General features: G+C 38.0%; 3 protein-coding genes across 15 annotated transcripts; 1 reads left to right on the top strand and 2 right to left on the bottom strand.

The window, feature by feature from the left end:
- The first annotated feature begins 57,919 nt into the window (after positions 1 to 57,919).
- LOC108032324 (uncharacterized) lies at positions 57,920 to 215,213 on the top strand. Of its 10 annotated transcripts, none has more exons than XM_050889899.1 (5): positions 57,920 to 58,435; positions 129,378 to 129,471; positions 204,600 to 204,727; positions 214,837 to 215,005; positions 215,066 to 215,213. In XM_050889899.1, the coding sequence occupies exons 2-5, from the start codon at positions 129,453 to 129,455 to the stop codon at positions 215,161 to 215,163; spliced, it is 414 nt and encodes a 137-aa protein (XP_050745856.1). In that variant the 5' UTR covers positions 57,920 to 58,435; positions 129,378 to 129,452; the 3' UTR covers positions 215,164 to 215,213. The 10 variants fall into 10 exon arrangements, with proteins under 10 accessions (XP_050745856.1, XP_050745854.1, XP_050745858.1 ...); XM_050889897.1 differs by lacking the exon at positions 57,920 to 58,435 and adding an exon at positions 65,177 to 65,687; XM_050889901.1 differs by lacking the exon at positions 57,920 to 58,435 and adding an exon at positions 72,631 to 72,761.
- On the bottom strand, positions 137,543 to 154,642 carry LOC127011787 (uncharacterized). Of its 3 annotated transcripts, XR_007765100.1 has the most exons (3): positions 153,890 to 154,641; positions 146,101 to 146,441; positions 137,543 to 138,455 (listed from the first exon to the last, which is right to left on the bottom strand). XR_007765100.1 is itself a non-coding variant. In XM_050889892.1 (2 exons), the coding sequence occupies exons 1-2, from the start codon at positions 154,038 to 154,040 to the stop codon at positions 138,723 to 138,725; spliced, it is 243 nt and encodes an 80-aa protein (XP_050745849.1). In that variant the 5' UTR covers positions 154,041 to 154,642; the 3' UTR covers positions 138,470 to 138,722. The 3 variants fall into 3 exon arrangements, 2 of the variants coding, with proteins under 2 accessions (XP_050745849.1, XP_050745848.1); XM_050889892.1 differs by lacking the exons at positions 137,543 to 138,455; positions 146,101 to 146,441 and adding an exon at positions 138,470 to 138,814 and having other exon boundaries at positions 153,890 to 154,642; XM_050889891.1 differs by lacking the exon at positions 137,543 to 138,455 and having other exon boundaries at positions 145,440 to 146,441; positions 153,890 to 154,633.
- Positions 215,214 to 216,505: 1,292 nt separating the features above from the next.
- On the bottom strand, positions 216,506 to 275,037 carry LOC127011789 (uncharacterized). Of its 2 annotated transcripts, none has more exons than XM_050889905.1 (3): positions 274,954 to 275,037; positions 274,377 to 274,633; positions 216,506 to 216,681 (listed from the first exon to the last, which is right to left on the bottom strand). In XM_050889905.1, the coding sequence occupies exons 2-3, from the start codon at positions 274,557 to 274,559 to the stop codon at positions 216,523 to 216,525; spliced, it is 342 nt and encodes a 113-aa protein (XP_050745862.1). In that variant the 5' UTR covers positions 274,560 to 274,633; positions 274,954 to 275,037; the 3' UTR covers positions 216,506 to 216,522. The 2 variants fall into 2 exon arrangements, with proteins under 2 accessions (XP_050745862.1, XP_050745863.1); XM_050889906.1 differs by lacking the exon at positions 274,954 to 275,037 and adding an exon at positions 274,832 to 274,852.
- Between the last annotated feature and the right edge of the window lie 13,321 nt (positions 275,038 to 288,358).

The following is a 288,358-nucleotide window of genomic DNA, read 5'->3' as shown; positions in this document are numbered from 1 at the left end:
TTCTCTCTCTTCGTTTTTTGCCTTTTCTTTTTGCTTTTCGTCCGATGCCATTGCATTAGGATGGAACGCTCAAATCGAAATTATGTACTCTACACATTCGCCGCTCAAGTTAAATCGATATCGAATGCTGCTATCTTCAGATAATAAGCTCAGCTCGTCTTTTAGGATAGCATTCTTTTGACTTCTCCGACTTCTCTATGAATAGTCGGATAGTGTGTGCCTCTCTCTATTGATGCAATTTCTTTCACAAAATTGTACCGCAAATATGCCGCGACCACAAACCGATAGAAATTGCAAGTGAAATGAATTTTTCGCGGTAACACCTTTCGATTGACCTTTGACCTAAATAGGTTGCAGCGCCAACTTTAACGCCCATAAGTCGCACAAAGATGTAAAGCCAGCAGTCTTCATGCTAGAATAGAATTTTAGCTAAAATATATTTGACGCGCAAAAAAAAATGTAATATGCCCGCCGCCATAAAGTAAGATCGTTAGTAGGCGGCACTTAATATTACTTCTCGCATTGCCGATTCTATATTTCCATCTACTTTAGGTATCTGATATTCCAGGCACTCGACCATAACGTCTTCCTTCCCTGCAGTTTCAGCCTAAGCACTCAATTAGCAAAAAGTCGACTGCAAAGTCGCCAGAGTAGCCAGCTACTCGGGCAGAGCCAAAGAGAGCCGCGATCTTTGGCGGGACAAAAATCAGAAAACGGAATTTTCAACTTTCCCTCCCAAGTGGGCCAAGCAATTAAAGTGCCTAGGCTTTTGTACACCCTTTCATTTTATGTAAAGCAAAATGTTTGGTAAATGTAAATACAAAAATTATAAAAATATATGTGTGAGGGTTGATTTTATATATTTTTTTAGTTAATAAGTTAATCATTAATAATTTATTAATAAGTACATTTTTTAAAATTACAATTTTACATAACAATTTGCATAGTTGAACATGTCCATAAATACCCTGCCTTCATGTGCAGCGAAACATGCATAGACAAACGGGAAATGGAAAAAAAAACATGTGAACAAAAAATTATCTAAGCCGTTTATTTTTTTTATGTACATTTGTGAAAACATAGTTTAAATATTGTACTGTAATATGCAATAAAATAATAGATAAGACATTAACCGTATCGTGTAAAAAACTCATGAAAATTTTTTTTTGACGCGACTAATGAGCCAAAAAGGAATTGGAGATATATAATCAGTAAATCGATAATGTAAAGCGCCACCTACCCCGTACTTCAGCATATGTTATGTGGGCGGCAGACAGACTTAAGCGTTTTGGCCGTTTATTCGGCTACTAGGTATTGATGAGACATATGCATTTAATTTAAAATTTTTTTATACCCTGTATGCACATACGAGTATATTGAATAATTACCGTACCAAGAGTACCTGAAGCAAAGTAGCACTTCGTTGCAATGCTTTCATAAACAAAGGCCCAATCAAAAACCTAAGTGGCCGAAACATGAGTAGATCGGCGCGCTCACAGAAAGTGCAAGTGTCAGCATTCTGTTGCACACGCCAGCCACTCAGCCAAACTCAAGTACATACTTGGCTTACTTAGAACCTAAGGAGAATTGTAAAATCAGACACAACTTGACAACTTGAATAAAGACCTAAAAAGGAAACTACAAAAACTGAGTGTTCTTATTACAACATGGCGACCGTGACAGGACTCAGGATGTAAACTTGAAGGACATCAAGGACATCGAAGGACCGCAGAAGAAGGACACAAAACAGAAACACAAAAATTATAGCAGCAGACAACGAAAAATAAAAATCGCAGTGAGTAGAGTGTGATGTGTGCTAAACGCAGTGGTGTTGTAAAAAGATTAAAAGCCAGAAGGACTGAACTACTGAAGCTACTAAATAGCGGAAGTAAATTAGATTGGAACAATTCGGTAAAACTATATGCCGAACTTGAAGATATAAAAAATTTATTAAGTGAAAGAAAAAATCAAACCACAACCACACACACATCATCCTACCTTGCAATTAAAAGTCTCGCTAAAGCTAATCTCAAATTACCTCCGCCACAGAAGAAGGAAATACCCAAGTTAATGAAGAAGTGCCCAAACGACTGCGAGGGACCACTGAGCTCGCCCCATTGGGAGTACACCTATGCAGCCAGCACCGGTGCCCCAACATAGAAGAGCATCGGGGAAGTCCAGCCTGTGCAGCCAGCATCGGCTACGTCTTGCCAATCAAGCGAGACCAAGGGGAAGTGACCGACAGCGCTACCAAGAGCGCAAAATTTTTTTTTTTACCTTGCACTGCGTTGCAAAAATTTTTTAATTGCACTGCGATGCATATTTTATCATTTATTTCATAATAACACCTGTTAAAATTGAGCGACATAAACGTTTCCCGATTAGATTATGGCCTGAAAACAATACACAAAATAGGCAGGAAATACTCAAACTTAATAGAAATTTGTCAAAAAAAAAGTCAAATCAAAAATTATTCTTATAAAACTAGCTGTTAATTAATAACATTAAAAATATTTACGAATTAATTCAAAAATCTAAATTATTTGACAGACCAAGATATATATTAAGAATACCAACCCCAAAGATGGGTTTAATATATACAAAAACAGTGGATTCCACTGCAAATGTTATTAATAAGGTAGAATCAAATAACATTGACTTAGAATTAATCCATACTTTGTTAATAATAATTGTTGTCATAATGTGCGCAAATTGTTTTTATAAACTTTATAAATTGCATAATAAATGTCTTAAGAAAATATATGAGCCAGGCAAATGATCTGGACAAAATTAAAAAAAAAATTTATTGGCACAAACAACATTAATATTAAAATATTGCTTTAATAACATTGACTTAGAATTAATCCATACTTTGTTAATAATAATTGTTGTCATAATGTGCGCAAATTGTTTTATAAACTTTATAAATTGCATAATAAATGTCTTAAGAAAAAATATATGATCCAAGCAAATGATCTGGACAAAATTTAAAAAAAAAATCTTATTGGCACAAATAACATAATGATAAAAATATAATAAAAAATTGAAGAAAATGGAATTAAATAAAAATAATTAAAATACTAATAAATTAATTAAAAATGGCAATTAAGCAATTAGAGACACATATGATAGGGACATTTATTTTAAAGAAAGAATTTTGAATTTATTTGCACCAACTGCAGTAAGCATTTATGAATTAGAAAATTTATATATTGAAACATTTAATTTAGATGCACTTTAGATCCACTAACTTATTGCACAAGCACCCAAAAGGGAATTGTCCTATCCACCACTCTAGGTGTACAAGTTAGATCATTAGTAGACAAACACCCAAACTAGGTAGAACGATAGTAATGATGGTCTTTAAGAAATAATTCATCTCCACAATATAATGGAATGGAATGAATTATATAAGCAGATAAATAACATAAAAGTTGACTTTGATAAATCATATAAGTCACTTAATCAAAACAGTCCAATTCAAAAATACCATTAAAAAACATGTGGAAATTCGGGTAAAATGCTTCAATGAAGCACGAATAATAATATATGGCCAGAGGCAGAAATTATATCAAGATCATTGGTCCCAAGTATCCAAATTTTTGATCAGGCTACGATCTAATTTACTATCAATTAAACAAAAGTTTAAGTTGGACATATTAGTACCGACTATACTTTACACTTCCCTAGCAATTGAAAATGGTGATGAACCGGAATCAACAAAACAAACTGACATTGACCAAATAGAACCGGAAGACCTTACAGAAACAAATCCTAAAATAGAAGAGCAAGATTTAAATAATCTTACTATTTCAGCTGTTTTAATGTCAGATCTGAATAAATCTACAGATTCTGATGATAGTTCAAGCTTAAGACAAAGTAAAATAGGAAGTAATTTAACAATGGCACAATCCAATATTGATTTTATTAACACAGCATCCAAGCTTATACCAGTTTACGATGGTAAAGCTGAAAACTTAACAAGTTTTATTGATGCATTACAAATAATAGAATCAATAAAAATAAATAGAAAGCAATAAAACTGCCAACCAGTACACACAAAAGGTTGAGCAGATGACAAAATCTTTAGAAGGTGCATATATAACAGATGGCTTACCCCTAGAGTTAGCCAGAAGTTATTCCACTCAGCATGCAGTCAAAGCAATGACTAAAAATTGTACAATCGATAAGGTAAAACTTATCATGCAAGCTGGCACTTTTAGTACTATGAACGAAGCCGTTTTCAAATTTGTCAATAGTTGCACTAAAGCAACTGTACAGTCAAACACCGTCCTATATTTTAAGAATTATCCACAGCGCGGCTCAAATCACGGACGTGAAAATTATAAAGGTAATTTTCGTGGTAATCACAATAACTACAACCACAATAACTACAACAACAATAACTATAACAACAATTTCGAAAATAACAATAGAGGACGAGGCCAATATAGAGGAAACTATGGTGGCGGCGGTAACTCGAACCGAGGCCACAATGGCAATAACCAAAGCAATGTAAGAATGACCCAAAATAATAATCAAAACACATCGGAAAACTCCCAAAGCCCTTTATATACTCAACAATAAAAGAAGTCAGAGTTCACATCATTAATTTCAGCCAAAATATACTAGTTTCATTTTTCAATGTAGCTACTGGGAAAGAACTTATCTTTTTAATAGACACGGGTGCAGACATTTCCATTTTAAAAGAAACTTCGGATAACTTCGTCATAGACATAAAAGGCATAAATCAAAAAATATTCAAATCCAAAAGTTTAGTTTCTATAGAGATACGGACAACTAAATACATAATTCCACACTATTTTCATATCCTAAATTCACATTTCCCAATTCCATGCAATGGAATAATAGGCATCGACTTTCTTAAAAAATACAACTGTCAATTAGACTTCAAGCCATCTGAAGATTGGCTTATAATTAGACCCAATAATTTAAAATTTCCAATTAATGTACCAATAGCTCATAGTTCTGGCAATAATTCAATACTTCTGCCAGCAAGATCCCAAGTTATTCGGAAAATTGAACTTAATTAAAAAGAAGACAGTGTATTAATCCGAAATCAGGAAATTCAGCATGGTATTTACATTGCAAATACCATAGCAACATCCAATAATGCCCTCATAAGACTATTAAACACAACAAATACCGACCAAGTAGTCAGTACAGATAACCTTAAATATGAATAATTTTCAGACTACGATGTAGTCAACACAAATTCAGACAATAGAAAAAAATTCGTACTATAAAAACTATCAAAAAACTTCCCTCCACAGTTCAAGACACAGCTTTCTAGCTTCTGCACCCAGTATACCGATATATTCGGATTGGAAACCGAATCAATAACCACAAATAATTTTTATAAACAGAAACTGAGATTAAAAGATGATGAGCCAGTCTATATAAAGAACTATCAAAGCCCACATAGTCAGGTGAACGAAATACAAAAGCAAATAGAAAAATTAATCTCTGACGGGATTGTCGAACCGTCAGTATCCTAACATAATTGCCGATTGTTACTTGTTCCTAAGAAATCATCCCCCGGGTCAAATGTAAAGAAATGGCGATTAGTAATTGACTACCGCCAGATTAATAAAAAATTAATATCTGATTAATTCCCATTACATAGAATTGATGATATTTTAGGTCAACTAGATCATGCCTTGACTTAATGTCAGGATTTCTTCAAATTGAACTCGAAAAAAGTTCAAGGGATATAACGTCATTTTTAACGAGCAATGGCTCGTATCACTTCATGCTATTACCTTTCGGATTAAAAATAGCGCCTAATTAATTTCAAAGAATGATGACTATTGCATTCTCTGGATTAGAACCTTCACAATCATTCCTTTATATGGATGACTTAATAGTTATAGGTTGTTCCGAGAAACATATGCTTAAAAACTTAACAGACGTTTTTGAGAAATGCTGGAAATACAATCTAAAGCTGCATCCAGAAAAATGTTCATTTTTTATGCATGAAGTGACCTCTCTCGGTCATAAATGCACAGGTAAAGGAATACAACCAGACGACAAGAAATATGACGTCATTATGAATTACCCTGCGCCGCACAATGCGGATAGCGCTAGACGATTTGTAGCATTTTGCAATTATTATAGACGTTTCATAAAAAATTTCGCCGAATATTAACGGCACAGAACAAGATTATGTAAAAAGAATGTACCTTTCGAATGGACAGATGAATGCCAAAACACATTCCAATATTTAAAAACAAAACTAATGGAACCTACTTTGCTACAATATCTCGATTTTAGCAAAGAATTTTGCATAATTACTGATGCAAGTAAACAAGCGTGTGGAGCGGTTTTAACTCAAAACCATAACGGACTCCAACTTCCCATTGCATATGCATCAAGAGCTTTCACTAAAGGTGAAAGTAACAAATGTACTACTGAGCAGGAATTAGCTGCAATTCATTGGGCGATATTACATTTCAGACCATATATATATGGAAAGCATTTCTCAATAAGAACAGACCTTAGGCCTTTAATGTACCTTTTCTCAATGACCAATCCCAGTTCTAAACTGACACGTATGAGGCTCGAACTAGAAGAATACGACTTTACAGTCGTCCCTTTACTTTTAAGGGAAAAGACAATTATGTAGCTGATGCGTAAGCAAGAATAACCATTAAAGATCTACAAAACATTACTGGAAATATAAAGAAAGTCACTACTGGATATCAAAATAGACAGAAATTCCGCGCGGAAAATAAACAAATAGAATTGCCTACGCAATCTATAGAGAAAGCTTCTAAGCCCAACGTATACGAAGTCATAAACAATGACGAAGTACATAAAGTAGTGACCCTGCATGTAAATAACAAAATGTGTTTATTTAAGCACGGAAAGAAAATTACAGCAAGATATGATGTTAGCGATTTGTATACTAATGGAATCATTGTCTTAGGTCAATTCTTTCAAATGCTTGAAAAGCAGGCCGGTATTCACAAAGTCGGTCAACTCAACCCGGTGACCCTTATAGAAAAACAAAACGAGAAAGAAGCAATACTGTCTAAATTACATGATGATGCAATACAAGGAGGTCATACTGGCATTACAAAAACCTGGGTCAAGGTCAAAAGACATTATTTTTGGAAGGTAAGACTCGAGATATTACTGAATACATACAAAAATGTCAGAAATGCCAAAAAGCTAAAATAACTAAGCACAATAAGACTCCATTGATAATAACTTATACGCCTATAAATGCAGTATGCAGTCACTGTAATATGTGATCTAATTAAATATTTAGTTGCCATACCCTTTCCAAATAAAAACGCGAACACTGTCGCAAAAGCAATTTTTGAATCATTTATTCTGAAGTACGGTCCAATGAAGACGTTCATTACGGACATGGGTACCGAATATAAGAATTCAATTATAAATGATCTGTGCAAATACTTAAAAATTGAAAATATAACATCTACGGCACACCATCACCAGACAGTAGGAACAATAGAACGAAGTTATAGAACTTTCAATGAATACATACGCTCATATATATCGAATGATAAAACTAATTGGGACGTATGGCTTCAATATTTCGTTTTTTGTTTCAACACGCCCCCTTTAATGGCACATAATTATTGCCCGTACGAGCTAGTATTCGGTAAAACAAATAATTTACCAAAACAATTTAATAGTTTAGAAAATATAGAACCCATATATAATATAGATGACTATGCAAAGGAAAGTAAATATAGATTGGAAATAGCATACAAAAGAGCTAGAGTAATGATAAAAGAAAATAAGAAAAATAATAAAATACAATATGATCAGAAAATAAACAACATAAATATATCAGTAGGTGATCAAGTCCTTTTAAGAAATGAAACAGGTCATAAGTTAGATTATCAATATACCGGTCCGTATAAAGTAACGGAAATATGAGGAATAAATAGCATTATAATAACGAAAAATAAACAGTTCATTAGGATAGATTAAAAACGTTTATTTCATAATTGCGTTAAGCATGGCCATGCTTCTTCTTTAAATACGAGTATCATTCCCAATGCCAGTCTCTTTGTATCTAAAAAAAAAATTAAAAATAATAAAAATGATTCCTTTAAGTAAAATATACTAATAAAATAACTTCATAATATTACGTTATTTTTCATAAGGCGGGAGATGTAGTATGCACATATATTTATTAACTACCGTACCAAGAGTACTTAAAGCAAACACACTGTAACACTTTGTTGCAGTGCTTTCATAAACAAAGGCCCGTTCAAAAACCTAAGTGGCCGAAACATGAGTCGACCGGCGCGCTCACAGAAAGTTGAAGTGTCAGTATTCTGTTACACACGCCGGCCAAACTCAAGTACATATAATACCCTCGCGCTCCAGCTAAAGAGAGCATAATTAAATACACTAATATATATGATATACATAGCCGTCTCTCTGCCGTCCAACTGTAGGCAGTGCAGCTACGAGATTTAGGCTTACTTAGAACCTAAGGAGAATTGTAAAATCAGACAACTTGGCGTTGGTAGCGGCACTAATGCTGCTCCAGCCTTCTGAATAAAGACCTAAAAAGGAAACTACAAAAATTGAGTGCTCTCATTACAACAACCTCTCAAGAGGGTAAAATGGTTTCAGAAGTTTGCAACGCTGTGAAGGAGACATTTCCGACCCTATAAAGTATATATATTTTTGATCAGCGTCACTAGACGAGTCGATCTCGCCATGACCGTCCGCCCGTCCGTTTGTCCATCCGTTTATACGCAATGTAATGAGCGGAGTATCTATTTTTAATTCAATTTTAATTACATAAATATATCCGTTGTATGGGCACATACAAATGATTTCAATTCGTATTTTAATTACATAAATACATACATTGTATATGCCCATACAATCTAACACATTCCTTCTCAAGTGTCCGGCCAGCGTGCCGACCCTAAAATACTGACCATGCGTTCCCACGGAGACGACTGGCCCCCACACCAACTAACACTTGTAGCCAGCCGTCTCGTGGTATATATAAACATAAGGAAAGTATGCCAGTGCATGTATACACTCCCATCGCTGCTCACTTCAGAATATATGTTTGCGAATAAAGAGCAGTCTGAATTACCACTCACCACGGGAACGTATCATTATTGGACCCAAATATTACATGGCGCGCGTGACAGGACACGGAACATTTCTTTTTATTTCAAAAAGAAAAACGGCCGCGCGTTTTAACGCGGAGTGAAATTGAAGTGATACTAAATAAACAATACTAAATAATAAACAATACTAAATAAATAAAATTAAAAAAAAAAACGAATATTAATGTGATCCACTGTATATAATAAAGAACTGAATTAAAACAGAAAGAAAATTAATAATAACAAAAGGAACAAAAGGAACAAAAAGAACCATTTACAACGCTTGGAAGGCAGGAGCGCCCACTATGCCAACAAACTGGAATTCAAAAGAGGTTTACTAGTACGGCAAGCAATATCCGCTGGCAGTACCACCGTTGGAAAGGTATGGATGGTACACTCGTACCACAAAACGACAAACCCTCACTTCAAGAGGCACTGGAGGCGCAGCCGAAGGATGGACCAAAATCTCTGACCATTGCCGAATATAAAGCTAGGCAACTAGCGAGGGAGCGTCAGCGAGCCCAGGACAGAGACGACCAGTTAACGCAAACACCCAAAACTGCACCCAAAAAAAAAAAAAAAACAAAGGGGCGGTAAGCGAGCTAAACTAGTAAAGGAGAGAGCGGTGATCATCGGGGACTTGAAGGAAGGAAGACCCCAAACTAGCCAGGAAAAATTGAAACGGCGGCTAAAGAAATTAAATTGCCTTCTTCACTGGGAGAAGAAGAAGCGGACTAAGTAATTAGTTCACCGCTTGATTTTTTTTAGCACTTGCAACGCGTGTACGCAGAGTGCGATAGTTAAGTTCATTAACAACCTATTTTTGCACATAAACTCACGTACTAACACACAACTTTTTTTGAAAACTTGATATAAGTAAAGCTAAAGCTGTAACTTAAATATTGCTGATATGTAAACTAAAAGTTGTGCACTGATTAACCACATCATTTATGGGTTCCCTAAACATCTTATCCTATCAAATTAAAAAGTAAAAATGGGTCTGTGAACCACATCAGAGGAAGAAGTAAAAGACAATACGGCCAATGCCGTGAATAATGTCATAGTTGACAACACTCCTCTTATTAACTCCATAATGATAGCTTTAGCTCTGTTGATACAAGTAGTACTAAAAGTACATTACATCTATAAAATATGTATCAAAAGAGAATATTTGTATAGAGAGCATATGAGCCGATCTCAAGACCTCGATAAAATTTAAAAAAAAGAAAAGAAATACCCAAATATAAAACGATTATATATGCATATAGAAAGGTTTAAAAAAAAGTTTATATCTTTGCTTACATGAGGAAATTTATAATCGATTACTCATATTTTTATAAAAGGGTTTAAATATTAAATACAAGATTTTAAAACTAATGGACAAATTTTATAATAGCGGTACAGGGTAACGTCTACAACTAAGGATGCTTTAGAGAGGGTAATTATAGAGCCACCAGAGTTCTTTAACAGAAGTAGGTACATTGTAAACTTAATATAAGTAAAGTTGAATATTGCTGATATGTAAACTAAAAGTTGTGCACTTTTTAACCACATCATTTATAAGTTCACTAAACATCTTATCCTATCAAATTAAAAAGTGAAAATGGGTCTGGGGAGCACATCAGAGGAAGAAGTAAAAGACAATACGGCTAATGTCGTCAATCCTCTTTTAAACTCCATGTATGTTCTACTAATAATAATAACTGTAACTCTGTTGATACAAGTAGTACTAAAAGTACATTACATCTGTAAAAAATGTATCAAAAGAGAACATTTGTATAGAGGGCATAAGACCCAAGCTCAAGCCCTCAATAAAAAAAAATGGAAAACAAAATATATTTCTCATGAAGGATAATAAAACGATTATATATGCAAATAAAATTATTGCTTACTGAATAAAAAAAAATTATATATATATTTTTATTGTTAATTCTTATTCACTAGTTTACACATTTTTTATTAGTACCGAACTTAATTTTCACTGCTCGCGATTTTTAAGTTGTCGACCGATCAATTCAGATTCAAAAACGGACTGCCTGACTTTGGTTTAATAATCCATAATCAAACCTCGGCTTAAGAGATTTAACTCAATAATCTGATTAAGAAAATCATCCAAGAGAGTCGAAAAGTAAGATGATGAAAATTTTCAATTAAATTTGAAATTGAAATTTTGCCGGAAATCGATGTTTACGTTAGCGGACTTGGGGATCTGGTGTTTACAATATCGGCTTGGATGTTTACAGAATCGATTTCTCATATTTTTATCAAAGAGTTTAAATATTAAATACAAGCTTTTAAAATTAGGGGACAAATTGTTTCATAGCGGTACAGGGAAATGTCTACAACTAAGAATGCTTTAGAGAGGGTTATTATAGAACACCCAGAGTTCGTTAACAGAAATAGGTACAATTTAGGAAAACATAATAAATCAATAACAATTTATGATTTTAAATATAAGTACATTCAAGAGCTTTTCTTAGGGTTTTCACCACTGATAAGCTGCTCAAGCACACAAAAGGCAATAATACTATAAACTATTCCTCAATTGAAAGTTGAATCTGTCCTCGACCGCAATGAAATGCTGGCAGGAAACATACAATTCAAAATCAACTTAAATATTGCTAATCAGGCTAATGAGTAGCCTATGGTTAGGACTAGAAAAATTCTTGGCTAATAAAAAGACCGAGATTTACAGAAGTTATAAGTGTGTTAACAAAAATACACACATAAGAAAAGAAACGCTCGAAAAACATTTGGGCGAAATTATCATTAACGCTAACAAAGTAAGAAGAGCGATAGCAGTTAGTCGAGAATCAGTATCTACTTGTCATGAAAGTCAAGTAATACTCATACATGATCAGATTATATATATTGTAAGAAAAGCTTTTCAAAAGTATGAGATCGTTTTCCATATACCAGAGAACTTTAAAGACCCAATAGAGGCAAATATAACAATTGCTTACACAGACGTCAGACAGACAGACATTAGAAAAACAGAAGTAAAGGTGGATACAGAAAATATTAATAACATAGCTGAGGAGTTGGAAGAGACAACAATGGACCAAACCAATATCCAATTCTTAAAAACTGCGGCTTGACTCATTCCTGAAGTTGATGGCAAAGCAGAAAATCTACGAAGTTTCATAGATGCCTTGAAGCTTGTAGATGGAATAAAATAATCATATGAAAACACGGAGGTCCAACTAATAAAGACAAAATTAAAAGGACATGCTTGTGGCAAATGCTGACTAAATCAGTCAAAGGAGAGTCGGTTGAAGTTTTATCAGCCGAACTCATGAACTTGCAGCAGAAAAACAAAACGGCAAATGCATATGCCTAAGAAGTAGATGATCTGACCAGAGCATTACAAGGGGCGTATATAAACGATGGCTTATTATTAGAATTAGCATCTAAATATAGTAGCCAAAGTGCCGTGAAGGGAATGACAACAAACTGCTCAATTGATAAGGTAAAACTTATCATGCAGGCGGGAACGTTCACAAACATGAACGAAGCCGTAACTAAATTTGTCAATAGTTGTACCGAAGCAACAGGACAATCGATAAAAACAGTATCAGCCTCAGTTTTTTCATAAAAGTTAAAAATGAAAAAACCAACAATTATCTAACATTGTTAGTAGATACGAGAGCCGAGATTTCATTACTCAAACAATGTAATCAAGAGTACCCCGAATTGGACAGGTCTAAAATTTCGAATATAGGACAAGGTTCTATGAAATCCTTGGGTTGAGCGCTAGTGGTGCTTGAAATAAAAAATGTCTTTATACCACACGACTTTCAAATAGTTCCACCTGATATTCCGATTCCATGCGATGGCTTTCAGGGAATAAATAACATTAAAGAATTCAACTGCATTTTAGATTTTCAAGACTCACAAGGTTCTTTTTAATACAAATTTCAATGCACAATTCGGTTTCCGAAAACACTCTGTTAGTGCCATGTAGAGCAGAAGAAATTAGAACATCAAAAATTAACTCAAAAGAATCGTCCGTTTTTATTCCGAGTCCAGAACCATTTAAAGGTGTTCTGGTTCCGAGCACTCTGGTTAACACGGATTGTGCAACAGTCCGATTTTTAAATACAAACTCTGAAACAAAAAGTTTGTACATTAGTTAGTGCAATAAAATTCTAGTCGTTAGAAAACTATGATATACAAAATCCCTAGAAACTCAAATCCAAGTGCAGTAATGATTGAGCAAGTATTGAAAAAACTAAGTTTCCCCTCCCAATTCCAAACAAAATTGTCAGAACTGTGTACAACTTATAGTGATATATTCGGTCTTGATTCGGAACCGACATCAGCCAATAATTTTTATAAGCAACAACAGTATATATAAAAAATTATAGAAACGCAGAAAGTGAAAAGCCAGAAACAAACAAACAGGTTGACAAATTAATAAAGGATGGAACCATCAATTTCAGAATATAAAAGTCCATTATTGTTGGTTCCAAAAAAATGTCTACCAAATTCAAAAGAAAAACGATGGAGACTAGTGGTTGACTATATACAAATAAACAAATAATTATTATCCGACAAATTTCCTTTACCACGCAGAAAAGATATATTGGATCAGTTAGGACGGGCTACCAAATAGAGTTGTCCGAAAGGTCTAGAAACCTTACATCATTCTCTACAAATAAAGGTTTATTTCGTTATACGCGATTGCCATACAGACTAAAAGAGGCACCAAATTCATTCATGAGAATGATGATTTTCCGGTCTAGAACCATCACAGGCGTTCCTATATATGGTCAATCTAGTAGTCATAGGATACTCCGAACAACATATGTTCAGCAATTTAACAAAAGTATTTCAGTTATGCCGTAAATTTAACTTAAAACTTCTCCCATAAAAATGTTAATTCTTTATGCACGAAGTTACCTATCTGGGTCATAGGTGCACAGACAAGGGTATATTACCAGATGAAAATAAATACGAAGCAATTAAAAATTATCCAGTGCCCAAAAACTTAGATGAGGCGCATAGATTGGTAGCATTCTGTAATTACTATAGAAGATTCAAAAAAAATTTTGAAGATTATTTTAAACATATAACAAAACTTTGAAAGAAAAATGTCCACTTCGAATGAAACAAAGATTGTAATGATGCATTTAATTATTTAAAAAGGCCTTAATGAGCCCAAAACTCTTACTATACCCAGGATTCAACAAAGAAGTTTGTATAACAACAGATGCTAGCAAATACGCTTGCGGAACGGTACTTACGCAAGAACATGGGGCGCGCACTTACCAGTTGCATATGCGTCTCGATCATTCACAAAAAGAGAATCCAACAAGTCAACCACTGAGCAAGAATGAGCAGCCATCCACTGTGCCATAGAATACTTCAGACCATACGTTTAGGGGAGACATTTTATAGTAAAAGCAGACCATCGACCATTAATTTATCTATTTTTAATGAAAGACCCTAGTTCAAAATTAACAAGAATAAGGCTAGATCTAGAAATATACGATTTACTGCGGAATACCTTACGGGGAGAAATAATCATATGGCAGTTGCGCTGTCTAGAACTACAATAAATGACTTAAAGTCAATAAACAGACAGGTGATGAAAATTACAGCCAGGTCAGAAACACGTAAAAATCAGGATCAGAAATCAGAAAAGGAACCATTACAGAAGCAAGAGCTTCCGGAGTCCAGAGTCTACTACGTTGTCAATAACAATGACATCAGGAAATATGTGAAACTTAAATTCGTCAAACATAAGTGTTTCTTTAAGCGAGGAAAACAAATAATTTCACAATTTAGAATTGATGATTTGTACTCTAATGGGAAAATTAATTTAAAACAATTTTTCCAATGGCTTAAGACAGGCTGGAATGCGAAACATAAAACGATTCCAACTGGCACCCAATGCAATACAGTATTACTACGAGAATTTAGAGAAATGGGCAACCGAACATTACAAAATGTACAAATAGCGCTACTTTCTGAGGACCATAGTAGACAAAAACAATGAAAAGAATATAGGAGAAATCTTAAGAAAAATTCATGATGATCCAATCAAGGGAGGCCGTTTAGAAATAATGAGAACATTATTAAAAAAAGGCGACATTACTATTGGCCAATACTAAATACGTAAAAACATGTGAGACCTGTCAACAATCTAAGACAACCACTCATACAAGAACACCAATGACCATTACCAAGACACCCACATCAGCTTTTGACACAGTATTAATTGATACTATTGGCCCATTACCGCGTTCGGAGGAGGGAAACGAATTCGCAGTCACAATTATTTGTGATTAAACTAAATACTTAGTAACAGTACCGATTCCGAATAAAAGCGCAAATGCCGTTGCAAAAGCAATCTTTGAAAACTTTATACTTGTTTACGGCCCAACGAAGGTAATTCCAACAGACATGGGCACAGAGTAAAAGAACAGTATAATAAGAGACTTATGCAAATATATGAAAATTGACAACATTTCATCGACTGCACACCACCTTCAAACCTTAGGGACTATTGAACGCAATCACCGAACGTTTAACGAAAATGTCCGTTCATTTATTTCAAGTGACAAAAGTGATTGGGACATATGAATGAAATATTTCACCTATTGCTTCAACACTACACCGACAGTCACGCATAATTATTGTCCGTACGAATTAGTGTTTGGAAGACCGGTTCGAAAATTTATAGATATTTCTAAAATAAATAAAATAGATCCTATATATAACATAGATGATTATGCTAAGGAAATTAAGGTAAGGGAAAAAGAAAAGCGAACGCTATACGACAAAGACGTAAATAACTTCGACCTAAAAATCGGAGGCCAGGTTTTACTCAAGAATGAAACCGGACTCAAGAATGAAACCGGACACAAATTAGATCGAAATTATTTAGGACCATTTAAGGTCATAGACAATAAGAAAAAACAGATAGTAAGCAAAGATAAATTAAAACCATTTTTCGAATAATACAACATAATTAAACATATATATATTTAAGAACATACAAAGCTTTAATTATTCCTTAATTTTTTTTTAACTTTATATTATTTTAACATTACAAAAAACAAAACAAAATTTTTAAAATTAAAAACAAGACCCACATTAAAAACAATTCAACACCCAACATATATGCATCATCATATCATTCCATACTTTTTCATACAATTTTATGTTTGTACCCTTGCAGAGGGTATAATGATTTCAGTCAGAAGTTTGCAACGCACCAATCAGCGTCACAAGACGAGTCGATCTACCCATGTCCGTCTGCCGTCCGTTTCTACGCAAACTAGTCTCTCAGTTTTAAAGCTATCGAGCTGAAACTTTCCCAAAAGTCTCCTTTTCATTGCCGGATCGGACAACTATATCTTATAGCTCCCATAGGAACTATCGGGAAAACAATTAAAAGAAAACTAAAAAGCTGACGACTGTGTCATATAGCTGCCATACAAACGATCGAAAAATGAGTCGGTAAATATGAAAAATTGTATTTTGCGTCTTTTTGGCTTATTATCTTATAACACTGGGAATATAATTTTTTTTATTTTTAGGAATTTTGAATTCAATTTAATAAAAATCGGACTTCACTAACATATAGATGTCAAAAAAATGGTTTGGAAACAAGAATACAAATTTTTTTAATACCACTGAAGTCGGTAACATTCCTTTAAAATTTCACATGGTGTTACTAAAGATGTTTATTTCTTATAAGTGCAAGGGTATACAAACTTCTGATTGCCGATGTTAACTTACTTTCTTGTCTAGCAATAAAATTGTAAGCGCTACAGTTTTTCGCGGAATTTGGGCGTTAGAGTGGGCGTGGCCTGCGGTCAATCGAAAGGTATTGATGAGAAAAATACATTTTAGTTAAGATAAGAGTGGGCGTGATACTCTGCTGAAACCCATGTTCTTTCTTTTATAATTTCCCGTTAATATCAAGATAATACAAAAACGCTCCTGAGGGAGTTCTTGGTGATTTTATCATACCGAAAAGTTATTTAGTGAAAGACAGTGATACACGCTATTCTCTATCTATTGCGCACAAATAGCTTATTGCTGACCAAAACGAAAGCTGCGCTTTCTACATCTACTATGTTTCCGCATATATAGTAGACGCTTATAAGAACAGTATGTTGTTCTTGTCTGCCTGCTGGATAAAACATTTTTTTAAAAAGCAAAATTACCTTTCGACGGCCCACAATTTGTATCTGGATATGTGACACACAGTACAGCGCTTGCCTAAATGCATACCGTACCAAATCCCATATGGACCTGGATTGGATCTGCCCCAGTTGCTGTCATATCAATGTCAATATTATGGCTTCCAATTCTATGTCGTGCGCTGCTGCTCTTGGCATCGGTTATGATCCAACCCTTGGGTAACATCGTTAAACTACCAGTAAGCCCTCATTGGCTGAAGTGGACGGCTGTCACCTCTCCCTGCCCATTCTGGAGCACCTGACCCTGTCTTACTCCCTGATTAAAAAAAATATTTTCGCTTAAAATTGGACTTTCTGAGGTGCATCTTGACAAAGCTCTTGTTTCTACTTAATGGCCTAAACTTGTCATTGTTCACGAGTATGTAAATAAGCTTAATCCATGGGTAAATAAGCTTAATCCTCAGCTTCCTTCAACCAACGTTTCAAAAAAACTAAAGTATAATTTTTCCGTACACTACCAATATTTATTGGGAAAACTTAGTAAACTGCATGTCAACAGACTTTCCTTTGATGCCAATGTATTTGCTTTTACTGAAACATGGCTTAATTTCTCTGTGTCTGATTGCGAAATATTTGCATCATTATGTTGTTTATAGATGTGAACTTTCTGTTCGCCTTATTGCCGTCAAGACCGATCTTGTCTCTCATCGAAACGAAAATCACAACAATTTCCATCTTTCTTTCACTTTGACAGTATTTTTATGCCACTATTTAGTGACTATGACGTTTTTCAAAACCTGTAAATAGTCAAGTTGTCTTTTTCTTCGGGCCATAAACTCGTACCGAGCTGTATTATAAAAAAATGTGCTGATGCATTGTGCAAACCATTATCTAAAGTTTTTCAGATTTCATTTCTACACTCTTATTTCTCTGAATTTAGGAAGAAATCTTTTATCATTCCACTGCATAAAAAATGGGTATTTCATCGGATATTAAAATTCTTGGTATTGTAAAACTGAGCGCAATTGCCAAGTTTTTTCACCAGCTATTTACTGCTCACTGCTTTGCACCAAGGCAGTTCTGTTATGTCCCCGTCTCAGCATGAAAACGAAGGTTTACGTGTACGAATCTTGTGGAGTTTACTTTAATCATCAGAAACCTTGTCCATGTTACCTCTGGTGATTTGAAGCCACCTAGGACCTCTGTAACTTCATGTCTTTTTATCGGAATAATCTGTGACTTTCAAGATATTTTATCGGGTCGAATGATCTTGAACGCATTTATTCCGCTACAGACCTTGGAGTCCTTTTCAACCATAACTTAAACTTCACTGATTACATTGGCATCATAGTTAGTAAAGCAAAAGGGGTTTATGCTTTTGTCAAAAGTTTATACCATGAAGCACTTATAAGATTTCTTGGTTCGTCCAATCCTGGAATACCGCTCGAGTATTTCGTCACCTCAATGTATCAAGTATCAAGACCTTATGGATTCTGAACAGAAACAGTTAATTAATAAATTGTACTCTACGATATTCACCGAAAATCTGTAAATCTGAATGTAACAAACATCCTAATCCACTTGTCTTTTCCACCGCCCTCATGAAGTGAGACGTATACTTTGTTTATGTTGGCAGATATTTCTTGATAAATAAATAAGTGAAAAATATATATAAGGAATATATTAACCATAAAAATAAAAGACGACACAGATCAAATAAAATTAATAAGGAATTCGAATTGCTCAAATGAATACGAAAGGTACGAAAATGCTTGTTCTGATAATTATCGCTATGAACACGGTTAGTTGTATTAAACCCCGCTTAAAAGCCATTATATGATTAAAAAAAATTGTAATATATTATTTTTAAGTGAATGTTATATATAAAGAGGGGAGGCATACATTTATTTGCATGTTTAAAACTTTATACAATAGTAGTAGTACCTCTCGCCGTTCTTTCGCTCGCTTATGCAGATAATGCTGTGAACTTTATCAACATTCACCAGTTCACTATAAGCCAGCGGTCGAATTTTAGTGTGAGTGGAGCAAATGAATGTTTTATAAGTATTTTAACATCTGATATTTAAAACTTTAAGAATTATTGTACCTATCTATGGAGCGAATTTTTGTATCTTAGAGACCCTTCTAAGAATTCACCGAAATGAAAAAATATTATATTATCCTAAAAAAAGATTTGTTAATGTATGTCGGTTACTTTTGATTTCTTTCCTTTTGAATGAGTTGTCTGATCCTCTCAGTGATCCTGCGAATAGGATCTTGGGTATGTGACTTTTATGACGGTCAGGAAATGATAGCTCACGACAAGTTGGATCTTTACCAGCCTATGATCAGATTACGTCTTGTGTGCGTCCCTTTTGTTGGTGACATGATGACGTGAAGAAAGAGAATCTTTCTTATGTTTCCAGTTGATGATTCTGGGATGGAATGGCTAGGAAACGTGAGAAACGTGAGACATGCCCTTGTGAGGATATTAAAGTAATTGACCGGATCACAGATTTGTATAGCTTATCGTCATTATTTTAATATTTTATTTATACAACATATACGTTCTTGGGGTTTTTAACACACACATTTTTAGTTAAGACGTACGTACTCACGTAGAGCAACAGCAACACCCATCGAAATTAATTGATATACTATATACTGTGCAATACTATTACGTGGAAATGTGGGGGTGTGCGCGTCCTTTATCAAGTACACAGAAACACCTAATGAATATAAATTGCTTATATTGAAGGAAAAGGTCAAGTGATACGCCCACAAAGCAAATCGTATGAGCTAGAGCAGCCAAATTTGCATACAATATTCCGTTTTAAACCGACTATAAGACTAGGACAGGTCCCCCCAGTTGCCACAAACAACTTTGAGAGTCAAATTAAAAATTGACAGTTTTGACAATTGACAATTTAAATCGCTGATTAAAGTTTTATTTTTTTAAGTTATTTTATCAAATAAGGAATTTGTGTTATATTGTATTGTTGTCTTTGCATTTATTAATGAGCTTCCAAACCAGCGGCGTTTCCCTTTCGCGTTTTGGTACATGCTGTATATCACTATCCATTCTTCTTATTTGTGTGTTATGTATGTGTAGACCTTAGCTATTGTCGAATCTTAGTAATAATATTAATCCGTTGGGCGTCAATTAAATAATTGGCTTGGCCGGCTGGCTGTGCCTCCGTGGCAGGGTTAAGTTGCTGCCGCTGGTGGCCCTCGCCGCTGTAGATCCCAAATGGTTGGGACGTGGTAACTACCAAAGTTAGAGTCGGGCGATTCTCCTCTTTTTTCCAAGTTTACGATGGGAGATACTCTTCTCCGTTGTTACGGCCCTTAAGGCACGATAACCAAATTCAATAAATGGAATAAATGTAACGGATAAAGCCGGAGTTTTGTATTCGAGATGGTGCTCTTTATTTAAAATCCAAATTAAAATTGAACTTAAGAATTGACAAAAGTTAATGCCTGGCCGGATGCCCGTGGCAGACCGCTGACCTTGCACATTTTGCAGAAGTCATACGATCGCTGTCGGCCAATGAGACAAAGCCACAACCCGTAATAGTGCAATGTGCTGTCTAAGCTCTCGGGCCCATTGTTGTGGAACCAATTTAGGGTGGACCATACAAGAGTGAAAAGTATAATATTAATAATAATAATAAAAAATGATTAATACTAGAAAATGATAAATATTGATAAATAATTAATATTAATAAAGAAAATAAGAATTGGCCTGCTCAGTCTAAGCTGGGAGTTGGTTGTTAACTACTCCCCCCTTAAATTAGACGCCGTCCTCGGTGACAGCCAGTTCGTCGATGGACTTTTGTAGCTCGTCTGCCTCTCGTTTGCGCCTGCAGTTTTGTTGGAGCAGGACCAAGCCGCATAGTGTGAGGCTGAGGGCAACTCCTGCGGCGAACCAAATCCTCGGGAAACCTCTAGCCGACACGTCATCTCGAAGCTCCTGCATTAAACGCAGGTTATGCTCATACATCCGCTGTAGCAGTGGCAGACTCAGTATGTGATCGTGTTAATTAAGGGGGAGGCGGCAATACCCGGGCTCATATTCACTGAGTAGTTGAGATTCAAATATACGGAGTCGTTGATCACCGCCTTTCTCTCGAAGGTGATGAGGTGGGTCCCTACAATGGTTGTTGTGAGACCGTCATCGATGGTAATCCTCGTTAGTTTCTCATTAACGATAATTACTCCATCGTCCACAATTGTTAGGGGTTCCAGATTGCTGGGCCGCGTCCGGCATGTAGCCTGCATGTAATTGCCTGGCGCAGGTGTCGTGAGACGCTTTTTTGCAAAATTCAGCCAAGTTGGTTGAAGTGCAATCGGAGACTGCTAGGATTCCGTCATCACATTCCGCCACGATGTTGTCTTCTATTTGTAGCATAGTATGGTAGTGTGCGACAGGAAGGAGCAGGACTTTTTTACAAATACGCTTAACTCTAGGATACTAGACTATAACGTGGACAAGAACATTATTTTGAAAAATTTTAATCTTAGATACATCGATAAGGCTAACTATTGGGACTTCCGTGAGCGGTTCGTCAAAAATAGCCTTTAGGTCATTGTGATTGAAAATAGTAGGATTGATGATATTATTTTTAGCAAGCGTGATGGTGATCATACAATTTTGGATTTCTGATATTAACATTCTAATCCTGGCAAGTAGCGTTTCATACAAATGGCCTGAGTCAACAAGCCCGTCCCTCTTCTCCCTGAGGATCTTGTTTACTGTGTCTGTGAGTAGATTGATGTGTTTCTGTGTCTTTGTGTTAGTTTTAACCTGTTTATTATTAGCCTCGATAATCGACGCTTGATTGGTGTTAGGGACTGAGCCCAAAAAAAATAAAGGCTCCAGGCCATTCTATGGTCTTAAGTTCCTCCAAAAGGTTCTGGGCATGCTCAATGTCCACTTCCAGCAGCTTCCTCATACGGGAGTAAATTATGCTGGCAAACTCGGACAGATTTGTTGAGTGCCTGAGCAAGCCGTACTGTTCCCATATTAAAACATTGCCATCTAGCACCGGGAAGTATTTACCGTGCGAGAAATCGGTGATTGCTAAGGTGTACTCTTTCACCGACTTCGAAAACTCTGTTTTGCCTCGAAGGATTAACCCTGTCTAGGTTGGATTGTTGTACTTTGTCAATCTTGGCTTTAATTGCCAGCTTCATTTCATCGCTGCTGGCGTGGATGACCTCTACCGGCCTAGACTCTGTGACCGAATTTAGCGACCTTTTGTATTCTATAGTAGACCTCAATATTAGTTCCACAGTGTCCTCAATTTTTTTTATCAATTTTGAGACATCTGTCAATTTCCGCCAGGATACTGTGAAACCTCTCAACTTGGCCATTGGAGCTACTGTGTAGCGGTGGCGCATTGACAACGTCGATGCTGAGTTGGTTTTTCAGCAATGATGTGATTGTCTCCGAGGTAAAGGAGGCCTCATTGTCGCAGTATATGGTCTTGGTGTTAGGGTAAAAATGTACTAATTGAAGAATAGGTGCTCGTACATCTATTATTGTCCTAGAAATCAAGGGCTGTACGATAGCGAATTTGGAAAATTTATCAATGCAAGGAACATTTTTTTGTCGGTCGAAAAAATGTCGATATGCAACATTTCCCCAACGTATGATGGGATAGGAGTAGTTCCCAATTGCCTGTTTCTTGGGATGGCGGTCGTATTTGGCTTTATTGCAGACCTTGCAATTTGCGACCACTTCGCTAGCTAATTTTGACATGTTCGGGAAGTGATAATTCCGGAGAATTTGTTTTGCGTTCTCCTGGGCAGCCCTATGGGCGATTGGTATAGGCGATACAATAAAGGCGCAATTCAAAATAATTGGACAGATTATGTCGGAAAATCGTTAGAAGGGAGTATCTCAGCAGAACAAAAAGATGCTTCCGAAATAATAGTTCACTTATCTACAGATTCAAAGCTTCGACCGGAATAGAACGAAACAGATCAACGACCTTTCAGCAGTAGCCCATACGTTACTTACCATGAGCGTCATAAGAACTATCTCGAAGTACGAAAATAAATATTCAGTGAAATTTAAAGTCAAAGAAGTTAAAAAAGAAATACCATTAGAATTCCAAAATATTTTAAGAACAGGAAATATAAAAAAATTTAGACATAAATACAACTATACGAAATAAAGATTATATCAGAAGTTATGCGAGAGTTCAAATATTGAATTTCGAAGAACAAGGATTATTAGACACTGGTGCCAACATTTCCTTTATTGGTTCCACACTAGCTCAAGAAGATTTTAGTAAGTACCCCGAATTCTGCCGTGAAGACTGCTGATGAAAAAGCCCATAGTGCTTTGAGAATTCTAAAAGTAGTACTTACGTATAAAGGTATAGATAAGAACATGCAGTTTTGTATTATCCCCTCTATTTGTGAAAAGATTAATTTAGGCATCGACTTTTGGAGAATTTTTTAGCACCTGGAAATATTGGCTTTTTCAATATAGAAAAAATATTGGAGCAGTCGGAAAATTAGGTGTTATAGAGCCTGCAGAAAGTGAATGGAGTTCCCCGATGAGATTATTAGTGAAGCCCAATAAAGTTCGCCTGTGTCTCGACTCTCGAAGGTTGAACAATGTCACCAAAAAGGATGCTTATTCTCTTCAAAGTAAAGAAGGAATTTTTACTCGCTTATCAAAAGCGAATATAGTATCCAAATTGGACTTAAAAGACGCTAAATGGCAAAAGCAAAACCTCTAACAGCCTTTACTGTGCCCGGCCGACCATTGTACCAATTCACAGTAATGCCATTTGGTTTGGACAACGCGCAGTCGACCAGGCTAATGGATTCTCTTATTCCTCCAGATTTGAGAAATGGCATTTTCGGCTATTTGGACGACATATGCATAGTTTTAGAGAACTTTTCTTCGTATCTGGCAATACTTGTCCTTATTGCAGAGCAATTTCGAAAAGCAAATTTAATTCTCAATATTAAAAAAAGTAATTTCTGCGTAACTCGAATAAATTACTTGGGATATATTAAAGGTAGCGGTAGCAAATTAACCGATCCATTAAAAATATCGTGCATTTTAAAATGGCCCAGTCCTATAAACTTTAAGCAAGTAAGGGGCTTCCTAGGCGTCTGTGGATGATATCGGAGGTTTATTCATAATTTTGCCGAAATAGGCTACCCTATAACCGAAGATAAAAAGAATTTTAATGGACTGAGGAAGCTCAGAAGTCCATGGAATCCTTAAAAAAAATTGACTTCTGCACCAGTTTTGCACAGTCCTGACTTTGCCAAGAAATTTCTTTTACACTGTGCCGCTAGTAATTACGGTGTTGAAGCAGTTCTGGTTTAGTTATTGGAGTCTCTAGAAGAAAGACCGATTGCTTATTTTTCTAAGAAACTGCGTAAAAGTCAACAAAATATAGCGTAATTGAGAGACAGTGTTTGCCGGTAATACTTGCAGTAGAAAATTTTCGATTTTATCTAAAGCTGCAGGAATTTGAAGTCATTACTGATCATGCTAGCCTGTTATGGCTAATGTGGCAACAAAATATTTCTGGTCGCTTGGATTTTCCGCATACATCCATTGAAATCATATTGCCCTGACGCACTTTCTCGCATTTGCGAGGAAGAAATTGCTGCTTTAACAGTATGTGGTCCCGAAATCGACTTAGATGCGAAGGAATTTCTAACTGAGGAATACGTGAGTCTTAAAAACCGTGTTTTAGATAAGACAGATTCCTTCCCAGACCTACGCGTTGTATATAAGTTCGAATATATATTCGTACAGAACATTCAACCGGTGATTCTTTGAACGAATCAAATAATTGACTGTGGGCACCCGAGAAATTAAGACCAAAGGTTCTCAGCTAAACGTATGATAGTGTATTATCAGTTCATGCAGGAATGCACAAAAAACATTAAAGTCGCCCGCAGGCATTTCTTTTGGCCAGGTCTCCCGAAGGATATTCGCGATTACATTCGTGCGTGCGACACATATAAAGAAACAAAAGCACCTAATTCCATTCTACGACCACCAATTAGTCAACAGAGCTTGTACTATCGGACCTTTCAGATATTATATATTGATATTCTCGGTCCTTACCCTAGAAGTAAAACTGGGTATATTGGTCTTTTTTTCGTTTTAGATCACATTAATATGTATCATTGACTATGCCCATTAAAGCAGTTTACGTCTAAGAAAATACCAAAGCCAAAGAGCTTGAAGCTTTTTTAACAAAATTTGGCATAAGTTATGTGTTTACTGCTCTTTACTTTCCGCAGAGTAAAGCGGCTGAGCGCGTAAACATCAGCCAAGACCAGAGAATATTGGATCAGTATCTGACTCATTTTTCCTGTGATTTACGATCGGCATTGCACCAATCTATTGGATGTTCATCGTATAAGGCTTTGTTTGGTATAAACATAATAAAGCTTTGCTCGGATTATCGTGTACTCAAAGCGTTAGACTTGCTAGAGGACTCTATCCCATTTGAGCGGTCCGATAGTTTAGCCTTGATTAGAAAAGATATCCAGAACAACAGTAAGTTGGCATCTCACAAAAATGTGAAACGGTATATCTTGAGGTCCAAGCCTGTAAACTAAAAGAAAGGTCACGAAGTCTTAAAACGCAATTTTAGTTTAAGCAATTTCAGTCAAAACTACAACAAGAAACTTGGTCAACAGTTTTCTAAATGAAGAGTAAAATGGAAGTTAGAAAACTCCTTTTATCTTCTTGAAACTCTACAAGGATGCAAAAGATATTCGTTTATAATTCCAGCATCCTTCTGGGAGTCGTCAGTATTATCTGTGGGTGTAATGATCGCGTTGTTTTGAAAGTAGTAGTTTTCATTCCCATACTAGTGCTCTGCAAACAAAATTTTTAGGGTCAAAGGAAAATTTTTCTTTTCGAGATAGAGCCCGCCACAATAGTACAAGATATTCACCTTTTCCGATAGCCCCCTGTGGATGACAAATACCTACAACATATGAGTCGTGATAAAGTTCGAAACACCAGCTTACGGTCTTTCCGTTTCAAGTCGAGCTCACAAGCAGTACTCATCGCTCTTATCTCAAAATCATTATACCTACACGGTTTATACAATCGAAACGTGGAAAGTTTATAAGTCCGATATTCCAAAATCAGTGGGCATCAATCAAACTGAAATTTACCCGTGACCGTAACCTACAAGTTAAATGTTTTTTTTTGTAATATGCAAAGAAAAATAGCACTATATTCTAACCTATTTGTTCGACTTTGAAATTGTCCCCAGTTCTTAGTCGAGTATATCTCGCTAAATATGGTCGTGCTGTGAGGAGTTGAATAGCTCCACACAAATCCCAGCAGCAGATGTCCGGCTGCTTACCAGGTACGCGGCGGATTCGCGTAGTGGCGGCGCGGCGAAGAGCGGTTGGAGAACGTGAGAGTTTGAAGATCAAAGGCGGAGAACGTGAGAGTTGGAGAACGTGAGATTTTGCAGAAAGTGGGAGTTTGGAGAGCAAGAGAGTTTGGAGACAAGGGAGTTTGGAGAGCAAGACAGTTAGGAGAACGTGAGGGTTTGGAGACCAATAGAGTTTGGAGACCAAGAATGGTGAAAGAGAAAGCGGAGTCTTGGCGGGCGGAGCGAGAGTGCGTGTGCCGTGTGCAAAATGGAGTAACCTTGGAGTAACTTTGGACTGAGAGGGAAGGTGCCACATCTCGGCAGCGGAGCGGCACACAAGAGGGTCAAACAGGAGCCATGGTCTGTGGACCTGGTGTGGAGAGTTTCGGCGGGCCGTGCGCAAAAGGGGAATAACGGTTTCCGGAGGAAGTATATAAGCCTGCAGCGCGCTGGCAGCGAGATCAGTCAGTGGACTACGATCAGTCGAGCACGATCAATCGATTACGATCAGTCGAGCACAATCAGTCAAGACAAGCATTTGAACGAATACCAACCAAGCAAACTACGAGGGAGCCACAACAAGGCGAGTCGTCGGAAGCAGTGCCGTGGGAGCCTACAAGGAGCAAGATTGTCACGTCGAGGCGTTCGGGATTGGGATTACAAGGAATCTCCGGACTGAGACACAGGTGACTGGGGTCTAAGGAGGCACTACACGGCTAAGTCAAGGCGGTCTGTTCATACCTGCCAACAAACTCCTGGCGTTACGCCTGGAGGGTCTATCAGACTTGGAGCAGTGAAGGCCGGCGACTAAAAATCGAGAGCTGGGGGTAAGTCTGTCGAGCCTCAGTGTACCTCGCCCAAAGCACTACTTTGGCGTATCCTGGCGTGAGCCCAGTTCGCCAAGTGGAGTTGAGCAGCTCCTGGCGCGATCAGCCAAAAGGGAGAGAAGTCCCGGAGCAGCGCGTCCGAACCCCGAGAGTAACAAACCCAACACAGAAGTCACGCGACGTACAGCCACCCTGTCAGGAGCAGTTCGCAGGACACCGCCACCAGCAAGAAGGACACCACACCGCAACAGCCACGCAAGGAGAACCGAACGGCACGGACAGTACGCGAAAGGGTGAGGCTATGGTGGAGATTTTGGAGAAAGTGGGAGTTTGGAGAGCAAGAGAGTTTGCTTTGTTTGGTATAAACATAATAAAGCTTTGCTCGGATTATCGTGTCCTCAAAGCGTTAGACTTGCTAGAGGACTCTATCCCATTTGAGCGGTCCCATAGTTTAGCCTTGATTAGAAAAGATATCCAGAACAACAGTAAGTTGGCATCTCACAAAAATGTGAAACGGTATATCTTGAGGTCCAAACCTGTAAACTAAAAGAAAGGTCACGAAGTCTTAAAACGCAATTTTAGTTCAAGCAATTTCAGTCAAAACTACAACAAGAAACTTGGTCAACAGTTTTCTAAATGCAGAGTAAAATGGAAGTTAGAAAACTCCTTTTATCTTCTTGAAACTCTACAAGGATGCAAAAGATATTCGTTTATAATTCCAGCATCCTTCTGGGAGTCGTCAGTATTATCTGTGGGTGTAATGGTCGCGTTGTTTTGAAAGAAGTAGTTTTCATTCCCATACTAGTGCTCTGCAAACATAATTTTTAGGGTCAAAGGAAAATTTTTCTTTTCGAGATAGAGCCCGCCACAATAGTACAAGATATTCACCTTTTCCGATAGCCCCCTGTGAATAACAAATCCCTACAACATATTGTTCGTGATAAAGTTCGAAACACCAGCTTACGGTCTTTCCGTTTCAAGTCGAGCTCACAAGCAGTACTCATCGCTCTTATCTCAAAATCATTATACCTACACGGTTTATACAATCGAAACGTGGAAAGTTTGTAAGTCCGACATTCCAAAATCAGTGGGCAACAATCAAACTGAAATTTACCCGTGACCGTAACCTACAAGTTAAATGTTTTTTTTTTGTAATTTACAAAAAAAAAAATAGCACTATATTCGAACCTATTTGTTCGACTTTGAAATTGTCCCCAGTTCTTAGTCGAGTATATCTCGCTAAATATGGTCGTGCTGTGAGGAGTTGAATAGCTCCACACAAATCCCAGCAGCAGATGTCCGGCCGCTCACCAGGTAAGCGGCGAATTCGCGTAGTGGCGGCGCGGCGAAGAGCGGTTGGAGAACGTGAGAGTTTGGAGATCAAGGGCGGAGAACGTGAGAGTTGGAGAACGTGAGATTTTGGAGAAAGTGGGAGTTTGGAGAGCAAGAGAGTTTGGAGACAAGGGAGTTTGGAGAGCAAGACAGTTAGGAGAACGTGAGGGTTTGGAGACCAATAGAGTTTGGAGACCAAGAATGGTGAAAGAGAAAGCGGAGTCTTGGCGGGCGGAGCGAGAGTGCGTGTGCCGTGTGCAAAATGGAGTAACCTTGGAGTAACTTTGGACTGAGAGGGAAGGTGCCACATCTCGGCAGCGGAGCGGCACACAAGAGGGTCAAACAGGAGCCATGGACTTTGGACCTGGTGTGGAAAGTTTCGGCCGTGCGCAAAAGGGGAATAACGGTTCCCGGAGGAACTATATAAGCCCGCAGCGCGCTGGCAGCGAGATCAGTCAGTGGATTACGATCAGTCGAGCACGATCAGTCGATTACGATTAGTCAATCGATTACGGTCAGTCGAGCACAATCAGTCAAGACAAGCATTTGAACGAATACCAACCAAGCAAACTATGAGGGAGCCACAACAAGACGAGTCGTCGGAAGCAGTGCCGTGGGAGCCTACAAGGAGCAAGATTGTCACGTCGAGGCGTTCGGGATTGGGATTACAAGGAATCTCCGAACTGAGACACAGGTGACTGGGGTCTAAGGAGGCACTACACGGCTAAGTCAAGGCGGTCTGTTCATACCTGCCAACGAAGTCCTGGCGTTACGCCTGGAGGGTCTATCAGACTTGGAGCAGTGAAGGCCGGCGTCTAGAAATCGAGAGCTGGGGGGTAAGCCTGTCGAGCCCCAGTGTACCTCGCCCCAAGCACTACTTTGGCGTATCCCGGCGTGAGCCCAGTTCGCTAAGTGGAGTTGAGCAGCTCCTGGCGCGATCAGCCAAAAGGGAGAGAAGTCCCGGAGCAGCGCGTCCGAACCCCGAGAGTAACAAACCCAACACAGAAGTCACGCGACGTACAGCCACCCTGTCAGGAGCAGTTCGCAGGACACCGCCACCAGCAAGAAGGACACCAGCCCGCAGGAACGGCACAGGCAGTACGCGAAAGGGTGAGGCTACGGTGGAGATTTTGGAGAAAGTGGGAGTTTGGAGAGCAAGAGAGTTTGGAGACAAGGGAGTTTGGAGTGCAAGAGTGTTAAGAGAACGTGAGGGTTTGGAGACCAATAGAGTTTGGAGACCAAGAATGGTGAAAGAGAAAGCGGAGTCTTGGCGGGCGGAGCGAGAGTGCGTGTGCCGTGTGCAAAATGGAGTATCCTTGGAGTAACTTTGGACTGAGAGGGAAGGTGCCACATCTCGGTCAAACAGGAGCCATGGACTGTGGACCTGGTGTGGAGAGTTTCGGCGGGTCGTGCGCAAAAGGGGAATAACGGTTCCCGGAGGAACTATATAAACCCGCAGCGCGCTGGCAGCGAGATCAGTCAGTGGATTACGATCAGTCGAGCACGACCAGTCGATTACGATCAGTCGAGCACAATCAGTCAAGACAAGCATTTGAACGAATACCAACCAAGCAAACTACGAGGGAGCCACAACAAGGCGAGTCGTCGGAAGCAGTGCCGTGGGAGCCTACAAGGAGCAAGATTGTCACGTCGAGGCGTTCGGGATTGGGATTACAAGGAATCTCCGAACTGAGACACAGGTGACTGGGGTATAAGGAGGCACTACACGGCTAAGTCAAGGCGGTCTGTTCATACCTGCCAACAAACTCCTGGCGTTACGCCTGGAGGGTCTATCAGACTTGGAGCAGTGAAGGCCGGCGACTAAAAATCGAGAGCTGGGGGGTAAGCCTGTCGAGCCCCAGTGTACCTCGCCCCAAGCACTACTTTGGCGTATCCCGGCGTGAGCCCAGTTCGCCAAGTGGAGTTGAGCAGCTTCTGGCGCGATCAGCCAAAAGGGAGAGAAGTCCCGGAGCAGCGCGTCCGAACCCAGAGAGTAACAAACCCAACACAGAAGTCACGCGACGTACAGCCACCCTGTCAGGAGCAGTTCGCAGGACACCGCCACCAGCAAGAAGGACACCACACCGCAACAGCCACGCAAGGAGAATCGAACGGCACGGACAGTACGCGAAAGGGTAAGGCTACGGTGGAGATTTTGGAGAAAGTGGGAGTTTGGAGAGCAAGAGAGTTTGGAGACAAGGGAGTTTTTAGAGCAAGAGAGTTAGGAGAAAGTGAGGGTTTGGAGACCAGTAGAATTTAGAGACCATTAAAAATATCGTGCATTTTAAACTGGCCCAGTCCTATAAACTTTAAGCAAGTAAGGGGCTTACTAGGCGTCTGTGGATGATATCGGAGGTTTATTCATAATTTTGCCGAAATAGGCTACCCTACAACCGAAGATAAAAAGATTTTTAGTGGACTGAGGAAGCTCAGAAGTCCATGGAATCCTTAAAAAAAAATTGACTTCCGCACCAGTTTTGCAGAGTCCTGACTTTGCCAAGAAATTTCTTTTACACTGTGCAGCTAGTAATTACGGTGTTGAAGCAGTTCTGGTTTAGTTATTGGAGTCTCTAGAAGAAAGACCGATTGCTTATTTTTCTAAGAAACTGCGTAAAAGTCAACAAAATATAGCGTAATTGAGAGAGAGTGTTTGCCGGTAATACTTGCAGTAGAAAATTTTCGATTTTATCTAAAGGTGCAGGAATTTGAAGTCATTACTGATCATGCTAGCCTGTTATGGCTAATGTGGCACCAAAATATTTCTGGTCGCTGGGGTTTTCCGCTTACATCCATTGAAATCATATTGCCCTGACGCACTTTCTCGCATTTGCGAGGAAGAAATTGCTGCTTTAACAGTATGTGGTCCCGAAATCGTCTTAGATGCGAAGGAATTCCTAGCTGAAGAATACGTGAGTCTTAAAAACCGTGTTTTAGATAAGACAGATTCCTTCCCAGACCTACGCGTTGTAGATAAGTTCGAATATATATTCGTACAGAACATTCAACCGGTGATTCTTTGAACGAATCAAATAATTGACTGTGGGTACCCGAGAAATTAAGACCAAAGGTTCTCAGCTAAACGTATGATAGTGTATTATCAGTTCATGCAGGAATGCACAAAAAACATTAAAGTCGCCCGCAGGCATTTCTTTTGGGCAGGTCTCCCGAAGGATATTCGCGATTACATTCGTGCGTGCGACACATGTAAAGAAACAAAAGCACCTAATTCCATTCTACGACCACCAATTAGTCAACAGATATTGATATTCTCGGTCCTTACCCTAGAAGTAAAACTGGGTATATTGGTCTTTTTCTCGTTTTAGATCACATTAATATGTATCATTGACTATGCCCATTAAAGCAGTTTACGTCTAAGAAAATACCAAAGCCAAAGAGCTTGAAGCTTTTTTAACAAAATTTGGCATAAGTTATGTGTTTACTGCTCTTTACTTTCCGCAGAGTAAAGCGGCTGAGCGCGTAAACATCAGCCAAAACCAGAGAATATTGGATCAGTATCTGACTCATTTTTCCTGTGATTTACGATCGGCATTGCTCCAATCTTTTGGTTGTTCATCGTATAAGGCTTTGTTTGGTATAAACATAATAAAGCTTTGCTCGGATTATCGTGTACTCAAAGCGTTAGACTTGCTAGAGGACTCTATCCCATTTGAGCGGTCCGATAGTTTAGCCTTGATTAGAAAAGATATCCAGAACAACAGTAAGTTGGCATCTCACAAAAATGTGAAACGGTATATCTTGAGGTCCAAGCCTGTAAACTAAAAGAAAGGTCACGAAGTCTTAAAACGCAATTTTAGTTTAAGCAATTTCAGTCAAAACTACAACAAGAAACTTGGTCAACAGTTTTCTAAATGAAGAGTAAAATGGAAGTTAGAAAACTCCTTTTATCTTCTTGAAACTCTACAAGGATGCAAAAGATATTCGTTTATAATTCCAGCATCCTTCTGGGAGTCGTCAGTATTATCTGTGGGTGTAATGGTCGCGTTGTTTTGAAAGTAGTAGTTTTCATTCCCATACTAGTGCTCTGCAAACAAAATTTTTAGGGTCAAAGGAAAATTTTTCTTTTCGAGATAGAGCCCGCCACAATAGTACAAGATATTCACCTTTTCCGATAGCCCCCTGTGAATGACAAATACCTACAACATATGAGTCGTGATAAAGTTCGAAACACCAGCTTACGGTCTTTCCGTTTCAAGTCGAGCTCACAAGCAGTACTCATCGTTCTTATCTCAAAATCATTATACCTACACGGTTTATACAATCGAAACGTGGAAAGTTTGTAAGTCCGACATTCCAAAATCAGTGGGCAACAATCAAACCGAAATTTACCCGTGACCGTAACCTACAAGTTAAATGTTTTTTTTTTTGTAATTTACAAAAAAAAAATAGCACTATATTCGAACCTATTTGTTCGACTTTGAAATTGTCCCCAGTTCTTAGTCGAGTATATCGCGCTAAATATGGTCGTGGAGGAGTTGAATAGCTCCACACAAATCCCAGCAGCAGATGTCCGGCCGCTCACCAGGTAAGCGGCGAATTCGCGTAGTGGCGGCGCGGCGAAGAGCGGTTGGAGAACGTGACAGTTTGGAGATCAAGGGCGGAGAACGTGAGAGTTGGAGAACGTGAGATTTTGGAGAAAGTGGGAGTTTGGAGAGCAAGAGAGTTTGGAGACAAGGGAGTTTGGAGAGCAAGACAGTTAGGAGAACGTGAGGGTTTGGAGACCAATAGAGTTTGGAGACCAAGAATGGTGAAAGAGAAAGCGGAGTCTTGGCGGGCGGAGCGAGAGTGCGTGTGCCGTGTGCAAAATGGAGTAACCATGGAGTAACTTTGGACTGAGAGGGAAGGTGTCACATCTCGGCAGCGGAGCGGCACACAAGAGGGTCAAACAGGAGCCATGGACTGTGGACCTGGTGTGGAGAGTTTCGGCGGGTCGTGCGCAAAAGGGGAATAACGGTTCCCGGAGGAACTATATAAGCCCGCAGCGCGCTGGCAGCGCTCAGTCAGTGGATTACGATCAGTCGAGCACAATCAGCCGATTACGATTAGTCAATCGATTACGGTCAGTCGGGCACAATCAGTCAAGACAAGCATTTGAACGAATACCAACCAAGCAAACTACGAGGGAGCCACAACAAGGCGAGTCGTCGGAAGCAATGCCGTGGGAGCCTACAAGGAGCAAGATTGTCACGTCGAGGCGTTCGGGACTGGGATTACAAGGAATGTCCGAACTGAGACACAGGTGACTGGGGTCTAAGGAGGCACTACACGGCTAAGTCAAGGCGGTCTGTTCATACCTGCCAACGAAGTCCTGGCGTTACGCCTGGAGGGTCTATCAGACTTGGAGCAGTGAAGGCCGGCGACTAGAAATCGAGAGCTGGGGGGTAAGTCTGTCGAGCCCCAGTGTACCTCGCCCCAAGCACTACTTTGGCGTATCCCGGCGTGAGCCCAGTTCGCCAAGTGAAGTTGAGCAGCTCCTGGCGCGATCAGCCAAAAGGGAGAGAAGTCGCGGAGCAGCGCGTCCGAACCCCGAAAGTAACAAACCCAACACAGAAGTCACGCGACGTACAGCCACCCTGTCAGGAGCAGTTCGCAGGACACCGCCACCAGCAAGAAGGACACCACACCGCAACAGCCACACAAGGAGAATCGAACGGCACGGACAGTATGGGAAAGGGTGAGGCTACGGTGGAGATTTTGGAGAAAGTGGGAGTTTGGAGAGCAAGAGAGTTTGGAGACAAGGGAGTTTGGAGAGCAAGAGAGTTAGGAGAAAGTGAGGGTTTGGAGACCAGTAGAATTTAGAGACCATTAAAAATATCGTGCATTTTAAACTGGCCCAGTCCTATAAACTTTAAGCAAGTAAGGGGCTTACTAGGCGTCTGTGGATGATATCGGAGGTTTATTCATAATTTTGCCGAAATAGGCTACCCTATAACCGAAGATAAAAAGATTTTTAGTGGACTGAGGAAGCTCAGAAGTCCATGGATTCCTTAAAAAAAATTGACTTCCGCACCAGTTTTGCAGAGTCCTGACTTTGCCAAGAAATTTCTTTTACACTGTGCCGCTAGTAATTACGGTGTTGAAGCAGTTCTGGTTTAGTTATTGGAGTCTCTAGAAGAAAGACCGATTGCTTATTTTTCTAAGAAACTGCGTAAAAGTCAACAAAATATAGCGTAATTGAGAGAGAGTGTTTGCCGGTAATACTTGCAGTAGAAAATTTTTGATTTTATCTAAAGGTGCAGGAATTTGAAGTCATTACTGATCATGCTAGCCTGTTATGGCTAATGTGGCACCAAAATATTTCTGGTCGCTTGGGTTTTCCGCTTACATCCATTGAAATCATATTGCCCTGACGCACTTTCTCGCATTTGCGAGGAAGAAATTGCTGCTTTAACAGTATGTGGTCCCGAAATCGTCTTAGATGCGAAGGAATTCTTAGCTGAGGAATACGTGAGTCCTAAAAACCGTGTTTTAGATAAGACAGATTCCTTCCCAGACCTACGCGTTGTAGATAAGTTCGAATATATATTCGTACGGACATTCAACCGGTGATTCTTTGAACGAATCAAATAATTGACTGTGGGTACCCGAGAAATTAAGACCAAAGGTTCTCAGCTAAACGTATGATAGTGTATTATCAGTTCATGCAGGAATGCACAAAAAACATTAAAGTCGCCCGCAGGCATTTTTTTTTGGTCCTGTCTCCCGAAGGATATTCGCGATTACATTCGTGCGTGCGACACATGTAAAGAAACAAAAGCACCTAATTCCATTCTACGACCACCAATTAGTCAACAGATATTGATATTCTCGGTCCTTACCCTAGAAGTAAAACTGGGTATATTGGTCTTTTTCTCGTTTTAGATCACATTAATATGTATCATTGACTATGCCCATTAAAGCAGTTTACGTCTAAGCAAATACCAAAGCCAAAGAGTTTGAAGCTTTTTTAACAAAATTTGGCATAAGTTATGTGTTTACTGCTCTGTACTTTCCGCAGAGTAAAGCGGCTGAGCGCGTAAACATCAGCCAAGACCAGAGAATATTGGATCAGTATCTGACTTATTTTTCCTGTGATTTACGATCGGCATTGCTCCAATCTATTGGATGTTCATCGTATAAGGCTTTGTTTGGTATAAACATAATAAAGCTTTGCTCGGATTATCGTGTACTCAAAGCGTTAGACTTGCTAGAGGACTCTATCCCATTTGAGCGGTCCGATAGTTTAGCCTTGATTAGAAAAGATATCCAGAACAACAGTAAGTTGGCATCTTACAAAAATATGAAACGGTATATCTTGAGGTCCAAACCTGTAAACTAAAAGAAAGGTCACGAAGTCTTAAAACGCAATTTTAGTTCAAGCAATTTCAGTCAAAACTACAACAAGAAACTTGGTCAACAGTTTTCTAAATGCAGAGTAAAATGGAAGTTAGAAAACTCCTTTTATCTTCTTGAAACTCTACAAGGATGCAAAAGATATTCGTTTATAATTCCAGCATCCTTCTGGGAGTCGTCAGTATTATCTGTGGGTGTAATGGTCGCGTTGTTTTGAAAGAAGTAGTTTTCATTCCCATACTAGTGCTCTGCAAACAAAATTTTTAAGGTCAAAGGAAAATTTTTATTTTCGAGATAGAGCCCGCCACAATAGTACAAGATATTCACCTTTTCCGATAGCCCCCTGTGAATAACAAATCCCTACAACATATTGTTCGTGATAAAGTTCGAAACTCCAGCTTACGGTCTTTCCGTTTCAAGTCGAGCTCACAAGCAGTACTCATCGCTCTTATCTCAAAATCATTATACCTACACGGTTTATACAATCGAAACGTGGAAAGTTTGTAAGTCCGACATTCCAAAATCAGTGGGCATCAATCAAACTGAAATTTACCCGTGACCGTAACCTACAAGTTAAATGTTTTTTTTTTTGTAATATGCAAAAAAAATAGCACTATATTATAACCTATTTGTTCGACTTTGAAATTGTCCCCAGTTCTTAGTCGAGTATATCTCGCTTAATAGGGTCGTGCTGTGAGGAGTTGAATAGCTCCACACAAATCCCAGCAGCAGATGTTCGGCCGCTCACCAGGTACGCGGCGAATTCGCGTAGTGGCGGCGCGGCGAAGAGCGGTTGGAGAACGTGAGAGTTTGGAGATCAAGGGCGGAGAACGTGAGAGTTGGAGAACGTGAGATTTTGTAGAAAGTGGGAGTTTGGAGAGCAAGAGAGTTTGGAGACAAGGGAGTTTGGAGAGCAAGACAGTTAGGAGAACGTGAGGGTTTGGAGACCAATAGAGTTTGGAGACCAAGAATGGTGAAAGAGAAAGCGGAGTCTTGGCGGGCGGAGCGAGAGTGCGTGTGCCGTGTGCAAAATGGAGTAACCTTGGAGTAACTTTGGACTGAGAGGGAAGGTGCCACATCTCGGCAGCGGAGCGGCACACAAGAGGGTCAAACAGGAGCCATGGACTGTGGACCTGGTGTGGAGAGTTTCGGCGGGCCGTGCGCAAAGGGGAAATAACGGTTCCCGGAGGAACTATATAAGCCCGCAGCGCGCTGGCAGCGAGATCAGTCAGTGGATTACGATCAGTCGAGCACGATCAGTCGATTACGATTAGTCAATCGATTACGGTCAGTCGAGCACAATCAGTCAAGACAAGCATTTACACGAATACCAACCAAGCAAACTACGAGGGAGCCACAACAAGGCGAGTCGCCGGAAGCAGGGCCGTGGGAGCCTACAAGGAGCAAGATTGTCACGTCGAGGCGTTCGGGATTGGGATTACAAGGAATCTCCGAACTGAGACACAGGTGGCTGGGGTCTAAGGAGGCACTACACGGCTAAGTCAAGGCTGTCTGTTCATACCTGCCAACGAAGTCCTGGCGTTACGCCTGGAGGGTCTATCAGACTTGGAGCAGTGAAGGCCGGCGACTAGAAATCGAGAGCTGGGGGGTAAGTCTGTCGAGCCCCAGTGTACCTCGCCGCAAGCACTACTTTGGCGTATCCCGGCGTGGGCCCAGTTCGCCAAGTGGAGTTGAGCAGCTCCTGGCGCGATCAGCCAAAAGGGAGAGAAGTCCCGGAGCAGCGCGTCCGAACCCCGAGAGTAACAAACCCAACACAGAAGTCACGCGACGTACAGCCACCCTGTCAGGAGTAGTTCGCAGGACACCGCCACCAGCAAGAAGGACACCACACCGCAACAGCCACGCAAGGAGAATCGAGCCCGCAGGAACGGCGCGAACACTACGCGAAAGGGTGAGGCTAGGGTGGAACCTTCGTTTACACAAGGCGTAGAAGCGAAGTGGCGTACCGCCTTGTTTGTCCGCACGATCTGAGCGGAAGCCCCCGTGGCACCGTCCGGGACAGAGCAAGGGACAGGCGGTCATGTGTCGAGAGGAGTGATCCTGGAAAACTCGTCAGCCTGTTCACCGTACTCTGAGAACGGTGAGGTTTCATTAAGTCCGCACGGCGGACCGCATAGCGAGTCTGAATCGTGGCCGAGCAGTCACCGAGCCAAACGCGTCAGGAACAAGCAGCGGACAAGGATCTTCAGGGAGCGACAAAACTGGAACACCGTGTCAACGAGGCGAGCGGTGTGTTGAATGACTTGCAGTTCTCATCTTGACTCATTGCGATGTTCTCCTTAGCTTCAACTCGAATATTCTCCTTTTGCTTTCTGTAACTCGATTAAGAAGTCTTCCTGTAATAGCTTAATCTTTCTTCCCAGCAATGAGATTCTCCACTTCTTTAGGGCCTGTACCATAGCGAGTTTTTCTCGCTCATAAGAAGGATATTTCTCCTCGGCATCTGTTGTGATGCGGCTCATGAATTTATTGATCAGCTGAATCATTTTGAAGAAGGACTGCTCTATATCCGTACATGCTTGCACCACAATGGACCTCGATAGCACTCCTTTGATCGAATAACTTCAGTACTGGCGAACTAGTCAAGGATACTTTTAAAGGATATGTTCTTCCTTAGCAAGTTCGACAAAGGTCTGGCAATATAATAGCAAAATCTTTCACAAACCTTCGAAAATAGCATGTAAGACCAAGATATCGTTGAACGCCTTTTTTGTCTTGCGGGACTAGGAAGTTTTCGACCGCACAAGTCTTTTCTGCAGATGGTCGGATAGTTGCGCTTTCGATTATTTAGCCCAGGAATTGTACTCTCTTCTGTAAAACATGACACTTTTTCTACTTTATACGCAGACCTGAGCACATTGCTACATCTAAAACTTTGCTCTAGTTTCACCAAACCTTCTTGTTCGTATTTAGGGTACCGTCTTCAAATACTGGCCTGAGCACTGCAAAAATGTATAACATAAACAGTGCAGGCGAATTGGAAATTCCGAATGGTACGAAGCAGAATTCGTATTGACCGCTTTTGGTGACGCACGCGGTGTATTTGGGAGAGCTTTCTCGACGGGGACATGGAAAAATCCGTTTAATAAGTCCAACGTTGTAAATACTTTATGTAAAACATCGTAGATTAAGGCCATAGGGAAATTATCACGAATAATTTTCTGGTTCAATTGGCTGTAGTCACAACAGAGTCTTTTGGTGTCATCCTTTTTTGGAACCAAAACTATGGGTGAGGCGTATTCGGAAACACTTTGACGGATGATTCCTTCCTTAAGCGCCGAGGTCTCTGATAGACTGCGACTTCATATGTGAGGATTATTTTCATTTCTACTGAGCTTAACTGTGGCTTTGATGGCTTGTAATTCTAGACTTACCCAACCATCTTACGTCGTTGCTCAAGTGCAACAGATCTAAATCTGGAACAGTATCTTCAATTAAATTAGATGCCATTAACTGATGGAAAGTTTCTGTCAAGTCTGAAATGCCTGTGGAAGTCGCATCTATGGCGATATTCTGATTGTCACTATAATTAATAAAGTAAGATCTCTGTCATAGTTTGGAATATTTTCATCTCTACCTACGGTGAGATTAGACATATGGCCAAGATGAACTGCATTTAAAACGACTTCCTTTCCTCCATTTGTTGCGGTTACTGTATTAAGGACATCGCTACCGATCACACCTTCATAAATGGTATCCTTGTCATGCACTACATGAAAGCATATGTCAACGTCAGCGTCATCAACTACGTCGCAACTGTGAATGAGCCCAGAGTGTATTTCTTCTTGCCACCTATTTCAATTAGCTCCTTGATATCAGATGTGTGAATATCAGGGTGAATGCGAGTGTAGGCTGTCTCGCAAATGGTACAAATGTCGCTGCCAGAGTCTGGTCGTTACTAATGTTAATGGTCTTAAACGCTCTGTTGAAAGTTCCTTGCGAGCTTCCTTACTACCGCATTTGCCTTGTGACCAAACTGAAACATTTGATGCCTACTTCCTTACAATCCTTGATTGCTACCACCACACTTGAAGCAACGTCTGCCACATTGGTTAGTTTTGACTAAAGAACTGTCAAACCTCGGCTTTGGTTTAAAATCCTGCCTTGCACCAGTGTTCTCGTAAGCCTTAAGTTTCTTTCGAAACTTCTTAAGATTGGACGCCAGGTACAAACAACTTTTGTTTTGTTTTGAATATGGTATACCCTCCGCTATGTATTCAATAATACTTTCTTCGTCCAACTTTGACTGATTTGCCAATGCGGTCATGCTGTAGAAGTATTCTATTAGACTCTCTTTCTGGGTTTTCTTCCTATTTTTGAGCATCTTGTGTATGTGTTTTGCTGTAAACTTTCTTTCAAATTCATTTTTTAAAGCTTCTTTCAATGCGTTCCCATCATTTATTCCTGGTTGGCTGCCCACGAATAATTTTGCTGCTCCCTTTACAAACTGTCTGTCGTAAATGAATTTTTGACCACCCAACTGTAATAGAATTAAGCTCAAAATCTGCAAGCCACTCATCAATACCTGGAGAACCATTGCCAGTGAATGGAGTGTGAAAGCCATGGCCAAGGGTTAAGGACTAGAAATATCTGACTCCACGACGTTAATTTCCTCCTACACTGACTCCACTAAACTTTCTGTGTTTTCTTCTTGGTCGATATTTTCTCCCTCAAAATAGGAGATGAGTCTTTCCCGTAATATTGCTTTTACGCCTGGACGTGGTAATCTTAATTGATTTAATTTATCTTTAAGCTCTGCAACAGATAATCGTGTGATCTCTTTAAAATTCATGTTTTCTAAACTTACATGACTTAATTTACTTTTCTCTCAAATTAATACAAAAGAACAATTTAAATGGGAATAAATATTGTTTATGTTGCATAAAATTGTTTTGTTAAACTTAAAATTCGTGATATCAATTAAATATATGGATTTATATAGATATGCTTTTATGGATTTATACTTGTGAACCGCCTGCTGACTCTCGTCTTTTGTTGCTCATCTCTGATATTTACCACTGCTCTCACATTTGCCTCTGGTAAATCGTTGAACTAAAAGCTGCAACCGTTGCTTGCTCTGATGACTGCGTTTCGAACTGCTTTTCGAGATGCTTTTCAACTTTGTCTTCACTCGCGCCTTCAATATCGCCTTCAATCACGTCACTTTGTCGCCTCATCTCAATCACCCTATCTGGATCTTTGCTCCAGCGTCGTATTTCACGCTTCAATGTTCTCCTCCCGGTCAAGTCGTCGCTTAAGCCATTTGTTGCTCTCTGCGACAAAGGATTGTATAAAAGCCTTTCGTCTTCTGCTAGGAATTTACTTGTCGTCACAGAACTAATTTTGCACTTAGATTGGCAAACTGCACATTAAATTTTGTATTTGTAGTTTTAGAATTTCACAATTCTCACTCTTCTGGAAGGTTTTTTGGTGTCTTTTTATACCCTTGCAGAAGGTATAATGATTACTTCAAAAGTTTGCAACGCAGTGAAGGAGCCGTTACCGACCCCATAAAGTATATATATTCTTGATCAGTGTCACTAGCCATGTCCGTCCGTCTGGCCGTCCGTCTGTCCGTCCGTTTCTACTGGAACTAGTCTCTCAGTTTTAAAGCTATCGGGATGAAACTTTCCCAAAAGTCTTCTTTCTATTGCAAATAGTATATAAGTCAGAAGCAGCCGGATCGGACAACTATATCTTAAAGCGCAGTGTTTTTATCAGTGTTTTTAAACATATATAGATGCCATAGGAACGATCGAAAAATTATTGGGAAATTTATATCTTTGGTGTTTTTTAACATATAACCTCCTGCGCTTGGAAATAACATTTTTTTTTGTCTAAAATTTCGATTTCATTTTATCAAAAACGGGCGACTATATCATATAGCTGCCATAAAAACTATCGGAAAATTAGTCGAAAATTATAAAAAAATTTTATCTTCGGTGTCTTTTAACATATAACCTTCTAAGCTTGGAAATTATATTTTTAAATTAGTTCTGAATTTTGAATTAAATTTAGCTGTCGTAGATACGATCGAAAAACAGGTGGGAAAATAACATGAAACAAATTAAAGCTTTGGTGCTATTTTACATATAACCTTCAAAGCTTAGATATACATTTTTTTATTAGTTCTGAATTTCTAATTAAATTTTATCAAAATCGGACGATTATATCATATAGCTGAAAATGTAGTAGGAAAATTTGAAAAAATTATATCTTTGGTGTTTTTAACATATAAGGTTATATTATAGTATAAGGTTATAAGCTTGGAAATAACATTTTTAAATCAGTTCTGATTTTCGAAATAAATTTGATCAAAATCGGACGATTATATCATATAGCTGTCATAGGAACAATCAAAAAATTTGTGGAAAAAAATAATAAAAAAATTATAGCTTTGGGGCTTTTTTATATCTTATATATTATCTTAGGCCAGCAACAATCCTTAAAAATTTCACATGGTGTTACTAAAGTTGACTATTTCTTGTAACTGCAAGGGTATACAAACTTCGGCTTGCCGAAGCTAACTTCCTTTCTTGTTATGGTAATCAATTCAGTTTTCTAACTTTCTAGTCTCTCCGTTTAGCTTTAATTATGAAACTGCGATCGATGGATTTTTAGCACAAAAACGGTTGTTTGACCGCCTATCACACTCAATTGGAACATTGGTCGATTTTTCTCGGTCGAGACCCAAAAATTGTAGAGAAAGGCTTCCATTGACTGCCGTATATTTATCAAATAATTATAAACGGTTTATTCTCCAATGAATACAGATTTTTGATACAGATTTATTTTATTCAGTCAATATATTTGAGACAAACACGATCTTCCACTGCCTATGCTCAATCTCTACTCCTCGTTGCGTATTCGTTACGCTTCTCAACACTCAAGAAGCAACGTTATGGTAGAGAACAGCTGATCTGTTACAAAATAATTCTGCCAGTCCTACATATATATACTTTATTATGCTTTCTTTAACCTTTTAGATACATTCTGACGAATATATTACCTTAATTTTGATTTGACCTTGGCATTTCACCTTAGATAAGGTTTTGTTGTTTTGAGGGACTATATATAATAAAATTCGTAGTGTCGAGTTTAGGCATCGGCAAAAACCTACCCCACCCGGAATGAGCTACCGTTTTAAGGGTCCCGCCACTGCTGATTGTCCCTAAATTAATAATCCGTTGTCTTGCAACACCACTACTTAACACGCAACATGTAATAGTATTGATCACCTAAGCCTTTTTCTCAATTTAAGCAATTAATTTCGATAGGTGTTGCTGTATACGTGAGTACGTACGTTTTAAGGATAAATGTGTGTGTTAGAAACCCCCAGAACGTTTTTTTGTATAAATAAAATACTAAAATAATGACGATAAGCTATACAAATCTGTGATCCCGTCAATTACTTTAATATTCTCACAAGTGCATGTCTGGTCGTGACACGCTGTCGTTCTAAGAATATGAAACTGGTTTAGAATTCAAAACTAGACCAATAAATCTTTCTCACGTTTCCTAGCCATTCCATCCCAGAATCATCAACTGGAAACATAAGAAAGATTCTCTTTCTTCACGTCATCATGTCACTAACAAAAGGGACGCACACAAGACGTAATCTGATCATAAGCTTGTAAAGATCCAACTTGTCGTGAGCTATCATTTCCTGACCGTCATAAAAGTCACATACCCAAGATCCTATTCGCAGGATCACTGAGAGGATCAGACAACTCATTGAAAAGGAAAGAAATCAAAAGTAACCGACATACATTAACAAATCTTTTTTTAGGATAATATAATATTTTTTCATTTCGGTAAATTCTTAGAAGGGTCTCTAAGATACAAAAATTAAATACTTATAAAACATTCATTTGCTCCACTCACACTAAAATTCGACCGCTGGCTTAAGTGAACTGATGAATGTTGATCAAGTTCACTGCATTATCTGCATAAGCGAGCGAAAGGACGGCGAGAGGTACTACTACTACTGTATAATATTTTAAACATGCAAAGAAATATCTGTAAGTTAACAACCAACTCCCAGCTTAGGCTGAGCAGGCCAATTCTTATTTTCTTTATTAATATTAGTCATTTATCAATGTTTATCATTTTTTAGTATTAATCATTTTTTATTATTATTAATAATTAATAATATACACTTCACTCTTGTATGGTCCACCCTAAATTGGTTCCACCCTAATGGGCCCGAGAGCTTAGACAGCACATTGCACTATTATGGGTTGTGGCTTTGTCTCATTGGCCGACAGCGATCGTATGACTTCTGCAAAATGTGCAAGGTCAGCGGTCTGCCACGGGCATTCGGCCAGGCATTAACTTTTGTCAATTCTTAAGTTCAATTTTAATTTGGATTTTAAATAAAGAGCACTAGCTCGAATACAAAACTTCGGCTTTATCCGTTACATTTATTCCATTTATTGAATTTGGTTATCGTGCCTTAAGGGCCGTAACAACGGAGAAGAGTATCTCCCATCGTAAACTTGGAAAAAAGAGGAGAATCGCCCGACTCTAACTTTGGTAGTTACCACGTCCCAACCCTTTGGGATCTACAGCGACGAGGGCCACCAGCGGCAGCAACCTACCGCCGACCCCCCGCCTGGATAACTAACCGGCTGGCTCTACCCCTGCCACGGAGGCACAGCCAGCCTGCCAAGCCAATTATTTAATTGACGCCCAACGGATTAATATTATTATTAAGATTCGATTCCACTCCTGAAGTTGTACATGTAAGTAGCAGAGCGCCGACAATAGCTAAGGTCTACACATACATAACACACGAATACTAGTGCATACAATTTCCTATGCCCAACAGAGGGAACTTTTACGTAAAGAAGTGACTCGATTTTTAAAAAAAAAAAACATATAACTCAAGTTACGTACACTCGTACTGGCTATTTTTGTATGAATAAATTATTCAAATAATAAATTACAAGATACTTCCATGCTCTGCGTGTTAATTTTATTTTGTTGGATGGGACAAATTAATCCAATATTTTTGTCTTTAGGTGACGATCCATTATATTTCGCTGAATTTTTCGTCTTTACATCACCAAAGTGGCCCGTCGAAACCATTTGTTTTGAGTCAAATACCTCGTATCTACCCCGCGCCAATGAGTTGGGAGTATAGAGAAGTAAAACAGGAAATTGATAGCGACAGGATTTCTCCCCGATGTTAGGGATATAGATCAACCAGAAATGAACCCAGAAATGATCCAAGCGCTTGTCGCAAATGCGGTCAGCGCCGCTCTTAACGAATAGGAAGAGCGTTTAGGAGTCGGTTTCGCCACAGAATTAGAAGCGGTTAGAACACAGATTAGCGCGCTGTCAGTGCAAGCGCCGCAGGTGGAGGTCAAAACGTCCCTAAGAGTGCTACGGCAAAATTTGGAATTGGTTCGGCAAGGAGACTCCAACCTTATGGCATACTATGACGAGGTCGAGAAGAAACTCACGCTTGTCACATAACACGGACACAGCAACCATCCTAAATAAGGAGGTTAGGGATGACGACCTTCATGCATTCATTGCAGGGCTTAAAAGACCACTCAAGTCACTCGTGCTGCCAGCACAACCCAAAGACCTTCCGTCTGCACTAGCGTTGGCGCGAGAGTCCGAGAACAGCATTTAAATAAGTGCGTTCGTGGCATCCTACGCGAAAGCTATAGAAGACAAGTCCCATTTCAATGAGGGCAATAGGCGCAATAATAACTGCGACTTCATATGTGAGGATTATTTTCATTTCTACTGAGCTTAACTGTGGCTTTGATGGCTTGTAATTCTAGACTTACCCAACCATCTTACGTCGTTGCTCAAGTGCAACAGATCTAAATCTGGAACAGTATCTTCAATTAAATTAGATGCCATTAACTGATGGAAAGTTTCTGTCCAGTCTGAAATGCCTGTGGAAGTCGCATCTATAGCGATATTCTGATTGTCACTATAATTAATAAAGTAAGATCTCTGTCATAGTTTGGAATATTTTCATCTCTACCTACGGTGAGATTAGACATATGGCCAAGATGAACTGCATTTAAAACGACTTCCTTTCCTCCATTTGTTGCGGTTACTGTATTAAGGACATCGCTACCGATCACACCTTCATAAATGGTATCCTTGTCATGCACTACATGAAAGCATATGTCAACGTCAGCGTCATCAACTACGTCGCAACTGTGAATGAGCCCAGAGTGTATTTCTTCTTGCCACCTATTTCAATTAGCTCCTTGATATCAGATGTGTGAATATCTGGGTTAATGCGAGTGTAGGCTGTCTCGCAAATGGTACAAATGTCGCTCCCAGAGTCTGGTCGTTACTAATGTTAATGGTCTTAAACGCTCTGTTGAAAGTTCCTTGCGAGCTTCCTTACTACCGCATTTGCCTTGTGAGCAAACTGAAACATTTGATGCCTACTTCCTTACAATCCTTGATTGCTACCACCACACTTGCAGCAACGTCTGCCACATTGGTTAGTTTTGACTAAAGAACTGTCAAACCTCGGCTTTGGTTTAAAATCCTGCCTCGCACCAGTGTTCTCGTAAGCCTTAAGTTTCTTCCGAAACTTCTTAAGATTGGACGCCAGGTACAAACAACTTTTGTTTTGTTTTGAATATGGTATACCCTCCGCTATGTATTCAATAATACTTTCTTCGTCCAACTTTGACTGATTTGCCAATGCGGTCATGCTGTAGAAGTATTCTATTAGACTCTCTTTCTGGGTTTTCTTCCTATTTTTGAGCATCTTGTGTACGTGTTTTGCTGTAAGCTTTCTTTCAAATTCATTTTTTAAAGCTTCTTTCAATGCGTTCCCATCATTTATTCCTCGTTGGCTGCCCACGAATAATTTTGCTGCTCCCTTTACAAACTGTCTGTCGTAAATGAATTTTTGACCACCCAACTGTAATAGAATTAAGCTCAAAATCTGCAAGCCACTCATCAATACCTGGAGAACCATTGCCAGTGAATGGAGAAAGCGAATCTCGCAGTGTGAAAGCCATGGCCAAGGGTTAAGGACTAGAAATATCTGACTCCACGACGTTAATTTCCTCCTACACTGACTCCTCTAAACTGTCTGTGTTTTCCTCTTGGTCGATATTTTCTCCCTCAAAATAGGAGATGAGTCTTTCCCGTATATTGCTTTGACGCCTGGACGTGGTAATCTTAATTGATTTAATTTATCTTTAAGCTCTGCAACAGATAATTGTGTGATCTCTTTAAAATTCATGTTTTCTAAACTTACATGACTTAATTTACTTTTCTCTCAAATTAATACAAAAGAACAATTTAAATAGGAATAAAATATTGTTTATGTTGCATAAAATTGTTTTGTTAAACTTAAAATTCGTGATATCAATTAAATATATGGATTTATATGGATATGCTTTTATGGTTTTATACTTGTGAACCGCCTGCTAACTCTCGTCTTTTGTTGCTCATCTCTGATATTTACCACTGCTCTCACATTTGTCTCTGGTAAATCGTTGAACTAAAAGCTGCAAGCGTTGTTTGCTCTGATGACTGCGTTTCTAACTGCTTTTCGAGATGCTTTTCAACTTTGTCTTCACTCGCGCCTTCAATATCGCCTTCAATCACGTCACTTTGTCGCCTCGTCTCAATCACCCTATCTGGATCTCTGCTCCAGCGTCGTAATCCCCTCCAGATTTCACGCTTCCATGTTCTCCTCCCGGTCAAGTCGTCGCTTAAGCCATTTGTTGCTCTCTGCGACAAAGGATTGTATAAAAGCCTTTCGTCGTCTTCTGCTAGGAATTTACTTGTCGTCACAGAACTAATTTTGCACTTAGATTGGCAAACTGCGCATTAAATTTTGTATTTGTAGTTTTAGAATTTCACAATTCTCACTCTTCTGGATGGTTTTTTGGTGTCTTTTTATACCCTTGCAGAAGGTATAATGATTACATCAAAAGTTTGCAACGCAGTGAAGGAGCCGTTACCGACCCCATAAAGTATATATATTCTTGATCAGTGTCACTAGCCATGTCCGTCCGTCTGGACGTCCGTCTGTCCGTCCGTCCGTCTGTCCGTCCGTTTCTTCTGGAACTAGTCTCTCAGTTTTAAAGCTATCGGGATGAAACTTTCCCAAAAGTCTTCTTTCTATTGCAAATAGTATATAAGTCAGAAGCAGCCGGATCGGACAACTATATCTTAAAGCGCAGTGTTTTTATCAGTGTTTTTAAACATATATAGATGCCATAGGAACGATCGAAAAATTATTGGGAAATTTATATCTTTGGTGTTTTTTAACATATAACCTCCTGCGCTTGGAAATAACATTTTTTTTGTCTAAAATTTCGATTTCATTTTATCAAAAACGGGCGACTATATCATATAGCTACCATAAAAACTATCGGAAAATTGGTCGAAAATTATGAAAAAATTTTATCTTCGGTGTCTTTTAACATATAACCTTTTAAGCTTGGAAATTATATTTTTAAATTAGTTCTGAATTTTGAATTAAATTTAGCTGTCGTATAAAATATAAAAAAATTATATCTTTGGTGTTTTTAACATATAACCTTCTAAGCTTGGAAATAACATTTTTAAATCAGTTCTGATTTTCGAAATAAATTTGATCAAAATCGGACGATTATATCATACAGCTGTCATAGGAACGATCAAAAAATTGGTAAAAAAAAAAAATTAAAAAAAATTATATCTTTGGGACTTTTTTTATTTCTTATATATTATCTTAGGCCAGCAACAATCCTTAAAAATTTCACATGGTGTTATTAAAGTTGACTATTTCTTGTAACTGCAAGGGTATACAAACTTCGGCTTGCCGAAGCTAGCTTCCTTTCTTGTTATGGTAATCAATTCAGTTTTCTAACTTTGTAGTCTCTCCGTTTAGCTTTGATTATGAAACTGCGATTGATGGATTTTTAGCACAAAAACGGTTGTTTGGCCGCGTATCACACTCAATTGGAACGTTGGTCGATTGTTCTCGGTCGAGCCCCCAAAATTCTAGAGAAAGGCTTCCATTGACTGCCGTAGATTTATCTAATAATTATAAACGGTTTATTCTCCGATGAATACACACTTTTGATACAGTTTAATTTAATTCAGTCAATATATTTGAGACAAACACGATCTTCCACTGCCTATGCTCAATCTCTACTCCTCGTTGCGTATTCGTTACGCTTCTCAACACTCAAGAAGCAACGTTATGGTAGAGAACAGCTGATATGTTACAAAATAATTCTGCCAGTCCTACATATATATACTTTATTATGCTTTCTTTAACCTTTTAGATACATTCTGACGAATATAGTACTCCTTAATCTTCGAATAACGGATATAATTATACCGAAGATGAAGATGAAGATGAATTTCTGAGTTTTTATTTAAAAAAAACTAAGTAAAAGGGGACCTTAACATTTAGGTTTCTTCCTCTTTTTTTTGAGAAAGAGAAACATGGTCGGGTGGGTTAAGAAAACTTGTGGCCGCTAACATCAACGCTAGTTCTACAAAATACTTTGAAGATCGTTACAATTAACTTATTACTTGGATTTGACCTTAGCATTTCACCTTAGATAAGGTTTTGTTGTTTTTAGGGACTATATATAATAAAATTCGTAGTGTCGAGTTTAGGCATCGGCAAAAACCTACCCCACCCGGAATGAGCTACCGTTTTAAGGGTCCCGCCACTGCTGATTGTTACAATTAACTTATTACTTGGATTTGACCTTAGCATTTCACCTTAGATAAGGTTTTGTTGTTTTTAGGGACTATATATAATAAAATTCGTAGTGTCGAGTTTAGGCATCGGCAAAAACCTACCCCACCCGGAATGAGCTACCGTTTTAAGGGTCCCGCCACTGCTGATTGTCCCTAAATTAATAATCCGTTGTCTTGCAACACCACTACTTAACACGCAACATGTAATAGTATTGATCACCTAAGCCTCTTTCTCAATTTAAGCAATTAATTTCGATAGGTGTTGCTGTATACGTGAGTACGTACGTTTTAAGGATAAATGTGTGTGTTAAAAACCCCAAAAACGTATATGTTGTATAAATGAAATATTAAAATAATGCCGATAAGCTATACAAATCTGAGATCCCGTCAATTACTTTAATATTCTCACAAGTGCATGTCTGGTCGTGACACGCTGTCGTTCTAAGAATATGAAACTGGTTTAGAATTCAAAACTGGACCAATAAATCTTTCTCACGTTTCCTAGCCATTCCATCCCAGAATCATCAACTGGAAACATAAGAATGATTCTCTTTCTTCACGTCATCATGTCACCAACAAAAGAGACGCACACAAGACGTAATCTGATCATAAGCTTGTAAAGATCCAACTTGTCGTGAGCTATCATTTCCTGACCGTCATAAAAGTTACATACCCAAGATCCTATTCGCAGGATCACTGAGAGGACAAGACAACTCAATGAAAAGGAAAGAAATCAAAAGTAACCGACATACATTAACAAATCTTTTTTTAGGATAATATAATATTTTTTCATTTCGGTAAATTCTTAGAAGGGTCTCTAAAATACAAAAATTCGCTCCATAGATAGGTACAATAATTCATAAAGTTTTAAATATCAGATGTTAAAATACTAATAAAACATTCATTTGCTCCACTCACACTAAAATTCGACCGCTGGCTTATAGTGAACTGGTGAATGTTGATAAAGTTCACTGCATTATCTGCATAAGCGAGCGAAAGGACGGCGAGAGGTACTACTACTACTGTATAATATTTTAAACATGCAAAGAAATATATGTAAGTTAACAACCAACTCCCAGCTTAGGCTGAGTAGGCCAATTCTTATTTTCCTTATTAATATTAATCATTTATCAATGTTTATCATTTTCTAGTATTAATCATTTTTTATTATTATTATTAATTAATAATATTACACTTTTCACTCTTGTATGGTCCACCCTAAATTGGTTCCACCCTAATGGGCCCGAAAGCTTAGACAGCGCATTGCACTATTATGGGCTGTGGCTTTGTCTCATTGGCCGACTGCGATCGTATGACTTCTGCAAAATGTGCAAGGTCAGCGGTCTGCCATGGGCATCCGGCCAGGCATTAACATTTGTCAATTCTTAAGTTCAATTTTAATTTGGATTTTAAATAAAGAGCACTAGCTCGAATACAAAACTTCGGCTTTATCCGTTACATTTATTCCATTTATTGAAGATTCGATTCCACCCCTGAAGTTGTACATGTAAGTAGCAGAGCGCCGACAATAGCTAAGGTCTACACATATATAACACACAAATACCAGTGTATACAATTTCCTATGCCCAACAGAAGGAATTTTTACGGAAAGAAGTGACTCGATTTTTAAAAAAAAAACATGTAACTCAAGTTACGTACACTCGTACTGGCTATTTTTGTATGAATAAATTATTCAAATAATAAATTACAAGATACTTCCATGCTCTGCGCGTTAATTTTGTTCGATCTGGATTTAAGTGCATTATAAATGAAGGAAACCATACGTCTCAAATAACGCACACTGGTGCCAAGGCAATCAACATTTATATGAGTTAATTATGCAAAGGAATATTTTATTTCTTTGTTAAGGTTGGTCTCTATACGCATGCAGAAGTTCCAGTCGTTTTCCTCCTTGTGTTTTGCTACAATTTTATCCACTGTGCTTATATTGAATTTGGTACTAAAGTTATCCAGTGTGTCTGTGCTAATAATACACCCAGTCGAATTGACCTATATTTGTTGTCACCGTTCTGTATTTTAATTTTGTTTTTGGGACAAATTAATCCAATATTTTTGTGTTTAGGTGACGATCCATTATTTTTCGCTGAATTTTTCGGCCTTACATCACCAAAGTGGCCCGTCGAAACCATTTGTTTTGAGTCAAATACCTCGTATCTACCCCGCGCCAATGAGTTGGGAGTATAGAGAAGTAAAACAGGAAATTGATAGCGACAGGACTTCGCCCCGAAGTGAGAGATATAGATCAACCAGAAATGAACCCAGAAATGATCCAAGCGCTTGTCGCAAATGCGGTCAGCGCTGCTCTTAACGAACAGGAAGAGCGTTAAGGAGTCGGTTTCGCCACAGAATTAGAAGCGGTTAGAACACAGATTAGCGCGCTGTCAGTGCAAGCGCCGCAGGTGGAGGTCAAAACGTCCCTAAGAGTGCTACCGCAAAATTTGGAATTGGTTCGGCAAGGAGACTCCGACCTTATGGCATACTATGACGAGGTCGAGAAGAAACTCACGCTTGTCACATAACACGGACACAGCAACCATCCTAAATAAGGAGGTTAGGGATGACGACCTTCATGCATTCATTGCAGGGCTTAAAAGACCACTCAAGTCACTCGTGCTGCCAGCACAACCCAAAGACCTTCCGTCTGCACTAGCGTTGGCGCGAGAGGCCGAGAACAGCATTGAAATAAGTGCGTTCGCGGCATCCTACGCGAAAGCTATAGAAGACAAGTCCCATTTCAATGAGGGCAATAGGCGCAATAATAACTGCGACTTCATATGTGAGGATTATTTTCATTTCTACTGAGCTTAACTGTGGCTTTGATGGCTTGTAATTCTAGACTTACCCAACCATCTTACGTCGTTGCTCAAGTGCAACAGATCTAAATCTAGAACAGTATCTTCAATTAAATTAGATGCCATTAACTGATGGAAAGTTTCTGTCAAGTCTGAAATGCCTGTAGAAGTCGCATCTATGGCGATATTCTGATTGTCACTATAATTAATAAAGTAAGATCTCTGTCATGGTTTGGAATATTTTCATCTCTACCTACGGTGAGATTAGACATATGGCCAAGATGAACTGCATTTAAAACGACTTCTTTTCCTCCATTTGTTGCGGTTACTGTATTAAGAACATCGCTACCGATCACACCTTAAGAAATGGTATCCTTGTCATGCACTACATGAAAGCATATGTCAACGTCAGCGTCATCAACTACGTCGCAACTGTGAATGAGCCCAGAGTGTATTTCTTCTTGCCACCTATTTCAATTAGCTCCTTGATATCAGATGTGTGAATATCAGGGTGAATGCGAGTGTAGGCTGTCTCGCAAATGGTACAAATGTCGCTCCCAGAGTCTGGTCGTTACTAATGTTAATGGTCTTAAACGCTCTTTTGAAAGTTCCTTGCGAGATTCCTTACTACCGCATTTGCCTTGTGACCAAACTGAAACATTTGATGCCTACTTCCTTACAATCCTTGATTGCTACCACCACACTTGAAGGTACGTCTGCCACATTGGTTAGTTTTGACTAAAGAACTGTCAAACCTCGGCGTTGGTTTAAAATCCTGCCTCGCACCAGTGTTCTCGTAAGCCTTAAGTTTCTTCCGAAACTTCTTAAGATTGGACGCCAGGTACAAACAACTTTTGTTTTGTTTTGAATATGGTATACCCTCCGCTATGTATTCAATAATACTTTCTTCGTCCAACTTTGACTGATTTGCCAATGCGGTCATGCTGTAGAAGTATTCTATTAGACTCTCTTTCTGGGTTTTCTTCCTATTTTTGAGCATCTTGTGTACGTGTTTTGCTGTAAACTTTCTTTCAAATTCATTTTTTAAAGCTTCTTTCAATGCGTTCCCATCATTTATTCCTGGTTGGCTGCCCACGAATAATTTTGCTGCTCCCTTTACAAACTGTCTGTCGTAAATGAATTTTTGACCACCCAACTGTAATAGAATTAAGCTCAAAATCTGCAAGCCACTCATCAATACCTGGAGAACCATTGCCAGTGAATGGAGAAAGCGAATCTCGCAGTGTGAAAGCCATGGCCAAGGGTTAAGGAATAGAAATATCTGACTCCACGACGTTAATTTCCTCCTACACTGACTCCTCTAAACTTTCTGTGTTTTCCTCTTGGTCGATATTTTCTCCCTCAAAATAGGAGATGAGTCTTTCCCGTATATTGCTTTGACGCCTGGACGTGGTAATCTTAATTGATTTAATTTATCTTTAAGCTCTGCAACAGATAATCGTGTGATCTCTTTAAAATTCATGTTTTCTAAACTTACATGACTTAATTTAGTTTTCTCTCAAATAATTACAAAAGAACAATTTAAATGGGAATAAAATATTGTTTATGTTGCATAAAATTGTTCGGTTAAACTTAAAATTCGTGATATCAATTAAATATATGGATTTATATGGATATGCTTTTATGGTTTTATACTTGTGAACCGCCTGCTGACTCTCGTCTTTTGTTGCTCATCTCTGATATTTACCACTGCTCTCACATTTGTCTCTGGTAAATCGTTGAACTAAAAGCTGCAAGCGTTGTTTGCTCTGATGACTGCGTTTCGAACTGCTTTTCGAGATGCTTTTCAACTTTGTCTTCACTCGCGCCTTCAATATCGCCTTCAATCACGTCACTTTGTCGCCTCGTCTCAATCACCCTATCTGGATCTCTGCTCCAGCGTCGTAATCTCCTCCAGATTTCACGCTTCCATGTTCTCCTCCCGGTCAAGTCGTCGCTTAAGCCATTTGTTGCTCTCTGCGACTAAGGATTGTATAAAAGCCTTTCGTCTTCTGCTAGGAATTTACTTGTCGTCACAGAACTAATTTTGCACTTAGATTGGCAAACTGCACATTAAATTTTGTATTTGTAGTTTTAGAATTTCACAATTCTCACTCTTCTGGAAGGTTTTTTGGTGTCTTTCTATACCCTTGCAGAAGGTATAATGATTACATCAAAAGTTTGCAACGCAGTGAAGGAGCCGTTACCGACCCCATAAAGTATATATATTCTTGATCAGTGTCACTAGCCATGTCCGTCCGTCTGGCCGTCCGTCTGTCCGTCCGTTTCTACTGGAACTAGTCTCTCAGTTTTAAAGCTATCGGGATGAAACTTTCCCAAAAGTCTTCTTTCTATTGCAAATAGTATATAAGTCAGAAGCAGCCGGATCGGACAACTATATCTTAAAGCGCAGTGTTTTTATCAGTGTTTTTAAACATATATAGATGCCATAGGAACGATCGAAAAATTATTGGGAAATTTATATCTTTGGTGTTTTTTAACATATAACCTCCTGCGCTTGGAAATAACATTTTTTTTGTCTAAAATTTCGATTTCATTTTATCAAAAACGGGCGACTATATCATATAGCTACCATAAAAACTATCGGAAAATTAGTCGAAAATTATGAAAAAATTTTATCTTCGGTGTCTTTTAACATATAACCTTCTAAGCTTGGAAATTATATTTTTAAATGATTATTCTGAATTTTGAATTAAATTTAGCTGTCGTAGAAACGATCGGAAAACAGGTGGGAATATAACAAGAAACAAATTAAAGCTTTGGTGCTATTTTACATATAACCTTCAAAGCTTAGATATACATTTTTTTATTAGTTCTGAATTTCTAATTAAATTTTATCAAAATCGGACGATTATATCATTTTATATATCATATATATAAAATTTAGTCGGAAAATATAAAAAAATTATATCTTTGGTTTTTTAACATATAACCTTCTAAGCTTGGAAATAACATTTTTAAATCAGTTCTGATTTTCGAAATAAATTTGATCGAAATCGGACGATTATATCATATAGCTGTCATAGGAACGATCAAAAAATTGGTGGAAAAAAAATAATAAAAAAAATTATATCTTTGGGGCTTTTTTTATTTCTTATATATTATCTTAGGCCAGCAACAATCCTTAAAAATTTCACATGGTGTTATTAAAGTTGACTATTTCTTGTAACTGCAAGGGTATACAAACTTCGGCTTGCCGAAGCTCACTTCCTTTCTTTTTATGGTAATCAATTCAGTTATCTAACTTTCTAGTCTCTCCGTTTAGCTTTAATTATGAAACTGCGATCGATGGATTTTTAGCACAAAAACGGTTGTTTGGCCGCGTATCACACTCAATTGGAACGTTGGTCGATTGTTCTCGGTCGAGCCCCCAAAATTGTAGAGAAAGGCTTCTATTGACTGCCGTAGATTTATCAAATAATTATAAACGGTTTATTCTCCGATGAATACACACTTTTGATACAGTTTAATTTAATTCAGTCAATATATTTGAGACAAACACGATCTTCCACTGCCTATGCTCAATCTCTACTCCTCGTTGCGTATTCGTTACGCTTCTCAACACTCAAGAAGCAACGTTATGGTAGAGAACAGCTGATATGTTACAAAATAATTCTGCCAGTCCTACATATATATAATTTATTATGCTTTCTTTAACCTTTTAGATACATTCTGACGAATATAGTACTCCTTACTCTACGAATAACGGATATAATTATACCGAAGATGAAGATGAAGATGAATTTCTGAGTTTTTATTAAAAAAAAACTAAGTAACAGGGGACCTTAACAGTTGGGTTTCTTCCTCTTTTTTTTGAGAAAGAGAAACATGGTCGGGTGGGTTAAGAAAACTTGTGGCCGCTAACATCAACGCTAGTTCTACAAAATACTTTGAAGATCGTTACAATTAACTTATTACTTGGATTTGACCTTGGCATTTCACCTTAGATAAGGTTTTGTTGTTTTTAGGGACTGTATATAATAAAATTCGTAGTGTCGAGTTTAGGCATCGGCAAAAACCTACCCCACCCGGAATGAGCTACCGTTTTAAGGGTCCCGCCACTGCTGATTGTCCCTACATTAATAATCCGTTGTCTTGCAACACCACTACTTAACACGCAACATGTAATAGTATTGATCACCTAAGCCTTTTTCTCAATTTAAGCAATTAATTTCGATAGGTGTTGCTGTATACGTGAGTACGTACGTTTTAAGGATAAATGTGTGTGTTAAAAACCCCAAAAACGTATATGTTGTATAAATGAAATATTAAAATAATGCCGATAAGCTATACAAATCTGTGATCCCGTCAATTACTTTAATATTCTCACAAGTGCATGTCTGGTCGTGACACGCTGTCGTTCTAAGAATATGAAACTGGTTTAGAATTCAAAACTAGACCAATAAATCTTTCTCACGTTTCCTAGCCATTCCATCCCAGAATCATCAACTGGAAACATAAGAATGATTCTCTTTCTTCACGTCATCATGTCACCAACAAAAGAGACGCACACAAGACGTAATCTGATCATAAGCTTGTAAAGATCCAACTTGTCGTGAGCTATCATTTCCTGACCGTCATAAAAGTTACATACCCAAGATCCTATTCGCAGGATCACTGAGAGGACAAGACAACTCAATGAAAAGGAAAGAAATCAAAAGTAACCGACATACATTAACAAATCTTTTTTTAGGATAATATAATATTTTTTCATTTCGGTAAATTCTTAGAAGGGTCTCTAAAATACAAAAATTCGCTCCATAGATAGGTACAATAATTCATAAAGTTTTAAATATCAGATGTTAAAATACTAATAAAACATTCATTTGCTCCACTCACACTAAAATTCGACCGCTGGCTTATAGTGAACTAGTGAATGTTGATAAAGTTCACTGCATTATCTGCATAAGCGAGCGAAAGGACGGCGAGAGGTACTACTACTACTGTATAATATTTTAAACATGCTAAGAAATATCTGTAAGTTAACAACCAACTCCCAGCTTAGGCTGAGCAGGCCAATTCTTATTTTCTTTATTAATATTAATCATTTATCAATGTTTATCATTTTCTAGTATTAATCATTTTTTATTATTATTATTAATTAATAATATTACACTTTTCACTCTTGTATGGTCCACCCTAATGGGCCCGAGAGCTTAGACAGCACATTGCACTGTTATGGGTTGTGGCTTTGTCTCATTGGCCGACAGCGATCGTATGACTTCTGCAAAATGTGCAAGGCCAGCGGTCGTCTGCCACGGGCATCCGGCCAGGCATTAACTTTTGTCAATTCTTAAGTTCAATTTTAATTTGGATTTTAAATAAAGAGCACCATCTCGAATACAAAACTCCGGCTTTATCCGTTACATTTATTCCATTTATTGAATTTGGTTATCGTGCCTTAAGGGCCGTAACAACGGAGAAGAGTATCTCCCATCGTAAACTTGGAAAAAAGAGGAGAATCGCCCGACTCTAACTTTGGTAGTTACCACGTCCCAACCCTTTGGGATCTACAGCGACGAGGGCCACCAGCGGTAGCAACCTACCGCCGACCCCCCGCCACGGATATCTAAGCAGCCGGCTCTACCCCTGCCACGGAGGCACAGCCAGCCGGCCAAGCCAATTATTTAATTGACGCCCAACGGATTAATATTATTACTAAGATTCGATTCCACCCCTGAAGTTGTACATGTAAGTAGCAGAGCGCCGACAATAGCTAAGGTCTACACATACATAACACACAAATACCAGTGCATACAATTTCCTATGCCCAACAGAAGGAACTTTTACGTAAAGAAGTGACTCGATTTTAAAAAAAAAAAAACATATAACTCAAGTTACGTACACTCGTACTGGCTATTTTTGTATGAATAAATTATTCAAATAATAAATTACAAGATACTTCCATGCTCTGCGCGTTAATTTTGTTCGATCTGGATTTAAGTGCATTATAAATGAAGGAAACCATACGTCTCAAATAACGCACACTGGTGCCAAGGCAATCAACATTTATATGAGTTAATTATGCAAAGGAATATTTTATTTCTTTGTTAAGGTTGGTCTCTATACGCATGCAGAAGTTCCAGTCGTTTTCCTCCTTGTGTTTTGCTACAATTTTATCCACTGTGCTTATATTGAATTTGGTACTAAAGTTATCCAGTGTGTCTGTGCTAATAATACACCCAGTCGAATTGACCTATATTTGTTGTCACCGTTCTGTATTTTAATTTTGTTTTTGGGACAAATTAATCCAATATTTTTGTGTTTAGGTGACGATCCATTATTTTTCGCTGAATTTTTCGGCCTTACATCACCAAAGTGGCCCGTCGAAACCATTTGTTTTGAGTCAAATACCTCGTATCTACCCCGCGCCAATGAGTTGGGAGTATAGAGAAGTAAAACAGGAAATTGATAGCGACAGGACTTCGCCCCGAAGTGAGAGATATAGATCAACCAGAAATGAACCCAGAAATGATCCAAGCGCTTGTCGCAAATGCGGTCAGCGCTGCTCTTAACGAACAGGAACGGTTTCGCCACAGAATTAGAAGCGGTTAGAACACAGATTAGCGCGCTGTAAGTGCAAGCGCCGCAGGTGGAGGTCTATAAAAGAGTAGTACCGGACCCTGCAGTAAGATGCGATGTCAAGTTGGAAACAGTAAAATCTCTGCCGACGTTCAGTGGAAGCCACGATGAGTTCGTTTCGTGGAGGCAGGCTGCATCAGATGAAGTATTTAAGAAATACGACGGCAGCGAGGCACACTACGAGACCGTTGTCATCATTAAAAACAAAATTTGCGGTCCCGCTCGGTCACTACCCACGTCCCACAATACAGTGCTAAACTTCGATGCAATTCTAGCCAGACTAGATTGCACATATGCGGACAAAACGTCCCTAAGAGTGCTACGGCAAAATTTGGAATTGGTTCGGCAAGGAGACTCCGACCTTATGGCATACTATGACGAGGTCGAGAAGAAACTCACGCTTGTCACATAACACGGACTCAGCAACCATCCTAAATAAGGAGGTTAGGGATGACGACCTTCATGCATTCATTGCAGGGCTTAAAAGACCACTCAAGTCACTCGTGCTGCCAGCACAACCCAAAGACCTTCCGTCTGCACTAGCGTTGGCGCGAGAGGCCGAGAACAGCATTGAAATAAGTGCGTTCGGGGCATCCTACGCGAAAGCTATAGAAGACAAGTCCCATTTCAATGAGGGCAATAGGCGCAATAATAACTGCGACTTCATATGTGAGGATTATTTTCATTTCTACTGAGCTTAACTGTGGCTTTGATGGCTTGTAATTCTAGACTTACCCAACCATCTTACGTCGTTGCTCAAGTGCAACAGATCTAAATCTGGAACAGTATCTTCAATTAAATTAGATGCCATTAACTGATGGAAAGTTTCTGTCAAGTCTGAAATGCCTGTGGAAGTCGCATCTATGGCGATATTCTGATTGTCACTATAATTAATAAAGTAAGATCTCTGTCAAAGCTTGGAATATTTTCATCTCTACCTACGGTGAGATTAGACATATGGCCAAGATGAACTGCATTTAAAACGACTCCTTTTCCTCCATTTGTTGCGGTTACTGTATTAAGAACATCGCTACCGATCACACCTTCATAAATGGTATCCTTGTCATGCACTACATGAAAGCATATGTCAACGTCAGCGTCATCAACTACGTCGCAACTGTGAATGAGCCCAGAGTGTATTTCTTCTTGCCACCTATTTCAACTAGCTTCTTGATATCAGATGTGTGAATATCAGGGTGAATGCGAGTCTAGGCTGTCTCGCAAATGGTACAAATGTCGCTCCCAGAGTCTGGTCGTTACTAATGTTAATGGTCTTAAAGTTCCTTGCGAGCTTCCTTACTACCGCATTTGCCTTGTGAGCAAACTGAAACATTTGATGCCTACTTCCTTACAATCCTTGATTGCTACCACCACACTTGAAGGTACGTCTGCCACATTGGTTAGTTTTGACTAAAGAACTGTCAAACCTCGGCTTTGGTTTAAAATCCTGCCTCGCACCAGTGTTCTCGTAAGCCTTAAGTTTCTTCCGAATTTTCTTAAGATTGGACGCCAGGTACAAACAACTTTTGTTTTGTTTTGAATATGGTATACCCTCCGCTATGTATTCAATAATACTTTCTTCGTCCAACTTTGACTGATTTGCCAATGCGGTCATGCTGTAGAAGTATTCTATTAGACTCTCTTTCTGGGTTTTCTTCCTATTTTTGAGCATCTTGTGTACGTGTTTTGCTGTAAGCTTTCTTTCAAATTCATTTTTTAAAGCTTCTTTCAATGCGTTCCCATCATTTATTCCTGGTTGGCTGCCCACGAATAATTTTGCTGCTCCCTTTACAAACTGTCTGTCGTAAATGAATTTTTGACCACCCCACTGTAATAGAATTAAGCTCAAAATCTGCAAGCCACTCATCAATACCTGGCGAACCATTGCCAGTGAATGGAGAAAGCGAATCTTGCAGTGTGAAAGCCATGGCCAAGGGTTAAGGAATAGAAATATCTGACTCCACGACGTTAATTTCCTCCTACACTGACTCCTCTAAACTTTCTATGTTTTCCTCTTGGTCGATATTTTCTCCCTCAAAATAGGAGATGAGTCTTTCCCGTATATTGCTTTGACGCCTGGACGTGGTAATCTTAATTAATTTAATTTATCTTTAAGCTCTGCAACAGATAATCGTGTGATCTCTTTAAAATTCATGTTTTCTAAACTTACATGACTTAATTTACTTTTCTCTCAAATAATTACAAAAGAACAATTTAAATGGGAATAAAATATTGTTTATGTTGCATAAAATTGTTCGGTTAAACTTAAAATTCCTGATATCAATTAAATATATGGATTTATATGGATATGCTTTTATGGTTTTATACTTGTGAACCGCCTGCTGACTCTCGTCTTTTGTTGCTCATCTCTGATATTTACCACTGCTCTCACAGTCTCTAGTAAATCGTTGAACTAAAAGCTGCAACCGTTGTTTGCTCTGATGACTGCGTTTCGAACTGCTTTTCAAGATGCTTTTCAACTTTGTCTTCACTCGCGCCTTCAATATCGCCTTCAATCACGTCACTTTGTCGCCTCGTCTCAATCACCCTATCTGGATCTCTGCTCCAGCGTCGTAATCCCCTCCAGATTTCACGCTTCCATGTTCTCCTCCCGGTCAAGTCGTCGCTTAAGCCATTTGTTGCTCTCTGCGACTAAGGATTGTATAAAAGCCTTTCGTCGTCTTCCGCTAGGAATTTACTTGTCGCCACAGAACTAATTTTGCACTTAGATTGGCAAACTGCGCATTAAATTTTGTATTTGTAGTTTTAGAATTTCACAATTCTCACTCTTCTGGATGGTTTTTTGGTGTCTTTTTATACCCTTGCAAAAGGTATAATGATTACATCAAAAGTTTGCAACGCAGTGAAGGAGCCGTTACCGACCCCATAAAGTATATATATTCTTGATCAGTGTCACTAGCCATGTCCGTCCGTCTGGCCGTCCGTCTGTCCGTCCGTCTGTCCGTCCGTCTGTCCGTCCGTCTGTCCGTCTGTCCGTCCGTTTCTACTGGAACTAGTCTCTCAGTTTTAAAGCTATCGGGTTGAAACTTTCCCAAAAGTCTTCTTTCTATTGCAAATAGTATATAAGTCAGAAGCAGCCGGATCGGACAACTTATCTTAAAGCGCAGTGTTTTTATCAGTGTTTTTAAACATATATAGATGCCATAGGAACGATCGAAAAATTATTGGGAAATTTTTATCTTTGGTGTTTTTTAACATATAACCTCCTGCGCTTGGAAATAACATTTTTTTTTTGGTTTAAAATTTCGATTACATTTTATCAAAAACGGGCGACTATATCATATAGCTGCCATAAAAACTATCGAAAAATTAGTCGAAAATTATGAACAAATTTTATCTTCGGTGTCTTTTAACATATAACCTTCTAAGCTTGGAAATTATATTTTAAAATTAGTTCTGAATTTTGAATTAAATTTAGCTGTCGTAGATACGATCGAAAAACAGGTGGGAAAATAACATGAAACAAATTAAAGCTTTGCTGCTTTTTTACATATAACCTTCAAAGCATAGATATACATTTTTTTATTAGTTCTGAATATCGAATTAAATTTTATCAAAATCGGACGATTATATCATATAGCTGAAAATTTAGTCGGAAAATATGAAAAAATTATATCTTTGGTGTTTTTAACATATAACCTTCTAAGCTTGGAAATAACATTTTTAAATCAGTTCTGATTTTCGAAATAAATTTGATCAAAATCGGACGATTATATCATATAGCTGTCATAGGAACAATCAAAAAATTGGTGGAAAAAAATAATAACAAAAATTATAGCCCCAAGCTTTTTTTATATCTTATATATTATCTTAGGCCAGCAACAATCCTTAAAAATTTCACATGGTGTTATTAAAGTTGACTATTTCTTGTAACTGCAAGGGTATACAAACTTCGACTTGCCGAAGCTAACTTCCTTTCTTGTTATGGTAATCAATTCAGTTTTCTAACTTTCTAGTCTCTCCGTTTAGCTTTGATTATGAAACTGCGATCGATGGATTTTTAGCACAAAAACGGTTGTTTGGCCGCGTATCACACTCAATTGGTACGTTGGTCGATTGTTCTCGGTCGAGCCCCAAAAATTGTAGAGAAAGGTTTCCATTGACTGCCGTAGATTTATCAAATAATTATAAACGGTTTATTCTCCGATGAATACAGATTTTTGATACAGTTTAATTTAATTCAGTCAATATATTTGAGACAAACACGATCTTCCACTGCCTATGCTCAATCTCTACTCCTCGTATTCGTTACGCTTCTCAACACGCTGATCTGTTAAAAAATAATTCTGCCAGTCCTACATATATAACCTTTTAGATACATTCTGACGAATATAGTACTCCTTACTCTACGAATAACGGATATAATTATACCGAATGCAAATCAAGATGAATTTCTGAGTTTTTATTAAAAAAAAAACTAAGTAACAGGGGACCTTAACATTTAGGTTTCTTCCTCTTTTTTTTGAGAAAGAGAAACATGGTCGGATGGGTTAAGAAAACTTGTGGCCGCTAACATCAACGCTAGCTCTATAAAATACTTTGAAGATCGTTACAATTAACTTATTACTTGGATTTGACCTTGGCATTTCACCTTAGATAAGGTTTTGTTGTTTTTAGGGACTGTATATAATAAAATTCGTAGTGTCGAGTTTAGGCATCGGCAAAAACCTACCCCACCCGGAATGAGCTACCGTTTTAAGGGTCCCGCCACTGCTGATTGTCCCTACATTAATAATCCGTTGTCTTGCAACACCACTACTTAACACGCAACATGTAATAGTATTGATCACCTAAGCCTTTTTCTCAATTTAAGCAATTAATTTCGATAGGTGTTGCTGTATACGTGAGTACGTACGTTTTAAAGATAAATGTGTGTGTTAAAAACCCCAAGAACGTATATGATGTATAAATGAAATATTAAAATAATGACGATAAGCTATACAAATCTGTGATCCCGTCAATTACTTTAATATTCTCACAAGTGCATGTCTGGTCGTGACACGCTGTCGTTCTAAGAATATGAAACTGGTTTAGAATTCAAAACTAGACCAATAAATCTTTCTCACGTTTCCTAGCCATTCCATCCCAGAATCATCAACTGGAAACATAAGAATGATTCTCTTTCTTCACGTCATCATGTCACCAACAAAAGAGACGCACACAAGACGTAATCTGATCATAAGCTTGTAAAGATCCAACTTGTCGTGAGCTATCATTTCCTGACCGTCATAAAAGTTACATACCCAAGATCCTATTCGCAGGATCACTGAGAGGACAAGACAACTCAATGAAAAGGAAAGAAATCAAAAGTAACCGACATACATTAACAAATCTTTTTTTAGGATAATATAATATTTTTTAATTTCGGTAAATTCTTAGAAGGGTCTCTAAAATACAAAAATTCGCTCCATAGATAGGTACAATAATTCATAAAGTTTTAAATATCAGATGTTAAAATACTAATAAAACATTCATTTGCTCCACTCACACTAAAATTCGACCGCTGGCTTATAGTGAACTGGTGAATGTTGATAAAGTTCACTGCATTATCTGCATAAGCGAGCGAAAGGACGGCGAGAGGTACTACTACTACTGTATAATATTTTAAACATGCTAAGAAATATCTGTAAGTTAACAACCAACTCCCAGCTTAGGCTGAGCAGGCCAATTCTTATTTTCTTTATTAATATTAATCATTTATCAATGTTTATCATTTTCTAGTATTAATCATTTTTTATTATTATTATTAATTAATAATATTACACTTTTCACTCTTGTATGGTCCACCCTAATGGGCCCGAGAGCTTAGACAGCACATTGCACTGTTATGGGTTGTGGCTTTGTCTCATTGGCCGACAGCGATCGTATGACTTCTGCAAAATGTGCAAGGCCAGCGGTCGTCTGCCACGGGCATCCGGCCAGGCATTAACTTTTGTCAATTCTTAAGTTCAATTTTAATTTGGATTTTAAATAAAGAGCACCATCTCGAATACAAAACTCCGGCTTTATCCGTTACATTTATTCCATTTATTGAATTTGGTTATCGTGCCTTAAGGGCCGTAACAACGGAGAAGAGTATCTCCCATCGTAAACTTGGAAAAAAGAGGAGAATCGCCCGACTCTAACTTTGGTAGTTACCACGTCCCAACCCTTTGGGATCTACAGCGACGAGGGCCACCAGCGGTAGCAACCTACCGCCGACCCCCCGCCACGGATATCTAAGCAGCCGGCTCTACCCCTGCCACGGAGGCACAGCCAGCCGGCCAAGCCAATTATTTAATTGACGCCCAACGGATTAATATTATTACTAAGATTCGATTCCACCCCTGAAGTTGTACATGTAAGTAGCAGAGCGCCGACAATAGCTAAGGTCTACACATACATAACACACAAATACCAGTGCATACAATTTCCTATGCCCAACAGAAGGAACTTTTACGTAAAGAAGTGACTAGATTTAAAAAAAAAAAACATATAACTTAAGTTACGTACACTCGTACTGGCGATTTTTGTATGAATAAATTATTCAAATAATAAATTACAAGATATTTCCATGCTCTGCGTGTTAATTTAATTTTGTTCGATCTGGATTTAAGTGCATTATAAATAAATAACGAACACTGGTGCCAAGGCGATCAACATTTATATGAGTTAATTATGCAAAGGAATATTTTATTTCTTTGTTAAGGTTGGTCTCTATACGCATGCAGAAGTTCCAGTCGTTTTCCTCCTTGTGTTTTGCTACAATTTTATCCACTGTGCTTATATTGAATTTGGTACTAAAGTTATCCAGTATGTCTGTGCTAATAATACACCCAGTCGAATTGACCTATATTTGTTGTCACCGTTCTGTATTTTAATTTTGTTTTTGGGACAAATTAATACAATATTTTTGTGTTTAGGTGACGATCGATTATTTTTCGCTGAATTTTTCGGCTTAACATCACCAAAGTGGCCCGTCGAAACCATTTGTCTTGAGCCCAATCGTCAAATACCTCGTATCTACCCCGCGCCAATGAGTTGGGAGTAAAGAGAAGTAAAACAGGAAATTGATAGCGGCGATAGCGTAGAAGTAAGATTTCGTCCCGAAGTTAGGGATATAGATCAACCAGAAATGAACCCAGAAATGATCCAAGCGCTTGTCGCAAATGGAAGAGTGTTTAGGAGTCGATTTCGCCACAGAATTAGAAGCGGTTAGAACACAGATTAGCGTACTGTCAGTGCAAGCGCCGCAGGTGGAGGTCTATAAAAGAGTAGTACCGGACCCTGCAGTAAGATGCGATGTCAAGTTGGAAACAGTAAAATCTCTGCCGACGTTCAGTGGAAGCCACGATGAGTTCGTTTCGTGGAGGCAGGCTGCATCAGATGAAGTATTCAAGAAATACGACGGCAGCGAGGCACACTACGAGACCGTTGTCATCATTAAAAACAAAATTTGCGGTCCCGCTCGGTCACTACCCACGTCCCACAATACAGTGCTAAACTTCGATGCAATTCTAGCCAGACTAGATTGCACATATGCGGACAAAACGTCCCTAAGAGTGCTACGGCAAAATTTGGAATTGGTTCGGCAAGGAGACTCCGACCTTATGGCATACTATGACGAGGTCGAGAAGAAACTCACGCTTGTCACATAACACGGACTCAGCAACCATCCTAAATAAGGAGGTTAGGGATGACGACCTTCATGCATTCATTGCAGGGCTTAAAAGACCACTCAAGTCACTCGTGCTGCCAGCACAACCCAAAGACCTTCCGTCTGCACTAGCGTTGGCGCGAGAGGCCGAGAACAGCATTGAAATAAGTGCGTTCGGGGCATCCTACGTGAAAGCTATAGAAGACAAGTCCCATTTCAATGAGGGCAATAGGCGCAATAATAACTGCGACTTCATATGTGAGGATTATTTTCATTTCTACTGAGCTTAACTGTGGCTTTGATGGCTTGTAATTCTAGACTTACCCAACCATCTTACGTCGTTGCTCAAGTGCAACAGATCTAAATCTGGAACAGTATCTTCAATTAAATTAGATGCCATTAACTGATGGAAAGTTTCTGTCCAGTCTGAAATGCCTGTGGAAGTCGCATCTATGGCGATATTCTGATTGTCACTATAATTAATAAAGTAAGATCTCTGTCAAAGCTTGGAATATTTTCATCTCTACCTACGGTGAGATTAGACATATGGCCAAGATGAACTGCATTTAAAACGACTCCTTTTCCTCCATTTGTTGCGGTTACTGTATTAAGAACATCGCTACCGATCACACCTTCATAAATGGTATCCTTGTCATGCACTACATGAAAGCATATGTCAACGTCAGCGTCATCAACTACGTCGCAACTGTGAATGAGCCCAGAGTGTGTTTATGCTTGCCACCTATTTCAATTAGCTCCTTGATATCAGATGTGAGAATATCAGGGTGAATGCGAGTGTAGGCTGTCTCGCAAATGGTACAAATGTCGCTCCCAGAGTCTGGTCGTTACTAATGTTAATGGTCTTAAACGCTCTGTTGAAAGTTCCTTGCGAGCTTCCTTACTACCGCATTTGCCTTGTGACCAAACTGAAACATTTGATGCCTACTTCCTTACAATCCTTGATTGCTACCACCACACTTGAAGCAACGTCTGCCACATTGGTTAGTTTTGACTAAAGAACTGTCAAACCTCGGCTTTGGTTTAAAATCCTGCCTCGCACCAGTGTTCTCGTAAGCCTTAAGTTTCTTCCGAATTTTCTTAAGATTGGACGCCAGGTACAAACAACTTTTGTTTTGTTTTGAATATGGTATACCCTCCGCTATGTATTAAATAATACTTTCTTCGTCCAACTTTGACTGATTTGCCAATGCGGTCATGCTGTAGAAGTATTCTATTAGACTCTCTTTCTGGGTTTTCTTCCTATTTTTGAGCATCTTGTGTACGTGTTTTGCTGTAAGCTTTCTTTCAAATTCATTTTTTAAAGCTTCTTTCAATGCGTTCCCATCATTTATTCCTGGTTGGCTGCCCACGAATAATTTTGCTGCTCCCTTTACAAACTGTCTGTCGTAAATGAATTTTTGACCACCCAACTGTAATAGAATTAAGCTCAAAATCTGCAAGCCACTCATCAATACCTGGAGAACCATTGCCAGTGAATGGAGAAAGCGAATCTCGCAGTGTGAAAGCCATGGCCAAGGGTTAAGGACTAGAAATATCTGACTCCACGACGTTAATTTCCTCCTACACTGACTCCTCTAAACTTTCTATGTTTTCCTCTTGGTCGATATTTTCTCCCTCAAAATAGGAGATGAGTCTTTCCCGTATATTGCTTTGACGCCTGGACGTGGTAATCTTAATTAATTTAATTTATCTTTAAGCTCTGCAACAGATAATCGTGTGATCTCTTTAAAATTCATGTTTTCTAAACTTACATGACTTAATTTAGTTTTCTCTCAAATAATTACAAAAGAACAATTTAAATGGGAATAAAATATTGTTTATGTTGCATAAAATTGTTTTGTTAAGCTTAAAATTCGTGATATCAATTAAATATATGGATTTATATGGATATGCTTTTATGGTTTTATACTTGTGAACCGCCTGCTGACTCTCGTCTTTTGTTGCTCATCTCTGATATTTACCACTGCTCTCACATTTGTCTCTGGTAAATCGTTGAACTAAAAGCTGCAAGCGTTGTTTGCTCTGATGACTGCGTTTCGAACTGCTTTTCGAGATGCTTTTCAACTTTGTCTTCACTCGCGCCTTCAATATCGCCTTCAATCACGTCACTTTGTCGCCTCGTCTCAATCACCCTATCTGGATCTCTGCTCCAGCGTCGTAATCCCCTCCAGATTTCACGCTTCCATGTTCTCCTCCCGGTCAAGTCGTCGCTTAAGCCATTTGTTGCTCTCTGCGACAAAGGATTGTATAAAAGCCTTTAAATTTTGTATTTGTAGTTTTAGAATTTCACAATTCTCACTCTTCTGGATGGTTTTTTGGTGTCTTTTTATACCCTTGCAGAAGGTATAATGATTACATCAAAAGTTTGCAACGCAGTGAAGGAGCCGTTACCGACCCCATAAAGTATATATATTCTTGATCAGTGTCACTAGCCATGTCCGTCCGTCTGGCCGTCCGTCTGTCCGTCCGTCTGTCCGTCCGTTTCTACTGGAACTAGTCTCTCAGTTTTAAAGCTATCGGGATGAAACTTTCCCAAAAGTCTTCTTTCTATTGCAAATAGTATATAAGTCAGAAGCAGCCGGATCGGACAACTATATCTTAAAGCGCAGTGTTTTTATCAGTGTTTTTAAACATATATAGATGCCATAGGAACGATCGAAAAATTATTGGGAAATTTATATCTTTGGTGTTTTTTAACATATAACCTCCTGCGCTTGGAAATAACATTTTTTTTTGGTTTAAAATTTCGATTACATTTTATCAAAAACGGGCGACTATATCATATAGCTGCCATAAAAACTATCGAAAAATTAGTCGAAAATTATGAACAAATTTTATCTTCGGTGTCTTTTAACATATAACCTTCTAAGCTTGGAAATTATATTTTAAAATTAGTTCTGAATTTTGAATTAAATTTAGCTGTCGTAGATACGATCGAAAAACAGGTGGGAAAATAACATGAATCAAATTAAAGCTTTGCTGCTTTTTTACATATAACCTTCAAAGCATAGATATACATTTTTTTATTAGTTCTGAATATCGAATTAAATTTTATCAAAATCGGACGATTATATCATATAGCTACAAATTTAGTCGGAAAATATGAAAAAATTATATCTTTGGTGTTTTTAACATATAACCTTCTAAGCTTGGAAATAACATTTTTAAATCAGTTCTGATTTTCGAAATAAATTTGATCAAAATCGGACGATTATATCAAATAGCTGTCATAGGAACGATCAAAAAATTGGTGGAAAAAAATAATAACAAAAATTATAGCCCCAAGCTTTTTTTATATCTTATATATTATCTTAGGCCAGCAACAATCCTTAAAAATTTCACATGGTCTTATTAAAGTTGACTATTTCTTGTAACTGCAAGGGTATACAAACTTCGGCTTGCCGAAGCTAACTTCCTTTAGTGTTATGGTAATCAATTCAGTTTTCTAACTTTCTAGTCTCTCCGTTTAGCTTTGATTATGAAACTGCGATCGATGGATTTTTAGCACAAAAACGGTTGTTTGGCCGCGTATCACACTCAATTGGTACGTTGGTCGATTGTTCGCGGTCGAGCCCCAAAAATTGTAGAGAAAGGTTTCCATTGACTGCCGCAGATTTATCAAATAATTATAAACGGTTTATTCTCCGATGAATACAGATTTTTGATACAGTTTAATTTAATTCAGTCAATATATTTGAGACAAACACGATCTTCCACTGCCTATGCTCAATCTCTACTCCTCGTATTCGTTACGCTTCTCAACACGCTGATCTGTTAAAAAATAATTCTGCCAGTCCTACATATATAACCTTTTAGATACATTCTGACGAATATAGTACTCCTTACTCTACGAATAACGGATATAATTATACCGAATGCAAATCAAGATGAATTTCTGAGTTTTTATTAAAAAAAAAACTAAGTAACAGGGGACCTTAACATTTAGGTTTCTTCCTCTTTTTTTTGAGAAAGAGAAACATGGTCGGATGGGTTAAGAAAACTTGTGGCCGCTAACATCAACGCTAGCTCTATAAAATACTTTGAAGATCGTTACAATTAACTTATTACTTGGATTTGACCTTGGCATTTCACCTTAGATAAGATTTTGTTGTTTTAGGGACTATATATAATAAAATTCGTAGTGTCGTACTTAACACGCAACATGTAATAGTATTGATCACCTAAGCCTTTTTCTCAATTTAAGCAATTAATTTCGATAGGTGTTGCTGTATACGTGAGTACGTACGTTTTAAAGATAAATGTGTGTGTTAAAAACCCCAAGAACGTATATGATGTATAAATGAAATATTAAAATAATGACGATAAGCTATACAAATCTGAGATCCCGTCAATTTCTTTAATATTCTCACAAGTGCATGTCTGGTCGTGACACGCTGTCGTTTTAAGAATATGAAACTGGTTTAGAATTCAAAACTAGACCAATAAATCTTTCTCACATTTCCTAGCCATTCCATCCCAGAATCATCAACTGGAAACATAAGAATGATTCTCTATCTTCACGTCATCATGTCACCAACAAAAGGGACGCACACAAGACGTAATCTGATCATAAGCTTGTAAGGATCCAACTTGTCGTGAGCTATCATTTCCTGACCGTCATAAAAGTCACATACCCAAGATCTTATTCGCAGGATCACTGAGAGGATCAGACAACTCATTGAAAAGGAAAGAAAGGAAAGAAAAAGTAACCGACATACATTAACAAATCTTTTTTTAGGATAATATAATATTTTTTCATTTCGGTAAATTCTTAGAAGGGTCTCTAAGATACAAAAATTCGCCCCATCGATAGGTACAATAATTCTTAAAGTTTTAAATATCAGATGTTAAAATACTTATAAAACATCCATTTGCTCCTCTCACACTAAAATTCGACCGCTGGCTTATAGTGAACTGGTGAATGTTGATAAAGTTCACTGCATTATCTGCATAAGCGAGCGAAAGGATGGCGAGAGGTACTACTACTACTGTATAATATTTTAAACATGCAAAGAAATATATGTAAGTTAACAACCAACTCCCAGCTTAGGCTGAGCAGGCCAATTCTTATTTTCTTTATTAATATTAATCATTTATCAATGTTTATCATTTTCTAGTATTAATCATATTTTATTATTATTATTAATTAATAATATTACACTTTTCACTCTTGTATGGTCCACCCTAAATTGGTTCCACCCTAATGGGCCCGAGAGCTTAGACAGCACATTGCACTATTACGGGTTGTGGCTTTGTCTCATTGGCCGACAGCGATCGTATGACTGCTGCAAAATGTGCAAGGCCAGCGGTCGTCTGCCACGGGCATCCGGCCCGCCATAAACTTTTGTCAATTGTTAAGTTCAATTTTAATTTGGATTTTAAATAAAGAGCACCATCTCGAATACAAAACTCCGGCTTTATCCGTTACATTTATTCCATTTATTGAATTTGGTTATCGTGCCTTAAGGGCCGTAACAACGGAGAAGAGTATCTCCCATCGTAAACTTGGAAAAAAGAGGAGAATCGCCCGACTCTAACTTTGGTAGTTACCACGTCCCAACCCTTTGGGATCTACAGCGACGAGGGCCACCAGCGGCAGCAACCTACCGCCGACTACCTACCCCGCCACGGATATCTAAGCAGCCGGCTCTACCCCTGCCACGGAGGCACAGCCAGCCGGCCAAGCCAATTATTTAATTGACGCCCAACGGATTAATATTATTACTAAGATTCGATTCCACCCCTGAAGTTGTACATGTAAGTAGCAGAGCGCCGACAATAGCTAAGGTCTACACATACATAACACACAAATACCAGTGCATACAATTTCCTATGCCCAACAGAAGGAACTTTTACGTAAAGAAGTGACTCGATTTTTAAAAAAAAAAACATATAACTCAAGTTACGTACACTCGTACTGGCTATTTTTGTATGAATAAATTATTCAAATAATAAATTACAAGATACTTCCATGCTCTGCGTGTTAATTTTATTTTGTTCGATCTGGTTTTAAGTGCATTATAAATGAAGGAAACCATACGTCTCAAATAACGCACACTGGTGCCAAGGCAATCAACATTTATATGAGTTAATTATGCAAAGGTATATTTTATTTCTTTGTTAAGGTTGGTCTCTATACGCATGCAGAAGTTCCAGTCGTTTTCCTCCTTGTGTTTTGCTACAATTTTATCCACTGTGCTTATATTGAATTTGGTACTAAAGTTATCCAGTGTGTCTGTGCTAATAATACACCCAGTCGAATTGACCTATATTTGTTGTCACCGTTCTGTATTTTAATTTTGTTTTTGGGACAAATTAATCCAATATTTTTGTGTTTAGGTGACGATCGATTATTTTTCGCTGAATTTTTCGGCTTAACATCACCAAAGTGGCCCGTCGAAACCATTTGTCTTGAGCCCAATCGTCAAATACCTCGTATCTACCCCGCGCCAATGAGTTGGGAGTAAAGAGAAGTAAAACAGGAAATTGATAGCGGCGATAGCGTAGAAGTAAGATTTCGTCCCGAAGTTAGGGATATAGATCAACCAAAAATGAACCCAGAAATGATCCAAGCGCTTGTCGCAAATGGAAGAGCGTTTAGGAGTCGGTTTCGCCACAGAATTAGAAGCGGTTAGAACACAGATTAGCGCGCTGTAAGTGCAAGCGCCGCAGGTGGAGGTCTATAAAAGAGTAGTACCGGACCCTGCAGTAAGATGCGATGTCAAGTTGGACATAGTAAAATCTCTGCCGACGTTCAGTGGAAGCCACGATGAGTTCGTTTCGTGGAGGCAGGCTGCATCAGATGCCTATGAAGTATTCAAGAAATACGACGGCAGCGAGGCACACTACGAGACCGTTGTCATCATTAAAAAGAAAATTTGCGGTCCCGCTCGGTCACTACCCACGTCCCACAATACAGTGCTAAACTTCGATGCAATTCTAGCCAGACTAGATTGCACATATGCGGACAAAACGTCCCTAAGAGTGCTACGGCAAAATTTGGAATTGGTTCGGCAAGGAGACTCCGACCTTATGGCATACTATGACGAGGTCGAGAAGAAACTCACGCTTGTCACATAACACGGACACAGCAACCATCCTAAATAAGGAGGTTAGGGATGACGACCTTCATGCATTCATTGCAGGGCTTAAAAGACCACTCAAGTCACTCGTGCTGCCAGCACAACCCAAAAACCTTCCGTCTGCACTAGCGTTGGCGCGAGAGGCCGAGAACAGCATTGAAATAAGTGCGTTCGCGGCATCCTACGCGAAAGCTATAGAAGACAAGTCCCATTTCAATGAGGGCAATAGGCGCAATAATAACTGCGACTTCATATGTGAGGATTATTTTCATTTCTACTGAGCTTAACTGTGGCTTTGATGGCTTGTAATTCTAGACTTACCCAACCATCTTACGTCGTTGCTCAAGTGCAACAGATCTAAATCTGGAACAGTATCTTCAATTAAATTAGATGCCATTAACTGATGGAAAGTTTCTGTCAAGTCTGAAATGCCTGTGGAAGTCGCATCTATGGCGATATTCTGATTGTCACTATAATTAATAAAGTAAGATCTCTGTCAAAGCTTGGAATATTTTCATCTCTACCTACGGTGAGATTAGACATATGGCCAAGATGAACTGCATTTAAAACGACTCCTTTTCCTCCATTTGTTGCGGTTACTGTATTAAGAACATCGCTACCGATCACACCTTCATAAATGGTATCCTTGTCATGCACTACATGAAAGCATATGTCAACGTCAGCGTCATCAACTACGTCGCAACTGTGAATGAGCCCAGAGTGTATTTCTTCTTGCCACCTATTTCAACTAGCTTCTTGATATCAGATGTGTGAATATCAGGGTGAATGCGAGTGTAGGCTGTCAAATGGTACAAATGTCGCTGCCAGAGTCTGGTCGTTACTAATGTTAATGGTCTTAAACGCTCTGTTGAAAGTTCCTTGCGAGCTTCCTTACTACCGCATTTGCCTTGTGACCAAACTGAAACATTTGATGCCTACTTCCTTACAATCCTTGATTGCTACCACCACACTTGAAGCAACGTCTGCCACATTGGTTAGTTTTGACTAAAGAACTGTCAAACCTCGGCTTTGGTTTAAAATCCTGCCTCGCACCAGTGTTCTCGTAAGCCTTAAGTTTCTTCCGAATTTTCTTAAGATTGGACGCCAGGTACAAACAACTTTTGTTTTGTTTTGAATATGGTATACCCTCCGCTATGTATTCAATAATACTTTCTTCGTCCAACTTTGACTGATTTGCCAATGCGGTCATGCTGTAGAAGTATTCTATTAGACTCTCTTTCTGGGTTTTCTTCCTATTTTTGAGCATCTTGTGTACGTGTTTCTTTCAAAGTCATTTTTTAAAGCTTCTTTCAATGCGTTCCCATCATTTATTCCTGGTTGGCTGCCCACGAATAATTTCTCGCAGTGTGAAAGCCATGGCCAAGGGTTAAGGACTAGAAATATCTGACTCCACGACGTTAATTTCCTCCTACACTGACTCCTCTAAACTTTCTGTATTTTCCTCTTGGTCGATATGTTCTCCCTCAAAATAGGAGATGAGTCTTTCCCGTATATTGCTTTGACGCCTGGACGTGGTAATCTTAATTGATTTAATTTATCTTTAAGCTCTGCAACAGATAATCGTGTGATCTCTTTAAAATTCATGTTTTCTAAACTTACATGACTTAATTTACTTTTCTCTCAAATTAATACAAAAGAACAATTTAAATGGGAATAAAATATTGTTTATGTTGCATAAAATTGTTTTGTTAAACTTAAAATTCGTGATATCAATTAAGTATATGGATTTATATGGATATGCTTTTATGGTTTTATACTTGTGAACCGCCTGCTGACTCTCGTCTTTTGTTGCTCATCTCTGATATTTACCACTGCTCTCACATTTGTCTCTGGTAAATCGTTGAACTAAAAGCTGCAAGCGTTGTTTGCTCTGATGACTGCGTTTCGAACTGCTTTTCGAGATGCTTTTCAACTTTGTCTTCACTCGCGCCTTCAATATCGCCTTCAATCACGTCACTTTGTCGCCTCGTCTCAATCACCCTATCTGGATCTCTGCTCCAGCGTCGTAATCTCCTCCAGATTTCACGCTTCCATGTTCTCCTCCCGGTCAAGTCGTCGCTTAAGCCATTTGTTGCTCTCTGCGACAAAGGATTGTATAAAAGCCTTTCGTCGTCCTCTGCTAGGAATTTACTTGTCGTCACAGAACTAATTTTGCACTTAGATTGGCAAACTGCGCTTTAAATTTTGTATTTGTAGTTTTAGAATTTCACAATTCTCACTCTTCTGGATGGTTTTTTGGTGTCTTTTTATACCCTTGCAGAAGGTATAATGATTACATCAAAAGTTTGCAACGCAGTGAAGGAGCCGTTACCGACCGTCCGTCTGGCCGTCCGTCTGTCCGTCCGTCTGTCCGTCCGTTTCTACTGGAACTAGTCTCTCAGTTTTAAAGCTATCGGGTTGAAACTTTCCCAAAAGTCTTCTTTCTATTGCAAATAGTATATAAGTCAGATGCAGCCGGATCGGACAACTATATCTTAAAGCGCAGTGTTTTTATCAGTGTTTTTAAACATATATAGATGCCATAGGAACGATCGAAAAATTATTGGGAAATTTATATCTTTGGTGTTTTTTAACATATAACCTCCTGCGCTTGGAAATAACATTTTTTTTTTGGTCTAAAATTTCGATTATATTTTATCAAAAACGGGCGACTATATCATATAGCTGCCATAAAAACTATTGGAAAATTAGTCGAAAATTATGAAAAAATTTTATCTTCGGCGTCTTTTAACATATAACCTTCTAAGCTTGGAAATTATATTTTTAAATTAGTTCTGAATTTTGAATTAAATTTAGCTGTCGTAGATACGATCGAAAAACAGGTGGGAAAATAACATGAAACAAATAAAAGCTTTGGTGCTTTTTGACATATAACCTTCAAAGCTTAGATATACATTTTTTTATTAGTTCTGAATTTCGAATTAAATTTTATCAAAATCGGACGATTATATCATATAGCTGAAAATTTAGTCGGAAAATATGAAAAAATTATATCTTTGGTGTTTTTAACATATAACCTTCTAAGCTTGGAAATAACATTTTTAAATCAGTTCTGATTTTCGAAATAAATTTGATCAAAATCGGACGATTATATCATATAGCTGTCATAGGAACGATGAAAAAATTGGTGGAAAAAAATAATAAAAAAAATTATAGCTTTGGGGCTTTTTTTATATCTTATAAATTATCTTAGGCCAACAACAATCCTTAAAAATTTCACATGGTGTTATTAAAGTTGACTTGCCGAAGCTAACTTCCTTTCTTGTTATGGTAATCAATTCAGTTATCTAACTTTCTAGTCTCTCCGTTTAGCTTTAATTATGAAACTGCGATCGATGGATTTTTAGCACAAAAACGGTTGTTTGGCCGCGTATCACACTCAATTGGTACGTTGGTCGATTGTTCGCGGTCGAGCCCCAAAAATTGTAGAGAAAGGTTTCCATTGACTGCCGCAGATTTATCAAATAATTATAAACGGTTTATTCTCCGATGAATACAGATTTTTGATACAGTTTAATTTAATTCAGTCAATATATTTGAGACAAACACGATCTTCCACTGCCTATGCTCAATCTCTACTCCTCGTTGCGTATTCGTTACGCTTCTCAACACTCAAGAAGCAACCTTATGGTAGAGAACAGCTGATATGTTACAAAATAATTCTGCCAGTCCTACATATATATATACTTTATTATGCTTTCTTTAACCTTTTAGATACATTCTGACGAATATAGTACTCCTTGCTCTACGAATAATGGATATAATTATACCGAATGCAAATCAAGATGATTTTCTGAGTTTTTATTAAAAAAAAACTAAGTAACAGGGGACCTTAACATTTAGGTTTCTTCCTCTTTTTTTTGAGAAAGAGAAACATGGTCGGGTGGGTTAAGAAAACTTGTGGCCGCTAACATCAACGCTAGTTCTACAAAATACTTTGAAGATCGTTACAATTAACTTATTACTTGGATTTGACCTTAGCATTTCACCTTAGATAAGGTTTTGTTGTTTTGAGGGAGTATATATAATAAAATTCGTAGTGTCGAGTTTAGGCATCGGCAAAAACCTACCCCACCCGGAATGAGCTACCGTTTTAAGGGTCCCGCCACTGCTGATTGTCCCTACATTAATAATCCGTTGTCTTGCAACACCACTACTTAACACGCATCATGTCATAGTATTGATCACCTAAGCCTCTTTCTCAATTTAAGCAATTAATTTCGATAGGTGTTGCTGTTGCTGTACGTGAGTACGTACGTCTTAAGGATAAATGTGTGTGTTAAAAACCCCAAGAACGTATATGTTGTATAAATAAAATATTAAAATAATGCCGATAAGCTATACAAATCTGAGATCCCGTCAATTACTTTATTATTCTCACAAGTGCATGTCTGGTCGTGACACGCTGTCGTTCTAAGAATATGAAACTGGTTTAGATTTCAAAACTAGACCAATAAATCTTTCTCACGTTTCCTATCCATTCCATCCCAGAATCATCAACTGGAAACATAAGAAAGATTCTCTTTCTTCACGTCATCATGTCACCAACAAAAGGCACGCACACAAGACGTAATCTGATCATAAGCTTGTAAAGGTCCAACTTGTCGTGAGCTATCATTTCCTGACCGTCATAAAAGTCACATACCCAAGATCTTATTCGCAGGATCACTGAGAGGATCAGACAACTCATTGAAAAGGAAAGAAAGGAAAGAAAAAGTAACCGACATACATTAACAAATCTTTTTTTAGGATAATGTAATATTTTTTCATTTCGGTAAATTCTTAGAAGGGTCTCTAAGATACAAAAATTCGCTCCATAGATAGATACAATAATTCATAAAGTTTTAAATATCAGATGTTAAAATACTTATAAAACATCCATTTGCTCCACTCACACTAAAATTCGACCGCTGGCTTATAGTGAACTGGTGAATGTTGATAAAGTTCACTGCATTATCTGCATAAGCGAGCGAAAGGACGGCGAGAGGTACTACTACTACTGTATAATATTTTAAACATGCAAAGAAATATATGTAAGTTAACAACCAACTCCCAGCTTAGGCTGAGCAGGCCAATTCTTATTTTCCTTATTAATATTAATCATTTATCAATGTTTATCATTTTCTAGTAATAATCATTTTTTATTATTATTATTAATTAATAATATTACACTTTTCACTCTTGTATGGTCCACCCTAAATTGGTTCCACCCTAATGGGCCCGAGAGCTTAGACAGCACATTGTACTATTATGGGTTGTCTCATTGGCCGACAGCGATCGTATGACTTCTGCAAAATGTGCAAGGTCAGCGGTCTGCCACGGGCATCCGGCCAGGCATAAACTTTTGTCAATTCTTAAGTTCAATTTTAATTTGGATTTTAAATAAAGAGCACTATCTCGAATACAAAACTCCGGTTTTATCCATAACATTTATTCCATTTATTGAATTTGGTTATCGTGTATGGGAGTATCTCCCATCGTAAACTTGGAAAAAAGAGGAGAATCGCCCAACTCTAACTTTGGTAGTTACCACGTCCCAACCCTTTGGGATCTACAGCGACGAGGGCCACCAGCGGCAGCAACCTACCGCCGACTACCTACCCCGCCACGGATATCTAAGCAGCCGGCTCTACCCCTGCCACGGAGGCACAGCCAGCCGGCCAAGCCAATTATTTAATTGACGCCCAACGGATTAATATTATTACTAAGATTCGATTCCACCCCTGAAGTTGTACATGTAAGTAGCAGAGCGCCGACAATAGCTAAGGTCTACACATACATAACACACAAATACCAGTGCATAAAATTTCCTATGCCCAACAGAAGGAACTTTTACGTAAAGAAGTGACTCGATTTTTAAAAAAAAAAACATATAACTCAAGTTACGTACACTCGTACTGGCTATTTTTGTATGAATAAATTATTCAAATAATAAATTACAAGATACTTCCATGTTCTGCGTGTTCATTTAATTTTGTTCGATCTGGATTTAAGTGCATTATAAATGAAGGAAACCATACGTCTCAAATAACGGACACAATTATGCAAAGGAATCTTTTATTTCTTTGTTAAGGTTGGTCTCTATACGCATGCAGAAGTTCCAGTCGTTTTCCTCCTTGTGTTTTGCTACAATTTTATCCACTGTGCTTATATTGAATTGGTATCCAGTGTGTCTGTGCTAATAATACACCCAGTCGAATTGACCTATATTTGTTGTCACCGTTCTGTATTTTAATTTTGTTTTTGGGACAAATTAATCCAATATTTTTGTGTTTAGGTGACGATCGATTATTTTTCGCTGAATTTTTCGGCTTAACATCACCAAAGTGGCCCGTCGAAACCATTTGTCTTGAGCCCAATCGTCAAATACCTCGTATCTACCCCGCGTCAATGAGTTGGGAGTAAAGAGAAGTAAAACAGGAAATTGATAGCGGCGATAGCGTAGCAGTAAGATTTCGTCCCGAAGTTAGGGATATAGATCAACCAGAATTGAACCCAGAAATGATCCAAGCGCTTGTCGCAAATGGAAGAGTGTTTAGGAGTCGGTTTCGCCACAGAATTAGAAGCGGTTAGAACACAGATTAGCGCACTGTCAGTGCAAGCGCCGCAGGTGGAGGTCTATAAAAGAGTAGTACCGGACCCTGCAGTAAGATGCGATGTCAAGTTGGACATAGTAAAATCTCTGCCGACGTTCAGTGGAAGCCACGATGAGTTCGTTTCGTGGAGGCAGGCTGCATCAGATGCCTATGAAGTATTCAAGAAATACGACGGCAGCGAGGCACACTACGAGACCGTTGTCATCATTAAAAACAAAATTTGCGGTCCCGCTCGGTCACTACCCACGTCCCACAATACAGTGCTAACCTTCGATGCAATTCTAGCCAGACTAGATTGCACATATGCGGACAAAACGTCCCTAAGAGTGCTACGGCAAAATTTGGAATTGGTTCGGCAAGGAGACTCCGACCTTATGGCATACTATGACGAGGTCGAGAAGAAACTCACGCTTGTCACATAACACGGACACAGCAACCATCCTAAATAAGGAGGTTAGGGATGACGACCTTCATGCATTCATTGCAGGGCTTAAAAGACCACTCAAGTCACTCGTGCTGCCAGCACAACCCAAAGACCTTCCGTCTGCACTAGCGTTGGCGCGAGAGGCCGAGAACAGCATTGAAATAAGTGCGTTCGCGGCATCCTACGCGAAAGCTATAGAAGACGAGTCCCATTTCAATGAGGGCAATAGGCGCAATAATAACTGCGACTTCATATGTGAGGATTATTTTCATTTCTACTGAGCTTAACTGTGGCTTTGATGGCTTGTAATTCTAGACTTACCCAACCATCTTACGTCGTTGCTCAAGTGCAACAGATCTAAATCTGGAACAGTATCTTCAATTAAATTAGATGCCATTAACTGATGGAAAGTTTCTGTCAAGTCTGAAATGCCTGTGGAAGTCGCATCTATAGCGATATTCTGATTGTCACTATAATTAATAAAGTAAGATCTCTGTCATAGTTTGGAATATTTTCATCTCTACCTACGGTGAGATTAGACATATGGCCAAGATGAACTGCATTTAAAACGACTTCTTTTCCTCCATTTGTTGCGGTTACTGTATTAAGGACATCGCTACCGATCACACCTTAAGAAATGGTATCCTTGTCATGCACTACATGAAAGCATATGTCAACGTCAGCGTCATCAACTACGTCGCAACTGTAAATGAGCCCAGAGTGTATTTCTTCTGGCCACCTATTTCAATTAGCTCCTTGATATCAGATGTGTGAATATCAGGGTGAATGCGAGTGTAGGCTGTCTCGCAAATGGTACAAATGTCGCTCCCAGAGTCTGGTCGTTACTAATGTTAATGGTCTTAAACGCTCTGTTGAAAGTTCCTTGCGAGCTTCCTTACTACCGCATTTGCCTTGTGACCAAACTGAAACATTTGATGCCTACTTCCTTACAATCCTTGATTGCTACCACCACACTTGAAGCAACGTCTGCCACATTGGTTAGTTTTGACTAAAGAACTGTCAAACCTCGGCTTTGGTTTAAAATCCTGCCTCGCACCAGTGTTCTTGTAAGCCTTAAGTTTCTTCCGAAACTTCTTAAGATTGGACGCCAGGTACAAACAACTTTTGTTTTGTTTTGAATATGGTATACCCTCCGCTATGTATTCAATAATACTTTCTTCGTCCAACTTTGACTGATTTGCCAATGCGGTCATGCTGTAGAAGTATTCTATTAGACTCTCTTTCTGGGTTTTCTTCCTATTTTTGAGCATCTTGTGTACGTGTTTTGCTGTAAGCTTTCTTTCAAATTCATTTTTTAAAGCTTCTTTCAATGCGTTCCTATCATGTATTCCTGGTTGGCTGCCAACGAATAATTTTGCTGCTCCCTTTACAAACTGTCTGTCGTAAATGAATTTTTGACCACCCAACTGTAATAGAATTAAGCTCAAAATCTGTAAGCCACTCATCAATACCTGGAGAACCATTGCCAGTGAATGGAGAAAGCGAATCTCGCAGTGTGAAAGCCATGGCCAAGGGTTAAGGACAAGAAATATCTGACTCCACGACGTTAATTTCCTCCTACACTGACTCCTCTAAACTTTCTGTGTTTTCCTCTTGGTCGATATTTTCTCCCTCAAAATAGGAGATGAGTCTTTCCCGTATATTGCTTTGACGCCTGGACGTGGTAATCTTAATTGATTTAATTTATCTTTAAGCTCTGCAACAGATAATCGTGTGATCTCTTTAAAATTCATGTTATCTAAACTTACATGACTTAATTTACTTTTCTCTCAAATTAATACAAAAGAACAATTTAAATGGGAATAAAATATTGTTTATGTTGCATAAAATTGTTTTGTCAAACTTAAAATTCGTGATATCAATTAAATATATGGATTTATAAGGATATGCTTTTATGGTTTTATACTTGTGAACCGCCTGCTGACTCTCGTCTTTTGTTGCTCATCTCTGATATTTACCACTGCTCTCACATTTGTCTCTGGTAAATCGTTGAACTAAAAGCTGCAATCGTTGTTTCCTCTGATGACTGCGTTTCGAACTGCTTTTCGAGATGCTTTTCAACTTTGTATTCACTCGCGCCTTCAATATCGCCTTCAATCACCTCACTTTGTCGCCTCGTCTCAATCACCCTATCTGGATCTCTGCTCCAGCGTCGTAATCCCCTCCAGATTTCACGCTTCCATGTTCTCCTCCCGGTCAAGTCGTCGCTTAAGCCATTTGTTGCTCTCTGCGACTAAGGATTGTATAAAAGCCTTTCGTCGTCTGCCGCTAGGAATTTACTTGTCGCCCCAGAACTAATTTTGCACTTAGATTGGCAAACTGCGCATTAAATTTTGTATTTGTAGTTTTAGAATTTCACAATTCTCACTCTTCTGGATGGTTTTTTGGTGTCTTTTTATACCCTTGCAGAAGGTATAATGATTACATCAAAAGTTTGCAACGCAGTGAAGGAGCCGTTACCGACCCCATAAAGTATATATATTCTTGATCAGTGTCACTAGCCATGTCCGTCCGTCTGGCCGTCCGTCTGTCCGTCCGTCTGTCCGTCCGTCTGTCCGTCCGTCTGTCCGTCTGTCCGTCCGTTTCTACTGGAACTAGTCTCTCAGTTTTAAAGCTATCGGGTTGAAACTTTCCTAAAAGTCTTCTTTCTATTGCAAATAGTATATAAGTCAGAAGCAGCCGGATCGGACAACTTACCTTAAAGCGCAGTGTTTTTATCAGTGTTTTTAAACATATATAGATGCCATAGGAACGATCGAAAAATTATTGGGAAATTTATATCTTTGGTGTTTTTTAACATATAACCTTCTAAGCTTGGAAATTATTTTTTTAAATTAGTTCTGAATTTTGAATTAAATTTAGCTGTCGTAGAAACGATCGGAAAACAGGTGGGAATATAACAAGAAACAAATTAAAGCTTTGGTGCTATTTTACATATAACCTTCAAAGCTTAGATATACATTTTTTTATTAGTTCTGAATTCCGAATTAAATTTTATCAAAATCGGACGATTATATCATTTTATATATCATATATATAAAATTTAGTCGGAAAATATAAAAAAATTATATCTTTGGTGTTTTTAACATATAACCTTCTAAGCTTGGAAATAACATTTTTAAATAAGTTCTGCTTTTCGAAATAAGTTTAATCAAAATCGGACGATTATATCATACAGCTGTCATAGGAACGATCAAAAAATTGGTGGAAAAAAAATAATAAAAAAAATTATATCTTTGGGGCTTTTTTTATTTCTTATATATTATCTTAGGCCAGCAACAATCCTTAAAAATTTCACATGGTGTTATTAAAGTTGACTATTTCTTGTAACTGCAAGGGTATACAAACTTCGGCTTGCCGAAGCTAACTTCCTTTCTTGTTATGGTAATCAATTCAGTTTTCTAATTTTCTAGTCTCTCCGTTTGGCTTTGATTATGAAACAGCGATTGATGGATTTTTAGCACAAAAACGGTTGTTTGGCCGCGTATCACACTCAATTGAAACGTTGGTCGATTGTTCTCGGTCGAGCCAACAAAATTGTAGAGAAAGGCTTCCATTGACTGCCGTAGATTTATCAAATAATTATAAACGGTTTATACTCCGATGAATGCATATTTTTGATACAGTTTAATTTAATTCAGTCAATATATTTGAGACAAACACGATCTTCCACTGCCTATGCTCAATCTCTACTCCTCGTTGCGTATTCGTTACGCTTCTCAACACGCTGATCTGTTAAAAAATAATTCTGCCAGTCCTACATATATATACTTTATTATGCTTTCTTTAACCTTTTAGATACATTCTGACGAATATAGTACTCCTTGCTCTACGAATAACGGATATAATTATACCGAATGCAAATCAAGATGAATTTCTGAGTTTTTATTAAAAAAAAACTAAGTAACAGGGGACCTTAACATTTAGGTTTCTTCCTCTTTTTTTTGAGAAAGAGAAACATGGTCGGGTGGGTTAAGAAAACTTGTGGCCGCTAACATCAACGCTAGTTCTACAAAATACTTTGAAGATCGTTACAATTAACTTATTACTTGGATTTGACCTTGGCATTTCACCTTAGATAAGGTTTTGTTGTTTTGAGGGACTATATATAATAAAATTCGTAGTGTCGAGTTTAGGCATCGACAAAAACCTACCCCACCCGGAATGAGCTACCGTTTTAAGGGTCCCGCCACTGCTGATTGTCCCTAAATTAATAATCCGTTGTCTTGCAACACCACTACTTAACACGCAACATGTAATAGTATTGATCACCTAAGCCCCTTTCTCAATTTAAGCAATTAAAGGGACGCACACAAGACGTAATCTGATCATAAGCTTGTAAAGATCCAACTTGTCGTGAGCTATCATTTCCTGACCGTCATAAAAGTCACATACCCAAGATCTTATTCGCAGGATCACTGAGAGGATCAGACAACTCATTAAAAAGGAAAGAAACCAAAAGTAACCGACATACATTAACAAATCTTTTTTTAGGATAATGTAATATTTTTTCATTTCGGTAAATTCTTAGAAGGGTCTCTAAGATACAAAAATTCGCTCCATAGATAGATACAATAATTCATAAAGTTTTAAATATCAGATGTTAAAATACTAATAAAACATTCATTTGCTCCACTCACACTAAAATTCGACCGCTGGCTTATAGTGAACTGGTGAATGTTGATAAAGTTCACTGCATTATCTGCATAAGCGAGCGAAAGGACGGCGAGAGGTACTACTACTACTGTATAATATTTTAAACAAGCAAAGAAATATCTGTAAGTTAACAACCAACTCCCAGCTTAGGCTGACCAGGCCAATTCTTATTTTCTTTATTAATATTAATCATTTATCAATGTTTATCATTTTCTAGTATTAATCATTTTTATTATTATTATTAATTAATAATATTACACTTTTCACTCTTGTATGGTCCACCCTAAATTGGTTCCACCCTAATGGGCCCGAGAGCTTAGACAACACATTGCACTATTATGGGTTGTGGCTTTGTCTCATTGGCCGACAGCGATCGTATGACTTCTGCAAAATGTGCAAGGCCAGCGGTCGTCTGCCACGGGCATCCGGCCAGGCATAAACTTTTGTCAATTCTTAAGTTCAATTTTAATTTGGATTTTAAATAAAGAGCACTATCTCGAATACAAAACTCCGGTTTTATCCATAACATTTATTCCATTTATTGAATTTGGTTATCGTGTATGGGAGTATCTCCCATCGTAAACTTGGAAAAAAGAGGAGAATCGCCCAACTCTAACTTTGGTAGTTACCACGTCCCAACCCTTTGGGATCTACAGCGACGAGGGCCACCAGCGGCAGCAACCTACCGCCGACTACCTACCCCGCCACGGATATCTAAGCAGCCGGCTCTACCCCTGCCACGGAGGCACAGCCAGCCGGCCAAGCCAATTATTTAATTGACGCCCAACGGATTAATATTATTACTATGATTCGATTCCACCCCTGAAGTTGTACATGTAAGTAGCAGAGCGCCGACAATAGCTAAGGTCTACACATGCATAACACACAAATACCAGTGCATACAATTTCCTATGCCCAACAGAAGGAACTTTTACGTAAAGAAGTGACTCGATTTAAAAAAAAAAAAACTCGTACTGGCGATTTTTGTATGAAAAAATTATTCAAATAATAAATTACAAGATATTTCCATGCTCTGCGTGTTAATTTCATTTTGTTCGATCTGGATTTAAGTGCATTATAAATGAAGGAAACCATACGTCTCAAATAACGAACACTGGTGCCAAGGCAATCAACATTTATATGAGTTAATTATGCAAAGGAATATTTTATTTCTTTGTTAAGGTTGGTCTCTATACGCATGCAGAAGTTCCAGTCGTTTTCCTCCTTGTGTTTTGCTACAATTTTATCCACTGTGCTTATATTGAATTTGGTACTAAAGTTATCCAGTGTGTCTGTGCTAATAATACACCCAGTCGAATTGACCTATATTTGTTGTTACCGTTCTGTATTTTAATTTTGTTTTTGGGACAAATTAATCCAATATTTTTGTGCTTAGGTGACGATCCATTATTTTTCGCTGAATTTTTCGGCTTTACATCACCAAAGTGGCCCGTCGAAACCATTTGTCTTGAGCCCAATCGTCAAATACCTCGTATCTACCCCGCGCCAATGAGTTGGGAGTATAGAGAAGTAAAACAGGAAATTGATAGCGATATGATTTCGCCCCAAAGTTAGGGATATAGATCAACCAGAAATGAACCCAGAAATGTTTCAAGCGCTTGTCGCAAATGCGGTCAGCGCCGATCTTAACGAACAGGAAGAGCGTTTTGGAGTCGATTTCGCCACAGAATTAGAAGCGGTTAGAAAACAGATTAGCGCGCTGTCAGTGCAAGCGCCGCAGGTGGAGGTCAAAACGTCCCTAAGAGTGCTACGGCAAAATTTGGAATTGGTTCGGCAAGGAGACTCCGACCTTATGGCATACTATGACGAGGTCGAGAAGAAACTCACGCTTGTCACATAACACGGACACAGCAACCATCCTAAATAAGGAGGTTAGGGATGACGACCTTCATGCATTCATTGCAGGGCTTAAAAGACCACTCAAGTCACTCGTGCTGCCAGCACAACCCAAAGACCTTCCGTCTGCACTAGCGTTGGCGCGAGAGGCCGAGAACAGCATTGAAATAAGTGCGTTCGCGGCATCCTACGCGAAAGCTATAGAAGACGGATCCCATTTCAATGAGGGCAATAGGCGCAATAATAACTGCGACTTCATATGTGAGGATTATTTTCATTTCTACTGAGCTTAACTGTGGCTTTGATGGCTTGTAATTCTAGACTTACCCAACCATCTTACGTCGTTGCTCAAGTGCAACAGATCTAAATCTGGAACAGTATCTTCAATTAAATTAGATGCCATTAACTGATGGAAAGTTTCTGTCAAGTCTGAAATGCCTGTGGAAGTCGCATCTATAGCGATATTCTGATTGTCACTATAATTAATAAAGTAAGATCTCTGTCAAAGTTTGGAATATTTTCATCTCTACCTACGGTGAGATTAGACATATGGCCAAGATGAACTGCATTTAAAACGACTCCTTTTCCTCCATTTGTTGCGGTTACTGTATTAAGAACATCGCTACCGATCACACCTTCATAAATGGTATCCTTGTCATGCACTACATGAAAGCATATGTCAACGTCAGCGTCATCAACTACGTCGCAACTGTAAATGAGCCCAGAGTGTATTTCTTCTGGCCACCTATTTCAATTAGCTCCTTGATATCAGATGTGTGAATATCAGGGTGAATGCGAGTGTAGGCTGTCTCGCAAATGGTACAAATGTCGCTGCCAGAGTCTGGTCGTTACTAATGTTAATGGTCTTAAACGCTCTGTTGAAAGTTCCTTGCGAGCTTCCTTACTACCGCATTTGCCTTGTGACCAAACTGAAAAATTTGATGCCTACTTCCTTACAATCCTTGATTGCTACCACCACACTTGAAGCAACGTCTGCCACATTGGTTAGTTTTGACTAAAGAACTGTTAAACCTCGGCTTTGGTTTAAAATCCTGCCTCGCACCAGTGTTCTCGTAAGCCTTAAGTTTCTTCCGAAACTTCTTAAGATTGGACGCCAGGTACAAACAATATTTGTTTTGTTTTGAATATGGTATACCCTCCGCTATGTATTCAATAATACTTTCTTCGTCCAACTTTGACTGATTTGCCAATGCGGTCATGCTGTAGAAGTATTCTATTAGACTCTCTTTCTGGGTTTTCTTCCTATTTTTGAGCATCTTGTGTACGTGTTTTGCTGTAAGCTTTCTTTCAAATTCATTTTTTAAAGCTTCTTTCAATGCGTTCCCATAATTTATTCCTGGTTGGCTGCCCACGAATAATTTCTCGCAGTGTGAAAGCCATGGCCAAGGGTTAAGGACTAGAAATATCTGACTCCACGACGTTAATTTCCTCCTACACTGACTCCTCTAAACTTTCTGTGTTTTCCTCTTGGTCGATATGTTCTCCCTCAAAATAGGAGATGAGTCTTTCCCGTATATTGCTTTGACGCCTGGACGTGGTAATCTTAATTGATTTAATTTATCTTTAAGCTCTGCAACAGATAATCGTGTGATCTCTTTAAAATTCATGTTTTCTAAACTTACATGACTTAATTTACTTTTCTCTCAAATTAATACAAAAGAACAATTTAAATGGGAATAAAATATTGTTTATGTTGCATAAAATTGTTTTGTTAAACTTAAAATTCGTGATATCAATTAAATATATGGATTTATATGGATATGCTTTTATGGTTTTATACTTGTGAACCGCCTGCTGACTCTCGTCTTTTGTTGCTCATCTCTGATATTTACCACTGCTCTCACAGTCTCTAGTAAATCGTTGAACTAAAAGCTGCAAGCGTTGTTTGCTCTGATGACTGCGTTTCGAACTGCTTTTCGAGATGCTTTTCAACTTTGTCTTCACTCGCGCCTTCAATATCGCCTTCAATCACGTCACTTTGTCGCCTCGTCTCAATCACCCTATCTGGATCTCTGCTCCAGCGTCGTAATCCCCTCCAGATTTCACGCTTCCATGTTCTCCTCCCGGTCAAGTCGTCGCTTAAGCCATTTGTTGCTCTCTGCGACTAAGGATTGTATAAAAGCCTTTCGTCGTCTGCCGCTAGGAATTTACTTGTCGCCCCAGAACTAATTTTGCACTTAGATTGGCAAACTGCGCATTAAATTTTGTATTTGTAGTTTTAGAATTTCACAATTCTCACTCTTCTGGATGGTTTTTTGGTGTCTTTTTATACCCTTGCAGAAGGTATAATGATTACATCAAAAGTTTGCAACGCAGTGAAGGAGCCGTTACCGACCCCATAAAGTATATATATTCTTGATCAGTGTCACTAGCCATGTCCGTCCGTCTGGACGTCCGTCTGTCCGTCCGTCTGTCCGTCCGTCTGTCCGTCCGTTTCTACTGGAACTAGTCTCTCAGTTTTAAAGCTATCGGGTTGAAACTTTCCCAAAAGTCTTCTTTCTATTGCAAATAGTATATAAGTCAGAAGCAGCCGGATCGGACAACTTATCTTAAAGCGCAGTGTTTTTATCAGTGTTTTTAAACATATATAGATGCCATAGGAACGATCGAAAAATTAGAGGCAAATTTTTATCTTTGGTGTTTTTTAACATATAACCTCCTGCGCTTGGAAATAACATTTTTTTTTGGTTTAAAATTTTGATTACATTTTATCAAAAACGGGCGACTATATCATATAGCTGCCATAAAAACTATCGAAAAATTAGTCGAAAATTATGAACAAATTTTATCTTCGGTGTCTTTTAACATATAACCTTCTAAGCTTGGAAATTATATTTTTAAATGATTATTCTGAATTTTTAATTAAATTTAGCTGTCGTAGAAACGATCGGAAAACAGGTGGGAATATAACAAGAAACAAATTAAAGCTTTGGTGCTATTTTACATATAACCTTCAAAGCTTAGATATACATTTTTTTATTAGTTCTGAATTTCTAATTAAATTTTATCAAAATCGGACGATTATATCATTTTATATATCATATATATAAAATTTAGTCGGAAAATATAAAAAAATTATATCTTTGGTGTTTTTAACATATAACCTTCTAAGCTTGGAAATAACATTTTTAAATCAGTTCTGATTTTCGAAATAAATTTGATCAAAATCGGACGATTATATCATATAGCTGTCAAGGAACGATCAAAAAATTGGAGGAAAAAAAATAATAAAAAAAATTATAGCTTTGGGGCTTTTTTTATTTCTTATATATTATCTTAGGCCAGCAACAATCCTTAAAAATTTCACATGGTGTTACTAAAGTTGACTATTTCTTGTAACTGCAAGGGTATACAAACTTCGGCTTGCCGAAGCTAACTTCCTTTCTTGTTATGGTAATCAATTCAGTTTTCTAATTTTCTAGTCTCTCCGTTTAGCTTTAATTATGAAACTGCGATCGATGGATTTTTAGCACAAAAACGGTTGTTTGGCCGCACTCATCACACTCAATTCGAACGTTGGTCGATTGTTCTCGGTCGAGCCCCCAAAATTGTAGAGAAAGGCTTCCATTGACTGCCGTAGATTTATCAAATAATTATAAGCGGTTTATTCTCCGATGAATACAGATTTTTGATACAGTTTAATTTAATTCAGTCAATATATTTGAGACAAACACGATCTCACTGCCTATGCTCAATCTCTACTCCTCGTTGCGTATTCGTTACGCTTCTCAACACTCAAGAAGCAACGTTATAGTAGAGAACAGCTGATCTGTTAAAAAATAATTCTGCCAGTCCTACATATATATACTTTATTATGCTTTCTTTAACCTTTTAGATACATTCTGACGAATATAGTACTCCTTACTCTTCGAATAACGGATATAATTATACCGAATGCAAATCAAGATGAATTTCTGATTTTTATTAAAAAAAAAACTAAGTAACAGGGGACCTTAACATTTAGGTTTCCTCTTCTCTTTTTGAGAAAGAGAAACATGGTCGGGTGGGTTAAGAAAACTTGTGGCCGCTAACATCAACGCTAGTTCTACAAAATACTTTGAAGATCGTTACAATTAACTTATTACTTGGATTTGACCTTGGCATTTCACCTTAGATAAGGTTTTGTTGTTTTTAGGGACTATATATAATAAAATTCGTAGTGTCGAGTTTAGGCATCGGCAAAAACCTACCCCACCCGGAATGAGCTACCGTTTTAAGTCACTGCTGATTGTCCCTAAATTAATAATCCGTTGTCTTGCAACACCACTACTTAACACGCAACATGTAATAGTATTGATCACCTAAGCCTTTTTCTCAATTTAAGCAATTAATTTCGATAGGTGTTGCTGTATACGTGAGTACGTACGTCTTAAGGATAAATGTGTGTGTTAAAAACCCCAAGAACGTATATGTTGTATAAATAAAATATTAAAATAATGCCGATAAGCTATACAAATCTGTGTTCCCGTCAATTACTTTAATATTCTCACAAGTGCATGTGTGGTCGTGACACGCTGTCGTTCTAAGAATATGAAACTGGTTTAGAATTCAAAACTAGACCAATAAATCTTTCTCACGTTTCCTAGCCATTCCATCGCAGAATCATCAATTGGACACATTAGAAAGATTCTCTTTCTTCACGTCATCATGTCACCAACAAAAGGGACGCACACAAGACGTAATCTGATCATAAGCTTGTAAAGATCCAACTTGTCGTGAGCTATCATTTCCTGACCGTCATAAATGTCACATACCCAAGATCTTATTCGCAGGATCACTGAGAGGATCAGACAACTCATTGAAAAGGAAAGAAATCAAAAGTAACCGACATACATTAACAAATCTTGTTTTAGGATAATGTAATATTTTTTCATTTCGGTAAATTCTTAGAAGGGTCTCTAAGATACATAGATAGATACAATAATTCATAGTTTTAAATATCAGATGTTAAAATACTTATAAATCATTCATTTGCTCCAGTCACACTAAAATTCGACCGCTGGCTTATAGTGAACTGGTGAATGTTGATAAAGTTCACTGCATTATCTGCATAAGCGAGCGAAAGGACGGCGAGAGGTACTACTACTGTATAATATTTTAAACATGCAAAGAAATATCTGTAAGTTAACAACCAACTCCCAGCTTAGGCTGAGCAGGCCAATTCTTATTTTTTTTATTAATATTAATCATTTGTCAATGTTTATCATTTTCTAGTATTAATCATTTTTTATTATTATTATTAATTAATAATATTACACTTTTCACTCTTGTATGGTCCACCCTAATGGGCCCGAGAGCTTAGACAGCACATTGCACTGTTATGGGTTGTGGCTTTGTCTCATTGGCCGACAGCGATCGTATGACTTCTGCAAAATGTGCAAGGCCAGCGGTCGTCTGCCACGGGCATCCGGCCAGGCATTAACTTTTGTCAATTCTTAAGTTCAATTTTAATTTGAATTTTAAATAAAGAGCACCATCTCGAATACAAAACTCCGGCTTTATCCGTTACATTTATTCCATTTATTGAATTTGGTTATCGTGCCTTAAGGGCCGTAACAACGGAGAAGAGTATCTCCCATCGTAAACTTGGAAAAAAGAGGAGAATCGCCCGACTCTAACTTTGGTAGTTACCACGTCCCAACCCTTTGGGATCTACAGCGACGAGGGCCACCAGCGGCAGCAACCTACCGCCGACTACCTACCCCGCCACGGATATCTAAGCAGCCGGCTCTACCCCTGCCACGGAGGCACAGCCAGCCGGCCAAGCCAATTATTTAATTGACGCCCAACGGATTAATATTATTACTAAGATTCGATTCCACCCCTGAAGTTGTACATGTAAGTAGCAGAGCGCCGACAATAGCTAAGGTCTACACATACATAACACACAAATACCAGTGCATACAATTTCCTATGCCCAACAGAAGGAACTTTTACGTAAAGAAGTGACTAGATTTAAAAAAAAAAAACATATAACTTAAGTTACGTACACTCGTACTGGCGATTTTTGTATGAATAAATTATTCAAATAATAAATTACAAGATATTTCCATGCTCTGCGTGTTAATTTAATTTTGTTCGATCTGGATTTAAGTGCATTATAAATAAATAACGAACACTGGTGCCAAGGCGATCAACATTTATATGAGTTAATTATGCAAAGGAATATTTTATTTCTTTGTTAAGGTTTGAAGTTTGAGTCGTTTTCCTTCTTGTGTTTTGCTACAATTTTATCCACTGTGCTTATATTGAATTTGGTACTAAAGTTATCCAGTGTGTCTGTGCTAATAATACACCCAGTCGAATTGACCTATATTTGTTGTTACCGTTCTGTATTTTAATTTTGTTTTTGGGACAAATTAATCCAATATTTTTTTGCTTAGGTGACGATCCATTATTTTTCGCTGAATTTTTCGGCTTTACATCACCAAAGTGGCCCGTCGAAACCATTTGTCTTGAGCCCAATCGTCAAATACCTCGTATCTACCCCGCGCCAATGAGTTGGGAGTATAGAGAAGTAAAACAGGAAATTGATAGCGATATGATTTCGCCCCGAAGTTAGGGATATAGATCAACCAGAAATGAACCCAGAAATGTTTCAAGCGCTTGTCGCAAATGCGGTCAGCGCCGCTCTTAACGAACAGGAAGAGCGTTTAGGAGTCGATTTCGCCACAGAATTAGAAGCGGTTAGAAAACAGATTAGCGCGCTGTCAGTGCAAGCGCCGCAGGTGGAGGTCAAAACGTCCCTAAGAGTGCAAAATTTGGAATTGGTTCGGCAAGGAGACTCCGACCTTATGGCATACTATGACGAGGTCGAGAAGAATCTCACGCTTGTCACATAACACGGACACAGCAACCATCCTAAATAAGGAGGTTAGAGATGACGACCTTCATGCATTCATTGCAGGGCTTAAAAGACCACTCAAGTCACTCGTGCTGCCAGCACAACCCAAAGACCTTCCGTCTGCACTAGCGTTGGCGCGAGAGGCCGAGAACAGCATTGAAATAAGTGCGTTCGCGGCATCCTACGCGAAAGCTATAGAAGACGAGTCCCATTTCAATGAGGGCAATAGGCGCAATAATAACTGCGACTTCATATGTGAGGATTATTTTCATTTCTACTGAGCTTAACTGTGGCTTTGATGGCTTGTAATTCTAGACTTACCCAACCATCTTACGTCGTTGCTCAAGTGCAACAGATCTAAATCTGGAACAGTATCTTCAATTAAATTAGATGCCATTAACTGATGGAAAGTTTCTGTCCGGTCTGAAATGCCTGTGGAAGTCGCATCTATAGCGATATTCTGATTGTCACTATAATTAATAAAGTAAGATCTCTGTCATAGTTTGGAATATTTTCATCTCTACCTACGGTGAGATTAGACATATGGCCAAGATGAACTGCATTTAAAACGACTTCTTTGCCTCCATTTGTTGCGGTTACTGTATTAAGGACATCGCTACCGATCACACCTTCATAAATGGTATCCTTGTCATGCACTACATGAAAGCATATGTCAACGTCAGCGTCATCAACTACGTCGCAACTGTGAATGAGCCCAGAGTGTGTTTATTCTTGCCACCTATTTCAATTAGCTCCTTGATATCAGATGTGAGAATATCAGGGTGAATGCGAGTGTAGGCTGTCTCGCAAATGGTACAAATGTCGCTCCCAGAGTCTGGTCGTTACTAATGTTAATGGTCTTAAACGCTCTGTTGAAAGTTCCTTGCAAGCTTCCTTACTACCGCATTTGCCTTGTGACCAAACTGAAACATTTGATGCCTACTTCCTTACAATCCTTGATTGCTACCACCACACTTGAAGCAACGTCTGCCACATTGGTTAGTTTTGACTAAAGAACTGTCAAACCTCGGCTTTGGTTTAAAATCCTGCCTCGCACCAGTGTTCTTGTAAGCCTTAAGTTTCTTCCGAAACTTCTTAAGATTGGACGCCAGGTACAAACAACTTTTGTTTTGTTTTGAATATGGTATACCCTCCGCTATGTATTCAATAATACTTTCTTCGTCCAACTTTGACTGATTTGCCAATGCGGTCATGCTGTAGAAGTATTCTATTAGACTCTCTTTCTGGGTTTTCTTCCTATTTTTGAGCATCTCGTGTACGTGTTTTGCTGTAAGCTTTCTTTTAAATTCATTTTTAAAGCTTCTTTCAATGCGTTCCCATCATTTATTCCTCGTTGGCTGCCCACGAATAATTTTGCTGCTCCCTTTACAAACTGTCTGTCGTAAATGAATTTTTGACCACCCAACTGTAATAGAATTAAGCTCAAAATCTGCAAGCCACTCATCAATACCTGGAGAACCATTGCCAGTGAATGGAGAAAGCAAATCTCGCAGTGTGAAAGCCATGGCCAAGGGTTAAGGACTAGAAATATCTGACTCCACGACGTTAATTTCCTCCTACACTGACTCCTCTAAACTTTCTGTATTTTCCTCTTGGTCGATATGTTCTCCCTCAAAATAGGAGATGAGTCTTTCCCGTATATTGCTTTGACGCCTGGACGTGGTAATCTTAATTGATTTAATTTATCTTTAAGCTCTGCAACAGATAATCGTGTGATCTCTTTAAAATTCATGTTTTCTAAACTTACATGACTTAATTTACTTTTCTCTCAAATTAATACAAAAGAACAATTTAAATGGGAATAAAATATTGTTTATGTTGCATAAAATTGTTTTGTTAAACTTAAAATTCGTGATATCAATTAAGTATATGGATTTATATGGATATGCTTTTATGGTTTTATACTTGTGAACCGCCGGCTGACTCTCGTCTTTTGTTGCTCATCTCTGATATTTACCACTGCTCTCACATTTGTCTCTGGTAAATCGTTGAACTAAAAGCTGCAATCGTTGTTTGCTCTGATGACTGCGTTTCGAACTGCTTTTCGAGATGCTTTTCAACTTAGTCTTCACTTGCGCCTTCAATATCGCCTTCAATCACGTCACTTTGTCGCCTCGTCTCAATCACCCTATCTGGATCTCTGCTCCAGCGTCGTAATCCCCTCCAGATTTCACGCTTCCATGTTCTCCTCCCGGTCAAGTCGTCGCTTAAGCCATTTGTTGCTCTCTGCGACAAAGGATTGTATAAAAGCCTTTCGTCGTCTTCTGCTAGGAATTTACTTGTCGTCACAGAACTAATTTTGCACTTAGATTGGCAAACTGCGCATTAAATTTTGTATTTGTAGTTTTAGAATTTCACAATTCTCACTCTTCTGGATGGTTTTTTGGTGTCTTTTTATACCCTTGCAGAAGGTATAATGATTACATCAAAAGTTTGCAACGCAGTGAAGGAGCCGTTACCGACCCCATAAAGTATATATATTCTTGATCAGTGTCACTAGCCATGTCCGTCCGTCTGGACGTCCGTCTGTCCGTCCGTCTGTCCGTCCGTTTCTACTGGAACTAGTCTCTCAGTTTTAAAGCTATCGGGTTGAAACTTTCCCAAAAGTCTTCTTTCTATTGCAAATAGTATATAAGTCAGAAGCAGCCGGATCGGACAACTTATCTTAAAGCGCAGTGTTTTTATCAGTGTTTTTAAACATATATAGATGCCATAGGAACGATCGAAAAATTATTGGGAAATTTTTATCTTTGGTGTTTTTTAACATATAACCTCCTGCGCTTGGAAATAACATTTTTTTTTTGGTTTAAAATTTCGATTACATTTTATCAAAAACGGGCGACTATATCATATAGCTGCCATAAAAACTATCGAAAAATTAGTCGAAAATTATGAACAAATTTTATCTTCGGTGTCTTTTAACATATAACCTTCTAAGCTTGGAAATTATATTTTTAAATGATTATTCTGAATTTTTAATTAAATTTAGCTGTCGTAGAAACGATCGGAAAACAGGTGGGAATATAACAAGAAACAAATTAAAGCTTTGGTGCTATTTTACATATAACCTTCAAAGCTTAGATATACATTTTTTTATTAGTTCTGAATTTCTAATTAAATTTTATCAAAATCGGACGATTATATCATTTTATATATCATATATATAAAATTTAGTCGGAAAATATAAAAAAATTATATCTTTGGTGTTTTTAACATATAACCTTCTAAGCTTGGAAATAACATTTTTAAATCAGTTCTGATTTTCGAAATAAATTTGATCAAAATCGGACGATTATATCATATAGCTGTCAAAGGAACGATCAAAAAATTGGAGGGAAAAAAATAATAAAAAAAATTATAGCTTTGGGGCTTTTTTTATTTCTTATATATTATCTTAGGCCAGCAACAATCTGGCGATCAAACAATCGGAAAACAGGTGGGAATATAACAAGAAACAAATTAAAGCTTTGGTGCTATTTTACATATAACCTTCAAAGCTTAGATATACATTTTTTTATTAGTTCTGAATTTCTAATTAAATTTTATCAAAATCGGACGATTATATCATTTTATATATCATATATATAAAATTTAGTCGGAAAATATAAAAAAATTATATCTTTGGTGTTTTTAACATATAACCTTCTAAGCTTGGAAATAACATTTTTAAATCAGTTCTGATTTTCGAAATAAATTTGATCAAAATCGGACGATTATATCATATAGCTGTCAAAGGAACGATCAAAAAATTGGAGGGAAAAAAATAATAAAAAAAATTATAGCTTTGGGGCTTTTTTTATTTCTTATATATTATCTTAGGCCAGCAACAATCCTTAAAAATTTCACATGGTGTTATTAAAGTTGACTATTTCTTGTAACTGCAAGGGTATACAAACTTCGGCTTGCCGAAGCTAACTTCCTTTCTTGTTATGGTAATCAATTCAGTTTTCTAACTTTCTAGTCTCTCCGTTTGTTTGGCCGCGTATCACACTCAATTGGAACGTTGGTCGATTGTTCTCGGTCGAGCCCCCAAAATTCTAGAGAAAGGCTTCCATTGACTGCCGTAGATTTATCTAATAATTATAAACGGTTTATTCTCCGATGAATACACACTTTTGATACAGTTTAATTTAATTCAGTCAATATATTTGAGACAAACACGATCTTCCACTGCCTATGCTCAATCTCTACTCCTCGTTGCGTATTCGTTACGCTTCTCAACACTCAAGAAGCAACCTTATGGTAGAGAACAGCTGATATGTTATAAAATAATTCTGCCAGTCCTACATATATATACTTTATTATGCTTTCTTTAACCTTTTAGATACATTCTGACGAATATAGTACTCCTTACTCTACGAATAACGGATATAATTATACCGAATGCAAATCAAGATGAATTTCTGAGTTTTTATTAAAAAAAAACTAAGTAACAGGGGACCTTAACATTTAGGTTTCTTCCTCTTTTTTTTTGAGAAAGAGAAACATGGTCGGGTGGGTTAAGAAAACTTGTGGCCGCTAACATCAAGGCTAGCTCTATAAAATACTTTGAAGATCGTTACAATTAACTTATTACTTGGATTTGACCTTGGCACTTCACCTTAGATAAGGTTTTGTTGTTTTTAGGGACTGTATATAATAAAATTCGTAGTGTCGAGTTTAGGCATCGGCAAAAACCTACCCCACCCGGAATGAGCTACCGTTTTAAGGGTCCCGCCACTGCTGATTGTCCCTAAATTAATAATCCGTTGTCTTGCAACACCACTACTTAACACGCAACATGTAATAGTATTGATCACCTATGCCTTTTTCTCAATTTAAGCAATTAATTTCGATAGGTGTTGCTGTATACGTGAGTACGTAGGTCTTAAGGATAAATGTGTGTGTTAAAAACCCCAAGAACGTATATGTTGTATAAATAAAATATTAAAATAATGACGATAAGCTATACAAATCTGTGATCCCATCAATTACTTTAATATTCTCACAAGTGCATGTCTGGTCGTGACACGCTGTCGTTCTAGGAATATGAAACTGGTTTAGAATTCAAAACTAGACCAATAAATCTTTCTCACGTTTCCTAGCCATTCCATCCCAGAATCATCAACTGGAAACATAAGAAAGATTCTCTTTCTTCACGTCATCATGTCACCAACAAAAGGGACGCACACAAGACGTAATCTGATCATAAGCTTGTAAAGATCCAACTTGTCGTGAGCTATCATTTCCTGACCGTCATAAAAGTCACATACCCAAGATCCTATTCGCAGGATCACTGAGAGGATCAGACAACTCATTAAAAAGGAAAGAAATCAAAAGTAACCGACATACATTAACAAATCTTTTTTTAGGATAATATAATATTTTTTCATTTCGGTAAATTCTTAGAAGGGTCTCTAAGATACAAAAATTCGCTCCATAGATAGGTACAATAATTCTTAAAGTTTTAAATATCAGATGTTAAAATACTTATAAAACATTCATTTGCTCCACTCACACTAAAATTCGACCGCTGGCTTATAGTGAACTGGTGAATGTTGATAACGTTCACTGCATTATCTGCATAAGCGAGCGAAAGGACGGCGAGAGGTACTAGTACTGTATAATATTTTAAACATGCAAAGAAATATCTCTAAGTTAACAACCAACTCCCAGCTTAGGCTGAGCAGGCCAATTCTTATTTTCTTTATTAATATTAATCATTTATCAATGTTTATCATTTTCTAGTATTAATCATTTTTATTATTATTATTAATTAATAATATTACACTTTTCACTCTTGTATGGTCCACCCTAATGGGCCCGAGAACTTAGACAGCACATTGCACTATTATGGGTTGTGGCTTTGTCTCATTGGCCGACAGCGATCGTATGACTTCTGCAAAATGTGCAAGGTCAGCGGTCTGCCACGGGCATCCGGCCAGGCATAAACTTTTGTCAATTCTTAAGTTCAATTTTAATTTGGATTTTAAATAAAGAGCACTATCTCGAATACAAAACTCCGGTTTTATCCATAACATTTATTCCATTTATTGAATTTGGTTATCGTGTATGGGAGTATCTCCCATCGTAAACTTGGAAAAAAGAGGAGAATCGCCCAACTCTAACTTTGGTAGTTACCACGTCCCAACCCTTTGGGATCTACAGCGACGAGGGCCACCAGCGGCAGCAACCTACCGCCGACTACCTACCCCGCCACGGATATCTAAGCAGCCGGCTCTACCCCTGCCACGGAGGCACAGCCAGCCGGCCAAGCCAATTATTTAATTGACGCCCAACGGATTAATATTATTACTAAGATTCGATTCCACCCCTGAAGTTGTACATGTAAGTAGCAGAGCGCCGACAATAGCTAAGGTCTACACACAAATACCAGTGCATACAATTTCCTATGCCCAACAGAAGGAACTTTTACGTAAAGAAGTGACTCGATTTTAAAAAAAAAAACATATAACTCAAGTTACGTACACTCGTACTGGCTATTTTTGTATGAATAAATTATTCAAATAATAAATTACAAGATACTTCCATGCTCTGCGTGTTAATTTAATTTTGTTCGATCTGGATTTAAGTGCATTATAAATGAAGGAAACCATACGTCTCAAATAACGAACACTGGTGCCAAGGCGATCAACATTTATATGAGTTAATTATGCAAAGGAATATTTTATTTCTTTGTTAAGGTTGGAAGTTTGAGTCGTTTTCCTCCTTGTGTTTTGCTACAATTTTATCCACTGTGCTTATATTGAATTGGTATCCAGTGTGTCTGTGCTAATAATACACCCAGTCGAATTGACCTATATTTGTTGTCACCGTTCTGTATTTTAATTTTGTTTTTGGGACAAATTAATCCAATATTTTTGTGCTTAGGTGACGCTCCATTATTTTTTGCTGAATTTTTCGGCTTTACATCACCAAAGTGGCCCGTCGAAACCATTTGTCTTGAGCCCAATCGTCAAATACCTCGTATCTACCCCGCGCCAATGATTTGGGAGTATAGAGAAGTAAAACAGGAAATTGATAGCGATAGGATTTCGCCCCGAAGTTAGGGATATAGATCAACCAGAAATGAACCCAGAAATGTTTCAAGCGCTTGTCGCAAATGCGGTCAGCGCCGCTCTTAACGAACAGGAAGAGCGTTTAGGAGTCGATTTCGCCACAGAATTAGAAGCGGTTAGAAAACAGGTTAGCGCGCTGTCAGTGCAAGCGCCGCAGGTGGAGGTCAAAACGTCCCTAAGAGTGCTACAACAAAATTTGGAATTGGTTCGGCAAGGAGACTCCGACCTTATGGCATACTATGACGAGGTCGAGAAGAAACTCACGCTTGTCACATAACACGGACACAGCAACCATCCTAAATAAGGAGGTTAGGGATGACGACCTTCATGCATTCATTGCAGGGCTTAAAAGACCGCTCAAGTCACTCGTGCTGCCAGCACAACCCAAAGACCTTCCGTCTGCACTAGCGTTGGCGCGAGAGGCCGAGAACAGCATTGAAATAAGTGCGTTCGCGGCATCCTACGCGAAAGCTATAGAAGACGAGTCCCATTTCAATGAGGGCAATAGGCGCAATAATAACTGCGACTTCATATGTGAGGATTATTTTCATTTCTACTGAGCTTAACTGTGGCTTTGATGGCTTGTAATTCTAGACTTACCCAACCATCTTACGTCGTTGCTCAAGTGCAACAGATCTAAATCTGGAACAGTATCTTCAATTAAATTAGATGCCATTAACTGATGGAAAGTTTCTGTCCGGTCTGAAATGCCTGTGGAAGTCGCATCTATAGCGATATTCTGATTGTCACTATAATTAATAAAGTAAGATCTCTGTCATAGTTTGGAATATTTTCATCTCTACCTACGGTGAGATTAGACATATGGCCAAGATGAACTGCATTTAAAACGACTTCTTTGCCTCCATTTGTTGCGGTTACTGTATTAAGGACATCGCTACCGATCACACCTTCATAAATGGTATCCTTGTCATGCACTACATGAAAGCATATGTCAACGTCAGCGTTATCAACTACGTCGCAACTGTGAATGAGCCCAGAGTGTATTTCTTCTTGCCACCTATTTCAACTAGCTCCTTGATATCAGATGTGTGAATATCAGGGTGAATGCGAGTGTAGGCTGTCTCGCAAATGGTACAAATGTCGCTGCCAGAGTCTGGTCGTTACTAATGTTAATGGTCTTAAACGCTCTGTTGAAAGTTGCTTGCGAGCTTCCTTACTACCGCATTTGCCTTGTGACCAAACTGAAACATTTGATGCCTACTTCCTTACAATCCTTGATTGCTACCACCACACTTGAAGCAACGTCTGCCACATTGGTTAGTTTTGACTAAAGAACTGTCAAACCTCGGCTTTGGTTTAAAATCCTGCCTCGCACCAGTGTTCTCGTAAGCCTTAAGTTTCTTCCGAATTTTCTTAAGATTGGACGCCAGGTACAAACAACTTTTGTTTTGTTTTGAATATGGTATACCCTCCGCTATGTATTAAATAATACTTTCTTCGTCCAACTTTGACTGATTTGCCAATGCGGTCATGCTGTAGAAGTATTCTATTAGACTCTCTTTCTGGGTTTTCTTCCTATTTTTGAGCATCTTGTGTACGTGTTTTGCTGTAAGCTTTCTTTCAAATTCATTTTTTAAAGCTTCTTTCAATGCGTTCCCATCATTTATTCCTCGTTGGCTGCCCACGAATAATTTTGCTGCTCCCTTTACAAACTGTCTGTCGTAAATGAATTTTTGACCACCCAACTGTAATAGAATTAAGCTCAAAATCTGCAAGCCACTCATCAATACCTGGAGAACCATTGCCAGTGAATGGAGAAAGCGAATCTCGCAGTGTGAAAGCCATGGCCAAGGGTTAAGGACTAGAAATATCTGACTCCACGACGTTAATTTCCTCCTACACTGACTCCTCTAAACTTTCTGTATTTTCCTCTTGGTCGATATTTTCTCCCTCAAAATAGGAGATGAGTCTTTCCCGTATATTGCTTTGACGCCTGGACGTGGTAATCTTAATTGATTTAATTTATCTTTAAGCTCTGCAACAGATAATCGTGTGATCTCTTTAAAATTCATGTTTTCTAAACTTACATGACTTAATTTACTTTTCTCTCAAATTAATACAAAAGAACAATTTAAATGGGAATAAAATATTGTTTATGTTGCATAAAATTGTTTTGTTAAACTTAAAATTCGTGATATCAATTAAATATATGGATTTATATGGATATGCTTTTATGGTTTTATACTTGTGAACCGCCTGCTGACTCTCGTCTTTTGTTGCTCATCTCTGATATTTACCACTGCTCTCACATTTGTCTCTGGTAAATCGTTGAACTAAAAGCTGCAAGCGTTGTTTGCTCTGATGACTGCGTTTCGAACTGCTTTTCGAGATGCTTTTCAACTTTGTCTTCACTCGCGCCTTCAATATCGCCTTCAATCACCTCACTTTGTCGCCTCGTCTCAATCACCCTATCTGGATCTCTGCTCCAGCGTCGTAATCCCCTCCAGATTTCACGCTTCCATGTTCTCCTCCCGGTCAAGTCGTCGCTTAAGCCATTTGTTGCTCTCTGCGACTAAGGATTGTATAAAAGCCTTTCGTCGTCTGCCGCTAGGAATTTACTTGTCGCCCCAGAACTAATTTTGCACTTAGATTGGCAAACTGCGCATTAAATTTTGTATTTGTAGTTTTAGAATTTCACAATTCTCACTCTTCTGGATGGTTTTTTGTGTCTTTTTATACCCTTGCAGAAGGTATAATGATTACATCAAAAGTTTGCAACGCAGTGAAGGAGCCGTTACCGACCCCATAAAGTATATATATTCTTGATCAGTGTCACTAGCCATGTCCGTCCGTTTGGCCGTCCGTCTGTCCGTCCGTCTGTCCGTCCGTTTCTACTGGAACTAGTCTCTCAGTTTTAAAGCTATCGGGATGAAACTTTCCCAAAAGTCTTATTTCTATTGCAAATAGTATATAAGTCAGAAGCAGCCGGATCGGACAACTATATCTTAAAGCGCAGTGTTTTTATCAGTGTTTTTAAACATATATAGATGACATAGGAATGATAGAAAAATTATTGGGAAATTTATATCTTTGGTGTTTTTTAACATATAACCTCCTGCGCTTGGAAATAACATTTTTTTTTGGTTTAAAATTTCGATTACATTTTATCAAAAACGGGCGACTATATCATATAGCTGCCATAAAAACTATCGAAAAATTAGTCGAAAATTATGAACAAATTTTATCTTCGGTGTCTTTTAACATATAACCTTCTAAGCTTGGAAATTATATTTTTAAATGATTATTCTGAATTTTGAATTAAATTTAGCTGTCGTAGAAACGATCGGAAAACAGGTGGGAATATAACAAGAAACAAATTAAAGCTTTGGTGCTTTTTCACATATAACCTTCAAAGCTTAGATATACATTTTTTTATTAGTTCTGAATTTCTAATTAAATTTTATCAAAATCGGACGATTATATCATTTTATATATCATATATATAAAATTTAGTCGGAAAATATAAAAAAATTATATCTTTGGTGTTTTTAACATATAACCTTCTAAGCTTGGAAATAACATTTTTAAATCAGTTCTGATTTTCGAAATAAATTTGATCGAAATCGGACGATTATATCATATAGCTGTCAAAGGAACGATCAAAAAATTGGTGGAAAAAAAATAATAAAAAAAATTATATCTTTGGGGCTTTTTTTATTTCTTATATATTATCTTAGGCCAGCAACAAACCTTAAAAATTTCACATGGTGTTATTAAAGTTGACTATTTCTTGTAACTGCAAGGGTATACAAACTTCGGCTTGCCGAAGCTAACTTCCTTTCTTGTTATGGTAATCAATTCAGTTTTCTAACTTTCTAGTCTCTCCGTTTGTTTGGCCGCGTATCACACTCAATTGGAACGTTGGTCGATTGTTCTCGGTCGAGCCCCCAAAATTGTATAGAAAGGTTTCCATTGACTGCCGTAGATTTATCAAATAATTATAAACGGTTTATTCTCCGATGAATACATATTTTTAATACAGTTTAATTTAATTCAGTCAATATATTTGAGACAAACACGATCTTCCACTGCCTATGCTCAATCTCTACTCCTCGTTGCGTATTCGTTACGCTTCTCAATACTCAAGAAGCAACGTTATGGTAGAGAACAGCTGATCTGTTAAAAAATAATTCTGCCAGTCCTACATATATATACTTTATTATGCTTTCTTTAACCTTTTAGATACATTCTGACGAATATAGTACTCCTTACTCTACGAATAACGGATATAATTATACAGAATGCAAATCAAGATGAATTTCTGAGTTTTATTAAAAAAAAACTTTGAGAAAGAGAAACATGGTCGGGTGGGTTAAGAAAACTTGTGGCCGCTAACATCAAGGCTAGCTCTATAAAATACTTTGAAGATCGTTACAATTAACTTATTACTTGGATTTGACCTTGGCACTTCACCTTAGATAAGGTTTTGTTGTTTTTAGGGACTATATATAATAAAATTCGTAGTGTCGAGTTTAGGCATCGGCAAAAACCTACCCCACCCGGAATGAGCTACCGTTTTAAGGGTCCCGCCACTGCTGATTGTCCCTAAATTAATAATCCGTTGTCTTGCAACACCACTACTTAACACGCAACATGTAATAGTATTGATCACCTAAGCCTTTTTCTCAATTTAAGCAATTAATTTCGATAGGTGTTGCTGTATACGTGAGTACGTAGGTCTTAAGGATAAATGTGTGTGTTAAAAACCCCAAGAACGTATATGTTGTATAAATAAAATATTAAAATAATGACGATAAGCTATACAAATCTGTGATCCCATCAATTACTTTAATATTCTCACAAGTGCATGTCTGGTCGTGACACGCTGTCGTTCTAGGAATATGAAACTGGTTTAGAATTCAAAACTAGACCAATAAATCTTTCTCACGTTTCCTAGCCATTCCATCGCAGAATCATCAATTGGACACATTAGAAAGATTCTCTTTCTTCACGTCATCATGTCACCAACAAAAGGGACGCACACAAGACGTAATCTGATCATAAGCTTGTAAAGATCCAACTTGTCGTGAGCTATCATTTCCTGACCGTCATAAATGTCACATACCCAAGATCTTATTCGCAGGATCACTGAGAGGATCAGACAACTCATTGAAAAGGAAAGAAATCAAAAGTAACCGACATACATTAACAAATCTTGTTTTAGGATAATGTAATATTTTTTCATTTCGGTAAATTCTTAGAAGGGTCTCTAAGATACATAGATAGATACAATAATTCATAGTTTTAAATATCAGATGTTAAAATACTTATAAATCATTCATTTGCTCCAGTCACACTAAAATTCGACCGCTGGCTTATAGTGAACTGGTGAATGTTGATAAAGTTCACTGCATTATCTGCATAAGCGAGCGAAAGGACGGCGAGAGGTACTACTACTGTATAATATTTTAAACATGCAAAGAAATATCTGTAAGTTAACAACCAACTCCCAGCTTAGGCTGACCAGGCCAATTCTTATTTTCTTTATTAATATTAATCATTTATCAAGGTTTATCATTTTCTAGTATTAATCATTTTTTATTATTATTATTAATTAATAATATTACACTTTTCACTCTTGTATGGTCCACCCTAATGGGCCCGAGAGCTTAGACAGCACATTGCACTGTTATGGGTTGTGGCTTTGTCTCATTGGCCGACAGCGATCGTATGACTTCTGCAAAATGTGCAAGGCCAGCGGTCGTCTGCCACGGGCATCCGGCCAGGCATTAACTTTTGTCAATTCTTAAGTTCAATTTTAATTTGGATTTTAAATAAAGAGCACCATCTCGAATACAAAACTCCGGCTTTATCCGTTACATTTATTCCATTTATTGAATTTGGTTATCGTGCCTTAAGGGCCGTAACAACGGAGAAGAGTATCTCCCATCGTAAACTTGGAAAAAAGAGGAGAATCGCCCGACTCTAACTTTGGTAGTTACCACGTCCCAACCCTTTGGGATCTACAGCGACGAGGGCCACCAGCGGCAGCAACCTACCGCCGACTACCTACCCCGCCACGGATATCTAAGCAGCCGGCTCTACCCCTGCCACGGAGGCACAGCCAGCCGGCCAAGCCAATTATTTAATTGACGCCCAACGGATTAATATTATTACTAAGATTCGATTCCACCCCTGAAGTTGTACATGTAAGTAGCAGAGCGCCGACAATAGCTAAGGTCTACACATACATAACACACAAATACCAGTGCATACAATTTCCTATGCCCAACAGAAGGAACTTTTACGTAAAGAAGTGACTCGATTTTTAAAAAAAAAAACATATAACTCAAGTTACGTACACTCGTACTGGCTATTTTTGTATGAATAAATTATTCAAATAATAAATTACAAGATACTTCCATACTCTGCGCGTTAATTTTGTTCGATCTGGATTTAAGTGCATTATAAATGATGGAAACCATACGTCTCAAATAACGCACACTGGTGCCAAGGCAATCAACATTTATATGAGTTAATTATGCAAAGGAATATTTTATTTCTTTGTTAAGGTTGGAAGTTTGAGTCGTTTTCCTCCTTGTGTTTTGCTACAATTTTATCCACTGTGCTTATATTGAATTTGGTACTAAAGTTATCCAGTGTGTCTGTGCTAATAATACACCCAGTCGAATTGACCTATATTTGTTGTCACCGTTCTGTATTTTAATTTTGTTTTTGGGACAAATTAATCCAATATTTTTGTGTTTAGGTGACGATCCATTATTTTTCGCTGAATTTTTCGGCCCTACATCACCAAAGTGGCCCGTCGAAACCATTTGTTTTGAGTCAAATACCTCGTATCTACCCCGCGCCAATGAGTTGGGAGTATAGAGAAGTAAAATAGGAAATTGATAGCGACAGGATTTCGCCCCGAAGTGAGAGATATAGATCAACCAGAAATGAACCCAGAAATGATCCAAGCGCTTGTCGCAAATGCGGTCAGCGCCGATCTTAACGAACAGGAAGAGCGTTTTGGAGTCGATTTCGCCACAGAATTAGAAGCGGTTAGAAAACAGATTAGCGCGCTGTCAGTGCAAGCGCCGCAGGTGGAGGTCAAAACGTCCCTAAGAGTGCTACGGCAAAATTTGGAATTGGTTCGGCAAGGAGACTCCGACCTTATGGCATACTATGACGAGGTCGAGAAGAAACTCACGCTTGTCACATAACACGGACACAGCAACCATCCTAAATAAGGAGGTTAGGGATGACGACCTTCATGCATTCATTGCAGGGCTTAAAAGACCACTCAAGTCACTCGTGCTGCCAGCACAACCCAAAGACCTTCCGTCTGCACTAGCGTTGGCGCGAGAGGCCGAGAACAGCATTGAAATAAGTGCGTTCGCGGCATCCTACGCGAAAGCTATAGAAGACGAGTCCCATTTCAATGAGGGCAATAGGCGCAATAATAACTGCGACTTCATATGTGAGGATTATTCTCATTTCTACTGAGCTTAACTGTGGCTTTGATGGCTTGTAATTCTAGACTTACCCAACCACCTTACGTCGTTGCTCAAGTGCAACAGATCTAAATCTGGAACAGTATCTTCAATTAAATTAGATGCCATTAACTGATGGAAAGTTTCTGTCAAGTCTGAAATGCCTGTGGAAGTCGCATCTATAGCGATATTCTGATTGTCACTATAATTAATAAAGTAAGATCTCTGTCAAAGTTTGGAATATTTTCATCTCTACCTACGGTGAGATTAGACATATGGCCAAGATGAACTGCATTTAAAACGACTCCTTTTCCTCCATTTGTTGCGGTTACTGTATTAAGAACATCGCTACCGATCACACCTTCATAAATGGTATCCTTGTCATGCACTACATGAAAGCATATGTCAACGTCAGTGTTATCAACTACGTCGCAACTGTGAATGAGCCCAGAGTGTATTTCTTCTTGCCACCTATTTCAACTAGCTCCTTGATATCAGATGTGTGAATATCAGGGTGAATGCGAGTGTAGGCTGTCTCGCAAATGGTGCAAATGTCGCTGCCAGAGTCTGGTCGTTACTAATGTTAATGGTCTTAAACGCTCTGTTGAAAGTTGCTTGCGAGCTTCCTTACTACCGCATTTGCCTTGTGACCAAACTGAAACATTTGATGCCTACTTCCTTACAATCCTTGATTGCTACCACCACACTTGAAGCAACGTCTGCCACATTGGTTAGTTTTGACTAAAGAACTGTCAAACCTCGGCTTTGGTTTAAAATCCTGCCTCGCACCAGTGTTCTCGTAAGCCTTAAGTTTCTTCCGAAACTTCTTAAGATTGGACGCCAGGTACAAACAACTTTTGTTTTGTTTTGAATATGGTATACCCTCCGCTATGTATTCAATAATACTTTCTTCGTCCAACTTTGACTGATTTGCCAATGCGGTCATGCTGTAGAAGTATTCTATTAGACTCTCTTTCTGGGTTTTCTTCCTATTTTTGAGCATCTTGTGTACGTGTTTTGCTGTAAGCTTTCTTTCAAATTCATTTTTTAAAGCTTCTTTCAATGCTTTCCCATCATTTATTCCTGGTTGGCTGCCCACGAATAATTTTGCTGCTCCCTTTACAAACTGTCTGTCGTAAATGAATTTTTGACCACCCAACTGTAATAGAATTAAGCTCAAAATCTGCAAGCCACTCATCAATACCTGGAGAACCATTGCCAGTGAATGGAGAAAGAAAATCTCGCAGTGTGAAAGCCATGGCCAAGGGTTAAGGACTAGAAATATCTGACTCCACGACGTTAATTTCCTCCTACACTGACTCCTCTAAACTTTCTGTGTTTTCCTCTTGGTCGATATTTTCTCCCTCAAAATAGGAGATGAGTCTTTCCCGTATATTGCTTTGACGCCTGGACGTGGTAATCTTAATTGATTTAATTTATCTTTAAGCTCTGCAACAGATAATCGTGTGATCTCTTTAAAATTCATGTTTTCTAAACTTACATGACTTAATTTACTTTTCTCTCAAATTAATACAAAAGAACAATTTAAATGGGAATAAAATATTGTTTATGTTGCATAAAATTGTTTTGTTAAACTTAAAATTCGTGTCATCAATTAAGTATATGGATTTATATGGATATGCTTTTATGGTTTTATACTTGTGAACCGCCTGCTGACTCTCGTCTTTTGTTGCTCATCTCTGATATTTACCACTGCTCTCACATTTGTCTCTGGTAAATCGTTGAACTAAAAGCTGCAAGCGTTGTTTGCTCTGATGACTGCGTTTCGAACTGCTTTTCGAGATGCTTTTCAACTTAGTCTTCACTTGCGCCTTCAATATCGCCTTCAATCACGTCACTTTGTCGCCTCGTCTCAATCACCCTATCTGGATCTCTGCTTCAGCGTCGTAATCCCCTCCAGATTTCACGCTTCCATGTTCTCCTCCCGGTCAAGTCGTCGCTTAAGCCATTTGTTGCTCTCTGCGACAAAGGATTGTATAAAAGCCTTTCGTCGTCTTCTGCTAGGAATTTACTTGTCGTCACAGAACTAATTTTGCACTTAGATTGGCAAACTGCGCATTAAATTTTGTATTTGTAGTTTTAGAATTTCACAATTCTCACTCTTCTGGAAGGTTTTTTGGTGTCTTTTTATACCCTTGCAGAAGGTATAATGAGCCGTTACCGACCCCATAAAGTATATATATTCTTGATCAGTGTCACTAGCCATGTCCGTCCGTCTGGCCGTCCGTCTGGCCGTCCGTCTGTCCGTCCGTCTGTCCGTCCGTTTCTACTGGAACTAGTCTCTCAGTTTTAAAGCTATCGGGTTGAAACTTTCCCAAAAGTCTTCTTTCTATTGCAAATAGTATATAAGTCAGAAGCAGTCGGATCGGACAACTTATCTTAAAGCGCAGTGTTTTTATCAGTGTTTTTAAACATATATAGATGCCATAGGAACGATCGAAAAATTATTGGGAAATTTTTATCTGCGCTTGGAAATAACATTTTTTTTTTGGTTTAAAATTTCGATTACATTTTATCAAAAACGGGCGACTATATCATATAGCTGCCATAAAAACTATCGAAAAATTAGTCGAAAATTATGAACAAATTTTATCTTCGGTGTCTTTTAACATATAACCTTCTAAGCTTGGAAATTATATTTTAAAATTAGTTCTGAATTTTGAATTAAATTTAGCTGTCGTAGATACGATCGAAAAACAGGTGGGAAAATAACATGAAACAAATTAAAGCTTTGCTGCTTTTTTACATATAACCTTCAAAGCATAGATATACATTTTTTTATTAGTTCTGAATATCGAATTAAATTTTATCAAAATCGGACGATTATATCATATAGCTACAAATTTAGTCGGAAAATATGAAAAAATTATATCTTTGGTGTTTTTAACATATAACCTTCTAAGCTTGGAAATAACATTTTTAAATCAGTTCTGATTTTCGAAATAAATTTGATCAAAATCGGACGATTATATCATATAGCTGTCATAGGAACAATCAAAAAATTGGTGGAAAAAAATAATAACAAAAATTATAGCCCCAAGCTTTTTTTATATCTTATATATTATCTTAGGCCAGCAACAATCCTTAAAAATTTCACATGGTGTTATTAAAGTTGACTATTTCTTGTAACTGCAAGGGTATACAAACTTCGGCTTGCCGAAGCTAACTTCCTTTCTTGTTATGGTAATCAATTCAGTTTTCTAACTTTCTAGTCTCTCCGTTTAGCTTTGATTATGAAACTGCGATCGATGGATTTTTAGCACAAAAACGGTTGTTTGGCCGCGTATCACACTCAATTGGTACGTTGGTCGATTGTTCTCGGTCGAGCCCCAAAAATTGTAGAGAAAGGTTTCCATTGACTGCCGTAGATTTATCAAATAATTATAAACGGTTTATTCTCCGATGAATACAGATTTTTGATACAGTTTAATTTAATTCAGTCAATATATTTGAGACAAACACGATCTTCCACTGCCTATGCTCAATCTCTACTCCTCGTATTCGTTACGCTTCTCAACACTCAAGAAGCAACGTTATAGTAGAGAACAGCTGATCTGTTAAAAAATAATTCTGCCAGTCCTACATATATATACTTTATTATGCTTTCTTTAACCTTTTAGATACATTCTGACGAATATAGTACTCCTTACTCTTCGAATAACGGATATAATTATACCGAATGCAAATCAAGATGAATTTCTGAGTTTTTATTAAAAAAAAAACTAAGTAACAGGGGACCTTAACATTTAGGTTTCCTCTTCTCTTTTTGAGAAAGAGAAACATGGTCGGGTGGGTTAAGAAAACTTGTGGCCGCTAACATCAACGCTAGTTCTACAAAATACTTTGAAGATCGTTACAATTAACTTATTACTTGGATTTGACCTTGGCATTTCACCTTAGATAAGGTTTTGTTGTTTTGAGGGACTATATATAATAAAATTCGTAGTGTCGAGTTTAGGCATCGGCAAAAACCTACCCCACCCGGAATGAGCTACCGTTTTAAGGGTCCCGCCACTGCTGATTGTCCCTACATTAATAATCCGTTGTCTTGCAACACCACTACTTAACACGCAACATGTAATAGTATTGATCACCTAAGCCTTTTTCTCAATTTAAGCAATTAAGTTCGATAGGTGTTGCTGTATACGTGAGTACGTACGTCTTAAGGATAAATGTGTGTGTTAAAAACCCCAAGAACGTATATGTTGTATAAATAAAATATTAAAATAATGACGATAAGCTATACAAATCTGTGATCCCATCAATTACTTTAATATTCTCACAAGTGCATGTCTGGTCGTGACACGCTGTCGTTCTAGGAATATAAAACTGGTTTAGAATTCAAAACTAGACCAATAAGTCTTTCTCACGTTTCCTAGCCATTCCATCCCAGAATCATCAACTGGAAACATAAGAAAGATTCTCTTTCTTCACGTCATCATGTCACCAACAAAAGGGACGCACACAAGACGTAATCTGATCATAAGCTTGTAAAGATCCAACTTGTCGTGAGCTATCATTTCCTGACCATCATAAAAGTCACATACCCAAGATCCTATTCGCAGGATCACTGAGAGGATCAGACAACTCATTGAAAAGGAAAGAAATCAAAAGTAACCGACATACATTAACAAATCTTTTTCTAGGATAATATAATATTTTTTCATTTCGGTAAATTCTTAGAAGGGTCTCTAAGATACATAGATAGATACAATAATTCATAGTTTTAAATATCAGATGTTAAAATACTTATAAATCATTCATTTGCTCCAGTCACACTAAAATTCGACCGCTGGCTTATAGTGAACTGGTGAATGTTGATAAAGTTCACTGCATTATCTGCATAAGCGAGCGAAAGGACGGCGAGAGGTACTACTACTGTATAATATTTTAAACATGCAAAGAAATATCTGTAAGTTAACAACCAACTCCCAGCTTAGGCTGAGCAGGCCAATTCTTATTTTCTTTATTAATATTAATCATTTATCAATGTTTATCATTTTCTAGTATTAATCATTTTTTATTATTATTATTAATTAATAATATTACACTTTTCACTCTTGTATGGTCCACCCTAATGGGCCCGAGAGCTTACACAGCACATTGCACTGTTATGGGTTGTGGCTTTGTCTCATTGGCCGACAGCGATCGTATGACTTCTGCAAAATGTGCAAGGCCAGCGGTCGTCTGCCACGGGCATCCGGCCAGGCATTAACTTTTGTCAATTCTTAAGTTCAATTTTAATTTGGATTTTAAATAAAGAGCACTACTCGAATACAAAACTCCGGTTTTATCCATAACATTTATTCCATTTATTGAATTTGGTTATCGTGTATGGGAGTATCTCCCATCGTAAACTTGGAAAAAAGAGGAGAATCGCCCGACTCTAACTTTGGTAGTTACCACGTCCCAACCCTTTGGGATCTACAACGACGAGGGCCACCAGCGGCAGCAACCTACCGCCGACCCCCCGCCACGGATATCTAAGCAGCCGGCTCTACCCCTGCCACGGAGGCACAGCCAGCCGGCCAAGCCAATTATTTAATTGACGCCCACCGGATTAATATTATTACTAAGATTCGATTCCACCCCTGAAGTTGTACATGTAAGTAGCAGAGCGCCGACAATAGCTAAGGTCTACACATACATAACACACAAATACCAGTGCATACAATTTCCTATGCCCAACAGAAGGAACTTTTACGTAAAGAAGTGACTCGATTTTTAAAAAAAAAAAACATATAACTCAAGTTACGTACACTCGTACTGGCTATTTTTGTATGAATAAATTATTCAAATAATAAATTACAAGATACTTCCATGCTCTGCGCGTTAATTTTGTTCGATCTGGATTTAAGTGCATTATAAATGATGGAAACCATACGTCTCAAATAACGCACACTGGTGCCAAGGCAATCAACATTTATATGAGTTAATTATGCAAAGGAATATTTTATTTCTTTGTTAAGGTTGGTCTCTATACGCATGCAAAAGTTCCAGTCGTTTTCCTCCTTGTGTTTTGCTACAATTTTTTCCACTGTGCTTATATTGAATTTGGTACTAAAGTTATCCAGTGTGTCTGTGCTAATAATACACCCAGTCGAATTGACCTATATTTGTTGTCACCGTTCTGTATTTTAATTTTGTTTTTGGGACAAATTAATCCAATATTTTTGTGTTTAGGTGACGATCCATTATTTTTCGCTGAATTTTTCGGCCCTACATCACCAAAGTGGCCCGTCGAAACCATTTGTTTTGAGTCAAATACCTCGTATCTACCCCGCGCCAATGAGTTGGGTGTATAGAGAAGTAAAACAGGAAATTGATAGCGACAGGATTTCGCCCCGAAGTGAGAGATATAGATCAACCAGAAATGAACCCAGAAATGATCCAAGCGCTTGTCGCAAATGCGGTCAGCGCCGATCTTAACGAACAGGAAGAGCGTTTTGGAGTCGATTTCGCCACAGAATTAGAAGCGGTTAGAAAACAGATTAGCGCGCTGTCAGTGCAAGCGCCGCAGGTGGAGGTCAAAACGTCCCTAAGAGTGCTACGGCAAAATTTGGAATTGGTTCGGCAAGGAGACTCCGACCTTATGGCATACTATGACGAGTTCGAGAAGAAACTCACGCTTGTCACATAACACGGACACAGCAACCATCCTAAATAGGGAGGTTAGAGATGACGACCTTCATGCATTCATTGCAGGGCTTAAAAGTCCACTCAAGTCACTCGTGCTGCCAGCACAACCCAAAGACCTTCCGTCTGCACTAGCGTTGGCGCGAGAGGCCGAGAACAGCATTGAAAGAAGTGCGTTCGCGGCATCCTACGCGAAAGCTATAGAAGACAAGTCCCATTTCAATGAGGGCAATAGGCGCAATAATAAGGGTCAGGGAAACCAATGGAGAGGTGAGGATAAAATTCCACACTTCGTTCCTAAGCAAAACCAAAGTAAAGTTGGGGAAAGCCTCAAAGTAACAACAATTACAAAAGGCATAACTCGTCCCAGCGTCAATCGGGCCAAAGACGCCAACGCGTCAACAACATAGCCCAACCCCAACAGGAGGTAACAGATTATGCCACCACAGCTGAGGCTGAGGTTGCCACCATTGAGGAAGATAGCGACTCCGCCGAGCTTAACGACCTCCTCCATTTTTTAGGGAGCGTTCCCGACTGCCGTTCGTTGAGCGAAAGTTGGCTGGCAAATCAATAAAAATTCTCATCGACACCGGGGCGGCAAAAAATTACGTGAAGCCCGTAAAGGAGCTAAGAAACGTAATGCCGATCGAAACCCCTTTCACTGTGAGCTTTATTCACGGCTCCAGTGATGTCAAAAACAAGTGCATAATGCGCATTTGTGGACTAGACGTCCCATTTTTCCTCTTGGATACATTGAGCACGTTCGATGCTATAATAGGCTTCGATTCGCTAACGCAAGCAAGAGTAGCATTGGACCTAGGCAACAGCGTAATAAATTAAGCAAACGTCACTGAAAAGTTCAAATTTTTGACTGTCAAAATGTCAACTTCACAAAAATCGATGACTGAAATGAATGAATGAAATCAAAGAGCTTCTGCAAAATGGCATAATTAGGCCGTCCAGATCCCCATAAAATAGCCCTGCAGGGGTGGTTGACAAAAAAGAAACTGATGATTATGGCAGTAAGAAGAAGCGATTAGTAATCGACTTCAGGAAGCTGAACGAGCGAACAGTCGCCGATCGCTACCCCATGCAAAGCATACCTATGATTCTAGCGAACTTGGGAAAAGATAACTTCTTTACCACCCTAGACCTGAAGTCAGGGTACCACCAAATTTACCTGGCTGAAAAGGACCGAGAGAAGACCTCGTTCTCAGTTAATGGAGGGAAGTATTCTGACGACTACCCTTTGGCCTAAAAAACGACAAATTTTCCAAAGAGCCATCGACGATGTGCTGCGGGAAGAAATCGGCAAAATTGACGTTCACGACGTTATCATCTTTTCCGAAAATGAAACGGAACATGTCAAGCATATTGACACGGTGCTTAAGCGCCTACTCGATGCCAACATGTGGGTGGCACGGGAAAAAACAAAGTTCTTTGAAGAAAGCGTTGAGTTCCTAGGGTTCATTGTCACCAGAGGAGGAACAAAAACAGACCCAGAAAAGGTTAGGGCAATAAAAGAGTTCTCGGAAACAAAAAATCTGTTTAGCCTCTGGTCCTTCCTAGGCCTGGCGAGCCATTACAGAAGCTTTGTAAAAAACTTTGCATCTATTGCTAGACATCTGACCGCCATCATCAAAGGGGAAAACGGGACGGTCAGCAAGAATATGTCGAAGAAAGTAGCTGTCAGGTTTAATGAAACCCAACGAAATGCATTCGATCACCTTCGTAACATTTTTGCATCCGAAAATAACATATTGACATACCCTGATTTTAAATCACCGTTTGACCTAACCACTGACGCCTCAGCAAGTGGAATAGGCGCGGTACTATCCCAGAATAAAATACCTATTACCATGATTTTATGCACGCTAAAAGACTGCGAGCTGAACTACGCCACTAATGAAAGATAATTATTGGCGATAGTCTGGGCAATAGGCAAACTCCAAAATTACCTGTACGGCAACAAGATGAGGTACGGATCTTCACAGACCACCAACCTCTCACATATGCGGTATCCGACAAAAACACCAACGCTAAGATCAAGCGATGGAAAGCATTCATTGATGAAAAGAACGGGAAAGTGTTTTACGCACCCAAAAAACAAAGCCTGAATAACTTAGAGGCTGAGGCCCAGTCTGACGCGGCCACGGTGCATAGTGAGCTTCCGCTCTCATACACCATAGAGACCACAGACAAACATCTTAACTGCTTTAGAAACCAAATTATTTTGGAAGAAGCGGGCCAACCCCTTCGGCGAGATTTCATAGTCTTCGGAAATAGAACTCCCATATCATCAATTTTAATAACAAGGACTTGTTTATTGAATCCGTTAAAGAGATCATCAACGCCAACGTTGTGAACGCGATTCATTGTGTTGGCTCGCATCCAGCATGCCTTGAGGCAGGAATTTCCTTCGACCAAGTTCTGGCATTGTAAAACCTTCGTCAATGACATAACCAACGCTAATGAACAGTTGGAAATCACATTCCCACCAGTAGTGCATGAATGTTTTTATTAACTGCCGCGAAATCATTATTAAGATTCTGAGCAGTCAGAGTCTTAATTCTGTAAATAAATTCCTCTACCAGTAAGACTGCAGCCAACTCATTGAAATGAATTCCCCACTTCTGCATAGTATCAATCTTTGTCGGAATATTTGAATTTGCATTAGCCTGGAAATATCGTTGATCTCCTGCTTGACTGTCCTGTCGTTAATTATTTGGTGATAACGGCTCAGTACTAATTTGACTCGTTTGGTTGGCCTCTACTTGGAATACATGGCTGCTGAATATTCTGGTAAACAGGTAGATTCTGAAACTGCAAGGCTCAATTCGGTCAAAGTTTAACGTGTTGGGACTCGTTGGATTAGTATCTCTTGATGGCTGCACCTGTGTGTTCCCTTTTCTGGTTCTCTCTGAAGGTTTGCCTCTTGCACCTCCCCTTGGTAATTTATCTGCCCTATTAGTGTGATGACAGATATCTGATGTCGGTAGGTTTTCCATGCTCAAATTGGACGGAGCTGGATTTGAATTGGCTATTGTTTCTCGATTCTGATCTCTCTAAGCCGATCTAGTATTTACTCTTCCAGGCTCTTGAACTGTAGCTTTTAGAATTGTTGAGCAATTTCCAACTACCACTACTTTTAAATCTCTTGTGTGAACTACGACAAAGCAAGCTGGATAATCCGCATGTGATTGTAATCGGTTCTCAATGCATGTCTTGTGGTATACATGTTTACATAGTGCAATTGAACAAGGCAAATATTACCGTCCTCATTAGAGGGACGATCTTCAAAACTGTGTGATGTAAAACCATTTTAATTTTAATATAGAGATATTTGTGGGGCAAAACCAAAATTTAAGGGGATTTTTCTTTACCCTAACATTTTCTTTGAAGTTGAGAATATATTTTAGGCTATTGGAATTAAGGTTGAGATTGATGTTAATAAATTACCTTTTTTTGCTAATATGATGCATAATTCCAGTTAAATACATCTTAGAAATTTCCTATTATTGATTAACAACTTCAATAAGATAATGACATGTAAATTGTAGGAAAGATTAAAAACACAGACGTCAGCCGTATACCAATATTGAGGTCGACTAGATTCCAATCCTTAAACCTTCGAATTTCATAAAACGTATACGAACTTCGCCTATATCTTGTAATTCTCACGTAAATAAACCTTTCTATACCCGAATACAAAAGAGTTTTTTTCCATTCATCAAAGCTGCAGCTTAGCTTTTATGGTGTCGACTTTTCTAAGAAAAAATTGTCGATGAGTTCCTTACAGCAACTTAAAAAGGCACCCAGCCGACCATGTTTCTCTCTCAAATAAAAAGATTAAGTTATTAAGTTTATACCTCCATGTCTAAAAAAAACTTTAAAATTCATCCTGATGTGCATTCGGTATAATTATAATATAAATCATAAAAATCAGTGTGTGATATTAATGCCGATGCTGTTTCCAATAATTTCTCACAATTACATAAGTCTTAGAATTCTTTTAAATTGGAAAGTTGGTATAATATTTGTTTAAGTATTTCTATTCAAATTAATTTTACTTTTTTTTGCGTTTATATTACAATAATAATCAATTTCATTCGCAAAACAATACCAGCTGAAACAAATTAGGGTTAGCACAGAAATAACGCTGAATAACAATTTGCAAAATCAATAGTCGAATAGAATAGCTTTAAAGGTGGTTAGGCAATCATCTAAGGCAAGATGGCGATCGAAGATTACCTTTACATGTCTCATATTTCTTTCTGTATCGTTTCGAAAAAGTCACAACGAATATGGTTGCTATGGTTTTTTACTTTTTATGCTGACTGTATCTATTTGTAGAAAGATGACTGATTATTGGCTAATTTCTAAAAAAATATAAATTTCCTTTCCGCCAATGCTAAATGTTTCTAATTTATTTTTCAAATTTTAAATTGACAATATTCTATTAAATGTGGAACCGGTAAAAATAAATTTCCCCGATTCTTTGAAACGGTGTGCAAATTTTTGTGTGTGTTCATGTACTGACGGTTAAGAGTGCGTGTCATAAGGCTCATGGTCTCCATAAGAATTTTATAAAAGTAACATTATTTACGGGTTGCGCGAAGGTGAGAACGGTGGCAGCTCTCAAAACTCAAAACAGCTCTAGGACGCTGATGCACTATGGTCAGTACAAACAAGTGGCCCGTACGATACCAAGCAATGCTTGTTACGCGCGAAGCCCTTTACCGATTTGGGCAAGTAAGCGAAATTGCGGCCTAAAAAGAGACGACATAACAACAGACAGTTTAAAATATAAGCTCATATAGAATGGTTAGCAACATAGAAAATTACAAATTATTGGAACATAGAAATACACAAGTTACAAACAGCAAGACTGGCACAGAGCAATTTAACCGTCACAAAGAACTCGAGAAGGATCACAAAGGGCATAATTGGATCTACAATTTAGCAGGGACAACAGACGAAACCCAAAAACTGTTCTACAGGCTACATTCTAGTTGAGGGAACTAAGAAGGAAGGGAGAGTCAACATCACCATTAATTAATTTATGTAAAAACATAACTCCATGAAATTTTCTACGATGGTTCAGGGAAACTAACTTCCTATGTACCAGTTTAAACCTCTCAAAGCAAATAAAAGGAATCTGCATCAGAACCTATACATCAAATATCGCACACAGATAAACACAACAATGAAATATCGGAACAACTTAATAAAAGCATAAAAAAATTCAAAAACGCTCAATCACCACTTTAAATTTACCAATGTGAAATATTAAAAAGACATTGGACCCAGTGTGGAGAGTTTCGGCGGGCCGAGCGAAGAATGGAAAAAACGGTTCCCGGAGGTCCTATATAAACCCGCAGGGCGCTGGCAGCGGGATCAGTGGATCGGGTTCAGTCGGTCACGAGCAGTCGATCAGAGTCCAGCCATCAGGAGCAGACATCAAGTGAGCACTCGACAAACCAAGTCAAAACAAAGGAGCCTACAAGGACGTTCGGGATTGGGACTATAAGAAATCTCCGATCTGTTTATTCAACGAATTCCTGGCGTTACGCCTGTCAAGGTTTGAGCAGTGAAGGCCGGCGACAAGAAATCGTGAGCTCGGGGGAAGGCCTGCCTAAACCCAGTGTACCTCACCCTCGTGCGTCAAGTGGAATTGAGCAAGTTCTGGCGCGATCAGCCAGAAGGGAGAGCGGTCAATCCTTACGGCCTCGAGTGGAATTTTCCAGGAGAGCCTACGGTTCCATCTCGTGAAGACCCGGAGCGGTCGGAGCGGAGTGACCGAACCCAGAGTGTAACGAGCCAGAAGTGAGAGAAGTCCCGGATCGGCGTATGCGCAAGAACCCGAGTACCAGAAGCCGCGCTACGTACAGTCACGCAGTCTGGAGCAGTTCACAGGACACGACCATCAGCAAGCAAGACACCACACCGCAACAGCCACGCAAGGCAGATCGAGACCCGCAGGAACGGCACGAACAGTGCGCGAAATGGTTAGGCTAAAGTTCGTTTACACAGCTTTATGGCGTTTGCCTTGACTGTCCGCGCGATCTGAGCGGAAACCCCAGTGGGACCATCCGGGACGATAAGCGCTCTCCAGCATCATTATGTTGTTCCTGGAGAGCGCGTCAAGCGTTGCTCAGCAGTCGCCGAGTCAACGCTTCAGGGATAAGCAGCGAGCAAGAATCTTCAGGGAGCTATAGGACGGGAAAACCGAGTCAACGAGGCGAGAGGACATCGAGACAACCAGAAGACACCAAGGGCCACAAGTGGCTATATCGTGGAGAACCGAATTACCCAGCAATTAGCCCACTCCGAACCCGTGAACTCTGTGTCTTCTCACAGTTCTCTTGAACTGCTGGGCGGTCACGTTTATACAAATTTGACAAACAGACAAAATCTACTGAGCTAGCCGCACGAATATCGTACCGAGTAGAGCGTACAAAATCATTTCGTTACAATATATATAACAATTAATAGAGACAGGATCAGTTAGTTTGTAGAAGAATTTATAAGACGATCTGCAAACATGTTAAATAAGCTGAAATTGGAGAAATACCCAGCAGATAGAACATTTAAACTGCGTCATTTAATAAACCAATTAAGAATTGTATTGAAAGTAAACGTCCCGATAGGATATATAATGCATTATCATAAAAGTTATTTACACTGTCAAAATTTTTAAAGAAACTGCAATGAGACTAGATTTTTGGTTTCTAATTTAAAAAAAAATCTTGTTCCGAATATTCCTTTGGGAGATATAGGATATTGTGGTCTTTTTCCGATTACTCCTTTAGGAGATATAAGATATAGTAGTTCTGGAAAGAAGACTTTTGGGAAACTCTCAGCCAGATAGCTTTTAAACTGAGAGAATTGTTTGGTAGGACGGACCGACGGACCTGGCTATATATATATATATATATATATATATTTTATTAAAATTAATATATATATATATATATATACTTTATGTGGTCGGAAACGTCTCCTTCATCGCATTGCAAACTTTTGACTGAAATTCTAATACTTTATTTAAGAGTATAAAAAAAGACATCGAGAAAGTGACAGCACTCAGAATGGAATAGACGCACATTTTTATAAAACAGCCCCGGAACCAGAAAGTACGGACAATCATATGGCAGATTATCGATTGGAAAATTTTCTTAAGAGAACTTTAAGGAAAGCTACGAAAAGCTAAAAGTGCATCTAATAAACGGATTATTTGCATTAAATAAAAGCGTAACAATGGAACCAAGTAAAGTTTGTCAAGTAGACAAAAATGTGATATTTATTGAATTCAGATTAATTTGAGATTTTAATAGAAGGAGGATTTTAAATGGATGCAAAAATAAAATAAATTTTAGAGGCGGTAGAGGTAATGCTAGATAAAGATGTTTTGACCTAATGTATGTTGCTAACAAAAAGAATTGGACTGCTGTAAGATACCTTAATCCATTATCACCAAACAAAAATATTAATGAGGATAAGCCCCAATAAATTTCCATAATCCACCCTCTTAAGAGGCTCAATCATTACGTTTTGCTATAAATAATGAATAAGGAGAATGTAATGAATAGATAGAATAATAAAATGAAGAAGAATAAGAAAGGAAGTTACCTTCGGCAAGTCGAAGTTTGTATACCCTTGCAGTTATAAAAAATAATCTATAGTTTTATTAATTTGAATTCAAAATTCTTAAAAATATAAAAATTTATATTCCTAATCTTATAAGATAATATGTCAAAAAGCCCCAAAGCTATAATTTGTTTCACCAATTATCTAATCGTTCCTATGACAACTATATGATATAGACGTCCGATTTTAATAAAATGTAATTCGAAATTCAGAACTAATTAAAAAATGTTATTTTTAAGCTTATAAGGTTATATGTTAAAAAACACAAAAGGTATAATTTTTAATTTAATTCGAAATTCAAAACCAAAGAAAAAATATTATTTCCAATCGTAGGAGGTTAAAGGTTAAAAAAAACACCGAAGCTATAATTTTTCAATATTTTTTTTTTCCGATTGTTCCTATGGGAGCTATATGATATAGTGGTCCGATTTTGATAAAATTTAATTCGAAATTCAGAACTAATTTAAAAATGTTATATCCAAGCTTAAAAAGATATATGTTAAAAAACACGAAAGATATAATTTTTTTTAAATTTTGCCCCGATAGTTCCTATGGGAGCTATAATATATAGTTCTCCCTCTGCAAGGGTGTAATAAGGAAGTTTGAAAAAAGTTTTATTCGATAGTTATAGATATTTAGTAGAAACATAGCGTAAATTTGACTTTTACAAATACTATAAAGAATTCAATTAAAACTAAACACGAGTAAGAGTTATATTAATATATTAAAAAAACCTAAGTGAAAGAACAATTTATATGTATAATACCAAGTGTTTGCTAACAAAGCAGGATGGAATACATTACTTAGCCGTCATCTGTATTTTTAATTGTACAAAGTTGTTTAGAGCTGTCCTGATCTAGTATTTTAATGAATATAGTATTTTTTATTAGGTATGTTTTTAAGTATGAACGTTGCTTGCCGACCTGATGACAATAAATTATTAGCGATGTGTTATGCCCCTGCTCGCAGCTTTCGAAGAAAGGTATCGTAACAAACATAGAACTAAAAAACATATAATTATGATATATAGAGACCAAACATCACGCGAGTTGAAGCTCTGCAGGCTCTTAATAAATATGTAGAGTTGCAAGATGGTTTGTATTGATCACATGTATCCGCCTTGGTAATGGCAATGGTTTCACGTTGAAGGTCTTAGATTCCTCTCTTTACCATTAGAACATTTCGGTTCAGTCCTGCGGGACCACTCTCTCCACATACTTTGTGTATCTGCTGATATGGTTAGGCCAAAGAGCTAGTGAGATGGTTTGGAGAACGCCGAGCTGAAGGCTACCGAACGTGTCGCAGGCTGCGGATAGCTAGCGCCCTGGTAAGCGTCACGCTTGTGCTGCCGCCTCCGACAAATAGCTCACGCTCACCCCCTCCCCATAAGGAATACCTACCTCTTCGCTATCCACGAACTGTACCGAGATTCAATCTGGCTGGGAGCCCGAGTCAACAAAAATCTCAGTCTCGAACGGTGAGCTTAGGCAAGTGGCGACCGGTTGTTTTAAATCAGCCTTTCCCGTGTGCAGTGGATCTCTGCCTGGGTGGACCTGTCCCTTCTCTGCAGTTCATCAAAAGAGCCCGACGCTCATAAAAAGGTTTAAGTCGCAACCAGCGACGATTAAAAGATCATGCCAGAGGTCATAGCCTGGGCAAAGGTGGTTATCCCAGACTTCGACATCGCTCTGACTACAAGAAAAAGCAAAAAGCGAGACATGTCGGTGGAAGTGCTACAAGGCACATTGTCTAGCACATTGGTAAGAATCGGAAGATCATTGGCGTCATCGACCAGAGAAATGGAGGCGGTTGAATCCCTAAAAACTAGTGGGGTCTGGACGGCCCCTTGCCCTAGTGGCGTTGAAAGGGCTTGATGAAAACCCAGCTCCGCCCATCCTATTGCACAGATTCCAGGGTAACGTAAAGCTGATCGCCTGTGAGGACAAAAAAGCGGCAGGGCTTTACATGATTTCGACAAAAAGTTTAAAAGTTGTTAAGTTGGAGAAAACCGAGCGCGGCATAATGAACGTGTTATGATTAGAATCAGGAATGAACTTTGGGCTCTACAAGGAGCAACTCCGAATATATGATACACACAAAGTAGCGGCAGACAACTTGGCTGACTGTTCGTCTTATGAACCCCAGATTGAGGACGAAGTGGAAATTAAGCTAATATCTGATTTCCTGCCCAATCAGTTTGAAGCGTGAAAAGTGGGTTTCGCAGACTCATTCAATTAACTCTTTTAAACCCTCTGCCCCTTTCGGGTTATTCCCATCCCAACTACAACGGATCCTAAACACGTCCCTTCCTTGGCTGACAGTCATTTTTCATAGCTGTCTTGCAGCAAGGAAAGATTTAAGCCTTTCATAGTTATTAAGCAACCAATATATTCAGTCACATGACCATTACGATATCAGCTTACGATTCAGTTGCAATGCCGCATTCATCAACCGCCAACTCTTCAACTATTTTGGGAGATCGAGGATAACACTGACTATACACAACGAGATTCTTCGCACGAAATGGTGGAGCAGCGCTTTCTGACCAAACGTTTCCGAGAACCAAACGGCAAATAAATCTTTGAATTGCCTTTCAAATACGAATGTTAAGAGTTTGGAGACAGTAGAACGTCGCATACAGCGTGATATGGAGCTAGTCAAACAATGTTCAAAATTTACGAACGAATATCTAAGCCTAGATCTAATGCGCAAGCTGGGACGGAGAATAAGGTACATCAGCCAAAATGTTTTACACCCACCCACAAGTTTGTGTTTTCGGCGGTCATAATCAAAATGTTTCGCCAGAAATGGGTAGCGCACTAGCACCGAAACTTTCAACGGATTGTATAGAAAGAGGCTCCCAGTATTTCTCTTCAACAGTTACAACTCTGCACGTTGGGAGGTAGTTGGTTTTGGTGTTTACTCAATCCCTAAGAAATATTAACATCACACAACTTCTACGTTATGTTTCTCTTACAAAATGATTATAATTTTTAGTGCAATTGTTCACATACCTAAAGACTGCTCACTTGCAATACCTGTGACACCGCCAGAGGAGCGATCAGAGCTTATGTATAAATGTATATATATGTAAGCGCTGGCGAAGAGTCGCTATGGCAGAGTGCTCCCATGGGGACAGAGCCGTCGCGCTTGTCAGGTAAGCTGACTCTGCGCTGTCTAAGCCTATTGGAAAAAGAACTGCTTGGGACTTGTATTTTATAATACAGATTGTAGCCAAATGCTACAATGTGTTTGTAATGTACAAGACAGAGTTCAGTGTGAGGTCGATTTGTGAACATAATAAACTATCTCGGCGAAAAAAGTGCGCAATCGCAGTCCAATCTTGACCCTCCAAAGAGTTAATTAAACGAAATGGTTTTAGGATTGGCCAATGTTTCGAGTTCAGAGCTTTCTTTCAGCTGCTGTACTACGGCGGTTCAAATAATAATATCAATTTTATTAATTTTTAGTTCTGATTTTGGCTTTTGCAGATAATTGGCAGATTCGTATGTGGTACAATTGCACTGACTGCGGCGAGGAATATTCTTTGACCTTTTGGTTATAATGAAATTTTACTTCGATTTCTATGTTATCGTTGGCAACACGTTTTGGTATCGCTTGTACGTACTGCTTTTGAGCGAATATGCGCAGAATAGGCAAGAATATCTTAGATTATTACAAGTGGCATAATTATTCAATGTCATTCTGTTAAGATCTTAATCGTTAATCCAGTTGATGTCGTGTGTCTGAATTGCTGAATCGCATATACGGTCTCTTTACCGATAGCTAGCATTTTATAGAAATAATCCTGTGGTGTACTTTTTTATATTTATATATTTCGAGGTAAACGTCTGCAGAATTTCTAAAACGTGATTTAAACTCCGTCCATGTTTTAGAAGTTCTTTCGTCGAATCGACACAGTAGCGATCTACATCTAGCACTTTTTGCTGAGGAAATAGTTTCCGTAGTTGCGTAACCTTGCTCCAGATGAGCGTAGCGGATAAAGTATTCAAGTTTGGTATTCGTTTGCGGGTTAACGAAATTTTGTGTGTTCTGCGGAAAGACTAAATATTGCCGAGAGCAGAGCTATAGTTATGATCCGGTGACGTGGCCTCCTGACATAGCAACACATAATTTAATGTTTTAAAATACTTTATAGCGTGCCTTTGTCAAAGGAGCTCATTGTAGCACATTTTAAATTGTATGCCTTTTTCTACATGCCCTTCCGATTCTCACGTCCAATTCAATGCCTCAGTTTCCCTATCGTCGTCTTCAAAACTTTCCCAGGCTTTTTCATCACCATTGATCAAAAGGAAATTGTGCAACTTGCACGCCTATTAAATGTCTGTCCTTAGAAACAGCGGGTTTTGCTCATCTTCAATCTTTGAAAATAGAGGGTATGATCCCTACATACATTTTGGCTGGTTGTTCAACAAGAATATCTATAAAGCAGCCAGTACTGTCAAATATGCCTCTAAGAACTATAGAATGAGCTTGCTTTCTTGGACACCGTCTATAGCTCATATTACACCTGGAATTTCTACATATTTTTTCTCAAATATGCTAACTGTCTCTACTTGCGCCCCAGTTGAGGGTCACTTTGCATTTTGTGTATTTGCAGGAGTAGCAAAGTCACTCTGGACGGCAGTCCGCGTAGTGACGAATCGCACCGCACCGGGACGGTGTGCTGTATATAGACACAAAGAAATAAAAATCTACTGTAATCGTCCATTGATACGAATGATACATCAAACAAAAGGTACTTAAAAAAATTAAAGGATTGCATACCAAGACTTTGCTTTAGGAGAATAACCGGTGAAAGTGTAAAAGAGAAAATGTAGTAAATTTGATGAGTTAGGGCTATGGGGTTAAATACCACGAGTGCACAAAAATTAGAAAAATGTACTTAGTAGATCGCTTAATACATTTTCGTCACAAAACATGATATGAGAACATTTGTATGCTGAAGGCGAGATCGTCACTAGATTAGTACCTTGTTAAGAGGTGATCGGAACTCTTGGAATTGTCGAATTGCTTGGACGGCAGCCAAATCGTGAAAATAAGTTTTTTCTTTCCAAGTAAATGTGGAGAATAGATTCATTTACCTACGCCTTTAGGTAATACTAGAAACAAAATAAAGAAGAGTATATAACAGGTAGAAACAAGCGTTTCCGACCGCATAAATTATAAATATATTCTTGACCAGGATCACTTGACAAGTCGATCTCGCTATGCTCGTCTGTCTATCCGTCCGTTTGAATTCTGAGGCAAGGTGTTTTACAACGAAACATGCGCAGCGCATGTTTATTTCAGCAGAGTACCACGACCACTCTTACGCCTACAAACTGACCAAATTTGTGAAGGCCAAAGTTCTACCGCTAGAAAAAAAATGTAAGAGAAATGTATACCAACCTTATCAATATATCGATTGACTTTTCCCACGCGCCCTCTAACAAACGACGAAAACGCTTAAATCTGTTTTACAGATTTACATTGTTTTTTAATAATATTGGCCTTTGCCTACGTTATTCTTCTTATATTATTTTCGATATATAACTCATAGATATCACAAAAAGTTAATAGCAGAATAACGCCCCTTTAACTCGATGACTACAGGGTACACTAGAATCAATGGAATGAAGGTATGTAAAAGGTTTCGGCCTTATAGCGATCTTGATCATGATTACTAGCCGATCCGATCTAGCCATGTTTTTTTGTAAGTTCTTTCATATGGACTCTAAGATCATGGAACCTTTAAAGGCTAGAAAGTATAACGCAGATTCGTGAGGTTATGGGTCAGCACAGTTTCACTTTACCACACAAACGCCCACACGCACTCGCCATAAACTTTTTATAAATTTGAATTCTATTATCCGCCATGGGAACGATGGACAAGGGTATAAAATCTAATGCTTGCCGCTTTTCTTGTTTCAGTGTTAGATTATATGTTTTTTATTATATGGTGTGTTTAAAAAATAATAAATTAATCAACATTTTTATATTTTTAGATAAAGTTTCCTCAATTAAGAGACTCGGGAACCTACGAATGCCAAGTATCAACTTCACCGCCCGTGGGATATACTATGCTATTTTTGGTAGTCGGTGAGTTATCTTCCTCTTAATAGATACAGTACGATACTGCTGTATATCATCAAACAAAAACACCTCCTAACGAAGTAAGAGTTCGCGACAAAAAGTAGTTACACATTCGACTAAATAAAATCGACTCCTACTAAAATGTTCTCATTCTACCTACTTTAGCAAAATATTTATATATTATTGGAACGTGTCGAATACGAAAATATAATATTTTTATATATATACAAGAAGTGGAAATGAATGCGAAATAAACAATTACGATATACTTTAATTGAAAATATTTGCTTTACAAAGCCATAAAAGTACAAATGCTTTTATTTTGAGCTGAATGTTTTTAGTTTAAGTACGAAATGGTAACCCATAAAAATTATATGAGTTGATTTCGTTCTATTTTCCACTTTTTTATGGTCTTATTTTAAAAACCTATTTGGATCGATTGGTATACAAATAAAATTGTCTTCTTTTTTTCAGAATATTTCGGTTTCGGTACTTTAACCTATTTATACCCTTGCAGATGGTATAATAATTTCAGTCAGAAGTTTGCAACGCAGTGAGACGTTTCTGACCCCATAAAGTATATATATTCTTGATCAGCGTCACTAGACGAGTCGTCTGTCCGTCTGTCTGTCCGTTTCTACGCAAACTAGTCTCTCAGTTTTAAAGCTATCGGGCAGAAACTTTTTCAAAAGTCTCCTTTCTATTGCAGGTACTATATAAGTCGGAACCAGCCGGATCGGACAACTATATCTTATACCTCCCAGAGGAACTATCGGTGAAAAAAATTAAAAAAAAAAGTATATTTTCGGTGTTTTTTAACACATAACCTTCTAAACTTGGAAATAACATTTTTTAATTAGTTCTGAATTTGCAATTAAATTTTATCAAAATCGGACGACTATATCATATAGCTGCCATATGAACGATCGAAAAATTAGTGGTAAAATATTATATGAAAAAATGATATCTTCGATGGTTTTTAACATATAACCTTCTAAGCTAGGAAATACCATTTTTAAATTATTTCTGAATTTCGAATTAAATTTTATCAAAATCGGAAGACTATATCATATAGCTGTCATAGGAGCGATCGTAAAATTGGTGTGAAAATAATATATAAAAATTTTTATTATTTTTTTATTTTTTAGCTTTGGTGCTTTTTTATATATAACCTTCTCAGCTTGGAAATACAATTTTTTAATAAATTTATTTTATCAAATTCGGAAAATAGGATAATAATATGAAAAATTTATTTACTAAAGTTGATTATTTCTTATAACTGCAAGGGTATACAAACTTCAGCTGCCTGCTTTGAATTTTGCATACAAAAAAATATTTTTAACTGATTTTAATATCTAAGGAATTAATAAGTTCAATAAAATACTATTCGCAAAAAAAAAAACAAAAAAATATATTAGGGGAGCGTAGGGAAATGTAACGAGTAGGGTAATTTGTCGACTTTTTCAAATCTTACAAATGACAGTCTATTTTCAATTATAGTTGTTTGTGAGGTTTTATTTGCTAAAAATATGGTGCGCAAATTAGCAAACCTATTTAATTTATTTGTATTTCAGCAGGGCCAGAGCGTAGATGAGTGGAAATAATTGTATTATTATATATTTAACATTTTAAGAATATTGTGTTGAAATGTCATGTCCAGAGGAGTCGGTTAATACTGTCCTTCGAAATCTAATGTACCTATCATTCTAACATTATACACACTATTTCTGTACTTGAGTCCGCGGTTAATAACGTAGAGTTTTTTGTACTAAATATTTATAATTTTATAATAACTAATATATCGAATTTTTGACTTTATGGTGTTACCAAAAGTCCAAAAGTTGAACAAAAAATTAATTTAGTTAACTTTAGAAAGATAGCTATTGGGATCGCTTATATGGCGCCGAGTTGAAGGCTACCGAACGGGTCGCAAGCTGCGGTAGCTGCGCCCTGGTAAGCGTCGCGCTTGTGCTGTTGCCTCCGACAAATAGTTTACACTCACCCCCTCCCCACACGGAATACCTTCCTCTTTGCTAACCACACAAAATTTATCGCACCTCGGGCTGGACTAAGGTGTACCACAAACTGTGCCGAGAGTCAATCTGGCTGCGAGGCCAAGTCAACATATAACTCAGTAGCAAACGGTGACCTTAGGCAAGTGGAGACCGCCTGTTCTATGTCAGCATTTCCCGGGTACAGCGGATATCTGCCCGGGTGGACCTGTCCATTTTTCACAACTCCTTGGGATATAATTATGGTGAGCTTAAAGACAAATAACAACTACGATAAGCAAGACCGTTGTCTTGATCCTTTGCGGAAGTGGTAAAGGATAGGATAATCATTGGCGTCAAAGACCAGAGCCATTAAGGACGAAGGATTCTTGGAACCCAGTGGGGTCTGATTAGACGGGCTCTTGTTCTAGTGGCGTTAAAAGAGCTGAACGAAAACCCAGGTCCGTCCATCTGATGGAAAAGATGCGGAGTGGTACCAGTGGTAACGTAAAGCCGTACAAGGCTGCCATCACCAAGATTGACTAAGTCTACCCCCGTGCCAATCTGACCGAATACGGACCGGTAGGGTTTGGCGGCCTTCTGAACCCTCTAAGCCAGGGGCTATTCTTAGCCTCATGATCAGGTTTAGCCCAATGCTTTCGACAAAAAGTTGGAAAGTAGTTAAGGTGAAGACAACAGAGCGCGTCACAATTAACGTGGCATATTTACAATCAGGCATGTTTATAACCCCCGGCAGCGCAGCAGAACCTGCTTAACTATGGGGGGACGGTAGCCAGCCCGAGCATGGTTGAAGAGATGGTGCAATATCTACAGATTAATCTACACCACAGCAATGCGGCAACCGCTGCCCTCCTCATCTTCAACAGGCAAAATATACGTTATTCTCATTCAAGAGCAATAGATTGTTGGTAACATTCGTTAACCCTCCTTAACAAGATATTTTACACCATAAATAAGAGTAGAACAAGCACCTGCATTATTGCCAAGACACACATGAACGCATATCTTATTCCACAGTTTAGCGAAGGCGACCTCACCACGGTCAGAATGGAGCTAAACCAACACACTCGTCACAACATAGCATCATTCTATCTGGCTCATGACTATGAGGGGCCATTACCAAACAACATAACACAACAACTCGTACATGCATCTAAGAAACTCATCCTGGGAAGGGACGCCAACTCACATTACATGCAATAATGATTCCAGGTACATCGAATTTTAAATTAGTCTAGGCTGTCCTCCCGGCGAGAACATTACATTACAGTCAAGGCTAAGCATTAACCACCCTGGTGAAAGACAAACCCGGAGAATCTTAAGAGCGAGTGAAAAATTTATTTAAACTTACTATATAAAAAGAAAATAAGAAAATCTTAGCGAAGAACATGGGCTATTTTCTGCGGTAGCATAGAATCTACTGCAGAGGCATTCAGACTCTGAAGAATTTTAGCAAACCATTGGCTAACTAAAAACCAATGCCGACATCTGGACAAAAAACATTCCTTTAAGCCTTTCAAACTCACTACTGGGACTCAGTAACCACGAATATTGCAGCAGTTGCAAGCAGATAGACGATGAAGAGAGCATTGAACACCTCCTATGCTTCTTCCCAGCGCAAAACCTCAAGCGCCTCATAGAAGGTCTTATATTCAATTCGAATATGTCTATTGTTACTGAAATTCTGTCGATGTATTCTAGCCTATACATTCTCTTGTCTTCTTCTAAAAATGTTTTACTTATTCCATTTTTTTTTTAATTATTTATAAATGCGGTTACTCTGTTTTGCTCGTCATTTATAAATTTTGTCAAATTCTTAAACATTATGGTGAACTTGCTGCCTGTCCTTTCCTGTGTGTTCATGTCTTCTCTCAACCTTCTCTCTTCTTCATGCATCTTTATTAATTCTTCTTCTAATCTTTCTGAATCCTCTGCGTCTAAATTTCCTGTTATGGACTTGACAACTGACCCTAGGCCATTTATTAACCCTGCCGCTTTTCTGCTCTTTGGGCATATGGCTTCTAGCCTTGCCTTTACCATTTGTAAGTTGTTCTTAAGTGCTCCGACTAGGTCCCTTGTTTCTGTATCCTCCCTCTATTGCTTGAAGCCTCACTATATGTACAAACGTCTTGTGTGTTTGTATTATCCTTGCCGAACCGAGATTTATCTGCGCCAACGGCTCGTCTCCTTCCAACGGCCGGAACTTAATAGTCCTTTCCGCCGCCATAGTCCTTGACCACCTGTAATTATTACTCATTTTGTTTAGTTAGTCTTCTGATTTTCTCCTTATGAATCTTCTGTGGTCTTGTTGATGTTAGTGTCAGACCATTGTCTTCCAACACCTTGTGTTTCGTAAATCGAGGGGTAAGCTTATCTATCCTGTTCTCTTTTCTAAACATCGTATTACTTGTCTGTACCAGACTCGGTTCTGTTCTACCTGTGTTTGCCGCTACTATTCTTCTAGTCTTTTAATGCTCTACCCTTTCTTTGATTTTTGGGTGCAATTCTGCCTGGAACGCATTGATCTTTTGCAAATAATCGTGTTCGTTGTTAAAAGACACGTTATTTAAGAAGTTATGTGTTTTTCCCGTAAATAATTATTGTGCTGTTAATTTAGTAGCTGAATGAATAGCATTATTATACGTTATAAGCGCCCAGTACTTCCTCATGCCTGATTTCTAATCTATTTGTCCTTTTAGTTTCATTTATAAGCTTGTATACTTCTGTTATCGTGGAGTGCAGTCTGTCGTTCGTGGCGTCACTCGATGACTGCTGAAATGACGTTGTGTGCAGTTCTAGTTCGTACTGCCTACAAAAGTCTTCGAAGAGGTTTGTCGAGAATTCTACCCCCTGAACACAAACTATTTTTTTTGGTACTCCAAATAGGGCCATAAAACTTTTTACTGCCTTGACTATATTTACGCTTTCTTTTGCTGGGATGGTTACTCCCCAAGCGTACCTGGAAAATTTGTGGTTAGTACATTTTTCTTGTTCACAAAATACAAGTCAATGTGTACTATTTCCATAGGACTTTCTGGTGTTTCTGTGAGGCTATACTTAATCTTGTTTGGGTTCCCGTAATTTTTCTGCATTTGGCAGCTAACACAATTGTTTATTGTTTTTGTGATTGTCTGCTTTATGTGCAGGAAAAATACCTTTCTTTTGAGGTAAGCTAAGGTTTCCGCTATTCCCCGATGGTTACGCTTTTCGTGGTATCCTTTCCATTATATATGACAACAAAACCATACATCTTGTTGCCTTATATATAGGCAAAGTATTTGCAGTATACCTCTTGGATTGTTATCACCAAGTTATCCGGAATTAACAATGCTACCGGCCTCTTGGGCTTTAAGATTTCTTTTAGCCTACAGCCAATTGTTTCGTCATCGAAAGTGTTCACCGTCCAACTTATTCGTAATTTATTTCTGAATGCCATTTGTTTTACTACTCCTGCTATTCTCCCTTCCTGTATGACCACTTGGATATTATATTCGTTTAATGGTCTTTCTGATATGAGGAAACCTAATTGTAGGTCTTCCCCAGCGGAGTGAATTATCTCACCATTCGTTGCTAACTCTGAAGCAACTTCTACCATATTGAGCTCGGCTTGAACTCTGCTCAATTCATCAGCCACTACATTCAAAGACCCTTTCTTGTACACAATCTCATAATCGTATTCCAACATTTGGAGTCTCCATCTTACGAGTTTGGAATCTGGTTCTTTGACACTCATCAGCCAGGTTAATGGCCTATGATCAGTCACTATCTTGAACTTTGTGCCGAATACATAGTGTCGGAAATGCTTTATCGCCCAAATAGTGACCAGCATTTCTTTTTCTATAGTGTCATAGTTCACCACTGACCCTGACAAGTTTCTACTCGCATACGCTATTGGTCTGTCCGTTCCCAGATTTCCTTGGGATAACACGGCGCCAATCGCATATTTGTTTGCATCCGTTGTAAGGATGAATGGTTTGTCGAAATCGGGGAATTGTAAAATTGGGTCGTTGCATAGTAAGGTTTTGCAAACCTCAAACGCTTGTTTGTACTCTTGGTCTAACTGAATGACTTTCTTGCCCTTTAACTGCCTCGTCATGGGCTTTGTTGTAGCCGCGAAGTCTCTCATTAACTTCCTATAGTATCCCAACAGCCCCAGGCAGCATTATTGAAACCGAAAGGCATTCTTACGTATTCGAAATGTCCCCCTTCAGCGGATAACGCTGTTTTCGGAATATCTTCCTCCTTTACCTCGATTTGCTGGTATCAACTCGCCAAATCTAAGATAGAGAAATATTTGGCTCTTCCCAAGCTATCCAATCATCATTAATTATTCTTCTTGGGCACCAGCCAAACCGGTTCACTCCATGGTGAGTGGCTATGTCTAATAATCTTCTGGTCTGTGGAGTTCTTTAAGCTCCTCGCTATTTATGTGTTCTGTTCTAATCCTGTGAAACGGTAAGCTTTTACTTCCGCTAACTGCCCTCTCTATGTTATTTAATTCGAAGTGTTGTTCGGCTTTGAATTCTACAACACTTAAAGGTTCTTCCAAAAAGAACTCTTGGTCTATCTCCGTGTAGCTTGAGACCAAATGCCCGTCTGCGACTCCGGCATTGGAATGTCTTGTTTCTTTAGTTTTTGCTTCGAAATTTCTTTACTCTCTTTAGCCTGGTCTTCAGTCAGCCTCTGACCTCTTGCCTCTTTCTGTGCCTCTTGAAGAGTACCCAAGTTCTTCTCTCTACAAGCAATCTCGTATGCCTTTGCTATATTGGGTACTCCCATGTGTCTGATCATTACCCCTATCGGTCCCCTCAAGGCTGAAAGGAAGGCATTTAAAGCCATTTCTTTATACCGTTTCTCGACAACATGCCCTGCTCATTGGATTTGGATAGACTCACTAAAGCTTTCTTCAGTGACATAACTTTCGTGTATAGGGCTTCCAACTCTAATTTCTTTTCCTTAATATGGGTCAACTCCATAATCAAATCCTGCTCCGATCTCTTATCCTTGAAATGGGTAATCAATATTTTCTTTATTTGATCCCAGTTTACTCGGATTCGTCCAAGTCAAGGACTCTATCCGCTGGTCCTGTGATCTTACTCCTTACCGCCCTAAGTGCGATTACTCCTATTTTTGACCTTTCCTCTCCTCTTATGAGGCCTAATACCTGTTCAACCGCTCCTATAAAACCATCTAGCTTTCCTGCCTCTCCTTCATTCTTGGGAATGATCTCTACCAGGTCTATTACCTTGATAGCTTCTAATACACTTGTTGTTGCCGTTGCTGTAGGCCTTCTTTCCTCTGTCATTGGTTTATGAATTCAATTGCTTTGGCCTTATCTGTATCTACTTAACTTTGTGTTTTAGTTCTTACTTCGTATGTGTTTGTTACTTAAATTAGCAATGTGCTTAAAGCTTTATATGTATGCGTAAACGTGTACTTATTTTAGTGTTTTCAGTTGTATAGGTTATCTTATGTTTCTGTTGGTAGTGTGTCGTAAATCAGCGAGTTTCCGTGTGGTGACTTGGAGTTCTGTAATTGAATAAAATGAGTAATTCTTCTTTTACATTGAACAACATGGCAACAATGGATTTCGTTTAATTATTTATTTATTCTTCCGTACCAACATTAATTAATTATTAATTTTGAATTACTTTATATAATATAATACTTATATATAATATAATTTTTGTATTTTTAAGAATTTCGAATTAAACTTAATAAAAAAAATTTAAAAAAAAAGAATAAAAAAACAACAATACGCAGGGGGTATCATTAATCTTAAATCAGAATTTTTGAAGAATCACGTAAACTAAAATTTCTTTCGACAATGTTCCACGATTTAAAAATTATCAAAATAATTATCACTTGAATAATACCCAGTAGATCCCAATTGCAAGTGTAACTGACAGGATCAAACATTCGATTATCAATATCGTTTTTTGGCGTTTGATTGGGCGTGGCACCTTGACGGAAAAAAAACAAATCCAATTATCTAGCTTAAATAGTCATCCGACATCTCACCATTCATAATGACGCTTGTGTTTCTAATCAAGAATGTATATACTTTATGGTGTAGGAAAAGCTTCCTTCTACCTGTTACATACTCTTAAACGAACCCACTACACCCTTATGATCTAGGGGTAATAATCGGATAATCATTGGCGTCAACGACCAGAGCCATGAAGGCGGAAATGTTGTTCAGCTTTGAATTTTACAACACAACTGTTCTTCCAAAAAGAACTCTAGGTCTATCTCCGCGTAGCTTACTACCTCCACCAGGCTCGTTCCGACCATTGCCCTATAAAAAATCCCCATCGGGTACCTGTACTGCAATTTGAATTACTCTCTTTGCTCCAGCTTCGATTGTATGGATCTCGCTTGGTCTATAAGTAGCGAACTGAATCCGTAATTTCTCACCCACCGCAAGGACCCAACCATTTTTTATGTCGATCAAAGCTTCTACTTGGTCCAACAAATCCATCCCTACTAATCCTTCAAAGAATCTGAAGAGTAACATTCTCATCTTGCCTACTTCACCTAGTTCCTTGAACGTTGGTAAATTAGCTTCTTTGAGAATTTTGTGAGTTTGTGCAATTGTCTTAATCAGTTTTGGATTTTGTAGGTCTTATATATACTGTGCTTGAAACAATTCTGGACGAATAAAAGAGAAAGTGGAACCCGTGTCGATAAACATTTTTATTGTTTTATTTGGAGTGATCTTGATCAATACATAAGGTAGGGTTGAGTGACCGCTCTTGAACCCTAAATATCCTGTTGGCTGCTCGAGGCTAATTGCGAAAAATTTGCATCATCCTATTGGATGTTATGCAACTGACCACCAGTTGACGGTCTGTTTCCGTTCCTTTCTGAGTTGCTATTCGAATTATATGACCGTTTTGAATCGGCGAAATTATTCGATTGCCCTGAATTTTTTGAATTATACGATTGTCTGGAAAAGTTTGAATTGAATAGTCTGACCTCTGCCTTCTGCATCTCCACCTACCTGGATGGCTAGGCTTTTAATTATAGTTGTTTCCACTTATGGTTTTTGTTTTAATAAATGCGATATGGTCTTTGATAGTTAGCAGTTTGCCCTTGGTTACTACCGTCTGTTCTGCATGGGCTACCCATCATTGGATACGGAAATCCAAATCTTGACCAACCATTCATATTTGGTACCGGAAACGGCATTGGGAAATGCGGTCGTACATTTGCTGCCCAACGATATTGAGACCAAATGCCCGTCTACGACTCCGGCACTGGATTGTCTTGTTTCTCTAGTTTTTGCTTCGAAATTTCTTTACTCTCTTTAGCCTGGTCTTCAGTCAGCCTCTGACCTCTTGCCTCTTCCTGTGCCTCTTGTAGAGTAACCAAGTTCTTCTCCCTACAAGCAATCTCGTATGCCTTTGCTATATTGGGTACTCCCATGTGTCTGATCATTACCCCTATCGGTCCCCTCAAGGCTGAAACGAAGGCATTTAAAGCCATTTCTTTATACCGTTTCTCGACAACATGCCCTGCTCATTGGATTTGGATAGACTCACTAAAGCTTTCTTCAGTGACATAGCTTTCGTGTATAGGACTTCCAACTATAATTTTTTTCCTTAATATGGGTCAACTCCATAATCAAATCCTGCTCCGATCTCTTATCCTTGAAATGGGTAATCAATATTTTCTTTATTTGATCCCAGTTTACTCGGATTCGTCCAAGTCAAGGACTCTATCCTGTGATCTTACTCCTTACCGCCCAAAGTGCGATTACTCCTATGTTTGACCTTTCCTCTCCTCTTATGATGCCTAATACCTGTTCCACCGCTCCCATCTAGCTTTCCTGCCTCTCCTTCATTCTTGGGAATGATCTCTACCAGGTCTATTACCTTGATAACTTCTAATACACTTGTTGTTGCCGTTGCTGTAGGCCTTCTTTCCTCTGTCATTGGTTTATGAATTCAATTGCTTTGGCCTTATCTGTATCTACTTAACTTTGTGTTTTAGTTCTTACTTCGTATGTGTTTGTTACTTAAATTAGTAATGTGCTTAAAGCTTTATATGTATGCGTAAACGTGTACTTATTTTAGTGTTTTCAGTTGTATAGGTTATCTTATGTTTCTGTTGGTAGTGTGTCGTAAATCAACGAGTTTCCGTGTGGTGACTTGGAGTTCTGTAATTGAATAAAATGAGTAATTCTTCTTTTACATTGAACAACATGGCAACAATGGATTTCGTTTAATTTATTATTTTTATTTTTTATTTTAATGAATTTATTTATTTTTTTTATTGTTCCCCGACATGCTGAAGCTAGTTGTTCGACTGTGCGATACAGCCCACCACCCAAATGGAACAGTCTTTGCCATTAGGATACGTCATTCTGTTCAACATTCCGATTATCGTAACTATTTCCACGCTAGGCGGCCGCCTCGTGCCCCACGATGCGCCGCCCAATACATGTTAATAGTCGGATTTGTTATTCCCTTCCATTCCCATGCTAAGCGGTTGCCCTGTGCGTTACAGTGCACCACCTGATACATGTTAATGGACATACAACTTCTTCCGTACCAACATTAATTAATTATTAATTTTGAATTACTTTATATAATATAATACTTATATATAATATAATTTTTGTATTTTTAAGAATTTCGAATTAAACTTGATAAAAAAAATTAAAAAAAAATAATAAAAAAACAACAATACGCAGAGGGTATCATTAATCTTAAATCAGAATTTTTGAAGAATCACGTAAACTAAAATTTCTTTCGACAATGTTCCACGATTTAAAAATTATCAAAATAATTATCTCTTGAATAATACCCAGTAGATCCCAATTGCAAGTGTAACTGACAGGATCAAACATTCGATTATCAATATCGTTTTTTGGCGTTTGATTGGGCGTGGCACCTTGACGGAAAAAAACAAATCCAATTATCTAGCTTAAATAGTCATCCGACATCTCACCATTCATAATGACGCTTGTTTCTAATCAAGAATGTATATACTTTATGGGGTAGGAAAAGCTTCCTTCTACCTGTTACATACTCTTAAACGAACCCACTACACCCTTATGATCTAGGGGTAATAATCGGATAATCATTGGCGTCAACGACCAGAGCCATGAAGGCGGAAATGTTGTTCAGCTTTGAATTTTACAACACAACTGTTCTTCCAAAAAGAACTCTTGGTCTATCTCCGCGTAGCCTACTACCTCCACCAGGCTCGTTCCGGCCACTCGGGTACCTGTACTGGAATTTGAATTACTCTGTTTGCTCCAGCTTCGATTGTATGGATCTCGCTTGGTCTATAAGTAGCGAACTGAATCCGTAATTTCTCACCCACCGCATGGACCCAACCATTTTTTATGTCGATCAAAGCTTCTACTTGGTCCAACAAATCCATCCCTACTAATCCTTCAAAGAATCTGAAAAGTAACATTCTCATCTTGCCTACTCCACCTAGTTCCTTGAACGTTGGTAAATTAGCTTCTTTGAGAATTTTGTGAGTTTGTGCAATTGTCTTAATCAGTTTTGGATTTTGTAGGTCTTCTATATATACTGTGCTTGAACCAATTCTGGACAAATAAAAGAGAAAGTGGAACCCGTGTCGATAAACATTTTTATTGTTTTATTTGGAGTGATCTTGATCAATACATAAGGTAGGGTTGAGTGACCGCTCTTGAACCCTAAATATCCTGTTGGCTGCTCGAGGCTAATTGCGAAAAATTTGCATCATCCTATTGGATGTTATGCAACTGACCACCAGTTGACGGTCTGTTTCCGTTCCTTTCTGAGTTGCTATTCGAATTATATGACCGTTTTGAATCGGCGAAATTATTCGATTGCCCTGAATTTTTTGAATTATACGATTGTCTGGAAAAGTTTGAATTGAATAGTCTGACCACTGCCTTCTGCATCTCCACCTACCTGGATGGCTAGGCTTTTAATTATAGTTGTTTCCACTTATGGTTTTTGTTTTAATAAATGCGATATGGTCTTTAATAGTTAGCAGTTTGCCCTTGGTTACTACCGTCTGTTCTGCATGGGCTACCCATCATTGGATACGGAAATCCAAATCCTGACCAACCATTCATATTTGGTACCGGAAACGGCATTGGGAAATGCGGTCGTACATTTGCTGCCCAACGATATTGAGACCAAATGCCCGTCTGCGACTCCGGCATTGGATTGTCTTGTTTCTCTAGTTTTGCTTCGAAATTTCTTTACTCTCTTTAGCCTGGTCTTCAGTCAGCCTCTGACCTCTTGCCTCTTTCTGTGCCTCTTGTAGAGTACCCAAGTTCTTCTCTCTACAAGCAATCTCGTATGCCTTTGCTATATTGGGTACTCCCATGTGTCTGATCATTACCCCTATCGGTCCCCTCAAGGCTGAAACGAAGGCATTTAAAGCCATTTCTTTATACCGTTTCTCGACAACATGCCCTGCTCATTGGATTTGGATAGACTCACTAAAGCTTCATTCAGTGACATAACTTTCGTGTATAAGGCTTCCAACTCTAATTTCTTTTCCTTAATATGGGTCAACTCCATAATCAAATCCTGCTCCGATCCTTGAAATGGGTAATCAATATTTTCTTTATTTGATCCCAGTTTACTCGGATTCGTCCAAGTCAAGGACTCTATCCGCTGGTCTTGTGATCTTACTCCTTACCGCCCTAAGTGCGATTACTCCTATTTCTGACCTTTCCTCTCCTCTTATGAGGCCTAATACCTGTTCAACCGCTCCTATAAAACCATCTAGCTTTCCTGCCTCTTCTTTATTCTTGGGAATGATCTCTACCAGGTCTATTACCTTGATAGCTTCTAATACACTTGTTGTTGCCGTTGCTGTAGGCCTTCTTTCCTCTGTCATTGGTTTATGAATTCAATTGCTTTGGCCTTATCTGTATCTACTTAACTTTGTGTTTTAGTTCTTACTTCGTATGTGTTTGTTACTTAAATTAGTAATGTGCTTAAAGCTTTATATGTATGCGTAAACGTGTACTTATTTTAGTGTTTTCAGTTGTATAGGTTATCTTATGTTTCTGTTGGTAGTGTGTCGTAAATCAACGAGTTTCCGTGTGGTGACTTGGAGTTCTGTAATTGAATAAAATGAGTAATTCTTCTTTTACATTGAACAACATGGCAACAATGGATTTCGTTTAATTATTTATTTATTTTTTATTTTAATGAATTTATTTATTTTTTTTATTGTTCCCCGACATGCTGAAGCTAGTTGATCGACTGTGCGATACAGCCCACCACCCAAATGGAACAGTCTTTGCCATTAGGATACGTCATTCTGTTCAACATTCCGATTATCGTAACTATTTCCACGCTAGGCGGCCGCCTCGTGCCCCACGATGCGCCGCCCAATACATGTTAATAGTCGGATTTGTTATTCCCTTCCATTCCCATGCTAAGCGGTTGCCCTGTGCGTTACAGTGCACCACCTGATACATGTTAATGGACATACAACTTCTTCCGTACCAACATTAATTAATTATTAATTTTGAATTACTTTATATAATATAATACTTATATATAATATAATTTTTGTATTTTTAAGAATTTCGAATTAAACTTGATAAAAAAAATTAAAAAAAAAATAATAAAAAAACAACAATACGCAGAGGGTATCATTAATCCTAAATCAGAATTTTTGAAGAATCACGTAAACTAAAATTTCTTTCGACAATGTTCCACGATTTAAAAATTATCAAAATAATTATCTCTTGAATAATGCCCAGTAGATCCCAATTGCAAGTGTAACTGACAGGATCAAACATTCGATTATCAATATCGTTTTTTGGCCTTTGATTGGGCGTGGCACCTTGACGGAAAAAAACAAATCCAATTATCTAGCTTAAATAGTCATCCGACATCTCACCATTCATAATGACGCTTGTGTTTCTAATCAAGAATGTATATACTTTATGGGGTAGGAAAAGCTTCCTTCTACCTGTTACATACTCTTAAACGAACCCACTACACCCTTATGATCTAGGGGTAATAATCGGATAATCATTGGCGTCAACGACCAGAGCCATGAAGGCGGAAATGTTGTTCAGCTTTGAATTTTACAACACAACTGTTCTTCCAAAAAGAACTCTAGGTCTATCTCCGCGTAGCTTACTACCTCCACCAGGCTCGTTCCGGCCACTCGGGTACCTGTACTGGAATTTGAATTACTCTGTTTGCTCCAGCTTCGATTGTATAGATCTCGCTTGGTCTATAAGTAGCGAACTGAATCCGTAATTTCTCACCCACCGCATGGACCCAACCATTTTTTATGTCGATCAAAGCTTCTACTTGGTCCAACAAATCCATCCCTACTAATCCTTCAAAGAATCTGAAAAGTAACATTCTCATCTTGCCTACTCCACCTAGTTCCTTGAACGTTGGTAAATTAGCTTCTTTGAGAATTTTGTGAGTTTGTGCAATTGTCTTAATCAGTTTTGGATTTTGTAGGTCTTCTATATATATACTGTGCTTGAACCAATTCTGGACAAATAAAAGAGAAAGTGGAACCCGTGTCTATAAACATTTTTATTGTTTTATTTGGAGTGATCTTGATCAATTCATAAGGTAGGGTTGAGTGACCGCTCTTGAACCCTAAATATCCTGTTGGCTGCTCGAGGCTAATTGCGAAAAATTTGCATCATCCTATTGAATGTTATGCAACTGACCACCAGTTGACGGTCTGTTTCCGTTCCTTTCTGAGTTGCTATTCGAATTATATGACCGTTTTGAATCGGCGAAATTATTCGATTGCCCTGAATTTTTTGAATTATACGATTGTCTGGAAAAGTTTGAATTGAATAGTCTGACCACTGCCTTCTGCATCTCCACCTAGCTGGATGGCTAGGCTCTTAATTGTAGTTGTCTCCACCTATGGTTTTTGGTTTAATAATTGCATTATGGTCTTTGATAGTTAGCAGTTTGCCCTTGGTTACTACCGTATGTTCTGAATGGGTTACCTATCATTGGATACGGAAATCCAAATCCTGACCAACCATTCATATTTGGTACCGGAAACGGCATTGGGAAATGCGGTCGTACATTTGCTGCCCAACGATATTGAGACCAAATGCCCGTCTGCGACTCCGGCACTGGATTGTCTTGTTTCTCTAGTTTTTGCTTCGAAATTTCTTTACTCTCTTTAGCCTGGTCTTCAGTCAGCCTCTGACCTCTTGCCTCTTTCTGTGCCTCTTGTAGAGTACCCAAGTTCTTCTCTCTACAAGCAATCTCGTATGCCTTTGCTATATTGGGTACTCCCATGTGTCTGATCATTACCCCTATCGGTCCCCTCAAGGCTGAAAGGAAGGCATTTAAAGCCATTTCTTTATACCGTTTCTCGACAACATGCCCTGCTCATTGGATTTGGATAGACTCACTAAAGCTTCATTCAGTGACATAACTTTCGTGTATAGGGCTTCCAACTCTAATTTCTTTTCCTTAATATGGGTCAACTCCATAATCAAATCCTGCTCCGATCTCTTATCCTTGAAATGGGTAATCAATATTTTCTTTATTTGATCCCAGTTTACTCGGATTCGTCCAAGTCAAGGACTCTATCCGCTGGTCCTGTGATCTTACTCCTTACCGCCCTAAGTGCGATTACTCCTATTTTTGACCTTTCCTCTCCTCTTATGAGGCCTAATACCTGTTCAACCGCTCATATCTAGCTTTCCTGCCTCTCCTTCATTCTTGGGAATGATCTCTACCAGGTCTATTACCTTGATAGCTTCTAATACACTTGTTGTTGCCGTTGCTGTAGGCCTTCTTTCCTCTGTCATTGGTTTATGAATTCAATTGCTTTGGCCTTATCTGTATCTACTTAACTTTGTGTTTTAGTTCTTACTTCGTATGTGTTTGTTACTTAAATTAGTAATGTGCTTAAAGCTTTATATGTATGCGTAAACGTGTACTTATTTTAGTGTTTTCAGTTGTATAGGTTATCTTATGTTTCTGTTGGTAGTGTACCGGAATTTGAATTACTCTGTTTGCTCCAGCTTCGATTGTATGGATCTCGCTTGGTCTATAAGTAGCGAACTGAATCCGTAATTTCTCACCCACCGCATGGACCCAACCATTTTTTATGTCGATCAAAGCTTCTACTTGGTCCAACAAATCCATCCCTACTAATCCTTCAAAGAATCTGAAGAGTAACATTCTCATCTTGCCTACTTCACCTAGTTCCTTGAACGTTGGTAAATTAGCTTCTTTGAGAATTTTGTGAGTTTGTGCAATTGTCTTAATCAGTTTTGGATTTTGTAGGTCTTATATATACTGTGCTTGAAACAATTCTGGACGAATAAAAGAGAAAGTGGAACCCGTGTCGATAAACATTTTTATTGTTTTATTTGGAGTGATCTTGATCAATACATAAGGTAGGGTTGAGTGACCGCTCTTGGTCCCTAAATATCCTTTTGGCTGCTCGAGGCTAATTGCGAAAAATTTGCATCATCCTATTGGATGTTATGCAACTGACCACCAGTTGACGGTCTGTTTCCGTTCCTTTCTGAGTTGCTATTCGAATTATATGACCGTTTTGAATCGGCGGTATTATTCGATTGGCCTGAATTTTTTGAATTATACGATTGTCTGGAAAAGTTTGAATTGAATAGTCTGACCACTGCCTTCTGCATCTCCACCTACCTGGATGGCTAGGCTTTTAATTATAGTTGTTTCCACTTATGGTTTTTGTTTTAATAATTGCGATATGGTCTTTGATAGTTAGCAGTTTGCCCTTGGTTACTACCGTCTGTTCTGCATGGGTTACCCATCATTGGATACGGAAATCCAAATCCTGACCAACCATTCATATTTGGTACCGGAAACGGCATTGGGAAATGCGGTCGATATTGAGACCAAATGCCCGTCTGCGACTCCGGCACTGGATTGTCTTGTTTCTCTAGTTTTTGCTTCGAAATTTCTTTACTCTCTTTAGCCTGGTCTTCAGTCAGCCTCTGACCTCTTGCCTCTTCCTGTTCCTCTCGTAGAGTAACCAAGTTCTTCTCTCTACAAGCAATCTCGTATGCCTTTGCTATATTGGGTACTCCCATGTGTCTGATCATTACCCCTATCGGTCCCCTCAAGGCTGAAACGAAGGCATTTAAAGCCATTTCTTTATACCGTTTCTCGACAACATGCCCTGCTCATTGGATTTGGATAGACTCACTAAAGCTTTCTTCAGTGACATAACTTTCGTGTATAGGGCTTCCAACTCTAATTTCTTTTCCTTAATATGGGTCAACTCCATAATCAAATCCTGCTCCGATCTCTTATCCTTGAAATGGGTAATCAATATTTTCTTTATTTGATCCCAGTTTACTCGGATTCGTCCAAGTCAAGGACTCTATCCGCTGGTCCCGTGATCTTACTCCTTACCGCCCAATGTGCGATTACTCCTATGTTTGACCTTTCCTCTCCTCTTATGAGGCCTAATACCTGTTCAACCGCTCCTATAAAACCATCTAGCTTTCCTGCCTCTCCTTTATTCTTGGGAATGATCTCTACCAGGTCTATTACCTTGATAGCTTCTAATACACTTGTTGTTGCCGTTGCTGTAGGCCTTCTTTCCTCTGTCATTGGTTTATGAATTCAATTGCTTTGGCCTTATCTGTATCTACTTAACTTTGTGTTTTAGTTCTTACTTCGTATGTGTTTGTTACTTAAATTAGCAATGTGCTTAAAGCTTTATATGTATGCGTAAACGTGTACTTATTTTAGTGTTTTCAGTTGTATAGGTTATCTTATGTTTCTGTTGGTAGTGTGTCGTAAATCAGCGAGTTTCCGTGTGGTGACTTGGAGTTCTGTAATTGAATAAAATGAGTAATTCTTCTTTTACATTGAACAACATGGCAACAATGGATTTCGTTTAATTATTTATTTATTTTTTATTTTAATGAATTTATTTATTTTTCTTATTGTTCCCCGACATGCTGAAGCTAGTTGATCGACTGTGCGATACAGCCCACCACCCAAATGGAACAGTCATTGCCATTAGGATACGTCATTCTGTTCAACATTCCGATTATCGTAACTATTTCCACGCTAGGCGGCCGCCTCGTGCCCCACGATGCGCCGCCCAATACATGTTAATAGTCGGATTTGTTATTCCCTTCCATTCCCATGCTAAGCGGTTGCCCTGTGCGTTACAGTGCACCACCTGATACATGTTAATGGACATACAACTTCTTCCGTACCAACATTAATTAATTATTAATTTTGAATTACTTTATATAATATAATACTTATATATAATATAATTTTTGTATTTTTAAGAATTTCGAATTAAACTTAATAAAAAAAATTTAAAAAAAAATAATAAAAAACAACAATACGCAGAGGGTATCATTAATCTTAAATCAGAATTTTTGAAGAATCACGTAAACTAAAATTTCTTTCGACAATGTTCCACGATTTAAAAATTATCAAAATAATTATCTCTTGAATAATACCCAGTAGATCCCAATTGCAAGTGTAACTGACAGGATCAAACATTCGATTATCAATATCGTTTTTTGGCGTTTGATTGGGCGTGGCACCTTGACGGAAAAAAACAAATCCAATTATCTAGCTTAAATAGTCATCCGACATCTCACCATTCATAATGACGCTTGTGTTTCTAATCAAGAATGTATATACTTTATGGGGTAGGAAAAGCTTCCTTCTACCTGTTACATACTCTTAAACGAACCCACTACACCCTTATGATCTTTCTTTATACCGTTTCTCGACAACATGCCCTGCTCATTTGATTTGGATAGACTCACTAAAGCTTTCTTCAGTGACATAACTTTCGTGTATAGGGCTTCCAACTCTAATTTCTTTTCCTTAATATGGGTCAACTCCATAATCAAATCCTGCTCCGATCTCTTATCCTTGAAATGGGTAATCAATATTTTCTTTATTTGATCCCAGTTTACTCGGATTCGTCCAAGTCAAGGACTCTATCCGCTGGTCTTGTGATCTTACTCCTTACCGCCCTAAGTGCGATTACTCCTATTTTTGACCTTTCCTCTCCTCTTATGAGGCCTAATACCTGTTCAACCGCTCCCATCTAGCTTTCCTGCCTCTCCTTCATTCTTGGGAATGATCTCTACCAGGTCTATTACCTTGATAGCTTCTAATACACTTGTTGTTGCCGTTGCTGTAGGCCTTCTTTCCTCTGTCACTGGTTTATGAATTCAATTGCTTTGGCCTTATCTGTATCTACTTAACTTTGTGTTTTAGTTCTTACTTCGTATGTGTTTGTTACTTAAATTAGTAATGTGCTTAAAGCTTTATATGTATGCGTAAACGTGTACTTATTTTAGTGTTTTCAGTTGTATAGGTTATCTTATGTTTCTGTTGGTAGTGTGTCGTTAATCAACGAGTTTCCGTGTGGTGACTTGGAGTTCTGTAATTGAATAAAATGAGTAATTCTTCTTTTACATTGAACAACATGGCAACAATGGATTTCGTTTAATTATTTATTTATTTTTTTATTTTAATGAATTTATTTATTTTTCTTATTGTTCCCCGACATGCTGAAGCTAGTTGATCGACTGTGCGATACAGCGCACCACCCAAATGGAACAGTCATTGCCATTAGGATACGTCATTCTGTTCAACATTCCGATTATCGTAACTATTTCCACGCTAGGCGGCCGCCTCGTGCCCCACGATGCGCCGCCCAATACATGTTAATAGTCGGATGTGTTATTCCCTTCCATTCCCATGCTAAGCGGTTGCCCTGTGCGTTACAGTGCACCACCTGATACATGTTAATGGACATACAACTTCTTCCTTACCAACATTTATTAATTATTAATTTTGAATTACTTATATATAATATAATACTTATATATCATTTAATTTTTGTATTTTTTAAAATGTCGTATTAAACTTAATAAAAAAAGTAAAAAAAAATAATAAAAGAAAACAACAACATGCAGAGGGTATCATTAATCTTTAAACAGAACTTTTAAAGAATCACGAAAACTAAAATTTCTTTCGACAATGTTCCACGATTTAAAAATTATCAAAATAATTATCTTTTGAATAATACCCAGTAGATCCCAATTGCAAGTGTACCTGACAGGATCAAACATTCGATTATCAATACCGTTTTTTTGGCGTTTGATTAGGCGTGGCACCTTGCCGTAAAAAAAAAACAAATCCAATTATCTAGCTTAAATAGTCATCCGACATCTCACCATTCATAATGACGCTTGTGTTTCTAATCAAGAATGTATATACTTTATGGGGTAGAAAAAGCTTCCTTTTACCTGTTACATACTCTTGAACGAACCCACTACACCCTTATGATCTAGGGGTAATAATCGGATAATCATTGGCGTCAACGACCAGAGCAAAGGAGGCGGAAATGTTGTTCAGCTTTGAATTCTACAACACTTAACGGTTCTTCCAAAAAGAACTCTTGGTCTATCTCCGCGTAGCTTACTAGCTATACTAGGCTCGTTCCGGCCACTCGGGTACCTGTACTGGAATTTGAATTACTCTGTTTGCTCCAGCTTCGATTGTATGGATCTCGCTTGGTCTATAAGTAGCGAACTGAATCCGTAATTTCTCACCCACCGCATGGACCCAACCATTTTTTATGTCGATCAAAGCATCTACTTGGTCCAACAAATCCATCCCTACTAATCCTTCAAAGAATCTGAAAAGTAACATTCTCATCTTGCCTACTCCACCTAGTTCCTTGAACGTTGGTAAATTAGCTTCTTTGAGAATTTTGTGAGTTTGTGCAATTGTCTTAATCAGTTTTGGATTTTGTAGGTCTTCTATATATACTGTGCTTGAACCAATTCTGGACAAATAAAAGAGAAAGTGGAACCCGTGTCGATAAACATTTTTATTGTTTTATTTGGAGTGATCTTGATCAATACATAAGGTAGGGTTGAGTGACCCCTCTTGGTCCCTAAATATCCTGTTGGCTGCTCCAGGCTAATTGCGAAAAATTTGCATCATCCTATTGGATGTTATGCAACTGACCACCAGTTGACGGTCTGTTTCCGTTCCTTTCTGAGTTGCTATTCGAATTATATAACCGTTTTGAATCGGCGAAATTATTCGATTGTCCTGAATTTTTTGAATTATACGATTGTCTGGAAAAGTTTGAATTGAATAGTCTGACCACTGCCTTCTGCATCTCCACCTACCTGGATGGCTAGGCTTTTAATTATAGTTGTTTCCACTTATGGTTTTTGTTTTAATAATTGCGATATGGTCTTTGATAGTTAGCAGTTTGCCCTTGGTTACTACCGTCTGTTCTGCATGGGTTACCCATCATTGGATACGGAAATCCAAATCTTGACCAACCATTCATATTTGGTACCGGAAACGGCATTGGGAAATGCGGTCGTACATTTGCTGCCCAACGATATTGAGACCAAATGCCCGTCTACGACTCCGGCACTGGATTGTCTTGTTTCTCTAGTTTTTGCTTCGAAATTTCTTTACTCTCTTTAGCCTGGTCTTCAGTCAGCCTCTGACCTCTTGCCTCTTCCTGTGCCTCTTGTAGAGTAACCAAGTTCTTCTCTCTACAAGCAATCTCGTATGCCTTTGCTATATTGGGTACTCCCATGTGTCTGATCATTACCCCTATCGGTCCCCTCAAGGCTGAAACGAAGGCATTTAAAGCCATTTCTTTATACCGTTTCTCGACAACATGCCCTGCTCATCGGATTTGGATAGACTCACTAAAGCTTTCTTCAGTGACATAGCTTTCGTGTATAGGGCTTCCAACTCTAATTTCTTTTCCTTAATATGGGTCAACTCCATAATCAAATCCTGCTCCGATCTCTTATCCTTGAAATGGGTAATCAATATTTTCTTTATTTGATCCCAGTTTACTCGGATTCGTCCAAGTCAAGGACTCTATCCTGTGATCTTACTCCTTACCGCCCAAAGTGCGATTACTCCTATGTTTGACCCTTCCTCTCCTCTTATGAGGCCTAATACCTGTTCCACCGCTCCCATCTAGCTTTTCTGCCTCTCCTTCATTCTTGGAAATGATCTCTACCAGGTCTATTACCTTGATAGCTTCTAATACACTTGTTGTTGCCGTTGCTGTAGGCCTTCTTTCCTCTGTCACTGGTTTATGAATTCAATTGCTTTGGCCTTATCTGTATCTACTTAACTTTGTGTTTTAGTTCTTACTTCGTATGTGTTTGTTACTTAAATTAGTAATGTGCTTAAAGCTTTATATGTATGCGTAAACGTGTACTTATTTTAGTGTTTTCAGTTGTATAGGTTATCTTATGTTTCTGTTGGTAGTGTGTCGTAAATCAACGAGTTTCCGTGTGGTGACTTGGAGTTCTGTAATTGAATAAAATGAGTAATTCTTCTTTTACATTGAACAACATGGCAACAATGGATTTCGTTTAATTTATTTATTTATTTTTTATTTTAATGAATTTATTTATTTTTTTTATTGTTCCCCGACATGCTGAAGCTAGTTGTTCGACTGTGCGATACAGCCCACCACCCAAATGGAACAGTCTTTGCCATTAGGATACGTCATTCTGTTCAACATTCCGATTATCGTAACTATTTCCACGCTAGGCGGCCGCCTCGTGCCCCACGATGCGCCGCCCAATACATGTTAATAGTCGGATTTGTTATTCCCTTCCATTCCCATGCTAAGCGGTTGCCCTGTGCGTTACAGTGCACCACCTGATACATGTTAATGGACATACAACTTCTTCCGTACCAACATTAATTAATTATTAATTTTGAATTACTTTATATAATATAATACTTATATATAATATAATTTTTGTATTTTTAAGAATTTCGAATTAAACTTGATAAAAAAAATTAAAAAAAAAATAATAGAAAAACAACAATACGCTGAGGGTATCATTAATCTTAAATCAGAATTTTTGAAGAATCACGTAAACTAAAATTTCTTTCGACAATGTTCCACAATTTAAAAATTATCAAAATAATTATCTCTTGAATAATACCCAGTAGATCCCAATTGCAAGTGTAACTGACAGGATCAAACATTCGATTATCAATATCGTTTTTTGGCGTTTGATTGGGCGTGGCACCTTGACGGAAAAAAACAAATCCAATTATCTAGCTTAAATAGTCATCCGACATCTCACCATTCATAATGACGCTTTTGTTTCTAATCAAGAATGTATATACTTTATGGGGTAGGAAAAGCTTCCTTCTACCTGTTACATACTCTTAAACGAACCCACTACACCCTTATGATCTAGGGGTAATAATCGGATAATCATTGGCGTCAACGACCAGAGCCATGAAGGCGGAAATGTTGTTCAGCTTTGAATTTTACAACACAACTGTTCTTCCAAAAAGAACTCTTGGTCTATCTCCGCGTAGCCTACTACCTCCACCAGGCTCGTTCCGGCCACTCGGGTACCTGTACTGGAATTTGAATTACTCTGTTTGCTCCAGCTTCGATTGTATGGATCTCGCTTGGTCTATAAGTAGCGAACTGAATCCGTAATTTCTCACCCACCGCATGGACCCAACCATTTTTTATGTCGATCAAAGCTTCTACTTGGTCCAACAAATCCATCCCTACTAATCCTTCAAAGAATCTGAAAAGTAACATTCTCATCTTGCCTACTCCACCTAGTTCCTTGAACGTTGGTAAATTAGCTTCTTTGAGAATTTTGTGAGTTTGTGCAATTGTCTTAATCAGTTTTGGATTTTGTAGGTCTTCTATATATATACTGTGCTTGAACCAATTCTGGACAAATAAAAGAGAAAGTGGAACCCGTGTCTATAAACATTTTTATTGTTTTATTTGGAGTGATCTTGATCAATTCATAAGGTAGGGTTGAGTGACCGCTCTTGAACCCTAAATATCCTGTTGGCTGCTCGAGGCTAATTGCGAAAAATTTGCATCATCCTATTGGATGTTATGCAACTGACCACCAGTTGACGGTCTGTTTCCGTTCCTTTCTGAGTTGCTATTCGAATTATATGACCGTTTTGAATCGGCGAAATTATTCGATTGCCCTGAATTTTTTGAATTATACGATTGTCTGGAAAAGTTTGAATTGAATAGTCTGACCACTGCCTTCTGCATCTCCACCTACCTGGATGGCTAGGCTTTTAATTATAGTTGTTTCCACTTATGGTTTTTGTTTTAATAAATGCGATATGGTCTTTGATAGTTAGCAGTTTGCCCTTGGTTACTACCGTCTGTTCTGCATGGGCTACCCATCATTGGATACGGAAATCCAAATCCTGACCAACCATTCATATTTGGTACCGGAAACGGCATTGGGAAATGCGGTCGTACATTTGCTGCCCAACGATATTGAGACCAAATGCCCGTCTGCGACTCCGGCACTGGATTGTCTTGTTTCTCTAGTTTTTGCTTCGAAATTTCTTTACTCTCTTTAGCCTGGTCTTCAGGCAGCCTCTGACCTCTTGCCTCTTTCTGTGCCTCTTGTAGAGTACCCAAGTTCTTCTCTCTACAAGCAATCTCGTATGCCTTTGCTATATTGGGTACTCCCATGTGTCTGATCATTACCCCTATCGGTCCCCTCAAGGCTGAAACGAAGGCATTTAAAGCCATTTCTTTATACCGTTTCTCGACAACATGCCCTGCTCATTGGATTTGGATAGACTCACTAAAGCTTCATTCAGTGACATAACTTTCGTGTATAAGGCTTCCAACTCTAATTTCTTTTCCTTAATATGGGTCAACTCCATAATCAAATCCTGCTCCGATCTCTTATCCTTGAAATGGGTAATCAATATTTTCTTTATTTGATCCCAGTTTACTCGGATTCGTCCAAGTCAAGGACTCTATCCGCTGGTCTTGTGATCTTACTCCTTACCGCCCTAAGTGCGATTACTCCTATTTTTGACCTTTCCTCTCCTCTTATGAGGCCTAATACCTGTTCAACCGCTCCTATAAAACCATCTAGCTTTCCTGCCTCTCCTTTATTCTTGGGAATGATTTCTACCAGGTCTATTACCTTGATAGCTTCTAATACACTTGTTGTTGCCGTTGCTGTAGGCCTTCTTTCCTCTGTCATTGGTTTATGAATTCAATTGCTTTGGCCTTATCTGTATCTACTTAACTTTGTGTTTTAGTTCTTACTTCGTATGTGTTTGTTACTCAAATTAGTAATGTGCTTAAAGCTTTATATGTATGCGTAAACGTGTACTTATTTTAGTGTTTTCAGCTGTATAGGTTATCTTATGTTTCTGTTGGTAGTGTGTCGTAAATCAACGAGTTTCCGTGTGGTGACTTGGAGTTCTGTAATTGAATAAAATGAGTAATTCTTCTTTTACATTGAACAACATGGCAACAATGGATTTCGTTTAATTATTTATTTATTTTTTATTTTAATGAATTTATTTATTTTTCTTAATGTTCCCCGACATGCTGAAGCTAGTTGATCGACTGTGCGATACAGCCCACCACCCAAATGGAACAGTCATTGCCATTAGGATACGTCATTCTGTTCAACATTCCGATTATCGTAACTTTTTCCACGCTAGGCGACCGCCTCGTGCCCCACGATGCGCCGCCCAATACATGTTAAAAGTCGGATTTGTTATTCCCTTCCATTCCCATGCTAAGCGGTTGCCCTGTGCGTTACAGTGCACCACCTGATACATGTTAATGGACATACAACTTCTTCCTTACCAACATTTATTAATTATTAATTTTGAATTACTTATATATAATATAATACTTATATATAATATAATTTTTGTATTTTTTAAAATGTCAAATTAAACTTAATAAAAAAAGTAAAAAAAATAATAAAAGAAAACAACAACATGCAGAGGGTATCATTAATCTTTAAACAGAACTTTTAAAGAATCACGAAAACTAAAATTTCTTTCGACAATGTTCCACGATTTAAAAATTATCAAAATAATACCCAGTAGATCCCAATTACAAGTGTACCTGACAGGATCAAACATTCGATTATCAATACCGCTTTTTTTGGCGTTTGATTAGGCGTGGCACCTTGCCGTAAAAAAAAAAACAAATCCAATTATCTAGCTTAAATAGTCATCCGACATCTCACCATTCATAATGACGCTTGTGTTTCTAATCAAGAATGTATATACTTTATGGGGTAGGAAAAGCTTCCTTCTACCTGTTACATACTCTTAAACGAACCCACTACACCCTTATGATCTAGGGGTAATAATCGGATAATCATTGGCGTCAACGACCAGAGCCATGAAGGCGGAAATGTTGTTCAGCTTTGAATTTTACAACACAACTGTTCTTCCAAAAAGAACTCTTGGTCTATCTCCGCGTAGCCTACTACCTCCACCAGGCTCGTTCCGGCCACTCGGGTACCTGTACTGGAATTTGAATTACTCTGTTTGCTCCAGCTTCGATTGTATGGATCTCGCTTGGTCTATAAGTAGCGAACTGAATCCGTAATTTCTCACCCACCGCATGGACCCAACCATTTTTTATGTCGATCAAAGCATCTACTTGGTCCAACAAATCCATCCCTACTAATCCTTCAAAGAATCTGAAAAGTAACATTCTCATCTTGCCTACTCCACCTAGTTCCTTGAACGTTGGTAAATTAGCTTCTTTGAGAATTTTGTGAGTTTGTGCAATTGTCTTAATCAGTTTTGGATTTTGTAGGTCTTCTATATATACTGTGCTTGAACCAATTCTGGACAAATAAAAGAGAAAGTGGAACCCGTGTCGATAAACATTTTTATTGTTTTATTTGGAGTGATCTTGATCAATACATAAGGTAGGGTTGAGTGACCCCTCTTGGTCCCTAAATATCCTGTTGGCTGCTCCAGGCTAATTGCGAAAAATTTGCATCATTCTATTGGATGTTGCAACTGACCACCAGTTGACGGTCTGTTTCCGTTCCTTTCTGAGTTGCTATTCGAATTATATGACCGTTTTGAATCGGCGGTATTATTCGATTGACCTGAATTTTTTGAATTATACGATTGGAAAAGTTTGAATTGAATAGTCTGACCACTGCCTTCTGCATCTCCACCTACCTGGATGGCTAGGCTTTTAATTATAGTTGTTTCCACTTATGGTTTTTGTTTTAATAATTGCGATATGGTCTTTGATAGTTAGCAGTTTGCCCTTGGTTACTACCGTCTGTTCTGAATGGGTTAACCATCATTGGATACGGAAATCCAAATCTTGACCAACCATTCATATTTGGTACCGGAAACGGCATTGGGAAATGCGGTCGTACATTTGCTGCCCAACAATATTGAGACCAAATGCCCGTCTGCGACTCCGGCACTAGATTGTCTTGTTTCTCTAGTTTTTGCTTCGAAATTTCTTTACTCTCTTTAGCCTGGTCTTCAGTCAGCCTCTGACCTCTTGCCTCTTTCTGTGCCTCTTGTAGAGTACCCAAGTTCTTCTCTCTACAAGCAATCTCGTATGCCTTTGCTATATTGGGTACTCCCATGTGTCTGATCATTACCCCTATCGGTCCCCTCAAGGCTGAAAGGAAGGCATTTAAAGCCATTTCTTTATACCGTTTCTCGACAACATGCCCTGCTCATTGGATTTGGATAGACTCACTAAAGCTTTCTTTAGTGACATAACTTTCGTGTATAGGGCTTCCAACTCTAATTTCTTTTCCTTAATATGGGTCAACTCCATAATCAAATCCTGCTCCGATCTCTTATCCTTGAAATGGGTAATCAATATTTTCTTTATTTGATCCCAGTTTACTCGGATTCGTCCAAGTCAAGGACTCTATCCGCTGGTCCTGTGATCTTACTCCTTACCGCCCAACCGCGATTACTCCTATGTTTGACCTTTCCTCTCCTCTTATGAGGCCTAATACCTGTTCAACCGCTTCTATAAAACAATCTAGCTTTCCAGCCTCTCCTTCATTCTTAGGAATGATCTTTACCAGGTCTATTACCTTGATAGCTTCTAATACACTTGTTGTTGCCGTTGCTGTAGGCCTTCTTTCCTCTGTCATTGGTTTATGAATTCAATTGCTTTGGCCTTATCTGTATCTACTTAACTTTGTGTTTTAGTTCTTACTTCGTATGTGTTTGTTACTTAAATTAGCAATGTGCTTAAAGCTTTATATGTATGCGTAAACGTATAATTATTTTAGTGTTTTCAGTTGTATATCATATGTTTCTGTTGGTAGTGTGTCGTAAATCAACGAGTTTCCGTGTGGTGACTTGGAGTTCTGTAATTGAATAAAATGAGTAATTCTTCTTTTACATTGAACAACATGGCAACAATGGATTTCGTTTAATTATTTATTTATTTTTTATTTTAATGAATTTATTTATTTTTCTTATTGTTCCCCGACATGCTGAAGCTAGTTGATCGACTGTGCGATACAGCCCACCACCCAAATGGAACAGTCATTGCCATTAGGATACGTCATTCTGTTCAACATTCCGATTATCGTAACTATTTCCACGCTAGGCGGCCGCCTCGTGCCCCACGATGCGCCGCCCAATACATGTTAATAGTCGGATTTGTTATTCCCTTCCATTCCCATGCTAAGCGGTTGCCCTGTGCGTTACAGTGCACCACCTGATACATGTTAATGGACATACAACTTCTTCCTTACCAACATTAATTAATTATTAATTTTGAATTACTTTATATAATATAATACTTATATATAATATAATTTTTGTATTTTTAAGAATTTCGAATTAAACTTAATAAAAAAAAAAGTAAAAACAAAAATAAAAAAATAAGAACAAGATGCAGAGGGTATCATTAATCTTTAAACAGAACTTTTGAAGAATCACGAAAACTATAATTTCTTTGAACAATGTTCCACGATTTAAAAATTATCAAAATAATTATCTCTTGAATAATACCCAGAAGATCCCAATAGCAAGTGTACCTGACAGGATCAAACATTCGATTTCGGAAATAGTTATATTATTTCTCTAACATTACCTATGGCGTTTGATTGGACGTGGCACCTTGCCGAAAAAAAGCAAATCCAATTATCTAGCTTAAATAGTCATCCGACATCCCACCATTCATAATGACACTTGTGTTTCTAATCAAGAATGTATATATTTTATGGGGTAGGAAAAGCCTACTTATACCTGGTACATACTCATGAACGAACCCACTACACCCTTATGATCTAGGGGTTATAGGTATACAAAATTTAAATGTGTGTGAGTTTCTTTTGATTGATCGTAATTGTTAAGCGTCAATAGCGTTCCTGCCAAGAATCATAGCAACAGGTAATACTTCATCGTGAACAACAAAAACTTTAATTTCATAAACTTGCAAATTAAACTTAATATAGCGTTTAACTGCGCCGCATAGCATAATATTTCATTCATAAATTCCATGGTATTTACTCTTAAATGGGTTGGCTTACTCTACATCTTTTGACAAATTTGTTTTGTTTAGGAAACGGTTTATATTAAATATTACTAAATGTTTACCAATTAATTAAATCACGATTTTCCAATTCAGCTTTGCGTGCCATACTGCATGCATATAAAGTATTGAAATGCAGTTTCATCTCTTTGCTGGTCCAAAAAGAAGACGCCTCGCATATAACCAATAGCGATTGGGTGGTACTCCGAACACATGCAGTTTCAAACTCTTCAACTCATAATTTAGCAGGAATGTCATTCTCTTCCTAAAAGGTCTGCACTACTGCTATACTATTCGCGATTTCAACCCTTGAAAAATTTGCTGCCATTTTTGTACCAACTTGATTGCGTTCCATGTTGCGCAGCATTGTCCCGCTACTCCTTGACAAACATCCGTTTGCCGCAATGCGCAATTGGTGTGTTGAAGCCTTGTCGTCAATATACCAGAATAAAACATGGGTGAAAGCTATGGGCAATCACCTGAATTGAAAATGATGCTAATTTTAATTCTTTCTTTTAATGTTCAGCGTTTTCCCTTCTTCTTCTCCAATAATTAAGTACATTTGTTGTGTATCGACAATCGAGATCACAATATAATCAATATCTTTTGTATTATCAATGCTTAATATAAAATTATATCATAACATTATGTTCACTCCACACTCTATTTAGTATAAATTCCTGTATGTTTACATTAGTATATCTTCATAGTATATATTTGGCAGCTATATGATAAAGTAATCCGATTTTGACAAAATTAAAAGCAAATTTCATAATTAATTAAAAAGTGTAATCTCCAAGCGTAGGAGGTTTTGTGTTAAAAAACACCAAAGTTATAATTTTTGTATATTATTTGTTTCAATTGGATTCGATGATGGGAGTGACTCTATCGATAGGTTGCATCGATAGGGTGATAGTTGTAGCAGCGGGTTGGATCTGTCCATCTGAGAATTAATCCCGGTTCGCTCCCGGATTATCTTAAATGGTATTCATTTGTCCAATTTCAGGAGAGGTCACGTAATATGTCAGGGGGCAAAAGCGAAGATGCTCAACAGATTTGGGTATAGTCGCAGCCATATTGCCGAACCAGACAGATGCAGCTAGAAGCGTAAATTAAATTTTGTGCCAAAAATAAAATAAAAGTGAGTGGTAGTATGTTAGTTAACATAGAGTGCGGTATTTATTATTAATCATTTATAGGGCAACCGGGGTCCCGATACAAAGGGCCCCGGGAGATTTACTTGGTAGTTCGACTACATACTTGGCAGAATTACTTGGCAGTTCGACTACATACTTGGGAGTTGGACTGCATATTTGGGAGTTCTACTGCAATAGTCTACATACTACCCACAGCAGCAGTGGCTGAAAATTTAAAATTTAAATAAAAACACATGTGCCTTGATTGTATACCTAGCATCTACATCCCTGTGTAATTGTGCATTTATCCGGATTTAGACCCGAGAGTCGAATTTGTCCTCGTCGTTTGCCTAGAATAAGAAAGGTCACGAGTGTTAGTTAGTTTACAGTCCCTGACCCTTCTTTTCCCCAGGAGCTCCTCAGGATTAGGTAACCCAACACGCACGCCCTGCTTGTGCACTTTTTAAAGGACGTGTTTCCAAAGCTCTACCAATACATGACTGGTAGAGCATAACTTTCCGAGGTGCCTGGTGCTGGTCTGAAACATCAAAAGCCACCAAATAAAACCCACATTTCTGTCAATGCTTGTTAATATTAATCTTGTTTACGTTTTGTTCTTAGTGATGTCCGATAGTTTCAGTAATGCGAGACAGCGAAGTTGTCGATGTTTTTTATGTTGTCAGCTGTATCATTAGGGGTACTCTGCCCCAAGGCGGACTGAGCTTACGGCACTGCCACCAAAAATAAGCAGTTGGTAATGTAGTAAGAGTCTCATGTTCTACCGACTGAACTAGCCGGGCGATGGGGGACGAGATCAAGAACGGCTTCATGGACATGATGAAGTTGCTCAACGACGTCCTTAGGCCAGCCGGGAGCAGACCGCAGCCTCTCCAGGAGGGCGCGAGTAGCTAAGCGATGGTGCCAACTCCGTCAAGTCCAGAAGGAGGCCCAGCGGGAACTCGTGAGCGGCAGGAAACGGAGATATGCTGTCGAAGAATTACCGAATAGACAACAATCTCGACCGCCGGTGGATGAATCGCTGGGGATCGAGAGTAGCCTGAGCCAGGAACCGGAGTACCATCCGGCAGGCAGGAGTGACGGAACACGAAAGGATGCACGAGCTGCTACAGCGTGATCATCAGCCGGGAGAGAGTGAGGATGACTACATCCATTCTATGCAGCAACTCGCCTCGCGCCTAAAAAAAACCAATGCCAGAGCGTAAGTTGGTGAAGGTGGACAAAAAGGGCTTGGGGGACAGCACGCTAGATACTTTTACGCCATGGAGGTACTCACGGTGGACGAACTCCGGGAGGAATGCGTCGAAGTAGAGAGCAGTTTTGGTCTTCGAGGGCACGCTGCTTATTTGCAGCAGAGCAAGTTGTGGGCCAACGAGGCTGCCAATGCGAACGAGGTCGACGAGGAGCTGAACATGGAAGTGGACGAGCTCCGTGGGTGTGGTCGAAACCCATTCAGGCCAGGTTGCTGGAATTGCGGTGCTGCGTAGCACGGATTCCAGGATTGCGGGGTTACGGAGTGGAGGAGATTTTGGTTTCCGGTGCGGCAGACTTGGCGTAATTACTCCGAAATGTCCCGATTGCGCGGAAAACAGTCGACTGGGCAGTCCGAAAGCGGGAGGGCCTTGCACAGAATAGAGTCCCGCCAAGTAGGTCCAAAGGAAGAAGAACCGTCTAATAGATAAAAATATTTGTTAAGATACTTACCGTAGGAGAAAAGGCTTCGTCGCTATATAGGGGCAAGGAACCGGATCTATGCGGAACATCAACTGAGCGGCATGGGTCTAGTCTCACGGAGAGTTCAGAAAGGAAGGGAGCGCTTCAGGATAAGGAGGTCCAGACGACGAGAGGTGGTGGTGGTAGATTCCGCCGATCCTAGACCCTTCACCGACGTGGAGGCCTTGAGCAAACCGTTCACTGGCTTGTTGAACACGGGGGCCAGTATAAGTGTGCTGGGCAACGGACGTCGAGAGCTAGAAACTCTGGGAGTTACGGTCCAACCATACTTTTTCGTAGTCCGGACAGCTTCTGGCGAAGACCGATCCATTATTGGACGCGTGGAGCTGCTTGTGAAGTACAAAGTCGTACGTAAGACAGTCAAGTTCTACCTTTGCCCACACTTGGAGCAAAGTGCATTTTTCGGAGTCGACTTCTGGCAGGCGTTCGGACTAGCTCCCTTCATTGTAGGGAAGCCAATGGCGAGAAGCGTCAAGAAAGCTGAAGAAATCTATGCCAGTCAGATGGAGCACTACGCCGACCAGGAAAATGAGGACGAGGTTAAGGAGGAACCCGAATTTCGGAGCCTTTCTGCGGAGAAAAAGCTGGCATTAGATAAAGTCAAAGAGGAGTTCCTTACCTTTGAAAGGGATGGCCTCCTAGTCACCGAAGGAGCTCGGGTCTTCAAAGATCGAAAAAGATGCCCGGAAGTTGAACGCATTGATCATTAAGGATGCATACCCTGTGCCTAGCATTGAAGGGATCCTCTCCAGAATAGATCAGACGCACTTCAACTTCAATGATGCCATTTGGGCTGTGCAACGCGACACAACGCTTGGTGCGGCTTATGGATCGAGTGATACAATCGGAGCTCAGATCTAACGTCTTCGTATACCTGGACGACTTGCTAGTCCTCGTTCCAAATTTTCAGACGCACCTGAGATACTTCACAATTCCCACAGTCTCTCAATCTCTGACTTACTTAGGGTTTATAGTAGGAGGTGAACTGCTGCGGATGGATCCTGGACGAGTTTTGGCGATTCAGAAGATACCTTACCCGAAATCCATGAAGGAAGTAGGAGCCTTCCTCGGTACAGTGGGATGGTATCGACGGTTCGTCAAGAACTTCGCTACGCTAGCTGAGTCCTTGAAGAAGGCTGGAAACGCAAAGTTCGTGACCTGAAGCTGGCCTTGATGAGCGCTCCGGTTCTGGTTCATGCGGATTTCAAGAAACATTTCCACATCCAGTGCGACGTATCTCACCTTGGCGTCAGCGCGGAACTAGGACAGAGACGAGCAGCCTATCGCGTTCTTCTCGGCCAAGATGAGCTAACACCAGGAGATTTACTCGGTCACGGAGAACGAGTGTCTGGCGGCCATTCTAGCCATTCGGAAGTTCAGACCGTATGTGGAAGGCATGCCGTTCACTTGTGTCACTGATCACGCCTGCCTAAAGTGGTTGATGACGATAAAGGATCTGTTCGGATGACTCGAAAGGTGGTCTCTCCAGCTGCAGGGCTACGATTTCAGCATTGAGCATCGCATAGGCAGCGAGAACGTGGTCTGCAAGTACACCTTCCTTAAAGCGATAAAGGAGGCGACGGCGACGAACGTAGTAAGTTTCATGGTAAACGAGGTGTTCACCACAGAGCAAAGCTGAAGAAATCTATGCCAGTCAGATGGAGCACTACGCCGACCAGGAAAATGAGGACGAGGTTAAAGAGGAACCCGAATTTCGGAGCCTTTCTGCGGAGAAAAAGCTGGCATTAGATAAAGTCAAAGAGGAGTTCCTTACCTTTGAAAGGGATGGCCTCCTAGTCACCGAAGGAGCTCGGGTCTTCAAAGATCGAAAAAGATGCCCGGAAGTTGAACGCATTGATCATTAAGGATGCATACCCTGTGCCTAGCATTGAAGGGATCCTCTCCAGAATAGATCAGACGCACTTCAACTTCAATGATGCCATTTGGGCTGTGCAACGCGACACAACGCTTGGTGCGGCTTATGGATCGAGTGATACAATCGGAGCTCAGATCTAACGTCTTCGTATACCTGGACGACTTGCTAGTCCTCGTTCCAAATTTTCAGACGCACCTGAGATACTTCACAATTCCCACAGTCTCTCAATCTCTGACTTACTTAGGGTTTATAGTAGGAGGTGAACTGCTGCGGATGGATCCTGGACGAGTTTTGGCGATTCAGAAGATACCTTACCCGAAATCCATGAAGGAAGTAGGAGCCTTCCTCGGTACAGTGGGATGGTATCGACGGTTCGTCAAGAACTTCGCTACGCTAGCTGAGTCCTTGAAGAAGGCTGGAAACGCAAAGTTCGTGACCTGAAGCTGGCCTTGATGAGCGCTCCGGTTCTGGTTCATGCGGATTTCAAGAAACATTTCCACATCCAGTGCGACGTATCTCACCTTGGCGTCAGCGCGGAACTAGGACAGAGACGAGCAGCCTATCACGTTCTTCTCGGCCAAGATGAGCTAACACCAGGAGATTTACTCGGTCACGGAGAACGAGTGTCTGGCGGCCATTCTAGCCATTCGGAAGTTCAGACCGTATGTGGAAGGCATGCCGTTCACTTGTGTCACTGATCACGCCTGCCTAAAGTGGTTGATGACGATAAAGGATCTGTTCGGATGACTCGAAAGGTGGTCTCTCCAGCTGCAGGGCTACGATTTCAGCATTGAGCATCGCATAGGCAGCGAGAACGTGGTCTGCAAGTACACCTTCCTTAAAGCGATAAAGGAGGCGACGGCGACGAACGTAGTAAGTTTCATGGTAAACGAGGTGTTCACCACAGAGCAAAGCTGACGAAATCTATGCCAGTCAGATGGAGCACTACGCCGACCAGGAAAATGAGGACGAGGCTAAAGAGGAACCCGAATTTCGGAGCCTTTCTGCGGAGAAAAAGCTGGCATTAGATAAAGTTAAAGAGGAGTTCCTTACCTTTGAAAGGGATGGCCTCCTAGTCACCGAAGGAGCTCGGGTCTTCAAAGATCGAAAAAGATGGCCGGAAGTTGAACGCATTGATCATTAAGGATGCATACCCTCTGCCTAGCATTAAAGGGATCCTCTCCAGAATAGATCAGACGCACTTCAACTTCAACGCGACACAACGCTTGGTGCGGCTTATGGATCGAGTGATACCATCGGAGCTCAGATCTAACGTCTTCGTATACCTGGACGACTTGCTAGTCCTCGTTCCAAATTTTCAGACGCACCTGAGATACTTCACAATTCCCACAGTCTCTCAATCTCTGACTTACTTAGGGTTTATAGTAGGAGGTGAACTGCTGCGGATGGATCCTGGACGAGTTTTGGCGATTCAGAAGATACCTTACCCGAAATCCATGAAGGAAGTAGGAGCCTTCCTCGATACAGTGGGATGGTATCGACGGTTCGTCAAGAACTTCGCTACGCTAGCTGAGTCCTTGAAGAAGGCTGGAAACGCAAAGTTCGTGACCTGAAGCTGGCCTTGATGAGCGCTCCGGTTCTGGTTCATGCGGATTTCAAGAAACATTTCCACATCCAGTGCGACGTATCTCACCTTGGCGTCAGCGCGGAACTAGGACAGAGACGAGCAGCCTATCGCGTTCTTCTCGGCCAAGATGAGCTAACACCAGGAGATTTACTCGGTCACGGAGAAGGAGTGTCTGGCGGCCATTCTAGCCATTCGGAAATTCAGACCGTATGTGGAAGGCATGCCGTTCACTTGTGTCACTGATCACGCCTGCCTAAAGTGGTTGATGACGATAAAGGATCTGTTCGGATGACTCGAAAGGTGGTCTCTCCAGCTGCAGGGCTACGATTTTAGCATTGAACATCGCATAGGCAGCGAGAACGTGGTCTGCAAGTACACCTTCCTTAAGGCGATAAAGGAGGCGACGGCGACGAACGTAGTAAGTTTCATGGTAAACGAGGTGTTCACCACAGAGCAATGCCGCGGGGAGAATGAACAGGAACGTTTTGTCCGTAATTCGCAGCTTCTTGGACTAGGATCACCGGGAATGGGTTGCACATCTGCCGGAGAGTGAGGTGGCTATCCGAAACAGTCAACTCAGCCACAGGAGAAATAAGCAGTTGGTAACATATTTGCCCATTAATTTTCTGATCGAACCTATAATAGCTATATGATATAGTCGTCCAATTTTTATAACATTAATTCCGAAATTCGGAACTAATTAAAAACAATTACTTCCAAGCGTAGGAAGTTGTATAAAAAAAACACCGAAGATTCAGCTTGATAGCTTTAAAACAAGTTTGCGTGAAATCATACAAACAGACGGACATGGCTAGATGGACTCGTCTAGTGATGATGATCAAGAATATATATACCTTATGGTGTCGGAAATGTCTCCATCACTGCGTTGCCAACTTCTGACTGAAATCATATTACCCTCTACAAGAGTATAACAATCAAATTTCAATTGGGTTAATGTTAGCTTTAAATTAATGAAAACATCCGTTCTCCATTCTTTAATCGAATGGTCCAAATTCGAATGACGTTGGTAACAACATATAAAGACGAACAAATGAAAAAATGTATGAAAGGCTTTTATTACGATTGTGCATACTAACAGACCATGTTAAACAGCTCAATATAAGAAACATTTGCTCTACCACTTTTGGACCAGTTTTTTTTTTAGTTTGGCGAGAAAACTGCTATAAATAGCTAAATTATGTATTATTTATTTCGATTTTTTTTAGCCATTCTTCTGATATCTCAAAAATGGCTCTAACTATCTAAAATAAAATTTAAATTGTACAACTCTGGAAATTCCTCAACTTTTGACATACGATAAAAGTATCCGTGCCAAAGCTATGGCCACATATACCGCTTTAGAGCATCTAACACTGCCTAGGAACTGATCTTTTTTGGCGCCAAAACCTTGGGCTCCAAGCCGTGGGTCGAGAATAATATGGTCAAACGGGACAACAAGAAATAAAGTTGTTGGTAGCACCGACAGCACTTAGCTGTCGTCGAGATGACATCACATAGCGAATTCTTCTTACTCTTTTCACGACTAAGTCCTGCTACATTGCCCGTCGGGTTCGTCAGACTTGAGAGCCACAATACATCTTGCCTCGCAGTTAGCGTACCCAGTAACACAGCGCAGGACATCGGCAGTAGTAAAGGCCACTACACCAAAAAAATAAGACCTAATGCTGCCACATACAGGCTCAATCCATTGTTTTCGACTCTATATACCCTATTAGCTAAGAAAGACTTAATCTATTTTAAGAATTAACGAGTGAAATACTATTTTTTAAGTTACGTAAATAATGCAATATGACAAATTTTTTCAAATGATTTTACTAAGTAAGTATAGCCTACATCCACTTGGTGGTGATTCGCAAATGAGTTTATACAGAAACGATTGAATATTGTGGTAGTCGGTCCTTCTGTCATAAAACACAAGAAAACTGATCTGCGTAGCAACAATAAGTTCAAACATTTTATAAATATTACTTTGCTTTGTAATCCGTCTGTAATTTGAAATCTCACATCATGTCAAATCTCACAGCAGTATGACACATCTATGTTATTCTTCATCATTCCAGGAATATGTTGGCTCGAACGTATATATATATAAAATTTAGCAAAACTAGCTAACTTCAAGTCGGAGTTGTACTCTCAATTTAAATACGCGTCGAATGACACTGTCAACTGTCAAAATTGGATGCTCCGTTCAAAAGTAATACCCAAAACAAGATTTTCGTGATATATCTCATCAAGTGACGAGAGGGAAAGATTTAGTTAGATATTTTTTTATACTCATTACTTGTCGAGTAAAACCAGATTTGTCGGAAAGTATGTAACAGGTAGAAGGAAGCTTTTCTGACACCATAAAATATTTATATTTTCTATCAGGATCACTAGCCGAATCGATCTAGCCATGTCCGTATGAACGCGGAGATCTCGCAAGCTATAAGAGCTAGAACAGGCAGACATGGCATGCAGATTCCTAAAAAGTGTTTGTCTCGTCTATACCTATCAACTGACATAGTGATAGTGATTTTTGTGCGAGTGTTCTGTGTGTATTTATTTACAAAGCTTAGCCTAACAGTTTCCGTGCTAGTAATTAAATAAAAACTTTAAATTTTAAACGGTGGTATTAGGGCAAATCGTGTTTAAAAGGCGTACATAGTATTTGGAAATACCTTTCTAACGACGTCTATCTTCAGTACTTCACAAGATAGAGGTATAAAAAATTTAGCTATATATAGCTAAATTTCTCGCCAAACTAGCTAGTTTTTCCTAATATTAAGGAACTTATGTTTCTTATATTCATCGACTAGAATTTTCAGGACTCTAAAATAATGTTTTAGGACAAACTGACAAACAAAATAAAATTTTTAATGAGAGAACCACGAAAATCTTGTTTTGCGTATTACTTTTGAACGGAGCATCCAATTTTGACAGTTGACAATGTCATTCGACGCGTATTTTAATTGAGAGTACAACTAGGTTGAAAGCAGGGGCCCCAACAGATCAAAATTTCCAAATTTTAATTTTTACACTTTCACCTCTTTTCCTCCCACCCCAATTGATTTTTTTAAGACGTGGCATGCAATTCTTTTAGTTTGCAATACCTTTCGATTGATTCGTGTATGTTCGATCTTCATGTATATATATAGTCGTCCTTTTGGTCCGCTTTGTCACTACGTGGACTGCCGTCCACAGTGATAGCTACCATAGAAACGATCGAAAAATTTGTGAGAAAATAATAAAAAACAAATAATAGCTTCAGTGTTTTTGACATAAAGAATTTTAAATTAAGTTTTTTTAAAAATTTGACGATCATTCCATTTAGCGTCGCTTCTGAACAGCTGTGTTTACTTTTGTGCTCTGTGTTTTTGTCTTTTTCAGTGATTTTTGTGCGAGTGTTCTGTGTATATTTATTTACAAAGCTTAGACTAACAATTGTGTTAGAAATTCTAAATAGATCTCTCAGTAAACGGGTATGCGTTTATAGTTATTTTAACATTTCTAGTAGATTTGCTTAATCTCTTAGCTTTGTTAGTGTAACTGACGCTCGCTAAACATGCAAGAACTTTTTTACTTCCTCTCGATCTCCATTTTATAACTGTTATTTACCCTCTCTTATTTACCCCCTGCTGAATTTGTTGTTCACTTTTTCGGGGCTATTTCTATACCTGTCTCTCTCTCTCTCTTCTGCTTGATTTACATTGTATTTGTTCGTGCTTAAAGATGTTAGTGTCGCATAAGCCACGCTCAGTCGAAAGAATAATTTTTCTCTCGTGCTCTCTTACGTTTGATTAATTTACACGATCTCGCGCTCTTATTATTATTTTTTTTTTGTGTTTTGTGCCTTTGTGATTTTTGAACTTGATCCCAGTGGCAAATTTACTTTTCATTTCAATTTTAATAATAACAAATTTTTAACCGAGTAGCCTAAACGCAAAAAAGCCAGCTTAACCGCAGTTAATACGATTATAGAATCCAACCCAAATCCTTACTTGGTAGCAGCAGTTCCTGTTGACAGAAGGGTAAACGAGCCAACTGTGCTTATGAATACAGCTAGCTCGAGTGAAGTCCATGTTTCCGGAATAAAATCTTCTGTACTGGCTAAGTCAAAGAAACGTTCCTGGATCTCAGCCTAGTGAGGTTCAGAATGCTGCTAGGGGGCTTAAGAAACTTTCAGTTGTTCCACAAAGAAACAACATACGCTCCTAGGATATCGTCTTTATTATATTTGCTCCGCCTGATGTTTTAAATGTTTTACTTTCCATAAGCTTTTGGCTTAATGATGAATAAGTAATTAAAGAATTTGTTCCAAATAAACCGAAAATAAATAACAGGGTTTCCACTGTGCCAATTAATTTTCGGCGTATTTAAATGTTAGGGGACTAAATATAAAACTACCCAAGGTCCTCCTCCAAGTCTCCTCTGCATTAACTGAAGATATTTTAGCTTTTACGGAAACTTGGCTGAAACCAGTGATATCCGACTCTGAAGTTCTGTCTAATAACTTTAATACTTATAGGACCGATCGCCACTCATGTAGGGGGGGCGGTGTGCTGATTACCGTTACCTCTAGCCTAACATCTGAAAGAATTCTCATTCATATCCCGAATGAAATTAAATTTCTAAGTGTGAAAGTTTTCTTGCAATCTTTATCTGCTTATGTTTTATGTCCTTATCTTCCACCTGGCTCTGATCTAGTTTCATCAGATCAGTTTTATCTCTTTTTTCCAACAGAAACCTTTTGATTCGTTTAGATGACTTTAATTTACCTGATATTTCTTAATCTCCTTCTGACTCATTTATCGCAATATCTTTATCCGCCCATGATTTTGTTTATGGACTTTTATAATTATCGTTACAGCAAGTAAGATTTATACAAAATGACTTAAGTAAACAATTAGATCTTGTGTTTGCTTCAGTCCCGTCTTAACTCACAGTATGTAAAACTGACACTCTTGTTGTACCTGAAGACCAATATCATCCAACTATGGAACTGACAATTTGCCTTCCCAGGTCTGATACACTCTCTCTTTTTAAGTTTCTCCAAATAAAATGACATGTTTTCGTAAATGTGACTATAATAAACTTAACGATATTATTTCTCATTATAATTGGACAGACTTGTACAATTGTACAGGCATTGCCACTGAACTATTTTATATGGTGTTAAATACGTTTTTTAATGAATGCGTACCTGATAGGTTTCTTACAAACCTAAACAAGCCTCCTTGGTTTACTAATGCGCTTCAAAGATTTAAAAATCTTAAATCTAACACTAATAAATAGTATGAAAAATTGGGTAGACCAGCAGAACGGATTTTAATGTTCTCAACAGTCATTGCTATTATATGTATCTAAATCGATGTAAATTTGAATTTTTAAACGATCCGAAACAGTTTTACAACTTTGTTTATACCAAGCGTAAGTAATTGGCATTGCGTTCATCGGTACGTCTAAACTCAATAGAGGCATCGACGCTTTTCCAAACTACTTATAGTTTGACAGATTGGTCAAATTCTAACTAATCTAATAAATTCCATAAATGGGGAAATTTGTATTTTTGCTTCTGTAATTGCCGAAAGCTCTCTCTTAAGAGATTTAGCAACAACAACGCTTCCTGGATGTGTGCTTAAGTTTTGTGCGTCAACCATTTGTAAACCGATTCTTAAACTTTTTAATTTGTTCAGATTTTAGTAAGGCCATTGACTCCGTTAACGACTCTTTTCTTTTATTTAAATTAAATCAGCTTGGGTTCCCTGGTAATCTATTTTCTTGGATTTCATCTTACTTGAATGTTAGGACTCAGAGGGTTATATTCTAGAGTGCCTCAGGGTAGTCATTTGGGCCCTTTGCTGTTTAGTTTGTTTATGAACGATCTTCCCCCAATCATAGCACATTCTCTTGTACTAATGTGTTGTAATAAGTTCAATCAATTCTACATTTAGGATTTATTTTGTTGATTTTAATATGGTTAAAATATGCACTAATAAATGTGCATTTGGTTCGGGGCTCATTTCATGAATGTTGCCCCTTGACTTTAGAATAAGTTATCTTGGCTTAAAATTCACATAGCTGCGTGAGCACCGCCGCGGCCAACGCTTAGGTATCTGAATATCTATACATATTAATGTTTGTGTGTCGCTGCAGTGGTCAATGCTTATGCATATGTGTATGTAAGCGGCGCAAGTAGCGGCCGCGCAAGAGAGAAAGGGTGTTATGCTCACATGGAAACCGAATGGACGGCCGCGCATGCAGACATGCCGGCTCAGCATTTAGGATGTTCATAACATTGTTGTATGGGACGAATTACTCCGCACTTGAAGTGCTGGGAATATTAGGACATAAACAAATGCAACAATGTTGCAGTGATATAAGTGGTACAGTGTGTATCCGATATGTGAGCATACTACAGTATGCTGATGATGTTAAGCTTTGTTTATCATATAATGATATAGCGTCGGGATTTAACTAACAGTCAGATATTGAATGTTTTCATGGATGGTGTGAGTACTACCTTTTAAGTATAAACTGTCTTAAATGCAAAGATATGACTTTTTATAGGGATACTCCTATAAGTTAATAAGTTACTTTTTTAAAAATACGCCACTTGACCGTATATATTCAGTTAATGATTTAGATGTTCTTCTGGACGCTTAACTTAAATTTGACTGCCAAATAATGTCCACTGTTAACAAAGCCATGAGTGTTCTTGGGTTTATAAAGCGTAAGTCAGAAGATTTTGATGACCCTTAAACGAATGGAACATTGTTTGTCGGTTTGGAGTCCACAATATCGAGGCACATCGACCGTATTGAGTCGGTACAAAAAAAATTTCTCTTATTTGCCCTGCGTAGTTTGAACTGGGATCAACACATAAGGCTACCTTCCTACGAGAGTAGATTACAGTTGCTTAATTTACCTACACTTGTAAATCGTAGAACAATGCTTGGTACTATTTTTATACAAAATCTTATAAGAGGTGACATTGATTCTGCAGATCTTTTAAACCGCCTAACATTCAATGTTCCTGTTAGACTAACACGAAACTATTATCCTCTAAATTTGCCACGATGTACATCAAATTTTTGTCTGTACGAGCCCTTTCGCGTTCTATGTAATAACTATAACAATTTTTATTTCAATTTCTATCCCGGTATTAAAAACTAATATTTTAACTCATTTTTTGCATTCTTAGTTGTGCCTTTTATTTTTATTTGTGTCCCTTCTCTTTTTGTTTTATGTATTTTCCTCGCGAACTCGCATTTTTTGCCCAAATTGATAAAAGAGCCCCGCGCGTAACAAGCACGTGCTTGGTGTCGTTGGGCCACTTGTTTGTACTGTTCGAAGTGCATCAACGTCTATATATAACACCGTGTGCAATTTGTAAGGATTGTTAATAAAAATTGTTATTAAAAAAATCTTTTATTATTTATTTGACCGTTTCCTTGACATCTATATGTTAGAGTAGTCCGATGTTTATGAAATATACTTCAAAATTGTTTAAAATATCAAAAATTATATTCCCTATATTATTGGATAATATGTCAAAAAAACAAGGAAGCTATAATTTGTTTTATATTATTTTCCCCTCCACTTTCCGATCTTTCCTAAATGATATAGTCGTCCGATTTCAATATAATTTAATTCGAATTCAGAATTATTTAGAAAATGTTTAAAACATCGAAGATATAATTTTTTCATATTATTTTATCTTTCCTAAATGATATAGTCGTCCGATTTCAATATAATTTAATTAAGAATTAATTAGAAAATGTTTAAAACACCGAAGATATAATTTTTTCATATTATTTTACCACTAATTTTCCGATTGTTCCTATGGGAGCTATATGGTATAGTCATCCGATTTTGATAAAATTTAATTCGAAATTCAAAACCAAATAAAAAATGCTATTTCCAAGCGTAGGAGGTTATATGTTTAAGACACCGAAAATATAATATTTTCATATTATTTTACCACTAATTTCCGATTGTTCCTATGGGAGCTATATGGTATAGTCGTCCGATTTTGATAAAATTTAATTCGAAATTCAAAGCCAAATAAAAAATGCTGTTTCCAAGCGTAGGAAGTTATATGTTAAAAACACCGCGCAGCACATCTAAAAGAAAATTCTTATATTTCTTTTATGGATAAAGACTTTTTTTCGCTAACTTTTTTGGCCAGTTTAATCTGATGGTACCTTGACTTTGGGTCTGGGGTAGTAAGATATCGTGCCTATCCTAGGTTTGTTTGAATACTTGGCATAGGGTCGGATATGTATCGTTCATTCAGTTTCCAGCAGTAATTTTTTGTTGCCTTGGCATCGGAGACTTTTTTGTCTAAAACCCATGTTGGGCTGTTGCATGGCGCCCTAAAAAAGAGGATAATACCTGTTAGCAAACTCAGCTGCTGCCATGGTTCGAATGAGGGCGATGTTAAATGGAAGCAAAGAGTGAATAACTTAATACAAACGCCCTGGGAGTTATTAGAACAGTTAAATTTTCAACCAACTCAAAATATGCTGTTAAAAAGAAAAACTTGGAAAGAAATGACTGTTAAAGGAACTTGATTTTTTCACTCTTTATACCAAAAACCCAGTTATTAGCTACAGCCAAGCAATATTCATTACAAGAAAAATCGACTTGTGTTAAAATAATTGCATGTTAAAATATATTAAGTACAAAAAAATTAAATTTTAAAAATGTTGAATTGGTATAATACTCTTTTGGTCTTTATAAAACATATTTCCTTTTTATTTATTAATTATCAACAGATTGTTAAAAAACTCAGAAATACAAACGTCATAAGGTTCTAATAAAAGCGAGCGAGAGGGCTGAGAAGTGCTTTCGTTGAAAATATCAGAGCGTTTTTTACATTAAACTTATAAAATAGAACCATTGTAGGTGACGAATAGGGCCATGTTTTACAATAAAAAAGACATGTATTGTGGGGGCAATTTTTTGGGCCATTTTCGGGATACACGTATTTTCTTGTTTACCGAAAAGTATGGGTAAAAAAGTTTCATGCAAATTAAAAACGTGAAAATTTTTTTCGTTCCTTTTTAATTCGGTTTGAAAAAGAATAGCTCATATTAAGTATACAAAAAATACAAAGGTAGTCTCAAACACACGCGTTGAAAAAATAGTGAAGGAAAAATAAAGGCTCACTAGACATGGTTTTCTCGTCGTTCAACACACCCCTGAATTTTAAGTCCATAATAAATAAACTTAATTTTACGTATGCGGACAAGCGTTCAGTATACTAAGTACAGCATTAGATTTCATCACTCCTCGAAAGAAACATCACTATCTTACAATAATATGTCGAAGTAGAGAAAAAACTGATTTACGAAAATACCGTAGCTGCTTCAAAAAAGAAAAATACATAACAGATGCACTAGCAGTACTTTTTTCGCAAACTAGAAAATCGGTAAGCGATGTTCTTTTTTAGAAAGACCATTTGATCTTCCTCCCTTCTCCCATTTTTAGAAAGCTTTCAAAAATTATGTAAAGCCCATGAACTGAGGCGCGGCCTTACGAAAGAAAACACAAGGTATACTCCAAACATTTTTGTCTCCATATAGCAATCGATTGTGTTGTAGATAAAAAAAAACCGATGAGCAGGAAAACAGAAAAAACCCCCAGAAACAGACTTCGACAAATTAGGTTTCTTAGTTTCACGAGAAAGTCCTTTTTAATGCCAGATCATTTCATGAATTCAAAAGCTACAAAAGGTGTCTTAAAGATTTTGCACCTATTGCAAAGCCAATAAGTGACATCCCAAAATAGAAAAAAGGCAAGTAAGCGTCATACAATCAAAGGAAATTCCCTTTAGCTTTGATGATTGTGCAAGGTAATTGAAAAGCTTTAGAATGTTTTTTCGTCTAAAAACGTAGTGTTACTATATCAAAATTACAAAAAAGCGTTTGACTTAAATACAGATGCTTGGTTTTTAGGCTTAGGAGCAGTCTTATTACAGAACGGAAAACCAATAACCATGATATCACGAACTTTAAAAGACAAGGAAATACAACTTGGAACAAATTTAAGAAGGTTGCTAGCAATTTTATGGGACTTAAAGAGCCTCAGGAACTACCTATTAATTGTAAAATTTACTTTCGTAAACTGAGCGCTGGAAAGCGAGCACAATGCTCAAATTTTTTACAGGCTAGTAAAAGAGATCTACGTCAATGACGCAAGCTTCCACGCTCTGCTACAATACATAGCGACCCTTCTGTTTCGAAAAAAAGTTTCACTTGTGAATCACCTTGTGTATACGGTGTGCCACGTCAGCTTGCACAATTGAAGAACAAGCAACGCTCCAAATAGAAAATTGTATGAGATGCCCGCTTTTTCGAAACTGAAAATTCAAATGAAACTTTTTCGAAGTCAATTCAGATTTTACTTATTCCTTTTACTCATTTGTTGTATGGCCTGCCACCTAAAACCAAAATTATCTGGTTATGTTGTAAAACCTATAAAAAATCTCAGTAAGGTTTATACTTTAAACGTGGATCAACGCACAACATCTAGCACTTAATGTAGCACTTACCTGACCTTATTATTTTGGGACGAAACTGTATTGTATGATCTACTCAGTAAATACATTTTCTTACTTGTAGGTATGATCGTAACTAGATTTTTACTTCGTGCAAAGGTGTTTTCGTATGATATTAAAAGTTTATGTGTTAAAAATTAACTATAAAATACATACATATACTTTCACAAAATAAATTGTTTTCAAGAACATACACCTTAAACCTTACGAATACGCAAAAAAAAGTTTAACGCTCAGGCAGTGTTATGGGTTCATGCAACTACTTTTGTGACGGAATTTAAAACGGGATTTTTTCAACAATGTGTTGCATTTAAAACGTGAGGGCTTAGATCAAAACAAGGAAAAAGTATAAAAAATATCGGAACTAATCAACTTTCACTCGAAACCGCGAAAAGATGGGTTCTGTCTGGATGCCCGGAAGTTGGACGCATTGACCATTAAGGATGCATAACCTCTGCCCAGCATTGAAGGAATCCTCTCCAGGATAGATCAGACGCACTACATCTCCAGTGTGCACCTCAAGTTTGCGTTTTGGCAGATTAAACTGAAGTAGCAAGGACTACACGGCATTCACGGTTTCGGGCAGACCGTTGTACCAATTTTGAATGATGAAGTTCGGGCTGTGATTAACGCAAGCTCAACGCTTGCTGCGGCTCATGGAACGGGTGATACCAACGGAGTTCATTTCCAACGTTTTCGTATACCTGGACGACTTGCAAATCCGCGCTTTAGGTTTTCAGAAGCAACTGAAATAGCACACAGTCTGAAATTAGCCTGATTGACCTTAGGGTTTAAGAAGTCACAGTTTTGCTTCAAATTGTTGTCTTACCTATAATTGATAGTCGGAGGTGGAAGATGTCTTACCGGACGAGGGTTCAGAAGATGCCTTACCGGAAATCCATGAAGGAATTACGAGCCTTCCTCGGCACAGCGGGATGGTATCGACGGTTCGTCAAGAACTTGGCTATGCTAGCCGCACCACTCCTTGAACCGAGTCCTTGAAGAAGGCTGGAAACGCAAAGTTCGTGACCTGCAGATATCAAGAAATTCAAATATGAAGAAAAATTTCTACAACCAGTGCGACCCATTCCAACGTGGTGTTTGCGCAATATTGTTTCAGCGGAACCAGGGTAGAGAAGAGCAGCCTATCGCGTTCTTCTCGGCCCAGATGAACAAACACCAGGTTAATAACTCGGTCACAAAGAAGGAGTGTCTGGCGGCCATTCTAGCCATTCGGAAGTTCAGATCGTATGTGGAAGGTATGCCGTTCATTGTCTTGGTAAATGAAGACGAACAGTTCGTATCCAAGGCGTTTAAGGAGATGATTGACCGCTTCGGTATACAGCACGTGAAGACTCCAGTATATTTACCACAGAGCAATGCCGCGGAGAAGGCAAACAGGAGCGTCTTGGCCGCAAATTGCGAGAATGGAATGCAAATTAAATTATTGCTTAGTGAATTTTTTAAAAACATATATTTTTTTTTATTATTTCTTATTCACTAGTTTACACGATTGTTATTAGTACAGAACTTAATTTTCACTGCTCGCGACATTTAAGTTGTCGACCGATCAATACGGATTCAAAAACGGACTGCCTGACTTTGGTTTAATAATCCATAATCAAACCTCGGCTTAAGAAATTTATCTCAATAATCTGATTAAGAGAACCACCCAAGAGGGTCGGAAAATAGGATGATGAAATTTGTCAATTAAATTTGAAATTTAAATTTTTCAGAATTGAAATTCTGCCGGAAATCGATGCTTACGTAAGCGGACTTGGGCTCCCTTTTTGGGGTTCTGGTGTTTACAATATCGGCTTGGGTGTTTACAGAATCCGTATGAAGCGGAGAGTGTGAAACTGATCTGGGTGGGAATCGATTGGAGGCTTTGTTTAAAGAATGGAAAGAAGCTCTTGGCTTGTTCATGGTTCTTTATAAATTGGGCAAGGGTCCCTAAGTAATGTGTCATATAACTCCCCCCATTCTAAATTGAATCGTCCCGATTTATTGGAACTGATGGGAATAATGAATGTAGCTGAGTAGTCAATTCGACAATGATATTTCCCTCTACAGTATTTTTATTGTCGGGGATATTAGTTTCTGCTTGTATTTCAATGTGAATTTGCCGTGGTTTGAATATTAAGAATTTTATGTATTTGATTAAAAGCATGGTAATTGAATTTAAAAGCGCGATTATGACAATATTAATGTAATTGGTATTTGAGTTTGTTTAATTTGAATAAAAGGATTTAATACGTTAATATAATCGAATAAGAGTTCCGAATCATTTGATATAATATATTCGGAAGTTAAGAATTCAGTATATTTTCGTGCAATGATGTATTCCAGTATCTAATTGTCTACATTAGTGTAGTATTTATATAGTATTGTGGTGCCATTGAAGGTTATCAAATATGAACCATCTAAATGAGTGTCATTAACTGTATTAACTCCGTTTATAAAAATGGCTCCTTCTTGAGTTACATCTACATTTTTATCTTATTGGATCTTGAGTTGCAAACTTCTTAACGATCAATAATTATAGGATATTTAATATATATAATAAGAAGGTCTTGGTGCAAAGTGATTTTAAATTCAGATATATCCAATAGATCAGTAATAATAACAGGTTTTTATTCATGATTATAAATTCCCTGTTTGTCATCATTGTTTAGAAATTTGATGTTTTCAAACATCTATTTTTGCTAATGTAATTGTGTCCATTAAATTCGTAAGTTAGCAAACAAAGGCGGAATTTTCTGAGTGGAATTTCTTGATCTTTAAAGGCGGTTTTAAAGTTGTCAGAAAGAGTTTTTATTTCTTAAAATATTTTGAAATTAATAACGAATTAATCCTTATTATACCTTTGCAGAGGGTATAATAATTTCAGTCAGATGTTTGCAACGCAGTGAAGGAGACGTTTCCGACCACATAAAGTATATATATTCTTGATCAGCGTCACTAGACGAGTCGATCTAGTCATGTCTGTCTTTCTGTCCGTTTCTAAGCAAACTAGTCTCTCAGTTTTAAAGCTATCGGGCAGAAACTTTTTCAAAAAAAAAAATTATATCTTCTGAGTTTTTAACATACGAGGTGTGTTCAAAAAGTAAGGTTTGTATTTTCAAGAAGAACTATTAATTTATTTATCAATATTAATGTTGTCCCCTTTAAAGTAATCCCCCTCAGATACAATACACTGTTTTTCCAATCCTCAAAGCACTTCCCATAAGCACTTTTCGGTATAGCCTTGAGCTCTTCCAGCGATGCAGTCTTTATCTCTTCAATCGTTGCAAATCTCCGTCCTTTCATAGGTCTCTTTAGTTTTGGGAACAAGAAAGTGTCACATGGGGCCAAATCCCGTGAATATGGTGGCTGAGGCGTTATTGTGGTGTTGTTTTTGGCCAAAAAATCTCTCACAAGCAAAGATGAGTGAGCAGGGGCATTATCGTGATGAAAAAGCCATGAATTGTTTTTCCACAATTCTGGACGTTTCTTTCGTATTGCTTCTCGCAAACGGCGCATAACTTCCAGATAATACTGTTTATTGACCGTACGACCATATGGTAAGAACTCCTGGCGCACCACGCCATGGTAATCGAAGAATACAGTGATCAAAACTTTGACATTTGATAGAACTAGGCGTGCTTTTTTCGGTCTTGGCTCACCTGGGCTCTTCCATTGTGACGATTGGGCTTTGGTTTCGATATCATAACCATATACCCATGATTCGTCACCAGTTATGACCCTTTTGAGTAAATCTGGGTTGTCGTTGACGTCAACATTTCAAGTGTTTCGGAGCACCTAATTTTATTTTTTACACAAAATTTGATGCAAATCCTTTGATCCATATTTTTCGATTGCAAAAAATCGCCGAGCACGCAAAACAACTTGTTACCTTTACGTTTCTCACAATTAAACAAAAAAGGGGATTCAATTGAATCTTGGTACAGATGTTAACAAAACAAAAAAATCGCTAATCGAAAATATGTTGTCCGCGAAATTTGAAAAGTCACCTTACTTTCTGAACACACTACGTATAACCTTCTAAGCTTGGAAATAACATTTTTTTTTAATTCTGAATTTTGAATTAAATTTTATCAAAATCGGATGACTATATCATATAGCTGCCATATGAACGATCGGAAAATCAGTACTCAAATACTATGAAAAAGTTATAACTTTGGTGCTTTTTGACATATAACCTTCTAAGCTTAGAAATAACATTTTTTAATTAGTTCTGAATTTCGAATTAAATTATATCAAAATCGGACGACTTTATCATATAGCTGGTAACGATCGGAAAATTAGTTGTAATATAATTTGAAACAAGAAAGGAAGTTAACTTCGGCAAGAAAAATAATCAATAATTTTATTAAATTGAATTCGAAATTCTTAAGATAATATGTCAAAAAGCTCCAAAGCTATTATTTGTTTCAAATTATTTCCCACCAATTATCCGATCGTTCCTATGACAGCTTTATGTAGTCGTCCGATTTTAACAAAATATAATTCGAAATTCAGAACTAATTAAAAAATATTATTTTCAAGCTTATAAGGTTATATGTTAAAAAAAACCAAAGATAAAATTTTTATTTCATGTTTTCCGACTAATTTTCCGATCGTTCCTATGGCAGCTATATGATATAGTCGTCCGATTTTGATAATTTAATTCGAAATTCAAAACCAAACAAAAAATGTAATTTCCAAGCAACGAAGGTATAATTTTTCAATATTATTTTACCACTAATTTTCCAATTGTTATATTGTTGTTATATGATATTGTCGTCCGATTTTAATAATATTTCATTCGAAATTCAGAACTAATTTAAAAATGTTATATCCAAACTTAAAAAGGTATATGTTAAAAAACACGAAAGATATAATTTTTTTTTAATTTTTTCCCCGATAGTTCCTATGGGAGCTATAAGATATAGTTGTCCGATCCGGCTGGTTCCGACTTATATACTACCTGCAATAGAAAGAAAACTTTTAAAAAAGTTTCAGCCCGATATCCTTAAAACTGAGAGACTACTTAGCGTAGAAACGGACGGACAGACGGAAGGACAGACGGACATGGCTAGATCGACTCGTGTGACGCTGATCAAGAATATATATACTTTATTGGGTCGGAAACGTATCCTTCACTGCGTTGCAAACTTCTGACTGAAATTATTATACCCTCTGAAGGGTTTTTGCCTCCATATAGAAATCGATTGAGTTGTAGATAAAAAAAACCCAATGAGCAAAAAAACAGAAAAAAACCCCAGAAATACACTTCTACAAATTATGTTTCTTAGTTTCACGAGAAACATTTTGGCCTCCATATAGAAATCGATTGAGTTGTAGATAAAAAAAACCAATGAGAAAAAAAACAGAAAAAACCCCCAGAAATACACTTCTACAAATTAGGTTTCTTAGTTTCACGAGAAGGTCCTACAAAAGGTGTCTTAAAGATTTTGCACCTATTGCAAAGCCAATAAATGACATCCCAAAATGGGAAAAGGCAAGTAAGCGCCATACAATTAAAGGAAATTTCCTTTAGCTTTGAAGATTGTGCAAGGTAATTGAAAAGCTTTAGAATGTTCTTGCGTCTAAAAATGTAGTGTTACTATATCAAAATTAGAAAAAAACGTTTGATTTTTAGGCTTAGGAGCAGTCTTATTACAGAACGGAAAACCAATAACCATGATATCACGAACTTTAAAAGACAAGGAAATACAACTTGGAACAAATTAAAGAAGGTTGCTAGCAATTTTATGGGTCTTAAAGAGCCTCAAGAGCCTCTTTAACTGCAAGGGTATACAAACTTTGGCTTGCCGAAGCTAACTTCCTTTCTTGTTGTTTTTTCAAATCATCAATTTAATTTTGAACTGTTATGAAAACATCATGATCTGGTGTTTCTGCTATCCAATTTTCAAATTGTGCCATTAATGCCTCTTTTTGATCTAGTTGGTGTTATTTGAGAAATAAGTATTTTAATACATTTTAACTCGTGGGATATTTCCCATTGTGAATTATGAACGGTATAACTGTCTAAAAATTTTGTTTCAAGAGTAATAATTTCTTCTTAAAAACTTGAATTAGGTATATGAAATAAATCCGCGTATGATTCATAAATGAGGACTTCTTTGGTATCCTTGTAAAGAAAAAAATCATGGTTTGTGTAATCTATTGTAACGAACTGATTTCTTTGGTTTCTCCTCGCTTCGGTATTTGTGCGGCTAGCTCAGTAGATTGTGTGTGTTCGTCCCACCAAATTTATATAAACGTGACCGCCCAGTAGTTCAGTGAAAAAGCACAGAATTCTCGGGTTCGGAGTGGGTTTATTGCGGGTATAACTGCAGTCGGCTTTATAGTTTGCTTGTCTCGCTGTCTCCGACGGTGTGGGTTGTCTTGTCGCTCCTTGAAGATCCTCGACCGCTGCTTGCTCATGACGCGATTGGCTCGGTGACTGCTCGGCCACGATTCAGACTCGCTATGGGGGCCAGCCGTGCGGGCTTAGGGCAGCGTCACCGTTCTCAGACTAGGGTGAACAGACTGATGAGCACTCCAGGATCACTCCTCTCGATACCCGACCGCCTTTCGTGCGGACAGTCAAGGCGGAACGCCACCCTAGCCTCACCCTTTCGCGTACTGTCCGTGCCGTTCCTGCGGGCTCGATCCTCCTTGCGTGGCCGTTGCGGTGTGGTGTCCTGCTTGCTGGTGGCGATGTCCTGCGAACTGCTCCTGACAGGGTGGCTGTAGGTCTTGACTTCTGTGCTGGGTTGGAGGGCATACGCCGATCCGGGACTTCTCTCCCTACTGGCTCGCTACTCTAGGGGTTCTGTTGCGCCGCTCCGGGACTTCTCTCCCTTCTGGCTCGCTACCTTCGGAGTTCTGTCGCGCTCCTCCGGGACTTCTCTCCCTTCTGGCTCGCTACTCTCGGGGTTCTTTCTCGCCGCTCCGGGACTTTTCTCCCTTCTGGCTGATTTCCCTCATAGCTTGCTTGGTTGGTTTTCGTTCGACTGCTTGTCCTAACCCTTGATGATCGTACTCGACTTATGGTCTCGACTGACTGCTCGCTCTTGACTGACTGACCTCCACTGAATGATCGCTCTTGAATGATCCCGCTGCCTGCGGCCTGCGGGTTTATATAGGGCCTCTGGGAACCGTTATTTCCCTTTTGCACACGGCCCGCCACAACTCTCTACACCGGTTCCAAAGTTCATGGTTCCTGATTGACCCTCTTGTCCTTGACGCACTGCTTCCCGCCGCCGTCCAGCCTGATGCTGCCGTCCCGCTGATCCCGGAGACGCATGTGGCATGTTTGTGTGCCGCCCCGCTGCCGGGATGTGGCACCTTCTTTCTCGGTCCAAAGTTCACGGCCGCGTCTAAATTCCGGCGGCGTCCCGTTACTCCTTTTTGCACACGGCACTCTCGCTCCGCCCGCCAAGTCTCCGCTATCTCCTTCTCCATTGTTGGTCTCAAAACTCTCTTGGTCTCCGAACCCTCTAGCTCTCCCAAAATCTCTCGCTCTCCAAATTCCCTTGTCTTCAAACTCTCTTCCTCTCCAAACTCTCACGTTCTCCAAACTCTAACGTTCTCCGTCCTCGATCTCCAAACTCTCTCGTTCTCCGTCTTCCATCTCCAAACTCTCTCGTTCTCCGTCCTCGCTCTTCGCAGCGCCGCCACTACGCGAAATCGCCGCGTACCTGGTGAGCGGTCGGCCATCTGCTGCTGGGATTTGTGTGACATTTGATAGAACTAGGCGTGCTTTTTTCGGTCTTGGCTCACCTGGGCTCTTCCATTGTGACGATTGGGCTTTGGTTTCGATATCATAACCATATACCCATGATTCGTCACCAGTTATGACCCTTTTGAGTAAATCTGGGTTGTCGTTGACGTCAACATTTCAAGTGTTTCGGAGCACCTAATTTTATTTTTTACACAAAATTTGATGCAAATCCTTTGATCCATATTTTTCGATTGCAAAAAATCGCCGAGCACGCAAAACAACTTGTTACCTTTACGTTTCTCACAATTAAACAAAAAAGGGGATTCAATTGAATCTTGGTACAGATGTTAACAAAACAAAAAAATCGCTAATCGAAAATATGTTGTCCGCGAAATTTGAAAAGTCACCTTACTTTCTGAACACACTACGTATAACCTTCTAAGCTTGGAAATAACATTTTTTTTTAATTCTGAATTTTGAATTAAATTTTATCAAAATCGGATGACTATATCATATAGCTGCCATATGAACGATCGGAAAATCAGTACTCAAATACTATGAAAAAGTTATAACTTTGGTGCTTTTTGACATATAACCTTCTAAGCTTAGAAATAACATTTTTTAATTAGTTCTGAATTTCGAATTAAATTATATCAAAATCGGACGACTTTATCATATAGCTGGTAACGATCGGAAAATTAGTTGTAATATAATTTGAAACAAGAAAGGAAGTTAACTTCGGCAAGAAAAATAATCAATAATTTTATTAAATTGAATTCGAAATTCTTAAGATAATATGTCAAAAAGCTCCAAAGCTATTATTTGTTTCAAATTATTTCCCACCAATTATCCGATCGTTCCTATGACAGCTTTATGTAGTCGTCCGATTTTAACAAAATATAATTCGAAATTCAGAACTAATTAAAAAATATTATTTTCAAGCTTATAAGGTTATATGTTAAAAAAAACCAAAGATAAAATTTTTATTTCATGTTTTCCGACTAATTTTCCGATCGTTCCTATGGCAGCTATATGATATAGTCGTCCGATTTTGATAATTTAATTCGAAATTCAAAACCAAACAAAAAATGTAATTTCCAAGCAACGAAGGTATAATTTTTCAATATTATTTTACCACTAATTTTCCAATTGTTATATTGTTGTTATATGATATTGTCGTCCGATTTTAATAATATTTCATTCGAAATTCAGAACTAATTTAAAAATGTTATATCCAAACTTAAAAAGGTATATGTTAAAAAACACGAAAGATATAATTTTTTTTTAATTTTTTCCCCGATAGTTCCTATGGGAGCTATAAGATATAGTTGTCCGATCCGGCTGGTTCCGACTTATATACTACCTGCAATAGAAAGAAAACTTTTAAAAAAGTTTCAGCCCGATATCCTTAAAACTGAGAGACTACTTAGCGTAGAAACGGACGGACAGACGGAAGGACAGACGGACATGGCTAGATCGACTCGTGTGACGCTGATCAAGAATATATATACTTTATTGGGTCGGAAACGTATCCTTCACTGCGTTGCAAACTTCTGACTGAAATTATTATACCCTCTGAAGGGTTTTTGCCTCCATATAGAAATCGATTGAGTTGTAGATAAAAAAAACCCAATGAGCAAAAAAACAGAAAAAAACCCCAGAAATACACTTCTACAAATTATGTTTCTTAGTTTCACGAGAAACATTTTGGCCTCCATATAGAAATCGATTGAGTTGTAGATAAAAAAAACCAATGAGAAAAAAAACAGAAAAAACCCCCAGAAATACACTTCTACAAATTAGGTTTCTTAGTTTCACGAGAAGGTCCTACAAAAGGTGTCTTAAAGATTTTGCACCTATTGCAAAGCCAATAAATGACATCCCAAAATGGGAAAAGGCAAGTAAGCGCCATACAATTAAAGGAAATTTCCTTTAGCTTTGAAGATTGTGCAAGGTAATTGAAAAGCTTTAGAATGTTCTTGCGTCTAAAAATGTAGTGTTACTATATCAAAATTAGAAAAAAACGTTTGATTTTTAGGCTTAGGAGCAGTCTTATTACAGAACGGAAAACCAATAACCATGATATCACGAACTTTAAAAGACAAGGAAATACAACTTGGAACAAATTAAAGAAGGTTGCTAGCAATTTTATGGGTCTTAAAGAGCCTCAAGAGCCTCTTTAACTGCAAGGGTATACAAACTTTGGCTTGCCGAAGCTAACTTCCTTTCTTGTTGTTTTTTCAAATCATCAATTTAATTTTGAACTGTTATGAAAACATCATGATCTGGTGTTTCTGCTATCCAATTTTCAAATTGTGCCATTAATGCCTCTTTTTGATCTAGTTGGTGTTATTTGAGAAATAAGTATTTTAATACATTTTAACTCGTGGGATATTTCCCATTGTGAATTATGAACGGTATAACTGTCTAAAAATTTTGTTTCAAGAGTAATAATTTCTTCTTAAAAACTTGAATTAGGTATATGAAATAAATCCGCGTATGATTCATAAATGAGGACTTCTTTGGTATCCTTGTAAAGAAAAAAATCATGGTTTGTGTAATCTATTGTAACGAACTGATTTCTTTGGTTTCTCCTCGCTTCGGTATTTGTGCGGCTAGCTCAGTAGATTGTGTGTGTTCGTCCCACCAAATTTATATAAACGTGACCGCCCAGTAGTTCAGTGAAAAAGCACAGAATTCTCGGGTTCGGAGTGGGTTTATTGCGGGTATAACTGCAGTCGGCTTTATAGTTTGCTTGTCTCGCTGTCTCCGACGGTGTGGGTTGTCTTGTCGCTCCTTGAAGATCCTCGACCGCTGCTTGCTCATGACGCGATTGGCTCGGTGACTGCTCGGCCACGATTCAGACTCGCTATGGGGGCCAGCCGTGCGGGCTTAGGGCAGCGTCACCGTTCTCAGACTAGGGTGAACAGACTGATGAGCACTCCAGGATCACTCCTCTCGATACCCGACCGCCTTTCGTGCGGACAGTCAAGGCGGAACGCCACCCTAGCCTCACCCTTTCGCGTACTGTCCGTGCCGTTCCTGCGGGCTCGATCCTCCTTGCGTGGCCGTTGCGGTGTGGTGTCCTGCTTGCTGGTGGCGATGTCCTGCGAACTGCTCCTGACAGGGTGGCTGTAGGTCTTGACTTCTGTGCTGGGTTGGAGGGCATACGCCGATCCGGGACTTCTCTCCCTACTGGCTCGCTACTCTAGGGGTTCTGTTGCGCCGCTCCGGGACTTCTCTCCCTTCTGGCTCGCTACCTTCGGAGTTCTGTCGCGCTCCTCCGGGACTTCTCTCCCTTCTGGCTCGCTACTCTCGGGGTTCTTTCTCGCCGCTCCGGGACTTTTCTCCCTTCTGGCTGATTTCCCTCATAGCTTGCTTGGTTGGTTTTCGTTCGACTGCTTGTCCTAACCCTTGATGATCGTACTCGACTTATGGTCTCGACTGACTGCTCGCTCTTGACTGACTGACCTCCACTGAATGATCGCTCTTGAATGATCCCGCTGCCTGCGGCCTGCGGGTTTATATAGGGCCTCTGGGAACCGTTATTTCCCTTTTGCACACGGCCCGCCACAACTCTCTACACCGGTTCCAAAGTTCATGGTTCCTGATTGACCCTCTTGTCCTTGACGCACTGCTTCCCGCCGCCGTCCAGCCTGATGCTGCCGTCCCGCTGATCCCGGAGACGCATGTGGCATGTTTGTGTGCCGCCCCGCTGCCGGGATGTGGCACCTTCTTTCTCGGTCCAAAGTTCACGGCCGCGTCTAAATTCCGGCGGCGTCCCGTTACTCCTTTTTGCACACGGCACTCTCGCTCCGCCCGCCAAGTCTCCGCTATCTCCTTCTCCATTGTTGGTCTCAAAACTCTCTTGGTCTCCGAACCCTCTAGCTCTCCCAAAATCTCTCGCTCTCCAAATTCCCTTGTCTTCAAACTCTCTTCCTCTCCAAACTCTCACGTTCTCCAAACTCTAACGTTCTCCGTCCTCGATCTCCAAACTCTCTCGTTCTCCGTCTTCCATCTCCAAACTCTCTCGTTCTCCGTCCTCGCTCTTCGCAGCGCCGCCACTACGCGAAATCGCCGCGTACCTGGTGAGCGGTCGGCCATCTGCTGCTGGGATTTGTGTGCAGTAATTCAACTCCTCACACTATAATTTCGGATTTGGTTGTATCTACCAGCAATAATAAGAACATTATTGAATTATTTATCTGGAATTTAAGATAAGTCAATTTGTTTAAATTTTAATATTATCTTTATGAATCGTACGGTTTTTGTTATTAATAATAACTTTATTATGATAATTTTCCTTATCTACCTTTTTTTTATATCTAGAGTTAAGCTTATTTCTTTTCCCGTGTTTCTTTTCGTAAATTCTCTTACATGATAGTTCTTTTCTTTTCTGTCTTTATTATGAAAATTTAACATTTTGTCCATTTATAACAATTGGGGATTTTTATCGTGTTTGATTTTTTTAAATAATATATCATACGGTCGTTGATTTGTAACGAACTGATTTCTTTGGTTTCTGCTCGCTACGGTATTTGTGCGGCTAGCTCAGTAGATTGTGTGTGTTTGTCCCACCAAATTTATATAAACGTGACCGCCCAGTAGTTCAGTGAAAAAGCACAGAATTCTCGGGTTCGGAGTGGGTTTATTGCGGGTATAACTGCAGTCGGCTTTATAACTTGCTTGTCTCGCTGTCTCCGACGATGGGGGTTGTCTTGTCGCTCCTCGAAGATCCTTGACCGCTGATTGCTCCTGACGTGGCTGGCTCGGTGACTGCTCGGCCACGATTCAGACTCGCTATTGGGTCAGCCGTGCGGGCTTAGGGAAGCGTCACCTTTCGCAGACTAGGGTGAACAGACTGACGAGCTCTCCAGGATCACTCCTCTCGATACCCGACCTCCTGTCCCTTGCTCTGTCCCGGATGGTCCCACGGGCTTCCGTTCAGATCGTGCGGACAGTCAAGGCGGAACGCCAACTGCCTCGCTTTTCACTTCGCTTCTGTGCCTCGTGTAAACGAGCGTTCCACCCTAGCCTCACCCTTTCGCGTACTGTCCGTGCCGTTCCTGCGGGCTCGATCCTCCTTGCGTGGCCGTTGCGGTGTGGTGTCCTGCTTGCTGGTGGCGATGTCCCGCGAACTGCTCCTGAAAGGTGGCTGTAGGTCTTGACTTCTGTGCTGCGTTCGAGGGCATACGCCGATCCGGTACTTCTCTCCCTTTTGGCTCGTGACTCTCGGGGTTCTGTTGCGCCGCTCCGGGATTTCCCTCCCTTCTGGCTCGCTACTCTAGGGGTTCTGTTGCGCCGTTCCGGGACTTCTCTCCCTTCTGGCTCGCTACTCTAGGGGTTCCGTTGCGCCACTCCGGGACTTCTCTCCCTTCTGGCTCGCTACTCTAGGGGTTCTGTTACGCCGTTCCGGGACTTCTCTTCCTTCTGGCTCGCTACTCTAGGGGTTCCGTTGCGCCGCTCCGGGACTTCTCTCCCTTCTGGCTCGCTACTCTAGAAGTTCGGTTACGCCGCTCCGGGACTTCTCTCCCTTCTGGCTTGCTACTCTCGATTTTAAATCTAAGTCTAGGACAGTACAGAACTTAGCCGTGTGGTGCCTCCTTAGACCTCAGCCACCAGTGTCTCAGTTCGGAGATTCCTAGTAATCCCAATCCCGAACGTCTCGACGTGACGATCTTGCTCCTCGTAGGCTCCCACGGCGCTGCTTCCGACGACTCGCCCTGGTGTGGCTCCCTCGTAGCTTGCTTGCTCGGTTTTCGTTCGACTGCTTGTCTTAACCCTTGATGATCGTACTCGACTGATGCTCTCGACTGACTGATGCTCTCGACTGACTGCTCGCTCGTGACTGACTGACCTCCACTGAATGATCGCTCTTGAATAATCCCGCAGGCTGCGGCCTGCGGGTTTATATAGGGCCTCTGGGAACCGTTATTTCCCTTTTGCACACGGCCCGCCAAAACTCTCTACACCGGTTCCAAAGTTCATGGTTCCTGATTGACCCTCTTGTCCTTGACGCACTGCTTCCCGCCGCCGTCCAGCCTGATGCTGCCGTCCCGCTGATCCCGGAGACGCATGCGACATGCTTGTGTGCCGCACCGCTGCTGAGATGTGGCACCTTCTTTCCAAAGTTCAAATTCCGGCGGCGTCCCGCTACTTCTTTTTGCACACGGCACTCTCGCTCCGCCCGCCAAGTCTCCGCTCTCTCCTTCTCCATTGTTGGTCTCCAACTCTCTTGGTCTCCGAACCCTCTTGCTCTCCAAACTCTCTCGTTCTCCGTTCTCGATCTCCAAACTCTCTCGTTCTCCGTCCTCGATCTCCAAACTCTCTCCTTCTACGTCCTCGACCTCCAACTCTCTCGTTCTCCGTCCTCGCTCTTCGCCGCGCCGCCACTACGCGAATTCGCCGGGTACCTGGTGAGCGGCCGGCCATCTGCTGCTGGGATTTGTGGGGAGTTATTCAACTCCTCACAGATTATAGAGTGAATTTATAATTTGTACTTCTGTGCTGCTCTAATTACTATTTCGAAATAATCAAATAAGTTAAGTTCATCATTAATGCAACGTGCAATTTCTGTTAAAGTAGAGTAAGCCCTTTCAATTTGTCCGTTGGAAGTACTACGTCGAGGATCTTCATAAAATAAAGAAATCCCGTTTCTTTGTGCAAAAGATTTAAATTGGGACGAAGAAAAACTTGGTTCGATATATATCATCTAGGTTTTGGCTAATGGAAATTGTTGCAGAATCTCTGAAACTTAGTTTTTTATATTTAATTTATTTGGGATTTCCTTTACGACTAAAAATTTTGAATATGTAATTATACAAGTTATAAATATAAGATTTTGGGCGTAATAAATGTCAATATGCAAACTTTCACCTTCTCTATCCAGAATAGGCGCTTGACCAATAGGAATTTGCATTGGATATCTGTTATATTGGTTCTTATTGCAGATTGTGCAAGTCTTAACAAACTCCTTTAGTTTTTGACCAATAATATAGCCGGTTAATTTGTTTATAATTATCATAAAGCCCTCTGTGTGCTCGACAATGCGTTTCTGGTATTACAATCGATCTGTCTTCAGCGTTTTCTACGTCTTGGATAAATATTCTAGTAAATACTATTTATTTATAAAATTATCCTTTATTGGCTTTTGTATTATATAATGGTCTTCTAAGCTACAATGAATTCTGATTGTTATAATAGGTGGAATGTGTTCCTTTAAGATAGTTATAAAATTTTCCGGATTATCATACTTTATTATATGTCTAGTATTTCCGAACACATTAATCGACTCATGTATTGTATACCTCCCAATTGCTATTAGCAATTGTTGCTTAAACTGGTTTAAAGGTTTTCGGGTTTCTTGTATACCGTTCTCAAAACTACTCTCTTCTGAATGCTGAGTGTTTTGATCTAAGACCGACTCGATAATTTCTGTTAAGTTTTTAATTTGTATCCTAGATAATGCATCTGCAACAACATTTGTTGCTCCTGGCTTATAAATAATTTTTGGAGAATAACTTTCAATGAAAAAATACCGTCTTTTCATTTCGATATTAGGGTTCTTTTGAGAAATTGAAAATGAAAGACGTTGATGATCTGTGTAGATTTCAATGTTGTTAACTCCATATAAATAATTTCTTAATTTTTAAAAGCCCAAACTATAGCTAAAAGTTCCTCCTTATTAGTAGCATATAATTGTTCAGTTTTTGTGAGAGTTTTTGATTTGAAAGTATTGGTTTTCCTTCCTGAGAAAGAACCGCACCAAAAGCCAAATCTGACTCATCGGTGGTTAAAGTAAATTTTTTATTATAATCGGGTTAAACTAAATCTAGTTGTACGACTAAAATATTTTTGAGCTCGTTGAAAGCTCTTACAGCTGGCTCATCCAACTATATAGAAGTTTTACGGGATGTTTTTTTTTAATGCTTTGCCATTTTGGCCTTCTAAATATTTCGTTACCGGGAAAGTTTCAGCCCGATATCTTTAAAACTGAGAGATTAGTTAGCGTGGAAACGGACGGACAGATACTTTGCCATTTTGGCCTTCTAAATATTTCGTTACCGGTGATAAATTGCAAAATTTTGGAGTAATTTTGAACCAATTTTATGTAGTTTCCCGTAAGGCATAGGAAGCTTCTAAGCTCTCTAATGTTTTTAGGGATTTGATATTTAATGGTTGCGGAAATTTTTTCGGGATCGGTTTCGATCACATTGTGAGAAACAACGCAGCCGAGAAAGTTTGATTCCAATTTGAAAAACTTTTATTTTTCAATCGAAATTATCATATTTGCGTTTGTAATGCTGTTCAATAGTTTTTGAGGAAATAATAATGTCATCCATACAGACATGACACGTTTTTCCAACTTGGGGCGTTGTTAACCAAATGGCATTCTCAGGAATTCGTATTTTCCATTATTTATTGAGAATGATGTTATTTGAATGTCTGTTTCATTTATGAGAATTTGGTGGAATCCTGATTCCAATCTATTGTGGAAAAGTATTTAGCCTTCCCGAGGTTTGACAAAATTACGGAAGGATCCTGCATTGTATATCTATCCGGTATGGTGTTTTCGTTAAGTTTCTGATAATCTATTACTAGTCTTAGTTTTAGAGTTCCATCTTTGGTACGACTAAACAGAGAAATGATAAGGGCTTCTGCTTGGCCTTATAATTTCTTCTTTAAGCATTCTGGTGATCTTAGAATTCAAATCTGAAGATGATTGAACATAAGGGTATTGCTTACTATAAATAGCCCTATCATTTTCGGTATTTATTTCACCGCGTATGTTTACTTTTGAATATTCTTTATTATTTATTTATTATTATTTATTTATATATGTAATATTATGTCATCCAAATCTTTTTTTTGATATGAGGATAAATTCAGTATGTTGTTAATTTTTTGGTTGTCGGATACTTCTACGACGGCGCCTTCATGATTTTTGTATACCAAACTTTTATTTTTGTCGGATATTTCGACGACGTCGCGTTCACGATTTTTATATCCCAAACTTTTCTTTTTGTCGGATAATTCAACGACGGCGTGTTCAGGATTTATGTTTTCCAAACTAAATTTAATTTTATTTCCCTCTTCAGATTTGGATCGATTTGAGGCTTTTGATCAAATTATTTTTTTATTATGAATTCTTCAAATTCAAAGAATGTTGGTTTAAAATATTACCGTTATCGTAATTTAATTTTTCCTTCTTTCCATTATACTTTATTACCCCTTTTGCTGTATCAATTACAACTCCGATTTTTCAATAGGTTGTAGCCAACAAGTAAATCTGAGTCTAGCCCATCTATTTCATAAAAAGTATAACGCCTATCGAAAATAGTTCTCATATAATAAAACTTAATTATTGAATATCCATTCACTGTGGATACTCTTTTATATATTGGTCCATTTTTGTCATATAAATTAATTAATTAAAGTTAATAAAACAAGAAGTTGCCCGTGTATCAATAAATATCTTTAATTTTAGTATCAGGTCTGTTTATGTATGGTAGGCCTTCTCCTGAGTTTGCCCTAAAAAATGGTAATCTTCAATGTTGTTTAACCTCATAGTCTTGTTAGCCGGTTGGTTAACAGTTCCTGTTTGAACTCTTTTATTTTGAGTTTGAGTTTGATTCAATTTATTTTGATTGTAGTTGTTATTTTGATAACTTTTATATCCTTGATTATTACTGTTATGGGTTCTATTTGGCATCTGAATTGTTTTATCCACATCCATTGGCTCTGGCTTACTTTGTTGTGGTCTAAAAGAGTTCCACTGATTTTGTTGGTTATTATTTAATATTCCCAAATTCCAGGTATTGTTTCTTTTTTGATTAAAATTGTTATAATTATTTCTGTTTTTATTATTTACTTGATTACACCTTAAGTTATAAGTATATCTTTTATTATTATGATAATTGTTAAATTTTCTTGATTTAGTATTTGAGTTTTGTTGCTCATATAAATTTGAATCATTAGTCTTGCGTTGTGATGATAGAAAATTGTTGGCGAATTGGGCCCTCAAATTGTTGCTATCAAGTTCTTGTACTATTACCAATGCGTTCGGTAAATCGAGTGCATTCATTGGAAATATTACATCTGAAATATGGCCGTTAAGGCCAGTTATGAAAACTCGTTGTGCTGTCTTTCTATGTTTATTTTGTCTTATTCCTCCCATGTTTCATAATGCTTTTGTTAATCAAGAGAGTTAATTTTTTATTCATCAAATTATAAAATTCCAAAATCGATTATTTCCCCTGACTTAATGCACTTAAGTGTTGTTCTGAAATATGTATAGGTCGCCTGTCACTAAAAACAAAATCTAGTCTTGCCATTATGGCGTCAAAATTCAATACGGTTCCATTATGAGTATTTTTCACTTTCCCTTTTGTATTGTCCCATTGCTATTTCTTCCGATTCTCTCCAGCTAACATAACTATCTTCTTCGCCTTTATATTCTCAAAACCGACTTAATGATTTCATAAGAAGTATGGCACCTTACGTTTGGATCAATATCTTCCACCTTGAATTCCTCAACCTTCTTTATGTTGTGATTTAATTGTGTCTTAAAACTCGCGATTTCATTTCTCAAAGGACTCGATTCATTCTAGGCTCCTAGAAGCTACTGCAGGTAAGGGAGGAGTCATGGTTAGAATTTTTTCAAAGTCGTTGATTAACTCTTCCACCTTGTTTGTTTTTATTTAAATTTTTTGAAGTAAATTCGAATATATATAAAACTATAATTAAGCAGTATTTTGAACAGTGTGTTTGTTGTTTGTTTTCCTCCTTAAAGAACGATGTAAACACTTTTTATTATGTCATCGGTTAAGTTTTTGAGCTGCGCGAATTCCCTTTTCGTTTTCGAAAACTGTTTTGCTTATTATATATATATTATTACTTATTTCAGGATTATTCTTAAAATAGCAGCGCCCCACATTGGGCGCCAATTAGACTTTTGCTTAGTGAGTTTTTTCAAAAATATATATTTTTTATTGTTATTTCTTTTTCACTAGTTTACACAATCATTATAAGTACCGAACTTAATTTTCACTGCTCGCGATATTCAATTTGTCGATCGATCAAAAATTCAAAATTCAATAACGGACTGCCTAACTTTGGTTCCATAAATCATAATCGAACCTCGACTTAAGCGATTTATCTCAAAAATCTGATTAAGAGAATCATCCAAGAGAGTCGGCAAATAGGATGATGAAATTTGTCAATTAAATTTGAAATTGAAAAGCCGCTCTTCACTGTAATCGGCCATCACATGTTCCTCAACGGTTTCAGCTACTAGTTAGCTAGACGACTTAGGTCACAGACCAAAGTCAAGCTGAGAGTAATTCACGCCAAGGTGCAGAAGCAACTGGAGGGGGCATATGGTAATCGAGCCCGTATGCTGTTCGCTAAGCCAGGCCAAGAAGTCTTCCGCCGCAACTTCGTGCTGAGTGATTTCAGCGAATCATTTAACGCCAAGATCGCTCGTGACTTTCTGAAAGCCAGGGTGTTCAAATCCGTCGGAGGCAATGCATACTTGTTGGAATATCCCAAGGCCGCAGTCTGAAAGTGTATCACGCCAAGGACATTCGGCTGTGATCTGCAAAAAAGAAAAAACAAAGTATACGAGCATCGCCATCATATCTGATATACTTCCAGTCAAGCGTGGGCCCCGCGTTAAGTGCCCGGTTTAGTCCCATTCTATCTCAAAAGCTACCAACTATTTCGTCGTTCTGCTGAAACCCCGTGGTAGCACCTCTCAAAATCTTTGGTTGAAGTTGCAATTGAAGTCTATAATGGGAGTGACTCTATCGATAGGTTGGGCCGATAGGGAGATACTTGCAGCAGTGGGATGAATCTGGCGGGCGATCTGGCCATCTGAGGTCTAATCCCGTTTCGCTCCAAGATTATCTTAAATGGCACTCATGTGTCCAATGACCCAATTTTGTAATATGGCGAGGGAGAAACGAAGATGATCAGCAGATATTGGTAGAGTCGCAGCCATATTGCCAAACCAGGCAGACGCAACTAGAAGTTCTAAATTAGGTTTTGTGCCACAAATAAAATAAAAGGCAACCTGGGTCCCGACACAAAGGGCGCCGGGAGATTTATTTAGAAATTTCGCTACATTCTTGGGAGTTCTATTACAATGTTCTACGTGCTAACCAAAATTTGGCTGCCAGCCTTGCCGTGCACAGGAGACCAGCCGAGACCAACTATCCGACATCCAGTATTTCTCGGTGGTTCCGTTCAGGACTACAAAGTCCCCCTCATCTCGGGATCTTCCAGTCGTCGGACCGCGGCGGTGCGAATTACCGCCATTTCTTTTGGGAGTGGCCGAATCTTGGGCTGCCTTACGCAACCAATAAAGCCGCTGGCCTCCGACGAAAAGTAATCAGGCTGACTATGATCGCACTCCGTGCCAGCCAGCAGTGGCTGAAATATAAAAACAATTAAATCAGATATACCTTGATTATATACATAAAGCCAGGCCAAGTTGTGCATTTATCCTGTGAAGTTGTGCATTTATCCGGATTTAGTTCCGAAAGCCGTATTTGTCCTCGTCGTTTGCCTAGAACCAGATAGGTCGCGAGTATTAGTTTACAATGCAGTTACGTTCCTTTTGGCCTTTTCCCCAGGAGCTCCTCAGGATTAGGTGACTGAATACACACGCCTCATGTGTTTTCTTTTTGAGGAACATGTTTCTATGCGAGCTCCACCAATACATGACTGGTAGAGCATAACTTCTCGCGGTGCCTGTAGCCTTTTCCTAAAAACGGATCCTCTGCTTTGACCGCGTAAATATTGAAGACGGTGGACAAGTTTTGGTCTTGAAGGCTGAGGAAGGATAGATCGGTTAGGAGAAACATTAATATAATTTACTGTACTTACCCTATTCATTAAAGTGGGGGAGATGGAACCGCCGTAGTCGCGAGGAGTGGCGCCGTCTGGCCGAGTATGGGTTATGCGCAGCAGCATCTAAAGGGTAGCTATGGTTGGGAGAGAGCGCTTGGCTAAAACGAATACCTACCAAATAAAACCCATTTTTCTGTCAATGCTTGTAAATATTTACCTTTGCTGACTTTATGTTCTTAGTAATGACCGATGGTTTCAGCGATGTGAGACAGGGGAGTTGTCGATATTTTATGTTGCGAGTTGTGGCATTAGCGGTACTCTGCCCTGAGAAAGACTGAGCTAGTGGCACTGCCACCAAAAATAATAAGTTCGCAACAATAAACAATAACAGTAGTGTAAGGACTTGCCCCTGTACAACCCGATAGTGGAAGTAACCTGCCCTTCTGCAGGTCCAAAATTCGCTAGTTATGCGAGTGTGGGTATCCGTTGATGTGTGTCTGCTCGTGTGCAGACTGGAAAAAGTGCATTGAAAGAGAATTTTGGCCTGTGTTTATCAATAATCTGTCTTGAACTGATTTCTCTGATGAGTGCAAAGTTTAAACGTGTAAGCTCGTTTCAGTAACAGTAAAGTGGATCTAATTTCGGGGTAAGAATTAAGGATTCATTAACAATATAAATTAAATGTCATGCTCCAACATCCATCCCCGGTTGGAAGGACTCTCGTTCTCGCAATAGATTGCTTAAACTGTGAGCGGCGCAATTTTGTAAATGGTCGGCGAGTAACTCTTTCATTGTCTTTTCTTCGAAGTTGCAACGCGTGAAGGTAGTCCCGTCGCCAAAGCTCACAAAACTGCTGCTTGAGGTATGTGACGCGCTGCTAGCGAGTCAGACTGTTGGGATTTCGATTCTCCAGGCATGGTTCCGGAAGCGCCTTTTTCCAAAAGACCTAATAAAAAATTCGATGGGGTTAGAGCCTCTCCGTCATTCAGATCCTCGGACGGCGGCGCTATTGGTTTCGAATTAAGGACTGATTCGACCTCAATGGCAACAGTTTGCAGCCTCTCGTATGTAAGACCAGAATTGCCAATGTTTTTCACCAGCAAATGTTTTATCGACTTCACCGCCGCTTCCCAGAGCCCGCCGAAATACGTCGCACGGGGAGGTATGAAATTAGACAAGAGGGCTGTTGAAGCGGTAAATGTTTGTAGGACTTGCAGCGCCTGCTGACGAAGAGCTGCTTTCTGAATTCGTCGAATTGGGGACCAAATGCTCTATGGAAGTTCTCTGCGTCCAACGAAGCTCTGTTATCATAAAACAAAGGTTTGAACGTGAACTGCTTTGGTCGCAAAACAGATGAATATGGCCATATATGTTTTATATAGAACTTTTTTAGTTCCCCTGGTGGCAGGGATCCCATAATTTGTTGCATTAGCCTGGGCTTGTAATGACAACAGCATTTTCGATCCATATTTGAAGTCTTAGTAATCCATTTAGCGCTTTGGGGTCTGCATGCATATTGACTTTGTGAAGATGTTCAACGTACTTATAGGTGAAAAAGTGATCGCTAGGAAAAGCAATGGGAATCTCGCATCGACAGGGATTGGGGCGGTTGCTAGATGCCCGCCGATTTGAATTACTTGTATAGATCGATTGCCAATATAAGCTTCAACCACGAACGCAGTCAATTTTCTAAGATTTGGACTAAGACGATTTCCCTTTTGTATGCCAATTAAATCCGTTGCGAAACCTTGGCTTTAAATTGTGGAGATGATGTAGATAAATGACTTCTGAACTTCATTGGCATCAAGTTCGCTTGGCTATGAGGCACGAAGCTCTGTGCTGGGAGGAACGCCGTTGAAAGCTCGAAATGTGAAAGCTACGATCTGGACAATTCGAGTATATGATGAGCCTTTCAATTATTGTTCTCTCGATGCTGCTATCGCCACATTTAAGAGTTACCACTTTTCCCAATTCTAATGAGTTGTCTGTTGAGTTGGCAATTGATTTCTTTTGGCCAAGTGCATTCGTTGATGCGAAGAAATGAAGGTCCGGCTGCGGCACATTACGCTAAACGATATCCGCTGGATTCTCCTGACCCGAAACATGTGGCCATTTGATGTTCACGGTCTGTATTTGAATAGTTGACACCAGATTGGCTACGAAACACTTAAGCTGAGATGTGTGCATTGTAATCCAGTGTAAGACAATTGTCGAGTCTCACCAAAAGGTAACCTTCTGGACGTGTTCTCAAACTTATGTTTGATTTTATCCCATGTTTCGCAAAGAAGCCAGGCTGCGTACAACTCAAGTCTTCGTAGACAGATAGTCTGAACAGGCGCTACCTTTAATTTTGCAATTACTTAACGCGAAATAGCTCGTTTTCTTTGAGATGATCGGTGATAAATACAGCACCCGTATGCACGCTCTGTAGGGGCTGATCAATCGAATCTCTCCAAAAAGGACCTGAAAATTACGGTCTTTAGAATCAATCATGAATTGCCGATACATTTTAGTGATGTCGGCTGTGAAAACGAATTTGTGTAGTCTGAATGCCAGCAGAGTTAGAATCAGATTTTGTTAGATCGTGGGTCCAACCATTAGGATGTTTTTCAGAGACAAATTCGATGTCGTTGTTGCGAAGGCATCGAAAACAACTCGTAGTTTACTTGTTGAGCTTTGTGGCCGCAACACTGCATGATGCGGTATGAAATAATGAGGTTGGTTAATATTAAAATAAAAAAGTTTCCAACGAACCTCCGAGACTAGTTGAGGATTGCGCAAATGGCAAACGGACTTGAATTCGACCGCGGTCAAGAATAATAGCGAGCTTAAAGAAATTTTGAATGCATTCTTCTTCTTCAAGCGTAAACCTATTTTTGCTAGTCTCCTCAAATGATTCGATTTTCCGAAACCGTGCTAGGGCATCGTTAAGATCCTGGGTCTTAAAAATATTGTAAGAAAATGCGTGGGTCTTTGCGACTGGTTGTAAGCCGTACGTTTTTCCTCCAACAATCCAGTCGAGCGTTGTGTTGAGTAGACAAGGCAATCCCAGCGCTCTGGCTGCTGCCGAGCTATAGATTTCGTGATTGAAAGTTGCAGCAATCACTTATCAACTCATAATCGAGACCGAATTGGTGGTTCTAATGAAAACTTTACATGCTCTCGAAGGTTCCCAATTTCCGATACCTCAAAATTATTTCGCTTAAATGGTATCTGAAGGGTCTTCGCTAGAGTTTCTGTCATAAAATTGACTTCTGGCCCTGAGTCTAGGAGAGCTCTAGCAGAATAAAACACGCCATACTTGTCCTTAATTAGGATGAGCGCTGTTGGGATAGGCGAGCGTTTTGGGTTGCGTGTAAGTCCAGCAAACACCTGGGTTGATGAACTGGCATGTGAATCATCTTGCTCTTTACCTTTCTCAATCGCTGTTTTGGGATCGGCTTGGCGATACAAGAGGAATTATGTAATCCGTTGCATGTCCTACAACGAAATTTCGAAGGAAAATCTGCTGCAGTGTGCCCTTTATGTAAACGATTAAGGCATAAAGTACATTGCTTTGCCCAGTTATGAAGCTTTTCGAATGAGAGTGAAGTGAATAATGATCCTAGGCTAAGATCAGTTGAATTGCATTTAAAACAACTCCGTTCGGCAGCTATAAATGCTTTTCGAGAATAACTGTGTTTCCCAATACGTTTCTCATACAGTTTACCTTCAACTGGAGATTTTAGATGACACTCTAAAAATTGGCAATGTCTGCTCAAAATATTATAACAATCTTCCCACTTCGGAAGGTTTTCATACACCTGGGCTCTGTAGTATGCTTGTTTAGAATCAGAACCGACTTTCTGAAGGACGAGATGAATGATTATTGCACTAAGAATGTCTTTCTCAGTGCCAAGTAAAAGAAGCGAGCCAAGAAGTGCTGAGACAGTATCTAAAATTTGACGAAGAGAGCACGGATTGGCCTTCTTCATGTGAGATATGACAAATAAACTGGTGACATGGATTAATACTTTCTTATCGTAACGCTCTTGTAACTGATTAAGAGCCTTTTGGTAGTTGGCATCTGAAACTTGAAAGGCTGACCCAACACTTAACGCTGGACCAGATAAGCACCTAAGTAGATATGTAAATTTGTCTACTTCTGTAATGCTAGCATCTTCGTCGACCAAATGTTTAAATGCAGAACTAAAGCGTTATAATCACTATATTTTCCGTCAAACCTTGGTAGTTTGAGAGCAGGGAGCCAGATGTGGTTTCAGCTACCTAAGAACGTGGAATTTGTGACGCTTAACTCATCAAACCGCTGCGGCTGAGTACAAAATTTCATATAAGTGACGAGCGTGTAAGCTCGTTTCAGTTACTTTACTGTAAGTGGATCTTATTTACATACACAATTCGGGTTTAGGATTCTTTAACAAAATAAATTAAAAGTCGTGCTGCAACAAGTGGTGTATCGTGAAATCATATTAGAAAATCGAATAAAGTGCTTTAAAATACCTTTCTAACGACATACAGCTACTTTTTCTAAAAGTGGTAAAAGAAACGTTTCTCCTCTTAAACTGTTGAACATCATCTTAAATTTCCAGGACGTTTAAAAAGAGTTTGGATACGCACCGAAGTAGGTCAATGCGCAAGAAGCGGTGTATGTGGCCATAACTTTGACACGGATATTTTTTTCGTATGCTAAAAATTGAGGAATCTCAAGGGCTATACACCTTAAATTTTCTTTGAAATCGTAAGAGCCGTTTTGGGAAGTCAGAAAAAAGAATAAAAAGAATCGAAATAAAAGAAATACAGTATTCGGCTTTTTATAGCAGTTTTCTCGCCAAACTAGATAGTTTTTATAAAAATTGTATAGCTAATTTTTCTTATTATGGACTGAAATGGGAATTTTTTATGAATTTCTTTTGATATCTGAGAACCAATTCTTGCAATTGATTTGTCTTTATATATTGTCACCAACACCTTTCGACTTTCCTGAAAAAAAAAATCGAAAAGAGAAAATTAAAAATGGACAACGGATGTTTTCAGCAATTTAAGGCTAACATAAACCTAATTGGAATTAAGTTTTTATTTCCTTGCATAGGGTAATATGATTTCACTCAGAAGTTTACATCGCAGTGATGGAGACGTTTCCGACACCATAAGGCATTAATATTCTTGATCAGCATCACTAAACGAGTCCATCTTCTTTCTTTTGCAGGCTGGTTCCGACTTATATACTACCTGCAATAGAAAGAAGACTTTTGGGAAAGTTTCAACTGATCAAGAATTTACATACTTTATGGGGTACGAAAACGTCTCCTTCACTGCGTTGCAAACTTCTGACTGAAATCATTATACCTTCTGCAAGGGTCTTTGGTGTTTTTTTTTAACATAAATCCTTCTACGCTTAGAAAATACATTTTTTAATTAGTTATGAACATTGATTTTAATTTTTTCAAAATCTGATGATTTTATCATATAGCTGCCAAAGGAACGCTCCGAAAATTTGTGAGAAAATAATATGAAGCAAATTATAAGTTCGTTGTTTCTTACATCCCGCTGAAATAAACTCCGCAGGAAGCCCAGGAATTTGCATGCCAAGTCTGACTGTTCCTTTCTTTCCGTGATCTCAGCGTTCATACGGACAGACAGAAAAACAGATGGACAGATGGACATAAAGTATATATATACTTTATGGAGTCGGAAACGCTTCCTTCTCCCTGTTACATAGTTTCTGACGAATCTAGTATACCCCAATTTTTTCAGTAGTACAAATATACCACTTTTTTTGACTATAATTTTGATTATAATTTGATTTTAACCCTTGATAGTCCTGTTCTGAACATCGATAGACTTATCTATCTTCATCGGTTCTGGCTTATTTCGTGGCTGCCTGTAAGTGTTCCACTGATTTTGCTGGGTCTTATTGAAGGAGCATTTTTTTATTTTTTTCCGCTGTTATTGGATTGTATTTACCATAGGTCATATAAGCTTTATTAACGATTAGAGTTTATTTTCTTTTAGCTGTACTGGTAAACAATAAAAAAAGTTAGCTTCGGCAAGCCGAGTTTGTATACCCTTGCAGTTATTGGAAATCAAAGAAAAACACCTCTTAACGAGGTAAAAACATAGTGACGACCGAACATTCAACCAATCAAAACTTCTAATATACCAACTTCTGTGACAAAAATGTAATATATGATCTACAAAATAAATACACTTTTTATATTTTTTACATAAGGCACTCTTAAATAAAATCAAGCAACTATGCAATGGCATATTGAATTGCAGCGTGCCGAATGTAAGTTTTTGTTTCGTATTTGAAAAAATCATGTTAAAAATGTGTACAATTTTAAATTTTTTAATAACATGTAGTTTTAGTAGTTCATAAGTTACTTAGCTATTTATGGCTCCTTTCTTGAACGAATGAAAACTTTGGTGTGGTGCAGCCTACGCTTTTTTGACTAAATTACACTTGACTTCAAGCTTATTATATAATAAATGAAGCACGCTATATCCGACTGTCTCCACTGTCAGTACAGACCTTTATGGAACGAATGTTTGTGGAAACATATGCCAAGGCTGTCGAGCAGAGAAATCGGAACACCGATTTTTATTAGAACCAACAGGGTGTACCTGAGAAACAATGGCTGTTCATATTACGTAATTATGTTTTCGGTGTTTTTTGACACCTCCCGACACCCACCCTCCCACATGATTAAGTTACCACAAGAAAAAAATATACTAACTTATTATTTTAAAAAGTGTATTCAAACGGAGACGCAATCCAATCTTTAATGTTGTTTTTTATTTGAGTTTGGCATAAAAAATTCGGTTCGTCTAGGCTCGAATACATTTAAAAAAAAAAAAAACATAAAATGGGTTTGTTATCATTTTACAACATCGGCTTGCGAAATTAACTTAATTTCTTGTTTTTGAGAGTAGAATGCTATTCTGGGAGTAGAAGTAAATGTGTCCCAATCCAGGATCCACAACTAAAATTCTGCATTCTTTCTGTATTAATTTTAATGCAAGCAAAATTCCTTCCTTAATTAAATAAAATATAACTTGAATTATTATTTTTCCAACACGATTTGAATACCCTACCCTACATTAGCTTATTGTCATCACCATTTATCAGAATTGGCTCGAATATGTGCTCTGCGATGAAAAATGTAACCCTTTTTTTGGCCAAAATCCTTTTTAAAACAAAAAAAGAACATAGCTTCGGCCAAAAATACAGCAAGCAGTATCTAATTAAGGGGTAAATTGCCTAACTATGAGAGAGAGGGGGAAAAAGACGTTGAAGAGGTGGGAAAGATGACATAAGGGAAAGAGAAATATCAGAGAACAGAGAACCGAAGAACACCGCACCACATTTGGGCACAAACTTGGATCTAAACATGGCAGGTCCTTATCCTTTTGTGGATGAACCCCAAATGGAAAAAGAAGTACACTTGGCCTAGAGCTGCTTTAAGAGGAAACGGAAATTGGAAGATCCAATTTGTGAAACTAAGAAGTAAATATATTTTCTTTATTGTCAAAATATGGAAAAATATGTAAAAAAGACATAAAATTGATATCGTGGGCTTACCAAGACAGATGGAGATTAACATATAAAATATTGAAAGATTTATAGATGCAAAGTATTATTTGTTGGGAACTTACTGACATATAAAAATATTAACGAACTTCGAAAAGAACAATTGTATATTTTGAATCGTTTTGCGACCTTTTATAGGAATAAAGAGCTTGACGAGCACAACTACAAACCTTGCATACATAAACAATAATTGTCATGTCTTTTGGTTTAGATATCGTTTCATTGTATCAGAATCACTATCCGAATTGATCTAGCCATGTCCGCCTATCTGTCCGTATGAATGCTGGGATCTGGAAAACTATAAAAGCAACAATATTTAAACTTCTAAAGGTTTAATGCTTAAATAAAAATTAATCTAAATCGTTCTGTACTCATAATACCATTGACTTACCAAAATTTGTCCACATCCAATTAAACGCCCATAACGCTCAAGGCATACAATCTCGCTTTGATGCGTTTACTGATAGTGGAGGCTTGAAGTCAAGTGTAATTTAGTAAAGAGCGTAGGCTGCACCACACCAAAGCTTTCATTCGCTCTCTGCTTTTGATTGCGAAATTTGAAATTCCATTTTGGAAGTCTTATGATAACATTTTATGTTAATATAAAATAAACTTTGCAGGCGTTGAAAGCACTTCCTTGTAATTTCATTTTAAAAAAATGTGTTAAGTACAGCGCATTGAGTTTTACGTATTCATATTGATACTTTTAGAGCCTGTTACAAACATTCTCGGAGGACCAGAGATCTACATTGATTTAGAGTCAACGGTTAATTTAACATGTGTCGTTAAACACTTACCAGACCATCCCAACTCAGTGCGTTGGACACACAACAATCAGGTAATTTTTGTTTTTTATTAATATAAATCTAAATTAAATGAGCCATTGTATATGAACGTGGGGTCTTAGAAATGGTTCTTAACAACAACATTAGTTCTTGCGATGAATAAGTAGAAACAATGTGAGAAAAGGTTAAATGAGACAGAAGCTAATTGGAAGGAAACAGATTAAAATTATTAATTAAACAATTGAAAATGGTTCGAGTACCCTTACTCAGCTAAAAGGCGTTGGAGATGGAGATTTGCAGCAAAGCAACTGTTTACATTTGCACACCAGAAATGGCGCCAACTAACTTCTAATCTTTTTTAATTCGACTATTCTTTACCATTTTTCAGATAAAGATAGAAGTAAAAACACAGGAATACAAAATTTAACATTCTGAAATTTCCACAATACCTTTCCATTTTTTCACGATAATTACAACCTTTTTTTTTGCATCATCACTTTGGAACTTGACGTCAATGTTAAAAACTCCAATTCACTTACAATTTCTCTGAGGAAAAACCACCTCTAAAAACCACTCTTATATGGAACTAATTTTAACTTTTCATTCAATCGATTGTCCACTTTAATGTATAAATGCCCAGGCAAGCAAAGATTATAAGTTAAGTATGTAACTTAACTTAACTTAAGTAACTTATTAAGAGATTCTTGTTTTTCAGATTTGTCTTTTGCTTTTAATTGCTGCTGAGGGGATTTTCTTTAGTTTGGGATATAAACTAACGGATTGATTTAGATATGTTTACCCGATACTCTTTAGCGGTTTTCCTTGTTTATGTTTTGGCTGGGGCTAGAAATTTTGTTGTGTCTCTTTCTTCATTAAAGATATAGGTATGTCGTTGTTTGTTTGAGTATTCGGGGATGTGGTAGTGATAGTTTTCTAGTTGTTTCGTACTTTAATTTTAATAGAGGTTAATGTTGTAGATTATTGTTGTTAAAGATTTTTTCAGTATGTTTCTTGTGCGCTGTTCATTATGTAGTTTTTCCAAGAACTTATAGTCTATCTTTTCTATTGTTTTAAGGCTACTATTTCTATCCGCCTAATAAGTGTTGGACGATGTTTTTATGTAGGGAGCTATGGTTTTCTATGTTTGTATTGTATTTGCAGTTTGAGCAGGACTTGGGATTAACTTCGTCGTCGTTGATCGTACCGCAGGGTGGCCAACATAGCCAGTACTAAAAAAAATGAAGCAGTAACCAGGTTTGGAACAGTACCAGGCGCTCAGTAGCGCCTAAGCTCTATAAGAATAGCTGATCAACATATTATATTCAATACAAATGGTTGACTTAATGTCTCAGTAACTCAACGCCGCACTGACACGCCAAAGTGGTCAGCACATTGTTGCATTGTGTAGGTCGACGCTTTACGCTTTCTGCTACCATCATCAAAAATCACTGATTTACTCTAGAATCCTTTCATTAAACTTCCGTGTTCCAAGTAGTATATAATCTAGTATCAATTTAAAAATAAATCAGTTATCAACGGAACCCGCGACGCAATCGTCCTGACATTGCACCAGTTACTTGAATTTCAATCTATTTGAAAAAGCGCGTTTGCTAACGTCATTGCAAGAGGGGATCTCCATAGGCTGTTATCTTGGAGAAACGATTGGACATGTTTCTCCGAAATAACAGCCTATGGATATTTTGTATGTGCGACCTTTTCCTCATGAACGGTAACATCTGTTGACAGTGTTTGTTTAAGAATATTAATTCCTAAAAAGAACCCAAATAAACTACATCTCACAAGTTTACTGATTTTCAGATGTCAAATATTTCCAAACACATATTTTTGATTCCGACCCAGAACGGTTAACTGGTAGATTGTCAAAAAATCTCTGTCCAAAAAATGGATAATCCATAAAGATATTAGCCAGAGCTACCCCAAAAGTTACATTACCTGGCTGCAGGTCCGTCCATTTCTTCCGGCTTAAACTAGTCTCTCACTTTTAAAGCAATCTGACAGCAATTTCACAAAAGTCTTCTTTCTTTTGCTAATACCTGCAAGTCGGAGCCAGCCAAATCGGATAGCTGTATGTTATGGCTCCCATATATTACGGCAAAATTTTTTTAAATTAAATCCTCTTTGTTTTTTAACATATAACCTCCTACGCTTGGAAATAACATTTTTACGTAGTCCTGAATTTCGAATTAAATTTTATAAAAATCGTACGACTATATCATATACCTGTAATACGAACGATCGAAAAATTGAAGTGAAAATAATATGAAAAAATTATAACTTTGGTGTTGCTTAACATACAACCTCCTAAGCTTGGAAATAACATTTTCTTAATTACTTCTGATTTTGGAAATACATTTTTTCAAAATATGACGACTGTGTCACATAGCTGCCTTAGAAATTACCGGAAAACTGGTGGGAAAATAATATAAGGGTATACTAAATTCGTCGGAAAGTATGTTACATGTAGAAGGAAACGTTTCCGACCCCATAAAGTGTATATATTCTCGATCAGTATCACCAGCCGAGTCCACCTAGCTATGCCAGTCTGTCCGTCAGCGGGGTGCCAAGCCCTCTCTAACGCTCACAAACCGCCCAAAACTGGGGTTGTCACAGTTTTAATGCTAGAAAAGTTTTTTGTATTAAATGTATTCGTTTCATCAATACCTATCTATTCACTTAAGAAAAATTTTGAGACGCCCACTCCAACGCCCACAATAAATCTGTCTACCGCCCACATAACATATACTGAAATAGCCGCTAGGTGGAGCTTTACAATATCGCTTTTCTGCTTATATATTTCCATTTCCCTTTTGCGCCCTTAAACTGAGTAACGGGTATCTCATATTCGAGGCACTCGACAAAAGCGTTCTTCTTTGTTTTTTGATTAGTTCTAAATTTTGAACTATATTTTGTCAAAATCTATATCATATAACTGCAATATGAACAATCGGAAGATTAGTGGGAAAACAAAATTTTTTTCATGTGTACAAAATTAAGCTATTCTCAGCATTTTTCTCGCCAAACTATCTATTTTTTTTAAAAGTGGTAAAACTTATGTTTCCTATATAACAAATTGTATAAAATTTCCAGGCCCCTAAAACCTCATTTTGGGACAAACTAACAAACAGAATTATTATTTTTATTTTGAGAAGTCCCCCAAAATTTTATTGCATAGTCTTGGTATGCACTTCTTTTTTTGCAATACCATTCGATCTATCACTTGTAACTATGGACGGTATTGTTTCATAGTATTATTCCACCAATTTTCCGATCGGTCGACTGTATCATATAGCTGTCATAGGAACAAATTATAGCTTCGTAGTTTTTTGTCATATTTTCATATAATATTGGGAATATATTGATATTCATATGATGATTTTATATTTTGAAGACTTTTCAATTAATTTTTATAAAAATGGGACTATTGTAACAATTAGCTTTCACAGAAACAGTCAGAGAAATCATAAAATATTTTTTTTTAATATTACTGAAGCTAGCAACAATCCTTAAAAAATTTGATATGATGTTAAAATTGTTGATTGTTTCTGTGGCTATATAAAACAGTCTTACGATTTTGATAAAATTAAATTTGAAACTCAGAACTAATTAAAAGACGTTATAACCAAGCGTAGGATGTTTTATGTTAAAAAAAAACACAAAAGTGTAATTTACATTTTTTTTCTTATGGGGGCTATAACATTTAAGCAAACTTCCGAATGAGTTCATTATACCGTCTGCAAGCGGATAGAAAGGTATTTAATACTGTTTAGAATAGCTCAGTGACTTTTTTTATCCATACAATTCCTCATGTCCGTCCATGTATATTGCGAAATCATATCTTCATCTATTATAGGCGACCTAACATGTTGTTTTATCATTTTTGATGTTGTTGCGAAGGGCTTCAAATTGATTGATTCTTGCTCGTGCCCCCAGAAAGACGTGATGGGGCATATCCGATGCCATGAGCAGATTTAGATTGATTTTGAATATTAAAATTATTGGCCTTGAAAATGATCCTGTTGGACGTTATAAAAGTAAGATGCTTGCCTGGATTAAAAATAATTAACAGCGGCTTGTGATCTATTACAAGGGAGATCTTTCGGCCATACAAGACTTTACGTTTCACCCCGAATATGATGTTTCTATTTAGCTATATTTAACGAGATGTATATCAAGCGCTTTGGATGCGAAAACAATAGGTCTCTGCCATCTGGTTAGTATTTACAATTTAATGTCATTAATGAACAGTGTGTACCCGATATGTTCGCATACTACATCTTCCTTTTTTTTTTAAATAGCGTAATATGGTGTTTTTTTTTTTGTAAATGAGATTATATTTAATTATATTAAATAAAATTGTAAGGTTTTTATTTAAAAAAAAGTTATGTATATGACTTACGTATTAAACAGTTTGAATCTGTCTTTATGTACTACTTGCTGTTTGTTCTTAATGTCTATTATCTTAATATGTCCATTTTACTGTTTATCTAATTTATAACCTATTTCATTTTTTAATAAAACTCATATTCTCCTATCTCCTATTTTTATTTTAAATTCTTTTGTGTTTTTTCATATATTTCTTTTTGTCGTTTTTAATTTTTTCAATCATAGTTTGTGCTCTTTTATATGCATTTTTGAGTCTGAACTTCGATTTTTTGGCATCATTATCTATATTATATAAAGGTGTAATAAAGTGTAAATAATAAAGGTGTTTTACCGTATGGACAGAAAACTTGTACTATCGATGGTGTTGTAATAAAACAATATGTAAAGTATAAAAGCCCAATCTGTTTTGTCTGCTGGGTGATCTTAATTATGAACTTATTATGTAAGATTATTGTGTAAGGTAGCTACTTTTCTTCTACAAAGTTGGTTCAAGGGAGCGGCCAACTAACAATGATTCGGTATAAAAATGAAGAAGTAGATACCAAATTCTTCTACTCCCTATAAAATTTGCTCTTTATAGTTAGGAGATACTCTACGATTCTTCCCCCTACTTCCCCCCCATAGTTTGCTTACTTGCGGGAATCCATATTGAATGATATTAATTTTATGTATAAGATACATCGTGGAATATAGCGCTGTATTATTTCTGATACTCGAAGGTTGTGCGTATTTCTGATATTATACTTTACTAAATTGATGAGCAGGGAAAACATTGTGTGCTCCTAGATATGGTATTATTCGAGTAAGAATGCATTTTTCAAACAACTTAGACAGACACGATAAAAACGAATTGGTCTGTAGGACGACGGAATTGTGTGGCCTTTTCAGGCTTCGATATTATTATGAAAATAAATTGTTTTAAAATTAAAAAAATTAATTAAATAAAGCATACAAATAACCTCAATAACAATGTTTGGAAGTGTAATTAACATTTTCGGGGTTATTAGGTCACCGCCAGGGACCTTTTTCGCTTATAGTTCCCCAAACTCATTCGGATGAACCAATGTTGGAAGGGAAATGGTTTCAGTTTCGATTTGTGGTAGGAACCAGTGGCAGGGTTAGGGTGGAAAACGTTTCGGAGATGAAAAGCAACAGATTTTGCTATATCTTGATGAATTTCTTATCGGAGTGACTTTTTTGTTTAGAGAGCTGAGATTTTTGTGAGCCCTATATATAGGGGATGTTTTTTACTGGTTGGTGAAAGTTTTTAAATAAACCACAGCTGTGCATTTTTTGCTTCTTGATTTACATTAAATGTGGGAGTGGCTTCTTTATAACGTTTTGATAACAGCGATCTGATGGTTGTGGTGTTGAGATGGTGGTTGTCTCCACGAATAGTCTTTAAAAGCATCGGTAGAGAAGTTGACGTCCGCTTTGTTTTTAAACTGAGGGGTTTATTTGAAGTGTAGGCTTGTATACTTTTTTTTGTTGGCCAATATTTAGGGATACTCGGCTTATATAATATAATTGCATTATATAGTTGCCATCCTTTGGGAGTCACACGGTGTGATTTGGAATTAAGTCCCCTGCAGCTATAAAGCGATCTCCAAGCAAGTGGTAAAAGTCCATTAATTCCCATTAAGAAAGTTTAAAACGAGGCGGGTAATAGACATTGGCTATGCACTTTGATAGACGTGTCCTGCAGTAATTTGTTGCAAACCTGTTAAAAGTGGTACTAGATGCGTACCTGATTAAGATGCCTGTTCTGCCGTGGGCTTAACCATCTGGATGATTTGTGCGGTAGAAAGTTGTATTTCTTTGTAAGGTGCGTCTCTACCAGTAGCATAATGACAATATGATTTTTATTCAGGAACTGTGTTACTTCATTGGTAGATTTGCCATTTGTTATTTGGACTGCTTAGCTGCAAGCAGCTTTAACACCATGTTCTGGTTTTAAATTAATTTTTGCATGGTCGTTTTCATTTCATTAGTTCCATTATACTTTGTAGCATGGTGACCATAATAGCTTCCAGTGTGCTTTGTGACTGCACTTGTATATGTTGAATGTTTCCTATACTAGACTGAGTTTTCTATCCCTGATCGAAGGGCAACGGCATATGTGAGGCCCTTCTGAGTATTTAATTGACCAACTAACGACCTTACAGCCGTGCAGAAAAATACTTCCGGCGTCGTACGCGAGTACGCATATTGGATATACCGCTCTAATCCGGTCTGTATGGCTAAGCATTGTCTTTGTTTTGATTTGTTGTCGTCGGTTTTGTTGCCGTTGTATTTAGCGTTGCTGTCGCAGTCGATTCCGAAATAAAAGCCCTGGCTGTGGTTGTTGGTTGGTTTTGTTGCAATTGCTGTAGTTGTTGCTGATAAATTTAGTTCTATTTCAGTTTGCATGTTGTTGGTGCGCTAGGAGTCGAAACTTTGGCGGACGGTTTTGCACTAAAGACTCCACGCCGTCGGAGTGGGAATAGCAGTAGATATACATTGTGATCCATGTCGAATGAAGTTTATGCGGTGCTATGGGTAGGCATTCTTCCCTTAAGCAATTCCGGCATTGCTTGGGGGATTATGTCTAGATCCAAGCCGTAAATCATGGCTGCGCATTTTACCTGCTCCAAGAATGGCTTTTTCGCACCGTTGAACCTAAGCAACCCCTCGCTTACCTGTTAGCGACCTTTGCATAGTGTGTTTGAATGCGAATCAAACACTGCGCTGCTGTTTTCCTTTCCTTAACGTTCCCATACGGCATCCTTTTGCAAGTTGACTTTTACTAGGTTGTCCTCTTTGGCGTCCGTCTCTGAGTAATATTCCGACAATGCCCTCTCGTCCAATCTGGCATCCCGGGCGATATTAAGCCCTTGTGCGACATGGGCGAAGTCCTCTTTTATGAAGTGGTAAATTTCTTCTTCTTTCTTTTCCATTCTGCTACTGTCAAGTTGGGTAACAAACTGATTTTGTTGGTCGGCAACGAGATTTGTGCGGTAATCCTAATCTAGTAATCCTTATCAAGAAAATATATTTACCTCATGTGGTCATGAACGATTCCCTGCACCTGTTACATACTTTCCTAAGAATATAGTATACTCCTTTCTCTACGAGTAACAAGTCGAATTATTAAAGGCGTGGTTAGTTCGGTGCTCGTTGAAAATCCTTACTATTACAACGCCCTTTTTGGGAAGTAGCCGATATCATTATTTATATGGGGGTGCTCGATTCTTCAGGAACGATTATACTAAATACTAAGAAAACAGTAGATTTTTTAATCTCTATAATCAATAGACAAGTCCAACCGACATTAAAAAATAACAAAAAATCCTTTTACTTGTAGATTAAAAGAGTATTCGGGGAAAAAAACATTACAAGGAAACGTCTCCAATCGCATACAGTATTTAAATTCCCAGCATCTTTATCCGAGTGTGAAGAAAGTCTGTGATCTCGGAAGCCATAAGAGCTAGAGAGGATGCAAAGAAAGTATTTTATGCGAACATTTAACGCCCACTCAAACGACTCGTCAATACCTATTGATTAACCAACTCTTAAATGTGTTTGACAACCACATAAAATTTCAACATCGCGGGAGGGTAGGGTTTTGTCATCTATAAAAGCAGCAAAGCAAATATATATTATTTGGGCGGCAGACAGATTTAAGAGTTTTAGCCGATTTTGGGCGTTAGAGTAAGCGTGGCATCCTACTGAAACAAACTTGCGCAGCCCAGGAATCTGCATGCCACTCAACTAGCCTTTTTAGTTTTCGTGATTTCAACGTTCATACGGACAGACGGACATGGCTAGATGGACTCGGCTAGTGATCATGATCATGAATATATATACTTTATGGGGCTGAAAACGCTTCCTTCTATATTTTAGATATTTTCTGACGAATCTGCTCTAATACTAACAGGTATAAAAAGAGAGTACGCTTTAGTCAGAATATCATATGTTGGTTTCGGCATCCTCGAGCTCGGTGTCCGTTCTCCCCGCTTTTTTGAAAGCCTTCAAAAGAAGTTAATAATATAGGTTGCACCATTTGGTCTCTGTGTGGTGCCTGGAGGCCTCCACAGTGGTGTTTCGGTTACCTGCCGCTGGACTTGATGTGGTGGTTGCCAATAGTCATTTCCCGTTTATCCTGATTTTCTGATTCTTGGTATCTTCTTTAGCTCTGCTTCGCTTGACATGATCTGTCAGCCTGGTAAAGAAATCTCTCGGCAGAAAACATGTTCTTAATCGTTTAAAAAGGCGATAAAACCATTTTATAGCCCTTTCTTTAAAATATTCGAGCATTGCTCGGGGAATCATGTTGGTCCTTTTCTGCCTTTTAGTGCTTTTCATTACTAAGAACCCTTTCACCAGCCTACCATTCTGATTTAGCTATTTAAGGTTTACATTCCGCTTTTCGAAATAAGATTAAAACAAGAAAGAAAGTTAGCTTTTCTTATCAACTTTTGCAACACCATGTGGAATTTTAAGGGAATGTTGCTGACTTCAGTGATATTAAAAAAATATTATATTATTTTTTCATACCGTTTCTTTGACATCTATATGTTAGAGAGTACGATTTTTATTAAATAGAATTCGAAATTCCTCAAAAAAAAAAATTATATTCCCAATATTATAAGATAATATGTCAAGAAGCACCAAAGCTATAATTCGTTTTACATTATTTTCCCACTACTTTTCCGTTCGTTCCTATGGCAGCTATATGATATAGTCGTCCGATGTTGAACAATTTGATTCGCAATTCAGAACTAATTAATAAATGCTATTTCCAAGCTTAGAAGGTTATATGTTAAAAAAACACCGAAGATACAATCTTTTCATATTATTTTACCACTAATTTTTTGATCGTCCATACGGCAGCTATATGATATAGTCGTCCGAATTTGATAACATTTAATTCAAAATTCAGAGCTAATTAAAAAATGTTAGTTCCCAGCTTAGGTTATATGTTAAAAAACACCGAATATAATTTTTTTTTAATTTTTTCGCCGATAGTTCCTATGGGAGCTATAAGATATAGTTGTCCGATCCGGCTGGTTCCGACCTAAAAACTGAGACACTAGTTGGCGTAGAAACGGACGGACAGACGGACATTGCTAGATCGACTTGTCTAGTGACGCTGATCAAGAATATATATACTTTATGGGGTCGGAAACGTTTCCTTCACTGCGTTGCAAACTTCTGACTAAAATCTGCAAGGGTATAAAAACACCAAAGGTATAATTTAAAAAAATGTTGATTATATCGGATAATTATTCAAAGAAATATATTCTGCTCTCTCTTACCGCCGGTAACTATTCATATTCAAATGCATAAATACATTTGTCATTCCTTGGCTTTGATACCAAAGCTTCTTGAGAGGTTTGTGTGCGTTAAAGTGGGCGTAGGTTAATTGATGGGTATAGGCGATTCCAATACATTTCATTCAAATTCTCGTAAACTTGCGCTACGTAAAAAGAATCTAACCCTGAATTCCCAATTTATAGGTATTGACGTAAGCTTTTCATTTAACTCCTTAACTATAGGAGCCACGGCTACGTAAATAACTAAAGAATCTAACCTTTAAGTTCCTAGCCTCTAGCTTTGTTTCCGCAATATCCATCTGACGAGATCGACTCGCTATTGATGCCTATAACAAATATATATAATTTGTGTGGTCTGAAACGCACTACTCTGCCTTTAACATTAATTCTGAAGAAGCTAAATAAATTCTCACCCTCTAATATACATGGATACTTTGTCACAGGAAATAAATTATGATTCCCCAAGAGGAGGAGTGTCAGTAATAACTGAAAAAGGAGACATAACTACATCCTACTTATTGATACAAAGAGCGAAAATTACCGATTCAGGGACATACTCTTGCTTACCATCAAACGCAAATCCGATGTCTACAAGTGTCCATGTTTTAAAAGGTAAGAAAATTTAATTCAGTTTATTTTCTTTCTTAATTTTCAAAATATTAATCCTACTAGGTAATCATCCTGCGGCAGTTCAAAAATCTAACATCCTGCTATCTAATACTTTAAATTATTTAATAGTTCTCATGTTATTACATTGCATAATTTTATAAATACTTTGAATAATAGAAAAAATAAACAACTTTAATTAATAATTTCAGAATAGTCACTTTTATTTCTTAATAAAGAAAATATATTTTGACTGGGGTAACGTTCTACTGACAATAAAGAATTGTTTGGCTTATTCATTATGTATTATTTCTATCAGGGGCATAGCACGCTGACATCTCTAAAAATTTCTAAGTAGCGGTGGGCCATAACCTACACCTCGACGGGTAGATCCCGCAGAGCAGAGGGAGCGCACATCTCATGAAGCGGTACAACTTTGTCTTTCGTCGGTGGAGCAAACGAGGGGTGGTAGGCTCGCGAGTCGATGCGCACAATCGGTGCGCACATTGGTTGTAACCCACATATGCTCAGAGGAGGGCATCAGCGGTCTCCAACCTAATCTCGTCGCAAGAGCACCGAGCGGTACATGCTAATCATTACATCGTCGCAGGTGCGCCGAAAAAACAAATCGAATTTTACATCTATGGTAAAGTTGTCTACGTAAATACATGCAATTTTGTTTCTATCGCATGTACACAGACAAATCATAACTTTATATATGGGTCAACCGCATAAAGGACCAGAACAAACACTTACACACACATTAAGTCTAGCCTAAGCTGCCTTGCCACGGTCTTTGGGCGTTCATTGGTTATATTGTACCATTGTCTCCCATGTTCCAATCTCTTATTGCGCATACACTAGCAGTCTGCATTGGCATTTACTTGTTAGAAATAATCTAAATGAGGAATGTTGCATAATCAACATGGAATAAGCATGTAGAGAAAAGTTAGAAGAATTAAATGTACCAGCAAAGGCCTTACTAATGTCAAATTGCAATCATTCTACCTTCGCAAATTATAGTAGTCTAAATTCTTCAGAAAGCCGCAGCAGTATACCACCACACATGAAACTCCCAAAGTTCGACGGCAACTCTTGCGAGTTTAGCGTTAAGAACAGTAAAGGCTTACCAGATCGCACGAGAAAATTACGCAAAGACCCATGCTGCCTTGGTCAGGGTTTTTGATAATCCGTGCCTTATATACTTAAGAAGCATCTATCCCTTGTTTTAAATTCCAACAATGTAATCGCCATTCGCCGCAGCATTCGCGTTGGGAAGAACAACATAGTTTCAATTCCTTTTTCTTTATAGAATGATTGCTTAGAAGCGCATAATCAACGTTTTAAACAAATAGGGGCTGAGGATTCCACGTCTTGCACATGAGCTTTCCAACAGGGGAACAAACCATCTTATAGTAAGTAAATCGGCATGTCATATGAACTTTTGCTTCAAAGTTGTACTCTCTTCGCAAATATTTCGGTAGAAACTCGGTTCAAATTCGCGAAGAGCATAGGTCCTTGCATCAATTGTCTTCGCAGGGGACATGGAGTCTTGATATGCAAATCATCTGGTTGTCGAGTTTGTACATAACCCCAGCAAACATCGGAACAATGAAATCCAACTTGGAATAAAACATCTCGTAAGCTGTTAGACGGTTGCTGCAGTTTCCAATCATCCATTCCTACAATTAGCCGAAAGTGAGAATAACAACACTAATAAATCGTTTTTCAAAAGGCAGAACCTGGAAACTGTGGAATGATTACGCATTATAAGCTCCAGAACTCAGGCTTAGGGCATTGACTGAGTTGTTTGCACTCGATTTTAACACTCTAAATACAAATTGTCCTACATAGAGTTCTTACCAAAGGCTCAGCCCATATATCAATAATAAAACTTTCGCAAATCGCACTTAGCCCTTAGTGCGAGTGAGCGTCGACTAGCGCACTTTGTTCTAAAGTCCCCTACTAAATTCCCAGTATTAATACCAAAAGGAAGTCGTTTTATTAAATTATACATCTAATAACATTATTGCTAGCAGCAACTCGAGAAGCAACTCGGCTGACCGAACTTTTAGAATAAGCAGAGTAGTTCTGTTCGATCCAATCCAAGTGTCTCTGTAATGCGTGGCAGGCAGCTCTAAATCGTAAGCAGAGCTTGCATACGATTTATGAAAAGCGGGTATCTTAAAACTGATGAATCTTCTTACATCCAACTCATTTTCCTTTTGTTTTAGCAGATTTTTAAGCAGACGGGGCGCGCTCGAACAACTACATTGAGCGGCCCATTTACGACGAGGCACAAGGCACAGTGGTTGGACCTGTATGGGACCCGCTGCCAAAAATATCGACTCGAAATTTTCCCCAATATTTTATAAAAATATTTATATTATAGCAAAAATGAAGGAAGTTAGCTTCGGCATGCCGAAGTTTGTATACCATTGCAGTTATAAGAAATAATCAACTTTAGTAAGACCATCTAAAATTTGTAAGGATTGTTGCTTACTTCAGCGATTTTAAAATAAAAAATATTTTTTTTTTTAACAATTGGTTTGACATCTTTATCTTAGAGTATTATATCATAGAGTATTATTAAATTGAATTTGAAATTCTTAAAAATATTTAAAATTATATTCCCAACATTATAAGATATGTCAAAAAGCACCAAAGCTATTATTTATTTCATAATATTTTCCCACCAATTTTCCGATCGTTACTATTACAGCTATATGATATAGTCGTCTGATTTTGATAAAATTTAAATTGAAATTTTTAACTAATTTAAAAATGTCATTTACAAGCTAAGGTTATTTGTTAAAAAACACCAAACATATAAATACTGTACCCTTGCAGAGGGTATAATGATTTCAGTCAGAAGCTTGGAACGCAGTCATAAGAGACGTTTCCGTCCCCATAAAGTATATATATTCTTGATCAGCATCACCAGACGAGTCGATCCAACCATGTCCATGTCCATGTTCGTCCGTTTCTACGCAAACTAGTCTCGAAGTTTTAATGCTATCGGGCTGAAACTTTCCCAAAAGTCTTCTTTCTATTGCAGGTAGTATATATGTAAGTCGGAACCAGCCGGAACGGACAACTATATCTTATAGCTCCAATAGGAATGATCGGAAAAAAACATTTTTTTTAATTATATCTTTGGTGTTTTTATACCCTTACCCGTCTCTCCATCCGTTTTAACGCAAACTAGTCTCTCAGTTTTAAAGCTGAAACTATCCAAAAGTCTTCTTTATATTCCAGGTAGTATAAAAGTCGGAACCAGCCGGATCGGCCAATTATATCTTATAGCTGCCATAGGAACTATCAGGGAAAAAATTAAAAAAATATATATATCTTCGGTGTTTTTTAACATATAACCTTCTTAGCTTGGAAATAACATTTTTTTAATTGCTCTAAGTTTCGCATTAAATTTTATCAAAATCGGACGACTACATCATATAGATGTCATAGGAACGATCGGAAATTGGTGCTAAATAAATATGAAAAAAATATAGTTTTGGGGCTTTTTGACATATTGCCTTATAATATTGGAAAGATAGTATTTTATATTTTTAAGAATTTCGAATTCAATTAAATAAAAATCTGCCTACTCTAACATATAGACGTCAAAAAAATTGTCTAAAAATAGAATGATATAATTTTTTTTTAATATCACTGAAGTAAGCAACATTCCTTAAAAATTTCACATGGTGTTACTAAAGTTGATTATTTCTTATGAATACAAGGGTATACAAACTTCGTCTTGGCGAATTTAACTTCCTTTTTTGTTTCATATTATTTTCCCACTAATTTTCCAATCGTTCCTATGGCAACTATATGATATAGTCGTCCGGTTTTGATACAATTTAATTCAAAATTCAAAACCAATTAAAAAATGTTATTTCCAAGCATAGGAGATGATATGTTAAAAAACACCAAAGATATATTTTTTTCATATTATTTTCCGACTAATTTTCCGATCGTTCCTATGGCAGCGATACGGGAAGTCGTCCGATTTTGATGAAATGAAATTCGATTTTTAAATCCAATTTAAAATGTTATTTCCAGGCGTTAGGTTATATGTTAAAAAACACCTAAGATATAATTTTTTTTTTAATTTTTTCCCCGATAGTTCCTATGGAAGGGAAAAGATATAGTTGTCCGAACCGGCTGGTTACTACCTGCTATAGAAAAAAGACGAAAAAACATAACAATAATAATAAACAAAAATAAAAATTATACCAAAAGAAAAGCAAATTTTAAGAAAATAAATGATAACAGGATGTATTTAATTTAAGTCATCGAGTAGTTTTAATACTGATGTTGATAAAACTGACTTTTTTGATTGGGCAATCTTTCTTTGGCCAGCAACATAGGGATCTGAGCTCAGAAGTAATAAATGCATCAAATCTGTGTTTGTGTCAATCCGAGAAGTCTTCTTCTGATAATTCTTCAATCGGCACAAGTGCATAAGTGCTACCGTTCTGGCGGTCTTGCCATCATTTGACAGGCCACTTCCTCCACTCCTAGCTGTATACACAATAATTCACATTCGTATGCGAAAATCATTCTGCATTTGGGATTTTCTTGTCGAAAGTATTAGTTTTCTTTCTGAGGTATTATCTCTCCAGCTCTTCAGGTCGAGTACAATATATGCAAAAAGTATTCAAAAAAACGAATATAGGCGTGTAATGGAGACAGTTCAAATTCAAAGCGTGATTCATGAACCTTCTTTTTCAAACAATTTTCCAAATCGTTTATCTGTGTCGGCTTCGCCTCACATATGTAAATCTGACGTGTGACTTAGCGCACTACAAATTTTTACCATCAACCATGGTCAACTGCAAGCTGTGTTTCTTTAGCGGACACGTTACATGGCGTGACATTCAACACTTCAATCTTAGCTTTGAATATGGTACTTTATCCGTTATATCCGTTTCTTTTGCAATTGAAATCTTAATGATCTGCAGTATCATGTAGACGAAGCTAGCGGATTCTTCCAAATTATTTTTTTATCTTTTGGATCATTTTCAATGTTGTTGCTTAAAGTTGTAAGGGCAAAGATAATGTCACAAAAGACTAAAACAGCTCACACGAGGTCTTTGAGTTCACAGAGCTTCGAATAAGAAAATATTGATGCTTGCTTAACTTTGCCTCTATGAGAAACGATAGAAATTCATTGATGTCACAAGCTGCAGATTCATTAGTTATTGAAAGCTCAGCCATTCTTCGTCTCTTAGATCTTTTTGATGACTCACTAAAGTAGCTTAGCAGTTTCGATCATTTCTTGAGGCTTGCTTAGAGTGCTTAGAGTGCAAATGTAAGAACTGATGCTTTTTTCCGTTTATATAGTGTCCAAAACGAAGCAATACATCGATAACACGCTCACATCGGACACGTAGCCAATGTTTTCAATATTGCGCTTCACATGTTCGATGGCCTTCCGTAATTTTTCTGCATTGGTGCCGATTACTGTGCACCAATAATTGAATATGTACAAGAGTGTAAAGACACAATAAAAACAGTCAGCTATCAAATTAAATTAATAAAGAAATAACGCTATACAAATAAAAATTTGAACCTAAATAACAATAAAACACTAAACACGAACACAAAGACACAGCAGATCTACAATGAAAGACAGCTGCTTTGACCTTGAAGAAAAAAATATACGATGTAGTATATGGTTGATTATGCACATATCTGCAAATGGCTGCAGCTAGCTTTAACTTTTTTTGATACCTTAAGATATTGACAAATACACTGAATAAAAAATAAATCGGGGCATCTTGGGGGATCAGTTAAAACTTTTAGTAAAAATTAAAAACACGAATAAAAAAGATAATATTAGTATAATAAAGAAACAGCTTAATTTCAAAATAACGACAACACAATTTATATTATATTATTATTGAAACTTAAAAATAATACCTTTAACTTTAAAATCCATTTTATAAAATTTAAATTTGAAGCTCGCATATGTTGTGAAATATTCGCGATGCGCGCAGCTGCGCTTTGCAAATGAACACGTGTTCACAGTTTCAATTCTATTTTTAGAAAGTCCCGTTAGATATCTAGAAAGAACCGGTTTGCTATGAAGAAGTTTGGTCAGTTAGTAAACAATATTTTTGTAAGGAGTGGTCCGGCTATTTTACACATTTATTGATCAATACATTGTTGCCCCAGACGAAGACTTTCCGCACCATAAAAGCTGTTCGCTCATATCATTTAGTAAGCAATATTTTTTGTAAGGACTGGTCCCGTCTATTCTACACATTCATACATTGTTTAATAGAAGAACTTTTTATTTTATTTTTATGTGTCAGACGTCGCAAAATATTATAAGCGTTAGCAGAACTAATGAGTAATCAAGTATTTTGTTGTTTTGCTGAATGTATTCCAGTGTTATTTATTATGCTGTGCCCAATGTTTAATTTCCGATTGCAAAAAATACCATTTTTCAATACATTTCACTAAAAAAAAAACATTTTAGTAAGAAAAAACATTTTTTATAACCTTATTGTTAAAAACATAAGCTTGAACCAATTTAATTTGCTTTGCTCAGTTTTTTCGGTAAAATGCTTAATTTTTCAGACGTCGCAAAATATCATAGGCGTTAGCAGAACTATTTACTAATCAGTAATCAATCATTATGTTGTTTTACTCAATGTATTCCTGTGTTATTTATTATTGTTCGGCCTTAACTTTTTTTTAATGATACGAAAAGTGTAAGATACCCCTTACCCCTTACTCAGGTTCAAATTTCAATTTTTAATTTTAAAAGTCATAACATTTAATTGCGGCCTTCTGCTGTATTTAATCCAATACAAAATTTCAAGCTTTTATAGCTTCCGAGATCCCAGCGTTCATACGAACGGACAGAAGACAAGAAGCCAGTCAATAAAAAAACATTATTAAACATGTTACTCGTAAAGTAAAACAGAAAGTATGTAAGAAGTAAAAGGATCCATCTATGACTGTTGTTGCTACAGTTTTTATGATAGAAAACAATTTTAAATGGCCTAAAACGGTGTCTGTCGCTCACAGAAATAGCAATGGATGACGCTTTACAATATCTCTTGGCTGCTTATATATCTTCCTTTTGCTCCCCTAAACTGCAAAACGAGTATCTTATAGTCGAGGCACTGGACTATAGCCTTTCCTCTTGTCTTTTTCTATACATATAAAGGAAATGTAGAATTTGAGCTCTACACTTAGAATACAAAAATATGAATTCTGTGGTCTGTGTGTTAAATAACGCCCCACAAATTATAGAGGCAATTATATATGGTGTACTGCCGGCTATTAGACTCTCTGCGAATTAGCTCATAAAAACGGCATGGCAAAGAGAGTTCGTAAAGTGAGAAGTTGGAAGATGAGAGTTTGAAGAAAGATAGTTTGGAGAAAGATAGTTTGGAGAACGATAAGTTGGAGAAAGGGTGTTTGGAAAACGAGGGGTTTGAGAGAGAGAGATAGTGGAGACTTCGAGGGGATAGTGAGGGTGCCGTGCACATAAGGATATAACATAAGGCTCCAGCCTTAAGACTATGTCGTGGATGGTGGACCAGGAGAAGAAGTGCCACAGGAGGATCAGAAGGGCGGCACCGAGACCTAGGGTTCCGGAGGCTTTGGGTTGAGGACAATATGGTCAATTAACTAAATCGTTGGTAGCAGCGCCGTGGGAAGCTGTGCGATTCTGCGCAAAGTCAAGGAAGTAAGTATAGACTACACCTACTTGGTGTTGATTTTCAAATGAGTTTATACAGAAATGATTGAATATTGTTGTAGTCGATCAGTCTGGTTGGGTGTGATGGTGCGACCTTCAAGAAAACTAACCTGCCTAGCCACAGTTCGTTCTTACATTTTAGAAATATTACTTAGCTTGGCAATCGGTTTTTAATTAGAGGCAAATAAACGGGGAATGGTTACCAAGCCAGGTACCACATGAAATACAGTGATCATCTCTTCTTATGGAGGCCGCCAAGCACCGCATGGAGGCAACGAGAGACAACCCACACATGGACCCTCAGAGGGCCAGATAAAAGAATGTCGAGAGACACTATGATCGAGTATGTCGTAATCAACGCCAGCTTTCAGCTGCGACTGCCGTAGAGTGGATGTCAGAAACGTCAATTGCGGTCAACGAGCAAGAAATGGCTAGCGAGCTTAGCCACAGAAATATGATCTGAACTAACTTTATCGAAGAGAAGCAGCAGTTTTATGCAGCGCTGATAAATATTAGGAAAATTTAGAAAACCACAATAGACATCGGGCAAGCTGTGTTAGCAAAAAACTGTGGAACAAGAAAAGCTTTTTAGCTGGGTCTCCGGTAGAGTGGGTGTCAGAAACGTCATTTTGTCAACGAGCAAGAAATGGCTAGCGATCATAACATAACTTTGGTTGGTGGCAACGGAAAGTACTCAATTACCGATATTTTATAAGAACAGTCACACCTATCAAGGCCTTTCGAGGACACAGCACCAATGTCAATGAAAAGTCATAGCGTCGCTATAAAATAACAAATTAGAAGAACGTTTTTACTCGAAAAGAGCCATCATTAGCTGATCCTCAAAAGTAAAACGGTGGAGAATGGAAGATAGCAGCTGATTCAACTGTACCTTTGCACAGTCCCATCACACTCGATTGCCTTTACTAAAATTACCCAATATCGATGGAAAATATAGCAACTGCAGTCGATGTATTGGACAACTGTGGTTCCTGTAAGTAAGTACGAGCTGTCCTCTACCCAGGATCAGAGATCAGCATCATCACCGAAAAATTGGTCAAGCATCTCCAGCTTACCAGTATTCGGTAGCGTTATGAGATCTGTGGCATTGCTGATTGCATAAATACGCAAAATCCATCACTCAAAGCCGGCCCGAGAGCATTGCTAAAACTAGCTAATGAAAGCTTTCTATATTCTTAAAACCAAAAAATCAGAGTTATTTATCGTTCAAAATTTTCTGTATTATAAAAATTCCTTGCTTGCCAGATATCGTTTTTTGTATCTAGAGAAGCGTCTCTTTAGCTGAAAGACGTGTATGCCAGTTTTCTTGCTTAACCACATTCAGGTTAGAGATCATGTTGATGTCTCCCAGCCACACTACTTTATACACACTAGTTAAGCTACAACATCGAGAAACCTTTCCCTCAAATATATTGTTATGGTTGGCGCAAGTTCAACAAGCGCTCTAAATAACACTCATCTTATCTCGCATTCATTGATATGCTCTAATCGCAGAACTCTCTAAAAAATTATTTTTAAATGCGTTTTTTTTTATAATTTATTTTTCATAAGCTTCTCCCCTAGGGTACTAACAATAAGTGTATCAAATCTTAAATTAATTATTCTAACTAACAGCCATATGGCTGGTATTGTGCTAAAGGGGGCCCGAAAGTTATTGCTGGCTTGGCAGGTCGTTGCGTTGTATGCGCGGGATCGATTGGAAGCCTTGCAAGGCGATTGGGGTGAACAGTGTGTTTTTCATTGTAGCACGTTTTTTTATTGTCTATTTCGTCTGTCTTCGTTTTTACTGCTCGCGTTCAGCGTACTATTCAATAATAGTGAAGGGCATGTTTGCCTGTTGAGAGTAAACGTTATGTGTTTACATTTTTGGCTTGCTGTGTTGTGGCTCGGTCTGAGCACCTTGAGCGACCTAAAATTGCAGTGTCGTCAGCAAATGTAGATGTTGCTAGCTGATTGTCCGTAGGAATCTTCGCTGTGCAGGGGCAGTGTAGGCTGGGTTCCTTTCGGGACCCCGGCTTTGTAGTCATCGGATCTTGTTGTGTTCGATCGATTGCTTGAGATACATCGAGAAATATTGCGCTGCAGTATTCCCATTGATGTTATTTTGTTAACTTTTTCGATTGTTCCTTGGTTTTGACGAAACCCATATTGATGAGCCGGGATAACATTGTGTGCTTCTAGATGTGCGGGTTAGAAGGCATTTTTCAAACAACTTAGACATACACGATAATAAACTAATTGGTGTGTAGGATGAAAGAATTGTGGGGTCTTTTTCGGCCTTTGGCATCATATTGATAATACATTTTTTCATTTTTTTCGGACAGTAGCCGATTCTTACGATCTCATTGAAGAGCTTACAAATAGTCTCAAAAACAGAGTTTGGGAGTTCAATTAACATTTTTGGATTAATTTGGTTACTGCCAAGGGCCTCTTTCGGTTGCAGTTACCCAATGGTAGAGAAATGAATTTAGATTCCATATGTTAAGGGACACATAACCAGTTGCAGGGTTCGGCTGACGTTTTGACATATTGCCTTATAATATTGGGAAGATAGTATTTTATATTTTTAAGAATTTCGAATTCAATAAAATAAAAATCTGACTACTCTAACATATAGACGTCAAAAAAATTGTCTAAAAATAGAATGATATAATTTTTTTTTAATATCACTGAAGTAAGCAACATTCCTTAAAAATTTCACATGGTGTTACTAAAGTTGATTATTTCTTATAAATACAAGGGTATACAAACTTCGTCTTGGCGAATTTAACTTCCTTTTTTGTTTCATATTATTTTCCCACTAATTTTCCAATCGTTCCTATGGCAACTATATGATATAGTCGTCCGGTTTTGATACAATTTATTTCAAAATTCAAAACCAATTAAAAAATTTTATTTCCAAGCATAGGAGATAATATGTTACAAAACACCAAAGATATATTTTTTTCATATTATTTTCCGACTAATTTTCCGATCGTTCCCAGCTATATGGGAAGTCGTCCGATTTTGATGAAATGAAATTCGATTTTTAAATCCAATTTAAAAATGTTATTTCCAAGCGTTAGGTTATATGTTAAAAAACACCTAAGATATAATTTTTTTTTTTAATTTTTCGCCCGATAGTTCCTATAGACGATAAAAGATATAGTTGTCCGATCCGGCTGGTTACTACCTGCTATAGAAAAAAGACTTTTGGGAAAGTTTCAGCCCGATATCCTTAAAACAGTGAGAGTAGTTTGCGTAGAAACGGACATGGCTAGATCGAATAGTATATATATACTTTATGGGGTCGGAATCGTCCCCTCACTGCGTTGCAAACTTCTGACTGAAATCATTATATCCTCTGCAAGGGTATAAAAATTGGACATATCGTCCGACTATATCCTATAGCTACCATACAAAATGTCGGACCAAATTTCAAACGCGTTTCTATTTTTAGTTTCAAACTCTTTTATTTAAATATTATTACATTTAAATAATATTAATAGATATATTAATCTGTTAGTTTGGATTATTATGTGTAAGATTTATGAAAAAATATAACAATAATAATAAACAAAAATAAAAATTATACCAAAAGAAAAGCAAATTTTAAGAAAATAAATGATAACAGGATGTATTTAATTTAAGTCATCGAGTAGTTTTAATGCTGATGTTGATAAAACTGACTTTTTTGATTGGGCAATCTTTCTTTGGCCAGCAACATAGGGATCTGAGCTCAGAAGTAATAAATGCATCAAATCTGTGTTTGTGTCAATCCGAGAAGTCTTCTTCTGATAATTCTTCAATCGGCACAAGTGCATAAGTGCTACCGTTCTGGCGGTCTTGCCATCATTTGACAGGCCACTTCCTCCACTCCTAGCTGTATACACAATAATTCACATTCGGATGCGAAAATCATTCTGCAATTGGTATTTTCTTTTCGAAAGTATTAGATTTCCTTCTGAGGTATTATCTCTCCAGCTCTTCAGGTCGAGTCTTTACAATATATGCAAAAAGTATTAAAAAAAACGAATATAGGGGTGTAATGGAGACAGTTCAAATTCAAAGCGTGATTCATGAACCTTCTTTTTCAAACAATTTTCCAAATCGTTTATCTGTGTCGGCTTGGCCTCACATATGTAAATCTGACGTGTGACTTAGCGCACTACAAATTTTTATTATCAACCATGGTCAACTGCAAGCTGTGTTTCTTTAGCGGACACGTTACATGGCGTGACATTCAACACTTCAATCTTAGCTTTGAATATGGTACTTTATCCGTTATATCCGTTTCTTTTGCAATTGAAATCTTAATGATCTGCAGTATAATGTAGACGAAGCTAGCGGATTCTTCCAAATTATTTTTTTATCTTTTGGATCATTTTCAATGTTGTTGTTTAAAGTTGTAAGGGCAAAGATAATGTCACAAAAGACTAATACAGCTCACACGAGGTCTTTGAGTTCACAGAGCTTCGAATAAGAAAATATTGATGCTTGCTTAACTTTGCCTCTATGAGAAACGATAGAAATTCATTGATGCTACATTTAAAAGATGCACGATCGTAAGTCACAAGCTGCAGATTCATTAGTTATTGAAAGCTCAGCAATTCTTCGTCTCTAAGATCTTTTTGATGACTCACTAAAGTAGCTTAGCAGTTTCGATCATTTCTTGAGGCTTGCTTAGAGTGCAAATGTAAGAACTGATGCTTTTTTCCGTTTATATAGTGTCCAAAACGAAGCAATACATCGATAACACGCTCACATCGGACACGTAGCCAATGTTTTCAATATTGCGGTTCACATGTTCGATGGCCTTCCGTAATTTTTCTGCATTGGTGCATATGTACAAGCGTGTAAAGACACAATAAAAACAGTCAGCTATCAAATTAAATTAATAAAGAAATAACGCTATACAAATAAAAATTTGAACCTAAATAACAATAAAACACTAAATACGAACACAAAGACACAGCAGATCTACAATGAAAGACAGCTGCTTTGACCTTGAAGGAAAAAATATACGATGTAGTATATGGTTGATTATGCACATATCTGCAAATGGCTGCAGCTAGCTTTAACTTTTTTTGATACCTTAAGATATTGACAAATACACTGAATAAAAAATAAATCGGGGCATCTTGGGGGATCAGTTAAAACTTTTAGTAAAAATTAAAAACACGAATAAAAAAGATAATATTAGTATAATAAAGAAACAGCTTAATTTCAAAAAAACGACAACACAACTTATATTATATTATTATTGAAACTTAAAAGTAATACCTTTAACTTTAAAATACATTTTTTAAAATTTAAATTAGTTGACTGACCACTTTGAAGCTCGCATATGTTGTGAAATATTCGCGATGCGCGCAGCTGCGCTTTGCAAATGAACACGTGTTCACAGTTTCAATTCTATTTTTAGAAAGTCCCGTTAGATATCTAGAAAGAACCGGTTTGCTATGAAGAATTTGGTCAGTTAGTAAGCAATATTTTTTATGCTATTTATGCTGTACCCAATGGTTAATTTCCGATGGCAAAAAATAACAACAATACAATATTTAACTAAAAAAAAACATTTTAGTAAGAAAAAACATTTATTATAACTTTGTTGTTAAAAACATAAGCTTGGACCAATTTAATTTCCTTTGCTCAGTTTTTTCGGTAAAATGATTAATTTTTCAGACGACGCAAAATATCATAGGCGTTAGCAGAACTATTAACTAATCAGTAATCAAGCATTATGTTGTTATACTGAATGTATTCCTGTGTTATTTATTATTGTTCGGCCTTAATTTTTTTTTAATGATACGAAAAATGTAAGATACCCCTTACCCTTACTTACTCAGGTTCAAATTTCAATTTTTAATTTTAAAAGTCATATCATTTAATTGCGGCCTTCTGCTGTATTTAATCCAATCCAAAATTTCAAGCTTTTATAGCTTCCGAGATCCCAGCGTTCATACGAACGGACAGAAGACAAGAAGCCAGTCAATAAAAAAACATTATTAAACATGTTACTCGTAAAGTAAAACAGAAAGTATGTAAGAAGTAAAAGGATCCATCTATGACTGTTGTTGCTACAGTTTTTATGATAGAAAACAATTTTAAATGGCCTAAAACGGTGTCTGTCGCTCACAGAAATAGCAATGGATGACGCTTTACAATATCGCTTGGCTGCTTATATATCTCCCTTTTGCTCCCCTAAACTGCAAAACGAGTATCTTATAGTCGAGGCACTGGACTATAGCCTCTTGTCTTTTTCTATACATATAAAGGAAATGTAGAATTTGAGCTTTACACTAAGAATACAAAAATATGAATTCTGTGGTCTGTGTGTTAAATAACGCCCCACAAATTATAGAGGCAACTATATATGGTGTACTGCCGGCTATTAGACTCTGCGAATTAGCTCATAAAAACGGCATGGCAAAGAGAGTTCGTAAAGTGAGAAGTTGGAAGAAGAGAGTTTGAAGAAAGATAGTTTGGAGAAAGATAGTTTGGAGAACGATAAGTTGGAGAAAGGGTGTTTGGAAAACGAGGGGTTTGAGAGAGAGAGATAGTGGAGACTTCGAGGGGATAGTGAGGGTGCCGTGCACATAAGGATATAACATAAGGCTCCAGCCTTAAGACTATGTCGTGGATGGTGGACCAGGAGAAGAAGTGCCACAGGAGGATCAGAAGGGCGGCACCGAGACCTAGGGTTCCGGAGGCTTTGGGTTGAGGACAATATGGTCAATTAACTAAATCGTTGGTAGCAGCGCCGTGGGAAGCTGTGCGATTCTGCGCAAAGTCAAGGAAGTAAGTATAGACTACACCTACTTGGTGTTGATTTTCAAATGAGTTTATAAAGAAATGATTGAATATTGTTGTAGTCGATCAGTCTGGTTGGGTGTGATGGTGCGACCTTCAAGAAAACTAAGCTGCCTAGCCACAGTTCGTTCTTACATTTTAGAAATATTACTTAGCTTGGCAATCGGTTTTTAATTAGAGGCAAATAAACGGGGAATGGTTACCAAGCCAGGTACCACATGAAATACAGTGATCATCTCTTCTTATGGAGGCCGCCAAGCACGGCATGGAGGCAACGAGAGACAACCCCCACATGGACCCTCAGAAGGCCAGATAAAAGAATGTCGAGAGACACTATGATCGAGTATGTCGTAATCAACGCCAGCTTTCAGCTGCGACTGCCGTAGAGTGGATGTCAGAAACGTCAATTGCGGTCAACGAGCAAGAAATGGCTAGCGAGCTTAGCCACAGAAATATGAGCTGAACTAACTTTATCGAAGAGAAGCAGCAGTTTTATGCAGCGCTGATAAATATTAGGAAAATTTAGAAAACCACAATAGACAACGGGCAAGCTGTGTTAGCAAAAAACTGTGGAACAAGAAAAGCTTTTTAGCTGGGTCTCCGGCAGAGTGGGTGTCAGAAACGTCATTTTGTCAACGAGCAAGAAATGGCTAGCGATCATAACATAACTTTGGTTGGTGGCAACGGAAAGTACTCAATTACCGATATTTTATAACAACAGTCACACCTATCAAGGCCTTTCGAGGACACAGCACCAATGCCAATGAAAAGTCATAGCGTCGCTATAAAATAACAAATTAGAAGAACGTTTTTACTCGACAAGAGCCATCATTAGCTGATCCTCAAAAGTAAAACGGTGGAGAATGGAAGATAGCAGCTGATTCAACTGTACCTTTGCACAGTCCCATCACACTCGATTGCCTTTACTAAAATTACCCAATATCGATGGAAAATACAGCAACTGCAGTCGATGTATTGGACAACTGTGGTTCCTGTAAGTAAGTACGAGCTGTCCTCTACCCAGGATCAGAGATCAGCTTCATCACCGAAAAATTGGCCAAGCATCTCCAGCTTACCAGTATTCGGTAGCGTTATGAGATCTGTGGCATTGCTGATTGCATAAATACGCAAAATCCATCACTCAAAGCCGGCCCGAGAGCATTGCTAAAACTAGCTAATGAAAGCTTTCTATATTCTTAAAACCAAAAAATCAGAGTTATTTATCGTTTAAAATTTTCTGTATTATAAAAATTCCTTGCTTGCCAGATATCGTTTTTTGTATCTAGAGAAGCGTCTCCTTAGCTGAAAGACGTGTATGCCAGTTTTCTTGCTTAACCACATTCAGGTTAGAGATCATGTTGATGTCTCCCAGCCACACTACTTTATACACACTAGTTAAGCTACAACATCGAGAAACCTTTCCCTCAAATATATTGTTATGGTTGGCGCAAGTTCAACAAGCGCTCTAAATAACACTCATCTTATCTCGCATTCATTGATATGCTCTAATCGCAGAACTCTCTAAAAAATTATTTTTAAATGCGTTTTTTTTTATAATTTATTTTTCATAAGCTTCTCCCCTAGGGTACTAACAATAAGTGTATCAAATCTTAAATTAATTATTCTAACTAACAGCCATATGGCTGGTATTGTGCTAAAGGGGGCCCGAAAGTTATTGCTGGCTTGGCAGGTCGTTGCGTTGTATGCGCGGGATCGATTGGAAGCCTTGCAAGGCGATTGGGGTGAACAATGTGTTTTTCATTGTAGCACGTTTTTTTATTGTCTATTTCGTCTGTCTTCGTTTTTACTGCTCGCGTTCAGCGTACTATTCAATAATAGTGAAGGGCATGTTTGCCTGTTGAGAGTAAACGTTATGTGTTTACATTTTTGGCTTGCTGTGTTGTGGCTCGGTCTGAGCACCTTGAGCGACCTAAAATTGCAGTGTCGTCAGCAAATGTAGATGTTGCTAGCTGATTGTCCGTAGGAATCTTCGCTGTGCAGGGGCAGTGTAGGCTGGGTTCCGTTCGGGACCCCGGCTTTGTAGTCATCGGATCTTGTTGTGTTCGATCGATTGCTTGAGATACATCGAGAAATATTGCGCTGCAGTATTCCCATTGATGTTATTTTATTAACTTTTTCGATTGTTCCTTGGTTTTGACGAAACCCATATTGATGAGCCGGGATAACATTGTGTGCTTCTAGATGTGCGGGTAAGAAGGCATTTTTCAAACAACTTAGACATACACGATAATAAACCAATTGGTATGTAGGATGAAAGAATTGTGGGGTCTTTTTCGGACTTTGGCATCATATTAATGATACATTTCTTCATTTTTTTCGGACAGTAGCCGATTCTTACGATCTCATTGAAGAGCTTACAAATAGTCTCAAAAACAGAGTTTGGGAGTTCAATTAACATTTTTGGATTAATTTGGTCACTGCCAGGGGCCTCTTTCGGTTGCAGTTCCCCAATGACTTTCGCATTGTTGGTAGAGAAATGGAATTAGATTCCATATGTGAAGGGACAAATAACCAGTTGCAGGGTTCGGCTGGAAGACGTTTTTGACATATTGCCTTATAATATTGGGAAGATAGTATTTTATATTTTTAAGAATTTCGAATTAAATAAAATAAAAATCTGACTACTCTAACATATAGACGTCAAAAAAATTGTCTAAAAATTATATCATTCTATTTTTAGACAATTTTTTTGACGTCTATATTCCTTAAAAATTTCACATGGTGTTACTAAAGTTGATTATTTCCTATAAATACAAGGGTATACAAACTTCGTCTTGGCGAATTTAATTTCCTTTGTTGTTTCATATTATTTTCCCACTAATTTTCCAATCGTTCCTATGGCAACTATATGATATAGTCGTCCGGTTTTGATACAATTTAATTAAATATTCAAAACCAATTAAAAAATGTTATTTCCAAGCAGAGGAGATAATATGTTAAAAAACACCAAAGATATATTTTTTTCATATTATTTTCCGACTAATTTTCCGATCGTTCCTATGGCAGCTATATGGGAAGTTGTCCGATTTTGATGAAATGAAATTCGATTTTTAAATCCAATTTAAAAATGTTATTTCCAAGCGTTAGGTTATATGTTAAAAGCACCTAAGATATAATTTTTTTTTTTTAATTTTTCCCCCGATAGTTCCTATAGACGATAAAAGATATAGTTGTCCGATCCGGCTGGTTACTACCTGCTATAGAAAAAAGACTTTTGGGAAAGTTTCAGCCCGATATCCTGAAAACAGTGAGAGTAGTTTGCGTAGAAACGGACATGGCTAGATCGAATAGAATATATATACTTTATGGGGTCGGAATCGTCCCCTCACTGCGTTGCAAACTTCTGACTGAAATCATTATACCCTCTGCAAGGGTATAAAAATTGGACATATCGCCCGACTATGTCCTATAGCTACCATACAAAATGTCGGACCAAATTTCAAATGCGTTTCTATTTTTAGTTTCAAACTCTTTTATTTAAATATTATTACATTTAAATAATATTAATAGAGATATTAATCTGTTAGTTTGGATTATTATGTGTAAGATTTATGAAAAAATACAACAATAATAATAAACAAAAATAAAAATTATACCAAAAGAAAAGCAAATTTTAAGAAAATAAATGATGTATTTAATTTAAGTCATCGAGTAGTTTTAATGCTGATGTTGATAAAACTGACTTTTTTGATTGGGCAATCTTTCTTTGGCCAGCAACATAGGGATCTGAGCTCAGAAGTAATAAATTCATCAAATCTGTGTTTGTGTCAATTCGAGAAGTCCTCTTCTGATAATTCTCCAATCGGCACAAGTGCATAAGTGCTAATTTCGGATTTAAAAAAAAAACGTTCTGGCGGTATTGCCATCATTTGACGGGCCACTTCCTCCACTCCTAGCTGTATACACAATAATTCACATTCGTATGCGAAAATCATTCTGCATTTGGGATTTTCTTGTCGAAAGTATTTGTTTTCTTTCTGAAGTATTAACTCTCCAGCTCTTCAGGTCGAGTCTTTACAATATATGCAAAAAGTATTCAAAAAAACGAATATAGGGGTGTAATGGAGACAGTTCAAATTCAAAGCGTGATTCATGAACCTTATTTTTCAAACAATTTTCCAAATCGTTTATCTGTGTCGGCTTCGCCTCACATATGTAAATCTGACGTGTGACTTAGCGCACTACAAATTTTTACCATCAACCATGGTCAACTGCAAGCTGTGTTTCTTTAGCGGACACGTTACATGGCGTAACATTCAACACTTCAATCTTAGCTTTGAATATGGTACTTTATCCGTTATATCCGTTTCTTTTGCAATTGAAATCTTAATGATCTGCAGTATAATGTAGACGAAGCTAGCGGATTCTTCCAAATTATTTTTTTATCTTTTGGATCATTTTCAATGTTGTTGTTTAAAGTTGTAAGGGCAAAGATAATGTCACAAAAGACTAAAACAGCTCACACGAGGTCTTTGAGTTTACAGAGCTTCGAATAAGAAAATATTGATGCTTGCTTAACTTTGCCTCTATAAGAAACGATAGAAATTCATTGATGCTACATTTAAAAGATGCACGATCGTAAGTCACAAGCTGCAGATTCATTAGTTATTGAAAGCTCAGCAATTCTTCGTCTCTAAGATCTTTTTGATGACTCACTAAAGTAGCTTAGCAGTTTCGATCATTTCTTGTGGCTTGCTTAGAGTGCAAATGTAAGAACTGATGCTTTTTTCCGATATAGTCAGCTAATAGTCAGCTATCAAATTAAATTAATAAAGAAATAACGCTATACAAATAAAAATTTGAACCTAAATAACAATAAAACACTAAATACGAACACAAAGACACAGCAGATCTACAATGAAAGACAGCTGCTTTGACCTTGAAGAAAAAAATATACGATGTAGTATATGGTTGATTATGCACATATCTGCAATTGGCTGCAGCTAGCTTTAACTTTTTTTGATACCTTAAGATATTGACAAATACACTGAATAAAAAATAAATCGGGGCATCTTGGGGGATCAGTTAAAACTTTTAGTAAAAATTAAAAACACGAATAAAAAAGATAATATTAATATAATAAAGAAACAGCTTAATTTCAAAATAACGACAACACAACTTATATTATATTATTATTGAAACTTAAAAATAATACCTTTAACTTAAAAATACATTTTTTAAAATTTAAATTAGTTGACTGACCACTTTGAAGCTCGCATATGTTGTGAAATATTCGCGATGCGCGCAGCTGCGCTTTGCAAATGAACACGTGTTCACAGTTTCAATTCTATTTTTAGAAAGTCCCGTTAGATATCTAGAAAGAACCGGTTTGCTATGAAGAAGTTTGGTCAGTTAGTAAACAATATTTTTGTAAGGAGTGGTCCGGCTATTTTACACATTTATTGATCAATACATTGTTGCCCCAGACGAAGACTTTCCGCACCATAAAAGCTGTTCGCTCATATCATTTAGTAAGCAATATTTTTTGTAAGGACTGGTCCCGTCTATTCTACACATTCATACATTGTTTAATAGAAGAACTTTTTATTTTATTTTTATGTGTCAGACGTCGCAAAATATTATAAGCGTTAGCAGAACTAATGAGTAATCAAGTATTTTGTTGTTTTGCTGAATGTATTCCTGTGTTATTTATTATGCTGTGCCCAATGGTTAATTTCCGATTGCAAAAAATACCATTTTTCAATACATTTCACTAAAAAAAAAACATTTTAGTAAGAAAAAACATTTTTTATAACTTTTTTGTTAAAAACATAAGCTTGAACCAATTTAATTTGCTTTGCTCAGTTTTTTCGGTAAAATGATTAATTTTTCAGACGTCGCAAAATATTATAGGCGTTAGCAGAACTATTAACTAATCAGTAATCAAGCATTATGTTGTTATACTGAATGTATTCCTGTGTTATTTATTATTGTTCGGCCTTAATTTTTTTTTAATGATACGAAAAATGTAAGATACCCCTTACCCTTACTTACTCAGGTTCAAATTTCAATTTTTAATTTTAAAAGTCATAACATTTAATTGCGGCCTTCTGCTGTATTTAATCCAATACAAAATTTCAAGCTTTTATAGCTTCCGAGATCCCAGCGTTCATACGAACGGACAGAAGACAAGAAGCCAGTCAATAAAAAAACATTATTAAACATGTTACTCGTAAAGTAAAACAGAAAGTATGTAAGAAGTAAAAGGATCCATCTATGACTGTTGTTGCTACAGTTTTTATGATAGAAAACAATTTTAAATGGCCTAAAACGGTGTCTGTCGCTCACAGAAATAGCAATGGATGACGCTTTACAATATCGCTTGGCTGCTTATATATCTCCCTTTTGCTCCCCTAAACTGCAAAACGAGTATCTTATAGTCGAGGCACTGGACTATAGCCTCTTGTCTTTTTCTATACATATAAAGGAAATGTAGAATTTGAGCTTTACACTAAGAATACAAAAATATGAATTCTGTGGTCTGTGTGTTAAATAACGCCCCACAAATTATAGAGGCAATTATATATGGTGTACTGCCGGCTATTAGACTCTGCGAATTAGCTCATAAAAACGGCATGGCAAAGAGAGTTCGTAAAGTGAGAAGTTGGAAGATGAGAGTTTGAAGAAAGATAGTTTGGAGAAAGATAGTTTGGAGAACGATAAGTTGGAGAAAGGGTGTTTGGAAAACGAGGGGTTTGAGAGAGAGAGATAGTGGAGACTTCGAGGGGATAGTGAGGGTGCCGTGCACATAAGGATATAACATAAGGCTCCAGCCTTAAGACTATGTCGTGGATGGTGGACCAGGAGAAGAAGTGCCACAGGAGGATCAGAAGGGCGGCACCGAGACCTAGGGTTCCGGAGGCTTTGGGTTGAGGACAATATGGTCAATTAACTAAATCGTTGGTAGCAGCGCCGTGGGAAGCTGTGCGATTCTGCGCAAAGTCAAGGAAGTAAGTATAGACTACACCTACTTGGTGTTGATTTTCAAATGAGTTTATAAAGAAATGATTGAATATTGTTGTAGTCGATCAGTCTGGTTGGGTGTGATGGTGCGACCTTCAAGAAAACTAAGCTGCCTAGCCACAGTTCGTTCTTACATTTTAGAAATATTACTTAGCTTGGCAATCGGTTTTTAATTAGAGGCAAATAAACGGGGAATGGTTACCAAGCCAGGTACCACATGAAATACAGTGATCATCTCTTCTTATGGAGGCCGCCAAGCACGGCATGGAGGCAACGAGAGACAACCCCCACATGGACCCTCAGAAGGCCAGATAAAAGAATGTCGAGAGACACTATGATCGAGTATGTCGTAATCAACGCCAGCTTTCAGCTGCGACTGCCGTAGAGTGGATGTCAGAAACGTCAATTGCGGTCAACGAGCAAGAAATGGCTAGCGAGCTTAGCCACAGAAATATGAGCTGAACTAACTTTATCGAAGAGAAGCAGCAGTTTTATGCAGCGCTGATAAATATTAGGAAAATTTAGAAAACCACAATAGACAACGGGCAAGCTGTGTTAGCAAAAAACTGTGGAACAAGAAAAGCTTTTTAGCTGGGTCTGCGGCAGAGTGGGCGTCAGAAACGTCATTTTGTCAACGAGCAAGAAATGGCTAGCGATCATAACATAACTTTGGTTGGTGGCAACGGAAAGTACTCAATTACCGATATTTTATAACAACAGTCACACCTATCAAGGCCATTGATATGCTCTAATCGCAGAACTCTCTAAAAAATTATTTTTAAATGCGTTTTTTTTTATAATTTATTTTTCATAAGCTTCTCCCCTAGGGTACTAACAATAAGTGTATCAAATCTTAAATTAATTATTCTAACTAACAGCCATATGGCTGGTATTGTGCTAAAGGGGGCCCGAAAGTTATTGCTGGCTTGGCAGGTCGTTGCGTTGTATGCGCGGGATCGATTGGAAGCCTTGCAAGGCGATTGGGGTGAACAGTGTGTTTTTCATTGTAGCACGTTTTTTTATTGTCTATTTCGTCTGTCTTCGTTTTTACTGCTCGCGTTCAGCGTACTATTCAATAATAGTGAAGGGCATGTTTGCCTGTTGAGAGTAAACGTTATGTGTTTACATTTTTGGCTTGCTGTGTTGTGGCTCGGTCTGAGCACCTTGAGCGACCTAAAATTGCAGTGTCGTCAGCAAATGTAGATGTTGCTAGCTGATTGTCCGTAGGAATCTTCGCTGTGCAGGGGCAGTGTAGGCTGGGTTCCGTTCGGGACCCCGGCTTTGTAGTCATCGGATCTTGTTGTGTTCGATCGATTGCTTGAGATACATCGAGAAATATTGCGCTGCAGTATTCCCATTGATGTTATTTTATTAACTTTTTCGATTGTTCCTTGGTTTTGACGAAACCCATATTGATGAGCCGGGATAACATTGTGTGCTTCTAGATGTGTGGGTAAGAAGGCATTTTTCAAACAACTTAGACATACACGATAATAAACCAATTGGTATGTAGGATGAAAGAATTGTGGGGTCTTTTTCGGACTTTGGCATCATATTAATGATACATTTCTTCATTTTTTTCGGACAGTAGCCGATTCTTACGATCTCATTGAAGAGCTTACAAATAGTCTCAAAAACAGAGTTTGGGAGTTCAATTAACATTTTTGGATTAATTTGGTCACTGCCAGGGGCCTCTTTCGGTTGCAGTTCCCCAATGACTTTCGCATTGTTGGTAGAGAAATGGAATTAGATTCCATATGTGAAGGGACAAATAACCAGTTGCAGGGTTCGGCTGGAAGACGTTTTTGACATATTGCCTTATAATATTGGGAAGATAGTATTTTATATTTTTAAGAATTTCGAATTAAATAAAATAAAAATCTGACTACTCTAACATATAGACGTCAAAAAAATTGTCTAAAAATTATATCATTCTATTTTTAGACAATTTTTTTGACGTCTATATTCCTTAAAAATTTCACATGGTGTTACTAAAGTTGATTATTTCCTATAAATACAAGGGTATACAAACTTCGTCTTGGCGAATTTAATTTCCTTTGTTGTTTCATATTATTTTCCCACTAATTTTCCAATCGTTCCTATGGCAACTATATGATATAGTCGTCCGGTTTTGATACAATTTAATTAAATATTCAAAACCAATTAAAAAATGTTATTTCCAAGCAGAGGAGATAATATGTTAAAAAACACCAAAGATATATTTTTTTCATATTATTTTCCGACTAATTTTCCGATCGTTCCTATGGCAGCTATATGGGAAGTTGTCCGATTTTGATGAAATGAAATTCGATTTTTAAATCCAATTTAAAAATGTTATTTCCAAGCGTTAGGTTATATGTTAAAAGCACCTAAGATATAATTTTTTTTTTTTAATTTTTCCCCCGATAGTTCCTATAGACGATAAAAGATATAGTTGTCCGATCCGGCTGGTTACTACCTGCTATAGAAAAAAGACTTTTGGGAAAGTTTCAGCCCGATATCCTGAAAACAGTGAGAGTAGTTTGCGTAGAAACGGACATGGCTAGATCGAATAGAATATATATACTTTATGGGGTCGGAATCGTCCCCTCACTGCGTTGCAAACTTCTGACTGAAATCATTATACCCTCTGCAAGGGTATAAAAATTGGACATATCGCCCGACTATGTCCTATAGCTACCATACAAAATGTCGGACCAAATTTCAAATGCGTTTCTATTTTTAGTTTCAAACTCTTTTATTTAAATATTATTACATTTAAATAATATTAATAGAGATATTAATCTGTTAGTTTGGATTATTATGTGTAAGATTTATGAAAAAATACAACAATAATAATAAACAAAAATAAAAATTATACCAAAAGAAAAGCAAATTTTAAGAAAATAAATGATGTATTTAATTTAAGTCATCGAGTAGTTTTAATGCTGATGTTGATAAAACTGACTTTTTTGATTGGGCAATCTTTCTTTGGCCAGCAACATAGGGATCTGAGCTCAGAAGTAATAAATGCATCAAATCTGTGTTTGTGTCAATTCGAGAAGTCCTCTTCTGATAATTCTCCAATCGGCACAAGTGCATAAGTGCTAATTTCGGATTTAAAAAAAAAACGTTCTGGCGGTATTGCCATCATTTGACGGGCCACTTCCTCCACTCCTAGCTGTATACACAATAATTCACATTCGTATGCGAAAATCATTCTGCATTTGGGATTTTCTTGTCGAAAGTATTTGTTTTCTTTCTGAAGTATTAACTCTCCAGCTCTTCAGGTCGAGTCTTTACAATATATGCAAAAAGTATTCAAAAAAACGAATATAGGGGTGTAATGGAGACAGTTCAAATTCAAAGCGTGATTCATGAACCTTATTTTTCAAACAATTTTCCAAATCGTTTATCTGTGTCGGCTTCGCCTCACATATGTAAATCTGACGTGTGACTTAGCGCACTACAAATTTTTACCATCAACCATGGTCAACTGCAAGCTGTGTTTCTTTAGCGGACACGTTACATGGCGTAACATTCAACACTTCAATCTTAGCTTTGAATATGGTACTTTATCCGTTATATCCGTTTCTTTTGCAATTGAAATCTTAATGATCTGCAGTATAATGTAGACGAAGCTAGCGGATTCTTCCAAATTATTTTTTTATCTTTTGGATCATTTTCAATGTTGTTGTTTAAAGTTGTAAGGGCAAAGATAATGTCACAAAAGACTAAAACAGCTCACACGAGGTCTTTGAGTTTACAGAGCTTCGAATAAGAAAATATTGATGCTTGCTTAACTTTGCCTCTATAAGAAACGATAGAAATTCATTGATGCTACATTTAAAAGATGCACGATCGTAAGTCACAAGCTGCAGATTCATTAGTTATTGAAAGCTCAGCAATTCTTCGTCTCTAAGATCTTTTTGATGACTCACTAAAGTAGCTTAGCAGTTTCGATCATTTCTTGTGGCTTGCTTAGAGTGCAAATGTAAGAACTGATGCTTTTTTCCGATATAGTCAGCTAATAGTCAGCTATCAAATTAAATTAATAAAGAAATAACGCTATACAAATAAAAATTTGAACCTAAATAACAATAAAACACTAAATACGAACACAAAGACACAGCAGATCTACAATGAAAGACAGCTGCTTTGACCTTGAAGAAAAAAATATACGATGTAGTATATGGTTGATTATGCACATATCTGCAAATGGCTGCAGCTAGCTTTAACTTTTTTTGATACCTTAAGATATTGACAAATACACTGAATAAAAAATAAATCGGGGCATCTTGGGGGATCAGTTAAAACTTTTAGTAAAAATTAAAAACACGAATAAAAAAGATAATATTAATATAATAAAGAAACAGCTTAATTTCAAAATAACGACAACACAACTTATATTATATTATTATTGAAACTTAAAAATAATACCTTTAACTTAAAAATACATTTTTTAAAATTTAAATTAGTTGACTGACCACTTTGAAGCTCGCATATGTTGTGAAATATTCGCGATGCGCGCAGCTGCGCTTTGCAAATGAACACGTGTTCACAGTTTCAATTCTATTTTTAGAAAGTCCCGTTAGATATCTAGAAAGAACCGGTTTGCTATGAAGAAGTTTGGTCAGTTAGTAAACAATATTTTTGTAAGGAGTGGTCCGGCTATTTTACACATTTATTGATCAATACATTGTTGCCCCAGACGAAGACTTTCCGCACCATAAAAGCTGTTCGCTCATATCATTTAGTAAGCAATATTTTTTGTAAGGACTGGTCCCGTCTATTCTACACATTCATACATTGTTTAATAGAAGAACTTTTTATTTTATTTTTATGTGTCAGACGTCGCAAAATATTATAAGCGTTAGCAGAACTAATGAGTAATCAAGTATTTTGTTGTTTTGCTGAATGTATTCCTGTGTTATTTATTATGCTGTGCCCAATGGTTAATTTCCGATTGCAAAAAATACAATTTTTCAATACATTTCACTAAAAAAAAAACATTTTAGTAAGAAAAAACATTTTTTATAACTTTTTTGTTAAAAACATAAGCTTGAACCAATTTAATTTGCTTTGCTCAGTTTTTTCGGTAAAATGATTAATTTTTCAGACGTCGCAAAATATTATAGGCGTTAGCAGAACTATTAACTAATCAGTAATCAAGCATTATGTTGTTATACTGAATGTATTCCTGTGTTATTTATTATTGTTCGGCCTTAACTTTTTTTTAATGATACGAAAAATGTAAGATACCCCTTACCCTTACTTACTCAGGTTCAAATTTCAATTTTTAATTTTAAAAGTCATAACATTTAATTGCGGCCTTCTGCTGTATTTAATCCAATACAAAATTTCAAGCTTTTATAGCTTCCGAGATCCCAGCGTTCATACGAACGGACAGAAGACAAGAAGCCAGTCAATAAAAAAACATTATTAAACATGTTACTCGTAAAGTAAAACAGAAAGTATGTAAGAAGTAAAAGGATCCATCTATGACTGTTGTTGCTACAGTTTTTATGATAGAAAACAATTTTAAATGGCCTAAAACGGTGTCTGTCGCCCACAGAAATAGCAATGGATGACGCTTTACAATATCGCTTGGCTGCTTATATATCTCCCTTTTGCTCCCCTAAACTGCAAAACGAGTATCTTATAGTCGAGGCACTGGACTATAGCCTCTTGTCTTTTTCTATACATATAAAGGAAATGTAGAATTTGAGCTTTACACTAAGAATACAAAAATATGAATTCTGTGGTCTGTGTGTTAAATAACGCCCCACAAATTATAGAGGCAATTATATAGGGTGTACTTCCGGCTATTAGACTCTCTGCGAATTAGCTCATAAAAACGGCATGGCAAAGAGAGTTCGTAAAGTGAGAAGTTGGAAGATGAGAGTTTGAAGAAAGATAGTTTGGAGAACGATAAGTTGGAGAAAGGGTGTTTGGAAAACGAGGGGTTTGAGAGAGAGAGATAGTGGAGACTTCGAGGGGATAGTGAGGGTGCCGTGCACATAAGGATATAACATAAGGCTCCAGCCTTAAGACTATGTCGTGGATGGTGGACCAGGAGAAGAAGTGCCACAAGAGGATCAGAAGGGCGGAACCGAGACCTAGGGTACAGGAGGCTTTGGGTTGAGGACAATATGGTCAAACAGGACAAAAATTAACTGAGTCGTTGGTAGCAGCGCCGTGGGAAGCTGTGCGATTCTGCGCAAAGTCGAGGAAGTAAGTATAGACTACACCTACTTGGTGTTGATTTTCAAATGAGTTTATAAAGAAATGATTGAATATTGTTGTAGTCGATCAGTCTGGTTGGGTGTGATGGTGCGACCTTCAAGAAAACTAAGCTGCCTAGCCACAGTTCGTTCTTACATTTTAGAAATATTACTTAGCTTGGCAATCGGTTTTTAGTTAGAGGCAAATAAACGGGGAATGGTTACCAAGCCAGGTACCAGATGAAATACAGTGATCATCTCTTCTTATGGAGGCCGTCAAGCACCGCATGGAGGCAACGAGAGACAACCCACACATGGACCCTCAGAGGGCCAGATAAAAGAATGTCGAGAGACACTATGATCGAGTATGTCGTAATCAACGCCAGCTTTCAGCTGCGACTGCCGTAGAGTGGATGTCAGAAACGTCAATTGCGGTCAACGAGCAAGAAATGGCTAGCGAGCTTAGCCACAGAAATATGATCTGAACTAACTTTATCGAAGAGAAGCAGCAGTTTTATGCAGCACTGATAAATATTAGGAAAATTTAGAAAGCCACAATAGACAACGGGCAAGCTGTGTTAGCAAAAAACTGTGGAACAAGAAAAGCTTTTTAGCTGGGTCTCCGGCAGAGTGGGTGTCAGAAACGTCATTTTGTCAACGAGCAAAAAATTTGGTTGGTGGCAACGGAAAGTACTCAATTACCGATATTTTATAAGAACAGTCACACCTATCAAGGCCTTTCGAGGACACAGCACCAATGTCAATGAAAAGTCATAGCGTCGCTATAAAATAACAAATTAGAAGAACGTTTTTACTCGAAAAGAGCCATCATTAGCTGATCCTCAAAAGTAAAACGGTGGAGAATGGAAGATAGCAGCTGATTCAACTGTACCTTTGCACAGTCCCATCACACTCGATTGCCTTTACTAAAATTACCCAATATCGATGGAAAATACAGCAACTGCAGTCGATGTATTGGACAACTGTGCTTCCTGTAAGTAAGTACGAGCTGTCCTCTACCCAGGATCAGAGATCAGCATCATCACCGAAAAATTGGCCAAGCATCTCCAGCTTACCAGTATTCGGTAGCGTTATGAGATCTGTGACATTGCTGATTGCATAAATACGCAAAATCCATCACTCAAAGCCGGCCCGAGAACATTGCTAAAACTAGCTAATGAAAGCTTTCTATATTCTTAAAACCAAAAAATCAGAGTTATTTATCGTTCAAAATTTTCTCTATTATAAAAATTCCTTGCTTGCCAGATATCGTTTTTTGTATCTAGAGAAGCGTCTCCTTAGCTGAAAGACGTGTATGCCAGTTTTCTTGCTTAACCACATTCAGGTTAGAGATCATGTTGATGTCTCCCAGCCACACTACTTTATACACACTAGTTAAGCTACAACATCGAGAAACCGTTCCCTCAAATATATTGTTATGGTTGGCGCAAGTTCAACAAGCGCTCTAAATAACACTCATCTTATCTCGCATTCATTGATATGCTCTAATCGCAGAACTCTCTAAAAAATTATTTTTAAATGCGTTTTTTTATAATTTATTTTTCATAAACTTCTCTCCTAGGGTACTAACAATAAGTGTATCAAATCTTAAATTAATTATTCTAACTAACAGCCATATGGCTGGTATTGTGCTAAAGGGGGCCCGGAAGTTATTGCTGGCTTGGCAGGTCGTTGCGTTGTATGCGGGATCGATTGGAAACCCAATCGCCTCGCAAGGCGATTGGGGTGAACAGTGTGCTTTTTATTGTAGCACGTTTTTTTATTGTCTATTTCGTCTGTCTTCGTTTTTACTGCTCGCGCTCCCTCAAAGCTGAGTGCCATATGTAGAGCAAAACCATGTAGTCCAGACGCAGGGGCGAACAAACTTTAAGAATCCAGTGGAAGCTGCTGGCTTTTAGTTTGCGCTTCTTGCGTTCGATGTGTATTCTCCGCTTAGAAACGTTACTTTGTTGACTTTGGAAATCTGCGTACTATTCAATAATAGTGAAGGGCATGTTTGCCTGTTGAGATTAAACGTTATGTGTTTACATTTTTGGCTTGCTGTGTTGTGGCTCGGTCTGAGCACCTTGAGCGACCTAAAATTGCAGTGTCGTCAGCAAATGTAGATGTTGCTAGCTGATTGTCCGTAGGAATCTTCGCTGTGCAGGGGCAGTGTAGGCTGGGTTCCTTTCGGGACCCCGGCTTTGTAGTCATCGGATCTTGTTGTGTTCGATCGATTGCTTGAGATACATCGAGAAATATTGCGCTGCAGTATTCCCATTGATGTTATTTTGTTAACTTTTTCGATTGTTCCTTGGTTTTGACGAAACCCATATTGATGAGCCGGGATAACATTGTGTGCTTCTAGATGTGCGGGTTAGAAGGCATTTTTCAAACAACTTAGACATACACGATAATAAACTAATTGGTGTGTAGGATGAAAGAATTGTGGTGTTGATAATACATTTTTTCATTTTTTTCGGACAGTAGCCGATTCTTAGGATCTCATTGAAGAGCTTACAAATAGTCTCAAAAACAGAGTTTGGGAGTTCAATTAACATTTTTGGATTAATTTGGTTACTGCCAGGGGCCTCTTTCGGTTGCAGTTACCCAATGACTTTCGCATTGTTGGTAGAGAAATGAATTTAGATTCCATATGTTAAGGGACACATAACCAGTTGCAGGGTTCGGCTGACGTTTTGACATATTGCCTTATAATATTGGGAAGATAGTATTTTATATTTTTAAGAATTTCGAATTCAATAAAATAAAAATCTGACTACTCTAACATATAGACGTCAAAAAAATTGTCTAAAAATAGAATGATATAATTTTTTTTTAATATCACTGAAGTAAGCAACATTCCTTAAAAATTTCACATGGTGTTACTAAAGTTGATTATTTCTTATAAATACAAGGGTATACAAACTTCGTCTTGGCGAATTTAACTTCCTTTTTTGTTTCATATTATTTTCCCACTAATTTTCCAATCGTTCCTATGGCAACTATATGATATAGTCGTCTGGTTTTGATACAATTTAATTCAAAATTCAAAACCAATTAAAAAGTGTTATTTCCAAGCATAGGAGATAATATGTTAAAAAACACCAAAGATATATTTTTTTCATATTATTTTCCGACTAATTTTCTGATCGTTCCCAGCTATATGGGAAGTCGTCCGATTTTGATGAAATGAAATTCGATTTTTAAATCCAATTTAAAAATGTTATTTCCAAGCGTTAGGTTATATGTTAAAAAACACCTAAGATATATTTTTTTTTTTTAATTTTTCCCCCGATAGTTCCTATAGACGATAAAAGATATAGTTGTCCGATCCGGCTGGTTACTACCTGCTATAGAAAAAAGACTTTTGGGAAAGTTTCAGCCCGATATCCTTAAAACAGTGAGAGTAGTTTGCGTAGAAACGGACATGGCTAGATCGAATAGTATATATATACTTTATGGGGTCGGAATCGTCCCCTCACTGCGTTGCAAACTTCTGACTGAAATCATTATACCCTCTGCAAGGGTATAAAAATTGGACATATCGCCCGACTATATCCTATAGCTACCATACAAAATGTCGGACCAAATTTCAAACGCGTTTCTATTTTTAGTTTCAAACTCTTTTATTTAAATATTATTACATTTAAATAATATTAATAGAGATATTAATCTGTTAGTTTGGATTATTATGTGTAAGATTTATGAAAAAATACAACAATAATAATAAACAAAAATAAAAATTATACCAAAAGAAAAGCAAATTTTAAGAAAATAAATGATAACAGGATGTATTTAATTTAAGTCATCGGGTAGTTTTAATACTGATGTTGATAAAACTGACTTTTTTGATTGGGCAATCTTTCTTTGGCCAGCAACATAGGGATCTGAGCTCAGAAGTAATAAATGCATCAAATCTGTGTTTGTGTCAATCCGAGAAGTCCTCTTCAGATAATTCTTCAATCGGCACAAGTGCATAAGTGCTACCGTTCTGGCGGTCTTGCCATCATTTGACAGGCCACTTCCTCCACTCCTAGCTGTATACACAATAATTCACATTCGGATGCGAAAATCATTCTGCAATTGGTATTTTCTTGTCGAAAGTATTAGTTTTCCTTCTGAGGTATTATCTCTCCAGCTCTTCAGGTCGAGTACAAAATATGCAAAAAGTATTAAAAAAAACGAATATAGGCGTGTAATGGAGACAGTTCAAATTCAAAGCGTGATTCATGAACCTTCTTTTTCAAACAATTTTCCAAATCGTTTATCTGTGTCGGCTTCGCCTCACATATGTAAATCTGACGTGTTACTTAGCGCACTAAAAATTTTTACAATCAACCATGGTCAACTGCAAGCTGTGTTTCTTTAGCGGACACGTTACATGGCGTGACATTCAACACTTCAATCTTAGCTTTGAATATGGTACTTTATCCGTTATATCCGTTTCTTTTGCAATTGAAATATTAATGATCTGCAGTATCATGCAGACGAAGCTAGCGGATTCTTCCAAATTATTTTTTTATCTTTTGGATCATTTTCAATGTTGTTGTTTAAAGTTGTAAGGCCAAAGATAATGTCACAAAAGACTAAAACAGCTCACACGAGGTCTTTGAGTTCACAGAGCCTCGAATAAGAAAATATTGATGCTTGCTTAACTTTGCCTCTATGAGAAACGATAGAAATTCAAACCTTTGAACCTAAATAACAATAAAACACTAAATACGAACACAAAGACACAGCAGATCTACAATGAAAGACAGCTGCTTTGACCTTGAAGAAAAAAATATACGATGTAGTATATGGTTGATTATGCACATATCTGCAAATGGCTGCAGCTTTTTGATACCTTAAGATATTGACAAATACACTGAATAAAAAATAAATCGGGGCATCTTGGGGGATCAGTTAAAACTTTTAGTAAAAATTAAAAACACGAATAAAAAAGATAATATTAATATAATAAAGAAACAGCTTAATTTCAAAAAAACGACAACACAACTTATATTATATTATTATTGAATCTTAAAAATAATACCTTTAACTTAAAAATACATTTTTTAAAATTTAAATTAGTTGACTGACCACTTTGAAGCTCGCATATGTTGTGAAATATTCGCGATGCGCGCAGCTGCGCTTTGCAAATGAACACGTGTTCACAGTTTCAATTCTATTTTTAGAAAGTCCCGTTAGATATCTAGAAAGAACCGGTTTGCTAAAAGTCATAACATTTAATTGCGGCGTTCTGCTGTATTTAATCCAATCCAAAATTTCAAGCTTTTATAGCTTCCGAGATCCCAGCGTTCATACGAACGGACAGAAGACAAGAAGCCAGTCAATAAAAAAACATTATTAAACATGTTACTCGTAAAGTAAAACAGAAAGTATGTAAGAAGTAAAAGGATCCATCTATGACTGTTGTTGCTACAGTTTTTATGATAGAAAACAATTTTAAATGGCCTAAAACGGTGTCTGTCGCTCACAGAAATAGCAATGGATGACGCTTTACAATATCGCTTGGCTGCTTATATATCTCCCTTTTGCTCCCCTAAACTGCAAAACGAGTATCTTATAGTCGAGGCACTGGACTATAGCCTCTTGTCTTTTTCTATACATATAAAGGAAATGTAGAATTTGAGCTTTACACTAAGAATACAAAAATATGAATTCTGTGGTCTGTGTGTTAAATAACGCCCCACAAATTATAGAGGCAATTATATAGGGTGTACTTCCGGCTATTAGACTCTCTGCGAATTAGCTCATAAAAACGGCATGGCAAAGAGAGTTCGTAAAGTGAGAAGTTGGAAGATGAGAGTTTGAAGAAAGATAGTTTGGAGAAAGATAGTTTGGAGAACGATAAGTTGGAGAAAGGGTGTTTGGAAAACGAGGGGTTTGAGAGAGAGAGATAGTGGAGACTTCGAGGGGATAGTGAGGGTGCCGTGCACATAAGCCTTAAGACTATGTCGTGGATGGTATCGAAGAGAAGCAGCAGTTTTATGCAGCGCTGATAAATATTAGGAAAATTTAGAAAACCACAATAGACAACGGGCAAGCTGTGTTAGCAAAAAACTGTGGAACAAGAAAAGCTTTTTAGCTGGGTCTCCGGCAGAGTGGGTGTCAGAAACGTCATTTTGTCAACGAGCAAGAAATGGCTAGCGATCATAACATAACTTTGGTTGGTGGCAACGGAAAGTACTCAATTACCGATATTTTATAAGAACAGTCACACCTATCAAGGCCTTTCGAGGACACAGCACCAATGCCAATGAAAAGTCATAGCGTCGCTATAAAATAACAAATTAGAAGAACGTTTTTACTCGACAAGAGCCATCATTAGCTGATCCTCAAAAGTAAAACGGTGGAGAATGGAAGATAGCAGCTGATTCAACTGTACCTTTGCACAGTCCCATCACACTCGATTGCCTTTACTAAAATTACCCAATATCGATGGAAAATACAGCAACTGCAGTCGATGTATTGGACAACTGTGGTTCCTGTAAGTAAGTACGAGCTGTCCTCTACCCAGGATCAGAGATCAGCATCATCACCGAAAAATTGGCCAAGCATCTCCAGCTTACCAGTATTCGGTAGCGTTATGAGATCTGTGGCATTGCTGATTGCATAAATACGCAAAATCCATCACTCAAAGCCGGCCCGAGAACATTGCTAAAACTAGCTAATGAAAGCTTTCTATATTCTTAAAACCAAAAAATCAGAGTTATTTATCGTTCAAAATTTTCTGTATTATAAAAATTCCTTGCTTGCCAGATATCGTTTTTTGTATCTAGAGAAGCGTCTCCTTAGCTGAAAGACGTGTATGCCAGTTTTCTTGCTTAACCACATTCAGGTTAGAGATCATGTTGATGTCTCCCAGCCACACTACTTTATACACACTAGTTAAGCTACAACATCGAGAAACCGTTCCCTCAAATATATTGTTATGGTTGGCGCAAGTTCAACAAGCGCTCTAAATAACACTCATCTTATCTCGGATTCATTGATATGCTCTAATCGCAGAACTCTCTAAAAAATTATTTTTAAATGCGTTTTTTTTTATAATTTATTTTTCATAAGCTTCTCCCCTAGGGTACTAACAATAAGTGTATCAAATCTTAAATTAATTATTCTAACTAACAGCCATATGGCTGGTATTGTGCTAAATGGGGCCCGAAAGTTATTGCTGGCTTGGCAGGTCGTTGCGTTGTATGCGCGGGATCGATTGGAAGCCTTGCAAGGCGATTGGGGTGAACAGTTTGTTTTTCATTGTAGCACGTTTTTTTATTGTCTATTTCGTCTGTCTTCGTTTTTACTGCTCGCGTTCAGCGTACTATTCAATAATAGTGAAGGGCTCAGTTAAAACTTTTAGTAAAAATTAAAAACACGAATAAAAAAATAATATTAATATAATAAAGAAACAGCTTAATTTCAAAAAAACCACAACACAACTTATATTATATTATTATTGAAACTTAAAAATAATACCTTTAACTTAAAAATACATTTTTTAAAATTTAAATTAGTTGACTGACCACTTTGAAGCTCGCATATGTTGTGAAATATTCGCGATGCGCGCAGCTGCGCTTTGCAAATGAACACGTGTTCACAGTTTCAATTCTATTTTTAGAAAGTCCCGTTAGATATCTAGAAAGAACCGGTTTGCTAAAAGTCATAACATTTAATTGCGGCCTTCTGCTGTATTTAATCCAATCCAAAATTTCAAGCTTTTATAGCTTCCGAGATCCCAGCGTTCATACGAACGGACAGAAGACAAGAAGCCAGTCAATAAAAAAACATTATTAAACATGTTACTCGTAAAGTAAAACAGAAAGTATGTAAGAAGTAAAAGGATCCATCTATGACTGTTGTTGCTACAGTTTTTATGATAGAAAACAATTTTAAATGGCCTAAAACGGTGTCTGTCGCCCACAGAAATAGCAATGGATGACGCTTTACAATATCGCTTGGCTGCTTATATATCTCCCTTTTGCTCCCCTAAACTGCAAAACGAGTATCTTATAGTCGAGGCACTGGACTATAGCCTCTTGTCTTTTTCTATACATATAAAGGAAATGTAGAATTTGAGCTTTACACTAAGAATACAAAAATATGAATTCTGTGGTCTGTGTGTTAAATAACGCCCCACAAATTATAGAGGCAATTATATAGGGTGTACTTCCGGCTATTAGACTCTCTGCGAATTAGCTCATAAAAACGGCATGGCAAAGAGAGTTCGTAAAGTGAGAAGTTGGAAGATGAGAGTTTGAAGAAAGATAGTTTGGAGAAAGATAGTTTGGAGAACGATAAGTTGGAGAAAGGGTGTTTGGAAAACGAGGGGTTTGAGAGAGAGAGATAGTGGAGACTTCGAGGGGATAGTGAGGGTGCCGTGCACATAAGCCTTAAGACTATGTCGTGGATGGTATCGAAGAGAAGCAGCAGTTTTATGCAGCGCTGATAAATATTAGGAAAATTTAGAAAACCACAATAGACAACGGGCAAGCTGTGTTAGCAAAAAACTGTGGAACAAGAAAAGCTTTTTAGCTGGGTCTCCGGCAGAGTGGGTGTCAGAAACGTCATTTTGTCAACGAGCAAGAAATGGCTAGCGATCATAACATAACTTTGGTTGGTGGCAACGGAAAGTACTCAATTACCGATATTTTATAACAACAGTCACACCTATCAAGGCCTTTCGAGGACACAGCACCAATGTCAATGAAAAGTCATAGCGTCGCTATAAAATAACAAATTAGAAGAACGTTTTTACTCGAAAAGAGCCATCATTAGCTGATCCTCAAATGTAAAACGGTGGAGAATGGAAGATAGCAGCTGATTCAACTGTACCTTTGCACAGTCCCATCACACTGGATTGCCTTTACTAAAATTACCCAATATCGATGGAAAATACAGCAACTGCAGTCGATGTATTGGACAACTGTGGTTCCTGTAAGTAAGTACGAGCTGTCCTCTACCCAGGATCAGAGATTAGCATCATCACCGAAAAATTGGCCAAGCATCTCCAGCTTACCAGTATTCGGTAGCGTTATGAGATCTGTGGCATTGCTGATTGCATAAATACGCAAAATCCATCACTCAAAGCCGGCCCGAGAGCATTGCTAAAACTAGCTAATGAAAGCTTTCTATATTCTTAAAACCAAAAAATCAGAATTGTTTATCGTTCCAAATTTTCTCTATTATAAAAATTCCTTGCTTGCCAGATATCGTTTTTTGTATCTAGAGAAGCGTCTCCTTAGCTGAAAGACGTGTATGCCAGTTTTCTTGCTTAACCACATTCAGGTTAGAGATCATGTTGATGTCTCCCAGCCACACTACTTTATACACACTAGTTAAGCTACAACATCGAGAAACCGTTCCCTCAAATATATTGTTATGGTTGGCGCAAGTTCAACAAGCGCTCTAAATAACACTCATCTTATCTCGCATTCATTGATATGCTCTAATCGCAGAACTCTCTAAAAAATTATTTTTAAATGCGTTTTTTTATAATTTATTTTTCATAAACTTCTCTCCTAGGCTACTAACAATAAGTGTATCAAATCTTAAATTAATTATTCTAACAGCCATATGGCTGGTATTGTGCTAAAGGGGGCCCGGAAGTTATTGCTGGCTTGGCAAGTCGTTGCGTTGTATACGGGATCGATTGGAAACCCAATCGCCTTGCGCGGCGATTGGGGTGAACAGTGTGCTTTTTATTGTAGCACGTTTTGTTATTGTCTATTTCGTCTGTCTTCGTTTTTACTGCTCGCGTTCCCTCAAAGCTGAGTGCCATATGTAGAGCAAAACCTTGTAGTCCAGACGCAGGGGCGAACAAACTTTAAGAATCCAGTGGAAGCTGCTGGCTTTTAGTTTGCGCTTCTTGCGTTCGATGTGTATTCTCCGCTTAGAAACGTTACTTTGTTGACTTTGAAAATCTGCGTACTATTCAATAATAGTGAAGGGCATGTTTGCCTGTTGAGAGTAAACGTTATGTGTTTACATTTTTGGCTTGCTGTGTTGTGGCTCGGTCTGAGCACCTTGAGCGACCTAAAATTGCAGTGTCGTCAGCAAATGTAGATATTGCTAGCTGATTGTCCGTAGGAATCTTCGCTGTGCAGGGGCAGTGTAGGCTGGGTTCCTTTCGGGACCCCGGCTTTGTAGTCATCGGATCTTGTTGTGTTCGATCGATTGCTTGAGATACATCGAGAAATATTGCGCTGCAGTATTCCCATTGATGTTATTTTGTTAACTTTTTCAAAACCAAGGAACCTTGGTTTTGACGAAACCCATATTGATGAGCCGGGATAACATTGTGTGCTTCTAGATGTGCGGGTTAGAAGGCATTTTTCAAACAACTTAGACATACACGATAATAAAATAATTGGTGTGTAGGATGAAAGAATTGTGGGGTCTTTTTCGGACTTTGGCATCATATTGATGATACATTTCTTCATTTTTTTCGGACAGTAGCCGATTCTTACGATCTCATTGAAGAGCTTACAAATAGTCTCAAAAACAGAGTTTGGGAGTTCAATTAACATTTTTGGATTAATTTGGTCACTGCCAGGGGCCTCTTTCGGTTGCAGTTCCCCAATGGCTTTCGCATTGTTGGTAGAGAAATGGATTCAGATTCCATATGTGAAGGGACAAATAACCAGTTGCAGGGTTCGGCTGGAAGACGTTTTTGACATATTGCCTTATAATATTGGGAAGATAGTATTTTATATTTTTAAGAATTTCGAATTTAGTAAAATAAAAATCTGACTACTCTAACATATAGACGTCAAAAAAATGGTCTAAAAAAAGAATGATATAATTTTTTTTTTAATATCACTGAAATAAGCAACATTCCTTAAAAATTTCACATGGTGTTACTAAAGTTGATTATTTTATATAAATACAAGGGTATACAAACTTCGTCTTGGCGAATTTAACTTCCTTTTTTGTTTCATATTATATTCCCACTAATTTTCCAATCGTTCCTATGGCAACTATATGATATAGTCGTGCGGTTTTGATACAATTTAATTCAAAATTCAAAACCAATTAAAAAATGTTATTTCCAAGCATAGGAGATGATAAATATTCGCGATGCGCGCAGCTGCGTTTTGCAAATGAACACGTGTTCACAGTTTCAATTCTATTTTTAGAAAGTCCCGTTAGATATCTAGAAAGAACCGGTTTGCTATGAAGAAGTTTGGTCAGTTAGTAAGCAATATTTTTGTAAGGAGTGGTCCGGCTATTTTACACATTTATTGATCAATACATTGTTGCCCCAGACGAAGACTTTCCGCACCATAAAAGCTGTTCGATCATATCATTTAGTAAGCAATATTTTTTGTAAGGACTGGTCCCGTCTATTCTACACATTCATACATTGTTTAATAGAACAACTTTTTATTTTATTTTTATGTGTCAGACGTCGCAAAATTTTATAAGCGTTAGCAGAACTAATGAGTAATCAAGTATTTTGTTGTTTTACTGAATGTATTCCTGTGATATTTATTATGCTGTGCCCAATGGTTAATTTCCGATTGCAAAAAATACCATTTTTCAATACATTTCACTAAAAAAAAACATTTTAGTAAGAAAAAACATTTTTTATAACTTTATTGTTAAAAACATAAGCTTGAACCAATTTAATTTGCTTTGCTCAGTTTTTTCGGTAAAATGATTAATTTTTCAGACGTCGCAAAATATCATATGCGTTAGCAGAACTATTTACTAATCAGTATTATGTTGTTTTACTCAATGTATTCCTGTGTTATTTATTATTGTTCGGCCTTAACTTTTTTTTAATGATACGAAAAGTGTAAGATACCCCTTACTCCTTACTCAGGTTCAAATTTCAATTTTTAATTTTAAAAGTTATAACATTTAATTGCGGCCTTCCGCTGTATTTAATCCAATCCAAAATTTCAAGCTTTTATAGCTTCCGAGATCTCAGCGTTCATACGAACGGACAGAAGACAAAAAGCCAGTCAATAAAAAACATTATTAAACATGTTACTCGTAAAGTAAAACAGAAAGTATGTAAGAAGTAAAAGGATCCATCTATGACTGTTGTTGCTACAGTTTTTATGATAGAAAACAATTTTAAATGGCTTAAAACGGTGTCTGTCGCCCACAGAAATAGCAATGGATGACGCTTTACAATATCGCTTGGCTGCTTATATATCTCCCTTTTGCTCCCCTAAACTGCAAAACGAGTATCTTATAGTCGAGGCACTCGACTATAGCCTACCCTCTTGTCTTTTTCTATACATATAAAGGAAATGTAAAATTTGAGCTTTACACTAAGAATACAAAAATATGAATTTTGTGGTCTGTGTGTTAAAAAAGCCCCACAAATTATTGAGGCAATTATATATGGTGTACTGCCGGCTATTAGACTCTCTGCGAAATAGCTCGTAAAAACGGCATGGCAAAGAGAGTTCGTAAAGTGAGAAGTTGGAAGATGAGAGTTTGGAGAAAGATAGTTTGGAGAACGATAAGTTGGAGAAAGGGTGTTTGGAAAACGAGGGGTTTGAGAGAGAGAGATAGTGGAGACTTCGAGGGGATAGTGAGGGGTGCCGTGCACATAAGGATATAACATAAGGCTCCAGCCTTAAGACTATGTCGTGGATGGTGGACCAGGAGAAGAAGTGCCACAGGAGGATCAGAAGGGCGGCACCGAGACCTAGGGTTCCGGAGGCTTTGGGTTGAGGACAATATGGTCAATTAACTAAATCGTTGGTAGCAGCGCCGTGGGAAGCTGTGCGATTCTGCGCAAAGTCAAGGAAGTAAGTATAGACTACACCTACTTGGTGTTGATTTTCAAATGAGTTTATACAGAAACGATTGAATAATGTTGTAGTCGATCGTTCTGGTTGGGTGTGATGGTGCGACCTTCAAGAAAACTAAGCTGCCTAGCCACAGTTCGTTCTTACATTTTAGAAATATTACTTAGCTTGGCAATCGGTTTTTAATTAGAGGCAAATAAACGGGGAATGGTTACCAAGCCAGGTACCACATGAAATACAGTGATCATCTCTTCTTATGGAGGCCGCCAAGCACCGCATGGAGGCAACGAGAGACAACCCACACATGGACCCTCAGAGGGCCAGATAAAAGAATGTCGAGAGACACTATGATCGAGTATGTCGTAATCAACGCCAGCTTTCAGCTGCGACTGCCGTAGAGTGGATGTCAGAAACGTCAATTGCGGTCAACGAGCAAGAAATGGCTAGCGAGCTTAGCCACAGAAATATGATCTGAACTAACTTTATCGAAGAGAGGCAGCAGTTGGGTGTCAGAAACGTCATTTTGTCAACGAGCAAGAAATGGCTAGCGATCATAACATAACTTTGGTTGGTGGCAACGGAAAGTACTCAATTACCGATATTTTATAACAACAGTCACACCTATCAAGGCCTTTCGAGGACACAGCACCAATGTCAATGAAAAGTCATAGCGTCGCTATAAAATAACAAATTAGAAGAACGTTTTTATTCGAAAAGAGTCATCATTAGCTGATCCTCAAATGTAAAACGGTGGAGAATGGAAGATAGCAGCTGATTCAACTGTACCTTTGCACAGTCCCATCACACTCGATTGCCTTTACTAAAATTACCCAATATCGATGGAAAATACAGCAACTGCAGTCGATGTATTGGACAACTGTGGTTCCTGTAAGTAAGTACGAGCTGTCCTCTACCCAGGATCAGAGATCAGCATCATCACCGAAAAATTGGCCAAGCATCTCCAGCTTACCAGTATTCGGTAGCGTTATGAGATCTGTGGCATTGCTGATTGCATAAATACGCAAAATCCATCACTCAAAGCCGGCCCGAGAACATTGCTAAAACTAGCTAATGAAAGCTTTCTATATTCTTAAAACCAAAAAATCAGAGTTATTTATCGTTCAAAATTTTCTGTATTATAAAAATTCCTTGCTTGCCAGATATCGTTTTTTGTATCTAGAGAAGCGTCTCCTTAGCTGAAAGACGTGTATGCCAGTTTTCTTGCTTAACCACATTCAGGTTAGAGATCATGTTGATGTCTCCCAGCCACACTACTTTATACACACTAGTTAAGCTACAACATCGAGAAACCTTTCCCTCAAATATATTGTTATGGTTGTCGCAAGTTCAACAAGCGCTCTAAATAACACTCATCTTATCTCGCATTCATTAATATGCTCTAATCGCAGATCTCTCTAAAAATTTTTTTTTTATGATTTTTTTTTATAATATATTTTTTTTATAAACTTCTCCCCTAGGGTACTAACAATAAGTGTATAAAATCTTAAATTAATTATTTTAACTAACAGCCATATGGCTGGTATTGTGCTAAAGGGGGCCCGGAAGTTATTGCTGGCTTGGCAAGTCGTTGCGTTGTATACGGGATCGATTGGAAACCCAATCGCCTTGCGCGGCGATTGGGGTGAACAGTGTGCTTTTTATTGTAGCACGTTTTGTTATTGTCTATTTCGTCTGTCTTCGTTTTTACTGCTCGCGTTCCCTCAAAGCTGAGTGCCATATGTAGAGCAAAACCTTGTAGTCCAGACGCAGGGGCGAACAAACTTTAAGAATCCAGTGGAAGCTGCTGGCTTTTAGTTTGCGCTTCTTGCGTTCGATGTGTATTCTCCGCTTAGAAACGTTACTTTGTTGACTTTGAAAATCTGCGTACTATTCCCTAATAGTGAAGGGCATGTTTGCCTGTTGAGAGTAAACGTTATGTGTTTACATTTTTGGCTTGCTGTGTTGTGGCTCGGTCTGAGCACCTTGAGCGACCTAAAATTGCAGTGTCGTCAGCAAATGTAGATGTTGCTAGCTGATTGTCCGTAGGAATCTTCGCTGTGCAGGGGCAGTGTAGGCTGGGTTCCTTTCGGGACCCCGGCTTTGTAGTCATCGGATCTTGTTGTGTTCGATCGATTGCTTGAGATACATCGAGAAATATTGCGCTGCAGTATTCCCATTGATGTTATTTTGTTAACTTTTTTGATTGTTCCTTGGTTTTGACGAAACCCATATTGATGAGCCGGGATAACATTGTGTGCTTCTAGATGTGCGGGTTAGAAGGCATTTTTCAAACAACTTAGACATACACGATAATAAACTAATTGGTGTGTAGGATGAAAGAATTGTGGGGCATCATGTTGATAATACATTTTTTCATTTTTTTCGGACAGTAGCCGATTCTTACGATCTCATTGAAGAGCTTACAAATAGTCAGAAAAACTAAGTTTGGGAGTTCAATTAACATTTTTGGATTAATTTGGTCACTGCCAGGAGCCTCTTTCGGTTGCAGTTCCCCAATGACTTTCACAATGTTGGTAGAGAAATGGATTCAGATTCCATATGTGAAGGGACAAATAACCAGTTGCAGGGTTCGGCTGGAATACGTTTTTGAGATTTAAAGCAAAAGTTTCGGCTCTATCTTCGTCGCTGTGGTCCCATTAGTCCGATTAATTTCTTATCCGAGTGAAAATGTTGATTGGAGAACTCAGATTGGGATGAGCCCTCCGCAGAGGATGTTTTGTACAGGTTTCTCTATGGGTTTTTAAATGTACTGCAGCTGTGCATTTTCTGTTTCTTGTTTATACCTCAATTATGTGTGCGAGTTGCTCTCTTAAGACGTTATTTTGATGACGGCGATCTATTGGTTTGCCAGGCTCGTCACAGGCTTCTCTTTTCTAGGATTAGCCGTTTAATTTGCAGATTAGTTTTTTTGCACGTCCCTGCCTTGGGGTGCCTTAACAAATACTTCTTCAAGAGCATCGGTAGAGCAGTCGATGTCCGCTTCAATGTTGAAGTGAGCGGTTAATTTGATGTGTAGGCTTGTATACTTTTTAAATTTTTACGAGTGGGTTCTGTGTGACGTCAGCCTGTGGGGTGTACTATAGTTTTTGGGCTTTGAAGAAAAGTTATTAGAACTGGTTTGACGACAGGTCCGAAAGCGCTTTGGCGCTTATTATATTGCGGAGGATGTTTTTTGTATTAGCCCTGGATTTTTCCTGCGGTCTGTTGGCCAGTATGTGGGGCTATCAGCCAGCTAAGCTAGGCTTAAATAGTTCATACTTTTAAGTGTAAAAATAAGGACCCACGCACTTCGCGCAGCAACTATAAAATATATATAACCCTATTTGACCAACTTTCTTTATAGTATATTGTCTAAATCCAAAAGTGATTAATCCGACGCAACGGCGTTTAACATATTTACTTCAATTTTGTTATTTGTGCGCGACAATATTCCAGTTTCTTTAGCCCGCAACTGTGCACTTAAAAGAATTCCAGTGAGATACAAACAATATTCCACTGCTAATATTCAATAATAAAATATATTCTTTAATTCCATTGTGAGTAGAAGCTGGAGCCCAGTAAGCAGAAAAGAGTGCAATTCTTAAGGAAAAACGAATCGGGATTTTATTACTGTGGCCGGATAATATGGCCACAGTAGTAAATTCCCGATTCGTTTTTCCTTAAGAATTGCACTCTTTTTGCTTACTGGGCTCCAGCTTCTACAAGCTTTTCTTACATGTACTGCTAAACAGTTTGCCAACATTTAAAAAATCTTAATATTTGCAAACACTAGACATCTAGACATGATTCCCTGAATGATAACAGAAATGCATAAGGGAAGGGCTTTGAAGTGACTTATTGCCAACAACAATCCTTGGAGAGCCTATGCGAAGTAGACAGTTTAACGAACTGATTTTATGTGTCTGCTCGTTAACAGGCTCGTGCGGCTAGCTCAGAAGATTTTGTGTTTGTCCCACTAAATTTATATGGCCTAACTGCCACGTTGATCAGTGAGGAACACAGGGTTTGAATAATACAGCTGGTGTGTGGCTTTGGCTGGTCTCAGCCAAACACTTCGCGCAGTAGGGTACAAGGCGTATTTTTCGCTTTATCTACACACACTACTCTGTCGAACCGAATCCCCCAAAATCTCTTGAACAGTATTCTCCAAACTCTCTTTTCCCGCAGTGCCGTTGCTATGCGTATTCACTGCGTATCCAGCAGCTGACAGGCTTCCGTACAGTCGAACTCCGCTTATATTTGTTCCTTCTTTCTTCGGATGATGAAAATAAGCTCGGTCTGTCTCTCCAGCTGGTAGCTTTGAGCTCTGTCGCTCTTCCCATTTATTCCACAACCACCCTTGGACGTTTTCCCGGCATTCTTCGCTAGAGGATTGTACATGCTACAGTGTGTATGTTCTGCGAGACTTGTTATGTTATCTAAGTATCATAATCTGTTCAATCTAGCAAATGCCAAAGGCAGAGAACTTTTTGAAATGCTCCGTTGTCCGTCATGACTACTTTCGTCTTCTAATACTTTGCGATTTTGCCTTCTCTGGACGCTATAGTCCCTTGACGACCTAAGAAAGTCTGGGACCTTATTTCCCCTATGTTGCGACATCATTGCTGACCGTTCTTTATAGTTTGTTTTTATATCTGACTTTTTCTTACTTTTTCTGTAATCCGAAGTCCTTCTGCTTTCTGAGGGCTTTGAATGCTGTTGAACAACGTCATATGGTAGGTAAACTTCTTTAATATTTTAGCCCTTCCTCGTTGTTAAATAGTTCTCCTCAGCAACATAGCCCGTTCGGCTTGAGAAGGAGATTAGTTTCGATTTTTTGCAATCTCGCGGCCGTTCGTAGGATAAAAGATTTGTTAAATTCTGGGTAGGTGAGTGCAAGTAAGAAAGCCCTTAAATAAATTGTTTACCCCTTCTCACAGCAACCTATCCCTATTACATTTTTTCAATCCTCAAAATAAGACATGTAAATTAATTTCAATTGCCACTGAAAAACAAGTAAAAAAAAACACCTTCTCACGTATTTCTTTCGATGTGGCAGCTCTGGTCTTTTAAATAACTCGCTTATACGCTGTATAAACATTAAGGTTGCTCACTACATTTAATATGTGTTGCCAGCCAGCGGAGTAGAATGCGTTCCTTACATGCTTACTTTGCTCCCTTAAGCTGGGTTGCGTTTGGTTAATTCGCTATTTCTATAATTGCCAAGGCAAGTTGTATGAAGTTGAATAACTCCACAGCAATCTACAGTAATGGCCGGTACGCCGCGAATTGCTTTAGCAACGGAACGGAGAAGAAGAAGAAGAAGAAGAGAAGAGGAAGAGAGTTTAGAGACCAAGGATGAAGAACTTGAAAGTTTGGAGACCAAGGAAAGGATAAGGAAAGCGAGACTGGAGACTTGGCAGGTAGAGCGACAGTGTCGTGTGCAAAAGGGAACAACGGGACTCCGCTAGACTTTGGACTCTGCCGTGAACTTTGGACTGCCAGAGGAAGTGCCACAGCTTGGCAGCGGAACGGCACACAGGCGTGCCGCAAGCATCACAGGAACCAGCAGGACGGCAGCATTAAGCAGGACTTCGGTTGGAAGCTTTGCATAAAGAACAAGTGGGTCAAACAAGAGCCCTGAACTTTGGACCCGGAGGCCCCATATAAAGCCGCAGGGTGCTGGCTGCGACAAGATCAGCCAACCATGAGTTAAACTACAAGGGAGCCATAACAAGTCAAATCGTCGGAAGCAGCGCCATGGGAGCCTACATAGAGCAAGATCGCTACGTCGAGACGTTTGGGATTGGGATCTCCGAATTAAGACACAGGTAGCTGAGGTTCACAGCTTCGACTTATGAAGTCCCGGATCGGCGTATACCCGAAAACCCAAGTACCTGAAGCCGCACTACGTCCAGCAAGCATATCCAGAAGCAGGGCGCTGGACATTATCAGCAGCAAGCCAGCAACCACATCACGACAGCCACGCAAAACAGATTGAGCCACGTGGAAACTTCACGGACAGTAAACAAAAGGATGAGGTTAGGGTGGAACGTTAGTTTTCACTAGGCGGAAAAGCGAAGTAAAGCAGCTTCCTGGCGTGTGCCTTGACTATCAGAGCATGGGACAGCCAATCGTGTGTCAAAAGGAGTAAGGGAGCGCGGTATTCTGATCACCCTAGTATACTTGTAAGAACGGTGGCGCTTTCCTAAGCCCGCGCGGCTGACTCCCCTCGCCAGTCAGAGTAGTAGACAAGCAGTCGCCGAGTCAACGCGTCAGAGACGATGATCGAGCAAGGTAGCTGAGTAATTCTTCTTTGCTCTGGGTCCGTGTAAATTCTCTTCTCGCTCATTACTTGGATCAGATACACTAAGCTGTGCTTAAGGAAACTACATTTCTTTAGGTTGAGGCTAAGATTCATAATTTATCTTTATGGGTTTCTGGTCGCGCATCTCAATAGAATGCTCGCCTATTTGTGATAAACCTGCCAGTCCCAAATTCCTGAGTAAGGAATTTGCTTAGCCATGATTCGAGGGTTTCGGTGTCAGGCGTCTCCTCGGTTTCCTTGATGGTAGCTAGTGCTCCAATGTTGTCGGCTAGAGATTCTGGTCTAGCTGGGGAGCCTTCGCTTAGTAGTTCATGTTGGTTACTTTCTAGTTTGATAGGATGCTCTGTTGGTCTGAATTTCTCTGGGTTCTCTTCAGGCTCTAGGACCAATGGTTCCTTTTTACAGGGGTTGATTCACAATATCGAAGGATGATGGTTAAAATCACTGTAGCTTTAGTCCTACTCGCTTGATGCGTTTAAACTTTGCTGCCCCTGCTGGGAGACCCGTTTGATCTGGACTCTGAAAACCGTCCACTGTCCAAAACTTGTATCTCCTCGATTCAATTGGTTCGTGGCTAGCCAAGCTGCATGGAATCGTAATTTTCCATTAGTTATTCACCATCGTAGCTCGCGATTATATCGCCCTCTAGTTTACTCTCGGGGATTTGCCTAGTGTGTGGCAGTTTAAGGGTGGGATTCTTCTCGTTTGCGTTTGACTGCGCGATGAGTTGTCAATAAATGCCAACTAAAGTTCATGTTTTTCTTACCGAAAAATTTCCATTTTTGAAGAAAGAATTTCTGTATGTTGGTTATCGAGGAACTAGCGAAGGAACAAACACGGATCCGGAAAACTTTGAAGCCTTCGCCGAACTAGAACCCCCATTAACAGTAAGAGAGATCCAAAAGTACCTTGGCGTAGCATCATGGTAATGCTGATTTGTACCTGACTTCGCAAAAATAGTTAAAGCAATTTCGGCCTGCGTTCAGAGCTCAACGGCGACGAGAAAGAGTGCTTGGCAATCGTCTGGCGGATTCGAAAACTCAAGCCATATCTGGAATGTTACCACATCAAAGTAGTAAACGACTGCATGGCCCAAAAGCATAAAAAACACGTCTGCCCGGGCTGGCAGATCGCTCGAGACCGTGTAAGAGGATGCGAGATCAAATGCAGGTGGCTGGCAAAATGGTGACGCGGTGCGTCAACACGAGCGGGTCATTCACGTAAGCGAGCTGGAACAGCAACAAACGCAAAACACAAGGGAGCAGGTACAATAATAGAGGCAAAACAACATTGAAACTCCAAGGATTCTCCAAGAAACTTACAAGGATTCTGCAAGAACACTCGAAGCATACTTTAGGGAAATTCAAGGCATTGTACAAGGACACAATGAGATGTCTGCAGGGATTATCCAAGGACACCAAAAAATACCTCCCAGGCTAACTCCAAGGGTTCTCATAGGATGATACAAATAGACTTCAAGAATAACTCCAGGGATTCTCCATAGATACTACGAAATAATTCCAAGAGTAACTCCAAGAATATTACGAAATAGCTACAAGGACACGATAAGGTAAATCCAAGGAATCTCTAAGAATACTACAAGGCACTACCAGCTAACCACGTACATCAAACACGTCAAGGATGACATAAGGAAGGATCCCAGCACGCACTAACCGGCATCGTACTTGGTTGGCGAAAATACGGATTTAAAATCCCTGGACTACGGGCCCACATCGCGCCCGTATCCCCCACCGTAGGCCAATAAATCAACAAAAATATGGGCAGTGTTGTTTTGAACAAGCCCAAGTGCATAAAGAAGATCGACCGGGATCTGGGTCCAGAGAAAAGCAGAGATAAAGGATGACAGAGAAAGGAGTTAGGAAGTTGGAAGTTCGAATTTACAAAATCACCATGAACCAGGGAAGGCACTGGACGATAGTACGATCGATGGGCACACGCAAAATGGAAACATCGTTCATGGTGAACATCGATGTGATGAGATAGAATATCGACGCGGGAATCTAGAACGGAGGTCCACTGGGTTATCGATAGCTGATGGGTATCGGTGCCCAGTGAATAACTCCCCATAAATTCCAGCAGCAGCGAATTGGCGTTCTAACGGCGCGGCGAATCTGGGTTGTAGAGGAAAAAGGTTTGGAGACCAACATTTGAGAAAAATAGAGTTTGAATACCTAGTTACGGAGACTGAGAGTGTGGAGACTTGGCGTGCAGAGCGATGTTGCCGCGTGCAAAGAAAATAACGGAACTGCATCGGACTTTGGACTCTGCCGTGGACTTTGGAACGGGAGAGGAAGTGTCACATGCATCACGGGAACCAGCGGGACGGCAGCTGTGGACTTTGGATCCGGAGAGGACAGATTCAGCGAGACGTGCGCAAAAAAGGAAAAAACTGTTCCTTGAGGCCCTGAATAAAGCCACAGGGCGCTGTCAGCAGGATCAGTCAATCACAATGAGTCAAACCCTCAAGATCAGACAAGATATCAACGCGAACAGTCAGTCAACCGAGTAAACAACAAGGGACCCATAACAAGTCGAGTCGCAAGATCGCTACATTAAAACGTTTGTGATTGGGACACCAGGAATCTCCGAATCAAGGCACAGCTTAGGTCTAGAGGGCACCACACGGCTAGGTCAAGGCGATCTGCTTATTCCTGTTAACCAAATTCTCGCATTATGCCTGGAGAGTAAGTGCGAAAAGAAATCGTGAGTCAGTCTAAACTCAGTTTACCTCGTCCCAATCACTACTTTGGCTGCCTCTGCGTTAGCCCAGTGCGTCAAGTGGAAACTGAGCAGGTCCTGTCGCGATCAGCCAGAAATGGTGAGCGGTCGATTTCTTACGGTCTCGGGTGTAGTATTCCATGAGAGACATACGGTTTCGACTCGTGAAATCCCCGATCGGCGTATGCCCGAAACGCCTAGTAGAAGCCACTCTACGTCCAACCGTGTAGCCACCACATTCAAGAGCAGTGCGTAGTACCTCGTCAGCAGCAAGCCACTACATCGCGACAGCTACATTAGGCGTAGAAGCGAAGTGAAGCGCCTGGTGCTTAGCCTTAACTGTCCGCGCGATCTGAGCAGAATCCACACTGGGACAATCCGTGACAGAGGGACAGGCGGTTGTCTGTTGAAAGGGGTAACACTGGAGATCGCAGCATCTGTTCACCTTAGTCTGAGGGGTGACGCTTCCATAAGCCCGCACGGCTGACCCCTCGCGATTCCGAGTTGTTATAAACAGTCAGGGCGTCAGGGACGAGCAGTGCAGTTCAGGGAGCCACAAGTCGTTTGTAATAATATTCACACAATAAATCCACTAAGAACCCGTGAAATCTTACTTTTTTCACTGAGCCATTAGGAGGTCACGTTTATATAAATTGATGTGAGACGAACTCACAGTCTATTGAGTTAGCAATCAGATCGTTTCAGTTTATTTATAGTAGTCTATGGGATTGTCCGATTGTGCATCAACGTTTTGTATCATTTATCGAAATCGTTTCTTAACTTGTTTAATTTTGTATATTCTTTATGCCATTGCATTTTTTAAAAACTACCATATAAGTTTCCCTGCACAGTATGTCATGATTGTCATTAACCGATCTGGTGTTCAATACAATTGCTTTTTGTTTTGTTAAGCAATATATTAAGGGTGAATTCAACAAATTAAAAGTTTTAATGAACGCATGTTCTAGCTGGGTGATTTCTATTGGGGCCGTTGAGATTAGCTGTTGAACATGTTCTTTAAATAAGCATCCCTTTCATAAAACTTTATTATTATTTCTTAGTGATTACTTTATTTAAAATATCTCGTAGATTTGTACATTTTCACAAATATGTTTTGACATTAAAACGACGATTATTATTAATAGTATATTAGTGCCTCCATACCATTTTTTTTTTCTATTTTACTTATAACTTTTACCGTGGGATCTACTGTGCTAAAAAATTTTAAACACATGTTGGATAAATTTTGCACTTCTTTAATTTTAAGAATTACGCCATTTATGTATGGCTTTTTATTATTTATAAAAAATGTTAAAAAATACATCTTTTTTTAAATTTTGATTTTAGGTAATAATTTTTTTTTATTTCTGCCTGGTTTCCCAGGTTTTACCGGTAATTCCTCTAATTGTGCAAAAAATACTCGACGCAATTTTACAATTTTTATAATAAATTTAAGGGATATGCATCGCAGTACGTTATTATTAAAAAATAAAAAGGGAATAACCGTGGTGGAACCAACAAGCGACCAAGTGAGAAGTTTCCAAGCACAATCGAACAAAAAATGTATACACAAACTTCCAAGTTGTACAACATAAATCTGAGTCTTAGCATTTGTATACAATAAAAAAAATATATAAAAAAACACCTCTAACACTTTCAATAGGTACTGAGGAGATCTAAGCCTTTTAAAATGAAATCAAAAGCTTGTACATTTATGGAAATACAATCATGAAAATTCATAATTAATGACTTTTTAATACTTGGTATATTATAAATAAACTATCTGAAAATATATAATTGCTACTTTATTTTCAAACATATCATGATTGGTTAATAGCTAGACTCGAAAACTTCTATCAAGAGATCAATTTTAGACAATAATAATAATAGGCAATAGTAATTAATTAGTACCAGCTAGATCTGAAGTTATTAGAAAATTTTATACAAACACTTCCCACAGTATTTAACCGATTGTAAAGAACAAGTGGGCCGAACTGGAGCCACGGACTTTGGATCCGGAGAGGAGAGATTCAGCGAAACGTGCGCAAAAAAGGAAAAAAAAACTGTTCCATGAGGCCCTGAATAAAGCCACAGGGCGCTGTCAGCAGGATCAGTCAATCACAATGAGTCAAACCCTCAAGATCAGACAAGATATCAACGAGAACAGTTAGTCAACCGAGTAAACAACAAGGGACCCATAACAAGTCGAGTCGCAAGATCGCTACATTAAAACGTTTGTGATTGGGACACCAGGAATCTCCGAATCAAGGCACAGCTTAGGTCTAGAGGGCACCACACGGCTAGGTCAAGGCGATCTGCTTATTCCTGTTAACCAAATTCTCGCATTATGCCTGGAGAGTAAGTGCGAAAAGAAATCGTGAGTCAGTCTAAACTCAGTTTACCTCGTCCCAATCACTACTTTGGCTGCCTCTGCGTTAGCCCAGTGCGTCAAGTGGAAACTGAGCAGGTCCTGTCGCGATCAGCCAGAAATGGTGAGCGGTCGATTTCTTACGGTCTCGGGTGTAGTATTCCATGAGAGACATACGGTTTCGACTCGTGAAATCCCCGATCGGCGTATGCCCGAAACGCCTAGTAGAAGCCACGCTACGTCCAACCGTGTAGCCACAACATTCAAGAGCAGTGCGTAGTACCTCGTCAGCAGCAAGCCACTACATCGCGACAGCTACGCAAGGCAGATCAAGCTAGGCTGAAACGTCACGAACACTAAGCAAAATGGTTAGGCTAGGGTGGAACGTTCGTTTACATTAGGCGTAGAAGCGAAGTGAAGCGCTTGGCGTTTAGCCTTAACTGTCCGCGCGATCTGAGCAGAATCCACACTGGGACAATCCGTGACAGAGGGACAGGCGGTTGTCTGTCGAAAGGGGTAACACTGGAGATCGCAGCATCTGTTCACCCTAGTCTGAGGGGTGACGCTTCCATAAGCCCGCACGGCTGACCCCTCGCGATTCCGAGTTGTTATAAACAGTCAGGGCGTCAGGGACGAGCAGTGCAGTTCAGGGAGCCACAAGTCGTTTCTAATAATATTCACACAATAAATCCACTAAGAACCCGTGAAATCTTACTTTTTTCACTGAGCCATTAGGAGGTCACGTTTATATAAATTGATGTGAGACGAACTCACAGTCTATTGAGTTAGCAATCAGATCGTTTCAGTTTATTTATAGTAGTCTATGGGATTGTCCGATTGTGCATCAACGTTTTGTATCATTTATCGAAATCGTTTCTTAACTTGTTTAATTTTGTATATTCTTTATGCCATTGCATTTTTTAAAAACTACCATATAAGTTTCCCTGCACAGTATGTCATGATTGTCATTAACCGATCTGGTGTTCAATACAATTGCTTTTTGTTTTGTTAAGCAATATATTAAGGGTGAATTCAACAAATTAAAAGTTTTAATGAACGCATGTTCTAGCTGGGTGATTTCTATTGGGGCCGTTGAGATTAGCTGTTGAACATGTTCTTTAAATAAGCATCCCTTTCATAAAACTTTATTATTATTTCTTAGTGATTACTTTATTTAAAATATCTCGTAGATTTGTACATTTTCACAAATATGTTTTGACATTAAAACGACGATTATTATTAATAGTATATTAGTGCCTCCATACCATTTTTTTTTTCTATTTTACTTATAACTTTTACCGTGGGATCTACTGTGCTAAAAAATTTTAAACACATGTTGGATAAATTTTGCACTTCTTTAATTTTAAGTATTACGCCATTTATGTATGGCTTTTTATTATTTATAAAAAATGTTAAAAAATACATCTTTTTTTAAATTTTGATTTTAGGTAATAATTTTTTTTTATTTCTGCCTGGTTTCCCAGGTTTTACCGGTAATTCCTCTAATTGTGCAAAAAATACTCGACGCAATTTTACAATTTTTATAATAAATTTAAGGGATATGCATCGCAGTACGTTATTATTAAAAAATAAAAAGGTAATAACCGTGGTGGAACCAACAAGCGACCAAGTGAGAAGTTTCCAAGCACAATCGAACAAAAAATATATACACAAACTTCCAAGTTGTACAACATAAATCTGAGTCTTAGCATATGTATACAATAAAAAAAAATATATAAAAAAACACCTCTAACACTTTCAATAGGTACTGAGGAGATCTAAGCCTTTTAAAATGAAATCAAAAGCTTGTACATTTATGGAAATACAATCATGAAAATTCATAATTAATGACTTTTTAATACTTGGTATATTATAAATAAACTATCTGAAAATATATAATTGATACTTTATTTTCAAACATATCATGATTGGTTAATAGCTAGACTCGAAAACTTCTATCAAGAGATCAATTTTAGACAATAATAATAATAGGCAATAGTAATTAATTAGTACCAGCTAGATCTGAAGTTATAAGAAAATTTTATACAAACACTTCTCACAGTATTTAACCGATTGTAAAGTTATGCGCTTAAGTCAGTTTTAATATAACTCTTGTCCGAAAATTTTTTTTAAACGTTAACAAAATCGATTATTAACTTTTAAATAACTACAGATTCCACCAAGTACAGAATGTTACCATAGAAAAAAAGAAGTCCTTTCCAAATTAACAATAAAAATGTTTGTGTCTGTTGAACCTTCCCGTGGAACAAGGGGTAAAGTACGCACCTCGTCGCTGACACGGGTATGCGAGGTATGTTTGGTAGCCCTTCTGGGGGTAGATGTGCTGTGCTGTGGCTTGTAACGACTGTTAATTGTTTATAAAAATTATGAGTCGGTTGAGCTTGAGCTTGCAACTGACTGTATTTTGACCCAAAGTTATCATTTAATATTTTTTATGTAAATTGTTTATGGAGAGATAATAGGGATGACTGAAGTTTCTTCGCTTTCGTTGACCTTCATTCGTTTTGATGCTGACTGATCGTCCACACCTCCTTACTATCGATGTCGTTGACCGAATGTACCCATCTGCTACTGTGTCAGCAGTGCACCGAACTCTCGACATCTTTCACCGAATGTACCAATCTGCAGTGCCGGGACTTCATTGTATGAACACTGAGCACTGATATGTATTACGATTCCAACAGTGCCTCGGGTCAAAGATAACGAAAACATCCCCTCTCTTTTTTTATGTTTTAACCTATTTTAACCAAGTATATCCTTAGAAAAAACCATCCCCCTTTTTCTTTTTTAGAGTTTTTTTTATGCTCTTCTTATTTCCTTGCAGAGGGTATAATGATTTTAGTCAGAAGTTTGAAATGCAGTGAAGGAGACGTTTCTGACCCCATAAAGTTCACATATTCTTGATCAGCGTCACTTGATGAGTCGATCTAGCCAGGTCCTTCTGCCCGTCCGTTTCAATGCAAACTAATCTCTCAGTTTTAAAGCTATCGCTCTGAAAGTCATCTTTCTATTGCAGGTATATAAGTCGGACAACTATATCTTATAGCTCCCATAGGAACTACCGGGGAAAAATTATATCTTTGGTGTTTTTTTTATCAACTCTGATTCACCTTCTTCATAAGACTTTCTGCCACGCTCTCAATCATTTTCCACCGAGATCCTTCTGTTATCCTTTTAAAACCCCCCTTGTTGAACTTCTTTACTTACTTTTATATCTTTATGCCACGCTTTGAGTGAGCGCCATTATTTTCTGCTCTTCGCCTTTCAATTGCCCGGGCAGTGGTAAAGGGTAAATATGTCAAACCTTTCATGTTTAGGTCGTAAAAAAAATAGGTCGCGGCATGAAACAAATTGACTGCGGGGCGTCAAGTATCATATAGCTGCCATAAGAACGATTGAAAAATTAGTAGTAAAAGTTTACCAGTCATTGTGTTTTCTAGGTCTATGACGTATGCTTCCATGTGCCTAATATTGCGTTCCATTTCATCAGTACGTTCATCACGCTCTTTGTGATACTTAGGATGGATGTCTGATTTTTCAGAAGGTGCGTATTATGTATTCCTTTGCTTGAATTCTGTGGATGACGTCGTCCATGTTTTCTGCATGCTGAGAGTCTATTACTCCAAAAAGTCCAATGGCAAGATTTCCTACCAGACTCAGACCCCCTCTCCGTTGTCGATAATGACCGGACAGTTGTTGACCATCATGTAACTCGCTGGTCTCCTGTTGATGGGCAAGACCTACTCCGCAATCGCCACAATTTCCTGTGCCAATAATCGCAGATCGGAATATGATATAATTTACCATTCTGATGGCGTCAGAGCTATTCCATTACTTAATTCTCCTGTGCTTTTTGGTAGTTGTGCCACCTTTACTGGAGGTTCTGCCACGATCGGCAAAGCTAGGTTGGTATTGCCAAGGGCCAGCAACACTATGACTCCACACATAGCCTTGCGGACTTTATGACGTTTTTTCTTTATTTTTTAGTGGTAGTACCGCTTATCGATGAATTGCTCTGGATGTTGTTTAGGCTCCTCCCTGTCGAGCTGAAGCATCAAAGACCACTTTAATTTAACCAATGGTGCGGGATGAAGTAATGATTCCTAAGTACATTGGATAGTTGCACAACCGTCATGTGATTTAAACGTTCATAATCATCCATAAAGGTCACGGAACCTCCTAGAGTTGCCGACGTTACAGGCTGGAAGGCCAATGCCAGTGTTGATCCCAGCACCCTGGGATTTTCAAGGAATGACAGCTTCACCATCAGTCGTTGATCGGGGCAGAATTAGACGTTCGAAAGAAAATGTTCTTCACAATGTCTTTTTTGAACTGTCACTGCATTCACATCATTGTTGAATGTGTCGAGCTTTAAAAATTTTTTCAGGACTGGTCTTCTTCTTGGTTTCTTGTGATATTTCCTACCATGCCTGCTGGTCTTTGTTGACTGACTACATTAAAAACAATTTACCCAAGAGCGGTTTCATGGAAAATTGTCTTGTTTCTATCCAAATTGATAGTTCGAGGTTTGACCAATCGTGCGTAAGCCTCAATGTATCCAGGTTGCCCGAACTCTGCTGCCTCTGTGGTTCTTATCTGACTGTAGTCCTTGACTGACAAGCAGATGTGTACCTGTTTAAAACGTCATATGTACTGCCTTCGTGGACGGCATGTGATCCCTTGTTGGTAATGCATCGCGTTGGAGTCACCAATGTTTGTGTCTAACCGGAGTTGGGTAGACGACGGTTGACTGGGTGGTGAGCTCCATGTCGCTGGCGCAAAGACGGCATTGTATGACAGGAATTGTGAGTCGATTGATTTTGACTTTGTAACTAACTGAATTGTTCTGTCGATTAGAGCCTAAATACTATTTTGACCTAACGTATATAATGGTATATAATATAACTTCTATGTACATTGTTTATGACGAGAGCAGCTCAGGTAAATACGTTAACTGAACTTCCTAGATTCATTTTGATGACTGCTGACCAATCGTTAACACCTTATTGTCGACGTCGTTGACAGAATGTACCCATCTGCTGCTGTGTCAGCAGTGGTACACCGAATGTACCAATCTGCAGTGTCGGCACCTTATTTTATTACCACTGAGCGCCTGGTCGTTGTTCCGTATAAGTTGCGCTGTTTGCAGGTTGACAACCTACGACACCGTCGTGTTGGTTGCAGTGCATGTTTGACCCAAGCCACCTTGGTTGTGGAAAAAATATATTCCTGAATTGCTTTACCGCATTCAGAAAATATACAACGATATGTTTTTTGTATATAAAGTAGAAACAGAACTCATGTCCTCGAATAATTTACAGAATATAACCAAGATGGCTAAAAATCATAAAGGAAGTTAACTTCGGCAAGCGGAAGTTTGTATACCCTCGCAGTTATAAGAAATAATCAACACCATGTAACACCATGTGCAATTTTTAAGGATTGTTGCTGACTTCAGTGATATTAAAAAATTATTTCATTCTTTTTTTAGACCATTTTTTACATTTTTATATAAGAGTAGTCCGATTTTTATTATTAAATTGCATTCGATATTCTTAAAAATATATTTAATTATATTCCCAATATTATAAGATAATATGTTAAAAAGCCCCAAAGCTATAATTTGTTTCATATTATTTTTCCACCAATTTTCCGATCGTTCCTATGACAGCTATACGATATAGTCGTCCGTTTCCATAAAATTTAATTCGAAAATGTTATTTCCAAGCTTCGAAGGCTATATGATAAAACATATTAAAGATTTTTTTTTTTAATTTTCTTCCGATAGTTTCTATAGGAGCTATAAGATATAGTTGTCCGATCCGGCTGGTTACGACTTATATACTACCTGCAATAAAAAGAAGACTTTTGTGATAGTTTCAGCCCGATAGCTTTAAAACTGAGGGACTAGTTTGCATTGAAACGGACGGGCAGACGGTCTTGGCTAGATCGACTCATCTAGTGACGCTGATCAAGAATATATGAACTTTATGGGGTCGGAAACGTCTCCTTCACTGCATTTCAAACTTCTGACTGAAATCATTATACCCTCTGCGATGGTATAAAAAGTAGTTAATCGACTAATCAAGTCAAAAACTAAATATTAATGGCATAGTAGTAATGTTAGTAAAGTATACAGTGGAAGAAAAAATACTTCCCTATTGATTACAGACAAATAAATAAACACTTGTTAGCAGATAAATTCCCGTTATGACGAACCGATGATTTACTCTATTAACTTGGTAAAAGCAAATTCTTTTTATGTCTGGATTTTGTTTGGATTCCATCAGATTACTTACATAATCCAATCTTAAGTTACATCGAAAGATATGTTCATTCTTTGTGCACGAAATTAAATATTTAGTCATGTATGCACTAACAAAGGAATTTTACCTGATTAAATCACGATTCAATTTTTCCTGTTCTTTCCGATGCAGGTGAATCAAAAATATGTATTCCTTTTTTCAACAATTATAGATGCTTCATACTAAATTTTGCACATTATTTAAGACATTTAACTTCCTTTGCAAGAAAACTTTTGCATATAATTGTATTCCTCAATGTTAAGAAGCTTTTCAGTGTTTTAAATTTAACCTTAACTTCATAAGAATATCCAGTTTTCACTTAAAAAATTGTAGTCCCAACGTATGCTGGTAAGCAAGCATACAGAGCAGACTTAAACCAATCACGAACATTTACAAAAGACGAAAGTAACAAATCAACAACAAAACAGGAGTTAACAACACCACATAGGACCTTTAGTTCTTTATAATCAATAGCTTTTTCTAATTAACAGGTATGAGATTAAATTTAGATGAAATCCAATTTTGCAACGAATACACATGACCGTTGTTTAACACCTAACACCTTTGTCTATTTTTTGTCCGACCTGGTCAGGGAGATGGGTGTGGCTTTGTGTTAAGATGGAACAAGAGTGCCACATAACTAACAATAGTAGACAGAGAGACGATTAAGATAAGAATTGTACCCCAACGGCTAGGATTCGAAAAAAAGAGTGGACCTATTGAAGATAGGCACCTATTGTTAATCCTTCTATACCAACCCTACCTGTGAAGTCTCATTATACTCTACTTGTAAACAATCACTGCGCTACATTCTCTAAGGTGCCCTCAAAAGATCACAACTAAATTCATCTTAATACAGCTAATACACAGGTTGGTTCATAGTTCTTAATACTAAAAATCTTCACACTGAACGACTAGATTGTGTTAGATTGTGTTCTAATTCCAGATATAATAGGATAATTACCTTTCGCTGAATTATTCATCGGTAAACGATAGTCTTAATTAAAGACAAAATCCCTTGAGCAGACTGCGGTATATTAATTAAAGTTTGCGGGCTCAGACAAGAACGAATATATATACATCTATATGTATATGTTAAAAATTAAGGGCTATGACTTACTTTCGAACTGTCCAGCGAAGTCCGCAGGCCCGACGACGGCCGATCGATTGAATTAAGCAATGGAAGAACTTCAACACTTAGAGGAACTATTTGAAAATCCTCATAAGCACGGGATAGAGCATCCGCCACGACATTTACATTTCCTTTACAATTCTCGATTTCAAAGGAGAAACCCTTTAGCATGTTTGTTCATCTGGCCATTCTTCCGATTAATTCGGATTGATCCAAAAGCCAACTCAAACTAAAGTCGTCAGTGCCTACATTAAAGGAATATTCATTAAAAGACATCCTAAACTTTTTAATTGTTAAGACTACAGCCACGCATTTAAGTTCGGTTTAGTGACTTTAAGATTAGCTACCAGATTGGTAGCATTAAACTAGAATTGCGTCTATGGGAACCATCGCAGTGCACAATGAATGGTTACACCTAATTGGGAAGTGGAGCAGAACATAACTTAGCTTTGATGTTCTCGAAGGCCTCTTGAATATGTTCAACCCAGATGACTGAGGAATTGTTCGAAATGAAGCGATGGTACCAAACAGTCATACCAATAAATCTTCTCAGAGTTATGTTTACCGGGAATTACTTGGTGTTCCTTCTCCAACTCTCAACCCGCTTCAGACAGTATTGAATTTTGTGGACGTTAAAAACCAATCCTGCTTTTCTCAGTTATGTGGGTACCTCAGAAAAATACACAAGATGATTTTCGAAGCATTAAGGTTGACTAGAATGTGCGAAATCAACTCATGTTTTGCGAAATGTTACTCAAACCGAATAGCATCATTTCATATTGGTCTAAAAAAGCTGAATATTCATGTTTGGTACAAGAGGATTCGAAATAAGAAATGTAAAAATTTAAATATTATTCGGCAAGCTGAAGTTTGTGTACCCTTGCAGTTATAAGAAATAATCAACTTAAGTAACACCATGTGAAACTTTTAAGGATTGTTCCTATACACAGAAAAAAAATGCGTCAAGATCAATTTGATATGCGTCGTTAATTACGTAAGTGGAAGCGAAATAGACCTATTCGAAATTCGACTTGGCTAACTTTAAACATGTTCTCGCGTGCACTAACAGGTTTTCATGGCTTTTGAACTTAACGCCCGCGGAAAACGTTGTGCTGTAGACTAGCTGGTAAGGTGTCTGTCTCTGATGCTGAGGGTCCCAGGTTCAAGTACGCCCCAAGGCTGAGTATGCTTTAAGTGTTTCAGAATAATATCAAAAATGTCCTTTTAATTGTTACAACCAAGCTGCATTTAAATGATTTCAATTTTTTTTTTTCTGTGTGGAAATCCGTCTGTTGATCTGGGTCTTCTGTTACAGCTGTATTATTAGTTTGTCTTATGCCTTGGTAAGGATTTTAGTTACCATTCTGAGAGATGATTATACTGCTCTAATTATCTTGACGCATTTTTGTTCTGTGTTTGGTACAAGAGGATTCGAAATAAGGAATGTATAAATTTAAATATTATTCGGCAAGCTGAAGTTTGTGTACCCTTGCAGTTATAAGAAATAATCAACTTAAGTAACACCATGTGAAATTTTTAAGGATTGTTCCTATACACAGAAAAAAAATGCGTCAAGATCAATTTGTTATGGGCATGGTAAGTTTGTGTTTTTTCGACAAATATCAATTTTACCATGAAATAATGTCAAATTGATACCAAGAAATGTAATTTTTACGAATTCTGCCTTTTCGAATATTTCTTGACATCGAAAAAGATAGGATAGAGCAATATGGCGGCGTTAATTACGTAAGTGGAAGCGAAATAGACCTATTCGAAATTCGACTTGGCTAACTTCAAACATGTTGTCTCGCGTGACAGACCAGCTGCTAAGGTGTCTGTCTCTGACCAGGTACCAGGTTCAAATACGCCCCAAGGCAGAGTATGCCTTAAGTGTTTAAGAATAATATCTGAAATGCCATATAATTGTTATAACAAAAACTGCATTTAAATGATTTCAGATTTCAATAAAAAAAAATAAAAATAAATTTGTTGCCGGGAGGACTCGAACCACTAACCCTCAGGCCTTTGTATCAAAAACGAAGCGCTAGCCCTCTGAGCCAACGCTTGATTGTGACAAAAAAAGCTAGAAAAAAGTGATACCGCTAATGTAAAAATGATATTTCCGAAATATCGTTTTTAACATTTTGATCATATCAAATTGATATGTGATATTTTTTCTGTGTATTCAGTGATAGCTATATTTAGGAATCGTCCGATTTTTATTAAATTTAATTCGAAATTCTAAGATAATATGTTAAAAAACACCGGAGCTATAATTTGGTTCATATTATTTTCCCACCCATTTTCCGATCTTTCCTATGGCAGCTATCCGATTTTGAAAAAACTTAATTAGAAATTCAGAACTAATGAAAAAGTTTTATTTCCAAGCTGTAATTTGTTTCATATTATTTTTTTACGATCATTCCTATGACAGCTAAATGATATAGTCGTCCGATTTTGGTAAAATTTAATTTAAAATTCAGAACTAGTTAAAAAATGTTATTATCAAACTCCATAAAAAGGACATTAATTTGATTATTATTTTTGAAAGCGCTTCTTATAACTAAAGTAAATTCAAGAAGATTTTTTTTGTACCGATATATATGGTCAATATGCGCTTGATATTCCAAAATCGGAATAAATAGGTTGTATAAGGATCAATAAATCTTTATAAATCCAAGAACACTCATGAATTTATTAGTAGGGGACATTAAGTGGCACTCAATTTTAAGTTTAGGGTCCAGAAGAACACCTAAATCATTAACTGAATATGTACGGTCGAGTGGCTTATTTTTAAAAAAGTAACTGATAAATGTAGGAGTACCTCTATAAAAAGTCATGCATTTAAGGCAGTTTTAATTTAAAAGGTTCTACACACATCATCTATGAATGCAATCAGTATCTGACTGTAAGTTAAATCCCGACGCTTTATTATTTTATATAAACAAAGCTTAACAGCATCAGCATACCGGAATTTTGTTTGATAGAGGGAAGAATGTGAATAACCAAAGTAAACTGCAAAAGTCCCAAATGACTACCCTGAGGCACTCCAGATGTCACGTAGATCAATTTTGAAACAGCATTTTTGAATATAAGCTTCTGAATCCTACCACTCAAGTAACTTGAAATCCAAGATAATAGATTACCAGGAAACCCAAGCTGATCGAATTTAAATAAAAGAAGAGAGTGGTTAACGGAGTCAAACCTTACTAAAATCTGTATATACAATGTCAGTCTGCATTTTTTTTCTTAAGCCCATTTATTACAATAGATGACAATTCAAGAAGGTTGGTGGTGGTCGATCTTCGCTTAACAAAACCATGCTGATACGGTGATATAAGCGAGGAACATAAGGGTTGCAAATGAGAAGTGATAATACTTTCAAATGCTTTAGGAATTGCCGACAATTTGGAAATAACTCTATAATTTTGGGCATCCTTCGCACCTTTATTATGGAGTGGAATAATAAAAGAGTCATTCCAGATAGTGGGAAAAACTGATGATGAAATAGACAATTAAAAAGTTTATGAATTGGTTTACAAATGGTTGACGCACAAAACTTAAGCACACATCCAGGAAGTCCATCTGAACCGGGAAAATAAGTTGGCGTTGTTGTTGCTAAATCTCTTAAGAGAGAGCTTTCGGTGATTACACAGGAAAAAATACAATTTGCCCTATTTAAGGGATTAGGGTAGTTAGAATTTAACAAAGCTGTCGAACTATAAGTGGTATGGAAAAACAATAACAATATCAGTATCCGTCGATGCCTCCATTGAGTTCAAACATACCGATTATGGAAGTGCCGATGACTTACGCTTGGCATTAACAAAGTTGTAAAATTTTTTCGGATCATTTAAATATTCAAAAATTTATTTAGATACATATATGACTGTTGAGAACATTAAAATCTGTTCAAGCCACCAAATATTTTGAAAAATCGGATGTCTTACCCGATTTATTATACTTTTTATAAGTGTTTGATTTAAGGTTTTTAAGTCTTTAAAGCACAAGCAGGCCTGTTTAGGTGTGTCTGTATAGAATAGTTCTGTGGCACTTTCAATGTCTATACAATCGTTCAAGTCTGTCCAATTCTAATGAGAAATCATATCGTTAAGTTTATTATAGTTACATTTACGAAAACATCTCATTTTAGTTGGAGAAACGAAAGGAGAGATGGTATCAGAGCAGGGGAGGCAAATTTTCAGTTCCATAGTTGGATGATAACAGTCATCAATTACAATAAGAGCGTCAATTCTACATACTGTGATTTCAAACGTGTATTTACGGGGTTTCGTATAAAGTATACTTGCTGTCTTTGTTGGATAGAAGGGATAGAACAGATTTATTTACAGACCTATGATGCACATAAAATATTAAATCCATGGCCAGATAAAATATAAGAACGTGTAACAAAAATAAATAAGGATTGCAGGGAAACTTTCAGACTAAAAAATTATATTTCATTTGGGATAAAAGTTTGCATTCTCTTGGATGTTAGGCTAGAGGTTACGGCAATCAGAAAGTTGTACATCGAACATATTAGGCGGAGGAATTATTTAAAAAGACGATTTGCTACTAGCGTATTTAAATCAAAATTGATGAACTGCAATAAAGGTATTTATTACGTATAAATAAGAAAACATCTATAGATGTGGAATTTGGGGATATAAGTGTGCATCCTCTTGGATGTTAGGCTAGAGGTTACGGCAATCAGAAAGTTGTACATTGAACATATTAGGCGGAGGAATTATTTAAAAAGACGATTTGCTACTAGCGTATTTAAATCAAAATTGATGAACTGCAATAAAGGTATTTATTACGTATAAATTAGAAAACATCTATAGATGTGGAATTTAATGTCCGATTTGGATAAAATTTAATGTGAAATTCAGAAGAAATTAAGAAATTTTATTTCCAAGCTTAAAAGGTTATACGTTAAAAAGCACCAAAGATATAACTTGTTCATATATTCCGACTAATTTTCCGATCGTTTCTAGGCAGCTATATGATATAGTCGTCCGATTTTGATAAAATTCATTCGAAATTCAAAACCATTAAAAAGGTTGTATTTAAAAAACCGAAGATATAATTTTTTCATATTATTTTACCATAAAAACAAGAAAGGAAGTTAGCTTCGGCAAGCCTAAGTTTGCATACCTTTGCAGTTGTAAGAAATAATCAACTCTAGTAAATAAATTGTTTTCCGATCGTTCCTATCACAGCTATATGTTATAGTCGTCCGATATTATTCAAATTTAATTCGAAATTCAGAACCAATTATAAAATGTTATTTTCAAGCTAAGAAAGTTATATGTCAAAAAGCACCAAAGCTATAATTTGTTATGTATTATTTTTTCACCAATTTCCCGATCGTTCCTATGACAGCTATATGATATAGTCTTCCGATTTTAATAAAATTTAATTCGAAATTCAGAACTAATAAAAAATTTTATTTCCAAGCCGAGAAGGTTATACGTTAGGAAACACCAAAGTATATAATTTTTTCATATTTTCCGACTAATTTTCCGATCATTCTATGGTAGCTATATGATATAGTGGTCCGATTTTTTTAAAATTTAATTCAAAATTTAAAACCAATTAAAAAATGTTATTTCTAAGTGTAGAAGGTTATATGTTAAAAATATATATACTTTTTGGGGTCGGAAATGTTTCCTTTATTGCGTTGCAAACTTTTGACTGAAATAATTATACCCTCTGCAAGGGTATAAAAAAAGTAAATACCAAAATAAAAATGGAGATCTGATTTAACAGCAAATAAAAATATTCTAAAGCTCCTTCTACCGGCTATTTTGGTATATGTTATGAGGGCGGCAAACAGTTTTAAAAGTTTTAGCAGTTCGGGGCATTAGAGTAGGCGTGGCGAATATTTTTTTGGGTCATTCGAAAGGTTTTAATGAGACAAATACATAAAACAAAAAATGTCTAGCATGACAACTGTGGCCACCAGTTTAGGGCGATTTGTGGACGTGACAATTTTTTTTGGGTCAATCGATAGGTATTGATGAGACAAATGCATTTCAGTTAAAACTTTTGTTCTTTCATAAAAACTGTAGGCGCTACAGATTTTCACGGATTGTGGACCTTAAAGTGGGCGTGGAACCCCGCTGAAACAAACATGCGCTATGCAAGCCTACGGTTATAGTTTTTATAGTTTCAGAGATCTGAGCGTTCATACGGACAGATGGACAGACAGACATGGCTAGATCGATAAAGAATATACATTCTTCACGGGGTCGGAAACGTTTCCTTTTACCTGTTACGTGCTTTCTGACGAATGTAGTAGAGTCGTCCGATTTTTATTAAGATGAATTCGAAATTATTAAAAATATATAAAATTATATTCCCTATATTATAGAATAATATGTCAAAAAACACCGAATTTACAATTTGTTTCATAGATTTAGCTATATGAGCCGTCCGATTTTGATAAAATTAAATTCGAAACTCAGAACTAATTAAAAAATGTTTTTCCAAGCGAAGGAGGTTATATGTTACAAAACACAAAAGATATACATTTTTTAAATATTTTGTTCCGAATATTTCTATGGAAGCTATAAGATATAGTTGTCCAATCCAGCTGGTTGCGACTTATATAATAACTGCAATAGAAAGAAGACTTTTGGGAAAGTTTCAGCCCGATAGCCTTAAACTTGAGAGACTCGTTTGCGTAGATACGGACGAAGAGAAGGACAGACAGACGGACATGGCTAGATCGAATATATATACCTTATGGGGTCGGAAACGTCCCCTTCACTGCGTTACAAACTTCTGACTGAATTCATTATACCGCTTGCAAGAATGAAAACTATTCTGTTGTGTATACAAAAAAAAAAACGACGAGACATAGCTAAGCATGTACTAAGCAAGCCTTATAAATTTTTAGGCGATTGGTTAGGTCGTGTTTTAGGTGTCTTGATATCCAGATAAAAAAAGTGTTTTCGAGAATAGCGCCAGAGTTAAAGCCCATTCCCTATTAGCACTATAACTTTGTGAAAAAGAATTCGATTTTTTCGACTTTAACACGGGACGACTTCCTTAAGCTACAAGTAAGTAGTACTAATAATAAGTAAGTAGTACTATTGAAGTACTTTGTACGCCTTTCGAACATGATTTTTTTAAATACATAAGCTAAGCTTTATATTTGATTGTTTAAAAACGAATCTAAATAATTTGATTTAAATTTAATTGTGTGTTGAGATTCCGCAATTTTAGCCATAGGACACATCGTTTTTAAAAGCCACAACTGGTAACAGTTCAGAAAATTAAACACTGCCTGAGCTTTGACCTTTTTTTATGTGCATCCAAACTCAACTTGAAAGTCCTGGAAGATGATGTTAAACAGCTTAAAATAATAAACTTTAGTTAGTGGTATAAAAGTTTTTTCAAGTGCGGTTGCAAGTTCGTCCAAAATTGGCAATATCCTCTTCATTAGTATTTTTTAATGAATTTCGAAAATATTGTCAAAAGACTAAGTTTCTTGTTTGACTTAAGGATACCTAAATATTTCCATTGACTTGGGAAGTGGTCTAGTTTTGAGAGCTATGCCTTCAATCTAATCAGGGCCTGTTGATTTTGTTATTGCCTGAGCATTATGCTTCAGCTTGTTCATCTTTAGATGTACACCAAGTTCCAGTGCTTTTGAGGATGATTCTATTTTAATTTTACGGGTGTCTTTAGGTATTTAGTTGCTGGTTAAAATCATTGTTGCAAGACTTTCGGTCTAAATTTATATTTTTATCAGCGGGATAGTTGGTTTCTTTCTTTTTTATCTTGATTTTTAATCTAATTTAGGTAGAAATTAGTGTTAATTTTTTTTATTTGAGTGTGATTCGTATTTTTGTAGCTCGTTTGTGTTGTGCTCCACAGCATAGTCCAGTTTTTAAGGAAATACTAAGTAGTTGTTAAACGCGTCAATGTCTGTAGAAGCTTAGATGACTTTATAGGGCTTGTCTAGCATAAGCTATTGTGCCATAGATCGAAGAGTCTAAGTCTAGTGTTTTGATTATCTGTAGGTCAGTTGATGGAGTTTAAATATTATTGTTTCGTATGCATTTATATAATTGGAATACCTTTGTGTTAGTAAGAATGGGCCGCTACCATGGGAAGTTTGCATTAAAGTCGCCTCCAAAAACTAACTTAATTCGTAATCTCTGAAAAATAGTGCCTACATTCGAATTCTTTTATTGCAAATCATGGTGGGAGATATATTGCCATGATTGAGACATCTGCGTGCATGCCTTTAATCTCAATTGTGGCAGCCTTTATACCATTTTCTGTAGTACTGTCAATGTTTTTCAATTTACCACCCTATTTAACAAGAAGCACTGTGCCTTTTTGGGCTCTACCAGACGGATGACCACCTTTTTATGTGTCACATCAAACTATTGTAAAAAAATAAGTGAAGTGTATTTCTGTCTATTCTGTCGATATTTTATATATAAAGTTTTTTGGTTTTATACTTTTAATAGAATGACATTAGTCCAAACTCGATTTTATTATTTATACTTTTAACAGAATGACATTAGTCCAAACACGAATCTTCATTTAATGTCATTTATATACGGTGAGATGTGCAAATTCTTTATTACTACTCTAATTGTTTTTTTATGTTTAAGCTGATATGTGTAAAACTTGACAAAATCATAACCAAAAGTTTTAGTTAGGGACCTGTGTCCATCAAAAGTCTTAACCATAACTCTCAGTTGACCAATGTTGCCTTTAGTTATCATATCCAGTGTTTCCTTTTCGTCTACTAGTACATCATCACCTATTTCATTTCGCAAGAATTCTTTAGTTGAATCGGAGAAACTTGGCTGTGTCTTTTGATTAACTTTGTCTTAGGTTAAAATCCAAACCGATGTGTCTTCTTCGTCGTCGCTCATGCTGACTGTTGTGTTCTTGTTTTGTTTTCGCGAACTGAGTTCATAATCTTGATATTTTAAGTATAGCTTTCATGTCAGTAGTGCCCCACGAGTTCAAAAAAAAACTTTTTGCTTATATTTTTGTATGTTTTTTTAAAAATGTTTAGAAACATGCATTTGAGCAATATTTTTTTCATACAAATTTTCTCTGAAACGTTCATAAAAAAGATAAGAACATTGTTTTTTGAAAACATTTTTTTTTATTGTTTTATTACTTTTGTTTGAAGAAACATTTTGCTTCAAAAGTTTTTGGCTTTCAAGACGAAGAAACAAGTTTAAAAAGTATATTGTTCGTACCGACCCTTCGGCTTCGGCTTAACATGACCAGTACCCAAGAGCAGTGACAGCCGAGTCAGCTACGCTAACTGCTACCATTATCGAAAACCACTGACCTACTCTAGAATATAACTCATGCCTGTTATCTTTCGTGTTCTAATATAAGTAGCTCACTGTAACCCCCTTGTCCCACGGCGTGACTAGAAGTGCCTAATTCGGTTGGGCACAAATATTGGTGATCCCGCCGTGATCCTTCATTCATTGAGGAAACAAGTCACACACGAAATTATTTACACAATGGATTACTAGAAAACCAAAATTAGATGCAAGGACAGATCCCACAGCTCATAAAGAACTATGGCAAAGATTCTGCTGAACGAGGCCACCAAAACGGTTATTATTCAAGTAAGCTAAACCAGTTGAGCCATCTCTGGCAACAGTTCTATTTCCTAGATGAAAAATTCCACGCAAGCAGCATTACCAACTGGAGATCACTACGCCTCAAGACTCACAGAATTAAAAGAGATGGTAAAGAAATATCAGAAAGTATTCAAAGACAATATGGCGTCAGCAAGCAGAACTCAAAAGGTACCTCGCCGGATTCAGAATAACCCAAAGGACACGTTAGTTAAGCAAATCAAAAGTGACTTGTCGATCAGCGCGTTTATTCATCAGTTACAGAGACGGTGCAACGAATTAGAATCATCTCTTATTTTTGCACCAAATGCGCCAACCACCACCCCAGCTCTACAACGCCACCTGGAGGTCCATTTTATCGGATGCACCAACAGAAATTCAAATGTTAGGAAGCATAGTGTCGTTTATTGTGCGGCGCTCTTGCATGCTGGAAACGATTAGTGCGCAACCGACAACAACGCTCCGCTATCAGCCAGTCCGTAACTGAGAAAGTTGCAAGATTTGTCACCTAGGACCAGGACATTTTAGGGCGTGTAGCCGTTTTTAAGAAAAACACAGTGCCAGACTGTTATTCAAGAGGAGCACAAATTGTTTATCTACAGCTCATGAGGTTAAAAACTGTGGGTCTACTTGTCGGTACTGCCACTAACGGCATCAATCAATGTTACACAATGGACTGTTTAGCAATCTAGTGGCTACGACAACCCCAGATGACATGTTCTGCTCGCGACCGCCAAGGTATCATTAGAGGGACCTACCGGTCAACTTAAAACATGTCGCGCTGTAATAGATTCCGTGGATCTTATCTCAAGGAAGATGGTAGATCTGCTATCTTTTAAAGAAATGCCGTTACCGATTGAAATATTTGGAATCGGAAGAAAAGTATCAATAGCGACCAAGTCAATACTAAAGCTATCCGATTTTGAAACCCCAGTTACCGATTGCACGATCTTAACATTCGTAAGAGACTACCCTTAGCAGATCCTAACTTTCGGCTACCCATTGACCTCACCTTAGTGGTTTACCTGTATGCCCGGTTAATAACTCGTAAAATTCTTAGACTGGGATGTTATAAACCTCTGGCGCAAGACACTAGGCTTGGCAATGTAATCAGTGGTTTTCTCAAGAAGGAACCCTCATCTGATACACAATTTAATTATGAGGACTCTTTTTGAGGGCTGTTTAAGCTTAGACTTGCCTCTCCATACGCTGAAAATGTTTTGCCGTGATTGATGTTCGATTATTTTGTAGCAAGGAGGCTCCAATGCTTATGTAAGAGCGATGTAAAATGTCACTCTTTTCCTAGGCTTTATCTAGGTCATTGCACTGCTGTTGATTGTGCAAACAATGCTGTTTTTTCGGTACTTAATGTTCTTTTAAATTAAAACTGTTCTCCCTCTTAAAGCGACTGTCCTCGGTCCCAACCGAAATGATTAAAAGTCCGGTATGTGTGAACTTCTCATAAGTTTCTAGCGCAGAGACTTGTGCGCTTATTTCCGCCTTTGTAGGAGTTCCGTGATCGATCCGACTATTATTAATTGTATGATACTGAAGAATCTGTAGATATCGGAAGGTTCTATGGTACAGCACGACTGGTACTTCATCGAAGTCCGGTGTATTTTGATTTTTAATAACTGCATTGTGGTTCTCAGGAGAATCTTGCTTAAGTCTAGTAAAATTTGTATGCTGAATTTCTGGTAGACTTTTTCGGTGCTATTTCTGCAACTCTCTCTCTTGATGATGATTTAGTAATTAATGGATTTTTTTTCAAAATAAACCGAGAACAAATAGCAGGCCCTCCACTGTGCCAAAAAAAACGTTTAATTTTGGCGTATCAAAATGTTAGGGCACTAAATATGAAGCTGTCTCCTCTGCATTTACTGAAGATATTTTAGCTTTTGGCTGAACTTGGCTGAAACCAGAGATATCCGGCCCTGAAGTTCTGTCTAATAACTTTAATACTTATAGGACCGATCGCCACTCACGTAGGGGGCGCCATGTGCTGATGCTGATCGTTACAGCAAGTAAGCTTTATAAAAAATTCTTTAAGTAAGTTTGTTTCAGACCCGTCTGAATTGACGCTCTTGTTGTACCTGAAGACCGATATCGATCCTACTATGGAACTGACAATTTGTCTCCCCTGCTCTGATACCCTCTCTCCCTAAGTTTTTCTAACTAAAATGTTGTTTTCGTAAATGTAACTATAATAAACTTACCGATACGATTTTTCATTATAATTTGACAGAAATGTACAATTGTACAAACATTGATAGTGCCACTGAACTATTCTATACAGTGTTTAATACTTTTTTTTTAATGAATGCGTACATGGTAGGTTTTATTCAAACCTAAACAGGCCTTCTTAGTTTACCAATTCGCTTCAAAGACTTTAAAACCTTAAATATAAGACTATAAGTGTAAAAGAATAAAAAATCGGGTAGACCAGCAGATTGTTCGAAACATTTGGTGGCTCAAACGAATTTTAATGTACTCAACAGTCATTGCTATTCTATGTTTCTAAATCGATGTAACTTTGTTAATGCCAAGCGTAAGTCATCGTCATGGCCTTCATCGGTACGTCTAAACTCCATGGAGGTATCGACTGGTTCTTAAACTTTTTAATTTGTCTATTTCATCATCAGTTTTTCCTACTATCTGGAAGGACTCTTTTATTATTTCACTCCATAATAAATTAAATTAAATTAAATTTAAAATTAAATTATACAGGAATTTCAAAATTATCGGCAATTCCTTAAGCATTTGAACGTATTATCACTTCTCATCTGCAACATTTATGTTCCTCGCTAGTATCACCTTGTCAGCATGGTTTAGTTAAGTGTAGATCGACCACCACTAGCCTTTTTGAATTGACATCTATTTTACCAAATGGATTTAAGAAAAAAATGCACACTGACATTGTATATACAGATTTTAGTAAGGCCTTTGACTCCGCTAACCACTTTCTTCTTTTATTTAAATTAGATCGGCTTGGGTTTCCTGGTAATCTATTATCTTAGATTTCATGTTACTTAAAAGGTAGGACTCTGAGGGTTATATTCAAGAATGCTGTTTCAAAATTGATCAGATGTCACGTACATCTGGAGTGCCTCAGGGTAGTCATTTGGGCCCTTTGCTATTTACTTTGTTTATTATTTCCTCAATCATAACACATTCTCGTATACTACAGTATGCTGATGATGTTAAGCTTTGTTTATCATATAATGATATAGCGTCGGGAGTTAACTAACAGTCAGATATTGATTGTTTTCATGGATGGTGTGAGTACAACCTTGTAAATTTGACTGCCTTAAATGCAATGTTATGACTTTTTTATAGGGTTACAGACGAACATGGCTAGATCGACTCGTCTAGTGACGCTGATCAAGAATATATATACTTAGAAGTCAGTAATAATCCTTAAAAAATTACACGTGTCGCTTGATTTTTTCTTACAAGGGTAAAAAACTTCGGCTTGCCGAAGTTAATTTCCTTTCTTGTTTTTGGTAAACTAAATTCCTCTCATTAAAACCTCTTGATTGGCCTAAAAAATGCTTCCCTTGCCCACTCTAACGCCCCCAAACGGCTAAAACGCTTAAAACTTTCTGCCGCACACGTAACATATACCAAAGTAGCCGGTAGATGGCGGTTAACAATATTTCTATGCTGCTTATATATCTCCATTTCTATTTTGCTCCCTCAAGCTGAGTTACTGGTATCTGATAGTCGAGGCACTCGACTATAGCGTTCTTCCTTCTTTTGTTTTAATATCACTGAAGCTAGATAAAATTTTTAAAAATTGCACAGGACATTACTAACTTTGATTTTTTCTTATAACTGTAAGGGTTTACAAAACTTCGGCGTGCAGGCAGTATATAACTCGGAGCCAGCCGGGTCGGACAACTATATCTTATGGCTCCCATAGGAACTATCGGGTAAAAAATTAAAAAAAAAAAAATTATATCTTCAGTGTTATATCATATAGTTGTCATAGTAACGATCGAAAATTAGTGGTAAAATAATATGAAATAATTATATCTTCGGTGTTTTTTAACATATAACATTCTTAGCTTAAAAAAAAAACACTTTAAAGAATTCTGAATTTAAAAATAAATTTTATCAAAATCGGACGACTATATCACATAGCTGCCATATAAACGATCGGAAAATTAGTGGTAGTAGTAGGATAATACGGTTCCTGGCTCACTAGGTAATAAATCATGTCAAAGAAGGGGGTGGGGGTGACCCTAATTAGTCACGCATGGTTGCACACAGGTATCATAATGACCTAATTAGCATAATTGAGTAATAAACGTGTGGTAAAAAGGGAGTGGGGTT

The sequence above is a fragment of the Drosophila biarmipes genome, unplaced genomic scaffold, assembly GCF_025231255.1.
Source record: "Drosophila biarmipes strain raj3 unplaced genomic scaffold, RU_DBia_V1.1 ptg000008l, whole genome shotgun sequence".
Classification (NCBI taxonomy): domain Eukaryota; kingdom Metazoa; phylum Arthropoda; class Insecta; order Diptera; family Drosophilidae; genus Drosophila; species Drosophila biarmipes.
The sequence above is the reverse complement of the archived record's forward strand: the minus strand, read 5'-3'. Positions and strand labels throughout refer to the sequence as shown.

Bases quoted from the DNA above. Each gene is read 5' to 3' on its own strand.
- LOC108032324 (XM_050889899.1), top strand. The intron at 204,728-214,836 runs GTAATTTTTGTT...ACTTTGTCACAG, and splicing joins GTTGGACACACAACAATCAG to GAAATAAATTATGATTCCCC. The intron at 215,006-215,065 runs GTAAGAAAATTT...TAATCCTACTAG, and splicing joins AAGTGTCCATGTTTTAAAAG to GTAATCATCCTGCGGCAGTT.
- LOC127011787 (XM_050889891.1), bottom strand. From the start codon at position 154,040: ATGGCTTTAAATGCCTTCGTTTCAGCCTTGAGGGGACCGATAGGGGTA. The intron at 146,442-153,889 runs GTCAGAGGCTGC...AAGAGGCAAGAG, and splicing joins GGCACAGAAAGAGGCAAGAG to GTCAGAGGCTGACTGAAGAC.
- LOC127011789 (XM_050889905.1), bottom strand. From the start codon at position 274,559: ATGCTAAAGGGTTTCTCCTTTGAAATCGAGAATTGTAAAGGAAATGTA. The intron at 216,682-274,376 runs GTAAGTCATAGC...GGCTAATTGTAG, and splicing joins CTTCGCTGGACAGTTCGAAA to GAATGGATGATTGGAAACTG.